Raw genomic sequence first — 288358 nt, 5'->3', positions numbered from 1 at the left:
CTGGTTGGCCAGGCTGCCCTCCAACAGCTCTGACCTCACAGGACCCAGCCTCCTTTCCGTAACTGGAGGGACCAAAATGGCCCTTCCTTAAGGACAAAAATATTTCCCATCATAGGACTGATTTTGGACCCTGAAAACAAGTTTGTTCCTTTAATGGGAGTGTTTCTGCCAAATTGAATCCAATATTCCTGTTAAGACGCAAATACATATTTGGAGCAGTGACAAGGAGTGGGTCAGTAATAAGCCTTAGCAGCTATCAGTACTTCAGCATACATTAGTTTAGGAACAAAGAAAAATACCCTGAGGACAAGTTACCGATCGGGATGGTTGGGGGTTTTGCTGTGTTAGTGGTGGTATTAGTTGGTTGTTTTGTTTTATTGATGGGGAGGAGGCGACTTGAAGGAAGGCTCAGAGCCAAAACAGTGCTGATTAATGTAAGAGGCACTCTGATATATCATAGTCCTTGATCTCAAAGGAGACATCATTCAGGCACTAGGGAGATAAACCACTGATATTCTATTGTCTCAAAGTAGTCATTGGAAAAGGAAGGATGAGCCAGGATATATTGGAAAGTAGAGTCCTACAGATCCCTGTCCTGTTGCTTCATGGCAGATAGAAGGGGGAAAAGTGGAAGCGGTGACAGATTTTCTTTTCTCGGGCTCCAAAATCACTGCAGACAGTGACTGCAGACATGAAATTAAAAGATACCTGCTTCTTGGAAGGAAAACTATGACAAACACACTAGATAGCATATTAAAAAGCAGAGACAACACTTTGCCAACAAAGGTCCATATAGTCAAAGCTATGGTCTTTCCGATAGTCCTGTGCGGATGTGAGAGTTGGACCATAAAGAAGGCTGAGCACTGAAGAATTGATGCTTTTGAATTGTGGTGCTGGAATAGACTGTTGAGAGTCCCTTGGATAGCAAGAAGATCAAACCAGTCAATCCTAAAGGAAATCAACCCTGAATATTCATTGGAAGGACTGAGTCTGAAGCTCCAATACTTTGGCCACTTGGATGCAAAGAGCCAACTCTTTGGAAAAGATCCTCATGCTGAGAAAGATTGAGGGCAAGAGGAGAACGGGGCAACAGAGAATTAGATTGTTGGATGACATCACTGACTCAATGGACATGAGTTTGACCAAACTCTAGGAGATAGTGAAGGAACAGGGAAGCCTGGTGTGCTGCTGCTGCTGCTAAGTCACTTCAGTTGTGTCTGACTCTGTGCGACCCCATAGACGGCAGCCCACCAGGCTCCCGCGTCCCTGGGATTCTCCAGGCAAGAACACTGGAGTGGGTTGCCATTTCCTTCTCCAATGCATGAAAGTGAAAAGTGAAAGTGAAGTCGCTCAGTCGTGTCTGACTCTTATCGACCCCGTGGACTGCAGCCCACCAGGCTCCTCTGTCCATGGGATTTTCCAGGCAAGAGTGCTGGAGTGGGGTGCCATTAGCAAAGAGTCGGATATGTCTTAGCGACTGAACAACAGTCTTACAGAAGGGGTCTGTGGAGGTGAGGGATCCATTTACCTCCCCACTGGGCAGAGTGTTTGCTGGAGGAAAGGAGGAAAGGGTTGTAGAGAGAATGTTGACTCCACAAGAAAAATTCTTGGGTTGGTCTGTGTTTGCTAAGTAGGGCCCACTACTCTGGCCTGCCAAGCCCTACACAGGCCATGCCTTCAGAAAAATGACAGGGTTCTACTTCCCTCTGTTCTAAGAACTATACTGACATTTGTGGCTCCACAGGCCACAGAGTTTTCTGATCAATCAGGAGGCCGGCACTTTGTGATAGGTGCTTATCCTTCATTTAAGCAAATAACCACCACCAACCAACCACTACCCTCAGAGGCTGTCCTGAGGGAGGCTCTTGAGTCTCTGAAGAATCAGCCCTACTAGCTCTATGCCATACTGTGCCACGAATCCTGGCACCCTGGATAGGGGCTCCCCTCTCTGCACACCCCAGAATAGCAACTGGCCTTATTAAAATGTGCCAACTTGCTTATAAATCAGTCCCTTTAGGCTCTTCTATTCCCCAAGCCGTATACACTCAGAGCCTTCAGGAAGTATCAAGGCCAACCTCCCCAGGAAATCTCAATGACACCATTTTACAAGCAAGAAATGGAAGCCCAGAGAGATTAAGGGGCTTAAGTCACACACCTACTTAGCGCAGATATAGGGCTAGAACCCAGGTTTCAACTCCCACTCAGTGCTCTTTCCTCTAGAATCTAGCCTCTGCCCTCTTCTTATGTTTGACATAAGAGAAAAGGATTATCTGTGGATCTCAGGAAAGCTTCACTCTTGGATTGAATTCTGATTTTTCTCCTCTCAAGGCTCATTGAAAGCCACATACAAAATTTCTCTGCTGGATATGAGTTTTGTTTTTTTTTTTTTAATGGCTCTGAAAGAAAAAAATAGCAAATCTGGTTTCCTAATGAGATAATGAATGCACAAGTACTTTGAAAAAGGTACAGCACTTCAATGCCTTTCCAATGTAAGGTATTATTATGCTCTTGAAAGAAATGCATAGCCCTCACTAGTGTGGGGGTGGGGTGGTGGGGGCCTGGTAGAAACAGTGAATCATAGACTGTTTTCTCCAGAAAGCTGACTCATTTCTCGGTTGTCCCAAACTCAGAGAGTCAAACATCTTGGGGTTATTTCCCACCTCAGTAAGGAATTGGTGGTGGGTTTTTTCCTGGGGTCCAGCAACTGCAGGAAAAGCTGCCCACAGTACAGGGGTGAGTCATCTGCCTCTCCACTGCCCAGGCCCGCTTTGGTTACTGCAGTTAAATCATTAGCTGTTAGCATAATCAGCCTTCGGGACCCACCTTTTAAACAGCCCTGCTGTGTGCTTCTCTCTGCTGGAGCTGCTGAAAGGAGGTCATCAGGCAATTGTGCAAAGTCAATGTCTAAGCTATAAAGACAAACATCCTAGACCTGGCTACATCATGGGGATCTTGCATACGGGATGGATTCCTAAGAAAAGGCGAATATTGATAATATCTGCGAAACACAACAGAGTGGAATATCGGGCCACTCGGTCCTTGTCTTAGTCGGTTCGGCTGCTATAACAAACTACCGCAGACTAGACAGCTTATAAACAACAGACATTTCTTTCTTACAGGGGAAACCAAGGTAGGGAGCCTAACAGATTTGGCGTCCGAAGAGAATCTGCTTCCAGGTTCGGAGAAGGCTGTCTTCTCTCTGTTTTCTCCGATGGCTGAAGCAAAGGGCTTAGCTCTCTGGCTAATGGTACCAGCCTCATTACCTAATCACCTCACCAAGACCCCATCTCCTATTACCATTGCACTAGGCACTGGGTTTCAACATATGAACTGGGATTGGGGGAAGGGGCACAAATATTCATTCTAAAGCAATTCTTTCTCAATTGCAAGCTATTGGAAATCCCTTTGAACCTGACTTAAGCAAAACCAACTAATTTATTGACTCACCTAACTGAAAAGACTAAGGAGAGGCCTAATTTCAGGCACGATTGGATATAGGAACTCAAACAGGGTTACCAGGGCTTAGTTTCACCCCATCTCTCAGTCCTGTCTCCCCTCGATGTTAACTTCAATCTGTGCATGGCCCTCAGTGGCAGCTGTTCACCTGTAGTGCTAGGGGTCCTAGCAAAAAAGAGAGGCAATCTCTTTCAGTCATATTCCTCTCCTTTACCACATTCATTCTGAACTTGAATCACTCCCATCCATGTGTTCTGATTGGCCAGAACAGAGTCATATGCTCAACTCCAGGTCCCAAGAGTAGATGTTCCCCTTAGATACTTAGCCTGAGACAGAAGGTAGGGTAATTTCCCAGAGGGAATCTAGAATACTGGTTCCAGCAGGGGGAATGGGTGCTGGGCTTGGAAAAATAATGGACAAGGATTTAGTTCTACTCACACAAGCGTCTGAAACATTTTCTCCCTTCAAATCAGCTATGATCAAATTTCAAATTCCAGGGATTCTGTCTGAGCTTGATCATACTTTGATTTCTGGATGGTTGAATAGAAAGAAGGTATACAGAATAAATGTTTTCCAAAATGTATGACGTCTATGGTATGAAGTGTAGATATTGGGCTGGGTGTCCCTCCCGGGAATATTTGTTTTTAATAAATGAATAAACACCTTAATTTAAAGCAGGATTAGATTATGATCAGATTAGAAAGCAGTTGGAATTTCAGGCAAGCTGGTAAGAGTGAGAAACAGAGAAAGGGAATCTATCAACTGACACAAAAATGAACAGTGCTCTATCCTTATACCACAGTGAGGCTGCTTCTGATAGGAAATGTCTCTTTCCCCCAGTTTGCAGTCCACAGCTCAGTCCCAACTCCAGAATCACTACGTCCCCCTCAAGGTCACCCCTAGGTCAACCAGTTACCTCCATAGCCAGACCCTCTTCTACAGACAAAGGCCAGCTCCCTCTGATGTGCTAGTTAGGTTCTCCTGACCTCCCCCTGACCCAAATCCAGAGCTGCTGTTCTGACCTCTCACACCTACTCTAGCTCTAGGTTCAGATACCCTGCAGACAGTATCTCCAAGGTCTCCAGGGCTCCAGATTCCAAACCTTATTTGTTTCTTGCTCACACAACCTGCAATCTTCAGCCCATCTTTTGAAAACCTCATAATCAGCCCTGGGGCTTCCCCAGTGGCTCAGTGGTAAAGAATCCGCCTGCAGTGCAGGAGATGCAGGAAACACCAGTTCGATCCCTGGGTCAGGAAGATCCCCTGGAGGAGGGAATGGCAACCCACTCCAGTATTCTTGCCTGGAGAATCCCATGGACAGAGGAGCCTGGCGGGCTACAGTCCATGGAATCTCACAGAGTCCAACACGACTGCAGTGACTTAGCACGCACACACATATACTCAGCCCCAAACTTCTTTCTTGCTATTCCTCAATACAATCTGTTCTGGTTTTTTAAGGTCTCCCTAGGTCTCTGGGTCTTCCTTACTCCTAAGGCACACACAGTCTCACCTCTTCACCTTGGACTGGAGGCTCGACCTGCTGCCTCACTGAGTTCTGCGTTGTCGGTCCTCCATCCTCTGTGATCTGGAAGGATGACTGTCAGTGGAAGTTGAGTACACCTGGAATTTTTCACTGGATTCTAACAGACCTCGGTGCTTTTGACTTCTTGAGAGAGCACAGGTGAGACTTCTCCTTTCATTGGCTGGTTTACAGTCCTGCTTCAGAAAGAACTCCAAAGTCTCCCAGGATCTTTTGACAATTCACATGTTCATTGGGATCATCTTTTTGTCATTGCTACAACATGTTGCTTCCCTCGTAGCTCAAATGGTAAAGAATCTGCTTGCAACACAGGAGACCCCGGTTTGATCCCTGGGTTGGGAAGATCCCCTGGAGGCAGGCATGGCAACCTACCCCAGTATTCTTTTTTTTCCACTTCAGTATTCCTGTCTAGAGAATTCCAAGGACAGACATGGGGTCACAAAGAGTTGGACACGAATGAGGGGCTAACACAACATGTTAGATTTTTAGATTCCCCTACAACATGTTCCTGACCTGTGAACCTTGCCTCTATCCCGTTATTGACATGCCTTTAACTCTTTGAATCATTCTTTGTTGACTACTCGTTGGCTGTATTACTCCAGCAGTACAAATTCTCTCCTTCACTTTGTCTCTGTCTCTCTCTCCAAGGGCTAGAGAGGAAGTACAGTTTTTGAAGCTGGCTGAATATATACTTAGGAATGGTGGAGACTGTGGCTAACTGGAGAGGGTAAGCCCAAGCTAAAGGCATTCAAATTAAAAAAAAAAAAATTAAGACACTGTGGGACAAGGAAAACTCACCTATTTTCCAAAGAAGCTAATGTGCAAACCACTGTTTAGACTTGCCTGGAAGTTTTTCTGTTTTGCAGGACTATTCCTGAGCAGGGCATTTCCTTCTCATCTGGTGGAGTTAGAACATACTGTTTAAAACTCTCATGGGAAATGGCAGTTGTTGGAAATGGAGATTGAGGAGGGGGTTGATACAAATCTTAGAATATAATCTCTTTACCACTTTTCATTAGCATTACATTAGTAATCATGAGTGAGCTATATGAAGACTTCAGTACATCCTGGAAACAATACTACTTATTTAATATCGGCCTCCTTTCCCTTCCTTAGAATCAGACTCTGGATCTTACATGGACCCAGACAGTTCCAAGTCACTGCTTCTTCAGATACTTTTTCTGTAAGAGGCAGTAAGGTTCAATGGTTATGAGCATAGTTCCAGAGCGAGTCTAGGTGGGTTTAAACCCAGACTCTACAGTTTCCTGGCTGTGTCTGTGTCTAGAACCTTGGACAAGTTAGGCAACTTCTTTTGGCTTCAGTTTCTTTATTTGTTAAATAAGGACAATAGCACCTATTTCATGTCATCATTGAAAGGACTAACTGAATTAATATTTGTAAAACATAAAGTATATGGAAAATCGAGAAACAGAAAAAATTTGTTTTTAAACATTGTATTAAATTTTCAAATAACATCATCAATATCTTTTTTAAACTCTGGGACAACCCCAATATAAAGCAATAGGTTCAATTTTAGTCTATAAAAATACAATACACTAAAGCATGTCCAAAAATTCTAGAAATATAGGGAAAATTATATACAAAGTACCCTGGAGTGGGTTATCATGCCCTCCTCCAGGGGATCTTCCCAACCTAGGGATTGAACCCAGGTCTCCCGCATTGTAGGCAGATTCTTTATTATCTGAGCCACCAGAGAAGCCCATGTGTGTGTGTGTGTGCACGCATGTGTGTTTAACAGGCACGACTGTTATTGAGCGACCATTAGTGGTCCCTCTCAGCCATTGGTTGGCATCACAGTGGGCCCTTCCCCCCAAGAAAGCAACACTTAGTTAGTGATTGTTAGTGAGCAACTGATGGTGAGCAATTGTTAGCAGTACTGTTCAGCCATTGGTTGGCATCCTACTGGGCCCTTCCCCTTCCCCTTCTTCTATATAAAAGGACACTGAATTTGGACTGAGGGAATAATTTTTTTTTTTGAAACATTAGTTTGCCATCTTCTTGGTCTGTTAACTTTCTGATGAAAGTCATCATTCCTTGCTCCAACAACTTGTCTCCCAATTTATTGGCTTGTCATGAGACAAACAGAGCAAGCTTGGGCTTGGTAACATATACATATATGAAAGAAACATTTTTTTTACATTAATAAATGTATCCATTGCTTCAGACTTAGAGATATTTCCCTGAAAAGATGACTTGAAAATTTTAAAAACTAAACATATTATTTGAAAAGCTAAATAACATACAATTTAAAAATCAATGTATCCTGTGTTTCCTAACTTTTCAGACATGCTGCACTTAGAACAGTGATTGGCACATTCTAAGTTAAAAATGTCATTTTCTCTTGGTTAAGTCTCATTACTTTTGCCGGAAGGGTTCCCTCCTCATGCTGAACCATTCTGGTCCTACATCCCCACTTTGGAAACTCTTGACGTAGCATGCCTCCAGAGAGCTTGGCCTGCCTACACTATTCCTTGCTGTTCTTGGAGGGTGGAGTGATACGTATAGAAAGAATATTATAGACACAGCCAAAAAGAGTAAGTGAGCAAGTGATACTAGAAACCACTAATTTTATAAATAACCGGGAAGCTTAAGTATAGCAGATGCTGACCACTTTTTTTCCCAATAACTTACTATATTTATTTTATACATAGGAAATACAGTCACACGATTCATAGTCAAAAGAATGTGCAGTGAAAACTCTCCCTTCCACCCCCGCCCTCCAGCTGTTTTCTTTCTTGTGTGTGGATGGGGGAGGGGAGATGGGGGCAGGTTGAGGGGAGGAAGGGGAGGAGTAGTTTTGACTCACTCTTGTGTCTATTTCTGGAGATAGTTTATACACTCTCAGATCCACAGGCCTTCATCCCAAATCCTTAGGGACAAATAGGTCCAGAATTCAAAACTTTTCAGATTTCAGACTGTAATAAGGTGTTTACAGCATTGATTCTGTTCCATTCCAGGGCTTCCCAGGTGACTCAGTGGTAAAGAATCCACCTGCCAATGCAGGAGATGCAAGAGACTTGGGTTCAGTTCCTGTGTCGGGAAGATCCCCTGGAGAAGGAAATGGCAACCCACTTCAGTATTCTTGCCTGAAAAATGCCATGAACAGAGGAGCCTGGTGGGCCACAGTCCATGGGTCACAAAAGGGTCAGACATGACTGAGCACAGCGCAGCACAGTCCTGATTTTAGCACTAAATCTCATACCTTGGGAATCCCCTTGGCCTCAGGCAAAACTGACCACTTTTTAATTTTTAACCAAGTGTTTCTTTGCCTTTGCTGCTTCTTAGGATAAACTCAAGATTGCTTTAAGGTCACTTTTTCCCTTTTCTGTTGATTTTTAGATTTCACCTCTCTTTCAAATCACTAGGCAAAATGTTCTGACAAACATCAAGATCTACATCAAGGTGAACACTCGTAAACAATTTTAGCACTTACTAAGAATTAACCTCAAAATAGCTACCTAAGTAAAATTAGCAGGATTACCAGGGGCTGGTTCAAAAAGTAATTACAGAACTCTTTCTCTTGTTCTTTAGAAATTCTAGATACTCTCCATGATGTTGCCTAGGTCTGTGGAAAACATTAAATATTAGACTTATTCCTGTGAAAAAATATCTATTTGTGTTTGTGCATTCATATGCCCAGAGAAAATCCTGGAAGACAGTGGGCTTACAGATGATTTTTATTTTCTTCCTTTTTATTGTTTGGATTTTTTGTAATGAATGTTTCTTAATTGCGTAGCAGTTTGAAGTGTTTTTTATTTGGAAGGAAGTGCTGGGATGTTATTTCCAGAATTATCTTGATTCTTTTCAAATTTCCTTTCTGTATTTATTAGTAAAACAGAGACAAATTCTGTTTCAAATCTGAACAATTTAGCTGAGCTTGCAGCTAGATTGTGCTTCTAAATGTTTGCCTAAGGCCGTATCTTTTCATATTTATACCCCAGCATTCAGCACAATACTCAATGTATGAGTGCTCACAGCATGCTTGCTATACTGTGTTTGAACACTCCTATAAGCATAACTTCATTCTGGATGTAAGGATGCAAATTCTTTTCACAGGTTCAATAATTTAAACCTAATATCACAGATTTTTATCCATGGTGAGTACCTTTGTGATGCCATGGTCTGTAGCCTGCCAGGCTCCTCTGTCCATGGAATTTCCCAGGCAAGAATACTGGAGTAGGTTGCCATTTCCTACTCCAGCAGATTTTCCCAACTCAGGGATCGAACTCACGTCTCTTGGGTCTCTTGCATTGGCATGTGGATTCTGAGCCACATGGGAAGTCCTGTACCCTATTATACATACATATTACACACACATCACCTTGAAAAGGTGAGTCACAACTCTACTTTCAAGGTGACAGAAAATCTAAGATTAAGAGTAGTCAGAACTGCCAGTAGTGATCTCTACCCTAGCACCTGCTGTCACAGATACGTGGATTTCAAAATAGAATGAATATAGTCTATGAAATCCAATTTATATCCAAGCTCTCTTTTAAAAAATAAATAAGTTCCATCTGTTTTAATGTAATGAAATCTTATCTGAAAGAAAGGATAATACTTGAAATGCAAAGTTCAATTATACTTCAATATTTTAATTTATTTTTTCTTTTTTTTTTTAATTTATTTTTTTCTATACCATTACATTAAGAACTTGCTACAGACTCCCCTTGCTTGAAGAACTCATAATGGCCTTTACCTTGCAAGTGAGTGCAGGTCCTCCTAAGAACCCACTCCCATTACTTCTCGTTGCTTGTAGACCTATAAGATTTAGGTTACAGCATGTCCCAGAGGATGAGGTACAGAGACTAACCTGTGAAGAAGTGAGATATGTACTAAAGGATTATATTAACTTACCAATTTACATCAACTAATTCCCAAACTGGAAAAAGTTCACAGACTCTAAGCCTCTTGAGTAAATTTACCACTTTGTATCAACACAAGAAATATATATAGGAATAAATCCCAAGAGTATGAGATCAGGATGAAAGAAATATAAAGTTGAAGCAGGCCAAACTTCTTGATATGAGCTCCCAAAGTAGAGATTCTGATTTAATATGTTAGCTCAAGTTGCTAGAAATGGCTCTTAGAGTTTGTTTGGTTACTTAACTGAAATACAGAACTTAAGATGGCCCAGGACTGAAGTTCCTGAATGGACTGACTGAATTTTCCCTTGTGAACTATAGAGCAGGGCTTCTCCACCTTGGCGGTATTAACATTTTGGGCTGAGTGATTCTGTTTTGTGGAGGGCTGCCCGGTACAGAGTAGGATTTCTAACAGCAAAGCCAAGACCGGGGTGAAGTGAGACAGCAACTAGTTTTGGGCCCTGGGACCATTATTCACCCCCTCCTAGTACTGGCCCTGTTTAGGAGTATTTCTGGTCCCTATCCACTAGATACCAGTACATTTTGTGACAACCAAAACTGTCTCCAGATATTGCCAGATGTCTCACGGGGGCAAAACTGCCCTCAGTTGAGAACCACGGCTGTAGAGGAAAGGTCCCTAAAGGCTTAGGGAAAATTGGAAGGCTAAAGTAGATTTATTATGCAAGGTGTGCTCACCTACCCGTGACTATGTCCCCTAGGACAATGAGAAATGTATTTGTTTGGAGAGGTCCAGCTTCCTTAAATAACTCTATGGGTGGCTCTTCTCTGGAGGCCAGGTTATCACTAAACTGGGTTCCCTGAATTTGGTGGGCATAATGGGATCCTCAGGGTGGCAAGAAACAATTGGTAGCACCTAGTTATCAAAGATAATGTGGTTACTGTAATGGTCAGCAGAACCAAAGTAATATTCAGAATGGTCTGACCCACAGAGACAGTTGGCGCTGGCCAGTTGATCACAGTGTTCCTAGAACTGAAACTGATGGGCAGCTTACCAGTCTACTTTATTTGTGTAAGGGGGAAGCTTAGGATCTGGTGAACAGGATTCTGGCATGAAATTACCACAGTGGAAAATCTTAGCCCTTCAACCAATTCCCAGACAAACAAATTTATAGACCCAGAACCCTTGGCATGAAGGGGCGTCCAGGCCCCTTTGAAGAAGGAACCCATCACACAATCACAACTTTTATACTGTAAATATTCCTAGCCTTCTCTAATTGGAACTGCCACCATTTTCCTGGATGACTGTGCATTGTTGCATGTGTGCTCAGTCGCTTCAGTCTGGTCCAACTCTGCAACTCTATGGACTATAGCCTGCCAGGCTCCTCTGTCCATGGGATTCTCCAGGCAAGAAAACAAGAGTGGGTTGCCATGCCCTCCTGCAGAGGTTCTTCCTGACCCAGGGATCAAACCTCCATCTCCTGTAGCTCCTGCATTCCTGACAGATTCTTTTACTGCTGAGACACTGGGGCATTGGTAAAGGGGAAATATATGGCTTAAGGAAAACTGGACACTGGCTCTGAAGTAATTCCTAAAGACCCAAAGTGTCCAAGCAGTCTAAAGGTCAGAATAGAGGTTTATGGTTTTCAAGTGATTAATAGAGTTCTGCCTCTGGTTTATCTCTCAGTGGGCCTGGTGGGTTCCCACAACTACCTTCTGGTTATTTTCCCAGTTCTCTAATGGAAAGTTGGCACAAGCATCCTCAGCAACTTGGCGGAATCACCACATTGGTTTCTTAATTCATGGACTAAGGGCTAATTATGGTAGGAAAGGCCAAGTGGAAGCCTTTCGAATGGCTTCTACCTACCAATACAGTAAAAAAAAAAGCAACACCACATCTCTGAAATTGAAAGTGTAAAAGTGTTAGTTGCTCAGTTGTGATGACTCTTTTTGATGCCATGAACTGTAGTCTGCCAGGCTCCTCTGTCCATGGAATTCTCCAGGCAAAGAAACTGGAATGGGTACCCATTCCCTTCTCCAGGGGATCTTCCCAACCCAGGGATTCAACCCACATCTCTTATGTCTCCCGCATTGGCAGACAGGTTCTTTACCACTAGCGCCACCTGGGAAGCCTCATTAAGTATGTATTAGTGTCCTAATACATCCCCATTCAATTTGCTTATTTGGCCTATGAAGACACGTGAAAAAGCATGGAAGCAGTTTCATGTAAACTTAATCGTATGGTGACTTTAACTGTGGCAGCTGTTCCAGCTGTGGTTTTTTTTTTTTTTTTGCTGGAGCTAATCAATCTGTCCCCTGGCACCTGGTAGGTAGCAACTGGGCTGCTGAATCCCTTTTTCTCTATTAAAGGCCATCAGAAATCATGTGCTATCAAGCACTGACTAGTATACACCTTCACTGTTCTGCATCTGGGCTGTATCAGCTGTCCAGCACAATGTCATGATCTATATTCAGGGACCTTGATCACCTTTTCATGCCACAGAACATTGTGCAAGTCCATTACATTAATGATATCATGTTAATTGGAACCAATGGGCAGGAAGTAATAACTATGTAGACATATTGTTAATATACATGTGTGCCAAAGGGTCGAAAATAAGTTCCACTGAAATTCAGGAGCTCTCCAAAGTAAAATGTCTGGGGGTGCAGTGGTTTGGAACATTTGAATTAACCCTTTCACGATAATGAACAGTTTGTCCACCTGGTCTCTCCTGTCTCTGAGAGTGACACAGTGCCTAGCGGACCGCCTTAGATTTTGGAGGCAACATATACCTCATCTAAGATTGCTACTTTGGCCCATTTATTGAGTGACCTAAAAAACTGCTAGTTTTGAGTGGGACTCAGAATTAGAGAAGGTTCTGCAGTCGGTCCAGGCTGCCATGCAAGCTGCTCTGCTCCATGTCATAAGACCTAGCAACTATGATGGTGTTGGAAGTGTCTGTGGGCAGATAGAAATACTGCATGGAGCCTTTGGCAGATTTCTATAGGCAAAACATAGCATAGACCTTTAGGATTTTGGAGCAAAGCTGTGCAATCCTCTGTAGATAACTACTCTCCTCTGATTTGCTACCGGGCCTTAGTAAAGATTGAATTCTTGGTCATGATCCACCTGATCTGTCCTGAGCTGTCCATTCATTGCATCCTATAGTTTTCTGGTGTATTAATAAGGATTATTTGGTTGAAACAAAGGGTAGCTTAAACTAGCTTAATAAAGGGAATTCTCTGGTGGCTCAGCGGTTAGGACTCAGTGCTTTCATTTCTGGGGCCCAGGTTCAATACTTGTTTGTGGAACTAAGATCCCCACAAGCCTCACTGCACAGCCAAAAAATTTTAAAGATCACAGATTTTAAAAACTAGTTTAATAGCAGATCCTTTACCAACTGAGCTATTGGAAAGCCCTAATAGAATGTAGATTTGAAAGATAACAAAGTAACCCCTGGGACCCAAGGGCAAGCAGGCAACTGGGCCTGAGAAAGGGACACATCCAGGAAGTGGAAAGACTCTTCTCTCCAATTATCTCTCTGCTCTTGTCTGAAGATGATTCATTCACCTGCTGAAGATCAATTCTCTTTTGCTCCCTGGTCCTTATGGTAAAAACATGGCTGTCCCTCAGCTACTGAATGTATCTGTTAGAGGCTTAACCACACAAAGAGAGAGTGATCATCTCTCTGTTTTGAGGGGGAAGGAACTAGTTGACCCAGCTTTGATGTCAGGAGCGTCTGGGTGGAGTGGATGGTGGGTAGGCAAGATCACATGGTACAAAATGGCTGCCACCATGTGATGAGATGGAGCGCTTAAGGGTAAGTGGGGACAGGGTAGATGGTCCAAAGGTTCCATTTAGAGTTACATACGTGCCTGATTCTCCAGCTAGATCATGAGCTCCTCAAGGACAGTAATAGTGGCTCATTCATCTTCACATGCTTTTTATGCCAAGAAGCGAATATTTATTGGATGAATTTATAACCAGTTCTGTTGACCTTAACTCACACATTAGGCTCACACAAGCATCCAAATTAATACACATAGACATATTCCAATAGACACTCTAACGTACAATAAACACTGGTGACAGATATTTTTCTAGCTTTCTTCCCATATCCTTTCTCCCCTTCTTTCTTTTTCTTTTTTTAGCCATGCCACATCACTTGCAGGATCTTAGTTCCCCAACCAGGGTTTGAAACCGAGTCATAGCAGTGAAAGCGCCAAGTCCTAACCACTGGCCCACCAGAGAACTCCCTCCCCTTCTTTCTTAAAAATAGAGCTTCATTTCCCCCCAACCCCTTGGGGGAAGTAGTACATTAGTTAATAGTACTATTTTCCCAGACCCTTTGCAGCTAAGGCGGCAATGTGACCCATTTCTGGCCAATAGATACTAGTAGATGTTACTGGGAGACCGTCTGAATGAAAGGGACAGGTATATCTGGGTTCTACATTAACTTGAATGTGTAATCAAAGAGGGTCCAACCTCCTGAAGGGGAGGTAAATTGTCAGGCTTCAATAAGAGTATACAATTTTCTATGTGGTCTTCAGCAAACGTTCTGCTTTCTTTTTTTTTTTTTTTCCTGCTTTATCCATTAAGTTTGTTTTAACTAAAATTGCTAACATTGCCAATCATATTCCCATTTCATATATGCAGCTATACTCAGTCATATTTCAATTGTCTAATAAATTTAAAAGGAACATAATCCAATATAAGTCTGATTTAATATTCCCTTCATTTAGGCATTCTTGAGTTATTAATTCTTCTTAGGCTCAGAATAATCTTATCCAATTTTGTCCTTCTTATTGTACTAAAAGTTCTTCTTATATTAAAAAAACATAGATAGACACAATTTTTAAAACCCCAAATCTTGAGTTCAAGTATGACCTGAGGTCATTTACTATGTATCAACAGATATCTGATCAATTTTAGACCCCCTAAAACATTCCTGACCCTATCTTTTGGAATTAGCTTCTTAAAGCACCCCAAACTACAACCTCCTTAGTAGTCATCATGGTATCAACTCATTCCTGACTCCTCATCTTTGCTTATGCTGTTTCTCCCTCTATCTTAGCCAAGCCCTAAGCACCTTTATAAAGCTTTCTTCAATTCCTCCAACTCACTCATCTAGCCCTCTTTAAATTCTTATTCTTCTCACCATTATTATCAACCTAGTTTCTAAGTCTTCCCAAAGGAGATTTTAGCATGTTAGTATCCAATCAAAAGTCCTTCAATAAAACCATGTTTCGAACAATGAATACGTTCTAAGCATCCCACAAGGAACGTTCTGGTATGTGTCGGGGAAACACAGCCACTGTCCTATAGGCATTATGGGCTGATGGGTTATTCACATCTGGGACTCACTAGAATTCTCAAGTGCTCTACAAAGTAGACTGTAAACAACTTCAAGGCACTCCATGATCTGTCTAAAAATTTATTTTATTAATTCTATCCCCCATTATTCATTTTCTTTTGGCTAAAATAAATTAGGTTACTTGCCCAGTCTGTACTAAAACTGATCTCTGGGTGATCATCTAATAAAAACATTCAGCAGCTTGGTCTTTTTCTCAGCCCTCACCCATCTAACATCTGAAAATGGGTATCCACCCTTCACTCACCCATTTAATCTTTAACATCTTATAAAATGGCTTCCAACCATACCACCCCCTTCATACTGAAACTGATTTCCAAGTGGTCACCTTAACCTGTTAATGGCCAGTCTCCCAGTAACCGGGCCTTGGCTCACTTCTTTGACTCCTAGCCCTGATTCTCCTATCATCCCCATACTCCAACCAAAGAGATCCTCTTTTCCCTGTGTCTTCACTTCTATCCTTTCCTATCAGTTCCGTACATTACCCCTAAATCAGATCCTAATTTCTCACTGTGCGTGTGTGTTAGTTGCTCAGTCATCTCTGACTTTTTGTGACCCCATAAACTGTAGCCTGCCAGGCTCCTCTGCCCATAGAATTCTCCAGGCAAGAATACTGGAGTGGGTAGCGATTCCCTTCTCCAGGGGATCTTCCCGACCCAGGGATCAAACTTGAGTCTCCTGCATTGCAGGCGGATTCTTTACTGTCTGAGCCACCAGGAAAGCCCCAAGTTTCTGATTATCTAGACTATTGCAACTGATCTTCTAACAAACATTCCTCTCTTCAGTCTCTTTCCCATTCTAACTGAAAGGAAAAAAAAAAAAGCAGGTCTTAAGTTATTTCCTTCTTCCAAACTCTTATTCCTAAATCAATTAAACACTAACTCCCCACTCTGATGTTCAAGTATTTCTAAGATTTTAACTCAGTTCAGCATGAATTAGCATCAGTCAGTGTAACCTTACACTGCTATACTCAGCATACTCTATGCTCCAGCCAAACCAGTTGGCTTATTTTTCACTAAACACACAGTGCTTGTGCTCTCCAGGCTCTGGTTCACCTTTTATTCACCTGGATTATCCTTTTCCCCTCATCTCTGCCTTCTAAATCTTGTGTTGTGTGTGCTTAGTCACTCAGTTTTGTCCTACTCTTTGCTCCCCGTGGCCTGCAGCCTGCCAGGCTCCTCTGTCCATGGAATTCTCCAGTCAAGAATACTGGAGTGGGGTGCCATGCCCTCCTCCAGGGAATCTTCCCAACCCAGGAACTGAACCCAGGTCTCCTGCATTGTGTGTGTGGATTCTTTATCATCTGAGCCACCAGGAAAACCCCAAATCTTATCCTCCCCTAATTTCACTTGCCATGATATCTTTACTCTCTACAAAATTTGTGTAGTTATCATACTTCCTGACTGGATTCTAAACTCTGCTCAAACAAAATACTGCATTCAGTGAACCCATCTATGTGCCAACTTGTGCTAAGTGACTTGCATGCGTTATCTCATCTAATCCTCACATCAATGTTGTTAGGCCAGCACTCTCCCCATTTAACACCAAAGAAAATGAGGCTCAAGGAGATTAAGCACAGTTTGCCCAACTCATACAGATAACAAGGTTGAAGTCATTGTTTTAGTCTATTTGGGCTGCTATAACATAAATGCCATAAACCGAGTAGCTAACAACAGAAATGTATTTCTCACAGTTCTGAAAGCTGAGAAGTCAAAAACCAAGGCACCCTCAGTTCACTGTTTGGTGAGTTCTCACTTTCTAGTTCATAGGCAGCTATCTTTTCACTGTTCTCACAGGGCAGGCAGGGTGAGGGAGCTCTCTGGGGTCTTTTTTACAAGGATACTTATGCCATGCATGCGAAACAGCAAAATGGTTATCTGCGGAGGCCTTACAAATAGCTGTGAAAAGAAGAGAAGCGAAAAGCAAAGGAGAAAAGGAAAGATAAGCATCTGAATGCAGAGCTTCCCTGGTGGCTCAGAGGTTAAAGCGTCTGCCTCCAATGCGGGAGACCCTGGTTCAATCCCTGGGTCAGGAAGATCCCCTGGAGAAGGAAATGGTAACCCACTCCAGTATTCTTGCCTGGAGAATCCCATGGAGAAACCTGGTAGGCTACAGTACACGGGGTCGCACTGACACAACTGAGTGACTTCACTTACTTACACTTAAAGAATAGCAAGGAGAGATAAGACAGCCTTCCTCAGCAATCAATGCAAAGAAATAGAGGAAAACAACAGAATGGGAAAGACTAGAGATCTAGGCTGTATATTGTCATTCTGCTTATTTAACTTATATGCAGAGTACATCATGAGAAACGCTGGGCTGGAAGAAGCACAAGCTGGAATCAAGATTGCCGAGAGAAATATCAATAACCTCAGATATGCAGATGACACCACCCTTATGGCAGAAAGTGAAGAGGAACTAAAAAGCCTCTTGATGAAGGTGAAAGAGGAGGGTGAAAAAGTTGGCCTAAAGCTCAACATTCAGAAAACAAAGATCATGGCATCTGGTCCCATTACTTCATGGGAAATAGATGAGGAAACAGTGTAAACAGTGTCAAACTTATTTTTGGGGGCTCCAAAATCACTGCAGATGGTGATTGCAGCCATGAACTTAAAAGACACTCTTTGGAAGGAAAGTTATGACCAACCTAGATAGCATATTCAAAAGCAGAGACATTACTTTGCCAACAAAGGTCCGTCTAGTTAAGGCTATGGTTTTTCCAGTGGTCATGTATGGATATAAGAGTTGGACTGTGAAGAAAGCTGAGCGCCGAAGAATTGATGCTTTTGAACTGTGGTGTTGGAGAAGACTCCTGAGAGTCCCTTGGACTGCAAGGAGATCCAACCAGTCCATTCTGAAGATCAGCCCTGGGATTTCTTTGGTAGGAATGATGCTAAAGCTGAAACTCCAGTACTTTGGCCACCTCATGCAAAGAGTTGACTCATTGGAAAAGACCCTGATGCTGGGAGGGATTGGGGCAGGAGGAGAAGGGGATGACAGAGGATGAGATGGCTGGATGGCATCACCGACTCGATGGACGTGAGTCTGAGTGAACTCCGGGAGTTGGTGGTGGACAGGGAGGCCTGGCGTGCTGCAGTTCATGGGGTCGCAAAGAGTCGGACACGACTGAGTGACTGAACTGAACTGAACTGAACTGAAAGGCTCCATTCTTATGACCTAAGCACCTCCCAAAGTCTCCATTTCCTAACGCTATAATCATAGGGGTTAGGATTTCAGCATATGAATTTGGGGATAAAATCGATTCAAATGTTCAGTCGACAGCATTCACGTGTGCGTTAGGTAGCCAGCCCAGTGTCTGTCACCTGTGCTGCACTGGTATGTGTCAGATCAGTGTGTTAAAAAACGATGTCTGCTCGAGGATCTAGACTTAAATAGTGAGATGGGAATTGAAAGAGTAATGAATTAGGATGGCAGGATTGTTGGTGATGTTTCCAAATTTCCACTATTGGATTATAGTGTTTTTTGAAATAAGCATTTAAAATATATAGTTATTAAACAGGATAGCAGCTCCTCTTAAACAATCTTAATTGTCATGTGTAGGTTAGTTTTGTCTCTCTGATTTTATTGTCATCAGCCCCCTACCCCGGGGTAGGGGGTGGATTTCTTCTACTCTCTTGTATTCCCACGGCTTTCAACGCATTGCTTAACATATGGTGTATGTACTTGTTGATTTTAATGTATGTGTGTTTGCATATATGCACAGCAACTGGGTAGAGGACGTGGGTGTGTGATGGCAGTGTGCATTCCTTCTTATCTTTTTTTCCCTTGAGTAGCTGAAGCCTGGATGCTTTCCAACTCGAGGGAGGAGGCGGAACGGCTGACCCTTTAACAAGTTGTCCCTCACTGAACAGGTGTCTCCCCCGCCTCTTGGAAAAGAGGGATGGTTGGATACTTAGTGACATCAGAGATCGACCAATGAGAAGTCAGGCTTCGGCAGACGAGCCAATGGGCGGTCGAGGGCGGGCCCGGTTTCCTGGGAGCCCGGCGCGCCAGGCTGGTCCTCCGGCCGCAGCGGAGTCTCCGCCGCTCACGCTGCCAGCGGCAGCTCCCGCGACTCCCGGCGGCTCCAGTGGCGGCGCCGTTCCCTTGCCCGCGCTTCTCCCGGACGCACGGCGCGGGCACCTCCCGCCGCGGCGCAGTTCCCCCGCCGCTTAGGCTCCGGCGGCGGTGCAGCTCATGCCTCCCGGCGCGGAGCGCGCAGGTGGGCCGGCCGCCGTGTGGAGATAGGCCCCCGGGGGCAGCGGCAACTGGACCATGGCCCGGAGACCCGGGGCGCCGGCCGCCTATGGGGAGGACTTCTCCTTCGTCAGCCCGCTGGTGAAATACCTGCTCTTCTTCTTCAACATGCTCTTCTGGGTGAGTCTTGGGGTTATAGGGGCACCTGGGCTGCAGGGCACTCCCTGGAGGGTTGAGTGGGCTGCCAGCGCTGAGGAGGGGTCGTTCCCGGATGCCCGGTTCAAGGCGAACGTGGTGAGCGGCACTGTCTAGTTTTCTGGAAAAATCGCACTTTGGGGTAATTTATCCTGGGCAGGGACACCCCAGTGGCGCCTTGACTGCAGAGGGTGTTGGGGTGGAGGGAATGCAAGAGATTCGGTAAAGCTTTATGGGTATTCTCTCGGCTTCGGATGAGGGTCTGTGTCAGGCTAAAAAGGTGGGTTTGAGCGGGAGGAGCGGGTTTTCCTGTTGGCCCAAGCAGACCCTTAATACATTCACGATTGGGGGATTTTTCAGGCCTGAGGGCTGGGAGGCCCTGCTGGCAAAGAAAAAAAGAGGAAGCGGGAACCCAGACCTTTCCTCTCCCTTCCCTCAGAGAGAATGGGTTCAGGGGCTTTCGTCTCTTCCTTTTGCAGGCCTCTGCCGCCCTCCCTCTTCCCCTTCCCTCCAAAGGCTGAGAAAGGACAGGAATGGCCTCCAGGTGTGGGTGTTTTTCCCAGAACTCTCCCAAACTTTGCCCACCTTTCTCAGGACCAGGCTCCATCCTCTGGAGTTGGATATTATTTCGCTTCTTTAAATAGACCCCATGTTGGACTGGGGGAAGTCCAGGGGTCCTTTCAGAATCTTCTGATTGGAGCTGAAAAAGTAGAAAATGTCGGTCTGGGGCTGCCTCGATTCCCACCCCCAGTCTGCCTTCAATTGTTGACTTGAGTAACCTGGGCAATATGTTCACCTCTGTGGGCCTCAGTCTCCTCCTCCATAAAAATCAAACCCAGCATGATCAAGGATGCTGGAAATTCTCTGCTGGAGCTGAGAATGCAGCTGGGCCAGATCATGAAATGCTAGCTCAGTCCTGTTTCATGTCTCGAGAGTCCCTGAGCCTCTCTGGGTTTGAGAATATGGGGAGATCCATCTCCACCCCCGTCACATTCCCCAGTTTCTCTTCCAGCACCAACGACACCAGAGCTGCTGCTGCTCTAGGAGTCCATTACACTTGCCCACCTCTGCTTGAGACCTAAAGTTCAGACTTGCAGGAGGGAGGAGTCTACATTTCCTAGGAGAAGGAGCAGACTAGGCAGCTAAGCTAGTTGCTGGAAAGGTTTCACGGGGGCCATGGTGTGAACAGACACAAAGTACATAAGTGCCAGCCTGTTGGGAAAAATGAGAGAAATCCCAGAGGGTGGTGATGACAGCTCACTCTCAGCCATTGTACTGGGAAAAATGAAGTTTGAACTCCTAACAAATTCTCAGTTCGGCAACTGGAAAAAAAAAAACTAGAAGACGTCTTGTCTAGAACTCTGCATTTTATATATAAGAAAGCCAAACCATAGAGATGGTCTTTTATCCTATGTCAAAAAGGGGGTTAGTGGGCTTGACCTGGTGATTTCTCTACTGAACCACAGGGGAAGTCCTTGGTTGCCGCTGTCACTGGGGTGTTAGCAGTATTGGTAGTTAACTAGTCAACGCCAGTTTCAGCTGGTGGCCAGGGAAGAAAATCTCACCACCACTCTGTCAGGCTGGGGGATGTCCTAAGGGGAAGCCCCACACCGAAGGGCAAATTCCAGAGAACCCTCTTACATGCCCACTGAGTATGCCAGGCCAATGACACGCCATCTTTAGAGCCAGCACTAGCATCCCAGGGAACTCAGGTCCTTGTTCTAACTTCCTCTGTCAATCATGACTTTGCGTGAAACTCCGTTGAAGCCTTCGGCGCTTCACCCTTATCTGTGCACCCTAGCAACAACAGCTGGGTGCATCTGTTACACTTGCCTTCATGGTCATTTTCCTGGACTTCCCCCACTCTATCCTTTTTACCAGATAAGTGACTTTGGGAGGTCACAGCAAGGGAGAGAGTTTGGCTCCATAGACCCGTTTTTCTTGGTTCCAATGCTTCATTCAAGGTCAGAGGACCTGGCTAACCAAGCTGGAACCATCCCAAATTAGAGAAGCGCCCCTTCTTGGCCCTACTTGAGACTTATAAAAAGTCAGAGGCACTAGAAATAGCACACCGAAGGACAAGAGGCCCAATTTCTTTCTGGCACCAACTTACTGTGTGACCCCAAGCCAATATATGTGTGTCTCTGTCCTTAAGCTTTCTCCTCTAAAGGAGAAATTTTTTTCTGCCTCTGTGAACTATTTAAAGAGGAATGTCACTCTGGGGACTGTTTTCTTTCTTCAAGACCTGGGGCTAGCTCTAAGGATGCATCTTTCTTGTGTCCTGGGACCCTTGGGACATCGACCTTCGCAGGGGACAGTTTTTTTTTGGCATTACTGAATGCCACTTCTCCCCCAGGTCTGGACTCATAGAGTTAATCCCACATATGGTCAACTGGAGATGAAGAGCTGTTTCCCCAGATCAGGGGTCATTTTTCTTCCCATCCCCCTTTAGGGACTGATTATGGTGATTTCTTTTTTTAGGTTTCTCCACCATCTTAATCGGAGAAGGCAATGGCACCCCACTCCAGTACTCTTGCCTGACAAATCCCATGGACCGAGGAGCCTGGTGGGCTGCAGTTCATGGGGTTGCTAAGAGTCGGACATGACTGAGTGACTTCCCTTTCGCTTTTCACTTTCATGCATTGGAGAAGGAAATGGCAACCCACTCCAGTGTTCTTGCCTGGAGAATCCCAGGGACGGGGGAGCTTGATGGGTCCCACAGAGTCGGACACGACTGAAGTGACTTAGCAGCAACCATCTTAATCAAATTCCCCTTTTGTACTCAGGAGGCACCCATGGTTGGGATTGTCAGCCAACTCCTATTCCAGGCAGAGAGTGTTCTGGCCAGGCGCCGGGGAGGTGTGGATGGATGGTGTTTGCATCTGTGCCTGGGTCACATTGGGAAGGCATCGCCTGGACTCATATGCAGTGGTGATAGTGGTGACCGTGGTGGCAGTGGTTATCCGTGCTACTTCTCTAGGAGCCCTGACCCTTGGGGCATTTGGAGTCTGACTCAGAAGGCTCCTGGCTCCTATGGGACCAGGACCTGTTCCTTCTGTTCATGCTTCAAATCTCAATTCCTCTTTTGCCTAGGAGTTCTGGTTTTCTTCCCAGAATTGTGCAACTGGGTTACTGATTGTTAGGATTCCATGGCTTGGAGAATTGCCCCAGGATCACAGAAGTTATACTTTAGTCTTTCCATTAAGAAGTAGCTGACTTTCCTTACCTCCTTGTATTAGACAGCTCTGTGCAGAGGGAATGAGGGCTTTTCTAGTGGCTCATTTGGTAAAGAATCCGCCTGCGGTGCAGGAGACTGCTTGCAATATAGGAGACCCGGGTTTGATCTCTGGGTCAGGAAGATCCCCTGGAGAAGGAAATGGCAACCCACTCCAGTATTCTTACCTGGAGAATCCCATGGACAGAGGAGCCTGGTGGGCTACAGTCCATAGGGTCACAAAGAGTTGGACATGACTGAACACAACCTTCTGTCTGTCTGTGCAAAGGGAAGACAGTGGGCTGATACACCACGCTTTGTCAGCTTGGGCATACGTTGGCAGGAGCATTTTCAGTGCTGCCCACAGCAACCATCTCCCTCCTTGCTGATCCTTTTCCCACCCAGGGCAGCAGTTGGCGTAACTTCTGAGTCAGGCAAAGCCTAGAAGCTCAGCTCTCCTGCCCCTGTGTCTCAGCTGAGCCTTCCTTAGAGGTGATGCCTCAGGACTCCCCCCCCCCCCCCCCGGTACCTTGGGCACGTTTTGACCGTCAGATCTTTTTTTTTTTAACCTGTGCCCCAATTATGCATTTCTTTATGTCTTCCCCTCTAGGCTCCTGAGGGTAGAGACTGGCTTATTTACTTCTGGATTCCCAGCGCCCAAGCTGTGTTTGGCAGAGAGTGGGTACTTACTTATTGAATGTTTATTGAGTGGTGAATGAGGGATCAGAGCCTATGGGGTGGAATCAGGATGCCCTTCCTCCCTTCTTATGGACACTAGTCTGTCAGGATGCAGCACAACCTTAAGTCCTCAAGCATCCTTAATTCTTAATTGGGGTTGCATCCTGTATTCTCTTCTGCAGTGGGCCTGGCACCCTTCCCTCAAGCTGGGTCAGAAAAAATGGCAGCCATGCCCTCCATCATCTCCCTCGGGGCCATGCCTGATGACTGCCCACAGCACACATGGGCCCATCCAGGTCTTCCCTGGGCTGATTCAGGGTTCTGATGAGGTAGCTCCTTCAAGAAATTCACTTTCCCGCCTACTTCCACTGTATTGGAGTCCCCAGGGGATTCAGAATGCTCCCCTAAACCACCTTCAGCACTATCTGTTGTAGTCTGGCTCAGAAGCCACAAGGAAATGATCAGGCATTGAGCCTGGCAAAAGCCCCTCCTGAGTGCCCAGGTCCCTTCCTGCCCACGCCACCCACACCTTTACCACCATGCAAGCGTGGGCACACACACACACACACACACACACACACAACTACCTACACATGTTAGGAGATAGAGCCCATTTCCTCCCCCATTTTTTCCCTCCTTTCCCTATAGACTAGGCAGGCTGCAATAAATGAATTATCACATTATTTTTTATAAAACAACACCACCACCACCAAGAATGAAGACAGAACCACACTCTTTGTTGTCAGGTCACACACATGCCTTCTTAACTCCCTAAATAGCTCTGTTTGCCTTGTACCAAGTAGAAAATCATAGACTTCAAGCAGCTTTTAAAAAGGATAAAAGAGAAGCATCTCTTAGAGTTTCGATAGCAAGCTATGTGTCAGGCTGGCGACTCCAGGCTGTGAGTCTGAGTGTTTATACCACTATGAGCCCTTGTGAACTTCCCTTCCTCATTTATAACCTTGGAGAACCAAAACCAGCCATGGCCTAAAAGGAGCTAAAGGGTTGGCCCAGACGTTGGAGAGGAAAGAGCTCTGTGGACTCCACTCCAGCCGAGGAAAGAGCCCTAGGGACTCCACTCCAGCTGGACAATTCCATCCTACCCAGCGGGAGAGAGCCAACAGTCAGTCCCACATGGAGAGTTGCCACCTTAGAAATCCCAGAACAGTGGTGCCAGGATGCCTGCTAAAGGACTGGTGTGTGCAGATCCCAGGTAGTGAGAGAGGGGGCCCTGCTTTAGGGCTTGCAAGCTATGATTTTTTTGACTTCATCCAGAAATAAGGACAGAAAGGACTGAGAAGTGGGAGGTGCAGACCCCTCCCTCCCAACATCCTTCTGGCAGTGGGTGGAGGGGACAGTGGTTTGAGCCCCACGCAGGGAATCACTCTACTCCCAGCTGTCTCCCACTGCCACCATCAAGAAAAGAGGGGGAAAGATTCATTCCAAAGAAAAGGTGAGACAGATCCACCCAGTTCATGCAGACTAGGCTTTTTATTTTAATTTTTTAAATTTTTTTCAAGATTTTATGTGGGCCATTTTTTACTAATAAAAGTCTTTATTGAATTTGTAACATTATAATATCTGTTACGTTTTGGTTTTTTGGCCATGAGACATGTGGGATCTTAGCTCCCTGACCAGGGATTGGACCCACGCTCCTTGCATTGGAAGGCAAAGTCTTAACCATTGGACCACCAGGGAAGTCCCTAGATTGGACTTTAGAACGTGGAAGGTGGACAGGCCAGGCTTCCTCTCAGGGGCTGGTGGGCCCTAGTGGTGATGCCCCATTGGCCCCTTTCAGGCATGGCTCCAGGACTTCCCTCTGGGTCCTGCAGGGCCCTCCTGATGCTATTTTACTTCCCCGGCCTGAGCCCCGCCATTTGGAGATGACCAGCTGCTCACCCAAGACAACTGCAGGCAGCTCCTTCCCACCTCACACAAGGCCCTGAAGTGAACGCACACACCCTGGAGCTGCTGTGAGGCAAAGCGGGAGGCAGCCATGTGACCAAGGTCATGAGGCTCTGGAGCCATATGGACATACCTTCCAGTCCCACTTTAGCCATTCACTATCTGAGTAAATTCTCCCAACATCAATTCTATAAACTGGAGATCCTACCACCCTCTTGGGCTTGTGGTCATAGTGTGTATACAACGCTTAGTCCAGTGCCTGGCCCTTTAGCCCTCGAAGAAAGGTAGCTATTACCATCGTTGCTAGAATTGGCTCGTCAAGGTCACCTATTGGGGGAGGACTTGGAGAGCTAGGATGAGTGCTCCTCCTGACAAGTGACAGGTGTGTGGGGACTCAGCCTAGGCCAGGGCCAACCTTGAACCTGACTTCCTTCAGCCTCAGATGCCCCTGCCCACATTCCTGCTGTTAGCCAGAAGGTGATGATGATTAATGGTGTCGCTATATTTTAAAGTTTACAGAGATGTTTCCTATATATCATAGGAACAGAGATTCCACTGTTGTCCGAGGACCTTCCCCAGGTCCACTTCTCAGAGCTTTTCACATTGCATTGGTTTTAATCCAGTGGAAACAGACTCAAGAGCTAATCTGCCTGTAATTATGGACATGCGAGCCAGTAGATCTCTTGTCCAGTACCTTACCTGGGGGCCCTTCCCACTTGGTGCTGATGGCTGTGAATTAGTGTGCCAGGGGCTGGAATAAGGCTTTTCCTTACAAACATCAGTTCATGACTGTCTTTTCCTGATTTACAGGGGGAAAAAAAGGTCAAATAATGGAGTGACTTTTCTCTGTTTTCTGTTATCTCCCATCTTCTCTCCAAGACCACAGCTGCTTATCTGCTGTCAAGGGCACAGGGAAGAGGACACGTTAGCAGCAAGCCTTCTGGAAAACTAGGAAACTATTTAGAGTATTGCCATACTATTTTATGAGACGCTGAGACATGTGGCTAACAATCAAATCATCTGTTAGTAAAATTGTTCCTTATTTCTAGGGTAGAAATTAGTATGTCGTTTCCTCTCGTGACATACTGAAAAGGACACATTATCTATGTTAATACTCCTGTCAAAAATACATCATCTGGATCAGATTGGGAAGAAGCAATCCAACATCCAAACTGAGGGATGTTAAGCCAAACCACTGGCCTGGACTTATGGGGAAAAAAAAAAAAAAGTCAGTATCAAAAGGAAAAATATCAGAACATGCATTGGCAATGATGTGGAAAAATTGGAATCCCGTACATTGCTGGTGGGAATGTGAAATGGTGCAGCTACTGTGGAAAAAGCTTGGTAGCACCTCAAAAAATTAAATATAGAATTACCCTACGACCTGGCAATTCCACTCCAGGGTCTATACCCAAGAGAACAGCAAACAGGATGTACTCAAACAAAAACCTGTACATGGATATTCATGGCAACACTATTCACAGTAGCCCAAAGGTGGAAACAACCCACATGTCCATCAGCAGATGAATGGAGAAACCAATTGGGTTCTATCCATACAGTGGGATATTACTAGGCCTTAAAAGGTAATGAAGTCCTGATACATGCTACAACACTGATGAACCTTGGAAAGGTTAGAAGATTGACACCAAGAGCCACATATTATATGATTCCATTTATAGAAAATGTGCAGAATAGGCAAAACCATAGAGACAGCAGGTCTGTGGTTGCCAAGGGTTGGAGGAGTGGAGGGAGTTGGGAGTGACCATTTAATGGGTACAAGAATTGTATTTGGGGTGAAGAAACTGTCCTGGAGCCTGATAATGGTGGTGGTTGCCCAGCAATATGAATGTACTTATGGCCACTGAACTGCACCCTTTAAAATGGTTAATTTCGTGGTGTATGTACTTTACCACAATTTTTTTAAAGTCAGTGTTTTAAGAAACCAAATACAAAGAAAAGAAAAAAAGCTGTGAAACTGTTCCAAGCTAAAGGAGACTTGATGCGTGGATCACTAACTACATGATCGTTGACTGGAAGCTGAATCAGGAAAAAAGGGGGGGAAAGCAGTTATAAAGGACATTATTGGGATAATTGGGCAAAGTTAAATATGAATATAAAGTAGATTGCATTCGGTATACCAAGAGAGCACTGCAGCTTCTCAGTGTCCTGTCCCCTGAACATTTTTAAGTTCTACTGCCATTTTTTGGTGTAAGGAGAAAACACCCTGATAAAGGTTGTAAAACCATAGGCAAGTGAATCCCAGTTTAAGAAAATATGATATTACAAACTGTGGATTTACACGACTAACAAATTGAGGGTGACTGTTTTTAAAAAATAGATTTCATTTTCTAGAACAGTGTTAGTTTTACAGGAACTTTGAGAAGATGGTACAGAGAGTTCCCATATACCCCACATCCAGTGTCTCTTGTTTATTAACATCTTACATGAGTATGATGCTGCTTCCCAGGTGGCACAGTGGTAAAGAATCTGCCTGCCAACACAGGAGACTCAAGAGACACAGGTTCGATCCCTGGGTCAGGAAGATCTCCCGGAGTAGGAAATGACAACCCATTCCAATGTTCTTGCCTAGAAAATTCCATGGACAGAGGAACCTGGTCAGCTACAGTCCATGGGGTTGGTCTCAAAGAGTCAGACACAATTGAGCACGCTCAGGAAAAATCTGGAATGAACTTTTCAGCCAACCCAAAACATTTATTACATTAACTTCCATGCTTTATTCAGCTTCCCTTAGTTTTTACTTAATGCCCTTTTTGTGTTCTAGGATCCCATCCAGGATACCAAATTTCATTTAGTTGTTATGTCTCCTTAGGTTTTTGTTGGCTGTGGCAGTGTCTCAGAATTTCCTTGTTTTTGAAGCCTTTGACAGTTTGGAAGAGTACTGATCATCTTGTCCCTCCACTGGAACTTGCCTGATGTTTTCTTATAATTATACTGGGGTTATGGGTTTGGGGAAGGAAGACCACGGAAGGGAAGTGCCATTTCACATAATCTCATATATCAATGACCTGTGCTGATGTTGACGTCGATCACCTGGCTGAGGGAGCCAGGCCTCTCCACTGTAAAGTTAGTCTTTCCCCCACCCTTTTGCAGTCTGTTCTCTTCGGAAAGAAGTTACTGTGTGCAGCCCACACTTGGAAGTGGGGAACTGTGTCCCACCTCCCTGACACTGCAGTGAGTGATAGTCGCTCAGTCATATCCGACTCTGTGTGGCCCCGTGGACTGCAGCCCGCCAGGCTCCTCTGTCCATGGGATTTCCCAGGCAAGGATACTGGAGTGGGTTGCCATGACCTTCTCCAGACGCTGCAGTACCTCCGTAAAATATTTGGAATTCTGTGTGAGAGATTTGTCTTTTCTCTCCCATTTATTAAGTCATTTATATCAGTATAGACTCATGGATATTTATTTTATATTTGGGGTAACAATTCCATACTCTTTTGATATCTCTTTGGCATGGCCACACCAATGTGGGGTTTTGTTTTTTTTATTTTTGAGCCTTTCCTTACCTTCTGGCACCACAAGATGCTCCAGACTTACCTATTTCCTGCCCCAGTCCTAGGATCAGCCATTTCTCCAAGGAGCCCAGAGGATGGCTATTTTCATTATAAGGTAGTTACTCACCTTACATAAGGATAAAGGTACTGGTGCGGGCAAATTATTTTATATAATTTGATGGACAACTCTTCAGGAACATGCCTTTGGCTGGACTCAGCTATTTTAAAAACTGTGTCTAGCGTTTGAAAGTTTCCAGTGAGGCTTCATTCTAGCCAGAATATGAAAAGCTATTCTAGGAAGAGAAGTGTCTTTATCTCCATTCTCATCATGAAAGGAGGTCACTGGTGATATTGTGGGATGTCACAAGGATTCTGCAGCAAAGACTGATGTGGTGTAGACGGTTCCCAACTGAGATCAGAAATGAGGTTTAGTCCAGATGATGCCACTGCACCCGTGTACACTTCGTCAAATATCACTTTGCTCTTTTGGCCTCATCTATTAAAAAGTGAGTGGTCGGGCTCATTCCTAAGTTTCTATTCAGCTCTCAAATGCTAAGCTAATAACAGCAGTACTCACTTTGGAATGGCAGCAGCTCTGAGGAATTCAGGGTGGGAGATGTGGTCAGGAATAGAAGTGTGAAAGAGCAAGCTGTGACTCCAGGATAAAGGGGCAGATCAATGACAGAAATGCAGAATTTCAGAGGTAGCTAGTGAGCTTCCAAGTAAGCAGGATCATTAATGATATTAAATATTCATGATCATATTAATGTCTTAACTTTCTTTTTCACATAACCAGCACCTGCTGCTCTAGATCCCTGGTGAGTGTGCTTGAGGCTGGTGGGTCTTGAACTTGGCTGCATGTTGGAATCACTTGGAATGCATTCAGGAACACTGTGACCTGGGTTCCAATGCCAGAGATTCTGACATACTTGGTTTGGGGTGTAGCATAGGCATCAGGAATTTTGAAGTTCTCCTCTACGCCGCCCCCCGCCCCCAGTCTAATGGCAGCCAACATCAAAAAGCACCGCCTTAGGCTATAGACGCTCTTGCCCCCTCCCACATAACAGATACGTCTCCTTAAGGGCAGGGACCACATCTTGCTCATCTTTGCAGTCTTCAGAGTATCTCCTACATAACAGCTGATGAATTGGATTTGGAGAGTGTATTTGTTTCCTGTTACTGTTGTTAACCAATTGCCACAAACTGAATGGTTTAATATAACACAAATTAGTTTTCTTATAGTTCTGGAGATCAGAAGTCCAAAACAGGTCTCATTGAGCTGAAATCAAGACGTCAGCAAGCATGATTCCCTCTGGAGGCTTTAAGGAAGAATCTAGTTCCTTGCCTTCTCCAGCTTTTAGAGGCTGTTCATGGTCCTCGGTTTACAGCACACACTTCAGGCCCTGCTTCCGTTCTCATACACATCTCTTCCTCTACTCTGACCCTCTTGCCTCCTTCTTATAAGGTCCCTTGTGATTATATTGGGCCAACTGGGATAATCTCCCCATCATAAGGTCCTTACGCAAATCACATTTGCACAGCCCCACCAGCCATGTAAGGTAACGTTTTCACGGGTTCTGGGAATTAAGACAGGATATCTCTGGGGGGGACACTGTTCTGCCTACCGCAGATAGAGACAGAACAGCTGCTGTAATTACAGCCCACCCATGGAAGGAACTTACCCTGGGACACATGGCATCTCTTTACTTTCCCTTTCTTGTTTTAGCTGTGTGGGGATTTAATCAGAGACTGTCTCTGTGAAAAGTTATAAACCCCAGTGAAAATTTAACGTGAAAAAACAGCGAGGAGCCTGTTTAAATAAAGAGCAGATACGTATTTTTAAATGACTCAGTAAAGTGATGTTCAGAACCAGAATTGGCTGTGGCGAGTTTTAAAGGGCAGACAGGGATGCCTGATCGCTCTGGCAAAGGGCTTATGTCTCTGGGCCAGCGGGATGACTGGGATCTCTGTTGTGGGTTTTCCTCACCTCCCACCCACTGCCCCTTGCTCCCTGAGCCTGGCTGTGCTGTGGGACAAGAAGCCAGCTGGCACCTCCAGCCCCTCTCACAACTCTCTGCAAGCAGCTCCCTCGCTCCTGGACACAGAGTGTGAGGGCCAGCACATAACGCATGGGGCCCCGAGGCAGAGGTGATGTCAAATGACTGGGGACCAAGGAGAAGGGTCCTAAAAGACATGGTTTTAGACAAGGTTTTCCCATTTCCTGCTGAATGCACTAGCTGGTAGAGTTCGCTAAAGAAAATCTCTCTCTCCTGAGGACTAGTCTGACCTGTTGTCCTGCTATAGGGGCTCAATTCCCTTCTCCCACCAAAGCCCCAAGATGTTTCTTCCCAACTGCTCTCTGTCTTGCAGGACAGCGGAGTCCAGCCAGCCCTGTCCTTCCCCACTGAACTGGTCAAGTTCCTGCTGAGAACTCCCTCCAGCCAGAGCGTGGCCCCAGCTATTGCCATGGTGACAGCCAGCTGCTGCTTAGCACCAGCCTGGGAACTGGGCACAAAGGAAGGGTGTGCACATGGGGTCACCCTGCACTCCTGGAGGCCTGCGGCAAGGGCACAGAGAAGGCCCCTGTAGGGAGCCCTGCTGGTCTTTGATGAGTTTGTTTTCTCAGAGAGAAGCCAGGAAGTTTGAAAGGTCTAAACTTCTCTGTTTCCGCACCCTGAAATCAGACTTTTATAAAGTTTCCTTTGTAAGGTAGTTCTGCTATTTTACACCAACGCGTTCATGTGCAAGCATTTTTTCATTCTGGTTGCACTTTCATTCTTACATTTGACACCACATCGACCTCCAAGAGGGTTAGAGATCTGGGAGCATCTACTCAGGCCTGCGTCAGCTTGAAGACCTTCCCTTTGAAGTAGCTGGATTCAAATTCAGAACTTCACAGTTTCTATGTGACCCTGAGCAAGTTAACCATTAGTAATGTTTTGTTGTTAGTTGCTGTCGTGTCTGACTCTTTTGTGACCCCATGGACTGCAGCCCACCAGGCTCCTCTGTCCATGGAATTTCTTAGGCAAGAATACTGGAGTGGGTTGCCATTTCCTTCTCCAAGGGATCTTTCCCAGCACAAGGATCAAACCCTCACATCTCCTGCTTGGCAGGCAGATTCTTCACCACTGAGCCACCTGGGAAGCCCCAATTAGTAATGATAGATAATATTTATTACTAGGCATTTTGTTAAATGCTTTTCATGCATTCTTTTATTTCATCTTCACAGTAATCTTATTAGGTATAGTTGTTTTAAATCCCCATCTTCAGGGACTTCCCTGATGGTCCAGTGGTTAAGAATCCACCTGCCAGTGTAGAGGACATGGGTTTGATCCCTGGTCCAGGAATATTCCACATGCTTCGGGGCAACTAAGCCTATGTGCCACAACTACTTAGCCCTCACTCTAGAGCCTGAGAGCCGCAACTACTGAGCCTGTGCGCCTAGAGCCTGTGCTGTGCAACAGAAAAGCCACTGCAGTGAGAAGCCCGAGCACCACAACAAAGAGTAGCCTCCGCTCACTGCAGCTAGAGAAAAGCCCACACAGCAACAAAGACCCAACACAGCCAAAAAGAACAATGACAACAAAAAACAAATTCCCAGATACAGAAACTGAAGTTCAGAGAGTTGTCCAGCGTGGGCTCAGATTCACCACTCTGAAGCCCATGTTCCTAACTGCTGTTCTGTATTAACCTTGCATTGCCTTAACTTCCTCATCTGTAAGATGGGAAGAATAGCTGCCTCACCAGATAACTGTGTTGTGAGAATTAAATGTGATCATCCTGATACAGGCTTTTCATGGAGGTAATGCTGTGCTGGATTCTATCAACAGTATCACTGGGGAGGAAAAAGATGCTCATTTCTGGTCCAGGAAGAGTCATCATCCTCCTGTTCTCCAAGGTTACTCATGGCTCTCAGGGCTCCCCGGTTTCCAAAACCTCAGAGTGTGGCTCCTTCCCTGTCTCCACAGGTGATTTCCATGGTGATGGTGGCTGTGGGCGTCTACGCTCGGCTGATGAAGCACGAAGGTGAGCTACAGTTCCTGTCCATCCCCCCATGACTCTTGCCTGCCCCTTTCTCCTCTGCCTCTTTCAGTCCTGGCCCTTCAGCCCTCCTCCTCACAGAAGCTATGGAGCTATAGGGGGCAGCCACCCTCTAGCCAAATCCTGGCGGCTTACTCCGCTGGCCACCCAGGCCAGTCCTCCTGGATTTCGCCGAGCTCCCGTGAATCTTCTGAGATCTGCCTGCATTTTAGGCTTAGGGCATATCTAGGGAAGAAGGTAGGCTTCTGAGTGCAAAGACTAACGAGAGGCTTCAGCCCTCCCTTCACTATGTTCCAGAGAAACTCAACCTCCATTCCTATTCCTCTACACGAAGTCTCCAGGAAACAGAATATGCAAAAGCCAGCAAGCCTAATGCCATTCTAATTCTTTTCTGGGGCGAAAGTGGTTCCTCCTCTCTCAAGCCTGGGAATAAAGGCTCTTACTTTGTTAGTTCCTCAAATTAAAGGCCACAGACTGTTCTGGGCCCTTGGTGTTCTCCCCGTGGGAGGGCAGTACTGCTGCCTGTAACCTTTACCTAGCCACACTGGAGAGTCCCCCACCAGGGGAGGAGGATAGTTCTGGGGGCACCCCACCCCACCCCTGGCACCCTGCTCAGTGGGCACCAGCTCAGACTGAGAGCCCCCTCCCCCCCAGAGGCGGCACTGGCCTGCCTGGCTGTGGACCCGGCCATCCTGCTGATCGTGGTGGGCATCCTCATGTTCCTGCTCACCTTCTGCGGCTGCATCGGATCTCTCCGCGAGAACATCTGCCTCCTGCAGACGGTGAGTGGTCAGGGGCGACCCCCTGGGAAGGCCCAGGCCCCTCTTCCCTGTGCTTCTTCCTGAAACCTTTCAGTTTGTTTTGTCCCTTGCTGCCCCCTGGTCTGTGCTGGCCACTCCTCCCTGTGGAGCTCAGCCCAGGTAACCCAGCAAGGGCGAGCACCCCCAGGACAGCGTCCCAGAGGCAGCTGGCCCACACTGTGGGGTGGGGGGTGTCTGGGAGAAGTGGCCTGTGGCCCCCAGGCGTCCCTGTGGCCCTGGGAAACCCCTGCCCAGCGCGGTAACAGACTGCCTCCTCTTGCCATGCTCCCCCACAGTTCTCTCTCTGTCTCACCGTCGTGTTCCTGCTACAGCTGGCAGCTGGCGTCCTGGGCTTCGTCTTCTCAGACAAGGTAACTCGGAGTCACAGGCCTACTCAGATGTGAACCAGAGGAAGGAAGGGAAGGTTCCTGCCTGTGCTCAGCCTGACTAATTAACTACAGTGGTCCTTCCCCTGAGGAGCATTAGCCTTTGAAAGATTGTCCTTAGGGATGAATGAATGCCCTTTAAAGTCACCATATTTAAAGAGGATTTCAAGATTGTAAGGTGTTTTCCTCTGACAGTCTGAGAGGCCAACAGGGAAATAAATTCTATGAACCCAAAGTTAAAATAGTCTGCAAACTTTAATGGCAAATGATTGAGTAAAATTCAGTTATCAAGTGGGTCACGGACAACATGAAGAGCCTTTTATTTCTTTAAAAAATTATTGGGATAAACAAAAGTAAGAAATGGGGGAAGTAAACAGGACTTTGAACAGCTCTCACCATATCTGGAAGTGGTCTGCCATTCAGTGGCAGCCCTTTTAATTAAAAACTAGAATTTCTTTCCAAAAGGGCAGATGATTGCCAGGGGCAAGTATAGGACTATGGATAAGAAATTTTGAGAAAAGTAATGAAGCAGGAAGGAAGAGAGCATGCTTAAACTATGAAATTGAGAGCCACTGAGTCGATTCAGAGTGTCCTAGTAAAATCCTAAAAATGATACAGAGAAAAGATCTGTACTCAAAAACGTTGGAGAAGACTTTTGAGGGTCCCTTGGACTTCAAGGCGATCCAACCAGTCCATCCTAAAGGAGATCAGTCCTGGGTGTTCATTGGAAGGAATGATGTTGAAGCTGAAACTCCAATACTTTGGCCACCTGATGTGAAGAGCTGACTCATTTGAAAAGACCCTGATGCTGGGAAAGATTGAGGGCAGGAGGAGAAGGGGACAACAAAGGATAAGATGGTTGGATGGCATCACCGACTTAATGGACATGAGTTTGGGTAAACTCCAGGAGCTGGTGATGGACAGGGAGGACTGGTGTGCTGTGGTCCATGAGATCGCAAAGAGTTGGACACGACTGAGCGACTGAACTGAACTGAAAGAGATGCAATTCTCTTATGTCCACTAGAGGTCAGTGTCTTAGCTCAGTAAGTCCTTTCTACTAAAAAACAATCCACCCCCTCAACACACAAACAGTTTCACTGCTTTACATCAGTCAAGTATTTTGTGTAATAGTACTCAGAAATAGATAAATATTGGCTTATCTTGGAATGCGGCTCTGAGACATGGCCACAGCAGATCAGCATTTTTCTTGCCTACAGGTACCAGGGAGCCCAGGGATGCATGGGCTTCGGAACTGGCCCTCTTCCCTGCTAGGACTTGGTTCTGACTTCAAGGTTGACTTAAAGAAAGAAAGATGAGCACCGTCTATTGCTGTTTCTGCAGGGGAGCAGGTTAGGGGCTAGTCCTGTGTTCTGATTCCCTCCTCATGTTCCTGGCAGGTGCGGGGCAAAGTGAGTGAGATTATCAATAATGCCATCGTGCACTACCGAGATGACTTGGACCTTCAGAACCTCATAGATTTTGGCCAGAAGGAGGTACGGGTTGAGGAGGAGGGTCGTCATCTAGTGGTCTGGGAAGCTATGGGTAAATGTTAATGCTATCCCAAGAGACAACTCACCCTCAAGGTCTGTGGGCTTTTTCATTACCTGATAGGTAATGGATTCTGGGAAAGGGTTTGGCAAAAAAGCCACATATAGCTTTAAAAGTTATTTTACTGGCACAGAACAGTATATATAGTAATTTACCAATTGTGTAAAAGAGGAAAGAATGTGTATTCATATTTACAAAAGGAATATGGAAGGATATAAAAGAAACCATTATAAGTGGTTACTCATGGGGGAACTGGCAGATTTTTTTAATATCACCAATTAGAAAGTTACCTTTTTAAAATTGTGGAAAAATATACATAATATCAAATTTACCATTTTAAGTGTACAGATGTGTAGCACTAAGTACATTCACACTGTTGTATAGCCATCATCACTATCCATCTCCAAAATTTTCTTCCCAAACTGAAACTCCATACACATTAAACACTAACTCTCCATTTCCCCACTCCTCCTAAAAACCACCATTCTATTTTCTGTCTCTGTGAAATTCTGTCTCAATGAATACTGTTTGTCTTTTTGTGACTGGCTTGTTTCGCTTAGCATGTCTTCAGCATTCATCTATGTTGTGGGTTGTGCCAAAATTTCCTTTATAAGGCTGAGTAATATTCCATCATATGTATATATCACATTTTGTTAATCCATTTGTCTTTTGGTGCACACTTTGGGTCACTTCTGTATTTTGGCTCTTGTGAATAATGCTGCTGTGAGTCAGAAATTATATTTGAAACAGAGGTGCTTTTGAGACCAGTGCTGAGTTCCCCTTCACTTGGTGTAACACCCTTAACTTGGATCCTGTTTGCTTTCATGGTGTAATTATGGGCCAACAACATTGAAAAGTCCCCTCCTGTGCTTTCTCTACATTAAGACAAATGTTTGTAGCACTGATCCTTTAATTATTTCAGCCAGTATTTTGGGAACATATCCTTTTGCCAGGCTCTATGCTTCCCTGGTGACTCAGTAGTAAAGAATCCGCCTGCCAATGCAGGAGACATGGGTTCAATTCCTGGGTCGGGAAGATCCCCTGAAGAAGGAAATGGCAACCCACTCTGGTATTCTTGCCTGGAAAATCCCATGGATGGATGAGCCTGGCGGGCTGCAGTCCATGGGGTCACAAAGAGTCGGACACAACTTAGCAACTAAACAGCAAATGCTATGCAAGAGTGCAAAACCAGAAACTGCCCTCAAGGAGCTTATAGTTGAGTGTGTAAAACAAAATATATACACAAGAAGTTATTAAAAAAAACATATAAAGTAATAGAAATTAAGAAGAGATAACTTCTTCAGGTGAAGGTCACTGAAAAGCTTGAGTTCAAAGTTTCAAGGCTGTGTTTACACACAACTTGAACTTACAAGTAGAAGCTTGCCATAGACTTCTGGTTGCTTTGAGAGTTCCCTGTGTCACCTCAGTGTAAGGGGTGGGGGATTTTTAACCCCTGTGATGGGCTCTGTTGCAGTTCAGCTGCTGTGGAGGGATTTCCTACAAGGACTGGTCCCTGAACATGTATTTCAACTGTTCAGAAGACAACCCCAGCCGTGAGCGCTGTTCAGTGCCTTACTCCTGTTGCTTGCCTACCCCCAACCAGGTGAGCACACCTCCCGCCTCATTTCCTCCCACAGTGATCTGAGTTACTTTCTGATTAGAGCAGCTGCCATCGGGAATCTCCATCCCCTAGGTCAGCCAGTCAGTTCTGCAGAAGAGCGGTCAGATGTTTTTCTTCACTCCAGTCTGATGGCTTTGTCAGTCTTTCACTTCTATAGCCCACTTGGCGGCCCAGAAGACCCAGGTCTCTAAAGCAAGGAAAACTGAACTCAGACCGCCAGAGGAAGGGAAGTCTGCATTTAGCAACTTCCAACATAGCATCCTCCACATATATTCTCTAACAATTTAGGAGTTTAGGAAGGGTGGGAGGCCCATCAGCTAGGGCCCCAGAGAAAAAGTTTTAGGAATGGGAGTCCCACTTGGCTTTTGAACTCTCTCCCCAGGCAGTGATCAACACCATGTGTGGCCAAGGTATGCAGGCCCTTGACTACCTGGAAGCTAGTAAAGTCATCTACACCAACGGCTGTATTGACAGATTGGTCAATTGGATACATAGCAACCTCTTCGTACTTGGTGGTGTGGCACTGGGCCTGGCCATCCCCCAGGTAACTTACCCTGTAAAACTGCGGTTCCACAATTCTGTAAAGACTCCTTTAGTTTGGGGGAGGGCACCTGGGACTCAGGCAGTAACACTGCTGAAGGGCAGGTGCTGACTGCACTGGGAAGACTGAGTCAGAGAAAACAAGGCCATCACTCATGGCTGAGGTCCCAATTCCTTCTTACCTTTTCCAGCTGGTGGGAATCCTGCTGTCCATGATCCTCGTGAGTCAGATCAAAGATCAGATCAAACTACAGCTCTACAATCAGCAGCACCGGGCGGACCCATGGTATTGAAGATCCATCCTGCACCTCCTCTGTAGGGCAGCAGGCGAGCCTCATCAACCGATGGCAGTGGTTACAGCTGCCGGCACCCAGCGGAGATTGGATTCCAGCCCTGCAAGCCACAGCCCAGCAGGAGGAAGCAAACTCCAGGCAGCAGAAGGCAGGGTGCATAGGTGGCTCTAGTCTGAGAAGGATGTGCCTCCTCTCCTCATCCCAGCTCTCAGCATTGTTATTTTGTATTCTCTCTAACCTCAATCATTTGGGTTTTTGTTTTGTCTGAGACAGATGCTTGAGCAACAGCAGTTACACAGAGTTGTGGGGGCACTGGGCTTTTCACCAAGCCATGACAACTGACGGCCCTACTAGGGCTGCTACTGAGCTTGACCAACATACTCAGATTCTTACTGTTGCCAGCAAGCCCTGCCTGGAGTCCAGTTGGCATGATACCAGCTCCAGAAGGGACTGGGGCGGAGCAGGCAGTGAGCCTGGGGGTCGACTGGGGACAGCAGTCTGTATTGGGTAGGAGTGGAAGGCGATGTGTTTACTAACTGCCTGTCCTGCCACCCTCCCAGGTAGTCAGAGTGAGCTACATCCTGCCCCTCCCTCATTTCCATGGAAACGTGGCAGCAAGGGCAAGGGGTACAACAGCAACCAAATTCATCTCTTCTCCTTTCCCTTAAAAAATGTTTGGAACCATAGTCTATATTCTGCAGCCAGCAGAGGTGGGACTGAGCCATAGGCGCCCTTGAATCCCACCCTGTATGGCCCTCCCTGCCCAGTAAGTGGATTTTCTTTTTAAACATTGGCAGTGTGCAGAGAAAGAGAAGTTAACACCCGCCCACCACCGCCATTCCTCTGCAGCAGAGCCCAGTGTAAGCAGGGATCTTGATGGGGCTGGGGGAGCCAGAAATGGCAATAAAAGTTTGTTGACCTGGACTAGGCTGGACTCTGTGAATTTTCCATTCTGGCAACTAGAAGTTGGGGGGGGTGCGGTAGAAGGACCCAGCCGTAGCGGGGGTGGGGTGCGGGGGGAGAAGAGGGAGGCCTCCCTCCAGGAGGGGACGCGACAGTCTCCTAAACGCTACTGTACTTCGCCCGTCCCATCACCCACCCCGCCTCCCTCCAGCAGATGCGTTACTTCCCTTCCACAACTTCGTCCTCTCCAGTTTAAATTAGATGGAGAGATTCCCAATTCGGATATGGGAACAGCGTAATTTTATCCCCAAACACGACGTTAATTTTTTTTTTCCGAACGAAAATAAATTAATTTGCTACCCAAAACTTTCCAGATGGGTTAGGTCGATAAATCCCAGTCCAGCCCTCTCGCTGGGAAGGGAGGGGCGGGAGAATGAGGAGCAAGAAGGCCATCTCTTCACTACCAGTCTAGACCCTCTAGCCCTCTCTTCCATCTTTATCTGAAGGAGCTGGGTACCGCGGCCCATCCAGCTTTAGGGAAAACCCAGGAAAAAAAAAAAATCTTCCATCCGGGCGTGGGGTTTCCTCGCGCGGAGAGGAGCTTGTGAGCCAGGCGGGCAGGGAGGCCGGGCTGGAGCGTCGCGGGGCGGGGTCGGGGCGGGGCCGCGCGGCGCCGTGGGTGGTCCCCGCCCCCGCGGCGGCTAGGCGGGCGCCTCCGCCCCCCCGGCCTGGAGGAAAGTGTAGGGCTGCGCGGGAGGGCTTGGGGGTGGGGCTGCGTGACCCCACTACCCGGTGAGTGTCCCCCAAGTCTCCTCGCCACGCTCTGCGGTCGGGGGGCTTACGCTAGGGCCTTGGCCTGGCTGGGAAAGATGGGAGAAGCCGTCCCGCGCTGGGCAGCATCGCGAGCTGTCTCCCCGCCCCCAGTTTCCCCTAAGCCAGCCTTCTGCTCCTGGGAGGGCGCCTTTCCAGCCGCCGCCTGGGGCCCCAGCCAGTGTTTAGCTCCAGCTAGTAACAGAACGGAAAGAAAAAATAAAATCTTTCTTTTTTTTTTTTTTTTTAAGTAAGAGCCTTTTATTCTGGGAGAGAAGAGTAAAAGCACGCTGTGATAGAGCCAGAGCGAGGCATTTTTTTGCTCTTTAACTTGATGATGCGGACCCAGAAGTCCGCGTTAGGAGCTGGGGTGACGCACCTTCCTGGTTCACAGACTTTGAGGAGCTACCTGGTTGGAGGCCGTTTGTAGCCTCTTGGAGGAAAACACCAGGAACGCTGGTCTGCAGAACCAGGATTCAAATCCAGATTTCTTGAACCCGAACTACTTAAGTCTTTACTGTCTCTCATTATCTAGCCTTCAGGCTTGTACAAAAGGAGTAGGGAATTTCCGACCAAGTACCAGGGCTTATAACACCCTGAGCATTAAATGTGCAGGAGCTTATAGTGCAATTCAGTATTTCTACCTAGATACCTGTCTCAGTGTCTTTTTAGCTTTCTCTCTCTTTGGTCTGATGCTGGGAGAGAAAATGCCTCAGTTTTTTAAAGGTTTCTCATCATTATTTCACATTTCAATTTAATTTGCTCCGTGAATTTCTATCAGTTTAATAACCCTAGTCTCAAGCATGTGGGGTTAACACGACTGTCTAATTGTTGTTCAGTGGCTAAATCTTGTCCAACTCTTTGCCACCCCCAGGGACTGCAGCACACCAGGCTCCTCCGTCCTCCACTGTCTCCAAGAGTTTGCTCACATTCATGTCCATTGAGTCAGTGATGCTGTTTAACTCATCCTCTGCCTCTCCCTCCTCCTTTGGCCTTCAATCTTTCCCAGCATCAGAGCCTTTCCAATGAGTCACATCAGGTGGCAGAAGTATTGGAGCTTCAGCATCAGTCCTTTCAATATTCAAGGTTGATTTCCTTTAGAATTGACTGGTTTGATCTTCTTGCAGTCCAAGGGACTCTCAAGATTCTTTCTAGCACCACAATTCAAAAGCATCAATTCTTCGGCTCTCAGCCTTTCTTATGGTCCAGCTCTCACATCTCACATTACTGCTGGAAAAACCATAGGTTTCACTATATGGACCTTTGTTGGCAAAGTGATATCTGTGCTTTTGTAACATGCTGTCTGGTTTGTTATAGTTTGAATAGCTAGCAAAGCTAGGCTTCAAAGGTGAGTGAATGGAAGAAGATTGTTGGAGCGATGGAAATCCGGCTGGATGGGCAGAAGTGGAGAGAAAGACCCATCCAAATTATCCAGATCATCTCTCATCTTAAGATTCTTAATTTAACCATATCTATGCTGCTGCTGCTAAGTCGCATCAGTCATGTCCGACTCTGTGCGACCCCATAGATGGCAGCCCACCAGGCTCCCCCTTCCCTGGGATTCTCCAGGCAAGAACACTGGAGTGGGTTGCCATTTCCTTCTCCAATGCGTGAAAGTGAAAAGTGAAAGTGAAGTCGCTCAGTCATGTCCGACTCTCAGCCACCCCATGGACTGCAGCCTACCAGGCTCCTCCGCCCATGGGATTTTCTAGGCAAGAGTACTGGAGTGGGATGCCATTGCCTTCTCCGAACCATATCTATAAAGTCCCTTTTACCATTACATATACAGATGTTCCAGAGAAGGCAATGGCACCCCACTCCAGTACTCTTGCCTGGAAAATCCCATGGACGGAGGAGCCTGGTGGGCTGCTGTCTATGGGGTCACACAGAGTCGGACATGACTGAAGTGACTTAGCAGCAGCAGCAAACAGACGTTCTTGGGATTAGGCATGGACATTTTGGGGTGGCCATTATTCAATTTGTCACATCCCCTTCCCACTACATGCATGATTTAAAGATGGAGGAAATGTAGGAATGAACTGTTGTTGAATATTGGCAAGAGTTTGACATAGGTGTTGTCTGGCCTTCACCTAATTGTTACCTAACATTCATTGTGTACTTGCTATGTGTCAGGTACATATTTATTACAAAATTTGATGGGTGAATCCTTAACTGTTTTCTAACTTGTTCCCATTCCAAAGACCAGATTTTTTAACAGGGCCAAGGGCCAGTTTCAAAAAAGGGCAACAGCACATCTGTTCAGAGAGAGTTCTTCTGGTTCGTTATTCTAAAAAGGTCAAGAACATTTTGTAAACCTATGCTCCCCCCCCCACCCATACCCCCCAAAACATTAAGAGGAATTAGATATTTCCAAATTGCCATAGATAAAACACTCAGACAGGGGTAACCACACTGTAGAACTGAGGTTGGAAGTCAAGCTCTCTAGTGTCTCCTTACTACCATACCAGGAACTTGGTCAATCACATGAATGGAATAGCATAGAGATTCCAGAAATGGTTTTAATCTTCCGTACTCACTGACTAATCAACAAGAAGCCACACAATGATGAGAGGAAGGGGTCATCACTAATAAAAGTTGTCAGGACACATGGATTACATTATGGAAGAGAAGTCACTTCGATTCATATCTCACATCATACACTGCAATTCATTCCAGAGGGTAAAAGAATATTTTAAAGCAAAACAAACAATGAGAATGAAAATCAGAATGTCCTTATGTGTTCTAGCAGTCAAGAACTAGAGTAGACAGCTTTTTGTGCCTCTGCCCAGCTCACAAGGATTCTTCCCTCTTTGGAAACTGGCCCCCCTAACCCCCAAGCCATAGGGGTGAGTCTTGAGAAGCTGTGTTTGTACTGTAAGATTTGGTCTCCTGGACAGAATTGACTGGATCAAGCTTGGGCACTGTGTTAGTATCCTAGGACTGCTGTAACAAAGTATAGTTGACCCTTGAACAATGTAGGGGTTGGGGCACCAACATCCTTTATAGTTGAAAATCCCCAGAGAACTTTATGGTCAGCCTTCTGGATCCACAGTTCCACATCTATGAATTCAATCAACCCTGATCATATGGTACTGTAGGAAGTATCTATTGAACAAAATCCATGTATAAGTGGACCAGTGCAGTTCAAACCCATGTTCTTCAAGAGTCAACTCTACCACAAACTAGGTAGCTTACAGCAGAACTTATTGTCTCATAGTTCTGAGAGCCAGAGTTCTGAGTCCCCGTTGGCAGGGTCGTGCTCCCTCTGGCCTCTAGGAGAGGATTCGTCCTCACTTGCTTCTTCCAACTGCTGATAGCCCTAGGCATTCCTTGGCTTGTGGCAGCATAACTGCAACCCCTGCCTCATCTTTACATGGTGCTCTTCCTTCTGAGTCTGTGTTCCAATTTCTTCTTCTTATAAAGACACCAGTTATATTGGGATAAGGGCCCACCCGACTCCAGTATGACCTCATCTTAATTACCTCTGCAGCCACCCTATATCCAAATAAGGCCACATTCTGCACTACTGAAGGGGTAAGGATCCAGCATATCTTTTGAGGGGAACACAATTTGACTCATAACAGGCCTCTAGCCTAAACTGTGCCAGAGTTCCCTCTGTGGGACTTTGGAACTGAAAATGAGATTCTGGTCACAGCCTGGGCTGACTGGTCTAGTGGAGAAAGAGGAGACAAAAAGAATCTGAGACTCAGCTTCTCAACACCGTATGGACTGAATAACAGAGAAAGTCTGTTTGCAGAAAGCAGAATGAGACAGATTGGGGGTGGGGCAGAGGAAGGATGCTCCTGGAAGCAGTTTTCACTGTGGTCCTGCCATGTTTCTGCAGCTCCACGGCTGTCCTGTCTTGGATTCCCGGAGACACTCTGTGTACTCACAGAAAAGCCCGCTTTATTTGCTTAAGGAAGTTCAACTGGATTTCTGTTGCTTACAAGCAAAGCTAATAGAAAAGCTATAATCACAGTAAGATGCTGTATCAGTTTTTGATTGGTGCTATATAACAACTCTCCCCAAATGTAGTGCATAAAACAACACATGCTTATTACCATACAGTTCTGTAGGTCAGAATCTGGTATGGGTCTCCCCAGGCTAAAATCAAGGTGCTGGCAAGGGCTGCATTTCTTCTGGAGGTTCCAAGCGAGAATCTCTTTCCTTGCCTTTTCCAGCTTCTCTAAGTCCACTTCTTCCATTGTCAAAGCCAGTAACAGCAAATCAAGTCATTCTCACCACTCTCTCTTGTTTTCTGTAGCTGGGAAAGGTTCTCTGCTTTTAAGAACCTATGAGAATAGATTGGATCCACCTGCATGATCCAGGCTTCTCTCCCCATCTCAAAACCCTTAATCACATCCTTCTGCCAAATCCCTTTTTACCACGTGAGGCATCATATTCACAGGTTCTGAGAATTGGGTTGTGGACGTCTTTAGGACTTTCCAGGTGGCCCTAGTGGTAAAGAACCCACCTGCCAATGCAGGTAGACATAAGAGACAGGGGTTTGATCCCTGGGTAGGGAAGATCTCCAGGAGGAGGAAATTACACCTTACTCCAATATTCTTGCCTGAGAAATTCCATGGGTAGAGAAGACTGGTGGGCTACAGTCCATAGGGCCACAAAAAGTTGGACATGACTGAGCACACATCTTTAGGACACATTATTTTGTCTACCACAGATGCACAATAAAATATATTATGACCATTTGTAACAAGATAGATGGCTGAGACCTTAATGATCGTTCTTTGCACATTTTTTTTCTTATAAAATTTCTTCATTTTACATATTTGAACAACTTGGTCTGAAGCCTTGACCTCCTAAAACTTTTTATGAGGAACACAGGGTCAATGCCGTTCAGATTCAAAGACCTTTATTTAGCTGAAGTTCTTCCCATAGCTGAAGATTTAACTATCCCAGAAAGACACTAAATGAAGACATATTCCCAGAGGGCCCAATGGGCGAAGGGAAGGAATGAACAGAATGGGATCAAATGCTTATTTCCCACTAGAGAATTGCATATATTAAAATGTTGGGAAAAAGGCAATTGAAATTCCTCTAAGTGTAGAGTCTGAGGTGAATACCTGGATAAACATGTTTTATGGCAGGAGACTGTAAGGGCCAGTTTATGTATAGACACAGGAAATGAAATATACACCTCTAGGAAAGTCGGTAAACACACGCATTCATTCAACAAAGATAACGTGCCAGGTGTCATTTCAGCAATGGGTGTGCAATGGAGAATAAATAAATTCCTGTCTTCCTAAGTCTACTGGAAAGGACAGATTTATACAAAGTATGTTATATCTTAGTGGTAAAGAACCCACCTGCCAATGCATAAGACATGACATTCGGGTCCGATCTCTGGCTCAGGAAGATCCCCTGGAGGAGGGCATGGCAACCCATTCCAGTACTCTTTCCTAGAGAATCCCATGGATAGAGGAACCTGGCAGGCTGCAGTCCATGGGGTCTCACAGAGTTGGACATGACTGAAGGGACTTAGCATGCATATATATAACATATGCTGTGATGTCAGATAGCAATATAGGCTGGGGAAAAAAAGCAAGCTCTGAGAGTAGAGCCTGATGGAAGAAGTGTTATTTTGGATGAGGCAGTTTAAAATGCCTTCATTTTTCGGCAGCCTAGCCACGTGGCTTGCGGGATCTTAGTTCCCTGACCAGGGATTGAACCCTGGGCCTCCAGCAGTGAAAGCATAGTGCCCTACCACTGGATCACCAGGGAACTCCCCAAAATGGCCTCGATTTTTAAAAATGATTTGATTCTAAACTATAATAGACTTATAGAACTTTGCAAGGAAATGTACAGGGAAGCCCCAAGCACTTTTCCCTAACCTCACCAAATTTGACATCTCATGCAATTATAGTATGATATCAGAACCAAGGAACTGACATTAGTGCAGCCCATAGAGCTAATTCAGATTTCACCAGTCACACATGCACCATAGTGAAGTGAAAGTGAAGTCACTCAGTCATGTCCGACTCTTTGCGACCCCACGGACTGTAGCCTATCAGGCTCCTCCATCCACGGGATTTTCCAGGCAAGAGTGCTAGAGTGGACTGCCATTTCCTTCTCCAGAACATGCACCATAGATCTATGTAATTTTATCTTAAGCGTAGCCTTGATTAATCAACACAATCAAGGTACCAAAATGCACATATAAATTATGTCTCAATAAAACTGTTACAAAAAAAATACTCAATTGTGCCATCATCACAAGACACATCATTGGTATTACATCTGCATAACCACCTGTGTGCTTGGTCACCTCAGTGGTGTCTCTTTGCCATGCTACGAACTGTAGCCTGCCAGGCTCCTCTGTCCATGACATTCTCCGGGCAAGAATACTGGAGTGGCTTGCTATTTCCTCCTCCAGGGGATCTTCCTGACCCAGGGATTGAATCCATGTCTCTTATGTCTCCTGCATTGGCAGGCGGGTTCTTTACCACTAGCACTAGCCATAGCCACACCCACTCCCTAACCCCTTCAGTTCAGTTCAGTTCAGTTGCTCAGTCGTGTCCGACTCTTTGCAACCCCATGAATCACAGCATGCCAGGCCTCCCTGTCCATCACCAACTCCCGGAATCTACTCACACTCATGTCCATCGAGTCCATGATGCCATCCAGCCATTTCATCTTCTGTCATCCCCTTCTCCTCCTGCCCCCAATCCCTCCCAGCATCAGGGTCTTTTCCAATAAGTCAACTCTTCACATGAGGTGGTCAAAGTATTGGAGTTTCAGCTTTAGCATCAGTCCTTCCAATGAACACCCAGGACTGATCTCCTTCAGGATGGACTGGTTGGATCTCCTTGCAGTCCAAGGGACTCTCAAGAGTCTTCTCCAACACCACAGTTCAAAAGCATCAATTCTTCTGTGCTCAACTTTCTTCACACTCCAACTCTCACATCCATACATGACTACTGGAAAAACCATAGCCTTGACTAGATGGACCTTTGTTGACAAAATAATGTCTCTGCTTTTTAATATGCTATCTAGGTTGGTCATAACTTTCCTTCCAAGGAGTAAGCGTCTTTTAATTTCATGGCTGAAATCACCATCTGCAGTGATTTTGGAGTCCCCAAAATAAAGTCAACCACTGTTTCCCCATCTATTTCCCATGAAGTGATGGGACCAGATGCCATGATCTTAGTTTTCTGAATATTGAGCTTTAGGCTCTTTAGTTCTTCTTCACTTTCTGCCATAAGGGTGGTGTCATCTGCATATCTGAGGTTATTGATATTTCTCCAGGCAGTCTTGATTCCAGTTTGTGCTTCTCCCTAACCCCTGGCAACCACTAATTCATTCTCCATCTCTATAATTATATTATTTCATGAATGTTACATATGAAATCATGCAGTACATATCCTTTGAGATTGTTTTTTTCTTTCAGTAAAAAGGTCAGTTTTCATTCCAATCCCAAAGAAGGGCAATGCCAAAGAATGCTCAAACTACCATACAATTGTGCTCACGACTGAATCGATTTAGCAGCAGCAGCAGCACATACTAGCAAGGTAATGCTCAAAATCTTTCCAGCTAGACTTTAACAGTAGGTGAACCGAGAAAGTACAGATTATTTTACAGATTATGAGCTGGATTTAGAAAAGGTAGACGAACCAGAGATCAAATTACCAACATCTTTTGTCATAGAAAAAGCAAGGGAATTCCAGAAAAACATCTACCTGTTCTTTTGACCAAGAGAAAGCTTTTTACTGTATCAGTTCAGTTCAGTTCAGTCGCTCAGTCGTGTCCGGCTCTTTGCAACCCCATGAATCACAGCACGCCAGGCCTCCCTGTCCATCACCAACTCCCAGAGTTCACTCAGACTCACGTCCATTGAGTCAGTGATGCCATCCAGCCATCTCATCCTCTGTTGTCCCCTTCTCCTCCTGCCCCCAATCCCTCCCAGCATCAGAGTCTTTTCCAATGAGTCAACTCTTCGCATGAGGTGGCCAAAGTACTGGAGTTTCAGCTTTAGCATCATTCCTTCCAAAGAAATCCCAGGGCTGATCTCCTTCAGAATGGACTGGTTGGATCTCCTTGCAGTCCAAGGGACTCTCAAGAGTCTTCTCCAACACCACAGTTCAAAAGCATCAGTTCTTCGGCGCTCAGCCTTCTTCACAGTCCAACTCTCACATCCATACATGACCACAGGAAAAACCATAGCCTTGACTAGGCGAACCTTTGTTGGCAAAGTAATGTCTCTGCTTTTGAATATACTATCTAGGTTGGTCATAACTTTTCTTACAAGGAATAAGCATCTTTTAATTTCATGGCTGCAGTCACCATCTGCAGTGATTTTGGAGCCCCCAAAATAAAGTCTGACACTGTTTCCACTGTTTCCCCATCTATTTCCCATGAAGTGATGGGACCAGATGCCATGATCTTAGTTTTCTGAATGTTGAGCCTTAAGCCAATTTTTTCACTCTCCACTTTCACTTTCATCAAGAGACTTTTGAGTTCCTCTTCACTTTCTGCCATAAGGGTGGTGTCATCTGCATATCTGAGGTTATTGAGATTTCTCCCGGCAATCTTGATTCCAGCTTGTGCTTCTTCCAGTCCAGCGTTTCTCATGATGTACTCTGCATATAAGTTAAATAAGCAGGGTGACAATATACAGCCTTGACGTACTCCTTTTCCTATTTGGAACCAGTCTGTTGTTCCATGTCCAGTTCTAACTGTTGCTTCTTGACCTGCATACAGATTTCTCAAGAGGCAGATCAGGTGGTCTGGTATTCCCATCTCTTTCAGAATTTTCCAGAGTTTATTGTGATCCACACAGTCAAAGGCTTTGGCATAGTCAATAAAGCAGAAATAGATGTTTTTCTGGAATTCTCTTGCTTTGTCGATGATCCAGCAGATGTTGGCAATTTGATCTCTGGTTCCTCTGCCTTTTCTAAAACCAGCTTGAACATCTAGAAGTTCATGGTTCACGTATTGCTGAAGCCTGGCTTGGAGAATTTTGAGCATTACTTTATTAGCATGTGAGATGAGTGCAATTGTGCGGTAGTTTGAACATTCTTTGGCATTGCCTTTCTTTGGGATTGGAGTGAAAACTGACCTTTTCCAGTCCTGCGCCCACTGCTGAGTTTTCCAAATTTGCTGGCATATTGAGTGCAGCACTTTCACAGCATCATCTTCCAGGATTTGAAATAGCTCTACTGGAATTCCATCACCTCCACTAACTTTGTTCGTAGTGATGCTTTCTAAGGCCCACTTGACTTCACATTCCAGGATGTCTGGCTCTTTGTCAGTGATCACACCATTGTGATTATCTGGGTCGTGAAGATCTTTTTTGTACAGTTCTTCTGTGTATTTTTGCCACCTCTTCTTAATATCTTCTGCTAGGTCCATACCATTTCTGTCCTTTGTCGAGCCCATCTTTGCATGAAATGTTCCCTTGGTGTCTCTAATTTTTGGTGTCTAATTTTTTACTGTATGGAAACTGTGGAAAATTCTTAAAGAGATGGGAATATCAGCTCATTTTACCTGCCTCCTGAGAAACCTGTATGCAGATAGAGAAGCAAAAGTTAAACCAGACATGGACCAATGGACTGGTTCAAAATTGGGAAAGGAGTACGTCAAGGCTGTATATTTTCACCCTGCTTATTTAACTTCTATGCAGAGTGCAAAATGCTAGGCTGGATGAAGCACAAACTGGAATCAAGACTGCCGAGAGTGAAGAGGAACTAAAGAGCCTCTTGATGAAGTTCTCAAGAGGAGAGTGATAAAGCTGGCTTAAAACTCAACATTCAAAAGATGGAGATCATAACATCTGGTTCACTTCATGAAACAATGGAAACAGTGGCAGACTGTATTTTCTTGAGTTCCAAAATCACTGTGGATGGTGACTGTGGCATGAAATTAAAAGACACTTGCTGCTTGAAAGAAAAACTATGACAAACCTAGACAGCATATTAAAAAGCAGAGACATCTCTTTGCCAACGAAGGTCCGTATAGTGAAACTTATGGGTTTTCCAGTAGTCATGTACAAATGTGAGAGTTGAACTATAAAAAAGGCTGAGTGCCAAAGAATTGATGCTTTCAAACTGTGGTGTTGGAGAAGACTCTTGAGAGTTCCTTGGACTGCAAGGAGATCAAACCAGTCAATCCTTAGGAAATCAACCCTGAGTGTTCTTTGGAAGGACTGATGCTGAAGCTCCAATACTTTAGTCACCTGATATGAAGAAATGACTCATTGGAAAATATCCTGATCCTGGGAAAGATTAAAGGGAGTAGAAGAAGGGGGCGACAGAGGACAAGATGGTTGGATGGCACTACTGACTCAATGGACATGAGTTTGAGCAAGCCCTAGGAGATGGTGAAGGACAGCAAAGTCTGGCGTGCTGCATGCAGTCCAAGGGGTCACGAAGAGTCAGACACTACTCAGTGACTGAACAATGACAACATAAATCCCTTGAGATCTGTCCAAGTCATTACATATATCATTCCTTTTTATTGCTGACTACTGTTCTATGGTGGGCTTCCCAGATGGTGCAGTGGTAAAGAATCCGCCTGCAATGCAGGACACGTGAGTTTGATCCCTGGGTCAGGAAGTTCCCCTACCAAAGGAAATGGCAGCCCACCCCAGGATTCTTGCCTGAGAAATCCCACGGACAGAAAAGCCTGGCGGGCTACAGTCCATAGGGTGGCACAATTGTCAGGCACGACTTAGTGACTAAGCAGCAGCAGCGGCAGTGTCCATGGTATGGATGTACCACAGTTTGTTTAACCATTCACCCATTAAAAGACATTTGGTTAGTTTTTCAGTTTTGAGATATTACAGATAAAACTGCTATGAACACTGATGTACAAGTTCCTGCGTGGAAATAAGCCTTTGTTTCTTTTGGCTAAATGCCCAGAAGTGTGATTGTTTGGGTTGTATGGTAAGTGTATGTATGCTTTTTTCAGAGGGGCTGGTTTCCAGAGGGACTGTATCGATTTTCATTGCCCAGCCATATGTGAGTGATCCAGTTTGTCCCCAGCCTTGCCAACATTTGGTGTTAATCATGTTTTTCACTTTAGCCATTTTGATAAGTATTCCTGATTATCTCCTTGTAGTTTAATTTGCATTTCTCTAATGACTAATGATGTTGAATATCTTTTGATGGACTATTTGCCACCTATATATTCTCTTCTGTGAGACTATGTTTTGCCCATTTTCTGATGAAATTGTTTGTTTTTTTAATGTTGAGTCTTGAGAGTTCTTTATATATTCCAGATTCTACATCTTTGTCAGATATGTGATTTGCAAATATTTTCTCCCAGTCTATAATGTCTTTTCATTCTCTTAACAGTATGTTTTGCAGAGCTAACATTTTAAGAATTCTGATAAGGTCCAATTTATTTTTTTTCATATGGGTCATTCTTTTGATATCAAGTCTAAGAACTCTTTGCTGAATCATAAGTCTTTAAAATTTTCACCTATGTTTTTTTCCTAGAAATTTTATTGCTTTATATTTGCATGATTAATGAATTAATTAATGGCTGCACTGGGTCTTGGTTACTGTGTGTGGACTTTGTGTAGTTGCAGCAAGCAAGGGATACTCTCTTGTTGCAGAGCACAAGCTCGAGGGTGCACAGGCTCCGTTGCCCTGTGGCCTTTGGGATCTTCCTGGACCAGGGATTGAACCAGTGTCCCCTGCATTGCAAAGAGGACAACTTAACCACTGCGCCACAAGGGAAGCCCTACAAGATAATTTTGAGTTAATTTTTGTATAAGCTGTAAAGTTTAGGTTGTTTCATAGTTTTGCTTATGATGTCTAATTTCTCCTGCACCATTTATTGAAAAGATTACCCCTCTTTCATTGAATTTCTTTTGCTACTTTGTCAAAAATTAATTGTGCGTATTTGGGGGCATACTTACGACTTCTCTATTCTATTCCATTGATCGATATATCTTTCTGTCAGTGCCACATTGTCTTGGTCACTGTAGCTTTATAGTAAGCTTTAGAATCAAATTATTCCTCCCACTTTATTCTTCTTTTCCAAAAACTGTTTTGGCTACACTAGAGTCTTTCACTTTCTATATAAATTTTAGAATAAGCTTGTCTATGTCTGCAGAGAAACTTGCTGAGATTTCAGTAGGAATTGTGTTAGAGATTTAGGGAAAATTGACATCTTTACTACATTGAATCTTCCAATCTATAAACAAGTGTGTCTCTCCAAGGATTTAAGTTGTCTCTCATTCCTTTCATGAGCATTGAATAATTTTCTTTATACAGGTCTTACACATATTTTTGGTAGATACATATAAAAGTATTTCATTTTCTTTGGAGCAATTATAAAGAATGCCTTCTTGAGGAGAAATAGTTGAAAGAGGCCTGAGAGAAGGGAGAAGATGAAAGTGAATGGGAGTCAAAGGTTCTGAGGCAGGTGTTTGCTTGGTGTGTGAAAGGACCAGCAAAAAGAACATGTTTAGATGGAGTGAGTTAGAAAAAGAGTGGGGCTTCCCTATTGGCTCAGACAGTAAAGAATCTGCCTGCAGTGTGGGAGACTAGGGTTTGATCCCTGGGTGGGAAAGATTTCTTGGAGAAGGGCATGGCAATCCACTCCAGTATTCTTGCCTGGAGAATTCCATGGAAGAGGAGCCTAGAGGGCTACAGTCCATGGGGTCACTAAGAGTCAGACATGACTGAGTGACTAACACATACACACAGAGAAAAAGAGTAGCGGCAAATGAGATCCAGGAGGTTGCCAAGAGTCAACAGCATGATAAGATCTCGGAATTTACCTTGAATGTGGTGAGATGCCATTAGAGAGTTCTGAGCACAGGGATGATATGATCCGACTTACATTTTAAAAGGATCACCCTGGCACCTGGCTGGAGTGTATAAGGGTATACATTGGACTGTAGGCTGGACTGTAGGAGGGTATAAGGAAACAGAGTGCTCTGTTAGGAAGCTCCTGGAGTGGCCCAGGAGACAGATGATGGGAGCTGCAGCCAGGCTGACAGTTGTGGAGGTAAGAAGGAGTAATTTGAGTCTAGACATATTTCGAATGTGTAGCTGACAGGATACACTGATGGATTGACTGTGGGATGTAACTCAAAGAGAAGAGTCAAGGATGAGTCAAAGGTTCTTGCCTTGGGTGCAACTGGGTAAATGGTGGTGCCATTTATTGAGAAGAGGAAAACTACATTCTCTTTTTTTTTTAGCTTTGTTTTTCTTCCTTTTTTTTTTTTTAAAGAAAGTATAGTTTAGTTATTAATAATTTAAATGTTGAATTAATTTCTGCTGTACAGCAAAGTGATTCAGTATATACATATATATGTGTATATATATATATATATATATATATATATATACACATTCTTCTTTATGCACATTCTTTTTATATCTTCTTTTCCATTATGGTTTATCATAGAATATTGAATATTGAATCTGTGCTATACAGTAGGACCTTGTTGTTTATCCATTCTATATATAAAAGCTTACATCTGTTAATCCTAACCTCCCACTCGATGTCTCCCCCAACCTCCTCCCCCTTGGCAACAAGTCTGTTCTCTATGTCCATGATTCTGAAAAACTATACTCTTTAGTATAAAAACAGAACTGTCACTGCACAGAAAAGCCTAAAACCTGAAATACCATGTGCAGTCAGACTGAAATGAGTAAGATTACTCTTTCCCAAACCAGGCCCATTTCTACACTGTTAACTACCAGTTGGACTTCCAGCAATTACTGAAATGGCACAAAAGTCCTTAATTTTGATGAAGTGCCATTTGTCTATATTTTCTTTTATTGCCTATAATTCGGGTGAAATTCCTTGAAATCATTGCCAAATTCAACGTCATGTAGATTTTCCCCATTTTCTTCTAAGATTTTTGTAGTTTTAGCTTTTAAATGTAAGTTTTTGGTCCATTTCAACTTTATGTTTATTGTGAAAGGTATGCATATAAATATCCAATTTCCCCCAATACTTCTTGTTGAAAAGACTATCATTATCCTATTGGATAGTCTTGGTACCTTCTAGAAAATTAATTGGTCATATAAGTAAGAGTTAATTTTCAGGCTGTCTATTCCATTCTATTGGCCTATATGTCTATCCTTATGCCAATATCAGGGACTTCCCTGGTGGCACTAGTGGTAAAGAACCTGCCTGTCAATGCAGGAGATGTAAGAGATGCTGGTTTGATTCCTGGTTGGGAAGATCCCCTGGAGGAGGACATGGCAACCCACTCCAGTATTCTTGCGTGGAGAATCCCATGGACAGCGGAGCCTGGTGGGCTACAGTCCAAGGGTCACAAAGAGTCAAACACGACTAGAGAGACTTAGCAAAGCACATGCCAGTATCATCATGTTTTAATTGTTGGAGATTTGTAGTAAGTTTTAAAACTGGGAAATGTAAGTCCTCTCATTTTAATAATCATTTCTCAAGATTGTTTTGTCTTTTCAGGGCCCCTTGTAATTCTATAAGTATTTGAGGATCAAACTATTTGTCCATTTCTGTGAAAAAGGCTGTTGGAATTTTGATAGGGATTGTGTTGAATCTACAGATTGCTTTTGTAGTATTAACATCTTAACATTGTTAAGTCTTCCTATCCATGAACACAGAATGTCTTTCCATTTATTTAGATATTCTTTAATTTCTTTCAGCAACATTTTGTAGTTTTCAGTGTACAAGTTTTGCACCTTCTAGGTTAAATTTATTCCTAAGTATTTAATTCTTTTAGATGCTTTGTAGGAGAAGGCAATGGCACCCCACTCTAGTACTCTTGCCTGGAAAACCCCGTGGACGGAGGAGCCTGGTAGGCTGCAGTCCATGGGGTCGTGAAGAGTCGGACGCGACTGAGCAACTTCACTTTCACTTTTCACTTTCATGCACTGGAGAAGGAAATGGCAATCCACTCCAGTGTTCTTGCCTGGAGAATCCCAGGGATGGGGGAGCCTGGTGGGCTGCTGTCTATGGGGTTGCACAGATTAGGACACAACTGAAGCAACTTAGCAGCAGCAGCAGCAGCAGCAGAGGCTTTGTAAATGGAATTGCTATCTTAATTTTCTTTTCAGAACATTCATTTCTGATGTACTGAAACACAACTGATAATATCTCATCTTTATAAGAAATGCAAATGGAACTTAGACTAAGTTGTTCAAAGGTCCTTGGCTAATTAGGTCACTTAACTCCAAATTGATTGTGCTCCTTCTCTGAGAAGGTAGTTTATCTAGCCCCTTTCCCATTTTATCCTTTCCATCTAAAATGATGCTCTTACTTGTTAAATAAGAAACACAATAAAGAAAGGGCTTCCCTGGTGGCTCAGTCAGTAAAGAGTCTGCCTGTAATAAAGGAGACCCGGGTTCAATTCCTGGGTCAGGAAGATCCCCTGGAGAAGGGAATGGCAAACCCACTCCAGTATTCTTGCCTGGAGAATCCATGGACAGAGGAGTCTGGTAGGCTACAGCACATGGAGTCACATAGAGTTGGACACGACTGAGTGACTAACACTTTCACAGAATAAAGAAAGAAGTGGAGCACTGCAACAGTTATGCTTCAGATTCTATCCAGTGTGACAACGGAACTGTAAGGAAGCAACCAAAGCCTCAAGGATACCCATGGATAGCCCATACATACTTTCATGTTCATTCTGTTCAAGTGGAGGGCCCAGAGGCAAATAGAGAGTCAACATTGAATGCGTGACCTCAAAATGCCAAAATATTTGGTGAGAATGACTCAGAAATCAAGAAGCTACTTGTAGCAAATTGAGTACTGTAATACACTGTCACACAGGAGAGCTTCTCTTGGACCTGATAGAAGGACTGTGTTATGACATGTAAACGGGGTTAAGACTCTGGAGGAACTGGGTGGAGGGTGGCTCAGGTTCAGGAGAGGAGGAGCAGTTCTCACTCCACCACCATGAAGTTGGAGACCAGGAGTGTGTCAAATCACTCAGAAGTCTCTAGAAGACACTGTTGATCCTGCCCTGCCTGAAGGAGGGGATGGATGAGCTTTCTCCAAGACCTTGAATACCACTCAAGAACCACCAGGAACAGGACTTTACTGTGGGTCCAGTGGCTAAAAATCCTTGCAGTGCAGGGACTGGGGAACTAACATCCCACATGCCATGGCGCAGTTAAGCCCGTGGGCCATAACTACTGAGCCCATGTGCTGTGGAGCCTGCTTTGGAGCCCCAACATGACGCAACTGAGACCTATAGCCAAATAAACAAATATATATATATATGTATGTTTTTTTTTTTTTTAAAGAACCAGCAGGAAATCTCTTCCCCAGTCCTCACCGAACATTCTCCATCCCGTCCTGAAACTGCTGTCTGACAGGACCTAGAATTTTGACTTCCTGGGGTGTGAGCCTCGAGGAGTTGAGAAATGAGCACATCCTCTCCCTCCTTCTAAAGGGAAGAACATTTTGGATGGAAGACAGCACTCTAGAATTGTCTCAATTCATCCTCTTCAATCTCTTGCATAAAGGTTTTATCTTACATTGATGTGATTCTTCCTCAAAAGATGATGGGATTCTTCTTCCTTCCCAGAAATTCAAGACTAGGGATGGTGTAGCTTTCATTCTTGAAGAATTGCTAACAGTTTTAGGCAGAGAGGTCAGGGGCTGCATGAGCACTTGCATAGGTTTCTCCCTAATGGTGGAATACTGAGAAAATCCCTCAGGGATTCAGTGCTGTCACAGTAACAACAAGACAGAAAATAAGAGGAGAAAGTTCCCAAAGCAAAGCAACGGTATGGTGTTATGCAACCTGCTCTCTGCCTCAAACTTCAGACATAACAGCCACTTCATTTATATCACAGAAAAAAATAACTGCGGTAGGTCATAAGGTTTTAAATTATTTTTCCAGTAGGAATATTACGCCCCGATGACATAGACTATTTCCACTTCTTCCATAAATCACCAGCACTTCCCTCAAAATGGTCCGTTGTCTCTGGACTCTCACCCTTCATACCATCCTCACATTGACAGATTAATGTTCTTACATGTATCACTCCTCTGATCAAAATTTTCCACTGCTTCCTATCACAGACAGAATGAAACCTGAATTCCTCTGTATGCCATTTGTAGTTTCTTACCAATCAGCTTCCCTGCTTACCCACTACTATGTCCTGATGGCCAGGCTGGTCATGCTCTGAGTTATCGTCATAGTTTCCTCCCCTTGTAATGCCAGCTGGGCTCCTCTCTACTTTTCTAACTCCTCCTACTCACACTTCAGGGCTAGATTCAAATCCCCACTTCTCCACTTCTACCCATGCTGACCTTTCCCTGCTATAAATTCTTAGGGAGCACTTACTGTATCCTTCATTTTGGCACCTTATTTATCCAGTGATTAGCATGCATATCTAACTGCACTGGATACTCTGTGGGTAGAGAGAAAGGTCCTTGGCTTAGAGGAGGAGACTTTGCTGCTTTGTCATAATATATTACTGTTCCTTGAGGGCAAGCCTTGTCTCCATGGTAAAAATCCAAGATCTCAAGTTCTTCAAGTATGTCATGCCTATCATGGTGCCACACACACCCTAAGATTTCAGAAAAAGACTTGTTAAATTGAATTAAATCCTCTCGGGCTTATGCACTACTTGAGGATGGTAGCTGAAGTACAATAGCTAATCTGCTCTAAAATGGCCAAGCCTAACAAGACTAGTCCACCTGGGCTAGGCTGAAGGGGTAGGGGTCCTGGTGAGAAAGGAAAAGCCACCTTAGTGTGCTGCCCCATGAGCAACAGGAAGAATTGCTCACTGCAAGTCCACTCCCCTGGCTGGACCACTGGTTATTTAGAGGTGGAAACCACTGCAGGGTGAAATCAAAGTCCATGACTGACAAGAAAAAGAGTGAGAAAATGTGAAGAATGGCAGAGTAGGGAAGGAGAGCAGCTTAAACTTCCTGGGCCAGCCTATGAGTAGCCTATGAGCAGCAAAGGGCCATCAGAGAGGGACTGGCCTCCTTCAGCCATAACCAAAGACACACCAGGGCCAGCCATTGGCAACCACAGTTCAGAGTTTCACACATTTGTAGCAATAAAACTTGATGCCCACACTTTTGGTTTCCAGACACATGCTCTCTGAATGCTCTCTGAAGGCAGCGGAGGCTGCCTGGAGTGACTCTGAGGTCATCTCTCGCACAGGTCCCTAGCTGGAAGGACTTGGACAAATGGTGGTCTTCTCCATGGAGCTCTGGAACAAGCTGAAAGATCTAACCAAAAGCAGAAAAGACTGGCAGACTGGGGAGCAGGGCGGGATCTTCTAGATGCAGTAGAAGGTTCAGCTGACTTCAGGCATCCCTTGTCTCTCCCACATAAACCAGAAGAGTCCACTCTCTGCAGACGGCCAAGTTGAACGATCCTCAGGCCAGTCAAGATGCCCGCTGAGTCTGTGGCAATTACTGGCCACGATTTCCGATTTCCACCCATCTTGTGCCCCGAGGCAGCGGCGAGGTCACCGGAGCCCCCTGGCCTGGGCCTCTCCAGGCTCCCGGGACACTGAAGCTCCAGCTCCTCCTTTCTCGCATCCCTCCCCTCCTCTTCCCTCCCTCGGCCAGTCCCTCCCCCAGCCGTGTGGTGGGGGGGCGGGCGGGCTTGGCTCGGCGAGGCCCGTGCATTCCAGAGAGCCAAGCGAGCTAGAGCAACAAAGGAGCCGGGTAGTTGGCGGGGAGAAGTCGGGGGGCTGAGGCGCGGTAACGCGAAGGGGGCGTCTGGGAGGCGGGCTGGCGCGGGGGCGGAGCCGGGGACCCAGTCCCGCACCCCCGGCCCGCGCCTGGCCTCCATCGCGGGGCCAGGAGGTGGTTTTAATGGTGGGAGAAGGAATGGGGCTGGAGATTGGGGGCCCAGGGGGCTCCCGGGGGTGAAGATAACTTGGATTGCTAGGAAGGGGTAGAGAGTTGTGCATCCCGGCCCGGGCCTCCGCCGCCCAACATGGGCCCCGGGTTCCAAAGTTTGCGAAGTTGGGTGCCGAGGGCCCGAGGCGCGCGGGGCGTCCGGGGGGACCCGGCACCGGACTCTCGGGGCGCACAGGACGCCTGAGCTGCGTCTGCGGTCCCCAGGGTGGCGCGTGTAGCCGGGGGGGTGGGCTCCGGAGAGCGGGCGGGGGCGCCGGGGCTTCTGCTGAGTTGGCGGGTTTGGCCATGGCCGCTGCCCGCCTCGCACGGGGGCCGGAGCTCCTGCTCCTGGGGCTGCTGCTGCTGCTAGGGGGCCCGGGCCGGGGGGCGGCCTTGAGCGGGAACGCGACCCGGCCGGGGCCCTGGAGCGCGGGCGGGAGCGCGAGAAGGAGCGCAGCCGTAACCGGCCCTCCGCCGCTGCTGAGCCACTGCGGCCGGGCCGCCCCCTGCGAGCCGCTGCGCTACAACGTGTGCCTCGGCTCGGCGCTGCCCTACGGGGCCACCTCCACGCTGCTGGCCGGGGACTCAGACTCCCAGGAGGAGGCGCACGGCAAGCTCGTGCTCTGGTCGGGTAAGCGCGCGGGAGCCGGAGCCCGGGTCGGGGGCCGTGGCGGTGGGTTGCGGGGACTCTCCGAAAGAATAGGCTTGGGCCTGAGCTTGTGAGAGGTGGGAGCAGCACCCGGGAGAGTTGGAGGAACAGAGTCTGAAACTTGGGAGGCAGGCTTGAGACCCTGGGCTGATGAAGAGGGAGGACGAGGAACTTGAGGGAGTGGGTCACAAAGGGCCTGAGCAGGGTAGGAAGCAAAGGATGGGGGGGAATGAAGGCCTCCGGAGCGAGAGGGTGGGGGCTCTGAGCCACAAGAAAGGACTTCTCCTTTTTTTTTTTATTTAAGAAGAGATGCTCCACGTAGGTACCACTCTGGAAGCAGGGTCCTCGGGAATGCAAGGTGTTTAGACCTTGGAGCAGAGACCAGGAAATCGAATTGGAGAGGGAAAAGGGAAAGATGGGGGTAGAAGATTTAGGCATTGAGGGAAGATGGGCAGAAAAAATTGAGTGAAATTTGTGAAAGGTAAGAAACCCCTGGTAATGACTAATTAAAAGGTAATCAGAAAGCTCCAGAAACCTTGTTTTGGGAGCCAGAAGTCCAGAGGATTGTGATCTTGTCCTGCTTTTGACAGGAGATTTCGGTTTCCTCATCTGAAAAATGGGGACTCCGTTCCCTGTCCGAAATTGTGAAGGAATGAGACTCTTCTAACCATCATTTGTGTGTTCTTGGGAAGTTTGGGTTCTCAGACTGGTCTGCGTTGAGGAAGGACACTTAAGTCTGGAGTGTCCAGGCCCTTGGATACTTACATGGTGGCCTGAAGTCCCAGAAGCCTCACCTCAAGCTGGGATTATAACCTGATCTGAAAAACTGCAGACTAAACCCAAGAAGGTCCTTCTTTAGCAGTGTGGAGTGGATTAGCTCCCCGCTTGTCACTCTTCCGGGCTGGGGACTTAAAGATAAGGGAAGGGAACTTGCCTCGCCACCCCTTGCTTGTAGCTAGTGTGGTTCCAAAATTGTCCTTGAAGAAACAGAAACTAAAATCAAAAGCCAGGAGCAGACATGGGAACCTCCTTCTTTTGATAGGTCTTGGATGTCCCACATGTCCATTCTGCCCCAGCATCTTGATAGAGAAGTGTTTGTAGGCTGCCTGTCATTGTCACATTGACCGCTGGAGTTCTGAGTCTTTGCTGGATGTTGAACAAAGCCATGTCATTCCTCGCTTGGTACAGATGTCAGAGGAAGAACTTGGAGGATGGTACCCATAGTGGAGCCACATCCTTTGTGGGTATTGGATTCGAAAGTCAACATGTAGGCAGAAACCATGTGTAATCAACAGTAACTTTGAAAACAATCACAAATGGCCACAATGTCAGGTCTCTGTGACTTTGTGTTCATATCCTCTTTGATGGTAATATGTTTGTATGTGTGTGCAACATATAGTAATGCACAGTATGTAAGAAGGGGCATACATAGAAAATATAATTTTAGTTTTTAAAATTACATAAATGCAGAAGTGATAAAATTTAAAAAAAACACACACACAAAAGAAAGGTATCAACAATATTTCTTTGAGTTTGCTAAGTTGCTTCAGTCGTGTCCGACTCTTTGCAACCCCATGGACTATAGCCTGCCAGTCTCCTCTGTCCATGGGATTCTCCAGGCAAGAGTACTGGAGTGGGTTGCCATTTCCTTCTCCACCTTTGAGTTTAGGAGCCAATTGTATGGAAAATCTAAATGTCTCCAAACTAGAATCTCACCCAGTTCTGAGCTGCTCACACTATGAAAGGATATGTTCCTCCCATCTCTTCTTATTTATTTAACAGGGGCTTATGGTTGAATTCCCCCAACTTAAATGCATGTGTGATGCTGCCCTTCTGTAGTTATCATCAAATCAAGGTGGAAGGATATGAACCTCTCTCCAGCCCAAGCTCCTGAAAGCAGTTGCTGGGCAGAAGTGGTTTTGGCAGAAAAGTTTAGGAGTTAGAACCATCTGCTGGCTGCATAGGTTTGAACCTCACTAGCTGTGACTCTGGTGGGACACAGTCCTACAGGGGTTCCGGCACTGAGCCCTGGTCCTTATTTAACTGAGTTCTGTGCCCTCATCCTTCATCCCTCAGCTCAGTCCCATTCCCATATGCTTTCTGGATGTTCCTTTTCTATGTCTAGTCTTTCTGCTAGATGTTTCATGTGAAGTAGAGCCAGAAGCAGGTATAGGTATGGGCTGGGTCAGTAAGTGGGTAGAGTGAACCAGAGCCAAAAATGAGAATCACAGACAAGCCTTCAGCTAATAGTTCTGGCTAGTGATTTGTCCTGTCCTGAGCTAGTAGACTTGATTTGGCTTAAGATGTAGTCAGTGTCATCTGGCTCTTGGAGGTGTTTTTGTAGGTAGAAATAATTTAGGGTGTCTGTAAACTTGAAAGTAGAGACTTGTTCTTTCCTTTTTTTTTTTTAATCTGAGTTCTGAGTACATAGCTTTCTACTCATTCATTCAGTTAGATGTTTGGATGCTGGCTACAAGTCATCCTGGATCAGTTTCTGGGGCAGATAAAGATGGAGAATACAGACAGGATCCCTGCCGTCAAGGGAAGACAGACAATTAAACCAGGCTTTAGCAACACCTCTACGAGGTATTGTGACCTGGTAGGATGATGAAGGAACACAGAGGACTTTGGGGAACAATGAGAGACCCCTGGAGGAACTGACATTTAACCCACAACCTGAGAAATAAGTAGGAGTTTCTGGGGCCAAGGATGATTTGGGTGGGAAGGGATAGGAAGAGGATATGGATGTACAAAGGTGTAGAGGCGAGAGGGCTTGATACTTTTAAGGAAGTATAAGAATTTCAGTAGAACTGAATCAAAGCATGTGAGGGATAGGATTCTGAGAGATAAGACCTAGAGAATTAGAAAATAAAGGGATTCATATCCCATATTGGAAAGTTTGGATGTTTGCCAGAAAATAAGAAGGGGGCACTGAAGTCTTTTAATGAAGAGAGATGGAATCATATTTGCATTTCAGACCGATCTCCTTGAGTACTGTGTGAAGAAGCCATGGGAGGAAGGGAAGCCTGAAGCTGGTTTGCTTGTTGAAGGGATGGTTGAAGTAGAGATGATGGTGGTCAGTACTGGGGTGACAGCCTGGAAGAAATGGACAGATCCTGGGATTTCAGAAGTAGAACCAATGGGACTTGCTGATGAGTGAGCAGGAGAACCCAGGTTTCAGGCTTGGATGGAAGGTGGTATCATTCCCTCTCACTAAACTGGAGAATGCTAGAGGAGGAGGAGGTTTAGGAAGAAAGTACGAGTTCGTTTTGGTCATGTGAATTAGAGGGGCTTATTGGACATCTGTGTGGAAAGTGAAAGTCGCTCAATCGTGTCTGACTCTTTACCACCCCATGTACTATAAAGTCCATGGAATTCTCCAGGCCAGAATACTGGAGTGGGTAGCCGCGGCTTCTTTACCAGTTGAGTCACCAGGGAAGACATCTGTGTGGAGAGTCCCAGCAAACCTAGAATTGTTTTGCCGCTCAGTTGTGTCTGATTCTTTGCGACACCATGAATTGCAGCATGCAATTGTCCTTCACCATCTCCCAGAGTTTGTTCAGAATCATGTCCATTAAGTTGGTGATGCTATCCAATCATCTCATCCTCTGTCACCCACTTCTCCTTCTGCCCTCAATCTTTCCCACCATCAGGATCTTTTCAAATGTGTCGGCTCTTCGCATCAGGTGGCCAAAGTATTGGAGCTTCAGCTTCAGCTTCATTATCAGTCCTTCCAATGAATATTCAGGACTGATTTCCTTTTGGATTGACTGGTTTGAGCTCCTTGAAGTCCCAGGGATTCTGAAGAGTCTTCTCTAACACCACAGTTCAAAAGCATCAATTCTTTGATGCTCAGCCAAACCTAGAATAGGAGTTGCTGAAGAGAGGTAGCCACTATGAGCTTCCTCAGCCTAGACTGCTGAGCCTTTGGAAGTGAGGAATATCTCAGGTTGGGCCAATTTGTAAGTTTATATAGAACTCAGGTATGTCTCTCCTATATCTTTCAACTCTCTAGACTTGGGCTTCTTCAGGCACTCAGCATCTTACCCCAGGATAGTTTGAAATGTCTCCTCGCAGGCTTTCCAAGCTGACCAGACAAACATACTTATCCAGGCTATGGCTCACATTTGGCCAGACCTGGTTGGTTTGGTAAGTGGGGTAAGAAAGAAGAGAGACCTGTGGCTGGCAGGGGAAATAGGTCTCTGAGAACCAGCACGTAGCCTCTTTGACCACTGCTGTGCTCTGTGTGTGCACAGGGGTGTGCAGCCCTGGGTCCCAGCTGGGGGCAGCTGGTAGGGAAGAGCTGGAGAAGCTGGGAGGAATTTCTCATTTGCTACTCAGACATCTAGCTGAGAGATTGAGAGGAGGTCTGTTATTTGCAAAGGCAGACCAGAAAGAATTTCCTTAGAGCTGTTCCCAAACCTGGCTGATGATCAGAATCATTTTTAAAATATATATTTTTGGAAAGTATAAAAATACAGAGAAACACCCATGGGCTCAAGTTTTCATTTTTGCTTCAGATTTTTACCTTTTGAATTGTGAAATGTAGCCTGTATACAGAAGGTGCATATGACACAGAGGTACTAAATAATAAATAAATATAAAATGACACCTGAGTCAAGTGATGGTGGGCCACCCGGGAGCTCCCTCTGTCTTTTCCAATCACATCTCCTTCCCTCCTCTTCTAGAAGTAACCACTACCCGGATGTTTTTGATGATCATTCCCTCTTTCCTCCATAGTTTTACCATCTAGTTTTGGAATCCCTGAACGGTGTATAAGTTTTGCATGTTTTTTACCTCTAAACAGATGGAACTGAGCTGTGTGTATTCTTTTATGTCTTATTTCTTTTGCTCTATGTTATTTTGTAAAATTCATCCATGTTGTTGCAGCTTATTTTTCATTGCTGAATAGTACTCCATTGTACAATATACCACAATTTATCTATTTTATTGTTCTTTTTTGTTTGTTTGTTTTTGGTTTTGGCTGTGCTGGGTCTTTGTTACTGCTCGAAGGCTTTCTCTAGTTGCAGTGAGCAGGAGCTACTCTTCGTTGAGATGCACAGGCTTCTCTTGTTGCATTACATGTGCTCTAGGGCGTGCGAGCTTCAGTACTTGTATCACGTGGGCTCAGTAATTGTGGTGCACAGGCTTAGTTGCTCCTTGGCATGTGGGGTCCTCTCAGACCAGGGGTCAAGTCCATGTCCCCTCATTGGCAGGTAGATTCTTAACCACTGGATCACCAGGAAAGTCCCCTTTTGGTTGTTCTTAAACATTTAAGTTATCTCTGTTTTTGGCTACTATGAATAACATTGCTATGAATATTCTTTTCTATATATCCTGGTGCCCCTAGGTCAAATTTCTCTAGGTACATACTGAGAGAAATGGAATTGCTAGGTAAGAGGGCATGCATATCAGCTTTGCTAGATAATGCCAGTTTTTCAAAATGATTGTACCAACTTCTACATTCACTATTCCTGTAGAAGAGTCACCGTGGCTCCATGTTATTTCTGACACTTGGTACTGTCGGTGTTTTAAATTTTTGCCAATCTAGAAGATCTGAGTAGACATTTCTCTGAAGAGGGCATATAGATGTCTCATGAAAAGATGTTTAACATTGTTAGTTATTAGAAAAATGCAAATCAAAACTACAATGAGATATTACTTCATACTGGTCAGAATGGCTATCATCAAAAAATCCGCAAACAAATGCTGGATGAGGAGAAGGTAACCCTTCTACACCGTTGGTGTAAATGTAAATTGGTATAGCCACTCTGGAGAACAGTATGGTGGTCCCTTAAAAAACTAAAAATAGAGCTACCATGTGACCCTGCAATCCCACTCCTGGGCATATATCTGGAGAAAAACATGATCCGAAAGGATACATGCACTCCAGTGTTCATTGCTGCACTGTTTACAATAGCCAAGATGTGGAAGCAACCTAAATGTCGATCAACAGAGGAATGGATGAAGAAGATATGGTACTTATATACAATGAAATATTATTTAGCCGTTAAAAGAAAATTGATATTGAGGAACCTATTTTCAGGGAAGGAAGGGAGATGCAGGTGTAAAGAATGGACTTGTGGACACAATGAGAGAGGGAGAGAGCGGGATGAATGGAGAAATAGCATCACTGTATATACCCTATCAGCTGTAAGCTGGCGGTAAACTGCTGTGGAGCATAGGGAGCCCAGTCAGGTGCTCTGTGATGGCCTGGAGGGTTGGGGTCAGAGAGGAGAGGGAGGCTCGAGAGGAAGGGGATGTAGTATAATTATGGCTGATTTGCATTGTTGTATGGCAGAAACCAACACAACGCTGCAAATTTTTTTTTTAATTTAAATAAGCAATTATCACACACAAAAAAGAATGAAATAATGTCATTTTCAGTAACATGGATGGACCTAGAGAGTGTCACACTGAGTGAACTAAGTCAGACAGAGGAGAAACATTGTATGGCATCCCTTATACGTGGAATCTAAAAAGAAATTTTACAAATGAACTTACAAAACAGAAAGAGACACAGATTTAGAAAACACACTTATGGTTGCTGAGGAGAAGGGATAGTTAGGGAGTTTGGGAAGGTCATGTACACACTGCTGTTCTCAAAGTGGATGACCCACGAGGACCTACTGTATAGCACATGGAACTCTGCTCAGTGTTATGTGCCAAGCTGGATGGGAGGGAGGCTTGGAGGAGAATGGATACATGTGTATGTGTGGCTGAGTCCCTTTCTGCTCACCTGAAACTACTACATTGTTACTTGGCTACACCCCAGGACAAAATAAAAAATTTAAAGTTTGAAAGAAAATTTTTTTTTGCCAGTCTAGTCTAGTGGCTGCATGGTTGTATGTATTTGTGCTTTTAATTTGTATTTCCCTGATTGCTAGTGAGGTTAAGCGCCATTTCAGATGTTCCTTCACTGGCCATTTAGATTTCTTCTTTTGTGAAACCTCTGCTCAGATCTTTGGCCCATTTTTCTGTCAGACTATCTGTCACATTTGTAAGATTTGTAGTTCTTTATATACGCTATATATGAGTCCTTTATTGGTTGTAAGTATTGAAAATACTTTCTATTCTGCAGCTTGCCTTTTCATTCTCTCAGTGTCTTAAGTTCTGAACTTTAAGGTAGTCATTTATCAAACTTTTTATGATTAGTGCTTATTGTGTCTTACTTTTAAGTCCTTTCATACCACAGAGTCAAGAATTCATTCTGTTACCTTCTTTCCTTTCATTTTAGGTACATAATTCACCTGGAATTGATTATTTTAGAACTCCAGTTTCATATATATTGTCTCAACATCATTTATTTAAAAAAAAATTCTTTTCTATACTGGTCTGCCATAAATCAAGTGTTCAAATATGTTTTTGTTTCTGGGATCTTTATTCCATTCCATACGTCTATTTGTCTATCTCTTATCATACCATCTTAATTATAATACCTTTTTTTTTAAAACCATGCCTCTGGGCATGCAGGATCTCAGTTCCCCAACCATAGATCAAACCCATGTCCCCTGATTTGGGAACTTGGAGTCTTAACCACTGGACCACCAAGGAATTCCCTTTAATTATCATATCTTTATAGCATGGTCCTTTTTTTAAATTTTATTTTTAATTGGAGGATAATTGCTTTACAATGTTGCGTTGGTTTCTGCTATACAACAACATGAATCAGCCATAAGTATACATATATTCCTTCCTTCTTGAACCTCCCTTCCACCCCAGCCCCCATCCCACCCCATACGTTGTCACAGAGCACCGGGCTGAACTCCCTGTGTTGTATAGCAACTTCCCACTAGCTATCTGTTTTACGTATGGTAGTGTATATGTTTGGAGAAGGAAATGGCAACCCACTCCAGTGTTCTTGCCTGGAGAATCCCAGGGGCGGGGAAGTCTGGTGGGCTGCCATCTCTGGAGTCGCACAGAGTCGGACACGACTGAAGCGACTTAGCAGTAGCAGCAGCAATGTATATGTTTCAAAACCTATGGGCCCCTTCTCAGTATAATATTTTTATTTCATAAAGTAGAACCCATAGGATTGAAAAGCATATAGGATTACAAAAGAAATGAATTATATTGAAATATAGTTATCAAGTGTTAAACAAGTTTGCAATCTAATGTATGTGTGCTTCTTTATTAGTACACTAGATAAGATTTAGTGTGGGTTTAATAAGCACTGTAATGTCAAGGTAGTGATGAGCAGTAAAAATATTTTGAGGTGTTTCCAACAAAAGTATCTAATTTCCATTTGTGACAGAGCCACAGGTACTGCTATCATTTCTGTGGTTTGATGCTCATATTCATAATTGGGAAAGACTAAATTCCAGTTAGATATAATTTTTTCCCATCTAGGTTCATGGACCCCTAAATTATCTTTGTGACCTGCAGGCTAAGAACCTCTGCTTTAGAGGATGGCACTATTTAATAGACGGTGTGGTCTATTCTTAACCCTTTGTATTTTCATGTAAAAGTATTTGTTGGTGGTTTTGACTGGAATTACATTGAGTATATAGATTAATTTGATGACATCTTTATAATATTGTGTCTTCTAATCATTTCATTAAGTATTCTATGTAGATCTTTAATTTTCTCAGTATTTCTTGCAGTTTTCTGCACAAAGTTCTAAATACCATTTTAGATTTATTCCTAGGTACTTGACATTTTAATGCTGTTATAAATTGTGCTTTTACATTTCATTTTGTTTGTTGCATAGAGATACAATTAATTTTAAATACAGTAAACTAACTAAATTTATATACATACAAAGTTATCTCATTTGTGAATAATGAGTTTTGTTTCTCCTTTTTCAAACTATATGTCCTATATTCTTTATTGCCTTACTGCACTACTTAAGACCTCCAGTACATGGTTAAATAGAAGTGATAATAGTAGCAGCAGTCTTCATTCTTGACTTTTTCTTCATTCTAAAGAGAAAGCTTTTATACCTTTCACCATTAAATGTGATATTTGGTATAGGAATCTTGTAGTTATATTTAATCAGATTAAGGAAATTTTCTTATATTCCTAATTTGCCGATTATTATTTTTATCATGGATGGATGTTGAACTTTATCAACCACTTCCTCTGTTGAGATGATCATATGATTTTTTTCTGTCAGTGTGGTAAATTGCATTGATGAAATTTTCTAATGCTGAACCATCCTTAGCACAATGGTTTTCAACTCGATTGATCATCAGAATCACCCAAATTCTTTTTTAAAGTTTCAGTTCGGTTCAGTTCAGTTCAGTCGCTCAGTTGTGTCCGACTCTGTGACGCAGCACGCCAGGCCTCCCTGTCCATCACCAACTCCCGAGTTCACTCAGACTCACATCCATTGAGTCAGTGATGCCATCCAGCCATCTCATCCTCTGTCGTCCCCTTCTCCTCCTGCCCCCAGTCCCTCCCAGCATCAGAGTCTTTTCCAATGAGTCAACTCTTCACATGAGGTGGCCAAAGTACTGGAGTTTCAGCTTTAGCATCATTCCTTCCAAAGAAATCCCAGGGCTGATCTCCTTCAGAATGGACTGGTTGGATCTCCTTGCAGTCCAAGGGACTCTCAAGAGTCTTCTCCAACACCATAGTTCAAAAGCATCGTTCTTCACTGCTCAGCTTTCTTTATAGTCCAACTCTCACATCCATACATGACCACAGGAAAAACCATAGCCTTGACTAGATGGATCTTTGTTGGCAGAGTAATGTCTCTGCTTTTCAATATGCTATCTATGTTGGTCGTAACTTTCCTTCCAAGGAGTAAGCGTCTTTTAATTTCATGGCTGCAGTCACCATCTGCAGTGATTTTGGAGCCCCACAAGATAAAGTCTGACACTGTTTCCACTGTTTCCCCATCTATTTCCCATGAAGTGATGGGACCAGATGCCATGATCTTAGTTTTCTGAATTTTGAGCTTTAAGCCAACTTTTTCCCTCTTCTCTTTTCACTTTCATCAAGAGGCTTTTTAGTTCCTCTTCACTTTCTGCCATAAGGGTGGTGTCATCTGCATATCTGAGGTAAAATTGTGTCAAATATTATTTTTAAAGTACATAAATATAGAAAAAGTGAAGAAACTATTATAACACCTATGTTCATATTTTTTCTTTTTATTTCGTATTTTATTAAGGAAATAAAACAAGGGAATTCCCTGGCAGTCCAGTGGTTAAGTCTCACAGCCAGAAAAAAAGAAAAAAAAATAGATAAAATCGATGTCCCCTTTCTTCTTGTTTCCAGTTGCATTTCCTTCTGTTCTCTGGGAAGCTTCCCCCATCCCAGTAATTTGCATATTTATTTTTTAAGCTAAATTACTTTAATAAAATAGGTAGTACAAAATTGAAAAGTAACCAAAGTTAAACCCTTCCATTTCTGCTGCCTGCTCCCCATTTCCCCTCCCAGAGGCAACCGCCAACACTAATTTGTGTGTCTTTTTGTAGAATCTAACGTGTACAGATGTATGTGTGTTCTTATTTTCCCTCCCATAACCAGTAGTGGTTCTGCAGGCTCAGTTGAGTGTCCTCTACTCAACTGCACCCGTTTAACAGGACACGGTGGAGGTTGTTTCAGATCATCACAAATGGTTCAAGCCTCGATAGTGTTCTATTATATTGATGTGTGACATTTTATTTAGTAGGTCTCCTATTGATGGATATATATTAAGGATGTTTCTACTCTTTTGCTATTACAAACAATATTACAATAAATAATCTTATATACGATTTTTGTGAACATATAAAGTGGAATTGTGAGTATATTTGACAGCTGGTATCAGATAGTCTCCATAAGTATTTAATAATTTTTATTCCTACTAAAAATGTACAAAACTGCCCGTTTCCCGTACGCTCTTGCCAATGTGGCATTTTCAAATGTTTTGACCTTTATCCTTCTAAAGATTAAAAAATATGTCATTATAGTTCTATTTCACATTTATTGAGTGAGACTGAACATCTCTTTATGTTTTTAAAGGCCATTTGTATTTTCTGTGTGTGATCTCTTGTTTATCTTATGCCTATTTTTTTATAGGATTATGAATTTCTTATTGATTTAGAAGAGCTTTATGCACATAAGGAAAGTAATTCTTTCTTTACCTGTGATGTTTATTGGAAATATATTTTCTCAGTGTGTTGCTTTTCTCATGATCTTGTTTTTTACCCTGCTGAATTTATCTATTTTTCTGCACTGGCAGGCAGCTTCATTCTTTACCACCAGCACCACCTGGGCAGCCACTGTCTATTTTTCTGAAGTCTTTTCTTCAAATCTTTTATTTCACAATTTCTAGTTTTGTGTCATACTTCAAAAGGCCTTTTCCACTCTAGGATTTTCAAAAAACATTTTCCACTTTTTCTTCTAGTAGTCTAATTTTTTAAAAATAATGTAGTTATTTTGATTTATCTGGAATTTATTTTTTATGGAAGAAATGGGGTAAGGATCCAACTTAGTTTTTCCCTGAGCTGCCTCATCAGTTGTCTTTCTTTTTTTTAAGCAGTTTGATTTTTTAGCTTTTCTTCAGTGAGTTTTTACTTTTAAAATTAATTTTTATTTTATATTTAAAATTAGTTTTATTACATTTTATTGTTTTATTACTTAAAATTAATTTACAATGCTGTGTTAGTTTCTGCTGTATAGCAAGGTGAATCATTATACATATACATATGTCCACTCTTTTTCAGATTCTATTCCCTGTAGATCATTACAGTGTATTGAATAGAGTGCCCTGTGCTATGCAGTAGGTTTGTTTTTTCTTTTTCTCTTTTTTTTCTGGCTGCACTGCATGGCATGGGGGATCTTAGTTCCCTGACCAGGGGATCAAATGCGAGTCCGCTGCATTGAAGTTTGGGGTCTTAACCAGTGGACTGCCAGGGAAGTTCCCTCAATTGTCTTTCAAATTTATTTAATAATCTATCTTTTCCTTGAGGATTTTATTTTTAAAGTACAAAACAATATTTAAAATGAAAAAAAAAAAAAGAAAAGTTGCACACTTTAAAAAGCTGATAATTGAGACCTCCCTGGTGATCCAGTGGCTAAGACTTTGAGCTCCCAATGCAGGGGGCCTCAGTCCAATCCCTGGTCAGGAAACTAGATCCCACATGCTGCAACTAAGATCCCGGTGCAGCCAAATATGTAAACAAATTATATATATATATATATATATACACACACACACATATATATATACATACACACATACATATATTCAAAGCTGATAATTACCACAAATATCACAAAATCCAGAAAAATAAAGGATATGTATGTGTGTGTGCATGTGTTCTATTAATAGTTATTCATTGTTATATTACAAAGCATTCCAAAACCTGGTGGCTTAAAACAAGAACCATTCCTTTTGCTCATGAGTCTACAATCTGGGCAGCACTCAGCAGGGATGGGTTGTTTCTGTTCCCAGATGTCTGTGGCCTTCACTGGGATATCTGGAAAAGTTAGGAACTTGAAAAACGCAGCATCTCTTTCTCTTTCAAGGAGAAGGGGACAACAGAGGATGAGATGGTTGGATGGCATCACTGATGCGATGGACATGAGTTTGAGTAGGCTCCAGGAGTTGGTGATGGACAGGGAAGCCTGGTGTGCTGCAGTCCGTGGGGTCACAAAGAGTCGGACACGATTGAGCCACTGAACTGAACTGAACTTTCCCTTTCTTCTTTTGGCCCCAGGGTCTGTCTATACAGTCTCTCCACCAGGCCTCTTCAGCAGGACAGCCTTGGGATAGTTAATCTGATTACATGGCAACTGGGCTTCAAGAACAAGGGTTCCAAGAGACCCAGGCAAAAACCGAATGGCTTCTTATTATGATCTAGGCTTGAGAGTCTGAGAACATCACTGCCACCACATTTTATTGGTGGAGCAAGTCACTAAGACCAGCCCATATTCCACAGTATCTTTATTCAACATCTATCTGTTTCTCCTCTATAATACATTTTACTCTAGGGAGCTCCTCCCTATTTAAAATGTATTGTTTAATAAACATCCAGTAAAATTCACTTTCTTTGTTGTCACAGTTCTGTGAGTTTAGACAAAGGCATAGCCTGGATGCAGCCACTGCATTCGAGATGGAGAACAGCCCCATCACCCCCAAATGTTCCCTTGTGCTGTCCCTTGGTAGGCAAAGTCATCTCCTACTCCATCCCCTAGCAACCACTGCTGTATCCTCCACCCATACCCAGGCAGTCAGAATTTTGGAGACTGGGTTCTCCATCTAGAGGGATAAAGGTCCCCCAGGTGATTCTGATTTGAGTCAGGTCTGAGAACTGTTGTTGGGGACATGTCTTCTTTTAAAATATCAGTTCAGTTCAGTTGCTTAATTGTATCCGACTCTATGGCACCCCACTCCAGTGCTCTTGCCTGGAGAATCCCATGGATGGAGGAGCCTGGTGGATTGTAGTCCATGGGGTCGCTAAGAGTCGGACACGACTGAGCGACTTCCCTTTCACTTTTCCCTTTCATGCTTTGGAGAGGGAAATGGCAACCCACTCCAGTGTTCTTGCCTGGAGAGTCCCAGGGACGGGGGAGCCTGGTGGGCTGCCGTCTATGGGGTCGCACAGAGTCGGACACGACTGAAGTGACTTAGCAGCAGCAGCAGCGGTAGCCCCATGGATTGCAGCACGCCAGGCTTCCAAGGAGCAAGCATCTTAATTTCATGGCTGCAGTCACTTTCATCACTGCAGTCATCTGCAGTGATTTTGGAGCCCAAGAAAATAAAGTCTGTCACTTAAAAAAAACTTTGTATATATATATATATATATATATATATACTTTTGCTGCATTGGGTCTTAGTTGCTGCATGTGGATCTTTAGTTGCAGCATGCTGCCCCTTTTAGTTGCAGCATGTGGGATCTAGTCCCCGATCAGGGATCAAACCTGGGCAGAGTCTTAGCCGCTGAACCACCAGGGAAGTCCCCCAAGAACACTGCCTATTAAGCAATAGGAATTTGCTTTGCATCCTTAGAATAGGCTTTGCTAGTGAGAGCTATGAGTGGTCAGAGGCCTCAGATAAGTAACAGTAACAGCTAATATCTCTTGAGTGCTTAGTATATGACAGGTACTGGGCTATGTACATTTGGTACATTATCTCACTCTGCACCACAGTTCCACTAAATCTTTTATCCCCATTTCACAGATGAGGAAATTAAGGCTCAAGATTAAGTAATTTGTCCAAGATCACACAGCCAGGAAATGGTAGAGCCACAATTTGGACTCAGGCAGGCCAAATTTCGAGGTCCATGCTCCTTATCCCTCCCTTCCCCAAAAGAGAAGTTACCTGCCCCCACCAGCTCCAGCCTGGGCAGTTCCGCATGTTGGCTCTCACTTCCTCAGAAGCTTCTCCTAATACAACGTCTTGTTTGGGAAATAGGTGTTCCTGCAGGAGGGATGATTCAGGAGGAATAGAGGGATGGAATGCTGAAGTGAGCTTAGCCACGGGGGAGTAGGGTGGAGGCCTGGGCTGGGGCGGGGGTGCTGGGAGACCTCCACCTGCGTGCGTCTTGCTGACAAGACCTTTCCTCCCCCTGCACTGGATACAGCCTCCTCTGTTTCTCTCCATCTGATTTCCTGTTTCCTCTTCCGGCTTTGGAGTACCTGGCTCCCCTGACTACCTCTTCCTAAACTCCTACCTGTTCTCTGTCCCACCTCAGCTTGGTAAGAGGAACAAGGGTCCGGGGGTCTGGGCAAGGGGAAACACCTCCTGGATCTGGTGCACGGGCCCTGTGGGGGTGGGTGCCACAGCCCTCCTTCCGCATGGACTGTAGAAGGTTTAAGAATGCCCCTGAAAAAGAAAGATAAATTGATTTTGGGTTCTCAGCCAGAGGTGCCAACATTCCTTTAGTGGGTCATTTTGAAATGGGGGCTTTTTAAAAACTTTAATTGAACTGCAATATATTAATACATGGAGAAAAGGGCACAGATTGATTTTCACAAGGTAAATATACCCATGTAACTGGTACCAGATCAAGAAATAGAATACTACCAATGTCCCAGAAGTCCTCTTCAAGCCTCTTCCAGTCCCAACCCTGGAGTGGGAGGGGTGGGGAGCATTTTTTTGGTTGTCACTAGGACTTAGGGTTTCTGTTGGCATTTAGTGGGCACGGTCTAGGGATGCCAAATGTCCTGCAGTACATGGGACTGTTCTGCACAAAGAACAGTCCCGCCCAAATGCTCGGCTGAGAAATGCTGTGCCTGACGGTGCTGAGCAATCATGGCCTGCAGCATGGCCAAGAGAGATGCCTTAGGCCCAGGGAACAGGGATGCAGCTGGGTCTGTGGGTCAGAGTGAGGAGGGGTCTTCACTGCAATGTATCCACGCTGTGGCTACACCCGCAGGCCTCCGGAATGCCCCCCGCTGCTGGGCAGTGATCCAGCCCCTACTGTGTGCTGTGTACATGCCTAAGTGTGAGAACGACCGGGTGGAGCTGCCCAGCCGCACCCTCTGCCAGGCCACCCGCGGCCCCTGTGCCATCGTGGAGAGGGAGCGGGGCTGGCCTGACTTCCTGCGCTGCACCCCCGACCACTTCCCCGAGGGCTGCCCGGTGAGTCCTCTGCAGGGCCAGGGCTGAGCTGGGCATGGGGACAGGGCCCAGCAGGGGCAGGGAAGCTCAGAGCCTACTGTGCTGAAAGATCCCAAGTCATGGGCTCAGCGAGCCACAGACCCAAACCAAAACTGGGCCAGTCCGTCAGGGATTATCTTATCTAGCTATGAAACATTTTTGAGCACCCACTCTGTTACTCACTGGGGAGTTACAGGAGTCATGAGTGACAAACCTATTCTCAGAAAGTTTATTGTCTGTTTAGGGAGTCAGGGCTTGGGCTTGCACGTGTAAAACGCGAGAGACACCAAGACAGGGATGGGATCTAGTTCTGGGGTGAGGGAGAGCACATTAATAATAATAGTAATCATTATTTATTACTGTCCAAATACATTTTAAACATCTTACATTTATTCATTTAACCCTTAGATCACACCATGAAGTAAGTACTGCTGTCCTATAGATCAGGAAACGGAGCTAACAGGGAGGTCACGTAACTTGCCCTAGGCTATGTGGTCCCTGAGCGGCAAGGCTGGGATTCAGATGCTGGAAGGTTGTCTACAGCACCTGCGCTTTCAGCCTCTCTGCCGTGCTAACCCTGCACCTCTTATTAAACCAAAGGTCACCTCGAGCCTGCTGCTTTCCGTTGTATTGTCTTCTCCCCTTCTCTCCTTGCCAGAATGAGGTGCAGAACATCAAGTTCAACAGTTCCGGCCAATGCGAGGCTCCCTTGGTTCGGACCGACAACCCCAAGAGCTGGTATGAGGATGTGGAGGGCTGTGGGATCCAGTGTCAGAACCCGCTCTTCACCGAGGCCGAGCACCAGGACATGCACAGCTACATCGCGGCCTTCGGGGCTGTCACGGGCCTCTGCACACTCTTCACCCTGGTCAGCGGAGGGCAGGCCCCGGGTGGAGGGCAGAGGGAGAGGCGGGGGCCCGGGACCCTCAGGCTGCCTGTAAAGTAGGAAGGGAGCCAGTTGTCCGTGGGAGGCTGGGCTCTGGGAATCGGGGGGAGGAGAACTTGACAGGGGTCTTCAGGGAAGGGTGGTGATTAGAGGGGTGGGGAGTTCCAATAAGAGTGGCAGAACAGCCCTAACCCCGTGGAACGGGCCCCTCTTCTCTCTTCTAGGCCACATTTGTGGCTGACTGGCGGAACTCCAATCGCTACCCTGCCGTCATTCTCTTCTATGTCAATGCATGTTTCTTTGTGGGCAGCATTGGCTGGCTGGCCCAGTTCATGGATGGGGCCCGCCGGGAGATCGTCTGCCGTGCTGATGGCACCATGAGGCTCGGGGAGCCCACGTAGGTGTCCTGGGTTCCCAGAGGCGAGGGCGAGGGGAAGAGGCTGATGCCCATTTTCCACAAAAGGGGCAGGTTGGACTGGAAATGGAGACTTCAGCGTGGGATTCAGCTCTGCCTTGTTGCACCCAAGGTCTTCAGCACTAGAGCCTGGACCGTTCACATCTTCTGTATCCTCTTCACTTCTGACCCAAGCCCGGTCTCCAAGCCCTGACTCCTAGAAGAACCTTCAGACCTTAGAAGCCAGGAGTCTGGGGACCACAGGGCCAGAGGGGGGGAGACTTGGTAGATGGAATACAGAATGAGCACCCCAAGTGACACCCCACTTGTCTGCACAGCTCCAATGAGACCCTGTCCTGCGTCATCATCTTTGTCATCGTGTACTACGCCCTGATGGCCGGCGTTGTCTGGTTTGTGGTCCTCACCTACGCCTGGCACACCTCCTTCAAAGCCCTGGGGACCACCTACCAGCCTCTCTCCGGCAAGACTTCTTACTTCCACCTGCTCACGTGGTCACTCCCCTTTGTCCTCACTGTGGCAATCCTCGCCGTGGCCCAGGTCTAGTGACTGGTACAGGGTGGGGACCTGTGTGGGGCGAACGTGGGTGCGGGAGAAAGTGACCCCCTCTGTCCCCCTACCCCTTCCTCCTGCAGGTGGACGGGGACTCTGTGAGCGGCATCTGTTTTGTGGGCTATAAGAACTACCGATACCGCGCTGGCTTCGTGCTGGCCCCCATTGGCCTGGTGCTCATTGTGGGAGGTTACTTCCTCATCCGAGGTGAGTGAGGACTGGGCTGAGCACCTACTCTGTGTAAGCAGGAGCCAGGAGCTGCCAGCTCTGCTGCTTTTGAGGCAGGACCTCAGCTGGCTCACTGGGGCCTTGGGGTAAAGGGGAAGGACAGACACAGCACCACAGACAGACACAGCACCACAGACAGACACAGCACCACGACACTTAGGGTGGGGCAGCACCTTTGTTCGGCTAGAAAAATGCTGCCCTCAATCCAGCCTTGTTTGAAGGCTAACGGCTTGCTGAGTGGAGCTTGGGCTGGGTCCCTACCCCTGCTCAGCTCTGACCAGATGCCCTTGTGTGATAAACACCTTGAGTGACCTATCTCATCCATGTGGGCCAGCTGGGGGCCTTCCATCGTGTGTGTGCCCTGAATTCATATACACGCCCAGTCTCTGGAACTTGGTTTCTCAGCTCCTTTCTGCCCACGGTGCACACACACGCAGAGTTTTCACAACACACACAGATTCTCTGTTTCCTCATTTCCCTGTCTCAATCTGCCGCCTCCACAATGAGCCTCCGTGTCTGAGCTCATTTTTGTTGAGCGTTCTCTGTAAACTTCAGTTTCCTCCCCCAGCTCCTGTTCAGCCCACCTTGTTTCCGTCTCCTTGGCAGTGGCTGAGCCTCTGATGTGTTTTGTATCTGTGTGTTCCTGTGCGGTAGCCACCAGCCACGTGTGTTGAAACTAGTCCAGGTTGAGACATCTCATAGCATAAAATACAAACTGCACTTCAAAGACTCAAGCACACACAGAAGTAAACAGTCTCATTAACAGCTTGTTATATGGATTACACGTTGAAATAATAATGTCGTAGACAATGATTTATTGTTTTTAAGGTGTATTGAAGTTAATTTCATTTGTGTCCTTTTACTTTTTGAAGGTGGCTTCTAAAAAATTTGAGATTATGAGTTGTTATTCAGCTGCGCAGTCATGTCTGACTCTTTGTGGCCCCATGGACTGCAGCATGCCAGGCTTCCTTGTCCTTCACTGTCTCCCAGAGTTTGCCCAGACTCGTGTCCATTGAGTTGATGATGCCATCCAGCCATCTCTGGAAAATTTGACATTATGAGTGTGGCTCACATTATATTTCTCTTGGACAGCAGTGTCCTGGGGTCTCTTCTTTGGCCTTTTTCATCATAATAACTTTGACCCACTGCCTTTCTTAGGGAGGCTGGACCAGGAGTGAGGCGTCTTTGGTCTCCACTGTCTGCCTGCCCTGCTCCAGTCTTTCCTGTCTGTAGCATGTCTGCCACCAGCTGCACTCCAGTGTCTCCAGTTCCTCCAGCTTTAAATCAGCACAAGAGTCATCAGACCTGGGATTCCAGGACCATAGGACCCTCCTGGGATGCCACACACCCATGCCTCCCAGAAGAGTGGTCTGGCCCCCACTAATGTCTGCCATTTCCCTTATGTTCAGGAGTCATGACCCTGTTCTCCATCAAGAGCAACCACCCTGGGCTGCTGAGCGAAAAGGCAGCCAGCAAGATCAACGAGACCATGCTGCGTCTGGGTGAGTGGGTCTGTCCATCATCACGCCCACTGGGGAAGGGTATTGGAGGCTGAAGTTAGCAGTTAGCAGCCAGGGGGCAAGACTAGGCTCTGTGTGTGTGTGTGTGTGTGTGTGTGTTGGCGGTGATGCTGGTAGTAGCAGCTCAAAAGGGAAGGTACCTTCCTTCTCAGTTGGAAGAATTCAAGTTCATGTCAACATTTGAGGCCTATTTAGAACCCTTAAGTGCCTCTAATTTCTTATCTTATTTTGGAGAAAACAATTCTTTGGTATGTTTTATTGACGTGTACTTAAATCACAATGTTAATTTCTAGTGTATAGAACAGTGACTCAGATATATATATATCTACAGATAGATAATTTTTCATATTCTTTTCATTATGGTTTATGACAGGATATTGAATATAGTTCCCTATGGTATATAATAGGACCTTGTTTATCTATTTTATATAGAGTAGTTTCTCTCTGCTAATCCCAAACTCCTGATTTATCCGTGCCCCACTTCCCCCACCTCGGTAACCATAAGTTTGTAGAGAAAACAGTTCTTAAACCGAGCCCAGCACAAAGTCACCCCAGAGTTTTTCAGGCCCGTGTGGGGCGAACACCTCCTCCCTACCGCCGCTCCCACACCTGGGATGGGTGACGCCCTGCCCCACCCCTGACCCTCCACAGGCATTTTTGGCTTCCTGGCCTTTGGCTTTGTGCTCATCACCTTCAGCTGCCACTTCTATGACTTCTTCAACCAGGCTGAGTGGGAGCGCAGCTTCCGGGACTATGTGTTGTGAGTAGGGGACTGGGGGCCTGCAGTGGTGGGCACTGGAGACCCCTCTCTGCGATCCAGCAGGGGTCTGTTAGGTTCCAACCTCAGAGGGCGAGAGAAACTGCCTGTCTTGCTTTGGGTGCTCACACTGTTAGTTGCTCCGTAATTTGCAGACATGGCCAACAGCCCTGGGGTCCCTGCCCAGCTCCGCCCTTCCCTCTCATCCCCAAGGCTGCCTGGCTGGTGCGTTTGTAACTGTTAAGCCATTGTATGTTTTGGCTTCTCCCCACCTCTTGTGTTGGCCACAGATCTTGATTTCTATTTCTCATGGACTCTTTACAGAGCATATTGCAAATCCCTGCACAGCAATAGTTATCGCTCTACAACAGGTTAACAACCCATTAATGCTTTCTGGGTTTGCCTGTGCTTTTTTTGTGTCACATGATGATAAATCTGCGAGGGTAAGGCACCTCAGCTACTTCAAAAAGTGCAGTCCATACTGATACGAGGAATAGGAGTTAAAATGCTCATTGGGACTTCCATGGTGGTCCAGTGGCTAAGACCCTATGCTCCCAATGAAGGGGCCTGGGTTTGATCCTTAGTCAGGGAACTGACTGCAACATGCTGACTCCCACATGCTGCAACTAAGACCCTTCGAAGTCAAATAAATAAATAAATACATTTTAAAAATCCTAAGTGCTTCAGACTCTTCCTTAAAGGCTCCAGCTTCCAGTGTGTGCCTGGGTCCCTCCCCCAGAAATTTGATTTCATTGAATGGGGTGTGGCCCAAACATCAAGAGTCATTAAAAGCTCCCAGGTGACTCTAATGATCACCTAGGATTGCAAATCATTGATGTGGGCTTCACTCTTTCTAGTGTTGGGATTGATTGTCTGGGCAACCACCAGGGAGACTCAGAAAGCTTCACCCGTCTACTACCCCTTGCCACAGATGCCAGGCCAATGTGACCATCGGGCTGCCCACCAAGAAGCCCATCCCTGACTGTGAGATCAAGAATCGGCCCAGCCTCCTGGTGGAGAAGATCAACCTATTTGCCATGTTTGGAACTGGCATTTCCATGAGCACCTGGGTCTGGACCAAGGCCACACTGCTCATCTGGAGGCGCACCTGGTGCAGGTGGGGTCAGCAGCAGCCCGTCCTGACCTGGCTGCCTCGTTCTCTCAGTCTCAGCATCCTGTAGGCTCGGTCAGGTCTCACAAGTCCCAGCACAGCCTTGAGCAGGTGTGATTTCTGAGGGGCCGAGCGGCCGAAAGCGGCCTTTCCTGTGGCTCACCACTGCCCCCTGGTGACACCTTGTGTCCTTGCGAGGATGGGCCAAAGACTGCCTTTGCGTCTTCTAAGAGAGGAGTGATTCGAGAGCTGGGCACAGGAGCCCTGCATTCTAGCCTCCCTTTTTGGCAGAGAAGGCCTCTACTCTTCAGAGCTCTGGAGGCTCCTTTCCTGGAGGGAATGGATTTACTGGTCTTTTGCAAGATTTGAGGGGAAGCGGTTGCTCCTCCATGCCCCCTGCCCCATCTTTTTGCCCTCAGGTTGACGGGGCAGAGTGATGATGAACCCAAACGGATCAAGAAGAGCAAGATGATCGCCAAGGCCTTCTCCAAGCGGCGGGAGCTACTGCAGAACCCAGGCCAGGAGCTCTCCTTCAGCATGCACACCGTCTCCCACGACGGGCCTGTGGGTGAGCTGCTACTCTGTTTTCCTCTGGAGCCCATTCTCAGTTCCCTTCCAGGCTGGTGTGGCTTCATGGTCTGTTTGCAAGGCTGTGAGGAATGGCGCTCCTTCTTCTGTCTACATACTCCTTCTTCTCCAACCCCCCACCCCCATCCCCCCACCACTCCATCCCAGGCTACTCTCCCCTCTGTTTCTGCCCCTGGGTCTGCTTGCTGGTGATTTGGTTCTAAAGGACTCATCTCCCTCACCTTCAACCGTCTTCTTCCCCTGTTCTCCCTGGGCTACAGGAAGTCAGGTTTCGGGCACTGGGTTTCTGGCGTCTCCTCAGGCCCCCATGCCCTTCAAACTGGGGATGGGTAGAGATCTGGCTGTGCCCACCAGGGTGGGCTTTGTGTGCTAAGTTGAGTGGGAGCCAAGGGCTGGGGGAAGGTGAATGGTACCGAATATGGAAGGAGCAGTCACGGTGAGGGCCTGGGCAGTCATGGCACCTTGCCCTTTCCTTCCATCTCCACAGCGGGCTTGGCCTTTGACCTCAATGAGCCCTCAGCCGACGTGTCCTCTGCTTGGGCCCAGCACGTCACCAAGATGGTGGCCCGGAGAGGTGCCATACTGCCCCAGGATGTGTCTGTCACCCCGGTGGCAACGCCAGGTATGGATTTCCACTCCTGTAGGAAGGTGGGGGATGTTGAGGCTGGAATAAAGTCCTGGAGTGGAGTGACAGGAGCTGCCGGCAGGGGAGAGGGAGGGGAAGGCCTTGGAGAACTATAGCATGGGTTCCCGGCTCCAAGAGAAGGGGCCCGGGGAGAGAAGGTGCCACGCGCACAGAGCTTAGAGTCCCAGGCTCCCGTTCTCTCTCCCACCGTCAGTGCCCCCAGAGGAAAAAGCCAACCTGTGGCTGGTTGAGGCAGAGATCTCCCCGGAGCTGGAGAAGCGCCTGGGCCGGAAGAAGAAGCGGAGGAAGAGGAAGAAGGAGGTGTGCCCACTGGTGCCACCCCCGGAGCTTCACCTCCCCGCCCTGGGCCCTGCCTCCGCCTCTAGTGCGGTCCCTCGGCTGCCACAGCTGCCCCGACAGAAGTGCCTGGTGGCCGCGGGCGCCTGGGGACCTGGGGAGTCCTGCCGACCTGGAGCCTGGACTCTGGTCTCCAACCCCTTCTGCCCAGAGCCCAGCGCCCCAGCCCCTGTGGCCTGGGCGCAGGGCCGCCGGCAGGGACTGGGGCCCATTCACTCCCGCACCAACCTGATGGAGGCGGAACTCATGGATGCAGACTCCGACTTCTGAGCCTGGAGAGTAGGACCTGCAACAAGAAGGAGGAACAAATACCGTTCCGAGGCTTTTCTTCCTCCCTGAGAGTGCTTCTGTCCAGGATCTCATCTTCGCGAGCACCTGAGGGCCCAGTTCCTTCCCGGGAGAGTTCAGTGTGGACGGCTCATGGCACCAGGACTGCAGGAAGGAGCCCTGACATCTCCACAGCTAGGCCTCACCGGGGCAGGGCCCTGGAGGTTAGGGTCCTTGATTCTGCCCCACCTGGCTGGCAGCGTCAGTCTCTAGCGGTGTCATGGGTAGCAGAGCTCCTAGTGTGGCGGTAAAGGTGCGAGCAAGGCTGCGTGGGCTTGCATGCATACTTGCATGGGCTGTGGTGGCCAGCCCCTGTCTGGCAGATGAGGGCTGGCTGCCCTTGTTTGTGCCAATGGGTGCCCTTCCCTGGCACTCTCAGACCAAAAGTGTTTATTGGGTCATTATCCCTTTGTCCACCTGAGGACAGAGCTCCTTTCTCCCCTTTCTGGTTGGTTGTGGGGCTGGGAGTACTTACTCCCATAGGGGCTATAACCTCTCTTAAAAGTGTCCAGCTGGCTCCACCGTAGGCCAGTAACCCACCCTGGGTGTTGTGGCACCCTCCTTTCCCCTTTCCCCTTTCGGTTCAACCAGGCCAGCCTCTTCCTGTTTCCTGTTTGTTGATTAGGACCCAGAGTTGCAGCATTTTCCACCCTGCCCCCACGCCCTACCCCTTTGCTGCTGGGCTCCATCTCCAGGTGAGAGGTTGGTTCAGCCATAGAGCCTGGCATGGTGGAGAAGCTGCGAGTGATGGGAAGCCTCTGGGCCTCAGAGAGATGCATGCTATCTCTCAGGGGATGGATCCTCTGACTGAGGAACTACCCTTAGGAAGCTGCTGACACTTCAGCCAGGCAGGAATGCTTCCTTCAACTTCCATAGTCGGTGGGTGAAGAGGTTCCCACCTCTCATTACCCCCATCCAAGGCCCCAGCGTCAAGAACCAGACAGCAGGGAGCTTTAGCAGCTGGCTGGGTTCCAGATCAGAGGGTAGGGATAAGGAAACAAAATATAAACAGTAAATAAAAGGTTTTTGTATAATCTATTGATGTGCTTCTTTCCAGAGGCCCCGTCTTGACCCACTTACCTGGTCGTAATCTCGTTTTGTCCTTCACTTCCTCTGCAAACTATTCTGCAAGGCCAAGAGCTCAGTTCTAATGAGGTCACCACTGACAGATGTCGGGCCGATGTCAGCTTAATGTGCTGGCTGTCCTTCCTGGCCAGTTGGTTCTATATATGGACAAAGGCTCTGGCCACAGCTGCCTCACTGCGCATTGATCATGAGATGAATGAGCAAGGACGTGCAGCTTGTCCCTGCAGTGATAACACTTGCAGAAAGCAAGTGTCCCCTGCTGGGGAGTATATGTGGGCATGGATCCTCATGGCAATCCCAGGCCCCCTCTGGGAACCTCTTGCCTCTACAAGGGATATCTGTGGGACCAGGTGCATTTGAATCCACAGCTTCCTCCCCTTGGGCTGTCAGAGAAATTCAGGCTTCTCTGAGGGAAGCCTGCTAGTCCCACTTCCTCCAGAAAGATGTCAGTAGAAAACTGGGAACTGGACTCAAGATCCTGTGGAAAGGAAGAGTGGGTGGAGGAAAGGGGGTGTTACCCACAGATGACTCAGAGGGTATTGTGCAGTATTAAGTGTGCCTGTTTATGGGTGTTGCTCAAGTGATGGGGACACAAGCAATTTGCCTAGAGCCAAATTCCAAAGGAAGAGGAAAGGGAACTAACACTGATTATCTACTATGTACTTTACATGTGTATAAGGATAATGATGATAACAGTAAGAGCTAATTCTTATCAAATGCTTGCTAGCTCTAAGCACTTCGTATCTATTAACCTGTTGAATCTCACAACAGACCTCAGAGGCACTGTTAACACCCCCAAGACACTCAGGTACAAGAAAAGTTCAAAAGTTTGCCTGAGAGAAAGTGATAATGCTGGCGTTCCATCAGAGCCGTCTGGCTCCAGAGTCACCAGGTTCTTGGCCTCTGCACTCTGAGTGTTGTGCTTGTGCTTAGTCATGCAATCGTGTCTGACTCTTTGCAACCCCATGGACTACCAAGCCAGACTCCTCTGTCCATGGGATTCTCCAGGCAAGAAGACTGGAGTCGGTTGCCATGCCTTCCTCCAGGGGATCTTCCCAACCCAGGGACTGAACCCAGATCTCTCATATTGCAAGCAGATTCTTTACCGTCTGAGCCATCAGGGAAGTCCCTGCACTCTGCTGCCTCTCCTTTAATTCGGAGGAGGCAGAGGAACTATTTTTCTGTAGCAACAAACTTCAGAGAAGTAAAATGACTTGCCCACAGACCTCATAGCTAGTAAGTAACACACTGGGCCCAGGGCCTTCCTGACTCTGCAGTCCAGACTCTTTCTGCTCTTAGGTCTGACTTTTGGTTTTTCCTCCTATCCAGATTGCCCATGCTGTGTTCCCTCTGGCCTCCCCACATCCCCTTGTGCTTGCCCACCATGCTCATTCTTGCCATCACTGCTCTTCTCAACAGTAGTAGAGCTAATTTCTATTTTTTTTTAATTGAAGAATAGTTGATTTACAATGTTGTGTTAGTTTCAGGTGTACAGCAAAATGATTCAGTTACATATATATTTTTCAGATTATTTTCCATTATAGATTATTATAAGATATTGAATATAGTTCTCTGTGCTACACAGTAGGTCCTTGTTGTTTATATTTAATAGTGGATTTTATATATAATCCCAAACTCCTAATTTATCCTTCCCTGCGTTTCCCCTTTGGTAATCATAAATTTGTTTGTCTGTGAGTCTATTTCTGTTTTGTAAGTAAGTTCATTTGTATCATTTTTTTTAAATTCCACGAGTGATATCATATGATATTTGTCTTTCTCTGACTTACTTAGTATGATAATCTCTAGGTCTATCCAGGTAGCTGCAAATGGCATTGTTTCATTCTTTTTTATGGCTGAGTTTTATATATATATATACACACCCCATCCTTTTTATCCGTTCATCTGTTGATGGACATTTAGGTTGCTTCCATGTCTGGCTATTATAAATAGACCTGCTATGAACAGTGGGGTGCACGTATCTTTTCAAATTAGGGTTTTCATCGTTTACAGATATATGCCCAGGAATGGGATTGCTGGATCATACGTTATTTTTAGTTTTTTAAGGAACCTCCATACTGTTTTCCACAGTGACTACACCACCTCACATTCCCACCAACTGTATAGGAGGGTTCCCTTTTCTTCACATTCTCCAGCATCTATTATTTGTAGACTTTTTTTTTTTTTTTTTGGCCACAGCCACGGCTTGCAGGCTCTTAGATCCCCTATCAGGGATCCAACCTGGGCTCCAGCAGTGAAAACGCCAAGTCCTAACCACTGATCTGCCAGGGAATTCCCTATTTGTAAGGTTTGTGTGTGTGTGTGATGACTGGTGTGAGGTGATACTTCATTGTAGTTTTTATGTTCATTTCTCTAATAATTAGCAGTGTTGAGCATCTTATGTTTTCATCTTGGCCATCTGTATGTCTTCAGTAGTAGAGCTATTCGTAAACCTTATCCATGCATGCATGCACGCAAAGTTGCATCAGTTGTGTCCGACTCTGTGCGACCCTATGGACAGCAGCCCACCAGGCTCTCCTGTCCACGGGATTCTCCAGGCAAGAATACAGGAGTGGGTTGCCATTTCCTTCTCCCAAAGCAGTATTCAAAACAATAAAAGTGATCAGTGTTGTCTAATGATCCTTTTTGAAACAAGGGGAAGTATTAAATGACTTTCTTTCTATCTCCATGTACATCCCCTCCATCTCTTCTTTCTTTAGTTGTATTATAATGGTGTGTTGGAGGAGCTTATTCTGGGGTTTTAAAAAGCTGAGACATGTTACCTGTTGAGGCTGATAGACTCTGTGACCACTAGAGGACATCGTGAGCCTACCTTTTGTGAACGCTGGCCAGGCAGCTGTTGGAAATCTGAAATTTTGTGGACACTCCCACAGACCAATTGTATATTTTAGTCTTTTTATAGGAGTGAAAAATCTTGTGACTGAGAGCCACAGTGGCCACTTTCTTACCAAAACTCTTGAGTTAGACTCCTGAAAGAAACTCCTCAGGGTCCAAGAGGAACTTGGTTTGGGGGCTCCCTGTGGCTGTCCTGTTGTCCTGAGGTCAACTTCACCCCTCAAGTTGGCTCTGCCCTCAACAGCTCAACTGGGCCCCGCTTACCCCTCTCACACTCAGTCATCCAACCGCCCAGTTTGTAAGACCTGCCTCTGTTGGTCCCAGATTCGTGTAAGCAGTATGTCCACTGCTCCAACCCTTCCTCTGCCTGTGTATGACTCTTTTTGTTTTTAATCTGAAAAACTAAAAAGATACAGAAAAGCACAAGGAACAACCTAATAAACACCCATATTCCCACTACTCAAATAAACTTTAAAATGTTAAAAAAAAAAACTTAAAAAAATGTTAACATATTTTCTTCCAACCTACATTCATGAAGAAATAAAGTAAAACAGATTTAGCTAAGTCCTCTTTGACCAACACCCTTATTCCATTTTTCCTCCCACTTCCCCTTTCCTCAACCAAAAAACAACTGTCTGCATTTAGTGCGTTTTCTTTCAGTCCATTTTTATATTTTCATATGTGCAAATGAAGCTATGCATTCATAAACTATGTACTGCTTTTGACAGCTTTTTAATTTTTTAAATTATATTTTTTATTGAAGTATAGTTGATTTACAGTATTATATTGATTTCCGGTGTCCAGCACTACTGGAGTGGGTTGACATTTCCTTCTCCAGGGAAACTTCCTGACCCAGGATAAAACCCAGGTGTCCTGTATTGCAGGTGGATTCCTTACCAACTGAACCACCAGGGAAACCCCACAATGATTCGTATTTTTATAGATTACACTCCATTTAAAGTTATTACAAAATAACGTCTATAATTACCTGTTCTGTACAATAGAGTTTTGCCTGCTTTTAAAGTTTGACTGTTCATCTCAGTTATATGCATGATATAGTTTGAAAAGTCAAATAGTTCTACATCTTTCCAATATGGAGGATAAGGACTTAGCTCTTTTTCACTCTACCTACTAGGAGGAAAGAAGAGGTGGAGTGGGGAGGAGTCAGTAGTGACAGTTTTGAAAGCTGGAAAGCAAATGAGTGATATTTAATTTGACAGACTTGAAAAACTAAAAGTTTTAACCACCAATAGGGAAAACTTACATTGCAGCACCCCTAAAAGCTTCTGAATTGGAGGCAGCAGCTACCTCAGAAGGTAGAAATGAAAGCAGGAGGATTGGTCTCTGACCCCCTGTCTAACTGAACATTCTGATGACTGCCCTTCCCAAATCTGGATGTTGTCAGTTCATTCTCTAGAGAAGGCAAATAGAGGGTCTGTAGCACTTGAAGGCAGTATCTTCTGGCTTCCTGAAGTTCATTTTAAGAAGTTCACTATCTTTCTTACTATTGAGTTTTTGTAAAAATGCTCCTTGACCCACTCCAGACATTTGAAGGATTGTCTCTTTGTCCCCAGAATTTTGAAATTTAACAGTGATGTATATGGGGACTTCCTTGACAGTCCAGTGGTTAACACTCCCACTGTAGAGGGTGTGGGTTCGATCCCTGGTCAGGGATCCTTCACACCACATGGCCCAGCCCCGCCCCCCCCCCCCCAAAAAAATCAAAAACAAAACCAACCAACCAAAAAAATAATGATGTATATTAACGTAGGTCTATTTTCATCCATTGGGTTGGGCACCTAGTGGCCCCTTTCATTATGGAAATTCTCATTTTTCAGCTTTGGGAAAATTTTTGAGTTATTTCTTTGATGAATCTTCCCTCCCCACCTCTAGTTTTCTGTTACCTTTCTGGCACTCGTATTATTTGGTCTTCTTGGACTGATCCTCTAATTCATTTTCTTTTCTATTTTTTTGAATTAGATAAAAAAATGTATTGAAGATCTGAAAAACAATTCATAAGAAATTGACTTTTCCAGAAAACTGCGCCTACGAAATCCATTGAACCTATCGTGTTAAAATGTGCATTAGACACAACTAACACAAAATTGTAAATCAACTATACTTCAAAAACAAAAAAGAAAGAAGCCACCATTATTCAACAATCTGAGAAAGATAAACTGCATCTTTCCTATTTTTAATTTTTTCTTTTTTTGGGGGGGGGGGTCAGTGCAGCTTGTGGGATCTTAGTTCCTCAATCAGGGATTGAATTAGGGTCCTCAGCAGTGAAAGTACAGAGTCCTAACCAGTAGACCACCAAGGAATTCCTAATTTCTCCCTCTTTTTATTTATTTTTAAATATTTTCTGTTAGTATGCTTTCATTTTAAAGGTCTCATGTTTGTTTTCTGAATGTTCACTTCTTGAAACAGCATGTTCTTTCACAAATACAATATCTTAAGTCTCTGAGGATATTAATGAGTTTTGAGGGGGTCATGATTTCTTCTTGAGGCATAGCCTCTGTTTTCTCCCAGTTGTTTTTTTCTGTTTGCTTATGTTGGTCTCTGTCTTCCATATTAAAGGTTTTCTTTTTGTTTCTGGTGACTTTATCTGCTCATACTGAGAGTGTGGCACTAAGTAGTTCTCTGGAAACTCTGTGAACGTAGGTGTGGTCTTCACTAAGGGTGATCTGGCCAGCCTATTTCCTTGGGGAACTCTTGATGTTTATCTTCAAGTTTTCTCTATGGGACTGGTCAGATACCTTAGAGAAGTTCTTCCAGTCTCCTGCATGGAAGATACATTTCTGCCTGTCAGGGTCTGGAAGCTGAATGAGCCAGGTTCACCTGGAAGAAGTTCTGTAGGCTAATTAGCTCAAGTCAGTTCAGTTGCTTAGTCATGTCCAACTCGTTGCGACCCCATGGACTGCAGCTTGCCAGGCTTTCCTGTCCATCACCAACTCCTGAAGCTTGCTAAAACTCATGTCCATTGAGTCGGTGATGCCATCCAACCATCTCATCTTCTGTCATCCCCTTCTCATACCTTTAATCTTTCCTAGCATCAGGGTCTTTTCCAATGAGTCGGTTCTTCCCATCAGGTGGCCAAAGTATTGGAGTTTCAGCTTCAACATCAGTCCTTACAGTGAATATTCAGGACTGATTTCTTTTAGGATGGACTGGTTTGATCTCCTTATAGTCCAAGGGGTTCTCAAGAGTCTTCTCCAACACCACAGTTCAAAAGCATCAATTCTTCGGCGCTCAGCTTTCTTTATAGTCCAACTTTCACATCTGTACATGACTACTGGAAAAACCATAGCTTTGACTAGACGGACCACTGTTGGCAAAGTAATGTCTCTGCTTTGTAATATGCTGACTAGGTTGTGTCATAGCTTTTCTTCCAAGGAGCAAGTGCCTTTTAATTTCATGGGTGCAGTTACCATCTGCAGTGATTTTCAAGCCCCCAAAAATAAAGTCTGTCACTGTTTCCATTGTTTCCCCATGTATTTGCCATGAAGTGATGGGACCAGATGCCATGATCTTAGTTTTCTGAAAGTTGAGTTTTAAGCCAACTTTTTTACTCTCCTCTTTCAGTTTCAAGAGGATCTTTAGTTCTTCTTTGCTTTCTGCCATAAGGGACGTGTCATTTGCATATCTGAGGTTTTTTATATTTCTCCCAGCAATCTTGATTCCAGCTTGTGCTTCATCCAACCTGGCATTTCGCATGATGTATTCTGCATATAAGTTAAATAAGCAGGGTGACAATATACAGCTTTGATGTACTCCTTATCATAAACTAAATAGTTCATAAACCTGTGCTTAGTCATCCTGTTTTCATTATGGTATTTCCACCTTCAGCTGTGCCTAGTGTCCCTCAGTAATAAGATGGAGGAAGCAGGTGTGTAGGATGAAATTGAGAATGGGTGAGGAATGTACCCTTATGTGTGGCCTCAAGCAGAGGATGGTGCCTGGATAAAGAAAGGATGAATATCAGTTTCTTTCCAGTGCTCCAACTTCTTATGTTTTGTAACCACATCCCATTGAAAAATTAGTTCATTCCCTCAGTAATCAAGTCTAGTGGCCCTCCAGGTAGGCAGCTGCTGCCTAAGTACTTCAACACACGCCAGGTGGTTGTACCACAGCTCCCTTGTGCATTAGGGGCAAGAAAGAAAGCAGTTACAGAGCTGCTAATCTCTTCTCCGACAGCTGGGGGATGAAGCTCTGAGCTGGTTCTTTATAACAGGAAGGAAATTATGAAAGCCAGAGTGTGAAGAGAAAGCTTAAGAAGCCCCTGTATCTGGTGGCTTGTGGGCTTTGTGGAAATGGCAGTGCTCAAATGCCTTCTAACTCAGTGTTACATACAAAGTTTGAAGGTCAGGATACAAAAGATTCAATTCAGGGTAGAACAACTCCACAAATGAACAGATTTCCAAGATAGTAGTAGCACTGGGAAGGAGATCAGGGCAGGTGATTTCTCCCTCTCCTTTTTGTCAGGGAAAAAAGAATCACTCCAAATCTAGATGTCCAATGGCCTTCTGGGGTTGTCAGGGCTATCAGTTACTCTCTGAACAACCATAAACCATAAGATCCCCTGTGCTTCAATTTCTCTGAGAATAGAGAAGAAATGACCTACCCTATAATCTGTCAGAGTTAACTGTATTTTAATTTTTTTCAAGTATTCTTTACATAGTTAAAATCTAATAGAACATGCAATTTGTCTCCTGCTTTTTAACTTATTTTATCACAAGCATTTATTTCCCTTTATCATTAAAAAAAAAAAGTTCTTGGCCAACTTAATTTTTTAAAGATTATAACCATTCTCCTGGGCTCCCTCCCAGGTAGCTCAGTGGTAAAGAATCTGCCTGTCAAGATAGGAGATACAGGTGCAAACCCTGGGTTAGGAATATCCCCTGGAGTAGGAAATGGCAACCCACTCCACTATTCTTGCCTAGGAAATCCCATGGACAGAGGAACCTGATGGCCTACAATCCATAGGGTTGCAAAAGAGTTGGGACATGACTTAGAGACTAAATAACAACCATTCCCCTATTGTTGGACATTAGTTTCAGATACCTTGTCATTATTAAAAGTGAAACTGCCATAAATGCCTTTACATTTACACCTTTTAAAATAAATTTTAAATTTAAAAATACAGAAAAATACAAAGTAAAGAAACCAAAAAAACTCACCCCAAATCCCATCACTTAAGGAAATCACTATTCGTATTTTAGTTAGTATTACTCTTTGCTGATATATTTATCTGAATTTTACATTATATCCCTGAAACCGAGCAAGACTCTGTGGGACCCTCTTTGGGACAAAAGCTCTTCCGTGTCCTCTGTTTCTTGTTTGTAATTAAAAAAAAAAAAAGACTTTAATCTTTTAGGTATTCCCCAAATTCCAAACAGCAGGCTCAAGCATTTAATAGGACAATAGAGTCACAGGACTCACAGTTCCTCCTGAAGAGATACAGATAATAATCTGATACTTATCTCTGAGCTCCTCTACAGAACCTATGATGGTGACCACATGCATGTGACCACAAGTATGTGTACCCTAGACACGTTGGAACCAGAAGGTTGAGATTCCCCAGACATCCAGACATCATCCAACCAATCAGAATAGTCACACATTGTCAGCCCTCACCCCAAATTTTGTTTGACATCTGGGTTTGGGTTTTCTTGAGCACTAGCTCCCTCTTGTGCCTGGTACTCTGTAATAAACCTTTCTGTGCTCCAAACCCTGACATTTTGGTTTACCTCTTTGTGCCACTGGCATGCAAACTTAGGTTGGACATCTATGTGAATTCACAGAATGGAAATTCCCTGGTGGTTGGGTGGTTAGGACTCACTACTTTCACTGCTGAAGGCCCCGGGTTCAATTCCTGAACTAAGATCCCACAAGCTGAATGGAGGGGCAAAGAGAAAAAGGAGAAGAAAGAAAAAGAGAAGTAACAGGGCAAAAGAATTAAGCTTAAGGCAACGTGTAATTCTTTCGTCGTTGTTGTTGAGTCGCTAAGTGGTGTCTGACTTTAGCCTTAAACTTTCCTATCTAGTAATATCGAACTTCTATTTTTTTGGACTGATAGTAAACTCTAAGCCCAGAATGTTCTAGAAATCACAGCATGTAAGGTCTTATCTTATTCTTTCTAAAAACAAAGCCATTAAAGTTCAGAAAGGTGTTACGGTTCCCTTTCACTGAGGCAGAAAAATCAAGTCACTTTAAGCCTGAGGCCTGCGCTCTCCCCACGTGATGCCTCTTTTCCTTTACATGCCTGCTTACGTGATCTTAGACTAGCACACGGGGAGGAAATGTACACTGTCAGGGTAGAGAGCCCTTTCTTCCACCACCTTCCCAGGCGGAGGGTTTCTAGCGTTGTCTCCCCGGAAGCCCCAGTCCCTCTGGAGACTCTTTCTCATGTCCTTTGTCGTGTCACCCGTTCTCACTCCGTTCCGTTAGTCGCCTGGACTAGAGCTCCACTGCTACTACAGAATCCCGCTAGCCGGAAGGCGACAGGGACTACAATTCCCAGGGGGCATCACGGCCCCGTCCTCGGCAGCGCGCAGTGGTGGTCGGGGGCTGAGGTCCCACGGTGTTTTCGCCGCGTGCGGCCCTGAGCAAGCGCACTACAGGTTCCGTGGCACCACGCGCGCGAGCTTGCCGGGTCGGGAGGGGCGGGGCGGGGTGGGGAGGGAGAGGCCGGGGCTGGCTGGAGAGTTGGCGGGCGGGCGGGCGGGCAGAGGAAGGGGGTGGGAGCGGAGGCGATGGAGAGGAGGAGTGGGGGAATGGGGGAGGGAAGGGGAAGGGAGGCGGGAGGCGGGGCCGAGCCGGAGCTAGAGTCTGAGCCGGCGGTTGCAGTGGGGGCGGTGATGTCGGTGCAGGTCGTGTCAGCAGCTGCTGCCGCGAAGGTGCCTGAGGTGGAGCTGAAGGACCTGAGCCCCTCCGAGGCGGAGCCGCAGCTGGGACTGAGCACAGCGGCCGTGAGCGCCATGGCCCCCCCAGCGGGTGGTGGGGACCCTGAAGCTCCAGCTCCGGCCGCGGAGCGGCCCCCAGCCCCCGGTCCGGGATCGGGCCCCGCAGCGGCTCTCAGCCCGGCCGCTGGGAAAGTGCCTCAGGCGTCGGCCATGAAGCGGAGCGACCCTCACCACCAGCATCAGAGGCACCGGGACGGCGGCGAAGCCCTGGTCAGCCCCGACGGCACCGTCACCGAGGCGCCGCGCACAGTCAAGAAGGTATTGGGGCCGGGCTGCCTCTTTCGGAGAGGGAGGGTGGTGGGGAACCGCAGATCCTCTCGGCGCGGCGGCACCACTCTCCACGCCCTCCCTTCTGATGCTGGAAGTAGAGACATCTCTTTTCCCCTTAAACCGGCTCTCTTAGAGATGCCCCCACCCGGGCCCCAGTGCTGGGGGGCGAAGACTCCAGGTGGTACGGCCGTACTTCGCTGGGAATAACATGGAGGTAGCGCCCTCCCTTACTACTTGGAATAGGCTGGGAGAGGAGAGGCACCTCGTATTACACCTTTCTGTACTCCTAACCTACTCCCGTGTGTATTTTCCAGACTGTCGGGGAGAAGACCCCGATGGTGTAGAAAAGCCTTACTGCTTCTGAGAGTTCACCCAGTAATAAGGGTTGAAAGAGCTTTGCCGTTTGGACATCTTTTCTGTAAGGAGTAGTTACCTCGCGTTGAGATCCTCAGTTGTCTGGTTTCTGTACAGCAGATGACTCTCTGCCTTTCTGTGGCCAGGCGCTTCCATCTAGCAGTACTGATGCCGTGCCCTTCATTCCACATACTGCAAGATCCTTAGGTTTTCTCTGAAAGTAGAAGGGTAATAGGGTAATGGAGAGATTCACTTCACTCTTCTCTTCAGAGGTTTGTCCTCTCAGCTCAGTAGTTGGTCACCAGGATTGTTAGACTGTGTATGAAGAGAATGATTGTTTTTATTGGTTCTTTTATTATAGTCCGTAAGTATTAGGAAGAAATGCTTCTACTTTTGGGAAAGGCGATCACTGTCAGATTTTGTCTCAGCTGCCAGCTTCTTTCAGATAGTTATGAAGAGGCAGTAGTCTCAGAACACCAAGGAGTAGATGTGCCTGAATGTTTGATATTCTCAGTATTACCCTTGCAATGACTATCTGTAGTGTCTGTCCTCTCAGAAGGCAAATCAGTACAGAGAAAAATGGCAGATATTGCAAAAACAGGTTGTGGATTATCGCTGTAATTTCTGAGGTATTATGCGAACATAGTGATATACTGGGTTTTTCGTTTTGTGAATGATTTATCAGAACAGCAAGAAAGTGATGTGAAATCTGCATTGGTTTCACTGTGCAGGACTCAGCTGAGTTGAAACCTTGTAACGAGCCTAACTTTGATTGTAATAGCCTCATTGTTAAGGTGTAAATCAGAGAACTCTTGCATTCTAATTACTAAAATATAGTGATAATGTCAGAAGCAAGACTAAAGGAATTTGTTTAATGATGCTTTAGGACAGTGTCTTTCTCATTTGCATTATGAAACTCCTCTGGGCAGAATTATTGGGGGAAAGAGAGGCAGCATGGGCACCATGGCGTCCCTTGTGGCTCAGCTGGTAAAGAACCTGCCTGTAATGCGGGAGACCCGGGTACGATTCCTGGGTTGGGAAGATACCCTGGAGAAGGGATAGGCTTCCCACTCCAGTATTCTTGGGTTTCCCTGGTGGCTTAGCTGGTAAAGGATACACCTGCGATGCGGGAGACTTGGGTTCGATCCCTGGGTTGGGAAGATCCCCCACAGAGGGAAACAGCTACCCACCCCAATATTCTGGCCTGGAGAATTCCATGGACTGTATAGTCCATGGGGTCTCAAAGAGTTGGACATGACTGAGTGACTTTCACACATTCAAACACCACATGAGCATCAAAGCTGGTAGTACCTAGATATGAGTCTGGAAATCTGAAACATTTGTAATTAGTTGAGTTGTTTTATAACTTTGGCCAAATTCTGTGATTAAGGGTCTTTTTGTGTAAAATGTACAGATTAAATCTCAAGCGTAATAGTGTTCAACAAATTGCCTTTATTTATTTGACCTTGCCATGCAGCTTGTGGGATCTTTAGTTTACCAGGAATTGAATGCTGGGTCCTACCAGTGAAAGCTCAGAGTTCTAACCACTGGACTGCCAAGGAGTTCCCCAACAAATGGCCTCTAGAACATGGGATTTACAATACAGCAGACCTGGGTTTGAATCCTAGTACCCCTACGAGCTAGCTTTTGGGTAATTTCTAAATTCTCTGAGTCTTAGTTGTCTCTTTTACAAAATGAGGTTACTGATATGATTGAAGGTTAGAAATATTTGTAGAGGACTTAGTGTTGAACTTGGCACATATAATAAGGGCTTAAGAAATTATAGCCATTGTTAAGAGTTGATTTTATTTTTTTCTTCCTCCAATCATGGCTTAAGTGCACGACCATGGCTTCCTTTAAAAGGTGTATACAATTCAATGGCTTCTATATAAAGCAGTCAACAATACGACAGGCCAGCATATCAGCCTGTTTTTCCTAATTCTAGATGTATTTCTTGACCATTTTCCTTGTTGCTGAACCACCTTCTTCCTGTTTTTCCAGCATTAAAATGTGGGTCCCATGATTCTAGATTTACTCAGCAGCCTCAAGGCTATGAAAGACAGGGCTGAGCTTGCCTTACAATGTTAATTGCAACCGAAAAACAGCTTCTCCACTGGAAGTTAAACAGGCGAAGCTCTGGGCGAGGATGCAGCCCTGTGACACAACTGCAGGCATTTCTGAGCGGCTTTTAGGGGGTAGAACCTTCAACTTTCTTGACATTGAAGTAGCTCAACTAAAACAAGTGCGCGAGACTGACCTTTCTTAAAGTTGAAAGTCACCTCTCCAAGGGACTGCAGTGTGATTTTGATTTGTTGAACCTTTCTGGATTGTTTTTTTAGTTTATTTAAATAATCATTCTGACCTTCACTCCCTTCTGCTTTTATTTAATGTAGGAAGGGACTGGAGGTATTAAGGATTGAAATAGCTGCCTTTGACCATGTAATTGATGACTGTTGCTCTCCTTTTTAAACTGTCACATACAAGCTTATTTATCTTAAGCTTATTTCCCTCCACTGATGGTTTCCCTTACTCTACTTGTGTATCTGTCATTAGTTTTCTTAGTACCATTACTCTGTTCAGTCACATGAGGGAAATAAACTTTTTTATAAGAGTCAGAATTCCCAAGTGCAGCATTTAATAAGAGTGAACATATGGTGTGCAGCTTATTCAGTCCTGTCTTATCTTTGGCATCTACCTCCATCCTGTAACTTGTGGTGCTCTGGGGACAGATCTTGTCACCATGGCTATCATATATTTGTATATAATGTCTTTCTTTGTAAGTGAACTCAACAAACCAAAAATCTCTGTAAGAAGTGATCTGTGAAATAGGATGATACGGTCCACTGTGAATGCAATAGAAATATTTGAGAGGATTTCTTTCCCGTGTTCTTGAAAATGGTCTAATAGGAATGTCATACCACAGTAGAGAAAGCAATGTAAGAGAGAATTTATTTCAGAAAAGGTAAAACTTTCTGATGATAAATCTGTGAGCTTAAGAACCACAACTAGTTTGTGCTTACATCAATATCAGTAATGACCATGTTCAAGCAGATTCTTTTTTTTTTGGCAAGGGAATCTACCTTGTGCTGGCTTTGTTGCTGTCAGCAGAGAATGAGTTCAGCCATGCTAGCGCCTTCTTGTCCTGAATTCTTTAAGCTCTTTATTTGGTTAATTATGGATTACTAAAATGGAACCTTTTGGATATAGTCATGGGAATGCAAGAGCAGTTTTGTTCCTTTTGCCAGTTAGGAAAATACAGCCTTGCAGAATGTTCAGTAAGGCAGTTGGCAGATTGACCCTAATAACAGTTACCATTAATTGGCCCTTTCTTTTTTTTTTTTTTCAATTGGCCCTTTCTATGCCAGGAATTGTTATCAGCATTTTTCTAATCCTGACAGCTACACAATGAGATATAAGTGGCATTATCTCCATTTCACAGATAAGGAAATGAGGTCCAGAGAAGGCAAAGTGCCTTGACCAAGGTTATACATCTAGAGGCGGGCAGAGGTAGGACTTGAAATCCCTGTTTTAAGCCTTTGTTTCCAAAGCCCATTTCTTTTTATTATGCCACACTGACTCTAACTTCTTAGTTGCTGGGTTCTGGCTTTCTCTCAGAAGTCTTTCAAAATACTCAGTGAACTCTAAGGTATGTCTCTCTGATTTAAGACTTTCAGTTCAGTTCAGTTCAGTTAAGTTGCTCAATCGTGTCCGACTCTTTGCGACCCCATGAATGGCAGCACGCCAGGCCTCCCTGTCCATCACCAGCTCCCAGAGTTTACCCAAACTCATGTCCATCGAGTTGGTGATGCCATCCAGCCACCTCATCCTCTGTCATCCCCTTCTCCTCCTGCCCCCAATCCCTCCCAGCATCAGAGTCTTTTCCAATGAGTCAACTCTTCGCATGAGGTGGCCAAAGTATTGGAATTTCAGCTTTAGCATCAGTCCTTCCAATGAACACCCAGGACTGATCTCCTTTAGAATGGACTGGTTGGATCTCCTTGCAGTCCAAGAGGCTCTCAACAGTCTTCTCCAACACCACAGTTCAAATGCATCAATTCTTCGGTGCTCAGCTTTCTTCACAGTCCAACTCTCACATCCATACATGACCACTGGAAAAACCATAGCCTTGACGAGACGGACCTTTGTTGGCAAATAATGTCTCTGCTCTTTAATATGCTATCTAGGTTGGTCATAACTTTCCTTCCAAGACATAAGCATATTTTAATTTCATGGCTGCAATCACCATCTGCAGTGATTTTGGAGCCCCCAAAAATAAAATCTGACACTGTTTCCACTGTTTCCCCATCTATTTGCCATGAAGTGATGGGACCGGATGCCATGATCTTTGTTTTCTGAATGTTGAGCTTTGAGCCAACTTTTTCACTCTCCTCTTTCACTTTCATCAAGAGGCTTTTTAGTTCCTCTTCACTTTCTGCCATAAGGGTGGTGTCATCTGCATATCTGAGGTTATTGATATTTTTCTTGATTCCAGCTTGTGCTTCTTCCAGCCCAGCATTTTTCATGATGTACTCTGCATATAAGTTAAATAAGCAGGGTGACAATATGCAGCCTTGACGTACTCCTTTTCCTATTTGTAACCAGTCTGTTGTTCCACGTCCAGTTCTAACTGTTGCTTCCTCACCTGCATATAGCTTTCTCAAGAGGCTGGTCAGGTGGTCTGGTATTCCCATCTCTTTCAGAATTTTCCAGAGTTTATTGTGATCCACACAGTCAAAGATTTTGGCATAGTCAATAAAGCAGAAATAGATGTTTTTCTGGAACTCTCTTGCTTTTTCCTTAATCCAGCGGATGTTGGCAATTTGATCTCTGGTTCCTCTGCCTTTTCTAAAACCAGCTTGAACATCTGGAAGTTCACAGTTCATGTATTGCTGAAACCTGGCTTAGATCATCCTAAGTAAAGAGTAAAACCAAAGTAAAGAGGATCGGAGTCAGGATTTTACGAAGAGTATGGGAAAAAATTGTACAAATGTAGAATCTCAAACAATTATAAAATTATGAGAGTGGGAGAAGAGGATCTTATATGTGTTTATAGAAAAGTGTTTCAAGATCAATGATGCATTTTCACGTTAGTAATTGACTGATAATTAGAGATGTATTCTTATTTTTAAAGTTATGAATAAATCAGAAGTGCTAGAGGACTATGCTCCTCTTCCCTGTCCAGCTAACATTTTCCTTGTTCTTTAAGACTCATCTTTATGAATTGATCTGTAATGAAACATTTTGAAAATTAAAAGGGGAAGCATACTGTTATGTATTCCTGCTGTGTCCCAGGCATTGTATTAGAGCTTTACACATAATATTTTATTTAAGCCTTTTAAGAACTGTCAGAAATAGGTTGTATTATCCTTGTTTTATTGAAGAAACTGAGGGTTGAAGAGATTTTGTGTCAAGGTTATACATTTAGTAACTGATATGAGCCAACAGAACTCTAATCTGTTTAACTCTCATGCCCAAACTCCATTGCTTTTCAGTTGAAGTATTTCTCTGTTTAAAGCTTAGACCGCACTTTTAAATCTTAGTTAATCTGTATATTTTTGTGAATTTTCTGTTATTTCACTAATGGACCTTTCTTTTTATTTACTGAGTTTGTTTAATGATCTATCATATATCTATGTCAACATTTATGAATTTTCTGACAAGGTAGCCTATATTTTGTATTAGTATAATTTCTGAAGTCTACTTTTCCTGGGAAAGGTTGAACATTAAGAGCTGTTACAGGAGGTTGTTCAGAACTGAAGTTGCAGTTGTGTATTTAATGTCTTGAGGGAGACGACTTAGGTCCTAGCGTCCAGTTAATAGAAGAAATGGAGAGTTCCTTGAAAAGGGAGAGTTAGTCTTTGTCATTTCCTTGAAAGTGTTCCCCTTCCCCACAGTAAAAGAAAAAAAGAAAGGGAGAGATTTGTTGGGATTTTCATTCAGATTTTGTTCTTTCTTGGTAGTCCTGGGTAGTCCTTGTTTAAATAATTCAGAGAGGGACAGCTGACGTGGATGGGAGAATAGTATATCTTGGCATCTGCCCCGGTCCACCCCGCCGCCACTCTGTTCAGGAGCTGAGATTCCACTCCCCCAATAAGAGGTTTAGTTAGCTTCATCAGGTTTCTATAGGAGCTTTTTACAGTCTGAATGACCTATGGCCCCAGATTTGATGAGAGCTGAGCAGAGGAGAAGGCAGTGGACTTCTATAATAATTGTAAGTAAAACTACTTTGATTAAATTAAATCACTGAAGCCAAATGATGTGTATGATTTTCAGTCATACACTTCCGGAACTGTATTCTGCCGCAGTTGAGGTAGCCATTTTCCCTCTTGGATACTGCGTTAATAGCTGGTGATTTCCTATTCTTTCTTTTTTTCCCCCCAGGAGTCTTATCAATAGAAATGGGTTGGTTTAAAGCACCTGATTCTTCTTAGCTTAGAACTTAAATTAAGGAAGGGTATAAACTTAAAATAAGGAAGTGTATAGACGTCCTTGATTGGCTAGTTGAGTTTCTCTGAGTACAAATCAGGCTTTTCCTTAAAGCCATTCTGGATACTATAAAGCTTTCATTGAAAGTTAAGTACTCTGACACTTAAACTGGCTTCATCTTCCCTATAGATTTATCTCCTACTGTGCTCCAATGTGTATCCTTCTATTCATTCTAAAAGATTTGATTTGATATTGTTGACTACCTTTTCTTGGAAACTTTTATCAGCTTCAGTTATAACTCATTTACAGCTACCATTTACTGAATATTTACTCTCTTCCAGGTATCTCTATCTCATCTCATTTAATCCTCATAATGACCATCAGATGAATATTATTAGAAAATAATATTATTATTTTACAGATTAGAAAATGCAGGCTCAAAGAGAGTGATTAACTTGCCCAGGGCTTTGCCAGTCCTTGATGCCTTTGGGATTAGTGAGATGAAGCACTGCCCACAGCAGTAGTGGGAGGCTTTGCCACTCTGCCAGCCCCTTACTTTTCTGATTAAACTCCCAGTGAAACCTGCTTAAGTTACTCCACCTGGGCTGCTGAGATTACTCTGCAACCATCTGGACTCCAGGATCTAGCCTTCTCCAAGGGGAAGCCTCATTTCCTGTTTATTTTAGGCACTACCCGATGCCCACCTCAGTCACTATCTGGTGCCCACCTCAGTCACTACCTGATGCCCAGTCAGCCATTGTCTTCCTAATACTCATTCCCTTATCACTCCCTTAATCCTCTCAGTCAGCCCAGTCTTCCTAACCTTTCCACTATGTTCTGAACAACTTGCCCATCTATTATCAGCATATCTTCTTGTAGCATCAGCCTTTAGCAACAGGATCAAGTTACAGGGGCAAACGTGGCAACTGGCACCCTGAACTATAATTGTGCAGCCCAAGCTGCAGCAGCTCCTGCTTGGCCTAAAACAAACATGACGTGTTTCCTAAGCCCATTCTGTGGTGGTGTTTTTAGCTGTGTTGCCCTGGAGCAGGTTCTCTGCTCTTAAAGCTACCTCATGTCCTTCCTATACATTCTTTTTCTGTCCAGTTCAGCCAGAGTTGACTTCTGCTCTTTATGGAACTCTGAGAGGTACACTGGTTGAACCTAACCATCTGCCTTTTTAGCTGTCTGTATCTATGGAGCTGAGTGTTTGCTAGAGAAAATCAGAGAACCAGGCAGATCGATGTCACTATAAATTCATAATCATTAGCTTCATATGCTTGATCAGCGTTGCCTAGTAACATCATACATTCTCTAGTAAGTTCACTTTAAGCCTCACTGCAAATAATTATTTAATATGGTATCTATTTACTTCTAATTTCAACTGTTTTAAAAACAGTGATATACCCTCTACTTGTTATAAAAACAGAAGCCATCAAAAGAGAATTCCTTCATCTTTGTACCTCCCAAATCTGCAAACCTGCCTGCATTTGGGGTTCATCTTTTTCTCCTCTCATGTTATGATAGCGGAAGACATGTCTTTCATTTTGTCAAAGAGCAGTCCCTCCACAAGAGCTCTAATCACATTCTTAGGTCTTCTTAAAGAACTTCTTTTGGTTATTTCCTCTTTCTACCAGAGCCTTTCCTACAGATTTCCTTGCTGTAATCTCACCCATTTTGAAAACCCTGTCCTTTGACCCCTGTATCTACTTTCTGTTACTGACCTATCTTTCTGTTCTGTTACCCAGCTGAGTTTCTTAAAGAAGTTTTCAGTGTATCCTGTATACACTTTTTTCCTTTCCAAAGACTTTTTTAAAATTAATATTTTGGAGGGTGGGCTGTGCGTGTCTTCATTTCTGCTCACAGACTTTCTCTCGTTGCGACAAGCGGGCGCTGCTTCTTGTTGCAAGGCATGTTCTCTTTGTTCTCAGTGCAGTGGCTTCTCTGGTTGTGGAGCACAGGTTCTAGAGCACCTGCTCGGTTGTTGCGGCTCACAGGCTTAGTTTCCCCGAGGCACGTGGAATCTTCCTGGACCAGGGATTGAATCCATGTCCCCGGATTCTTAACCACTGGACCCCCAGAGAAGCCCCCTAAAGGCTTTTAAAAAAATATATCTATGTATTTGGCTGAGCCAGATCTTATTTGCAGTACATGGACTGTCAATCATCATTGAACTTGAGAGATCTTTAGTTGTGGCATATGGGACCTAGTTCCCTGATCAGGGGTGGAACTTGCACCCTCTGCATTGGAAGTGCAGAGTCTTAGCCACTGGACCACCAGGAAGTCCATTCGCAGACTCTAACTCACTCCTACTTGAATACCCTGACTCACACAATGCCCTCTTGCTAAAGTTGCTAATGTCCATCAGATTGAGAAGCATGGCCATCTGTTTTTTTCATCCCTCATCATAACAGACTTCTTGCAGCATTTGACACCAACTTCTTATTAAAACACTCTCTTCTGTTGTCTTCCATGACCCTCCTCTTTACAAGTTTTCCTTTTATTTCTCCAGCTGCTCCTTCTCAGTCTTGATGGGCACTTTCTCCTTGGTCCCAGGCCCTCTGCTCTTTCCATTGTGTTTTTTCCCTGTCATCCATGGTATTCCTGTGCCTTTAAGTATCATCTATATACCAACAACTCCCCAGATTATTTCTTTAAGTCAGGATCCCTCTTCAGAATGCCAATCTTGTGTGTGTGTGTGTGTGTGTGTGTGTACAACTGCCTACTTGCAGTTGAGCCACAGAACTAATGTCAAAGATGGAACTTTATCTCCTGTCTGATCCTTATAATGTGTTCTTCCTGTTTTCTTCATATCAGTAAAATGATATTTACATTATTTTTCACCTTTTTAAAAAAAGTTTTTAATTACACAAGTAATGCTTGAATATATTCTTGTAAAATAATTCAGTCTAATGAAGCAGACTGCTTCCTTGGCTGTCAAACAGTCTTTTCCCCTCCCCAGAGACTTTTGCTGTCAATTTATCAGATTTTCATTCATATTGTACATAGAGAAATTGGTAGTTTTATAATAAGTTGTACATAGATAAAAGCACATTATGTATATATGTTGTGTTACAGGTTGCTTTTCCACTTAACAGGATGTCTTGGAGCTTTTTATATATCAGTACATGTATATGAATCTCATACTTTTTGACTGCTGAATTGATTTCCAAGGTCTATAGCTTTGTTGTTTAGTAAACTTTTTTGTTGATGCACATTTACTATAATTTTTATATGCTGTAGTAACTATCTGTATGCATTCTCTCTGTGTAAATCTGTTAGTGTTTCTCTAGGATAGACGCCTTAAAGTAGAATTTTGGAGTTAAAAGATATCCACATTTTAAAGTTAATCCATAATATTATGTTGCCTTCCAAATCATAGTACCATTTTACACATCAATTATATAGAAACCCTTTTACTATACCTTTACGAATACTGGATATTTTTACATCTTCTATGAGAAAAGTTAAAGTACTTAGTTGTGTCCAACTCTTTGTGACTCATGGACTACAGAGTCCTTGGAATTCTCCAGGCCAGAATATGAGAGTGGGTAGCCTTTCCTTTCTCCAGGGGATCTTCCAAACCCAGGGATTGAATCCAGGTCTCCCTCATTGCAGGCGGATTCTTTACCAGCTGAGCCACTAGGGAAGCCCAAGAATACTGGAATGGGTAGTCTATCCCTTCTCCAGGGGATCTTCCAACTGGGGTCTCCTGCATTACAGGTGAATTCTTACCAACTGAGCTATCAGGGAAGCCCAACAGGAAGTTTCTATGACAAAAGTCTTTTACTATTGTTTTTATTAGTATTTTTCTGCTTACAGTGAGGCTGAAAATATTTTCATGAATATATTAGTAATTTATATTTTTTTCTTATAATTGTCTATTCATATTCATTTGTTAACAGATATTTATTGAGGACTACTGTGTGCCAAGTACTGGGGATTCAGCAAAATAGATAAAGATTTCCGTGCTGTGAACTTGTCTTTTTCATGTTGTCATATAGGAATCTTTACATTTTCTGAATATATTTTTTCTGGCCTCACAGTGTGTAGGATCTTAGTTCCCCCCACTAGGGATCTAACCCGCACCTGCTGCAGTGGAAGCATGGACTCTTAACCAAGTCCTAAGGGCTGGGTGGCCAGGGAAGTCCCTGGATATTAATTCTTTATATATATGTTGCAAATGTTTTTTCCTACTCTGTTTCTTGTTGACTTGTAACTTTGTTTATATTAAATATTTTCATGTAGTCAGATTGGTGAGTTTTTTTTTTCAGACTTTAAACTTTTAATTTTGTATTGGAGTATAGCTGATTAACTGGAGAAGGCAATGGCACCCCACTCCAATACTCTTGCCTGGAGAATCCCAGGGACCGGGGAGCCTGGTGGGCTGCCGTCCATGGGGTCGCACAGAGTCGGACACGACTGGAGGGACTTAGCAGCAGCAGCAGCAGAGCTGATTAACAATGTCATGGCGATTTCAGGTGACAGTGAAGGGGTCTGGCCATGTGTATATACATGCATCCACTCTCTGCCAGTCCCCCAAGCCCCATTTTTTCGTCTATGGTTTACATATTTGTGTCTTAGAATGGCCTTTCCTACCCCAGATTTATTAACAAATTATTTTATGTTTTCTAAAGCTGTTTTCATGGTTGTGTTTATTATTATCTTTTGGTCTTCAGTCCATCTAGAATTTATTTTTGTTTGTAATGTAAGGTAGGGCCTATTTGGAGTGTAAAAGGTGAAAGTGAAAGTTATATCGCTCAGTCCTGTCTGACTCTTTGCGACCCCATGGACTGTAGCCTACCAGGATCCTCTGTCCATGGGATTTTCCAGGCAAGAGTACTGGAGTGGGTTGCCATTTCCTTCTGCAGGGGATCCTCGCGACCCAGGAATTGAACCTGGGTTTCCCTCATTGTAGGCAGATGCTTTACCGTCTGAGTGTAAGATCGCTGTATTTGTCCCCAAATAAAATTCAATATTTTACTTACTCGGGTTTGTTCTCTCTCCTCCCCACCCCGCCATTTAACTTGTCCTTCCTAACAGTTTTTTTTTCTTAACATTTAGTAGGAAGTGTAGAAGTAACTTTGTAAGTGAAAACTCTTTTTAACTCAAGAATGACAGACACTAAAATTGCCATCCTGGTAGGACCAGCTTTTCCAAAATGACACCTGATTTTTTTTAAGGCATTGCCAGGAATTGAGTATGTCACTCCAGTACTCTTGCCTGGAAAATCCCATGGACGGAGGAGCCTCGTAGGCTGCAGTGCATGGGGTCGCTAAGAGTCGGACACGACTGAACAACTTCACTTTCACTCTTCACTTTCATGCATTGGAGAAGGAAATGGCAACCCACTTCAGTGTTCCTGCCTGGAGAATCCCAGGGACGGGGGAGCCTGGTGGGCTGCCGTCTATGGGGTCGCACAGAGTCGGACACGACTGAAGCGACTTAGCAGCAGCAGCAGCAATGTAACTGTAGGAAGAGCATTTTTTTTTTTTTTGCCTCAGGTATATACTTGTGTGCATCTGCCTTTCAAAGTTGACATTACCTGCTTCAGGTTAAAGAAAGACTTCTTTTCCTGACAGTTATAAAATGTCTTCTTCAACAAAGCTTTTGTTGGGTAAACCTTGACTGATTCTACTCTTGGATCACTCTGCTTTGGGAGGCAAGTAGAACAGAGATTTTTACTACATTCATGTCTATTGTTTCTGTGAAAGAGAAAAAGTGACTGGTCTAATGCCAGTTCCTTTTTAGGGCCTTCTACTGTATTGTAGAATTAGAGAAGCAATGTTACTGCTTTCGGATATTTGTCTAATAATCTCCCCCAGTACATTTTGAGCATCTTTTGTGTAAAAACCACCTATATGTTATGTTCTAACCACTGCTAAGTAGTAGGGTTATTAAGTCAAAATACTATTCTTGGCCTCAAGGAGAGGGTAGGGACTGTAGATAGGAAAATACATACAGTCTAGTTTAGTATGAGCACTACTAGAAGCGGGAATGTTTGCAGTTTGCAGAGGTCAGCATTGAAACTGAGGTCTATCACATTAGAAAAGGAGTTTGATGTCCACCCAGGAAGCTTCACAATGTAGCAGAACCTTTGTGAGGTTTCCATGTTCCAGCTTTACAAATTTAGAAATTCATATTTTTAGTACACTTCACCTCTTAGGACTGGTTCATTCAAACCACACTCATCAGAGACTCATTTAAAACAAAATAACTTCTAATTTTTGGTCAGAAGATAGCATTCAAGCTAATCTGAAATACATGTCAATTATAGGAGACTCTGGAACATCTACATGGGAAGTCTAATCATAGTTAAAGGCAGTTTATTAAGTTTGGAATCTTTTAGGTCCTTGCTACTCAAACCCATCTATGACCAGAATCATTGACATCACTTAGGAGTTGTTAGAAATGAACAGTCTCAGGCAGTTTGGTTCATGCTAGTGTGTACCCACCAGAACCTTAGTTTTTTTTACTCATTGTTGAATAAGTTTGGCTTAGCAGTTGGCTTATTTCTTTTTCTCTTTTATGCAGTCTCAGAGTAGAGAGGCAAGAAAATCATTTTTGAGTTTTGTGGTAGGGTGGAAATTTATAATGAAACATTGTAAGACTTGCAATATTTAATAAACAGAGACAGAAGCTTAGATGGGCACTGATACACAAAGACAGACACACACAGAGATTCCCCTACATACATAGAACCCCTCAAGACCCCTCCACTCAGACACCCCTGCCCAGACACACACACACACACACACACACACACACACAAGGGTCTCCATAAAGTCCCAAACTTAGACCCACAGAGATACCCTGAAGCCTGCCCCAGCACAGAGAGAGATGCACACACTCCCAATAGGTAATGTGTGAAACTCAGATTTTTGAAGGACTTAAGTAGTGTTCTCCGTAGTTATTTTGAAGAGATGGGATGAGTATACGGTCTAAGGTACTTTTAACTGAGCCAGAAAAATAAAGCAAAAATAGATTGGCTGCCACTGGGTCTATAGAACAGTGGGTGCTAAAGCCAGTTTTATTTGGATTCTTGTTTTTGGAACTGCTTGTTCCTGGGCATCATTTGCAGCCTGATGTACTTACCATGCTTGGATGGAAAGTCATTCTGTTTCCCTCAGGAGCTTGCATGCTAGATTGCTGGTTGAGCAGGGTTACATGCTCAGTGCCCTGGATGCTATCTGAGTCACCTAAGTTTGCCCAGGATGGGAAGATCCAGAAACACTGCGCCTATGTAGAAGGCTGTGAGTCTCTGTGGGTGTGTGGGACTGCAGAATATAGGGTGGAGAGGGAAGATTATGTTAAAAGTAGAAAGAGGTGTCATTTGGGAGTTTATAACCTGTTGGATCATTCATGGTATAGGTTTGCATAAAGATCTGTGATTAAGCCTAATGACAAGAATGACTCAGGGGAATAATTTAGTTGTAAGTTGTTCAGTCACTAAATCGTGTCCAACTCTTTGTGACCCCATGGACTGCAGCATGCCAGGTTTCCCTATCCTTCACCGTTTCCCCTGGAGTTTGCTCAAAGTCACGTCCAATGAGTTAGTGATGCCATCCAACCATCTCATCCTTTGTTGCCCCCTTCTCCGCCTGCCCTCAATCTTTCCCAGCATCAGTGTCTTTTCCAGTGAGTCAGCTCTTCACATCAGGTGGCCAAAGTATTGGAGCTTCAGCTTCAGCATCAGTTGTAAGTTAAAAGGTTTTAAAACTGTACAGATGTGGGCTGGAGTTTGCACACTGTGTTGGTTGATAGATCATTGGTATCCACGTCACCAGGGATTTGGCTTGGGTAGCATCTTGTTAGGTAAAAAGAGATTCAGTAGTACAATGTGTTTATGCCTAAACACTTAAAAGTTTCTATCACAGTGAGACAGTAAAGCACCAGAGAGACATTAGTAGAACAGTTTTACAAATGTGGGTTCCAAAAGGAGATATTTTTCCCCTGCTGCCTGATACATGTGTATATATTCATTTGACCAAAAAACTCATTTTTTTTTCCCCAAGCATATGGAAGAGTACTGAGAAAATTGTAGTCACTGCCCAATTTAACAGATGTTAGCATTTTGCAAAATTTTCTGTAGATGTTCTTTTAAAGATGTAAAACATTGTAGATAAAATGAAAGACCCCCTTGTACTCTTCTCTGTTCCCTTCCTTTCTTCCTTCTTTTCTCCCAACTCAGAGGTAACTGCTGTTCAAACTTTGCTGTTTATAATTCTCCTTCACATTTTAATACTTTTGCTTCATTTTGTTTATTAGTATAAATTGTATATCAATAAAGGACACGACTGAACTGACTTAGCAGCAGCAGCAAAGGATATATAGCATTGTTTTGTGTGTCTATAAATTTAATGTGGTGATATTATAGATCAGATATTTTTATGTAACCTACTTTTTTTCTCTCAACTTTGAGTTTTAACCAGTCTGGAACATGTAGATTTTCCAGGTGATTAATTTTAACTACTGTATAGTACTTTACTGTATGAAAATACCACTTTTTACCCATTCCTCTTTAGTGTTCCCTTTTTCTTCTTGCTGAGGTTTGAGCATTTGTAACTGTGTTAGGCACACCTCTTTATGAGCATTTCTCTAGGGTGTATACATATATGCAAAATGCTTAAGGTATATCTTAAATTGCTTTCTAAATTAGTTTTATTAATTCCTGTTTTCTGAATCCTTACTAATAAGTACAATTATCAAACACTGAACTTCTCTTCAGCTGATCTACCAATGTCTGGTAGTTGTGAAATGGAATCTTTGTTTGTTTTAATTTGCATTTCTTGGATATAAATGAGATTGGCATCTTTTAATATGTTTATAGGCCATTTGGATATCCTTTTTTGTAAGTTATGGTCTGTATTTGTATATTTTCTGATTTTTTTTTTTTTTTTTTGAGATCTCTTTGGCTTTTTTTATTGATTTGTAAAAGTTTTTTATATGTATTCATTCTAATCCTTTATTTTATCAGATATATGTGTTGCAGATATCTTCCAGTCTGTGTCTTACTTTTTTTTTCTTTAACTTAGGACTTTTATACAGAAGTTAAATTTTTTAATGTAAAGTTGACCAGCTTTTTTTTTTCCCCTCTGTGAAGTTTGTCCTTTTTGAGTTTTGTTTTAGAAACTTCTCCATATTTCACATACTCTTCTCTATAAGTGTTCTAACATGTTTAGTTTTAATTTTTCACGATTTAGTCTATCTGGAATTTATTTTTTGTTTATAGTGTGAGATAGTGATTTTTTTCATTTATTTTTCCATATAGATAGCCAGTTGTCCCAGCCCTGTTTGCTGATTAAGTCACTATATTGAATATAGTTCCCTGTGCTGTACAGGGATATGTATAGCACAGGGAATATGACCTGAATACGACCTTGTTCTACATCCTAACACATGGCATTATCAGTCTTTTTTCGTTGTAGTCATTTTAGTGGTTGTGTAGTGCTATTTTGTTGTGGTTTAAGTTTGCATTTCCCCATGACTAGTGACATTGAGCATCTTTTCATGTCCGTATTAATCATTTATATATCTGCATTGATGAAATGTCTATTCAGATTGTTTGGCTTTTTTTTTTTTTTTTAAACTTTCTGGCTACACCACATGCATGTGGGATCTTAGTTTCCCCACTAGAGATCAAACCCGTGCCCCGTGAAGTGGAAACATGGAGTCTTAACTGCTGGACCACCAGGGAAGTCCTGTCCATTTTTGAATTGGTTTGTTTTCTTATTAAGTTGTAATAAGCTGTAAGAATTCTTTCAGTATTCTGAATGTAAATCCTTTATCAGGTACATGGTTTGCAAATATTTTCTCCAAGGTTGTGAGTTGTCTTTTCATTTTCCTAATGCTGTATTTTGAAGAGCTAATATTTTAAATTTTGATGAAGTCCAGTGTAATACTTTTTAAAGAGATTATGCTTTTGGTGTTACAGCTAAGAAATTAGTAACTCAGGATCACAAAAATATTGTTTCCTTCTAGTAGTTTTGTAGTTTTAGATTTGTTATTTAGTTCTGTGACCAATTCTGATGCGAAGAACTGACTCATTTGAAAAAACCCTGATGCTGGGAAAGATTGAAGGTGGGAGGAGAAGGGGATGACAGAGGATGAGATGTTTGGATGGCATCACCGACTCAATTGACATGAGTTTGAGTAAGCTCTGGGAATTGGTGATGTACAGGGAAGCCTGTGGCGTGCTGCAGTCCATGGGGTCACAAAGAGTCAGACATGACTGAGCAACTGAACTGAACTGAACTGTGACCCATTCTGAGTTGACTTTATTGTATGGGGTGAGTTATGGGCCTGATCTTTTTTCCTTCATATGGATATACAGTTATCTCAGTGCCATTTGTTGAAAAGACTATTCTTTCCCTGTTGAATTGTCTTGACACCATTGTTGAAAATTAGTCGTTTATAGATGTGTGGGTTTATTTCTGGATTTTGGATTCTGTTCCAATGATTTACTTATTTATGCTGATGCCAATACTATACTTTGTTGATTACTGTAGCTTTATAGTAAGTACTGGAATTGGGTACTATTTTATTCATCTTTTTCAACATTATTTTGGTTTTTGTAGGTCCTTTAAATTTTCATATAAATTTAGGATAAGCTTGTCACTTTCTGTGAAAAAGCTTGCTAGAATTTCTATAGGGATTGTGTTGAATCTATAGGTCATTTTTGGAGAATTCCCACTGTAATGATATTGTGACTTCCAACCCATGAAGTGAAACAACTCTCCATTTTTTTAGCTGCTGTTTACTAATTGCTGTTGGCAGTGTTTTGTACTTTACAGTGTACAAGCTTGGTACTACTTTTATTAAATTTTTTTCTACGTTTAATTTTTTTTTGGATGTTATTATGAGTGGAATCGTTTTCTTAATTTTATTTTCAGATTTTTTATTACTAGTATATAAAAATATAATTGATTTTTTTTACTGTGGTAAAATATATCATTTTAACCAGTTTATTTTTAATTTTTATTTGTTTGTTTGTTTATTTTTGGGTACGCAGAGGGGCTTGTGGGATTATAGTTCCCTGACCAAGAGTTGAACCCAGACGTGGCAATGAAACCACCAGGACTTAATCACTGGAGTGCCAGAACAATTTTAAAGTATGTAGTTCATTGACATTAAGTACAGCCACAATGTTCTAGAACTATTATCACTATCTATACCCCAAACTTTAGCATTCCCAACAAAAATTCTGTACCTCATTAAACAATAACTCCCCTTTCACTCCTCTTCCTAGCCCCTGTCTCTATGAATTTGCCTTTGGGTACCTCATATAAGTAGAATCATACAATATTTATCCTTGTGTATGTAACTTATTTTACTTAGTATAATGATTTTCAGATCCATCCATGTTGTAGCATATAGCTAGATTTCATTCCTTTTTTTTTTTTTTTTAACATTGTTGTTCTTTTTTTCGAAAAATAAAAATTTTTGGCTGCACCACGTGGCTTGTAGTATCTTAGTTCCCAGAACAGGAATTGAACCCCTGCCCTTGGCAGTGAAAGCATGGAGTCCTAACCACTGGACCACCAGAGAATTCCCTTCATTCTTTTTTAATGCTAAATAGTATTCCGTTGTATCTGTATACTTTTTTTTTTTAGCCTTTCCTCTGTTGATGGGCATTTGTGTTGTTTCTCCCTTTTGACTGTTATAATACTGCTATGAACATGGGTATATAAATATCTATTTGAATCCCTGTTTTCAATTTGATATATATTTAATTGAATTTTGTACTCTACAGCCTTGCTAAACTTACTACTCTATTCGTTTTACTATTACTCATATTACTCTACTAGATTTTTAAAATTTTTCTACATACAGACTTCTGTCATCTACAAATGACTTCTTTACTTCTTGTTTTCCAATGTTAATACCTTTTATTTCTTGTTCTTGCCAAATTGCACTTCCTAGAGCCTCCTGTACATATTGAAATAGAAATGGTGACAGCTGACATATTTGCCTTGTTCCCAATCTTAAAGGAAAAGTATTCATTCTTTTGGGCTTCCCAAGTGGTCCTCAGCTGGAATTCCATCACCTCCACTAGCTTTGTAGTGACGCTTCCTAAAGCCTATTTGACTTCACACTCCAGGATGTCTGGCTGTAGGTGAGTCATCACACCATCGTGGTTATCCAGGTCATTGAGATTTTTTTTGTATAGGTCAGTTTTGATTCTAATCCCAAAGAAGGGCAATGCCAAAGAATGTTCAAACTACTGCGCAATTGCACTCATTTCACATGCTAGCAAAGTAATGCTCAAAATCCTTCAAGCTAGGTTTCAACAGTATGTGAACCGAGAACTTCCAGATGTACAAGCTGGATTTAAAAAAGGCAGAGGAACCAGAGATCAATGCCAACATCTGTTAGACCACAGAAAAAGCAAGAGAATTCCAGAAAAACATTTACTTCTGCTTCATTGACTACGCTAAAGCCTTTGACTGTGTAGATCACAATAAACTGTGGAAAATTCTTAAAGAGGTGGGAATACCAGATCACCTTACCTGCCTTCTGAGAAACCTGTATGCAGGTCAAGAAGCGGTAGTTAGAACAGGACATGGAACAATGGACTGTTTCAGAATTAGGAAAGGAGTACGTCAAGGCTGAATATTGTCACCCTGCTTATTTAACTTATATGCAAAGTACATCATGTGAAATGCCAGGCTGGATGATGGTATCAAGCTTGCCAGGAGAAATATCAGTAACCTCAGATGCAGATGACATTACCTGTATGGCAGAGAGTAAAGAGGAACTAAAGAGCCTCTTGATGAAGCTGAAAGAGGAGAGTGAAAAAGCTGGCTTGAAACTCAGTATTCAGAAAACTAATATCATGTCATCTGGTCCCATCACTTCATGGCAAATGGATAGAGAAACAATGGAAACAGTGACAGACTTTATTTTCTTGGGCTCCAAAATCATTGTGGACAGTGGCTGCAGCCATGAAATTAAAAGACACTGCTCCTTAGAAGAAAAGCAATGACAAACCTAGACAGTCTATTAAAAAGCAGAAACATTACTTAACCAACACAGGTCCATCTAGTCAAAGCTATGGTTTTTCCAGTAGTCATGTATGGATGCGAGAGTTGGACTATAAAGAAAGCTGAGCACCGAAGATTTGATGCTTTTGAACTGTGATGTTGGAGAAGACTCTTGGGAGGCCATTGGACAGCAAGGAGATCAAACCAGTCAATCCTAAAGAAAATCAACCCTGAATGCAAAGAAGTGACTCATTGGAAAAGACCCTGATGCTGGGAAAGATTGAAGGCAGGAGGAGAAGGGGAAAACAGAGTATGAGATGGTTGGAAGGCATCACTTACTCAATGGACATTAGTTTGAACAAGCTCCAGGAGATGGTGAAGGACAGGGAAGCCTGGCGTGATGCAGTCCATGGGGTTGCAAAGAGTCAGACACGACTGAGGGACTGAACAACAAGTGGCCCTAGTGGTAAAGAACCCACCTGCCAATACAGGAGACATAGGAGACACTGGTTTGCTCCCTTGCTTGGGAAGATCCCCTCAAGTAGGAAATGGCAACCCACTCCAGTATTCTTACCAGGAAAATCCCATGGATAGAGGAGCATGGCGGGCTATAATCCATGGAATTGCAAAGAGCTGGGCACAACTGAGTGACTGAGCACAGCATGATGACAACATTTAGCTTTTTACTATTAAGTGTGATGTTAGCTGGTAGTTGGTAGGTTCTTGGGTTGACTAAGAAAAATTGCACAACCTAATAGTTGAAGATTTTATGAGGATGATTTGCCCAGAAGACAGTCTCTCAGATAGCTCTGAGGGATTGCTCTGAAGAAGAGGTAAGGGAGAAGCCAGGATACACAGTAAATCCCCTACATAGGAACAAATTCTGCTCTCAGAATGCATTTTTAAATCCAGTTTGTTAATCCAAGAAGTTAGCCTATGTACCTAAGTTACACAGTTGGTTATATATTGTACTGTAATAGGTTTATAATACTTTTTACACAAATAATACATAAAAAACAAACACAAAAAATGAAGGAGACATTTTTAATCTTACAGTATAGTACCTTGAAAAGTGCAGTAGGAGAGTATAGCAGCTGGCATACAGGGGCTGGCATCGAGCAAACAGGCAAGAGGAGTTACCAACTGAAGGAGGTAGAGCTGACGGATCCTCAGCTATAGCAGTCTGAGGACAAGCTGCAATTTCACTCGGGCCTCACATTGATGGAATGCATGTTCGCACCTTTGAAAGTTGTAGGGGGCTTGCTGTATTAGGAATTTTTGCAACAAAGACCAGGTAGTGAAACATCAAAAAATTGCCATCAATTAAAGAAAGCCAGTTATCTCAAGTTAATGAATTTAGCAGTTTTCTACTTATAGATAGATAAATACAAGAGTCTGGGCTCATTGAAATCATTCCTTTGATATGCCCTTTAGCGATCTAGGGCCAGCATCTTGTTCTTTCTCATCCTGAGCCCCTTCAGAATGCACCATTAGGGGTGGCTTTGGTGGTTACAGGCTTGGAAAGAAAGAAAGTGTGGGTCCCTCAGTCATGTCTGACACTTTGCCACCCCATGAACTCTAGTCCAGCAGGCTCCTCTGTCCTTGGAATTTTCCAGGCAAGAATACTGGAGTAGGTTGCCATTCGCTTCTGCAGGGGATCTTTCTAACCCAGGGATCGAACCTGGGTCTCCTGCATTGCAGGCAGACTCTTAACCAGCTGAGCCACCAGGGAAGCACTGGAGTTCTCTCAGGGCTCACTGTGGGGTGCTGCAACATCCTTTGTTTACTGATTTGACAGGCAACATTTTTCATTCACAAGGGCCTGGCTGGAAGTGATCTTCCTTATTTACCTGTGAGCCTGGAAACTCTGTTTGCCAGGTACAGGCTGGTTTCTCCAAGAAGGCTTTGTGAGTATTGGCACCAAAAAATCAACCTTAGTTCCATAAAACTGTCTAACTGTATCTGATACTATGCATCTTATGACCTGTTACAAGGAGAACAGGTTCTTATTTAACGTATTAAAACAACTATGTGCTAAGTCGCTTCAGTAGTATCCAACACTTTGAGAATCTATGGACCATAGCCCCCAGGCTCCTCTGTCCATGGGATTCTCCAGGCAAGAATACTGGAGTGGGTTGCCATGCCCTCCTCCAGGGGAGGAACCTGTGTCTGACCAAGGGATCGAACCTGTGTCTCTTATGTCTTCTGTATTGGTGGGTTCTTTATCACTGGCACTACCTGGGAAGCCCATAAATAGCTATATTGCCATGAAAATAAGAACACTTAAAAGTGTTCCAAATTCTAGAGGAATCACATAGGAGAAAATACAACTGTTACATTTTTGTTTACCAAGGTATAATTATTAAGCTGCTGTTACAGATAGCTTAAGAGAAAAGGGAAAGGAGTTTCTTATGTCTGAAGAGCGGAACATTAAAGAGCCAACAAAATTTCAAACAAGAAGGCCATAAAAAGTCATAATTCTTCATCAGTTCCTTCAGTCCCATGTGATTTATTCTTGTTCTGCTTGATCTTGAATTAGCAGTTTCAAACATTTTCAGAGAAGAATCTGAGTAAAACAAAAACTGTCTGCATAACAAAACATTTTGAGGTTAAGATTTGATGAGAGTTCATTTGATAAGGAAATTTGGATATTTCTATAGTATACAACATTTTGGCATAAGAATAAGACAATGAAGGTATTGACAGATTTCTATGAACTCCATGCAGTTTCTGGAATACCTACACTATTAACCTGTGTGCGTGCTCAGTCACTCAGTCACGGCTAACTCTTTGTGAGAGCATGGAGTATAGCCTGCCAGGCTCCTCTGTTCATGGTTACCCATAAAAATATAACTTAGGGAAGCTGAAGCATCCCTTTTTATTTGACAGCATTTTGACAGTATGCAACTTAATGTATCAAATAAAGGAAATTATTATTTTTTAACATTTGTTTTAAAAGAACAAATCTTTTTTTTTTTTTTTTTCCTAGTAGCCCTCCATGTGTCCACTTCAGGGGACACAGGTTCAGTCCCTGGTCAGAGAAGTTGCATATGCCGCATGTTGTGGCCAAAAAAAAGAAAAGACTTCGTTTAGAATTTGATTTTAGGAAGTTTGTCACAAATCTTGAAAAGTTTGAACATTTGATTATATAGGGTCAGGTCACTATAAAAGAATACTTAGTTGTCCTTTTAACCAAAGTGATAATAAAAGATTTTAAAGGCAAATATGAGAAGTAATATATCTGTAAAAGAAAAGAAAAAAAACTTTAACTTGTTCAGTATTGTGAAGACTTTTTTTTTAAGTGATCAAAAACATGATAAAGATGACATGAAATACAGGATACTATTTTGATAAGATGTAAAGCTTGTTTCTAGCAGATTGCTTAAAAAGTAAAGAAAAACCATACAGTTCCTTAATAAGAACAGTCAGTAATCCATTAAAACGTTGTCATTCTAGTTTTGCATTAATACACTTTTGATTGCAAGGCTCATCTTTTTTTTTTTTAACTGATGAATAAATCCTTTCAATCTTAGCAGTTTGAGCACGGAAATTTCTTTTCCACAAATGTTCTGCATGTGATAAAGCACATGTTTACATTTTAAAATGTCTGTTTAGTTTTCTGGTTCATCTTTCTTATTCTGGAACAACCAGTTGTTCTAGTTTGAGACAAAACTCTCTTTTTCCCCAATAAAAACACATCTTTCATACCTTTCCTTATCAAAAACACATCTTACTTTCCTTACATGTTTTACGTACAGAGTTTTTTAAAACTCTTCATCCTAGTAGTCTCATTTCTGCATATTCATTAGTAACCTTTTACTAATGGTTAAGTAATCATTAGTTATTTGGTTACATAATCATTAGTTATTTGGCAGAAAGAGAAGAGGAACTAAAGAGGCTTTTAATGAAGGTGAAAAAGGAGAGTGAAAAAGCTGGCTTAAAACTCAACATTCAGAAAACTAATATCGTGGCATCCGGTCCCATCATTTCATGGCAAATAGATGAAGTGAAGGGGAAACAATGGAAACAGTGACAGACTTTATTTTCTTGGGCTCCAAAATCACTGCAGATGGTGACTGCAGCCATGAATTAAAACACACTTGTTCCTTGCAAGAAAAGCTATGACAAACCTAGACAGCATATTAAAAAGCAGAAACATTACTTAGCCGACAAAGGTCCGTCTAGTCAAAGTTATGGTTTTTCCAGTAGTCATGTTTGGATGTGAGAGCTGGACTATAAAGAAAGCTGAGTGCTGAAGAATTCATGCTTTTGAACTGTGGTGTTGAAGAAGACTCTTGAGAGTCCCTTGGACTGCCAGCAGATCCAACCAGTCCATCCTAAAGGAAATCAGTCCTGGGTGTTCATTGGAAGGACTGATGCTGAAGCTGAAACTCCAATACTTTGGCCCCCTGATGCGAAGAACTGACTCATTTGAAAAGACCCTGATGCTGGGAAAGATTGAAGGCGGGAGGAGAAGGGGACGACAGAGGATGAGATGGTTGGATGGCATCATCAACTCAATGGACATGAGCAAGCTCTGTGAGTTGGTGATGGACAGGGAAGCCTGGCGTGCTGTAGTCCATGGGGTTGCAAAGAGTCGGACATGACTGAGCAACTGAACTGAACTGACATATATCAAGAAATTCACTTTTATTGTACATTTTGTTCTTAGTTTGGGTTTATAGTTTTATAACCCTAAATATCTGATAGGGATAATATAAGCTTCTTGACTAGTAGAACTGGGTAGGAAAAACTGTCATCTATCTATATTTTAATACTGACAACTCTGGAGATATATTTTTATTAAACCCCAATTTTTAAATTAGCCTTATTTACTAGAGATTATCCCAGATCATATGAATTTGAAAAGAGCATTTGTTTGTTTGTTTGTTTTTTTGTAGAATCTCAAAAATTGTACATAATTTTTGAGTGTTTTGAAATAATTTATAGAAGCACTCATTTATTTCTAGGCCAATTTGAATAGAACTCCTTTGGATTTTATAAATGAGTAATGCCATCAGGAGGTAGAAAAATATGTATGCATAACACACATACACACATATAAACATATAAAAACATGTAGACAGATGTAAACAGAGGTCTTGTAACTTTCATTCTATAGCTTAGCCAAGAGTTTTATATATAGATATATAAATACACAATTCACTAATTTATTTGAGTTGATTCTCATCTTTATTAGTTTTTTCTAATCCAAGTATGTTTCTAGAAGATGTAACAAGTTAGGTTACCTGCTTAATGACTGATAGAGCTTATTTTTTAAATCAATACTTATGAAGAAGACTTTTAGAATCTTCCTTGATAAATAATCTTATGGAGGCTGTTGACTAAATTTTGGGCACAGGAGAATGTGAAAACAAATAAGTAGTAGTTTGTTTCCATAAAGCCTTCTTAAGTTTTACCTCTCAATCCAAAGGCAGAAAAAAAAAAATTATTCCTTTGGAAGTTGCATTTCAAGGAGATGGCTCTCAAAGGGGGGGGAAAAAACCAGCACCAAATTGTACCTTTTGGGACTTCCCTGATGGCCTGGGGATTAAGACTGCATGCTTCCTTGCAGAAGGTGAAGGTTTGATCCCTGGTTCAGGAACTAAGATCCCCCACTCTATGCTGTACTACAAAAAGAGAAAAAGTCATCAAGGAGATGGCTCTTAGGTCCCAGAGAAGATAAGGTAGAAAATTTACATCTTAAAGGCATAGAGAAAGGATATAAATTTTCTCTAAAAGGATTTCAGGGGCATATTTGCTTATTGTCGGAATTCTGGGATAATTATTATTATTTTTTTTTTCTTAAAAAAAAAAAATGTTCAATGAATTCTTTGCAGTAGGACTCCAAAATATATTTGCAATGGGCTTAGCATGACAAGGCTTATACATTCTCTGGGCCTTTGCCCAAACTATTTCCTGGCTGTCAGTGTTAACTTAAATCTCAGGCTTGGTCTAAGTCTGACCTTGTCAAGGGAATTTTTTTCCCCCTTCAGACCAGCCAAGGCATTCTCTGGTCTATTTTCTTTTTTCTTTTCTTTCTTTTTTGAAATCTGATCTTTCCATAGGTACCATTAAGGCTTTTGTTTAGGATGAATGCTCTCTAAAAATCCTTTTAGATAGAAAAATCCAAATTGTTAATGGTATACCTATTTCAATGTGATTCAAAGCCTATAAGCCTTTTTATAGCTTAACTATGGATTTAAAAGGCATCCCCAAAGAGGGTGCCAACATCAAATTGCCAGTATCTGTCGGATTATCGAAAAAGCAAGAGAATTCCAGAAAAACATCTATTTCTGCTTTATTGACTATGCCAAAACCTTTGACTGTGTGGATCACTACAAACTGGAAAATTCTTAAAGAGATGGGAATACCAGACCACCTGACCTGCCTCTTGAGAAATTTGTATGCAGTTCGGGAAGCAACAGTTAGAACTGGACATGGAACAACAGACTGGTTCCAAATAGGGAAAGGAGTACGTGAAGACTGTATATTGTCACCCTGCTTATTTAACTTATATGCAGAGTACATCATGAGAAATGCTGGGCTGGAAGAAGCACAAGCTGGAATCAAGATTGCTGGGAGAAATATCAATAACCTCAGATATGCAGATGACACCACCCTTATGGCAGAAAGCAAAGAACTAAAGAGCCTCTTGATGAAAGTGAAAGAGGAGAGTTAAAAATTTGGCTTAAAACTCAGCATTCAGAAAACTAAGATCATGGCATTTGGTCCCATCACTTCATGGGAAATAGATGGGGAAACAGTGGAAACAGTGACAGAATTTTATTTTCTTGGGCTCCAAAATCACTGCAGATGGTGACTGCAGCCATGAAATTAAAAGACGCTTACTCCTTGGAAGGAAAGTTATGACCAACCTAGACAGCATATTAAAAAGCAGAGACATTACTTTGCCAACAAAGGTCCATCTAGTCAAGGTTATGGTTTTTCCAGTAGTCATGTATGGATGTGAGAGTTGGACTATAAAGAAAGCTGAGCACCGAAAAATTGATGCTTTTGAACTGTGGTGTTGGAGAAGACTCTTGAGAGTCCCTTGGACTGCAAGGAGATCCAACCAGTCCATCCTAAAGAAAATCAGTCCTGAATATTCATTGGAAGGCTGATGCTGAAGCTGAAGCTCCAATACTTTGGCCCCCTTATGTGAAGAACTGACTCATTTGAAAAGACGCTGATGCTGGGAAAGATTGAAGGCGGGAGGAGAAGGGGACAACAGAGGATGAGATGGTTGGATGGCATCACCGACTCAATGGAGATGAGTTTGAGTAAACTCCAGGCGTTGGTGATAGACAAGGAGGCCTGGTGTGCTGCAGTCCATGGGGTCGCAAAGAGTTGGCCATGACTGAGCAACTGAACTAAGCTGAAAGAGGGTGCAAAAGATGCATACCCCTTCTCCCCCACACCCCAAGATCCAGAGTTACTCCCAAAGATAGTCTAGGAGAGTAGACTTGTTATAGTTGCAGGTGGGATGAAGAACCTCCTATGACAAAGGACACAAAAGACAGAGACATGGGAAAACAATGACTGTTTCTGGGATCTATAACCAATGAGTATGCAAATCCAAATTCACAAGAGTTACAATCCAAAAAATTAATTCTTAGAAATGCTTTTTTCCTGCTTGTCTGACAAGGAGAAGTTTACCTTCTTTTGACCAACACTGTGGATAGAAATCTGGGAGGCTAATTTTGGTTAAGAATTCTTAACCTTTTGTCAGCCGTCCCAGGTTTTTAGCTGTATCCTCTGTGGTGAGTGGGGTGTCCTGGCCCTCCCTTTATGGTCTTAGACAGGCTAACAAGAGAAAAGCATATGAAGCTATTTAGTATGTTTTACATGAGACGAGAGCCTTCATTAGAAAATGAAAAGCCCAAGAAGTGGTTAAACTTGAATGTTTTAATACTAGTTTTGATGAAAAAAGCAGAACATGATAGGAGCTAACGGTAGTAAACCAGGGGAAAGTTAGCAAGACCCTCAGTATTCAAGGTGCCATATTTTGAGGTAACATGTTCTGAACCCCATCAATAATGATAACTCAAATAGCTTGACAATGGTGATATCCAAAAATAATTATTTCCATTATTTGAACATACCCATTAATTAAGCTAGCTAATCCTAAATTATTTTTCTGCCACTGTCTTTTGAGTTATCATCAGTTCAGTTCAGTTGCTCAGTCGTGTCCGACTCTTTGCAACCCCATGTACTTCAGCACGCCAGGCTTCCCTGTCCATCACCAACTCCTGGAGCTTGCTCAAAGTGAAGTCCATCAAGTCAGTGATGCCTTCCAGCTACCTCATCCTCTGTCGTCCCCTTCTCTTCCTGCCTTCAATCTTTCCTAGCATCAGGATCTTTTCCAATGAGTCAGTTCTTCACATCAGGTGGCCAGAGTATTGGAGTTTCAGCTTTAGCATCAGTCCTTCAAAAGAACACCCAGGACTGATCTCCTTTAGGATGGACTGGTTGGATCTCCTTGCAGTCCAAGGGACTCTCAAGAGTCTTCTCCAACACCACAGTTCAAAAGCATCAATTCTTTGGCACTCTGCTTTCTTTATGGTCCAAAGACCATATGGTCTCTCTTTATGTGAGACCATGTATGGTCTCACATTCATACATTATTACTGGAAAACCACAGCGTTGACCAGATGGACCTTTGTCAGCAAAGTAATGTCTCTGCTTTTTAATATGCTGTCTAGATTGGTCATAGCTTTTCTTCCAAGGAGTAAGCATGTTTTAATTTCATGGCTGCAGTCACCATCTGCAGTGATTTTGGAGCCCAAGAAAACAAAGTCTGTCACTGTTTCCATTGTTTCCCCCATCTATTTGTCGTGAAGTGATGGGACTGGATGCCACGATCTTAGTTTTCTGAATGTTGAGTTTTAAGCCAGCTTTTTCACTCTCCTTTTTCATTTTCATCAAGAGACTCTTCAGTTCCTCTACACTATCTGCCGTAAGGGTGGTGTCATCTGCGTATCTGAGGTTATTGATGTTTTTCCTGGCAACCTTGAGTTGTCATGCTGCTGCTGCTGGTAAGTCACTTCAGTCATGTCCGACTCTGTGCGACCCCATAGACAGCAGCCCACCAGGCTCCCCCATCCCTGGGATTCTCCAGGCAAGAACACTGGAGTGGGTTGCCATTTCCTTCCCCAATGCATGAAAGTGAAAAGTCAAAGTGAAGTCGCTCAGTCGTGTCCGACTCTTAGCGACCCCATGGACTGCAGCCTACCAGGCTCCTCTGCCCGTGAGATTTTCCAGGCAAGAGTACTGGAGTGGGGTGCCATTGCCTAGTAGCTTATACATTTTATGGTCTTTAGGATCTTTAGAATATCTCAGAAATCACTGAGTCTTTTTCCCTTACCTTGGGGTAGTATGTTTGTGGACTTCCCAGGTGGCACTAGTGGTAAAGAACCTACCCACCCACCAGTGAAGGATGCAAGAGATGCAGGTTCAATCTGGGTTGGGAAGATCCCCTGGTCTCTTCTATTTAGCTTTTTTTAAAAAAAAAAAAAAAAAACACATTTTTATTGGAGTATAGTTGCTTTACAATATTGTGTTAGTTTTAATTGATCTGCTTTTTGTTCGTTAGTATTTGTCTTGCTATTGGTCAGTTTTTCACAATTTAATGCTAACATATGTGCCATGCTGTTGCTTCAGTCATGTCTGATTCTGTGCAACCCTATGGACTGTAGCCTTCCAGGCTCTTCTGTCCATTGCCTTCTCCAGGCCAGAATACTGCAGAGGGTTGCGATGCCCTCCTTCAGGGGATCTTCCCGACCCAGGGATCGAACCCACATCTCCTAAGTCTCCTGCGTTGGCAGGTGGGTTCTTTACCACTGCTTCTGCTGCTGCTAAGTCGCTTCAGTCGTGTCCAACTCTGTGCGACCCCATAGACGGCAGCGCACCAGGCTTCCCCGTCCCTGGGATTCTCCAGGCAAGAACACTGGAGTGGATTGCCATTTCTTTACCACTAGCCCCACTTGGATAGTGCTAGTTTCACCTTCTAACGTATAATAGGTACTTAATAAATGTTTGTGATTGTAGAGCTGAGCCCCAGTCATGAACTATTGATTTATAACATTTCTCCCCTTACAGTTTGTTGCTTGTGTGTCCCTTAAGTGAATTTAACCCCCCACACTGTCATACACGTGAAAGGTTCAGTATTGACTTTTCAGCTCATCTGTGTAATATTCTTGGTTAGATTCTCTGTCAGATGGCACTGATAATTAACCCTTTAGAAAGAGCCCAAGGTTTTTCAGACTCTCTGGCTAGATGATAACAAAAACAGTGTGTAGTATACATGGACGTGATGATACTTAATGATTCTAAAGCAACACTGGTTTTATTCAGGAGCATCATATTAAACCAGTTAAAGACTCCTTTGGCTTAAAACCTACTTTTCAGATCTCACATTTTATCTACTCTTTTTCTGCAAAACTGTTTTTTAAATATGTAGCAGAGATCATGGCGCATATGTATTTCCATTTGAAGAGTGAGGGACTCAGCAGGAGGTCTGTCACTTTAAAGAAAGCAAAGGTGATGGATATTTGGGGATTCACAGTTAGACTCCTGAAGGCCCCTGTAACCCAGTCTTGGGAAGAAAAGGAAGAGCACCCCAGAAGGTTTGGGTCCTTGCCAAGATGTAGCAGAGTATCAAAGAATACTCTCTTTAGAGCACTTATAAATATGGATTAGTTCTTATAATAGCTCTTTGGCAAGCAATTATAGTTTACTAATTGGAAGGCCAAATAAAATAAAATAAATGTTTAATGCCATTAAGCACTCTACTTAGTGCTTGTCCAAGGCTCCAGAGCAGACAGCTATAAATGCAAAAAACAAATGCTGCATTTTGCCAAGATACAATCTCAGTTTCTATTAATATATCTGTAAATATAAATAATTCCAGAGTTATAAGATAATAAATATTCTTGAGAAGAAATTAGAATGTTTCAGAACACAGTTGTTTAGGTTTTTATGTTTCATCAATTTCAGACGGTTAAAAAGTCAGAAAAACAAGAAACAAACTTATAGTTGTATCTTTTCTGCTTAAATATTATGATTTAGTCAAGTCAAATACAATATAAAAAAATGTATTCTATAATACTTCAACCAAATGCTTATTTGACTAAATTATGAATACTTAGTTAAAGCACTGCAGAATAAAAACTCAAGTTCAGCTTTTTACTTTGTGCTTGAAATATTAGTATAAGCTCCAAATGAAAATGTATTATAGATGGCTAGAACGGATTCAGAGTGGAAATAGAAGGAAGAGAGTCAAAAAGATAGTTTTGGAAGTTACCATAAAGGTCCTTATCATATTGTTAGCTATATGTAGAAGGATTGTAGGGAGGATAAAGATGGCTAATGAGAGAACCTTGGGTACAAAGCACTATTAAATGAACAAGAAATAGTAGTATTGGCAAAATTTATATAGTTTCTTATACCTTTTAATCCAGTTAAATCCATAATTTTACTTGATACTAAAAGTTTGAAATAAACAATGTAACATGCTAATTTCAGGGAAGTTATTTTTTTTTCTAAAAGCTATGATTAAAAACTAGATATTTTACATTGAATTGTTTTGTACTTGATGATATATTGTTACTATTTTTCAAAGGAGTATCATTTTATTGAAACTAGAGCCCAGGAGTCTCAATTTTCCACCTCAGCCTCTTTGTTGTACTGTACAGCTATAAAACTATCAGTGTTCATTAAGCCCCTGAGTCACTTTTTATTTAACCTGATCAAAACAATGCTATCTGGAAACTTTATTTCAAAGAAGATTAAATTTTATAAATAAATCTAAAGGGGCAAGACTGTAGCTGTCCTTTTATTTTATTCTGAGGCTCATTGATAGGCTGAGGAATGGAGAAGGAAAAGGACTAAGTTTGACTAAAATGGTGAAATTTTGAAATACTTTTCTTGTGGAATATGAGCAAGTGAATTCATCTGAAATGTAGCAGGATTAATTTACTACATTAATCTGAAATTCAAAGTATAGTCGCATTAAATTTTCTGGTAGCCACATTAATAAAAGTAAAAAAAAAAAAGTGATTTTTAATAATATATTGTATTTAATCTTATAAATCCATATATTACAATTTCAGCATGTAATCCATATTAAAATTGAGATATTTTACTTTTTCATATTAAGTCTGATATCTGGTATGTATTATGTTTTGACAGCACATTTAAATTTGGACTGGCCACATTTAATGTGTTCATTAGCATCATATGGCTAGTCACTGTCTATTGAACAACACAATTCTTAAGTCATTGAAAGTAAATACATTTTGGGGGGATTCCCTGGCAGTCCAATGGTTAGGAGTCAGTGCTTTTACTGCATGAGGGCTTAGGTTCAGTCCCTGGCTGGGGAACTAAGATCCTGAAGGCAGTGTGACTTGGTCAAACGACAAAAAAAGGAAATACATTTTGAGCTTCATAGACACCACTATCTGTTATCTATATGGACATATTATTTCTTTCTAGCAGTTCTTAGGGACAGGGCAATTCATTTGATAGACTTGTCTTTATGAACTCAAGGAAAGTTGATATGAATAAAAAATAAGGTGAGATCCAGTTAGAAGGAACTTCTAAAGGAGATGGCAGTGCCAAGACTAAATATAATACTCTCATACTGTATAGACACATGCACCTTGTCTAATGAAAGCTGCCTTCTTGATACCCTTCAGTTACTTTATTTCTCTGATTATTTGCAAGAAATAACTGTTGGATTGTAAGTCAGATGTTAAAATCAGAATGTGAGGGCTTGAAGAATCTTTAGAAGATAATGTAGGTTGTTAGAGTGATAAATTAAAATTTGTAATAGATTAGACATGTAATGGGCTTCCCTGGTGGCTCAGCTGGTAAAGAATCTGCCTGCAATGTGGGAGACCTGGGTTCGATCCCTGGGTTGAGAAGAGGCCCTGGAGAAGGGAAAAGCTACCCACTCCAGTACTCTGGCCTGGAGAATTCCATGGACTGTATAGTCCCTGGGGTTGCAAAGAGTTGGACATGACTGAGTGACTTTCACTTTCACTTTTCATACATGTAATGGTGTAAAATTCAAAAGATATAAAATAAAGCACTTGTCCTCTAGCCACTTAACTGGCCTTTTTAGAGGCAGCCAGAATGTTGAGTTTTTTAAGTGTCTTTCAGGAGCTGTTTTCAATATATTTTGCCTTGACAAATGAAGCTATAATGAATATACTTGTATGTATGTGGACAGATATGTGAATGTCTATAGAAAGATTCTTACAAGTGAAATTTCTAATTCAAAGGAATGTATATTTTTTATTTTGTGAATATTGCCAAATACAGTAGAGGTTATACCAGTTAATACTCCCAACTAGTTATGTGTGAATAAATCTTTTTCTTATTGAACCAATTTTCCAGACTGAATCTAAAGAGGAAACAAAATTTATAGGTTAAAAAATTTTTTATTGTGCTCTTCTAATTGAAGAGGCATAGGTAACCCTGTTTTGTCTTGACATGATCATCTTGAGTCCTCAGTTCCAGAGTTTAGATTGAAAACACTGATTGTAATCCAGCTCTCCCCTTATTTTATGTATGAAGAGTTCCAAATAAATGGTGCTGTTTCTCCAAGTACTCCCTAAAAAGGGAAAGAAAATGCACTATAGAATGGTCTAAAATGTAGATAAAGAAATTTCTTGGTGTTCAGTATAATGGGCAGACTTCAATTAATGACTTTTTTAAACTTGTTAAAATAACATTGGCTATTTGATTGTGTTTCGTAAGTTTCATGGTTAGTGGAAGCCTTGGCAGCCTAGGGCATCATTGGAGTAGAATAGGGAACTTGATGGTCAGGGAGAAGCAAGGGAGGAAACCCTTACGTTCATAGTTCTGACGTGGTGACTGCTGATGTGAAAAGCCGAGGGGCAAAGACTAGCTCAAGAGGATGAGGTTTATAGTAGAAAAAGGACCTGGAGTGTCTCGCCCAGTGCTTGGTAAACAGTGGCTGCACAGGTACCCTAGTTCCTCGTTGGTAGAAGTGTCCGTTCAGTCGCTTATTCCTATCTGACTCTTTGTGACCCCATGGACCACAGCACTCTAGGCCTTCCTGTCCGTCACCAACTCCCGGAGTTTACTCAAACTCATGTCTATTGAATCGGTGATGCCATCCAGCCATCTCATCCTCGTTCGTCCCCTTCTTCTCCCGCCTTCAGTCTTTCCCAGCATTAAGGTATTTTCCAATGAGTCAGTTCTTCGCATCAGATGGCTCAGGTATTGCAGTTCCAGCTTCAGCATCAGTCCTTCCAATGAATATTCAGGACTGATTTCCTTTAGGATAGACTGGTTGGATCTCCTTGCAGTTCAAAAGCATCAATTCTTCAGCGCTCAGCTTTCTTTATAGTCCAACTCTCACATCCATACATGACTACTGGAAAAACCATAGCTTTGACTAGATAGACCTCTGTTGGCAAAGTAATGTCTCTGCTTTGTAATATGTTGTCTACGTTGGTCATAACTTTCCTTCCAAGGAGTCAGCGTCTTTTAATTTCATGGCTGCAATCACCGTCTGCAGTGACTTGGGAGCCCCCAAAAAAATAAATTCTGTCACTGTTTCCCCATCTATTTGCCATGAAGTGATGGGACCAGATGCCATGATCTTAGTTTTCTGAATGTTGAGTTTTAAGCCAACTTTTTCACTCTTCCCTTTCACTTTGATCAAGAGACTCTTCATAGTAGTATAGACTTGTCTAACTATTTTGAAAGGCTGTACTTACCCAGATACAGTGTGATCCAACAGTTCTTTTCGTAGCTGTATACCTGAAAGAAATTCTCACAGAGGTCCATAAGTGGTTGGTCATTCATCGCTTGTTATTTGTGCTTATGGAAAACAATCTTATTGTCCATACTCTTTGCCCAATGTTGAGTAAATTATGATAGATTTATTCCACAGGGTACTATCTAGCAGTTTGAAGCGGTGAACTAGATGTATGCACGGAAACATGATGGACCTTAAATGTATGTGTGCATGCCAAGTCACTTCAGTCATGTCTGACTCTGTGCAGCCCTAAGGACTGCAGCCCACCAAGCTCCTCTGTCCATAGGATTCTCCAGGCAAGAATACTGGAGTGGGTTGCCGTGCCCTCTGCCAGGGGATCTTCCCGACCCAGGGATCGAATCTGCTTCTCTTATGTCTCCTGCATTGGCAGGCCAGTTCTTTACCACTAGCGCCACCTGGGAAGCCCTCTTAAAAGCATCAGTTCAGTTCAGTTCAGTTCAGTCGCTCAATCGTGTCCGACTCTTTGCGACCCCATGAATCGCAGCACGCCAGGCCTCCCTGTCTATCACCAACTCCCAGAGTTTACTCAAACTCATGTCCATCGAGTCGGTGATGCCATCCAGCTATCTCATCCTCTGTCGTTCCCTTCTCCTCCTGCCCCCAATCCCTCCCAGCATCAGAGTCTTTTCCAATGAGTCAACTCTTCGCATGAGGTGGCCAAAGTACTGGAGTTTCAGCTTTAGCATCAGTCCTTCAAAAGAACACCCAGGACTGATCTCCTTTAGAATGGACTGGTTGGATCTCCTTGCAGTCCAAGGGACTCTCAAGAGTCTTCTCCAACACCACAGTTCAAAAGCATTAATTCTTCGGCGCTCAGCTTTCTTCACAGTCCAACTCTCACATCGATACTTGACCACTGGAAAAACCATAGCCTTGACTAGACAGACCTTTGTTGGCAAAATAATGTCTCTGCTTTTGAATATGCTATCTAGGTTGGTCATAACTTTCCTTCCAAGGAGTAAGCGTCTTTTAATTTCATGGCTGCAAGCACCATCTGCAGTGATTTTGGAGCCCCCCAAAATAAAGTCTGACACTGTTTCCCCATCTATTTCCCATGAAGTGATGGGACCAGATGCCATGATCTTAGTTTTCTGAATGTTGAGCTTTAAGCCAACTTTCACTCTCTTTCACTTTCATCAAGAGTTCCTCTTCACTTTCTGCCATAAGGGTGGTGTCATCTGCATATCTGAGGTTATTGATATTTCTCCCAGCAGTCTTGATTCTAGCTTGTGCTTCCTCCAGCCCAGCGTTTCTCATGATGTACTCTGCATATAAGTTAAATAAGCAGGGTGACAATATACAGCCTTGATGTACTCCTTTTCCTATTTGGAACCAGTCTGTTGTTCCATGTCCAGTTCTAACTGTTGCTTCCTGACCTGCATATAGGTTTCTCAAGAGGCAGGTCAGGTGGTCTGGTATTCCCATCTCTTTCAGAATTTTCCACAGTTTATTGTGATCCGCACCATCAAAGGCTTTGGCATAGTCAGTAAAGCAGAAATAGATGTTTTTCTGGAACTCTCTTGCTTTTTTGATGATCCAGCGGATGTTGTCAATTTGATCTCTAGTTCCTCTGCCTTTTCTAAAACCAGCTTGAACATCTGGAAGTTCATGGTTCACGTATTGCTGAAGCCTGGCCTGGTGGTAATTAAAAACAGATTGAGACATTTAACAAAAGCATCTATATAAATTTTTAAAAGGTATGTAAGTAAAACACATTACACAGTTTACTAGAAAACATCTAAACACATTAAGTACATTACAGTGTTTGCTTAAGTTGAGAGGATGATGAGAATGGGGATACAAGAATAAACAATAAAAATATAGAAATGTGAAACTTCACTTTTCCCGTGGGTGGTCTTTGAAGCCTCTGATGGCTGACTAGGTGGGTATCTACAGACCACTACCTATGTGTCTGTCATTATTGCTATCTTTGAGAGTAATGTTTCTCATTATCATTGGAACATTTTGTTGTTGTTGTTGTTGTTAAATTAACTGTACTTAAAGTGATTATTTGGAGTTCATGGTTCTGAAATCTTGCTCTTTTTTTGTTCTTCACTTCCCCTTTCTTTCCTTTTTCTGTTACTGTATGTTCTGTTTGGTTATTGCTTTAATGCAGAATATACTGACCTCATTGTTTATATCTGGTTTAGGTACTGCTTGTAGAGCCAGTACTATATGTTGTTGTTCTTAGAAGATAGTAGTTAGTAGGACTTCCCTGCTGATTGGTTCAGTGACTAAGACGCCACACTCCCAGTGGCGGGGGCATGGGTTCAGTCCCTGATCTGGGAACTAGGTTTCACATGCTGCAACTAAAAATAAAATCCCACACACTGCAACTAAAGATCCCACATGCCACAGTGAAGATCGAAGGTCTTACATGCCGCAACTAACACCTGGTGCAGCCAGGTAAATAAATATTTTTTTTAGAAAGATAATAATGATGAGTCATGTGAGAGACTTTTCAATGTCTTTTTAATAATGGTCTTTTTTTGATTAAAGCAAGGGGGAAAGATACTGGTAATATAGGAATCACAGCTTTGATCCATTACTCTTTATGAAATTCATGTTATTTGTTTTGCTTTTCCTTTAAGAATATCTGGTTAGGGCCAATAAAAATATTGACTCCTAGAGAGTTCCCCTAAGGTAGCAGTAAGATCTTGAATAGAAAAAATACAGGAAACAAAGAGCCCTGCCTTTTGGCAATTTTTGTTAGTAGAACTCTCCCTCTGTAGGTCATGAACTTTTGAGTATCCTGAATTTTGAGTTTGCTTCAGTTGAGGTTTCTGATTGTGAACGGCTACCACCCAGGCTGGAGCTCCAGTTTAGCAACTGGAGAAAGGAGCTGTGATGGAATTAAAGTAACCGTAGCAACCATTATAATGTAAATAAGTCTCCTTGGGAAGTAAATTGAGAGCGTCCTCACTTGTTAGGGCATTCCTTTAGAGATTTTACTACTAGAGCTGACCACCAGTTTGCTATTAAAAACCCGGTGTAACTCCTCCTTGAACACTATCAAGTCCTGTGCCTCTCCAGCTTTCTTTAATAGCTTTTTGACAAGCTAGCCCCATGCATAGAAAACACAATGAATCTTTCATGTGCTTATCTTCTTCGTACACATGAACACTTCTTTTTCCTCTACTGAAGTTAAAATTTTTCTCACTGTCTTCTGTTACTAACTTTGCTGCAGCTCTGTAATGCCCAAAGGAAGCCACTTAGGTTCCCAGAAAAACAACGTGGTGTGTGCTTAGCAGACCCTGTTGGCCAAGATTTGCTTATGGTAGAACCGGTGGTGCCATGGCTACTCCTTAAGCAACATGAAAGAGATAAATCTTTGGTTTCAAATCTCATTACTTTTTTGTTTTAGCATTAAGCTCTAAGAAATAAAAATTTCTAAATGTTGTATAGTTTTAATGCAGGCTTACTTTGTGGGTTTAGAGACTGGATGGCTGGCTGCTGCTAAGTCGCTTCAGTCGTGTCCGACTCTGTGCGACCCCATAGACGGCAGCCCACCAGGCTCAGGCATCCCTGGGGTTCTTCAGGCAAGAGTACTGGAGTGGGATGCCATTGCCTTCTCCGTTGGATGGCTGGAGGAAGTAATAAAAGTGAAGCCAGAGTATTACCAAATTGGAGTTGGGTTAATAAGTGTAATACTATACTTGTTTACTGTGTCCCTAATGAGTCTAGTGGGCTTCCCTTGTGGCTAAGCTGGTAAAGAATTCGCTGCAATGTGGGAGACCTGGGTTGGGAATATCCCGTGGCAAAGGGAAAGGCTACCCACTCCAGTATTCTGGCCTGGAGAATTCTATGGACTGTACAGTCCATGGGGTCGCAAGGACTAGACCGAGCGACTTTCACTTTCTAACGAGTCTAGCAGTTTTAACAAAGAGGTTGTGAGTAAAAAACTTAGAGTTCTAATTCAAGTTTAACCACTGTCATGTGGTTTGGTGCCAAGTAAATAGGTTCTCTCAACCTCAGCTTTATGTTTGTAAAAGAACAATGAAAAAATGACTTTGTATTGTAGAAATATTTATTAATACAAGAGGAACTGAAATATAAGTAGTGGCAAGACCCGCCTCTTGAGAAACCTGTATACAGCTCAGGAAGCAACAGTCAGAACTAGACATGGAACAACAGACTGGTTCGAAATAGGAAAAGGAGTACGTCAAGGCTGCATGTTGTCACCCTGCTTATTTAACTTATATGCAGAGTACATCATGAGAAACGCTGGGCTGGAAGAAGCACAAGCTGGAATCAAGATTGCCAGGAGAAATATCAATAACCTTAGATATGCAGATGACACTAATCTAATGGCAGAAAGTGAAGAGGAACTAAAAAGCCTCTTGATGAAAGTGAAAGAGAGTGAAAGTTGGCTTAAAGCTCAACATTCAGAAAACTAAGATCATGGCATCTGGTCCCATCACTTCATGACAAATAGATGGGGAAACAGTGGAAACAGTGTCAGATTTTATTTTGAGGGGCTCCAAAATCATTGGAGATGGTGATTGCAGCCATGAAATTAAAAGACGCTTACTCCTTGGAAGGAAAGTTATGATCAACCTAGATAGCATATTCAAAAGCAGAGACGTTATTTTGCCAACAAAGGTCAATCTAGTCAAGGCTATGGTTTTTCCAGTGGTCATGTATGGATGTGAGAGTTGGACTGTGAAGACAGCTGAGCGCCGAAGAATTGATGCTTTTGAGCTGTGGTGTTGGAGAAGACTCTTGAGAGTCCCTTGGACTGCAAGGAGATCCAATCAGTCCATCCTAAAGGAGATCAGTCCTGGGTGTTCTTTTGAAGGACTGATGCTAAAGCTCAAACTCCAATAGTTTGGCCACCTCGTGCGAAGAGTTGACTCATTGGAAAAGACTCTGATGCTGGGAGGGATTGGGGGCAGGAGGAGAAGGGGACAACAGAGGATGAGATAGCTGGATGGCATCACCGACTTGATGGACATGAGTTTGAGTAAGCTCTGGGAGTTGGTGATGGACAGGGAGGCCTGGCGTGCTGCGATTCATGGGGCCGCAAAGAGTCGGACATGACTGAGCGACTGAACGAACTGATGATCAAGAACATCATCTGATAGAAGACAGAAATTCTAACTTTCAGGGTAATATTCCTTACATAGCCTATGTGCTTGCTTCAGTTAAGGCTTTCTACTTTGGTTTTTTAAGTTTTTTCCTCCAGCTTTATCCTTTTGTTGAGTTGTCATTGAGATCACATTAGTTACTCCTGTGTAACAAATCTTTGTTGGCTTAGCCATCAACAGCTGAGTTGATTTTTGAACTTCAAATTCTTGAGCATTTATTACATGTCAGGTTAGGGCTTCCCAGGTGGTGCAGTGGTAAAGAATCTGCCTGCCAATGCAGGAGACATGGGTTCGATCCCTGGGTCAGGAAGATCCCATGGAGAAGGAAATGGCAACCCGCTCCAGTGTTCTTGTCTGGAGAATCCCATGGACAGAGAAGCATGGACAGGCCGCAGTCCATGGGGTTGCAAAGAGTTGGGCATGGCTGAGCATGCACTCACACACACATACACGTTTGGAACTGTGTACATGGGAAATAAGTACAAAATGTATAAAACATAATTTGTGCCATGCAATATAACAGTCATTCAAAGAACTGGGAAACAGCTCTGATGTTACTTTTACTATCTCAGATCTCATCTCTGTGGATATCATTCCTGATTCTCTCAGGTCTTTCTTTCATTTGGTTTAGTTTCCAGCCCCAGTACTACCATCCTGGTTATCCTCTTCTGTATCTGTTATAAGTGGTAAGTTATCACTTTATTTTTTAATTAATTTCTTTTTATTCAAGGATAATGCTTTACCAAATTCTGTTTTCTGTCAAACCTCAACGTGAATCAGCCACAGGTATACATGTATCCCCTCCCTTTGAACTTCCCTCCCGTCTCCTTCCCCATCCCACCCCTCTAGGTTGATACAGAGCCCCTGTTTGAGTTTCCTGAGCCATACAGCAAATTCCCATTGGCTATCTATTTTACGTACAGTAAGTTTCTATGTTACTCTTTCCATACATCTCACCCTCTCCTCCCTTCTCCCCATGGCCACAAGTCTATTTTCTATGTCTGTTTCTCCATTGCTGCCCTGAAAATAAATTCTTCAGTGCCATTTTTCTAGATTTCGTATATGTGTGTTAGAATATGATATTTATCTTTCTCTGACTTACTTCACTGTATACAGTAGGTTCTATGTTCGTCCACCTCATTAGAACTGATTCAAAGGTGTTCCTTTTTAAGTATTCCATTGTGTCTATGTACCACAGCTTCTTTATCCTTTCATTTGTTGATGGACATCTAGCTTGCTTCCATGCTCTAGCTGTTGTAAATAGTGCTGCGATGAACAGTGGGATACATGTGTCTTTTTCAATTTTGGTTTCCTCAGGGTATATGCCTAGGATGGGATTGCTGGGTCATATGCTGGTTTTATTCCTAGTTTTTTAAGGAATCTCCATACTGTCTTCCATAGTGGCTATATCAGTTTACGTTCCCACCAACAGTGCAGGAGCATTCCCTTTTCTCTACACCCTCTCCAGCATTTATTATTTGTAGGCTTTTTGATGATGACCATTCTGACCGGTGTGAGGTGATATCTCATTGTGGTTTTGATTTGCATTTCTGTAATTATGAGTGATGTTGAGCATATTTTCATGTGTTTGTTAGCCATCTGTATGTCTTCTTTGGAGAAATGTCTGTTTAGGTCTTTTTTCCACTTTTTGATCAGATTGTTTGTTTTTCTGGTATTGAATTGTATGAGCTGCTTGTGTATTTTGGAAATTAATCCTTTGTCAGTTGTTTCATTTGCTATTATTTTCTCCCATTCTGAGGGTTGTCTTTTCACCTTGCTTAGTGTTTCCTTTGCTGTGCAAAAGCTTTTAAGTTTAATCAGGTCCTACTTGTTTACTTTTGTTTTTGTTTCCATTGTTCTAGAAGATGAGTCATAGAAGATCTCGCTTTGATTTATGTCATCGAGTGGTCTGCCTATGTTTTCCTCTAAGAGTTTTATAGTTTCTGGGCTTACATTTAGGTTTTTAATCCATTTTGAGTTTATCTTTGTGTATGGTGTTAGGAAATGTCCTAATTTCATTCTTTTACATATAGCTGTCCACTTTTCCCAGCACCATTTATTGAAGAGGCTGTCTTTGACACATTGTATATTCTTGCTTCCTTTGTCAAAAATAAGGTACCCATATGTGCATGAGTTTATTTCTGGGCTTTTTATCTTGTTCCATTGGTTTATAATTCTGTTTTTGTGCCAGTACCATACTGTCTTGATGACTGTAGCTTTGTAGTATAATCTGAAGTCAGGAAGCTTTATTCCTCCAGCTCCATCCTTCTTTCTCAAGATTGCTTTGGCTATTCCGGGTTCTTTTGTGTTTCCATATGAATTGTGAAATTTTTTGTTCTAGTTCTGTGAAAAATGTCATTGGTAATTTGATAGGGATCACACTGAATCTGTAGATTGTGTTTGGTAGTATAGTCATTTTCACAATAGTGATTCTTCCTACCCAGGAACATGGAATATCTCTCCATCTGTTTATGTCATCTTTGATTTCTTTCATTAGTCTCATAATTTTCTGTGTACAGTTCTTTTGTCTCCTTAGGTAAGTTTATTCTTAGATATTTAATTATTTTTGTTGCAATGGTGAATGGGATTGATTCCTTAACTTCTCTTTCTGATTTTTCATTGTTAGTAAGTTACCACTTTTAAGAGGTTATATTCTAATTACAATTCTCAGAAAGTTGCCTGACCTGTAGTGATTTCCTTCTCTGTTCAGTCACTAGTGGTGGTGGTTTAGTCATTAAGTTATGTCTGACTCTTGTGATCTCATGGACTGTGTGTAGCCTGCCAGGCTTCTCTGTCCATGGGATTCTCCAGGCAAGAATACTAGAGTAGGTTGCCATTTCCTTCTCCCATCAGTCACTAGACTGTTATTTTATTAACTGAATTTGTGTAAAGTTTTTAAGCTGACACTACACATCAAAGCTTCATCTTTAGCTTACGGTCAAATAAACTCTCAACTAATTATCAACTGATATTAAAATTGATTCCTTCGGAATTCTCTTGTGATACAGTGGTTAGGGCTCTGCAGGCTCACTGCTAAGGGCCTGAGTTTGATTCCCTGGTCATGGAGCTGAGACTCCACAAGCCACTTGGTGCAGCCAAAAAAATGAAAATACTAGAATATTTTAAATTACTTACGTAACTTGCAATAAATTTTTAAAAATTGATTTCTTACTAGTCGCATACTTTTGTTTAGATAAATGAATTTACATGTATCCTTGATAAATTCCATTTTGCATTTTCAGCCCATTGTTTCGACCTATCTGTTCAGATATTTTTGATTTTCAATTATGACTTTCATGGTATTACCTAACCTTCCCATGTTTTATATCACTAGGAAAATTTATAAGCTACCACTTGAATCTTCAAGGTCGTTGATAAACACTGAAAAAAGTAAGGTCAAATACAGAGCCCTGAGATAACCTGAGAGCCTTTCATCCAGACTGATACTGTTGAAAAAAATTTGTACAATATGAGAATTGGGAATTAAGTTTTATTTGGGTCAAATGAGGCCTGCAGACAGCTTTCAGATAGCTCTGAGAAAGTGCTCCAAGGGATGAGGGGAGGAGCTAGGATATGTAGGAGTTGTGCTACAAAGGGCAGGTAATCTGGAAAGTCACAAGATTACTGGTAAACCAGAAATGTCAAGGTAAGGAATTTAGCGCTTTTCTGTGTATGGGAAAATGCAGAAGTCTGGCCTCACTGGAAACATTTCTTTGATATGCATCTTCCTATCTGGGGACAGTGTCCTATGTTTTCACAACCTAAGTTTGCTCAGGGGTCATGGGGAGTGGCTGCAGTCTGATGGCTGCTAGATGACATGTATTCTTTCCTTCCTGAGTTCCCGCAGGGCTCACTAGCTTGACCATCCTTGGTGGCTGCAATTGCTTGTGACTGTGACATCCTTGTTTTCTGATATGGCAGGAAATTATTCCATTTCTCAGTATCAAGCCACTGATGAATAATCTGAGATGGTTCAGCTTATTCTCAATCCATCACCTAACGAACATAAGAAACTTTACTTTGATCTCAACGAGATGTATTTGACCTACTCTGTGTTATTTCTCTGATCTCTCAATCTAGTAGTTTTTAAATTAGGTTAATATGTTTTTTTTCTTATTGAACCCATTCTGGCTTCTAGAGCTTTCTTTGCTGCTGCTGCTGCTAAGTTGCTTCAGTCGTGTCTGACTCTGTGCGACCCCATAGACGGCAGCCTACCAGGCTCCTCCATCCCTGGGATTCTCCAGGCAAGAACACTGGAGTGGGTTGCCATTTCCTTCTCCAGTGCATGAAAGTGAAAAGTGAAAAGTGAAAGGGAAGTCGCTCAGTCGGGTCCAACCCTCACTGACCCCATGGACTGCAGCCTCCCAGGCTCCTCCGTCCATGGGATTTTCCAGGCAAGAGTACTGGAGTGGGGTGCCATTGCCTTCTCCGGAGCTTTCTTTACCTCTTCCCTATTCTGTCATAGGCTGACAGAATATTGCTGGAAATCCTTGTGAAACTTTTTTTTCCCTTTCTAGTTTTATATGGATATAATTGATATATACCATATGTTTAAGGTGTACAGCATAGTGATTTGACTTACATACCTCATGAAATGATTATCACAGTAAGTTAATGAATATCCAGCACCTCATATGGATACAAAATTAAAGAAATAGAAAAAAATTCTCTTTTGTGAAGAGAACTCTTAGAATTTTTTCTCTTGACAACTTTTATATATAATATTTAGTAATGTTAATTATTTTTATCATGTTGTACATTACATCCCTAGTATTTAGTTATCTTAGTTTGTGCTTTTTGCCTGTCTTCATCAAATTCCCCCTCTTCAGTCCTTGCCTGTGGTAAGTACAAATCTGATCTCTTCTTCTATGAGTTAGTTAATTTGTTAGTTTTGTGTATATGTTTGAAGTATAATTGACCCACAACACTATGTTATTTCTTGGTACACAGCATAATGATTTGCTGTTTTTATACATTTCAAAGTGATCATCATGTCAAGTCTAGTTACTGTCTGTCCTCATCATACAAAGACAAAACATGATTATTGACTATATTCCCCACACAAATACATTTGACTTATTTCTTTTGTTACTGAAAATCTGTCTCTCTCAATCTCCCTCACCTAATTTCTCTCTTTCCCCCATCGCCTGTGCTCTGGCAGCCATCTGTTTGTTCTCTGTATCTGTGACTATTTTCATTTAGTTATTAGTGTTTACTTGTTTTGTTTTTTATATTTCACATAAAAGTGAAATGCAGTATTTGTGTTTCTCTGACTTGTTTCACTTAGTGTAGTTCTTTCTAGATCCATCTTTGTTGTCACAGATGGCAAGATTTCATTCTTTTTTAAGGATAAAAAATATTTCATTGTATGTGTGTATATATATATACACATATACACACACACACACACATGTGTATCTCTCTCTCTCTCTCTCTCTCTCTCTCTCTCTCTCTCTCTCTCCTTTTCCATTCATCTGTTGAGACACTTAGGTTGCTCCCATATCTTGGCTATTGTAAATAATGTTGCAGTGAACATGGGGGTACATGTATGTTTTTGAAATAGTGTTTTGTTTTCTTTGGATAAATACATAGGCATGCAATCGATAGATCATATGGTAGTTCTGTTTTTAATTTTTGAGCTATCTCCATACTGTTTTTCATAATGGTTGCACCAGTTTACTTTTCCACAGTACAGAGGGTTCTCTTTTCTCTGCATCCTCACCAGCACGTATTATTTGTCTTCTATGTTGTCCTTCTGACAGGTATGAGATGGTATCTCATTGTGATTTAGATTTGCATTTCCCTCATGATTGGTGATGTTGAAGCATCTTTTCATGTACCTGTTAGCTATCTGTATGTTATCTTTGTAAAAATGTCTTTTACGTCCTCTGCCTGAATTTTAATTTGGTGTTTTTTTTTTTTTGCTAATGACTTGTATGAGTTCTTTATGTATTTTGGATATTAATCCCTTATCGGATATATTTTTTTGCACATATCTTCTGTCATTCAATAAGCGGTCTTTTTGTTCTATCGCTAGTTTCCTCTCTGTACAAAAACTTGAGCTACTGGATGCTCTCTTATTATCTTTTTTTCTGTCTCAGGCTTCAATTTTCACTTAACCATATGTATACCATTCTGTTTTACAATCTGGAAGATTATTCTTAAGAAAGAAAGTGGAGATCAAGAGGATTTGGTTTTGTGACTTTTTCTTCCATGGCTGAAGTTGATGCTGCCATGGCTGCAAGACCTCATTCAATTGATGGGAGAGTGGTTGAGCCAAAACGTGCTGTTGCAAGAGAGGAATCTGGAAAGCCGGGGGCTCATGTAACTGTGAAGAAGCTGTTTGTTGGTGGAATTAAGGAAGATACTGAGGAACATCATCTTAGAGATTACTTTGAGGAATATGGAAAAATTGATACCATTGAGATTATTACTGACAGGCAGTCTGGAAAGAAAAGAGGCTTTGGATTTGTTACTTTTGATGACCATGATCCTGTGGATAAGATTGTGTTGCAAAAATACCATACTGTCAATGTTCATAATGCAGAAGTAAGAAAGGCTTTGTCTAGACAAGAAATGCAGGAAGTCCAAAGTTCTAGAAGTGGAAGAGGAGGCAACTTTGGTTTTGGAGATTCTCGTGGTGGCGGTGGGAATTTTGGACCAGGACCAGGAAGTAACTTTAGAGGAGGATCTGATGGATATGGAAGTGGCCGTGGATTTGGGGATGGCTATAATGGGTATGGAGGAGGACCTGGAGGTGGCAATTTTGGAGGTAGCCCTGGTTATGGAGGAGGAAGAGGAGGATATGGTGGTGGAGGACCTGGATATGGCAACCAGGGTGGGGGCTACGGAGGTGGTTATGACAACTGTGGAGGAGGAAATTACGGGAGTGGAAATTACAATGATTTTGGAAATTATAACCAACAACCTTCTAACTATGGTCCAATGAAGAGTGGAAATTTTGGTGGTAGCAGGAACATGGGGGGACCATATGGTAGAGGAAACTATGGTCCAGGAGGCAGTGGAGGAAGTGGGGGTTATGGAGGGAGAAGCAGATAGTGAGCTGCTTCCTATTTGCCATGAGCTTCACTGTATAAATAGGAGAGGATGAGAGCCCAGAGGTAACAGAGCAGCTTCAGGTTATCGAAATAACAATGTTAAGGAAAATCTTATCTCAGTCATGCATAAATATGCAGTGATATGGCAGAAGACACCAGAGCAGATGCAGAGAGCCATTTTGTGAATGGATTGGATTATTTAATAACATTACCTTACTATGGAGGAAGGATTGTTAAAAAAAAACTGCCTTTGAGACAGTGTCTTAGCTTTTTAATTGTTGTTTCTTTCTAGTGGTCTTTGTAAGAGTGTAGAAGCATTCCTTCTTTGATAATGTTAAATTTGTAAGTTTCAGGTGACATGTGAAACCTTTTTTAAGATTTTTCTCAAAGTTTTGAAAAGCTATTAGCCAGGATCATGGTGTAATAAGACATAACGTTTTTCCTTTAAAAAAATTTAAGTGCGTGTGTAGAGTTAAGAAGCTGTTGTACATTTATGATTTAATAAAATAATTCTAAAGGAAAAAAAAAAAAGTGGAAACAAAATAAGAGTAGAATAGGTCAGGTGTTTATCTTTTAGCATGGTGAAAGGGCCTGTCTCCTCTTTTTGTCTCCAACTTTGCTGGAAAAAGACTATGTGTTAGCACTTTTCGTAAACTTATATTGATCCTGTATTATGTGCCGAACACTGCATTAGATCTGGACTCCAAAGATGAATAAAATGAAGTCTTTTCTTTCAAGGAAGTCACAGTGTAGTTGGAAAGATAAATATAAATTTTTATAGCATAGGAAAGTAAGGACTGCTGGAGGATGTTCAGAATCCTGTGATGGTACTCAGGAAAGAGCAACCAGTTGTGTTTAATGGAGCTGTTGATGTGAGCCTTCACAGAGGAAATTCTGTTTAAGTGGATTCTTAAAGGAAGTATAGTTTTGGGTTGATTGGGGTGGGATAAGTTAAAGGCCAACATCATGTGTCAAGAAATCTTAAAATAGGCCATTATGATTAGAATATAGAATATAAAGGGGAGTCTCAGGAAATGAGACTAGAGAGACAAGCAGGACCATATCGGAAAGGGCCTTGATAACTAGGCTGGAATTTTGACTCTGGTAGGCACATGAGTGTCCTTAAAGGGTTTTAAGCACAGTATATCTTCAAAACCAGGTCAGAGTCCTTTCTTGTGATATAGTATATAGTATGCTGCTGCTAAGTCATGTCAGTTATGTCCGACTCTGTGCGACCCCATAAACGGCAGCCCACCGGGCTCCCCTGTCCCTGGGATTCTCCAGGCAAGAACACTGGAGTGGGTTGCCATTTCCTTCTCCAGTGAATGAAAGTGAAAAGTGAAAGTGAAGTTGCTCAGTCGTGTCTGACTCCTCGCGACCCCATGGACTGTAGCCTACCAGGCTCCTCCGTCCATGGGATTTCCCAGGCGAGAGTACTGGAGTGGGTTGCCATTGCCTTCTCCGAGTATATTTAGTATAGTATACTATATAAATCAGTTTAGGCTAGGTTAGGTTGTGGCAACAAATAATTCCCCACTCAGTGGCTTATAATAGCAAGAGATTATTATTTGCTCACATTGCATATCTGTCATGTGGCTCTGTTCCAGAACCAAGGCTAGAGATACAGCTCTTATCTGAGATGTTGCCCTTGTGGTGGAGGAAAATGAGACTTGATAGAACCATGCATTTCTCTGAAAGCTTCTGTTCAGAAGTAGAATGTATCATTTACTCAGTGATAATGAGTGATATATCTAGATAGAGTTACCCTAATAAAAAATATGTCCATTATGTTATCTGGGTGGCTTCACAGGTGTCTCAGTGGGTAAAGAATCCACCCACTATTCAGGAGACGCAGGAAACACCAGTTCAATTCCTGGGTCAGGCAGATCCCTTGGAGAAGGGCATGACAACCCACTCCAGTATTCTTGCCTGGAGAATCCCATGGACAGAGGAGCCTGGTGGTCCATGGGTTGCATAGAGTTGGACATGACTGAAGTGACTGAGCATGCAAACATGCACAGCATGAATATATTATTTATGTTGTGAAGATATGGTAAAATATGGTATGTGCTTAGTTGCTCAGTCATGTCTTGCTCTTTGAGACCCCATGGAATGTAGCCTGCTACACTCCTCTGTCCATGGGGTTCTCCAGACAAGAATACTGGAGTGGGTAGCCATTCCCTTTTCCAGAGGATCTTCCCAACCCAGGTATCGAACCCAAGTTTCCTGCATTGGAGGCGAATTCTTTACTATCTGAGCCTGTGTAATAATATTCAGCCAACAGAAACTGTGAACAAGCTTACTTAATAAGAAAGGGAAATGATCATTAAGTTTTAAGTGGAAAAAAAAATGGGTTATATAGTAACATGAACAGAAAATATCAATTTAATTTAAAATATCAATTTAGTTTAGAGGGAAGGAAGGAGGGATGGAGAGAGAGAGTGTGTGTGTATGTGTGTGCGCCCTCCAGTTTGGTTCACTTTAGCCTTATTAGATTTGAATGGTAGTAGATAATACATTGGAGAAGGCAATGGCACCCCACTCCAGTACTCTTGCCTGGAAAATCCCATGGACGGAGGAGCCTGGTGGGCTGCAGTTCATGGGGTTGCTGAGGGTCGGACACAACTGAGCGACTTCCCTTTCACTTTTCCCTTTCATGCATTGGAGAAGGAAATGGCAACCCACTCCAGTGTTCTTGCCTTGAGAATCCCAGGGACGGGGGAGCCTGGTGGGATGCTGTCTATGGGGTCGCACAGTCGGACATGACTGAAGCAACTTAGCAGCAGCAGCAGCATGCTATCTTGAGGATCTTGTTTTACATCAGCTTGACCCTAAAGAAATTCAGCTTGACCAGAGTATTTATGATATAACCACGTAGAAAGATCTATATATTAAAAAACTGTAACTTTAGGGACTTCCCAGGCAGTCCAGTGGGTAAGATTCTGTGCTTACACTGCATGGGGTTCAGGTTGGGAAGTTCTTCATGCTAAAGGAGGGAAAATGGTATAATTTTGAAGGAGGCATTAGGGAGTTTTTGTAGAATTTATGCTTCTTTAGAGACAACGTTAATGCTGGGCTTCAGTCTTTCATTTGTTTAAATAGAACAAACATAAAAAAGAGCTTGAATATTGCTTCATGTTCTGAGTTTCTCTTTTAGTAGGATGTTCTAGCTTTTGGAATATAAATAGACCCCTCCTTTTTAATAACTTTATTGAAGTAAAATTTTATACTATGAAGTTCATTCACTTAAAGTATACAGTTGAGTGGTTTTGTATATTTACAGAGTTGTGTGACCAATCACCATAGTCTACTTTTAGAACATTTTCTGTATCCCCAAAAGAAACCTCATAGTAGTTATTCCCTACTCCTCCCAGTACACCACCATGCCATCTCCAGGCAACCATTAATCTATTTTCTACGTCTATAGATTTTTCAGTTCTGGACATTTCATATAAGTGAAATACTTACAATGTGTAGTATACTTACAGTATTTGTGTCCCATATTCAGTTCAGTTCAGTCGCTCAGTCGTGTCCGACTCTTTGCGACCCCATGAATCACAGCACACCAGGCCTACCTGTCCATCACCAACTCCCAGAGTTCACTTAAACTCACGTCCATCGAGTCAGTGATGCCATCCAGCCATCTCATCCTCTGTCGTCCCCTCCTCCTGCCCCCAATCCCTCCCAGCATCAGAGTCTTTTCCAATGAGTCAACTCTTCGCATGAGGTGGCCAAAGTACTGGAGTTTCAGCTTTAGCATCATTCCTTCCAAAGAACACCCAGGGCTGATCTCCGTTAGAATGGACTGGTTGGATCTCCTTGCAGTCCAAGGGACTCTCAAGAATCTTCTCCAACACCACAGTTCAAAAGCATCAGTTCTTCAGTGCTCAGCTTTCTTCACAATCCAACTCTCACATCCATACATGACCACTGGAAAAACCATAGCCTTGACTAGACAGACCTTTGTTGGCAAAGTAATGTCTCTGCTTTTTAATATGCTATCTAGGTTGGTCATTAGAGGTCACTTTAAAGTTTATGATATTTATAGCTCTATCTTGTGTGATAAATTGACTTGATTCTTAATTTATATTTGTATTCTGTCATTTAATACAATGCTTTGTACATTGTATATAGCAAATAAATAATTTGTAGATTACATGGATTTTTTAATGGATATTAAAAGATATATTTTGTGGATAATTGTCCTGGTGTCTGAATTTCATTTACTGTTGCTTACTTCCATTTTCTCCCCTGACTACTCACTTTCTAGCTGAATAGTGTTTTTACTCATACTACTGATGAAAAGTGTTTTACTCAGGTCCTCTTTATTCCTGCAGAATAAATTATACAGTACTTGGTAGAAGTCAGTAGTTTACTGAAAAAAGATGAAGCTCATTAGGAGACTGCTAGGTATATCTTAACAGTTCATTTTTCATTTCCCTTAGACCTTTCCTCAGTGTATAATCTGGATTACCCTGATTAAAGGATTTTGCCTTCCAAATGTAATGTCAGTTGTGTCTAGAACTGCCTTGGTATGCCTGCTTGAATGGTATCCTCTTGCATTAACCACTAGAGCACAAAGAGATTCGGATAGGGTAGTATGTACATACATTCCTTTATTTTTTTATATATTCCTTTAGTTAGAATCTTCTTAGTGCAAATAATCTTGGATCTGTGAATGCTCTGTCCTGTTTGTGATAAAAGGCAGATTTTTTTTTCTTTTTTATCTTTTTGAATTTTGCTTCCTGTTGCCTTTGTTTTTGTTTTCCCTGTCATATGTTTTACATTTGACAGAAGACAAAAAGAATAGTAAAGATTCCTAGTCAAGTGTCAGATTGAATTTAATAAATGTTATTTTAAATCCAGTAGCTGAGCTTGTAAAAAAAAAGAAAGAAAGAAAGAAAATCCTCAGTGGGAAAAGTGAAGAGGGCATTTAAAACCAAAGTTGTAGGTACATATGCTAAAGTTATGGCTGCCGTAGGTAAATAAAAGGTTTCAGTTTTAACGGCCATACAGGAAAAAGGGACTTTGCTACTTCCCTCCGTAAAGCTAGTTCCTCAAAAGTTTGCTATATTGTTGAAAAGTTGATATAGAAAAAAAACATCTTCTCCAGTGATATAGATGTCAAGGAAGTTCATCCACACTGTGTGAGCTCTGAGAATTAGTTACCATGAACTTCTGTTGTAACCTTGGTTTAGAGTGTCCCTTTTTTTCTACAGTTTGGGGAACCCAAAGCTGAGAAATTAATGTATAAAGTAGTCCTAAATTAGTGATGGTCCCATATATCAGGATGAAGCAAATATAAAACTTCTCTATAGGAATATCTTCAGTGTAGGCCACACAGGATTCCCACAGCTAAAGGTGTCCTACAGATTTTTTTTTTTTTGAAAAGTGGAACTTTAAAAAATGCAGTTGTTGAAATTTAAAACTCAATGGACAATGTCAGTGGTAGAATGGATAGATTGTATATTCATGCAATGGAATACTGTAAAGCAATGGAAATGAATAAATTGCTGGCATGTATAAGATCATGTTTGAATAATGATAATGCTGAATGAGGGAAGGCAGACAAAGAGTACATACTGTATGATTTTAATCATATACAGCTAAAAACCCTAACGTATATTAGAAGTCATGAATCAGTCTTTGAGGAAGAGGGAGGGGTTAGTGACTAGGGAGGGGGCAAGAGGGAGGTTTCTGGAGTGCCAATAACATTACATTTCTTGACCTTGTGGTTACGTGATTGTCTCACTTGTGATAATTTATTGAGCTATGATTTATTTATACACTTGTTCAATCTAAAAGAAAGCAGGAATCAAAAATGTAATAAATATCATAGAAAAGATAGGATAAATTAAAAGCACAGTAAAAGGTGGTAGAAATAAGTTCAAATGCATCAGTAATCATACTAAAGTATATGAATTACACTTACCCGTTAAAAGACAGATTGTCTGTTCTATCATGTTTCCAAGATGGTTGACATGTGTCCCATCCTCCCACCTACAGGTCGAGTTTTTTCCTCCATTCATCTTGAATCTGGGCTGGCTTTTGTAATTTGCTTAAGCAATAGAATATGCCAGAAGTGACATCCTGGGACTTTCAGGGCTAGGGCCTGAGAAATTTTGCTGCTTCTATCTAGCCTTTTTGGACATTCTTTTTTTGAGTGTTCTCCCATGGAATATTCATTCTGGGGACCTAGCTGTCGTGCTGTGAGAAGCCCAAGCCAGATGGAGAGGCCCAACTGAGTTCCCAGCCAACTGCCAGCATCAACTACTAGCCATGTGAGTGAGTTAAGGAATCATCTTGGATATTCTAGACCCAGCAGACATCCTATGGAGAAAAACCCGGATGCCAGGCATATGGACCTAGTCTATTCATCATCGTCAGCCATTAGAGTCACCGTACCTGAGGTCCCAGAGGTCACAGAGCAGACATAAGCCCTTCCTACTGTACCTTGTCTGAATTCCTGACCCTCAGAATTATGAACATAATAAAATGGTTGTAGTTCTATGCCAGTAGACTTTGGGGTAGTTTGTTTATAACAATAGATAATTGAAATAGAATTCAGTACCTAGAAGTGCTGTTATAATCTAAAATATGGATTGGCTTTGGGACTTGGCAGTGGGCAGAGGCTGGAGGGACCTTGAGGAGACTATTGGTGAAGTTTTGAAAAACAAAAAAGTATTACTAGAGGCTGGATAAAAAGGAAACTTTGTTATGTGGTGATGGTGGTACAAGGTTTATTAACACTGACACGTGTGGGCACATGAAAGATAGAAAATGTATTTAATATATTCATTTTATCTAAGAAGTTTTCTAGACAGAAGGTTGAAAAGTGTTACCTAACTTCTCATGATAAGGTGAAAATACAGAGATGAATGAGCTAAAAAATGAACTATTCAGTTTTCAAGCAGAATTTAGAGGGAAAATATTTCTAACCCAAGCTCTGTTATATTAGGAAATAAAACTTTTTCTTATCCCTAGTTGCTCCAGATAGCCAATGATTTCTAAGGAAATGGCTTCAGAGCAAAGATTAAATTAAACAATGTGCCAATAAAACATCACCTCAAAGTAAAGATCTCAAGGATGCAACTGTAAATCCCTTTGTTAATAAGACTTCTGAAAGATTTAAAGCAGTGCCTCATAGAACTTTTCAGTTACCAAAAAAAAAAAAAGTCTAAAGATCTAAAGGGAATACATCCTAGATTCTCTTTATTAAACAATAGGGCTTCTAAGAATTTTAAGGGTATTTTCTTACAGTAGTCTCACATAAAAATTAAAATAGAGAAAATGAGTATAGCTCTGTCTGTTGAAGTGAAATCCCTATAAGAGTCATAGGAAATCTGCAAGGGTTTTTAATAGACTGTGTGTACTGATTATAGCAACTTCAGCATGAAGTAAAAGGAGCAGAGACAATAAAAAATGAAAATAGGTCTTTGAACTTCCCAGCCATCTGCAGGCAGGAAGCAGGCTAAGAAGGCTACTCCACTGCAGATATTAACCATCTCTTATGTAAAAGGAAGGATGACTCAGGGTGGAGCCAAATTTTGAAGAATCGCTCTCAGGGAATAAGACTGGGCTGTAACCAAGAAACTGGTGATATTTGATTAAATTTCACAATTGCTGTGGGAAAAAAATAACTGCTATATATCTCCTGTTCCTTCTTCATATTTTGAATGAGAGTGTCTGTTGTGGTTTTCCTAAGTCAGTCTCACTATTGTGCGATTATATGTTGGGTGTGTGGGAGCAGATAATTTGTCTCTTTATTCAGATCAAGAGGAATAATACTCCAGTAGCTGTACCTGAGGAACTGCATCTGAGGAACCTCAATCACACCTGGACCTGAATTAGATATCAAGATTCTGGACATCAAGCTGATGCCATAATCAGATGAGACTTTTGGAGGTCTTAGGAGAGGGTGAGTGTATTTTGCATGTGGGAGGGATTTGTTGGGGCCAGAGGGTGGTTTGTGGTAACTTTGTCTCCAAAGTGGCTGTCATCAATCTCTTCCCTTCTTGCCATTCAGAGGTGAAGTCTATTTCTCTCCTCCTCTTGAATCTGGGATGGCCTTAGTGGTTTGTGTGACCAATTGAATGGGACTTCCAAGACTAGGTCATAAGAAGGTGAGCAGCTTCTGCCTTTGTATGCCTCTTGGAATACTTGCTCTCAGAACCAGCCACCATGCTATGAGAAGCCCAGGTCATGTGGAGAGGACATGTGTAGGCACTGGTTCATAGCCCCAATGAGCTACCAGCAAACAACCAGCATCAACTAACTGTCAGTCGTGGGAGTGTGTGAAGGAATCATATTGGACAGTCCAGTCCTAGCAAACATCACCTGGAGAGAAGAACTGAGGTCCCAGTCAAATAGCTCCTCTTGAGATATCCCAGCCATCTTCATCCATTCAAATCATCCATCCCATCTGAGGTTCCAGGCATTGTGGATCAGAGACACTTTGTCTCTGCTGTGCCCTACTAGAATTTCTGGTCTACAGAATCATAATAAATAATCATCATTTACCATTGTTTGGGAGAAGTTTTCTTTTTCTTTTTTTAATGCAGTAATAGCTGATTTAAACATTGTCAGATTAAATAGAAAATAATCCATCTCTATGCAGTTTATAGGAGGCATGCTTAATAAAATATAAGGAATCAGAAAGATTGGAAGTAAAGGTATAGAAAAACATTTTCTAAAAGAAAGCTAATACAGCAGGGTAATAGTAGGCAAAATTAACTTGAAGGTAAAAATTATTATTATAGTTAAAAATCATCATAAAATATTACAAGGAGGCTATTCTAACTCCAAATTAGTATGCATTCAATAGTATGGCCTCAAAATTTATATAGGTAGAATAGAGATAGAATATTAAATATATAGAAAGAATGAATATAGGAAGAAAATTACAGAAATTATAAGAAAAATATGGATCTATAAAGAACATCTTTTTCAATAATTGGTCAAACTGACAAATTTGAGAAGAGTTGAAAAACAATAAGTTAGATTTGGTGGGCCTCTACAGAGCCCTGCATCTAATACATGAAAATATACTTTCTTTTTAAGTAACTTTAAAAAAAACTGAACACATACTGAATTTGTAAAGTAAGTCTCAACAAAACCAGTGAATGATATTATGCAGACTATGGTCTCTTACTCCAGTTGCTATTGAAATTAAACCAAAAGATAATCAAAGTAATTTTATTTGGAAATTTAAATGCATGCCTTGAATAACTCATATCAAAGAAGAAATAATAATAGAAATTAGAAATAAAACTAACTTACCAAAACTGACTCTGGAAGAAATAAAAACCTGAATAAATCTATATTCATTAGACATATTGAATTATAAATAAATATCTACCTACTAGAAAAGAGACACATATGAAATTTTTTTATAGTTTTATAGAAGTATAATTGACAAACAATACTGAACATACTTAAAAAGTATACAGCTTGGAAAGTTTTGACATTGGTATTCAACCATGAAACTGTTATCACAATTAAGTTAAAGAATATATTAAGTTAAAGAATATATCACTTCTTAAGTCACTCCTTCCTACTACCTCACCTCATCTCTAGGCAATCAGTGATCTGCTTTATGTTATAATAGATAAGTTTGCATTTTCTAGAATTTTATTAAATGTAACCATACAATCTTTTGTGAGGGTGGGGGATATTATACTTCATTCTCTTAGCATTATTGTTTTGGAATTTATTCATACTGTTAGTGGTCAGAAGCTCGTTCCTTTTTATTGCTTAGTAGTATTCCATTGTATCGCTAGAAAAGCTTTAGCTTTGTTTTTCATTTGTTGACAGACACTTGGGATAGTTCCAGCTTGGGGTGATTATAAATATGCTTCTGTGAACATCTGTGTAGAAGTATTTGTAGACATATGCTTTCATTCCTCTTTGTTAAATATCTAGGAGTGTAATAGTTGGATCATATTAATGTATGATTAAGAAACTGCGAAGTGGCTTTGCCATTTTATAGTTTCACTGGCAGTGTTTTGAGTTCCTCCACATTCTTGTCAACATTTGGTATCAGAAGTCTTTATTTTTAGCCATTCTAAGTGTATGTGGGGCTTCCCTGGTAGCTCAGCTGGTAAAGAATACACCTGCAATGCAGGAGACCCCAGCTCGATTCCTGGGTCAGAAAATCCCCTGGAGAAGGGATAGGCTTTCCACTCCAGTATTCTTGCCTGGAGAATCCCCGTGGACAAAGTAGCCTGGCAGACTACAGTCTATGGGGTCGCAAAGAGTCGGACACATCTAAGTGACTAAGCACAGTAAGTGTATATAGCATACAGTTGGATTTGCTTTAATTAATTTGACAGTCTGTTTTTTTGGCTTTTTTTTTAAGCTTTTTATTTTGTACTGGGGTACAGCTGATTAACAATGCTGTGATAGTTTCAGATGAACAACAAAGGGGCTCAGCCGTCCATATACATTTATCCAGGCAGTCTGTTTTTCAGTTGACTGTTTTGAACCACTTATGTTTAAACTCATTTTTGATATGGTTAGATTTAAATCTACTATCTTGCTGTTTGTTTTCTATATGTCTCATCTGTTCTAGTTCCATTTTTTTCTTTCTGTCATATTTTGCATTAATTAATTATTTTCAGGAAGCAACAGTTAGAACTGGACATGGAACAACAGACTGGTTCCAAATAGGAAAAGGCTGTATACTGTCACCCTGCTTATTTAACTTATATGCAGAGTACATCATGAGAAATGTTGAACTGGAAGAAACACAAGCTGGAATCAAGATTGCTGGGAGAAATATCAATAACCTCAGATATGCAGATGACACCACCCTTATGGCAGAAAGTGAAGAGGAACTAAAAAGCCTCTTAATGAAGGTGAAAGAGGAGAGTGAAAAAGTTGGCTTAAAGCTCAACATTCAGAAAACGAAGATCATGGCATCCAGTTCCATCACTTCATGGGAAATAGATGGGGAAACAGTGGAAACAGTGTCAGACTTTATTTTGGGGGGCTCCAAAATCACTGCAGATGGTGACTGCAGCCATGAAATTAAAAGATGCTTACTCCTTGGAAGGAAAGTTATGACCAACCTAGATAGCATATTCAAAAGCAGAGACATTACTTTGCCAACAAAGGTCCGTCTAGTCAAGGCTATGGTTTTTCCTGTGGTCATGTATGGATGTGAGAGTTGGACTGTGAAGAAGGCTGAGCGCCGAAGAATTGATGCTTTTGAACTGTGGTGTTGGAGAAGACTCTTGAGAGTCCCTTGGACTGCAAGGAGATCCAACCAGTCCATTCTGAAGGAGATCAGCCCTGGGATTTCTTTGGAAGGAATGATGCTAAAGCTGGAGTTTCTGGAGTTTCTCCAGTACTTTGGCCACCTCATGCGAAGAGTTGACTCATTGGAAAAGACTCTGATGCTGGGAGGGATTGGGGCAGGAGGAGAAGGGGATGACAGAGGATGAGATGGCTGGATGGCATCACTGACTCGATGGACGTGAGTTTGAGTGAACTCCAGGAGTTGGAGTTGGAGTTGGGAGATGGACAGGGAGGCCTGGCGTGCTGCGATTCATGGGGTCGCAAAGAGTCGGACACAACTGAGTAACTGAACTGAACTGAATTATTTTTTATCATTCTTTTTTTGTTCTAATAGTTGTTTAAAATTTGACTTACGGTATACGTCTTCATCTTATCACAGTTTGCCTTTAAATGATGTTTTCCTTGTGTTCTCCCCTACAGTATAAAAAGTTTACAACAAACTAAAAAAGTTAAAGTTTACAATGGTTCTTATACAATAGAAGATAAACTCCCTTTCTTCCCTCTCAGCCTTTATGCAATTTTGTCATAGATTTTCTCCTTATGAACTCCATGCCGTCTTAAGATTATTTTTCTATCAATAACAAACTATCTTAGAAAGAGATCTAAATAATAATAAAAAAATTTCATAAAATATCCATGTGTTATTCTTTCTGATACCCTTCATTTCTTTGTGCAGATTGAAATTTTCACCTGGTATAGTCTTTCTACTTAAAGGGTATGTTTTACCATTTCTTCTAGTGTGCCCTACTGTTAAGTAATTCTTTTGTGTATCAGAAAATGTTTTTATTTCACCATTTTTGAAAGATATTTTTTGCTGACTGTGGAATTGAAGGTTGACAGTTTTCTTTTTTTCTTTAAAGCTGTTTCTTCACTATTGACTTGCACTGTTTCTGATGAGAAATCTTTTGCCATCCTTGTCTTTGTTTCTCTTTTTTTCTGACTGCTTTTTAAGATTGGTTTTTTACCAGTGGTTTGGACAATTTGATTAATATGTTACTGATTTAGTTGTCCTTGTGTTCTCATTCTTGGGGTCCATTGAGCATCTTGGACCTATAGATATATTGTTTTTATCAAATTTGAAAACTTTGGGCATTATTATTTTAAAAAGATTTTTCTGTCCTTTTTCCATCTCCTTCAGGGAATTCAAATTACATGTATAGTAAGCTGCTTAAAGGGTTATACTCACTGATGGTCTTTTTCACCCTTTTTTCCTCTCCGGTTCATTTGGATAGTTTCTTTTGTTGTGCCTTCAAGTTCACACATCTCTTAATTTGGTTTTGTCACATCTTTGGTTAATTCTATCCTGTGAGTTTTTCATCGCATAGTTTCTATCACTGGAAGTTTGATGTAGACCTTTAAAAAATCTCTCTCATATTTCTACATAGTTTTTTTGAGTATAGAATACAGGTATAATAACTGTTTTAATCCCCTTGTCTGCTATTAATAATTCTAACATTTGTGTCACTTCTGTGCTGGTTTCAGCTGATTGATTTTTCTCCTTTTTTTTTTTTTTTTTTTGCATTCAGGGATCTTAGTTCCTAGACCAGGGATTGAACTCACACCCCCTTCAGTGGAAATGCAGAGTCTTAACCATTGAACTGCCAAGGAAATTCCAATTTTTCTCATTTTATAGGGCATATCTTCCTGATTCTTTACATGTCTGGTAAGCTTCCTTAGCCCTGGAGAAGGAAATGGCAACCTACTCCAGTATTGCCTGGAAATCCCATAGACAGAGGAGTCTGGCGGGTTATAGCATGGGGTCGCAAGAGTTGGATATGACTTAGCAACTAAACCACCACCACCAAACTTGCTCAGGTTCTACTATGCTGTGCTCAGTTGTGTCTGACTTTTTGTGACCCCATGGACTGTAGCCCATCAAGGTCCTCTGCCCATGGGATTTTCCCAGCAAGAATATTGGAGTGGGTTGCCATTTTCTCTTCCAGGGATCTTCCCAGCAAGAATATTGAGTGGGTTGCCATTTTCTCTTCCAGGGATCTTCCCAGCCCAGGTTTCAAACCCTAGTCTCTTGTGTCTCTTCCATTGGCAACCAGATTCTTTTCTTTACCACTAGCGCCACCTGGGAAGCCCCCTCTTATGTTTCAAACATGTGAATTTTACCTTGTTGAGTACTGAGTCTTTATCTTTGTTTTGTATCACAGTCATTGATAGTTTGATCCTTTCTGGTCTTGCTTTTAAGATTTGTTAGGTAGAGCCAGAGCAGTTTTCCCTCTAGGGTAATTATTCTCTACCCAGTACTCTATAAATTATGGGGTTTTCCACTCATCTGAATACGTAAGGAGATTCTGAACACTTGTCTCCAGAGTATTCTCTGTCTACAGCCCTCTCTTTTCCAGCACTCTGTCCTGCTAAGTCTCAACTTCATCTCCTCAACTAAGTTATTCTGCTGGGCTCCCTGACTAGGACCTGAAAATAGTCTCAAGGAAGTAAGTTGAGGCATTCCTAGAACTCACCTTGCTTGTCTCTCAGGCATCACTGTCCTTTGTTCATTGTGTGATGAGCAGTGTCTTTAAAACATTTCATGGTATATTTTTGTTCTTTTGTTTGTTCTTTGAGGCAGATAGGTCAGTCCTTTACATGTTACCCCATATTGGCAGGAAACAGAAGTCCCCTATTTTTTATAGCTCAATATACTTAAAATGTATTGTGATAAATATATAAGCCAAACAAGTATATTTGTCAGAGGTAAGGTAGTGATTAGAGACTGCCAGACTTGGGTTAAACTTTAATTTATCAAACATTTCGGGAGACTAAAGCTTTATATTTTGGGTGTTCTTCAGGTAATTCCTTTTGCTTTGATTCTACTAGCATTCACTGGTTATTTTTATTTTTTATTTTTTTTAAATATAAATTTATTTATTTTAATTGGAGGCTAATTACTTTACAATACTGTATTGGTTTTGCCATACATCAACATGAATCTGCCACGGGTGTGCACGTGTTCCCTATCCTGAACCCCCCTCCCACCTCCCTCCCTGTACTATCCCTCTGGGTTATCCCAGTGCACCAGCCCCGAGCATCCTGTATCATGCATTGAACGTGGACTGGCGATTCGTCATTTATTTCTATGGTTTTATGAATAGAGCAGTACTTGCGTACTACAGGCCCTGAGGCCTGAACTCATATCACTATCTTGTTTCATATTAGCTTCCAAATAGCACCAGGTGGTCATTTTTTACTTTGAAACCAGTTTACTAATCTGGTCTGATTTGATCTTGTGACCTTAGAAAAGAAACCTCCCAGGAAAAGAATAAAAAGACATCCTGAGGCTTTAAAAAACAAAATGGAGATCCAAATATTAAAGCTGTTTAAATATGTTTAAACTTTTCTACAATGGAGTAATTCAGCCTGGTTAATGAATTATTTAATTTGGATTATTGTTTTACTGTGAATAATTTATTTTCAAGATTTCCTGTTTTCTAGTGGACCTAATAAAAGAAAGAAAAACAAGGGCTGGAGTTGATTTTGAGTAGAGAGTGATTCTGAAGTTGAGATGAGAGAGCTGGCCAGTCTTCTCAGAGAGGAAGTAGGGTCATCTGACAAAAGTGAGGAATAGGAAAATTCAGCTTCTAGTTGGGATAGAAAAAGCTTAGAATGTCTCTTTGGGTGGTTGTTGTGGAGCAGCGTGAGTCTCACCTTTCTAGGGGTGAGGAATTCTCTTCTAGGTTACCACTTTAACTCTTGCTTCCCCCCACACCCCATATTGAATATGCAACTGTTGATTAATTGACAAGGAGTAGGAATGGAAATTTTTTTTTTAAATAAATTTTTGCCATAGCAGTAAAGTATATCAAGAAATAGACATTTCGGGGAATTGCCTAGCAGTCCAGTGTTTAGGACTCAGCACTTTTACTGCTGAGGGCTTGGGTTCAGTCCTTTGTCGGGGGACTGAGATCCCACAAGAAGCTGCGTGGCATGGACAAAAAAAAAAAAAAAGAAAATTCACATCGTTAATTTCTGAAGGTTTGTTTTTTTTTTTTTTTTTTTTGCAAACAGGAGTAGTGCAGTTTTTATTGTATCAATTTATATAATTATAGCTCTAGGAAGGTGGACAAATTTCTTTTTCTTTCACAATTTTCTTTTTTTTTAGCTGTGCTGGGTCTTTGCTGCTTCACAGGCTTTTCTCTAGTTGTGGCAAGTGGGGGCTGCTCTCTAGTTGTGGTGTGTGGGCTTCTCATTGTGGGGCACGGGCTCTAGGGTGCACAGGCTTCCATTGCTGTGGCACACGGCCTCAGTAGTGTGGCTCCTGGGCTCTAGTGCACACGCTCAGTAGTTGTGCTGCAGGAGCTTAGTTGCTCCATGGCATGTGGGATCTTCCCAGATCAGGGATCGAAACCATGTCTCCTGCTTTGACAGGCATACTCTTTACCACTAAGGATACCAGGGAAGCCCTGCAATATTTTTATAAAGAATGCCTAGGAGTATCAAAGATTAGAAGACATGTTATCGAGGAGTCCAGTGCTGCTTAAGGGTGAATGAGAGGGTGGGACAGCCAGCTCTAGGTGTTTGCATTTATATGTATTTATAGCCAGCATTAGCTGTTTCTGGCTATAGTCTTCCCTTTCTTTCCTGTCTGTGTCCTCCTTGATACATTTATGTACACAGCCTTTCTTATGATGTATTATAAGTATATATGTATGTATTATACAGCTACCATCAGCTGTGTTTAAGGTTGCGTTCTTTTCTTTCTCTCCCATCTGCGGTTTCTTTGAGTCATTCCTTCAGGAGCTCACCCAGGTTTGTTTAACTGAATTAAATTTTGTTAGGATTAGGCAGAGTTCACTGCTTAGAGATGCCTAATGGAGAATTCATTGGGTAAAGAAATGAACAGTTCTCTGTGTCCTGAGATGACCAGCTTTCCTATCCTGACCAGGAAGGATTATTTTGCCAAAGTCTTCCCATGGTGTCAGGGAACTGGGATTGAGGACTCTAACTTTGGCAAGTCTTAATGGAAAGGAAAAAAAATTACAAAGGAAAGAATTTAGATCCTTGGACTAAGTGCTAATCTCCCTCCAAAGGGAAATGTTCTTCTTGACCTTGTAGAGTCCATGTGATTAAAATTCTTCATTTCTTTTTATAATTGTGAGCAGTAATCCTCTCTCTTTAAACTAGGGTACCCTCTCCCATGAATTTTAAATTTTAGGTATATTAAACGAACTAATTTTAGAGCAGTGTTCTTTTAGGATACAAATGAAAGAATTGAGGTTATGCAACATAAAATGTTGAACTGTGAACTTCCAGATGTTCTAGCTGGATTTAGAAAAGGCAGAGGGACCAGAGATCAAATTGCCAACATCCGCTGGATCATAGAAAAAGCAAGAGAATTCCAGAAAAACATCTACTTCTGCTTTATTGATTACACCAAAGCCTTTGACTGTGTAGATCACAACAAACTGGAAAATACTTAAAGAGATGGGAATACCAGACCATCTTACCTGCCTCCTGAGAAAGCTGTATGCAGGTCAAGAAGCAACATTTAGAACTGCACATGAAACAACAGACTGGTTCCAAATTGGAAAAGGAGTATGTCAAGGCTGTATATTGTCACCCTGCTTATTTAATTTATATGCAGAGTACATCATGAGAAATGCCGGGCTGGATGAAGCACAAGCTGGAATCAAGATTGCCAGGAGAAATATCAGTAACCTCAGATACACGGATGATACCACCCTTATGGCAGAAAGTGAAGAGGAACTACAGAACCTCTTGATGTTGGTGAAAGAGGAGAGTGAAAAAGTCAGCTTAAAACTCAACATTCAGAAAACTAAGATCATTGCATTTGGTCCCATCACTTCATGGCAAATACAAGGGGAAACAGTGGAAGCAGTGACAGACTTAATTTTCATGGGCTCCAAAGTCACTGCAGATGGTGACTGTAGCCATGAAATTAAAAGGCACTTGCTCCTTGGAAGGAAAGTTATGACCAACCTAGACAGCATATTAAAAAGCAGAGACATTACTTTGCCTACAAAGGTCCATCTAATCAAAGCTATGGTTTTTCCAGTAGTCACGTATGGATGTGAGAGAGTTGGACTATAAAAAAAGCTGAGTGGTGAAGAATTGATGCTTTTGAACTGTGGTGTTGGAGAAGACTCTTGAGAGTCCCTTGGACTGCAAGGAGATCCAGCCAGTCCATCCTAAAGAAAATCAGTCCTGAATATTCATTGGAAGGACTGATGCTGAAGCTGAAACTCCAGTCCTTTGGCCACCTGATGTGAAGAGCTGACTCATTTGAAAAGACCCTGATGCTGGGAAAGATTGAAGGTGGGAGGAGAAGGGGACGACAGAGGATGAGGTGATTGGATGGCATCACCAACTCGATGGACATGAGTTTGAGCAAGCTCTGGGAGTTGGTGAAAGACAGGGAAGCCTGGTGTGCTGCAGTCCATGGGGTTGCAAAGAGTCAGACATGACTGAGTGACTGAACTGAACTGAACATAAAATGTAATGTAAGATGGCATAGTTATAGTCATGATCAGAGTTCTGTGTGTTCTAGTTCAGTAGTTCTCAAACTTCTTGGTCTCAGGACCCCTGTATGCTCTTAAAACATGGGGTTCCCAAAGAGATTTTATGTAACTTTTTATATCTATCAGTATGTACTGTGTTAGGAATTAAAACTGAGAATTTAAATTTGTTTTATTTATTTAATATAGTAATAATAAATATATCATGTTACTATGTATTTAAAACTGAGAAATTTAAACACTTTTACATATTTTATTTTAGAAATAATCAGTCCATTACATGTTAGCATAATTAACATTTTCATGCAAAATGATTATATTTTCCAAAACAGGCAAACGTTTAGTGGGAAGAAAGGCACTGTTTAATATTTTTGCAAATCTCTTTGATATCTGACTTCATTAAAAATAACTTGAATTTTATATCTGCTTTTGCATTTGATCTGGTATGTTTCCACATGTTGTGTATCATCTGGAAAATTCCACTAAAAAAGGGAAATATCATCTTAGTATTATCACCACAATACTTTTGATCTCAGGCACCTCCTGAAAGTGCCTTGCTATCTCCAGCAGGTTCCAAACCACTCTTACCAGACTGTTTGTAGGAAAATAGAAGCACAGAAGTTATCACCATTGGATAAAGCAAAATTTCCATGTTTTTAGTCAGAACTGGCTGTTTAACCTACTAATTAAGCAGTATAACATCCAGACTCTAGAACTTAAGTGGGTGGTATAGCCAAAACCCCCAAGCACTGAACTGGGAATCAGTCCCAGTTCATGTGCTTTTTAAAAGTTGTTATTGTTCAGTGTTTTTGTGTGCTCTTGTTAACCAATGGGAGAAGAAAATTGAGCCATATCCCTGGGGATGCACCGAAGAATTTGAGAGATAAGAATGAGCTTTGAAAATAATCTAGTCATAGAGTTTTAAACTTTCAGAATTGAAAAGTACCCAAGAGGTCATCTTATCCAATCCTTGAGCATTGTAATAATTACAAGTAGTACTTGTGATGTACAGACCAAGTGCTTTACATACAGTTTCTCTCTCTCGTTATTTTGATCTTTACTGTTTCTTTAAAAAATTTTTTATAGTGGACAATGTCAACTATGTACCGTATCACTCACTTAGTACTATCTCTATCCACTCTACTCTCCTACCTAGGTTATTGGACGCAATTCTAGACATTTTATAATATCATCTCTAAACATTTCCACATACATATACTTCTAAAAGATAAAGGCTTTGAATAAATAACCATAATTCCATTATCACACTTAAACATTTAACAATATTTCTTTAATAGCATCAGAACCCAGTGAGTGTTTTGCATTTCCATGATTGTATCATATATACATACTCTTTCCCTGGTGTGTTTGAATTGAGATGCAAATAAATTTGTACAGTACAGTAGTTGATTCATCTTTTTAAGACTGTCTGTTTCTTTCTCTTTTCTTTCATAATTTTTACTCTTTTCTTTCATAATTTTTACTTGTTGAAAAACAAGAGTTTTCTGAGTCATATGTCTTGTAGAGTTTCCTTGAGTCTGAATTTTGCTGATTGTATCTCTGTGGTACTTTTAGCATGTTCCTTTCCCCTCTGCATTTCCTGTAAATTGGTACTTAAATTTAGAACTTTGCTCAGACTTGTTCATGAGTGGTTAAGAACTTCCATCGGAGGTACTATCTCTCTTTTTGTGATGTCAGTAGCTATTAATGATCTTTGCTTAGATCCATTAAATCGTTAATAGCTTCAAAATGGTGATATTCTAATCTGTTATTCTGTATTTATTGGATGGAATACTTCTAGAACAAGAAACTTTCCCTTATCTACTATTTGATTACCCAGGGGTCTATATAGTTCATGTAAGAAAGTCAGGATGAATGCTTGATTCTTTCTTTTATTCATCTATTTTCAGAATAAGAAATTGGTTCACTAGCATATGCCAGATGTGACCAGTTAGTTTTGGTTTGGTTTGGTTTGGTTTTGGTATCATTATGAATGCCTGGATTTAAAGTTTTTAAAAATATATTTCAATCCATTGCTGTCATAATTACACATTATTCCTTTTCTAGTAATTTTACATATTTGCTCTAATAGACTAAACTTGAAGATGAGGACATTTCTTAGTTATCCTTGTGACCCTGGTACCTAGCACATGGCTTTCAATAAATGTTTAAATGAATGAATGAATGTTCTGAGCAGCATTTTAAAATAGGAGTTCATTTTAGAGACATGACTGAGGACAGTGTCAAATATGGTTTCTCTGCTTGATCTGAGAAAAGCTAATATAACAGTGAAAAATATTCTGGGTGAATGTAAAAGAAAAAGGCATTTTTTAAAAAGTAAATGCTATTTAATTGCTGATTGTTAGAAGACATTGAATTGTTTACTCCATTATTTCCATTGAGTCTTTTCATTGAGTTTTTGTCCAAAGGAATAAATCATAATTTTTCACTGCTCTTGCTATAAGATAAATAACATTTAAAAAGCACCCTCCCCACCCCTGCCCCATCCATTCTTTCTTCCCTTAATATAAATGGCAAAGATATACATCCTCATCAAGCACACGTTCCCCATGGGTTTATCCTTTTATTTTACAAAATCTATAAAAAAATATTTCTGGACAGTAATGCAAAACTAAGTACCGACCATTTGCTAGGCACTTGTTTGAGCGTTTTTGCGTAGAATATGTATAATTTATTCTTGTTGTTGTACAGTCGCTAAGTTGTGTCCAACTCTGCGACTCCAAGGACTGCAGCACACCAGGCTTCTCTGGCCTTTACTGTTCTTACCAAAACCATATTAAGTAGATAGGATTATTATCATCCTCTCCATTTTTAGATGAAGTAATAGAAGAATAGAAATTAAGTAACTTGCCCAGGGTTATACAACTAGTGAATATTAGAGCCAGGATTCAAATTGTGTATTCTTTCTCCAGAGCTTGGGCTGTTCAATTCCCTTTAGTGACTTAACTGCAGACTATTGCAGAATGGGAGGATGTTCATAAAAGAATTTTATGGTCATAAGGTAAAATTATTTAGTGTAACAAATCTCTCATTTTATAATGATAAGTAATTATGGCTAAACCAGTTTTTTTTTTTTTTTAAACATAACTTTATTCTTAGAAAGTGAAAGTGAAAGTCATTCAGTCGTGGCCTACTCTTTGTGACCCCATGGACTTTATATTCCATGGAATTCTTCAGGCCAGAATTGTGGAATGGGTAGTCTTTCCCTTCTCCAGAGGACCTTCCCAACCCAGGGATCGAACCCATGTCTCCTGCATTGCAGGTGGATTCTTTACCAGCTGAGCCACAAGGGAAGCCCAGGAATACTGAAGTGGGTAGCCTATCCCTTCTCCAACAGATGTTCCTGATCTAGGAATCAAACCGGAGTCTTGTGCATTGCAGGCAGATTCTTTACCAACTGAGCAAAGTCAGTCTTAATTTTTTCCGCAAGTCGTCGTTTCATTTACTTTATATTAAAGCAAATAAGCATGAACAAGTTCTTATTATTCTCTATTTATAAGAAGTTAGATTTATGGAATTTGGAAATCTCAAACATTTTTAGGGATAACAGTACTTATAACATTTGTTTGCCCTCACTTTCCATTTGCTCAGATAATTATAACTTGTTTTATTACTTACAAGTTCATAGCATTCAACCTATGGCACCCCACTCCAGTACTCTTGTCTGGAAAATCCCATGGATAGAGGAGCCTGGTAGGCTGTAGTCCATGGGGTTGCTAAGAGTTGGACACGACTGAGCGACTTCCCTTTCACTTTTCACGTTCTTGCATTGGAGAAGGAAATGGCAACCCACTCCAGTGTTCTTGCCTGGAGAATCCCAGGGACAGGGGAGCCTGGTGGGCTGCTGTCTATGGGGTCGCACAGAGTCGGACACAATGAAGTGACTTAGCAGCAGCAGCAGCATTCTACCTGAGCCCTGAAGAGGCAGTTGTCTTAGTTCCTTCATCTCTCTTTGCTTCTATCATACTATTAATATGAATTTATACATGAGAAAAAGAAGATAACTCAAAGGGACTGTAATAATCAGCAGTTTTATAGCTAAGGCTATAATATATATAATAGAGTCTGTTGGTTGTGCAAAATTCCTTACTGACTGGTGATATGTTACTCCTTTCTCTCCCTCTCAGTAAAATTGAATGTGGTATGAGAATGAAAGTGCCATTAATAGAGAAAACTTTGAATATAATTTATTTATAAAAAGATGTTAAGTATTATTAAGAATAGGTTGTCTGGGACACAGCTTTACAACTTGACTTCTAGTTTGAGAAACATTACCTTGTTTTTTCATTGTGTATGACCTTTTTAATGTGTTGTTGAATTTGGTTTGCTAATATTTTGTTGAGGATTTTTATATCTATGCTCATCAATGATATTGGCCTGAGATTTTATTTTTTGTGTGTGGTATCTTTGGTTTTGGTATCAAGGTATGCTGATCTTGTAGAAAGAGTTCAGAAGCATTCTTTGCTCTACAATTATTGGGAATAGTTTGAGAAGGACAGTGTTAACTATTTCTAAATGTTTAGTAGAATTTACCTATGAAGTTGTTTGGTCCTGGATTTTTGTTAGTTGTGAATTTGTTTTCTTTTTAATTACCAATTTAGTATCATTACTGGTAATTAGTTTGTTCATATTTTCTGTTTCTTCCTTGATTCAGTTTTGAGAGATTGTATATTTCTAGAAATTTGTCTATTTCTTCTAGGTTGTCCATTTTGTTGGTGTATAATTATTCATAGTAATCCCTCATGGTCTTTTGTATTTCTGTGTGTTGGTTGTAACTTCTTTTTCACTTCAGGCTTTATTTGGACTTTCTATTTTTCTTGATCAGTCTCACTAAAGGTTTATCAGTTTGTTTATCTTTTCAAGAACCAACTCTTAGTTTCACTGATCTTTTCTATTGGTTTTCTTAGTCTCATTTCATTTATTTCAGCTCTGACTTTTGTACTTCTTTCCTTCTACTAACTTTGGGTTTTGTTTCTTTTTCTCTTTTTCTATATGGCTTATAGGATCTGTTTCCCCAATTAGGGATTGAACCTAGCGCCATATCACCGAAAGTCTGGAATCCTAACCGCTAGACCACCACTGTTTTTCTTTCTCTAGTTCTTTTAGGTGGAAAGTTAAGGTTGTTTATTTGAGATTTTTCTTATTTCCTGAGTTAGGTTTTTATTGCTATAAACTTCCCTCTTAGAACTTATTTTTCTGAGACTTATAGATTTTGAATTTTTTTCATTTGCCTCATTTGTGTTTGTTTTTTAATTTTTCCTTTGATTTCTCCAATGACCAACTGGTTTGTTTAGAAGCATATTGTTTAGTCTCCACATTATCTGTGTTTTCTGAAGCTTTTTTTTTTTTTTTTGTATTTGATTTGTAGTCTCAGAGCATCAGAAGGATGCTTGACATTTCAGTCCTTTTAGATTTTCTGAGACTTGCTTTGGGGCTTAGCATGTGATCTGTCCTGGTGAGTGTTCCATGTGTACTTGAAAAGATTGTGTATTCTGCTGTTTTTGGATGGAATGTTCTATGTATATCTGTTAAGTCCATCTGATCTAATGTGTTGGAGAAACATTACCCATGAAGCATATTGCTTAACCACTTTTCTTCAAACTGATATAGCAGAGACCTCTAGTAGCATTCTTTTCTTTCTGTTTTTGAAACTTTTGTTTTGGGGAAGCTCAGTTTTAATGGTTGAAGAAAAGGAAGTTTTAGAAAAGGAAACCAAGAAGTAAAATGCTAAATTTATTTTAATAAGTAATATGTTACTTATTTCCAATGTCTGAGAGATGAAAAATATTCTGCAGCATATAAAAGTTATTTACAAATATATGTATGCCCTTCAACTAATATCAGTGTCTGAAAATAGCCTTGAAAATGTTCTAGTTGAAATCATGAATTGATTATGACCACAGAATAAAATTCATCTGAGGGAACCCAACACATATCCAACTTTCTTCAAACAAAAATAATGAAGATAGTAACAACAAATATTAGCTTTTATGTGTGAGGGACTTAACATGTTGAAGTCACTGAAATATTTACTGGAGTTTTTTTTTTAACCTTTATTTTTATTTTTCTTATTTTTATTGTTTTTAACTTTTTATTTTATTATTAGAATATAGCTGATTAACAATGTTGTGATAGTTTAACTGTTTTTCCAAATATAGTAATCCAGGGAGAGAAATGGCTTACTATGAAGTTATATATGTTATTGAGAATAAGACTCAGATGTGATTTATCCTAAACTAAGAAATTCATTTGAGAGACTGTTAATTCACTTTTAGGAACTTATTACATAGTCAATTCAATTATTGGTTGTGAAAAGTGCTTCATCCTCTTTGGCTTATTTGGTCATAGCGGAGAAGGAGTATTTAGATTAATGTTCATATTATATCTTTTTGTATGGATCTAACCAGTTAGTTGTAGTTGAAGTAACATTAATTTAGCTCTTCTGTATTGGATGGCTGAATGATGTATTCTAGCTGCCATTCAAGTATATTTTTAGTTGGTAGAACAATTACTTTGTGTACCCATGATAAATGTTATTTATTTGACACATTTGCCTTTTCCTATTATTTTCTTAATTGGTTTGACTACATCTCTAAAAGCTGTTCATTAGATTGACAGCCAAAAAACCCCACATGTCTGAGGGAAGTGCCAGGAAAGTGTTAACATTCCAGTTTCCCTAATCCCCATCCCTTAATTTTTAGAGGTTGCTGAAATCCGATGAGTTAGACTCTCTCAAGGGCCGGTGATCTGTTTAGAACTGTTACAAGGAAAGGAATTAACATTTAAGTGCTTTTTATGTATCAGGCACTTAACATGTGTTAACTCATTTAATTCTTAGAGTTTTGTGAAGTAGATAGTATGCTGATTTTACAGGTAAAGAAATTAAGGCTAGCTATCAATTTACCCTGAATCTTACACCTTAAGTGCTAAGACTTTGAACCTATCTTAGTTTCCAAAAACCACTTTTTCTACTGCATGACACGCATCTGTATGTACTAACACGACTGAACATGCTATCTTCTGTTGGTAAATGTTTCAATAAGTTGGAGCAGATAATAAAATTAATAAGACATACTAAAGAGATTGCAAAGATACATAATGTGTATGAAATCGTAGGACTCTAGGAGAATGACATACTTGATCCAACACCTAACACTGGACAAGTGATATATTGTCTTTGTTGCATTTTCCCAGTGTTTAAAATGAGGATAATATCTGTTCTACATTTCCAGGAGGGTGTGGAGAAAGAGAAAGTGTGTGTTTGTGTGTGTGGGTGTGTATAAGCTTGAAAATTGTAAAACTTTTACAAATGTAAAGTATTACGTATTATGATAATGGGGAATTGTGTAGCTTGGCGGATTGGTATCATTCTTTTAACTAAGGAACAATTAGTTGATCTTGGCAGTAGGCCATTGGAACTCAAAGAAATAGCATCTGTCAATCACAGTCATTTCTTGGAAGGAAGAATTGAAAATAGCACAGCAGTTATTCTCCTTGACCTCTTTCTCTGAAAGGTAATTTGATTAGGCAAGCTGGTTTCATAATAGAGTAGAGCCTGTCCCTTCTCTCTAGGGAATTGAATCTGGCAGCCAGACTTTCTGTGAAGCTAGAGCAATCTGGTTTTAAAGGATTTAACCAAATTTATTGTGATTAAGGTTTTATGAGGGATGTCCACCATAGAGCAGCAGCTTTAAAAATGTTACATATGAATTAGTCTGTGTCCCTAGGTTGAGAACAGTAAACTGAAGCTAGTTTAGGCTTAGGGAACGGTCCTCAATAGCATACTGAAAATAAGCCTAGATTTTGAAAGCAGAAGAATAGACAGTAGGGGGCCCAATTGTAGGGACTGTAGAATTGAGTACCCATCTAAGTGTTATTTGGTATTTCTCCAGACCTTTGTTAGTGAGCTGATTCATGGACTTTTCCGTTATATAAATAAGAAAATAAAGACACAACATTCAACACACAGTAGGCACATAATAAGTAAATGCTTGAATGTTTTCATAAAAACAATTATAGAATTATGCTTAATTATTATCCTAAGATGAGGTCAGTGAATGGCCGTGCATTCCAGAAACAACAGGCATCCCTGGAAGGTTGCTCAATCTTTTATTCTCTCAGCAGTTGCTGGCATTGCTGGGGGTATATATGAACATTGGTTTGGGTAATTTGGTCAAAGTCAGGATCAGTTCAGTTCAGTCACTCAGTCGGGCTCAACCTTTTGCGACCCCATGGACCACGGCACGCCAGGCCTCCCTGTCTATCACCAACTCCTGGAGTTTACTCAAACTCAAATCCATTGAGTCAGTGATACTATCCAACCATCTCATCCTCTGCCGTCCCCTTCTCCTCCTGCCCCCAATCCCTCCCAGCATCAGGGTCTTTTCAAATGAGTCAGCTCTTCACATCAGGTGGCCAAAGGATTGGAGTTTCAGCTTCAGTATCAGTCCTTCCAGTGAACACTCAGGACTGATCTCCTTTAGTAAGGACTGGTTGGATCTCCTTGCAGTCCAAGGGACTTTCAAGAGTCTTCTCCAACACCACAGTTCAAAAGCATCAATTCTTCGGCATTCAGCTTTCTTTATAGTCCAACTCTCACATCCATACATGACTACTGGAAAAACCATAGCTTTGACTAGACGAACCTTTGTAGACAAAGTAATGTCTCTGCTTTTTAATATGCTGTCTAGGTTGGTCATAACTTTCCTTCCAAGGAGTAAGCATCTTTTAATTTCATGGCTCCAGTCACCATCTGCAGTGATTTTGGAGCCCCCCAAAATAAAGTCAGCCACTGTTTCCCCATGTATTTCCCATGAAGTGATGGGACCCAATGCCATGATCTTCGTTTTCTGAATGTTGAGTTTTAAGCCAACTTTTTCAGTCTCCTCTTTCACCTTCATCAAGAGGCTCTTTAGTTCTTTTTTTCTTTGAGGCTCTTTAGTTCTTCTTCACTTTCTGCCATAAGCGTGGTGTCATCTGCATATCTGAGGTTATTGATATGTCTCCTGGCAATCTTGATTCCAGCTTGTGCTTCATCCAGCCCAGCATTTCTCATGATGTACTCTGCATATAAGTTAAATAAGCACGGTGACAGTATGCAACCTTGATGTACTCTTCTCCCTATTTGGAACCAGTTTGCTGTTCCATGTCCAGTTCTAACTGCTGCTTCTTGACCTGCATACAGATTTTTCAAGAGGCAGGTCAGTGGTCTGGTATTTCATCTCTTTCAGAATTTTCCACAGTTTATTGTGATCCACACAGTCAAAGGCTTTGGCACAGTCAATAAAGCAGAAATACATGTTTTTCTGGAACTCTCTTGCTTTTTCCATGATCCAGCGGATGTTGGCAATTTGATCTCTGGTTCCTCTGCCTTTTCTAAAACCAGCCTGAACATCTGGAAGTTCACAGTTCACCTATTGCTAAAGCCTGGCTTGCAGAATTTTGAGCATTACTTTACTAGCGTGTGAGATGAGTGCAATTGTGCGGTAGTTTGAACATTCTTTGGCATTGCCTTTCTTTGGGATTGGAGTGAAAACTGATCTTTTCCAGTCCTGTGCCCACTGCTGAGTTTTCCAAATTTACTGGCATATTGAGTGCAGCACTTTCACAGCATCATCTTTTAGGATTTGAAATAGCTCAACTGGAATTCCATCACCTCCACTAGCTTTGTTCTTAGTGACGCTTCCTAAGGCCCACTTAATTTCACATTCCAGGATGTCTGGCTCTACGTGAGTGATCACACCATCGTGATTATCTGGGTCGTGAAGATCTTTTTTGTACAGTTCTTCTGTGTATTCTTGCCACCTCTTCTTAATATCTTCTGCTTCTGTTAGGTCCATACCATTTCTGTCCTTTATTGAGCCCATCTTTGCATGAAATGTTCCCTTGGTATCTCTAATTTTCTTGAAGAGATCTCTAGTCTTTCCCATTCTATTGCTTTCCTTTATTTGTTTGCACTGATCACTGAGGAAGGCTTTCTTATCCCTCCTTGATATTCTTTGGAACTCTGCATAAAGACAGGATAGAAGTAGATTAGTCAGTTTTTCTAAAGGTTCTCTACACTCACACTGTTGCTTTTATTTACTAAACACATTTTGGATAAATATAACTAATTTTAGACCCAGGGTTCTTAGTAACTTATGACAGCTGCTTGGCTCTGTTTCTCCCATCTTTACTTCCAGACACATCAAGGAACTGATTGGAGACTTGGAAATGTGGTTACAAGATTCTCATTTTGGGGGAATCATGTAAGATACTCAAAATAGACATCTGCTTTAAACAAGGAACTAATAGGAGGAGCAGAGGAGAGTCTATATAAAGGACACAATTGAACCCCTTAATATACCATCAACCACAGTTTTCCTTCCAATTAGATACTTGATCAAAAGATCAGAAACATCTATGGAAGAAAGACAAAATTATTTTCAGGTGCCATGTTGTCTTTTACATATTGGACTTAAACATTTTGGGTTCCTAGGGTGATACATGAAACTGATGGAGAGCAAATGCCTGGAGTTTGTTAAAATGGAAAGGTTAAGGTGCTTATTTAAGAGTCACTTGCCTGGAAAATCCCACGGATGGAGGAGCCTGGGAGGCTGCAGTCCATGGGGTCGCTAAGAGTCAGACACGACTGAGCGACTTCACTTTCACTTTTCACTTTCATGCATTGGAGAAGGAAATGGCAACCCACTCCAGTGTTCTTGCCTGGAGAATCCCAGGGACAGGGGAGCCTGGTGGGCTGCCGTCTCTGGGGTCGCACAGGGTCAGACACGACTGAAGCGACTTAGCAGCTTAGTAGTGGACTACAGGGAGATCAGTCTAGTCATTCCTAAAGGAAATCAACCCTGAATATTCACTGGAAGGACTGATGCTGAAACAGAAGCTCCAATACTTTGGCCACCTGGTGGGATGAGCCACTGGAAAAGACCCTGTAGCTGGGAAACTGCTGCTGCTGCTGCTGCTAAGTCGCGTCAGTCGTGTCTGACTCTGTGTGACCCCACCAGGCTCCGCCGTCCCTGGGATTCTCCAGGCAAGAACACTGGAGTGGGTTGCCATTTCCTTCTCCAATGCGTGAAAGTGAAGTCGCTCAGTCGTGTCCAACTCGTAATGACCCCATGGACTGCAGCCCACCAGGCTCCTCCATCCATGGGATTTTCCAGGCAAGAGTACTGGAGTGGGGTGCCATTGCCTTCTCTATAGCTGGGAAAGATTAAAGGTAAAAGGAGAAGAGGGTGGCAGAGGAGGAGATGATTAGATAGCATCACCAACTCATTAGACATGAATTTGAGCAAATTCTGGGAGACAGTGAAGGACAGGGAAGCCTGGCATGCTGCAGTCCATGGGGCACAAAGAGTCGGACACTTCTTAGCAACTGAACAACAACAGCAACCTATATTTCACATAACCTGAAAGGTAAAATAAAAATGTCAGAACCTGCTGGTACTAGGTGGTTTAGAGCTGATACTAGGTACTGAGTGCCTGGGGTTAGAATGCTTTTGCCTGGGGCCTGATAGAAACAGCTTCCTTCTCCTGCCTGCTGCTAGAAATATTGCCTTATGGCTCTGGACTGTGCTGTGGTATTAGTCGCTCAGTCATGTCTGACTCTTTGCAACCCCATGGACTGCAGTCCGCCAGGCTCCTCTGTCCTTGGGGATTCTCCAGGCAAGAATAATAATGTGGGTTGCCATGCCCTCCTCCAGGGGATGTTCCCAACCCAAGGATCAAACCCAAGTCTACTGCATTGCAGGCATACCTTTACCAGCTGAGCTACCAGGGAAGCCACATGGCTCTGGACTAGTGGCCCAATAATTAGGATCACAATTCTGTTCCTTTCCTTTTAGTATACAGGTGAAACTTTTTTTTGCTTATAAATTGAGAGAAATCTTTGAGAAGACTTTTTTTTTAGTTAGTGAAGGTGAATAGTACTTGATAAGGTGATTTGGAGTGCTTATCAAAATTGTTATCTGTTGCATAGCCAATTATTCTCAGTTTATGTAAACAAGTAGCTTGAGAGTAGTACAAAAGGAGGCCTGAAGTTTGATTTGAGAGGAAAGATGCTAATCTGATTGAGAGTAATGATTGGAAAATGTTCCTTTTTTATTGGCGAGAGAAAAAAAATTGGATTCTAGCCGATTAGAGTAGATTCATATTCTACAGGGATCAGAGTGTTCAACATCCAGTCTTTCTACTTCTGATCCCTTAGTGAAATCTGACTTAAGAAATAGAAAGTCGCTTGATTTTCCTGCTGAACTAGGAAAAAAAATCACTTTGTCCTATCTAATTAACTAAATATTTCAAGGTAACAATCTACAGATAGTATTTTAAATTTCCACTGCAACTTGATATCAAATTTTGCTACTCTAGTTTGGTTAAAAACTGTCTCCATCTACTGGCCATAATTCACTTGACATTTAATGATGACACAGTTTTGTCTTGTTTTCCTGAAACGCATGGAAGTACGACAGCTACACAAGTTACCTAGGTAGGGTTGCAGTGACAAAATACTATATGTGGCTTTCCCTCAGACTCCTAGAGGAGATTTGGAGAGTTCCTATAAAAGGGCAATAATTGAAGAGAAACAGGATAACAGCTTATGAGAACTAAACTGAAGAGATTAATTCTTGTAAGTGGCACATTTGCAATAGTATGTTAGGTACCTGTCATTCTACCAACTTAATTAGGACTAATTAACTTATTCAACTATTTAATTTTTGTTAATTCTAATTGACTAAGATTATCATTTTCCAGATTGCTGTTGGTTTAAGCTCTTGTGCTCGTCTGGAAATAATTGTCATTGTCACCACCAAATTATATAATAAAATAAGACTTTTTTGGGGGGAGGCAGGTTATATGTCAGCAAACTTTTCTTGTAAGGTGTCAGATAGTAGGGATTTTAGGCTTCTCAGGCCACACATTGTTGCTGCAACTACTTAGCTCTTCTGTTGTAGCACAAAAGCAGCCGTGGACAACATGTAAACACATGAGCGTGACTATGTTCCAATAAAACTGTCTTTCTGAAAACTGAAGTTTGAATTTCATGTAATTTCCATGTGCCATGGTATATGATTTGTCTTAAGGTTTTAAAAGATTATTTCAGAATGTAGAAACCATTCTTAGTGAGCTATATAGGCAGTGTGCGAAATCTGTTCTGTGGGCCATAGTTTGCTGACCCCTGCTTTATATTCAAACGCATTTTTAAAAAATCCACTAGTAAGTTCTCATATCCTATGGAGGTTATCGTCTAGATGAGAATTTCCCAACTTTTAGGAGTATTTTCATGCTCTCACCAGGTGAATGTTTTACCTATTCACCATACAGCATAGAGGTTCACAATTTTGTATACATAGAAGATGATTGTTTATCCACAAGAATGGGATCTGATCTGTTCTGGTTTTATTGTATTTCTACAGTTAAGATAATTTAAATCCAAAACACCAGAAAGGTTTTCCTGAAGGATGTTTTAGCATGTAATTGTATATACAGAACATTCTTTATGTGAGTTTAAAAGTTGGAAACATTCACATAATGAAATTATTCTAAAGTGATTTAAAAAAAATCATTATTATAATGAGGAATAATTTGCTGTGGTAAGGGGCATGTGGTATTGGTGCCAGAGCACGTGGACCACATAATGTGGGCAGGCTAATAGTGTGGAACACCACTGACATTACGTTTTGGGACATAAGTATTTTAGAGCATTGAATTATACATTTCAATTAGTCACCTGTAAATACCTTCAACTCGCTTGACTTTTATCCTCTACTAGTCCACAAATTCCTATATGTAGTTTGCTTTCTCTGTTCCTTTCTGTGCTTATGCAACTGGTGCTATGAAGTTATAGATGGAATTGTTGCCTCTCTAAATTCATGTCTCTAAATTCCAGTCTCAGTCTTTGCTAACAGGCAAAAGCTAACAGATTGTGACAGTAAGAAAAGGTCAAGTTTCCAGAAGTGTAGTTGAGGTCAAAGAGATATAATGGAAAACATAAGAGTGAGAGACTGATGAAAGATTAGCAGGTGCCATCAGAGTTAAGATACCATAATTAATTGATTTTAGGATTTTTTTTTTCATCTTATTATCTCTGAAGTTGAGATGTTAGTTTAATTGGCAGTGCTTTTTCTTACTGGTATGTAAAATAATGAGTCTTCCAATTTATAGCATCTTAGATATGATGAGAAGGAAATGGCACCCCACTCCAGTACTGTTGCCCGGAAAATCCCATGGATGGAGGAGCCTGGTAGGCTGCAGTCCATGGGGTCGCTAAGAGTCAGACACGACTGAGTGACTTTACTTTCCACTTTCATGCATTGGAGAAGGAAAAGGCAACCCACTCCAGTGTTCTTGCCTGGAGAATCCCATGGACGGAGAAGCCTGGTGGGCTGCAGTCCATGGGGTCACACAGAGTCGGACACGACTGAAGCAACTTAGCAGCAGCAGCAGCAGATATGATAAAATGTGGTATTTAAATTTTAGATTCCAAACATGTAGAAGTTACAGGTACTGACAGGTTTATCAGAGTCTGGCTGTTGGAGAAGATAAAAAGGAATCAGAGGTCAAGCCTCTGATAAGATACATTGTGCCATGAATTTTGAAGACCTAGAGTCATGAGTTAGTTGTAAGAATTTCCAGCATTGAGATGCAGTGACTAGAAGTAATAGCACAGAGAGGTAGATGATAACAACTTCACCTTCAGGTCATCTTTTTTAGTCAGTCTTCCTTTAGGTCTTAAATGTCACTTGCTCAGGAGTTGTTGTCGACCTTCCTTTATATCTCCTTCTCTCAAGTCTAAATTAAGTTCCCATCTTAGACTGTCTCATGGGCTTCCATGCTTACTCAGCAGTAAAGAATCTGCCTGCCAGTGCAGGAGGCGCAGATTTGATCCCTCAGTGGAGAAGATGCCCTGGAGAAGGAAAATGGCAACCTACTGCAGTAGTCTTGCCTGGGAAATCCCATGGACAGAGGAGCCTGGTGGGCTACAGTCCATGGGGTCAAAAAAGAGTCAGACATGACTTAGTGTCTAAACAACAGCAACTTACACTGTCTCAAAATATCCTATACCTTTTTATGATTCTTTAGTAGTTTCTCGATGTTATTATGTGATTATATGTTTCTCTCCTATCTGGTTGTAAACTCATGTAGTATGATGTTGTGCTAACACATTCTAAGTACTAGTTTTTATCTGCTTAGTAAATGAATTAAAATTGAGAAAATAAGGCTGTCTGTGACTAGATTAAAGTTATGCTCTGAAATAGTGTTCTAGAAGCCATGTTGATCATACAGAGGACATTTTATTAAATTTGACTCTCTTTGATGGTTGGTTTATTTGTTGCATTTTTGAACTTTGTTTTCTCTGAGTCAGGTCCCTTATATGTTGGATAAAGATGCTAGTATCTACCTGACAGAGTTATGGTAACCATTAAATGGGATAAAATACCGGAATCTTATAATACAGCACTTTCCACATAATTGATGCTCAGTAAGTGACAAGAAGATCCAACCAGTCCATCCTAAAGGAGATCAGTCCTGAATATTCACTGGAAGGACTGGTGTTGAAGCTGAAACTCCAATCCTTTGGCCACCTGATGCGAAGAGCTGACTCATTTGAAAAGACCCTGATGCTGGGAAAGATTGAAGGCAGGAGGAGAAGGGGACGACAGAGGATGAGATGGTTGGATGGCATCACCGACTCAATGGACATGGGTTTGGGTAAACTCCGGGAGTTGGTGATGGACAGGGAGGTCTGGCATGCTGCGTTTCATGGGGTTGCAAAGAGTCAGACACAACTGAGCAACTAAACTGAACTGAAGTGTTAAGCTGATAATAAGCATCTTGATTTTTTTCTTTCTGAAAATTTTCAGATTTAAAGCCCTTTCATCTCACCTGGACTATTGCAGTTAACAGTTGACAGATTTTCTTGCCTCTGTACCCACTCCTTCCATTCTCTTCTCTGCACTTGAGATTCTTCTAAAATATTGGTCATGTATCCTCCTTTTTTTAATATTTCTTTAACCTCTGCTCATTGCTTGCATTGTTAAGTCCAAACTCCTTAGCTTGAGCTTCAAGGTGCTTCAGGGCACCTCTTCTAATTCCCCTCTTATGTCTCCTGTCATTTTCCCCTTGCCCACCCTTCATGCTCCAGTGTAACACCATTATTACTTGTTTCCCAAGCATTCCACACTATTCAACATTCTTTGCCTTTGCTTTGGAATTTCTAACTGGAGTGTCCTCTCCTTTCGGGTCTGATGGATTCCTGTTCGTTTTAAAGTTAGCACTTTTCCTGACCTTTGTACTTTGTATCAGTCAGTTCAATTCAGTCACTCAGTCATGTCTGATTCTTTGTGACCCCATGGACTGCAGCGCACCAGGCCTTCCTGTCCAGAAGGCCATCGCCAACTCCCGGAGTTTATTCAAACTCAAGTCCATTGAGTCGATGATGCCATCCAACCATCCCATCCTCTGTCACCCCCCTTCTCCTCCTGCTTTCAGTCTTTCCCAGCATCAAGGTCTTTTCCAATGAGTCAGTTCTTTGCATCAGGTGGCCAAAGGATTGGAGTTTCAGCTTCAGCATCAGTCCTTCCAATGAATATTCAGGACTGATCTCCTTTAGGATGGACTGGTTAGATCTCCTTGCAGTCCAAGGGACTCTCAAGAGTCTTCTCCAACACCACAGTTCAAAAGCATCAATTCATTGGCACTCAGCTTTCTTTATAGTCCAGCTCTCACATCCATACATGACTACTGGAAAAACCACAGCTTTGACTAGACGGTCCTTTGTTGGCAAAGTAATTATCTGCTTTTTAATGTGCTGTCTAGGTTGATCATAACTTTTCTTCCAAGGAGCAAGTGGCTGCAGTCACCATCTGCAGTGATTTTGGAGCCCCCAAAAATAAAGTCTGCCACTGTTTCCCCGTCTGTTTGCCATGAAGTGATGGGACCGGATGCCATGATCTTAGTTTTCTGAGTGTTGAGCTTTAAGCCAACTTTTTCACTCTCTTCTTTCACTTTCAAGAGGCTCTTTAGTTTGTATAATCTTCCATTATTGTGTTATGCTGTTTTATAAATATAGATACATGTGTCTTTCAAATAAGACTGTGAACTGTTTGAGGGCAAAAGTGATATATTCATCCTTATTCACAACTCCTGCATCTACTAGATGCTTACTTAAAGTGTATTGAATTAAATGAACTGTGGAGAATATACAGTCTGTTTTGTTTTACCTAAAATAGTTACTAGAAGGAGGGTGTAGATTTAAGTGAAGATTTAACAAAGGAAGATCTTTAGTGGGAATCCAATAGGGAGGAAAACTAAGTTATGAACATTATCAGTAAGCAGTTTCTAGTACCAGTAGGCCAAAATATGGATAATAGTCATTTGGGAAATTAGCATTAGGGCACAATTCTACTCTTGTTACAGTGGCTGAAGAGGAGATACAAGTAATCTGACAGGGGGAAAAAAAGAGAGAAAGAAACCCCAGAGAGCAAGAGAGTCTTGACAGTAATGGCAGATAACAAACTTGGTTTCTGCTTGAAATGTGATCTGGCAGTCAAAGGAAAACTCATGCTATTCTAGGCAGTGGACAAAGAAGAATTGTGCCACAGCACAGGGAGTTGGCAAGAGCCCACTGGGAGTATTACATTTAGCACAATGTCAGCATGATAGAAGCAGAAAGTGGTGAATTCTGAGAGCAACTGTAGTGCATAGATGAATTTACAAAGATCATTTAAAAATTTAAGCATGCAGAGTTGACTAAAATCTGGCAACTGTGAGATCCAGGAGAGATACACTCCCAAATATCTGAAGGTTATTAACATTAGAGCAAGAGAGGAATTATTTAGCCTGGACTAGGAAACTTTGTAAGAAGGTGATACTAAGGGCAGGAGAATTTATATGTTTCTAAAAGTAATGTCCTGGTATAGTTTTGGGGTAATGGTGTCACCTTCATCCCTCAGAACTTTTTATAGTATGAAGCTATAAGGCCAAAATGTAAGATTTAAGAAGCTTTTTCCCTTGAGAAATTGCTATATTTTGATCTTATGGTTAAAGAGAATTTTGTCCTATGAGGCAGATTACAGAGGACTGGTTTAGCATTTATTAGTCATGCCTCGTATATCAAGCACTATACACAATAAGGCAACACGATTCTTGAAGTTCTAAAGTAAAACCACTGGTCATTATAGCCTTTATGCATTCTCAATTTGTTTCGATAATTTAGAAACTTTGGCAGATTTCGTTAAATAGAACTGAATGATGGTAGAAGTAAGCCAAATGTAAATGTCAAAAAAAAAGAAAAAGAAACATGAAATCTTATTTGAATGAGTGCTCTGTCATAATATGGCACAATATGTGTCCTTGGGGTGAGATTTTAGAGTTTCCTTAGGGATGGGGATGATAACATATTTGTTGTTCATAACTTCTTAAATGCCAGAGAGTGGTGTAGTTCCGTTTTGTGCTGGCCAGATCTCTGAGTTATTTCTAAGTTCAAGACAGGACAAGGAAAAATTTGGTGATTCACTTAGAGATACCTTGTTTCCAGAGGCAGATATATTTGAGTGTCCAGTTGAAATAGTTAAAAGAACCCACAGTATACTGAGATTCAAAAGAACTTGTTTCTCTTTCCTCATATTTGGGCTCCGTGGCTTTTAACTGCTTATCTAGAGAAGCCATCCATGTTGCAATTTTAAACATAACATTGGGTATGAAGAATGTGGAGTTAGGACCCATTAAATTATCTTATATTGCCTATATCATCAGTCTGGCTCTTCCACGAAGCAGATGTCAGGATAGTTTAGAGGTACAGGATTTCTTGGAGGAAATACCTGTGAACTAGAGAGGGAAGGGAGCCAGGAGAGTCCGGGAGAGCTTTCAGAATGTGATCCAAGTCTAACAGCTTGTGAAGGAAGACAGGGAAGGAAGGATTGGGTGGGAAGAACTTCAGACCACAGCACAATTGAGAAAAATCTCAGTCAGGCAGATGTGGAATCCCCCAGAAAAAGTTGCCTATTAGGGCAATTCTATATGAGGAGGAATTATACTCCAGATTATTCTACTTTGAGAAATTCACCCAAGAAAAATGGAAGCATATGTACATACAAAGACTTGTATGTAATGCTTTCCTGTACCTATTGATTTATGAAGGTTTTTTTAGTTTATTAATATGATAAATTACATCAATTGATTTTCATATGCCAAGCCAACCTTCTATCATGGGATAAACTCCACTTGGTTATGATGTATTATTATTTTTATATATTGTTGGAATTGATTTTTTATAAATTTGTTAAGAATATTTGAATCTGTTAATGTTTGACAGAAAACAACATTCTGTAAAGCAATTATCTTTCGATTAAAAAATAAATTAAGTAAAAAAAAAAATATTTGAATCTGTTAGAAAAATTAGTTTCTAGTTGTTTTCCCTTACTATGTCTTTGTAGAGTTTGTTTAGAATTTGTATTACTTTTTCTTTAAATATTTGGTGAAATTTACCAGTTAGGCCATCTGAGCCTGTTTTTTTGTATGTGAGGAGGAAGGTTTTTAACCACAAATTCATTTTTTTCTAATAGATATAGGTCTATTCAGATTTACTTGTTTCTTCTTGAGTGGGCTTAGTGTCTTTCAAGAAATTGATTTTGTTAGAAAAAAAATTTACTCATATTTTCTTTTTTTTCCATAATATTTTAATATTGTCTTTGTAATGATGTCACCTGTCTCATTCCTAATATTGTTAATTTGGACCTTCTGTCTCTTTTTCTCTCTCATCAAACTGATTAAAGGTTTATCTGTTTCATTCATCTAAAATACTCGCTTTTGGTTTCAATGATCTTCTCTGTTTTGTATTTCTAGTTTGTATTTTATTGATTTCTATTCTGATCTTTATTATTCCTTTCTTCTGTTTATTTTGGGTTTTATTAGCTTTTTTGTTTCCAGCTTTTTTAGGCAGAAACTGAGGTTTTTGACTTGAGACCTTTTCTGTTTTTTTTGTAATAAAAGTGTTTAGTGCCATATATTTCTAAGTGCTGTTTAGCTGTATCCTGCAAATTTTGATATGCTGTGTTTTCAGTTAGCTTAAAATATATTTTAATTTCCTTATTTTTTTCTTTTAATTTTCAAATGTTTAGAGGATTTAGCAGATATCTTTCTGTTTCTGTTTTCTAGTTTAATTTTATTGTTGTCAGCAAATGTACATTGTTGGCTTGAATACTTTTAAGTTTATTTAAACTTGTCTTAAAGTTGTCTTAAAACCCACAATGAGTTTTATCTTGTTAAATGTTCTACGTGCACTTGAAAAGAATGTATTTTCTGCTGTTCTTGTGTTGAGTGACAAATGTCAGTTAGGTTAAGTTGGTTGAGAAAGTGTTAAGTCTTTATAATCCTTCCTGGTCAGCTGTTCTATCAATTAAGGAAAGGGTATTGAAATCTCTGGCTAGAATTGTGGATTTGTCTGTTTCTCTTGGCATTCTATCAGTTTTTGTTTCATGTATCTTGAAGCTTAGTTATCAGATACAGAACCACTTGGAATTATGTCCTCTTGATGCACTGACCACTTTATGATTAAGAAATGATATCCTTTGTTCCTGGGAATAGTCTTTGCTCTGAAATATACTTTGCTTGATAGGAACATAGCCTTTTCAGCTTTTTTTTTTTTTTAATTTTAAAAACTATATTTTAATTAAAAAAATATGCACACACTTAAAAGTCACAAGATTGTATTTTGAAATAATCATTTGGTTCAATTTACTGAGGGAGTTCTAGTTTCTGTATTTCATGAAAGAAGGTTAAAATATCTAGGCTTATAAAAAGAATTTACAACTCTGAGATATTTACCCCCAAGAATAATTGCCTGAAGAAAGTGGGGGACACAGTGCATGGATGTCTTTTTTTTGCTTAAGTTTGCTGTTTTCAGGAATTATGCAACACTAGCATGTGAGGCTGAGAGGCATCCATTTATATGGTAGGTTTAAATGCTGGTAAATCATAAACAAGATATATAATTTATATATCTTGAGTAAAGTGTGCAGAAAATCTGCTTAAATGGGGCATATAATTTTTAATGACTCAGACCTTTAATCCTCAGAAATGCATTAGGCATGATTAATAAAATGGAAGCTGGTAAATACTGAGTGTCTCATCATCACACAATCAGGTTTGAAATCACTGAAGAATGTGTATAAAAGGTAGTCATTTCAGCTTTCTTTTGGTTAGTATTAGCACATATATTTTTTCTACTCTTTTTCTTTTAGTGTGCTTGTATCTTTATATTTATTTGTATTTCTTGTAGGCAGCACAGATTGACCTTGTTTTTATCCAGTCTGTCCATCTCTGCCTTTCAATTAGAGGCTTAGATTATTGACCTTTGATGTGATTGTTACTATGCATGCATGCTAAGTTCTGTCCAACTCTTTGAGACCCTATGGACTGTAGCCCGCCAGGCTCCTCTGTCCATGGGATTCTCCAGCCAAAACTACTAGAGTGGGTTGCCATGCCCTCTTCTAGGGTACCTTCCCAACCCAGGGATCAAACTCGTGTCTCTTACATCTCCTGCATTGGCAGGCAGGTTCTATACCACTAGCACCACCTGGATTGTTAATATATGTGTGTGGTAGTCACTCAGTTGTGTCCAACTCTTTATGACCTCATGAATTATAACCCACCAGACTACTCTGCCCATGGGGATTCTTCAGGCAAGAATACTAGAGTGGATTTTCATACCTCCTCCAGGGGATCTTCCCTACCCAGGGATTGAACCCAGGTCTCCCACATTGCAGGCAGTTTCTTTACCATCTGAGCCATCAGGGAATTGTTAATGTGGTTGAGTGTATATCTGCCATCATGCTATATGTTTTCTGTTTTTCCCATTTACCCTTTGTTCCCCTTCTCCTATTTCTTTTGTAGTAATTAATTTAGTTTTATCACCCAGCTGGTTTATTAGCTATAATTCTTTATATTCTCTTCTTTAGTTATTGTTTTGGGTACATTTTTAACTTATTAGAGATTGCATTCGTGTGATGTAATGAGACCTTCACATATAGCAGCAGTCCCCAACATTTTTGGCAACAGGGACCAGTTTCATGGAAGGCAGTTTTTCCACAGACCAGGGGAGGGAGAGAGGAAGGTTTCAGGATGATTCAAGTGCATTACATTTATTATGCACTTTATTTCTATTGTTACTACATCAACTTCATCTCAGATCATAAGGCATTAGATCCTGGAGGTTGGGAACCCCTGACATAGAGTTTTAATCTTATAATAGTGTAATATAGTGTAATATAATCTCCTTACCCATCCTTTGTATTTCTGCATATAACTCAACTGCTGCTGCTGCTGCTGCTGCTAAGTTGCTTCAGTCGTGTCCGACTCTGTGCGACCCCATAGACGGCAGCCCACCGACGGCAGCCCACCAGGCTCCCCCGTCCCTGGGATTCTCCAGGCAAGAACACTGGAGTGGGTTGCCATTTCCTTCTCCAATGCATGAAAGTGAAAAGTGAAAGGGAAGTCACTCATTCGTGTCTGACTCTTAGCGACCCTATGGACTGCAGCCTCCCAGGCTCCTCCATCCATGGGATTTTCCAGGCAAGAGTACTGGAGTGGGGTGCCATTGCCTTCTCCGTATAGCTCAACAATACCTTTTAATTAACTATTTGTTATAAACTTTTTTCTTAGAAACATCTTTATTAAATTTTTTTAAATTGCTGTGTTTGACATATGACATTATGTAAGTTTAAAGTATGTGACATGTCAGTTTGATACATATTGCAATGTGATTGCCATTCTAATATTAGATCCTCTATCATGATCATCAAAAAAGCAAGAGAGTTCCAGAAAAACATCTATTTCTGCTTTATTGACTGTGCCAAAGCCTTTGACTGTGTGGATCACAATAAACTGTGGAAAATTCTGAAACAGATGGGAATACCAGACCACCTGACCTACCTCTTGAGAAAGCTATATGCAGGTGAGGAAGCAAGAGTTAGAACTGGACATGGAACAACAGACTGGTTCCAAATAGGGAAAGGAGTACATCAAGACTGTGTGTTGTCACTGTGCTTATTTAACTTATATGCAGAGTACATCATGAGGAACGCTGGGCTGGATGAAGCACAAGCTGAAATCAAGAATGCCAGGAGAAATATCAATAACCTCAGATATGCAGATGACACCACCCTTATGGCAGAAAGTGAAGAACTAAAGAGCCTCTTGATGATAGTGAAAGAGGAGAGTAAAAAAGTTGGCTTAAAGCTCAACATTCAGAAAACTAAGATCACGGCATCTGGTCCCATCACTTCATGGCAAATAGATGGGGAAACAGTGGAAACAGTAGCTGACTTTATTTTGGGGGGCTCCAAAATCACTGCAGATGGTGACTGGAGCCATGAAATTAAAAGACACTTACTCCTTGGAAGGAAAGTTATGACCAACCTAGACAGCATATTAAAAAGCAGAGACATTACTTTGCCAACAAAGGACCGTCTAGTCAAAGCTATGGTTTTTCCAGTAGTCATGTATGGATGTGAGAGTTGGACTATAAAGAAAGCTGAGTGCTGAAGAATTGATGCTTTTGAACTGTGGTTGGAGAAAACTCTTGAGAGTCCGTTGGACTGCAAGATCCAATTGGTCCATCCTAGAGGAGATCAGTCCTGAGTGTTCATTGGAAGGACTGGTGTTGAAGCTGAAACTGCAATCCTTTGGCCACCTGATGCAAAGAGCTGACTCATTTGAAAAGACCCTGATGCTGGGAAAGATTGAAGGCAGGAGGAGAAGGGGATGACAGAGGATGAGATGGTTGGATGGCTTCACCGACTCAATAGAGATGAGTTTGAGTAAACTCTGGGAGTTGGTGATGGACAGGAAGGCCTGGCATGCTGCAGTCCATGGGGTCGCAAAGAGTCAGACATGACAAGCAACTGAACTGAACTGAACTGAATCATGTCACGTAATTGTCATTTTTTTGTGTGGTCGAAGAAATTAAGATGTAGCCTCTTAGCAAGTGTGATGTTTATAATATAATGTTATTGCTTATAATCACTGTGTTGTATATTAGGTCTCCAGGTCTTATTTTTCTACTAGTTATAATCTTTTCTTTTTTTTTTTTTTTTTTACTAGTTATAATCTTATACCATTAAACAACCTCTCTCATATTCCCCTACCTCCCAGCCCCTAGGAGCCACCATTTACTCTCTGATTCAATGAGTTTGGCTTGTTAAGATTCCGCATATAAGTTACATCATACAATATTTGTTTTTCTTTGTCTCACTTACCTCACTTAGCATAATGTCCTCAAGTTTCATTCATGTTGTCACAAATGGTAGGATTTCCTTCTTTCTCGTGGCTAGATAATATTCTATTGTATATACATATATATCACATCTTTATTATCCATTCATTTGTTGATGGGCACTTAAGTTTTTTCAATTATTTTGGCTATTGTGAATAATGCTGGATTATTTATGTAGGATTGCATATTGCATACTGATACCTTTTTTCAGTTCCTTTGGTATATACTCAAAAGTGGAATTACTGGATCATATATAGCTCTATTTTTCATTTTTTGAGGAACCTCCATCTTGTTTTCCATATTGGCTGAACCAATTTATATTCCCATCAATAGTGTACAAGAGTTCATTGAAACAAGACACAAACAGATGGAAAGATATCCCATATTCATGGGTCAGAAAGAATGAATGCTGTTGAAATGTCCATACTACTCTAAGTCATCTATAGATTCAACACAATCTCTATCAAAATTTCAATGGTATTTTCCACAGAATTAAAAAATTCTTGGGCTTCCCTGGTGGCTCAGTGGTAAAGAATCCACTTGCCAATTCAGAGGAGACAAGTTTGATCCCTGGCGCAGGAAGATCCCACATGCCATGGGGCAACTAAGTGTGGGCCACAACTACTGAGTGTGTGTTCTAGAGCTTGGTAGCTGCAACCGTAGAGCCCACGTGCTGCAATTACTGAAGCCCACCACCCTAGAGCCTGTGCTACACAAAAGAAGCCACCACAATGAGAAGCCCATGCACCGCAACTAGAGACTGGCTCCTGCTCACTGCAACTAGAGAAAGCCCGTGCACAACAATGAAGACCTAGCACAGCCAAGATAAAAAAAAAAATTCTAAAATCTGTATAGAACTACAAAAGACCCTAAATAGTCAAAGCAGTCATGAGAAAGAAGAACAGAGCCAGAGTCATCACACTTCCTGATTTCAAACCATAGAGCAAAGGTATAGTAATTAAAAACTGAATGATACTTCCGTAAAAATAGATGTATAGGCCAGTGAGACAGAATAGAGAGCCCAGAATAAGCCCTTTCATATACCATCAACGAATACTCAACAAGGAAGCCGAGAACACCAGTGGAGAAAAGATTGTACTTTTCAATAGTACTCTTCAGCAAATGGTACTGAGAAAACTGCATAAAGACATGGAGAGAAAAGAAATTATATTCTTATAGCATTCACAGAAGTTAACTCAAAATGGACTGAAGACTTAAACATAGACCTAATACCATAAAAATCCAAGAAGAAAATACAGGGATGGATCTCCTCAGCATAGATCTTGGTGATGATTTTTTAGCTATGACACCAAAAGCACACACAGTGAAAGCAAAGCTCGACAAGTGGGACTATATAAAACTTAAAAGCTGTTGACAGCAAAAGAAACAAGCAGGGACTTCCCTGGTGGTCTAGTGGTTAAGACTCTGTGTTCCCAGTGCAGGGGACCTGGGTTTGATCCCTGGTCAGGCAACTAGATCCCACATGCCATGAGTGAAAATCCCACGGGTCACAACTAAGACCCAGTGCAGCCAAATAAATAAATAGATAAATATTTTTTCAAAAGAAACAGTCAACAAAATAAAAAGGCATCTTACAGAATGGGAGAAAATATTTGCAAATTGTATATTGGATAAGTGGTTAATAGCCAGTATAAAGTCATATACTCAATAACAAAAAGGAAAACCAAATAATTTGATTTAAAAATGAGCAGAGGAACTAAATGAGCGTCCTGGTGGCTCAGCCATAAAGAACTCACTGCCAATGCAGGAAACTCGACTTCAGTCTGTGGGTCAGGAATATCCCCTGGCAAAGGAAATGGCAACCCACTACAGTATTCTTACCTGGGAAATCCCATGGACACAGGAGCCAGGCAGACTACAGTCCATGGGGTCAGAAAGAATTAGACACGACTTAGTGACTGAGCACACAGCACAGAGGAACTCAAGCAACGTTTTTCCAAAGAAGACATCCAAATGGCCAACATGTATGAAAAGATGCTCAACAACACTAATCATCAGGAAAATGGAAATCAAGAGCACAATGAAATATCACCTTACATCTGTTAGAATGGCTGTCATCAAGAAGACAAGAAAGGGACTTCCCTGGTGGTCCAGTGAAGACTCCACACTCCCTGTGCAGGGGTGCCAGAAGAATTTCTACACCCTCTTTGGAAGGTACTTTGGTAGTAGCTATTAGAAATGCTCATTCTCTGATTCAAGAGATTGGAATCAAGATTACCAGGAGAAATATCAATAAGCTCATATACTCAGATGACACCACTCTTATGGCAGAAGGCAAAGAGGAACTAAAGAGCCTCTTGATGAAAGTGAAAGAGGAGAGTGAAAAAGCTGGCTTAAAACTCAACATTCAAAAACTAAGATCATGGCATCTGGTCCCATCACTTCATGACAAATAGGTGGGGAAATGATGGAAACAATAATAGGCTTTATTTTCTTGGGCTCCAAAATCACTGCAGATGGTGACTGCAGCCATGAAATTAAAAGACACTTGCTACTTGAAAGAAAAGCTATGACAAACCTAGACAGCATATTAAAAAGCAGAGACATTACTGACAAGGTCCATCTAGTCCAAGCTATGGTTTTTCCAGTAGTCATGTATGAGTGTGAGAGTTGGACCATAAAGAAAGGTGAGTGCTGAAGAATTGATGCTTTTGAACTGTGGTGTTGGAGAAGACTCTTGAGAATCCCTTGGACTGCAAGGAGATCAAACCTTATCGTCAATCGTAAAAGAAATCAGTCCTGAATATTCTTTGGAAGGACTGATGCTGAAGCTTCAATACTTTGGCCCCCTGATGCGAAGAGCTGACTCATTTAAAAAGACCCTGATGTCGGGTAACTTTGAAGAGAGGAGGAGAAGGGGATGACAGAGGATGAGATGGTTGGATGGCATCACTGACTCAATGGACATGAGTTTGAGCAAGCTCTGGGAGTTGGTGAAGGACAGAGAAGCCTGGTATGCTGCAGTCCATGGGGTCACAAAGAGTCAGATACAACTGACTGAACTGAGCTGAACTGAACTGATTCTGTGACTCACCAATTGTGTTCTTTAGTATTTTTCCTAGAGAAATATTCACATAATCCACAAGGGCACTGGTATAAGAATTTTTTTATTGCAGCATTGTTTACAATAGGGAAAAACTGGAAACAGAGTAATAGAGGAATGATTAAGTGAGAATAGTACCCTGATTCAAGGGAATATTATCCAGTGTTTAAAAAGAATGATGTTGATCTATATATTCAGTCATAGAAAGCCCTCCAGGGTACTCGGGTAACTTAAAAAAAAAAGTCAGCAAGCCAGTTTTTGGGGTATGATGATATATGACCATATTTATATTAAACAAAAATAAACTGAATTATCTGCCTGTAAATTCACAGGTAAAGATCTGTGATTGTTAAAGGATGAACTTTAATCATCACAGTCACTGCTGGGAAAGAGTGAGGGTGAATTTCACTTTTCATTCTTCATATTTATGTATTATTTGAATTTTTAATGAACATATTCATGGGTTACTTATATATTTTAAGCACACATAAATAAAAATGAGATTATAAAGATACTGAAAGAAGCTATCAGTGGTTATTTTCTAAATATGACATAAAATCTAGAATTTGTAAGTGAAAGTCGCTTAGTCCTGTCCAACTCTTTGCTACCCTATGGACTTTACATTCCAAGGAATTCTCTAGGCCAGAATACTGGAGCGGGTAGCCTTTTCTTTCTCCAGGGGATCTTCTCAACCCAGGGATCGAACCCAGGTCTCCCACATTGCAGGCAGATTCTTTACCAGCTGAGCCACAAGGGAAGCCCAAGAATACTGGCATGAGTAGCCTATCCCTTCTCTAGCAGATCTTCCTGACCCAGGAATCGAACAGGGCTCTTCTGCACTGCAAGTGGATTCTTTACCAACTGAGCTATCAGGGAAGCCCTAGAATTCGTAAGAGCAGATTATAAAAAGATATGTGTGGTATTTTTAAAATATTTTAAAATCTCTGTGGATGGAGGAGTGAAAACTTTTATATATGCAGATGGAATTATAAAGTAGTACAACTTCTCTGGAGGCACTTTGGTAATAAAGAACATGTTATTCCCTTTGATTTGTAATTTTACTTCTAGAAATTTAAAGAAAAAAATCATAGACATGTAAAGATTTAGATTTAGTGTTTGTTGCATTGTTATTTATAATATTATATATTTAGAAACAACTTTATTTGGACAATGCTTCCTTGATAGCTCAGTTGGTAAAGAATCCACTTGCAGTGCAGGAGACCCCTGTTTGATTCCTAGGTCAGGAAGATCTGCTGGAGAAGGGATAGGCTACCCACTCCAGTATTCTTGGGCTTCCCTTGTGGCTCAGCTGGTAAAGAATCTGCCTGTGATGCAGGAAACCTGGGTTCAGTCCCTGGGTTGGGAGGATCCCCTGGAGAAGGAAAAGGCTACTCATGCCAGTATTCTGGCCTGGAGAATTCCATGGACTGTTTAGTCCCTGGGGTCACAAAGAGTCAGAGACGACTGAGTGACTTTCACTTATTTTGACAATAGGGGGTTTTTAATAAGCTAGGATACATTTAATAGAATGTTGTAAAAGTACAAAATGTATGCAGCATATGTTATGTTGCTGAGTGCTTACTATGTACTGGATTTATTCTTTCTCATTATTTAATAATAGATAAAAAATTTTACACAGGATAAACCTGTGAGGTATAAACAGTTTCTAATAACTTACATGAAATCACTCAGTAAGTAAGAGAGGTGGGACCCAGTTATTTGTCTGACTTCAAAATCCACACTCTCAGTTACAGTATTTAATGATTTTATAGACATAAATACATAATAATATATTACATGAAAAGAGGTTATAACATCTCATTTTTTGCTTACAAAAATTTACCAGAAGGATGCATTTTAACATGTCAGCAATGATAATAGTTGAGTGTTAGAACTATGATTGATTTTTGTCTCTTGTTATTGTTTTCCACTATGAACGTAAATAACTTTTATAATTGAAGCTTTTAAAGGGATATTCATTTCATGGCTTAGCGGTGGGGTGGGTTAAAAAAATAATCGTCCCTTCTTCCCTTCTGTTTCTGAAGAGTTATATTTCTGAGTTTGGGTGTATCCACATTTGATGTTGCCTGTAATTTTCTCTTGGCTCTAGTTTATAAAAACTGGAAGGTTGCAAGGGCAATGTTATTCTGAGATCCACAAGATGTGAACAGATGAAAGGTCTTTAAATAATAACATTGTAACCATTGCTCAGTTTGATCCCTAGATCTGGGACCATGGCCATTAGAAACAGGATTCAGAAACCATAAGTACAGTGCCTAGAAGTTTACAATTAGTAATTCTCCAGACCCCTGTCTTTAGCTTTTTACCAGAAAAATTCTTCATTTCTCCTTTCTCACAATTTTTGTTGTTGTTAGTTTATGGGTCTTTTTGCCTGGTTGAAAAGGATTTGAACCAATCAAAAATGAATAGCTCTCTTTTGGGCCTGATTTATTGTGTGTTTCTGTTGCCATGTATCAATAAATCAAATAAAGTTGTGCTCAGTCGCTCAACTGACTTAGTTGCTCAGTTGTGTACAACTCTTTGCTCCTTTGTCCATGGGGATTCTCCAGGCAGCAATACTGGAACGGGTTGCCATGCCCTCCTTCAAGGAATTTTCACAACCCAGGGATCGAACCCAGGTCTCCCCTATTGCAGGCAGATTTTTTACTGTCTGAGCCACCAGGGAGCTGCTGCTGCTGCTGCTGCTGCTGCTGCTGAGTCGCTTCAGTCGTGTCCGACTCTGTGCGACCCCATAGCCCACCAGGCTCCCCCTTTCCTGGGATTCTCCAGGCAAGAACACTGGAGTGGGTCACCATTTCCTTCTCCAGTGCATGAAAGTGAAAAGGGAAAGTGAAGTTGCTCAGTTGTGTCCAACTCTTCACGACCCCATGGACTGCAGCCCACCAGGCTCCTCCGTCCATGGGGTTTTCCAGGCAAGAGTACTAGAGTGGGTTGCCATTGAGCTAGCTGTGAATAAACCAGCTGCTGCCTGAGCCTCCCTCCCTAGAGGAATGGAAAGCGTGGGGAAGGTAATTGGGAAGGATTTGAAGGAAGGGTAGAAATTGAGGAAAGAGAGTTATTGTGTTTACATTCTTGTTCTTGATTCTCTCTTTGTCTCTAAGATTAGAATGTGCTCCCTATAGCTGTTTGTATGGCCTTTAATCACGTTTTCCAGAGGCTGAGAGATGTAGCTAGTAACTTTTTCTTCGTTTGTACCTTGGAAACTGTCATTATTGCTGTCTTTCAGGAATGCAAAACCTAGGAAAAAGTTTTTGGCGTGACATAATGTTTAGTATTTTGGGCTATATAAGAGTTATATTTGGGGAACTGGCATAAAAACATGGTTCCAGGGTGTCTAATAAAACATGCACTGGAGGCACTATGCAAAGATACATGGAGCTAGCTGGTCAGTAACTGATAAGCATTTACAGTTACAATTGGAAGGATAGTAACAGCAGAAGCGTAAGACACTTGGCCAGAAATTAGGTAAGAACTTAGATAGTAAGATATTATTAATAAACTGAATATTGATTAGGGGTTAGTGGAGGTAAACATGGGGTGATACATTATTGTGGAAAGGGAAAGAATGAATGTGGCAGTTATCCATTTAATCCAGACATGGGGGAAAAGTCGTATTTTATGTACTCTGAGGAGACTGGAAATCGATCTGCATCAGGCCCTATTGTGCCTAAAGTTAAACATTCTCATCCAGTTCATCCTTAAGTTAGAAAGAGCAAAAGTTAAATAAGAAGTGTCATTATTTTGATATTAAGTCTCTATCTAGGCAGCAAGGTTGCTAATGAACTTAGATGTAAATAGCCAAAACCTTTTTTTCATGGTCTAGTCATCATTTCTTATTGTTTCCTTATGCAAATATAAGTAATACATTTATTCATTCTTCTCCCCCTTTCTTACAGCAAGGGTCACATAATAAGAACCTTCCATATAAGTACAAAAAAGCTTCTTTTTAAACAGATACATAACATTCCATTGTTTGAGCGTACCTTAGTTTGTGTAATCAAAACTCGACTGATAGACATTTGAGTGGTTTCAAATAGTTTTAAGCTGAAATTTTTAGTAAATAAATTTAGTAAATTTTAATAAAAGTCCAACTTATTAGCAATCTTACTTTGAGACCAGGCTACAAAAATTAATACATAGAAACCAGTTGACTATAAATGAAAAACTGCAAATCTAGCTCTAGTTCTAATCTGGGCTAGGTGAAGATGTCTGCATAGCTTCATAGTTACATTTCCTTCATGCAACCTCACCCTACTTTGTTTTTCTTTTATTATCATCTGTTTTTCTGGTGCCGATTAGTTTATTTTCTGTTTTAAAATTTTCTTTTCTTGGTTCCTTCCTGATCTATCTAATATGCCAGCTTCTCTAACTGCTACTTAGACCTTTGTTAGGAAATTGTCAGATTTGCAGGTAAGTTGCACAATTTACAGTTGCCAAAAGAGAGCAGTTCTCAGTCCAGGTGAGGTTGAGATTCACTGTGTGTTACTTTGCTGGAAGTTTTGTAAGTCTTATTACCCAGATAATGCCCTTCTGTCATTGTTCCCTTATTACCCAGGCACACTAAGTAGCAAGTTTGCATTCTGTTGGTGATAATCCATACAGATTTATCACCTGGTCCAGGAAGCTGGCACCATACATTGCTAGAGGCTCAACAAGATTAGAGACAGGCAGAACTGGGAAATGCTCTTTTCTTTTCTTTTTAAATTTTTATTGGGATATAGTTGATTTAAAATGTTGTGTTAGTTGGGAAATGCTATTTAAATCTTCGAATTGGAAATAGGTCTGGGTTTTTTGGAGGGAAGCATAAAAAGCTGGTTGATTGACATTATTTTGGCTGCCCTTCTGCCACGAGGAAAAAGAGTGGAATAAAGAAAAGAAAGACAAGGTACAAAAACATTTTGGTTACGAACAAAAAACACTGCATTGAGGATTAAGAAGCATGGATTTGCTCTATGTTCTACTATGAATTTGATCTGTAATTTGTTCTGTGATTTCACTTCTTTGGGCCTAAGTTTCCTTACCTATGAGTGGTTTGGAATTTTAACAAAAATATCTCTGAAGTTCTAAGGCAAGAAAAAATAGAAAAGAAAAAAGAAGAAGTGAAGCAGAATGTCTTCAAGATTCTATATTGACTTCAAATAATATAGAGAGCTTGTCTACTATTGTACTGTGTAATATCATAGTTAGTACTGTTGCATAACAAATTGCTGCCAGAATTTGGAGGTTTGAGATAAACATTTTGCTTTGCTGATAGTTTTGTGGGTCAGGACTATGTAAATGGCTCAGCTGGACTGTTTGCACTTGGGAGTCTCTATCTTAGCACTGCCAGTTCATAACTTTTTGCCAACCAAGCAATTTATTTAAGTAGGTGTTTGTATTTTATATTTAGTTGTTTCCAGTGGGAGGATAATTCTGTATATTTAATACTTCATGTTGTGTTCAGTCGCTGAGTCATGTCCAACTCTTTGTGACCCTGTGGACTGCAGCGTTCCAGGCTTTCCTGTCCTTCACTATCTCCTGGAGTTTGCTGAAACTCGTGTCTATTGAGTTGATGACACCATGCAATCATCTTATCCTCTGTCACCCCTTTCTCCTTCTGCCCTTTTTCCCAGCATCAGGGTCTTTTCTAGTGAGTCAGCTCGTCCTATCAGGTGGCCAAAGTATTGGAGCTTCAGTTTCAGCATCAGTGCTTCCAATGAGTATTCAAGATTGATTTCCTTTAGGATTGACTTGTGTGATCTCCTTGCTGTCCAAGGGGCTCTCAAGAGTCTTCTCCAGCACCACAGTTCAAAAACATCAATTCTTCAGGGCAAAGCCTTCTTTATGGTCCAACTCTCACATCTGTGGGCTTCCCTGGTGGCTCAGCTGGTGAAGAATCCTCCTGCAGTTCGGGAGACGTGGGTTTGATCCTTGGGTTGGGAAGATCCCTTGGAGAAGGGCATGGCTATCCACTCCAGTGTTCTGGCCTGGAGAATTCCGTGGACTGTATATTCCATGGGGTTGCAAAGAGTCAGACACTACTGAGTGACTTTTACTTTTTACTCACGTCTATACGTGACTACTAGAAAAACTATAGCTTTGACTGTATGGATGTTTGTCAGCAAAGTGATATCTCTGCTTTTTTAACACCCTGTCTAGGTTTGTCATAGCTTTTCTTCGAAGGAGCAAGCGTCTTTTAATTTCATGGCTGCAGTCACCATTTGCAGTGATTTTGGAGTCCAAGAAAATAAAATCTGTCACTGTTTCCATTTTTTCCCCATATATTTGCCATGAAGTGATGGGACCCGATGCCATGATCTTAGTTTTCTGAATGTTGAGTTTCAAGCCAGCTTTTTCACTCTCCTCTTTCACCTTCATCAAGAGGCTCTTTAGTTCCTCTTCCCTTTCTGCCATTAGATTAGTGTCGTCTGCATATCTGAGGTTGTTGATATTTCTCCCAGCAATCTTGATTCCAGCTTGTGCTTCATCCAGCCCAGCATTTTTGCATGATGTACTCTGCATAGAAGTTAAAGAAGCAGGGTGACAATATACAGCCTTGTCTGACTCCTTTCCCAACTTTTAAACAGTTCATTTTTTCATTTTTCCATGTCTAGTTCTAACTGTTGCTTTTTGACCTGCGTACAGGTTTCTCAGAAGGCAGGTAAGGGGGTCTGGTATTCCCATCTCTTTAAGAATTTTCCATAGTTTGTTGTGAGCTACACAGTCAAAGGCTTTAGAGTAGTCAATGAAGCAGAAGTAGATGTTTTTCTGGAATTCTCTTGCTTTTTCTATGATCCAACAGATGTTGGCAATTTGATCTCTGGTTCCTCTGCCTTTTCCAAATCCAGCTTGTACATCTGGAAGTTCTCTGTTCATGTACTGCTGAAGCCCAGTTTGGTGGATTTTGAGCATTACCTTGCTAGCAAGAGATAGGAGTGCAATTGTGCAGTAGTTTGAACAATCTTTGGCATTGCCCTTCTTTGGGATTGAAATAAAAACAGACCTTTTCCAGTACTTCATACTGTTGGAAATACAAGTCACTTTTCCAAGTTAACCTTACAGAAAGAGGGGTTTCCCAGGTGGCTCAGACAGTAAAGAATCTGCCTGCAATGAAGGAGACCTGGATTCAATCCCTGGGTTGGGAAGATCTCCTGGAGAAGGGCATGGCAGCCCACCCCAGTATTCTTGCCTGGAGAATTCCATGGACATAGGAGCCTGGTAGGCTACAGTCCATGGGGTCACAAAGAGTCAGACATGACTGAGTGACTAACACGTTCACTTTCACTTTCAGAAAGAATTAACTGAAAGCATAGCTTATAATTCTTTAGTACCATTTACCAGAGAGAGAGAGAGAAGAGATACAGGAAGGAAGGGAGGGAGCAGTTGTGGGGGAGAGTGGTGGGGCCCCCCTGGGGAGGAAGTGGAGGACTGAGTGTGTAGAATTCTATGAAATTCTAGGGTGGGATGGCACACACATGAGTATCATTTAAATATATATTTGGGGCAAGATAGTGGAAATAAGAAATACGAAATCTGTTTATACGCTTGAGAATTTAACAGTTGGAATGCTTTGGCAAGTACTTAAAGGGAAGAATGTCAGTGTAAAGGAGCCATGTGTTACAAGCCAGTTAAGTAGTATGGGCTGTAATTAAAACAGAAATTTAGAAGAAAAAATCATCTCCAAGGATATAAAGGTAGAGCTTCAGATAAAAAGCACATTCACTTTGGCATTAAAAGAAAAGTAGGGAAGGAGGATAGGAAGTAAATAGAGTATATATGAAGGAAACAGAGAAGGCATCTTAGACTGAGGAAATTAAAAAGGTACAGGGAGGGCCTTATAGGTATTTCTGGTCCTTGTTTCCATCTTTCAGCTGGTAGCAGAGTGGCAGAAACCTGAGAATCTTCTCCCTGTTGAGTTCACTTAAAGGTAATATCAAGAAGAGGAGAGGAAGAGTAATGACTCAACTTTTGACCTACATGACTAATAATAGCGATTAAAAAAAAAATTTAACAGATTAAAAATGTAAAAGTGACAATAAGGAGGTATTTTGAAAGGAGAGATGAGGAGAAAGACCTTTTTCTTTAAAAACAGGATGGAAGGAGAAAAAAGTAGGTGAATATACCAAAAATTTTGATTAAGTATAAGGCTCATTGGCTAAGTGAGGCTGGGGTTCCTCAGAGGTGGAGGTTTATGTAGAATTAGCAAAGGACTTTGAAGCTCAGCTGGAAATTCTTCAAGACCTAATGGGAAACTAAGATATACTATTTGGAAAAATGACTTTAGAGCTAATAGGAGCACAAGAATCTGCCCAAGAATGAATTAGGCAGAGAACAGATATTTTGAATTTCCTCCTTCAGATCCTGGAGATGTTGTGAGGAAATGGAAATATTTAAAGGATTAAATTCTTGGGCAAAATTGATATTGAAAAGTACTTTTAATTTATTGTTTCTCTACTTTTGCATGTTTGAGAATATTGGAGGTTAATGTAGCTATGGTACTCTGTGGGACCTAACAAGAGTTGGTTACTTATAACCAACTGTTAGAACTATTCTCAACAAAGTATCTCTTGCCACCTATTTGGAGGGACTCCTGTGTAAGTATGTAGAATTCTGTTTCACTGTTTCAAAATGATTGACCTACATTTTTAAAAGTGTATTTAAAGTATGCTGCTGCTGCTGCTAAGTCGCTTCAGTCCTGTCCTACTCTGTGTGACCCCATAGACGGCAGCCCACCAGGCACCGCTGTCCCTGGGATTCTCCAGGCAAGAACACTGGAGTGGGTTGCCATTTATATAAATGTATAAATCCTTTTCTCCTTGCTCCCCCAATTCCTGCACTTCCTGTGCTCCATTCCAGAAAACAATACCATACATTATTATGTTACATTGTATACAAGTATACATTAGCATATATCATGACAGTGTATTTAAACTACATATCTTGAAACTGTTTAGTTTACGTCCTTGCTCAGTTATGTAAAATCCTTTCTCTTTTCCTCTAACTTCTGGTCCACATTTTCTTTGTATAGGAAAATATACTGTGAGAATACAGATTTCAAACATCCATTTTGTTTATTCAAACCAGTTTTTTATTTCACTGCATGCACATTGGATTAAAATAGCAAAACATTTCCCTTTTTACGTAAAAATTTTTTTTGTTTTGGAGGGAGTAAGGAAAATAAATGAAATAGTAATCACATTTGTCAGTATTCGGTATTCCATTTCTGTAACATTTCTTAGTTTGTTATAGCCTTCCAGTTTCTCCCCACTAGAGGGCACCAGAATATTGTTTGTTTTTAGTGGACTGTTTATAGTGAATATAGAATTTAAATTTATGTATTTTTCTTATTTTTCTACATTTAATATGCATAAAATCATCATCCTGAGGTCAAACTATGTTTGATGTATACCTTTTGGGGCTTCCCAGGTGGCTCAGTGGTAAAGAATCCAACTGCCAATGGAGATGTGGGTTCGATCCCTGGGTCGGGAAGATCCCCTGGATTAGGAAATGGCACTCCACTCCAGTATTCTTGCTTGGAGAATTCCATGGACAGAGGAGCCTGGTGGGCTAGTCCATGGGGTCACAGAGAGTTGGACATAACTGAGCACACACTCACACGTAGTACCGTTTGTGCTAGCAGTTTTGACTTGGAAGACTATTTTGTGCAAAATGTTTAAAGAAGAAAAAGAAAAGGAGGACTTGGAGAGACAGGAAAGAATTTGGAACTTTTTGGACTCCAATTATTACCTTTTCTTACTCTACAAAAGGTACTGACACTAAAGGGAAAAGGATGGGTACGTACATGTAGGTCAGCGCAACAGAAGAGGGAGTCCAGAAATAGACACATATAGACAGTGAATTAAGTCTTGACAAAGAAGCCAAAGTAAATCAGTGGGGAAAGGACATTTTTAAAAAAAATCAAATGATGCCGGAATATCACTTCTCTCCATTTTGGAGAGAAGTGAACTTACCTTTATTTCGTTTCATATATAAGATTTAACTCAAAATGGATCATTGACTGTAGAAGAACTCAAAGGAAAAAAAATCTTCATAACCTTGGGGCAAGCAAAAATTTCCTATTTCAAAACACATAGTTAAATAAATAAAAAGGCAAGCCACAGAATCAGAGAGAATATTCACAATACATATACTAGACAAAGGACTGGTATCTAGAATACATCAAGAACTCTTACAACTCAGTAATGATATACACAGTTCAGTTTTTAAATGGAGAAATGATTTGAACAAACATGCCTCAATAGATGCTATGCAAATGCCAGTAAGCACGTAAGTTGCTCAACATGATGAGTCATTAGGGAAATGTGAATTAAAACCACAATGAGATACTGGAAGCCCACCAAAATGGCTAAAAGACTGACAATACCTAATATTGATGTGGCTATGGATCAGTTGGGATGGTCATGCATTACTGGTAACAACATGTGTTGTTATGAATTTAATTTATACTTACCAAATGACTCAGCAGTTCTACCCCTGCTTTTGTCTTTACCCAGGAAAATGAAATCCTGTGTTCACAAAACCTAGTATGCTGATGTTGATAAAAGTTTAATTTATAATGGCTCCAAACTGGAAAAACACCAAAATCCATCAACAATTAAATGGATATAGTACACCTATATAAAAGAGTGCTACTTAGGAATAAAAAAGAATGATTCATATGGATAAAGGTCTCAAATATGCTAAGGGAAATAAACTAGACACAAAAGAGTATATTTTTTATGATTCCATTTATATGACATTCTGTAAAAGGCGAGTCTCTCTAGAGTAACAAGAAGCAGATCAGTGGTTGCCACAGGCCATCAGGGGTGGTGAGTCAACTGCACAGATGTAGACAAAATAAGCAACTGAGTTAACAAAAAAAAATGCAAATTATGAAGCAAAGAAGGCATAGTAAACATGTACAAAGGCCTTGAACTGGAAAAGGTTGGTTTTCTGTGGAGTGTTTTTAAGCAGAGGGTAAATGATGGGAGATGGAGTTGGAGAGATAAGGGTTAGATCATGTGGAAAGAGTTAAGTCCTCAATTGAGATGGAATGGATGGTAAGCACAAAGTGAGACCCTTATTTCAGTAAAAGGGGGAAAGAAGGTGAAGTGTGGCAAATGAGGTAGGCCTGGTGCTGGGAATGTAAGTTTATATCAGATATTTTCCCCTTCTATTTAATCTCTTTTATTTCTGTGAGGTAAGGCTGTCACTTGAAAGTAAGGGTGTAAGTTTGAGTGGACAAACATGAACTATTCTTCCTGGGAAGGGACAGAGGGAGTGTGTACCACTAAAGAAACTTTGTAAAATGACTGAGGCACTATTGATACACATTTGAGTTTTGGGAAGATGAATTCAAAGTGAAACCTGTCAGCTTGGTCATGTGGTTTATCTCTTGCAAAATTTAGCAGCTTGGGCCCAAAGATGAAGTAGATAGATTAGTAGGTTTTGAATGAAAGGAGAGAGGGAATGAAGTTATTCATGGGTTATTTTCAAGATGGATCAGGAAATCTAGACTAGACAAAGAGGGAAGTAACTAAAAAAGGGGTTGACAGATTGTGAGAAAATGATGTCATTGGAGAAAGGACAGAATTTTATGAATTGGGGCTACTTCTGCATGAAACGGCTGGTTAAAAGGAAGTGATCTGAGGGTGACTTTGAGGTTTCTGAAATAGAAGTCCATTTATTGAATGAATTTGGGAGGAAATACAGGTTTGGTTTGCTCAGTTTTGAACAGACTATGTTTGAGGAACTACGGAGTGTATGAGTGGAGATGTCCAAAGGCATTTGGATATACAAATCTGAGAGATCTAGGCTTTATTTATTTATTTTTTTTAGATCTAGGCTTTAAATAAAAATTTAGGGGACTTCTCTGGCAGTCCAGTGTTTAAGACTCTGTGCTCCCAAGGCAGGGGCACAGGTTCAATCCCTGATCAGGGAACTAAGATCCTGAATGCCATGTGGTGCATCCCAAAATGAAATAAATAAATAGAGATTTAGGAGTTGTTAGCATGTAGATGATAACTGAAACATGGTGATAGAAGAGATTATCAGAGGGAGTTTGATAAGAGAAGGGGAGGGAGTGTGCGGTTTCCTTTTTTCACAACCAGAATGGTTGTGGTGGTGGTGGTTGGTGTTTTGTTTTGTTTTTCTTCAGTATTCTGTCTCCTTTTCCAAGTAAGCCCTAGCAAACATAAAATGGTGATAAGACCAGGATTTAGGGCCTGGCTTTGCCATTGCCTTCTGTATGCCTTCAGCAGATAAATTTCTGAGCCTCAATTTTCTGATTTGTTGAAAATAACTGTATCAAGAGAATAAGAAGACAAACCACAGACTGGAAAAGAATGTTTGCAAAAGACCTATCTGATAAAGGACTGTTACTCAAAATATGCAAAGGACTCAACAATGAGAAAACAAACAATCCAATTAAAAAATGGACAAAAATAACCTTAACAAAATCTTACCAAAGAAAATAAAGTGAAAGTCACTCAGTCGTGTCTGACTCTTTGTGACCCCATACACTATACAGTCCATGGAATTCTCCAGGCCAGATTACTGGAGTGGGTAGCCTTTCCCTTCTCCAGGGGATCTTCCCAATCCAGGGATTGAACCCAGGTCTCCCACATTGCAGGCAGATTCTTTACCAGCTGAGCCACAAGTGAAGCCCAAAGAAGATAATATGGATGGCAAATAAGCATATAAAAAGATGTCCCACATCATATGTATCAGGGAAATGCAAATTAAAACAATGAAATGCCATTACACACCTATTAGTATGGCCAAAATCAAGAACGCTGACAATACCAGATGGTAAGAATATAGAATAAATATAGGAACTCTCATTCATTGCTGGCAGGAGTGCAAAATGGGACAGCCAGTTTGGGAGACAGTTTGGCAATTTGTTACAAAACTAAATATACCATATAATCCAGCAGTTGTGCTCCTTGGTATTTATCCAAATGAGTTGAAAACTTATGTCCACTCACTGATATTTATAGAAGTTTTATTCATAATTGCAAAAACTTGGAAGCAACCAGGATGTCCTTCAATAAGTGAATGGATAAGTTATAGTGGAATCTAAATCTAGACAGTGGAATATACATCTTGACAATGGAATATTATTCAGCACTAAGAGGAAATGAGTCATCCAGCCATGAAAAGACACAGAAGAACCTTAAGTGCATATTACCAAGTGAAAGAAGCCAATCTGAAAAGGCTATGTACTTTTTGATTCTAACTATATGATATTCCGTAAAAGGCAAAGCTATGGAGGCACTTAAAAGATCAGTGGTTGCCAGGAGTGGAGGGTGGAAGAGATGAATAGGCAGAGCATAGAAGAGTTTTAGGCCAGTGAAAATATTCTGTATGATAGTATTTGCTGTTGTTCAGTTGCGACCCCATGAACTATAGCATGCCAAGCTTCTCTGTCCTTTGCTATCTCCCTGAGTTTGCTCAAACTCATGTCCATTGAATCGATGATGCCATCCAACTATCTCATCCTCTGTCATCCCCTTCTCCTCTTGCCCTCAACCTTTCCCAGCATCATGGTCTTTTCCAATGAGTTGGCTCTTTGCATCAGGTGGCCAAAGTATTTGAAGTTTCAGCTTCAGCATCAGTCCTTCCAATGAATATTCAGGGTTGGTTTCCTTTAGGATTGACTAGTTTGATCTCCTTGCTGTCCAAGGGACTGTCAAGAGTCTTCTCTAACAGCATAGTTCAAAAGCATCAATTCTTTGGCGCTCAGCCTACTTTATGGTCCAGCTCTCACATCCACACATAATTACTGGAATTAATTAGCTTTGACACAACTTTGACTATACTAATCTTGTTGGTAAAGTGATATCCCTGCTTTTTAATAGCTGTCTAGGTTTGTCATAGCTTTTCTTTTAAGCACGAAGTGTCTTTTAATTTTATGACTGCCATCACTATCCACATTGATTTTGGAGCTCAAGAAAATGAAATATAATGGTGGTAAATACATGTCATTTTGCATTTGTCAAATCCATAGAATACATAACCCCAAGAATGAACCCTAATGTAAAGTTTGGACTTTGGGTGATAATGATTTGTCAGCATTGGTTCATCCATAGTGACAAACGTACCACTCTGGGGCTAGATGCTGATAGTAGAGGAGGCTGTGTGTGCTAGAGGGGAGGGGTTCCATGAGAGCTGTGCATTCAGCTCTGTACATTCAGAGTCTGTGCATTCAGTTTTTCTGTGAACCTGAAATTGCTCTAAAAAATAAAGTCTGTCTAACTCGGGACTACTGGTCTGAACTTCAAATCACTTGGTAAATACTGTAGGATCCCTTGATCTTTATTTTCAGTTGTTTGCTTAAGGGGAGGGTTTTGCTTCCCTTCCTCAACTTCACCACTTCCATCAAGTTTTTTTACAGTAGTAGTGAATAAAATTACACCCCTTGAAAAGATCTAGCTTAATGAACGTATAGATATTAGTGTCTGGATTTTTACATCTAAGTACTATTTCCTGCTTGAAATCTTTTCAGATAGATACTACACATTAATCTTATATGAGTACCAGGGCCTGCTTCCCTCTGTGAGTTCCAAAACAATTTCTGAAAAGATGGAAAAGGGGTATTACTGAGTTCATATACACAAGGAAGCCTGTAAAACTAAGGTGAAGTAATTGGCTGGTAGACACACTCCCCTCCTTTCTTATTGCATCCAGAGTTTGGGAATGGGTTGGAATGGCAAAAGTCTTTTTTTTTTTTTTTTTCCCCATAAAAGAGAATAATTACTACTTCCAGACATTTATCTGATAGGTGTTCTCACACATGTATGAAATATCCTATGTAGATGAATATTCATTATAGTTTTGAGCCAATTACTTCACCTATTTGCTTATATGCAAAAGATATCTCTAGAAGAATGTGCAAGAACTGGAATTTTCCTTTTAGAGAGGATAATCTGGTGTGGAAGGAAATAGGCAGAAAGAGAGACTTACCTTTTACGCTTTATGTCTCTTGAACTTTGTGCCATGAACCTTTGTTACCTAGTTTAAAACAAAAGAACAAATAAAAAAATAAAATCCAGATTTTAAAAACCTATTTTTAGGGTTGTCCTGAGGATTAAATGCATATAATCATTTATATAATGTATATAATCTCTTGCAGTACTGCCTGTCATATAGTAAATATAAATGATCACCTTTGTTCTTGTTTTTTCCCCTTCCAATTGCATAATTACTCTTTGTAGGATTTATTGCTTCACCTAGACTTAAGTGAATTCAGATTATCAGTCTAAATAGATCTATGAACTCCTTGAAATTGTGTTTCAAATTTTGTATAAGCAGACACCAAACTCTCTAGATTCTAGAGAGGGTCTGTGACTTTCATCATATTTTCCAAGGAGGGTCTCATGGCCCTAAAAAAATTAAGACACGTTAATCTAAGCCATTTTGCTATTTTATATTAACACCAAAAAATACTCCGCTGTCATTTCTCTTTATGTTAATAGCCTGTCTCCTTTTTTCATGCTGTTGCTATAAAAAACATGAAAATGTAAAGCGCTGTGACAATTTGGAGACTTACAGAGTTAGGTATTATTTCATCAAGTCCCGAATCTAATATTATTTCCCCAGTGAGGCCGTACTAGATCTCACTGGTGTTGAACTGTGTTCCTGCAGCTCTTTGATTGTTATTGTCTTCTCTCTTGCTACTGCACTTTAGACCTTCCAAGGTGGAGGCCATATATTAAATTCCAGAAAGAGAAAACAAAGATAGATAGTGATAATAAGGTGGTGGTTCAGAGGCAGGGCCTGGGAGCAGGGCCAGATAGGATGAGCAGGGAAGGCCTTGAAGAGACGACATTTGAGTTGAGACCTAAAAGATGAACTTGGATTATGTATAAAATATTTTCTACAACTCCATTCACTTAGAGTATTGATTGTGTTCTTGATCGTTTTCTTCAGGTTACCTTAGACTGGTAATTGCTGAATTTAGTTTACATTCGCATTCTATACTTACAGCTGCAACAATAGCTCTTCTGCTTTCCCTCTCTCCCCTTAAGAGTGAGATTTTGAACTGACTTTTTTGAACCTAAGGAGAATTTCATTCTTTGTCGATGTTTTAATTTGATACCCAGGATTTTATAAACAAAATATTACCATCCCTAGACATTCCTCTTGGGTGTATGTGCTGTGCATTTCTTCATTTCACCCTCTCAGAAGTGGTATGTTTGAAGCAAGCCTCACTGTAAGTACTAAGAATATGTTAGTCACGATAATAGATTATCTGAGAGTTCTAAACAGTAGTCAGTTCAGAGATTTCCCACGTATTTTGAAAAAAGTAGGAACTTTTACCAGAGAATTTAGTCCCCCCAAAGTTAGGTTGCAGCTGGAAAAATGTCATGCTCTCTATTTGCCCTCTGTTTGGTGGCACAGTGATGACCTCACACCACTCTTCTTTTGAGAGCTAACATGATCTTATTATCCCACAGTCAGAATATCCTTGATAATGTTAATGACTACCTCAAGAAATAGCCCTTGCTGTAGTGGTTAGTCAGAGAGGCAGGATTCAGTTTCTTGAATTAAAGGGTCTCATTAGATGGGTGGGTCAGAGTACATTTTTCTGTGAGCAAACTAAGTTCCCTGGATTCCACATTGAGCTGTAGAACAAGTAGATATGTGGGCCTCCCTAGTGGCTCAGGTGGTAAAGAATCCACCTGCAATACAGGAGACCTGGGTTGGAGACCTGGGTTCGAATCATGGGTTGAGAAGATCCCCTGGAGAAGGGAATGGCTACCCACTCCAGTATTCTGGCCTGGAGAATTCCATGGACAGAGGAACGTGGCAAGCTACAGATAAGTAGTCAAACAGAATCGTTAACTATCAGAATTAAGAACCAGTTCTCTCCTAATATGACTTTGTTGCGTAAATACTTTAGCAAGGATCTGTTTCTGAATGCCCAGGCCTCTATTGTTTTCTTGACCCCCCAAAAAAGAGGGAAAAAAAAAGGCAGAGCAGCTCAGAATCAGGATTCAGTCATTGGATCTCTGGGCTTTCAGACTGCAGTGGTTCTGGGATTTCCACCATGAAGGTCACGTAAATTTTTTTTTCTTTCTCTTCTTGTCAGGTACCTAGCTGAATCAGAATTAAAGAAAATTCTTATTTTTAGAAGAACAGCATACCCCAATACTGTCTACTAATTATTTCCACAAAACATGTAACTCCTAAGTAGATTCTACCTCTAATCCTATAGGTTTATCTTTCTGTTTTATTCAGGTTTTTCATCTGTGGTTTTTCTGGAAGAGTTCAAGATGACTGTCATTTAAGTGGTGATTTGGGGTCATTTTATCTTTGTATTGAGGCAGTCTTTATGCTGTGTGACACAAAGAGCTCATTTTATTTCCACTGAAAGTATTCAATTCCTTTTTTTTTCAAAAGAGGAATTGAAATATTGGTCTCAAAATGATACTATAACTTAATTGGCACCATTGTTATTATTGTTCAGTTGCTAAGTTGTGTCTGACTCTGCGACCCCGTGGACACCAGCACGCCAGGCTTCCCTGTCCTTCAGCATCTCCCAGAGCTTGCTCAAACTCATGTCCATTGAGTCAGTGATGCCATCTAACCATCTCATCCTCTGTCATCCCTATCTCCCCCTGCCTTCAATCTTTCCCATCATCAGGGTCTTTTCTAATGAGTCAGTTCTTTGCATCAGCTGGCCAAAGTACTGGTGCTTCAGCTTCAGCATCAGTCCTTCTAATGAATATTCAGGATTGATTTCCTTTAGGATTGACTGGTTTGATCTCCATGCAGTCCAGGGACCCTCCAGAGTTTTCTCCAAGACCACAATTCAAAAGCATCAATTCTTTGTCATTCAGCCTTTTTTATGGTCCAACTCTCACATCCATACATGACTACTGGAAAAACCATAATTTGGACTATACAGACCTTTGTTGACAAAGTAATACTTCTGCTTTTTAATACGCTGTCTAGGTTTGTCGTAGCTTTTCTTCCAAGGAGCAAGCGTCTTTTAATTTCATGGCTGCAGTCACCATCTGCAGTGATTTTGGAACCCAAGAAAATAAAGTCTGTCACTATTTCCATTGTTTTCCCATCTATTTGCCATGAAGTAATGGGACCGAATGCCATGATCTTAGTTTTTTGAATGTTGAGTTTTAAGCCAACTTTTTCACTCTCCTCTTTCACTTTCATCAAAAGGCTCTTTGCTTTCTGCCATAAGGATGGCGTCATCTGCATATCTGAGGTTATTGATATTTCTCCCAGCAGTCTTGACTTCAGCTTATGCTTCATCCAGCCTGGCATTTCACATAATCTACTCTGCAAAGAAGTTAAATAAGCAGGGTGACAATATACAGTCTAGACCTACTCCTTTCCCAATTTTGTACCAGTCCGTTGTTCCACGTCCAGTTCTAACTGTTGCTTCTTGACTTGCATACAGGTTTCTCAGGAGACAGGCAAGGTGGTCTGGTATTCTCGTCTCTTTAACTGGCACCATAATGCTATTCAAAAATATTCTGTTGGATAAAGCAAAATAAAGTAACTTATTATCAACAAATCTAAGGGAAATACAGATTTCATTGTATTTTTATTTCCAAAATTTCTCAGGTTCTTTGAGGATGGATTCTTCTCTTTCATGAGTCAGAGAACTCTGATATGTTAGTTTCATCTTTTTCAGTATTACATATATTAATTATTTTAGAATCTGCCTGCAATGCAGGAGACCCAGGTTCAATCCCTGGGTCAGAAAGATCTCCTGGAGAAGGGAATGGCTACTCACTCCAGTATTTTTGCCTGAAGAATTCCAGGAGAGGAGCCTGGGAGGCTACCCTCCATGAGGTCACAAAGAGTTGGATATGACTGGGCAGCTAACACTTTGACTTTCACATCTATAGGTTGAAAACAAGAAGTTTTCTAATCTCCTTTTTTAAAGCAAACAATTCATGTTGTTGTTATTGTTTAGTCACTAAGTTGTGTGAGGACTGTTTTTCGACCCCATAGACTGTAGCCCACTAGGCTCCTCTGTCCATGGGATTTCCCAGACAAGAATACTGGAGTGGGTTGCCATATCCTTCTCCAGGAGATCTTCCCAACCCAGGGACTGAAGCTACATCTCTTTCATTGGCAGGCAGATTCTTTACCACTGAGCCACCAGGGAAGCCCCAAACAATTCATACTTGAGTATAAAAAAATTTATAAATACTTTTCCTCTATTTCAGAATATTGTTAAAAATTTATTGGGTGATAATGAAATTGCAGAGATTATAGCCAGTGTAACAAGATAGACAGTACGAGCACAGTAGAAGCAATGAGTTGAAAACAATTTATGTATACCCTAAACCAAACTCCTTGGTAAATTTAAAAAAAAAACAAAAATACAGAAGCACACATTTTATTAGATAGCACAGTGATGACAAGACATCATACAGACAAAAGTAAAAAAGGCAAATACCATCTTAGTAGTATTATGAAAATAGTTTTGATCCTGAAGGCCCTTTGAATAAAATAGGCGGGAGGTAAAAAGAAGAAAATCCCCACTGTTACTGGTAGAGATTATGGAAGTTTGTAAGAAAAAGACTTTTCTGAGGCACCCTTAGCAGGTAAAAAAATTTCATGTTGCCATCTTACAATAAGCCTTTGTTCATCTCCCACTGGTCTCCCAGCACCTCTTATGCAGTGGTTCTCAAAATGTGGTCTGTGGATTTCTGGGAGTCCCTGCTACGCTTTCACAGGGTCTGTGAGGTCAAAACTATTTTCATAATAATATTAGCATTGTTATTTACCATTTTCATTGTGTTGGATATTTGTACTAATGGTACATTAGCAACGGTTGATAAAACTGCCAGTGCCTTTCCATGAGTCAAGACAGTGGCACCGGACTATTAGTTGTCATTGTATTCTGCATTGCCATACACTCGTAGTTTAAAGGTTTCTTTCTAGCTTCAATTAACCCTGTGTACGAGACAGCAAAAGTGACGCTGATGTATGGAACAGTATTATGGACTCTGTGGGAGAGGGAGAGGGTGGGAAGATTTGGGAGAATGGCATTGAAACATGTAAAATATCATGTATGAAATGAGATGCCAGTCCAGGTTCAATGCACGATACTGGATGCTTGGGGCTGGTGCACTGGGACGACCCAGAGGGATGGTGTGGGGAGGGAGGAGGGAGGAGGGTTCAGGATGGGGAGCACATGTATACCTGTGATGGATTCATTTTGATAATTGGCAAAACTAATACAATTATGTAAAGTTTAAAAATAAAATAAAATTGAAAAAAAAAAAAAGAATGTTCTTGAAGCAGTTGAAGTTTTTATTTTATTAAATATAAACCTTAGAGTACAGTTCTCTCTCTTATTTTTATTTCTCATTGTCTTTAATGAAATGGGAAGCACACCTAAAGCACTTCTGCTGCATGCTGGAGTGTGATGGTTCTCTTGAGGTAAAGCACTCATGTTTTTGAGTTGCAAGCTGAACTAGCTTTTTCTTCTTTGTGGCATACCACTTTTGCTTGAAAGAACCAACTGACGGACAAACCACAGTTATTCAGACACTGGATATTTTTTGGAAAATGAACAAAGTGGATCTGTCACTTCAAGGAAAATAGACTATTTGTTTCAGTGATAACACTGAAGCTTTCAAATGAAAATTAGAATTTCAGAAAATTCAAATCTGTTCCCATAAGCTTGACGACTTCCAGTCAAGCTGCCTCCAGTGTAGACCTCTTACTTGAGCTCCAGATTCTCATATCTACTTACTGCTTTATGTATCCATGTAAATGTTTCACAGATATTCCACTTAACCTGTCCACAGTGGACATTGATTTCTTCCATAAAACTTTATCTCTTTTACCCCACCCAGGTTTTTCTCATCTTGATAAATCACCTTCAACCCAGTTGTTCAAACTAGAATTGGGAGTTATTCTTTATTTCTTTTTTTCTCACCTCCTGCCTCTCCATTAGCAAGTCATATGAGTTCTGCCTTTGAAATTACTTCAAGCCTGTCTGCTTTTCTTCATGTTTATTGCTATCAGCCTACTCCAGCTTACCAGTGTCTTTCATTTGACCTACTTCAACTTTCTAATTACTCTCCCCTTCTTGCCTGTCCATAATCCATTTTCTATACAGCAGCAAATGTAAATATGAATTGGTTCTTGTCATTATATTGCTTAAAATCCTTTAGTGACATCCAGTATACTTAGAATAAAATCTAAAATCTTTACCTTGGTTTATAAAACCCTTCGTGATTGGGCCTTTGACTTTCTTTGCAACCTCATTCTTCTTATCATTCATGAAATTCCTGCTGTACAGATTGTCTTTCTTTCTATTCCTTAAACATACCAAGGTTTTACAATTTGCTTCTGTTTTACAGTTTTGCTCTCTTACAATTACTATTTGCTTCTGTTCGAAGAGCAAGCTTTCTCTCATCATTCTGGTCTTACCTTAAGTGTTACCACCTATACAAGGCCTTTCTTGACTATTCTGTTGAAGATAGTTTCTTCCTTTTATATTTTAGGCTCTTTCTCATTTCCTTTCACTTACCATAAATTTAACTGTTTCATCTATTTATTTTTTATATCCCTTGGAAGAAGTGAATGAATAATTTTAGATATGTTGAGTTGGATGTGCCTATGGGAGCATCAGACTAAATAGACCCAATAGTCATTGTCCACAGAGAACTAAAGCTCAGAGAGGTGTTAGAGTTTTAGAAGTTACCTGTACATTAAAAGTACATAAAGCCATGAATATGGATAAAGAATGTTTTGAGTGAAGATCACAACAGAGATTAGAATCTTTTAAGAACTCCTACATTTAAAGGGCCAGAAGTTCAAAAAAAAGCTACAAAGGAAACTGAGAAGGAAGTTATCTTGGAGATCAAAGAAAAGATAGATATAATATTAGAAAAGCCAAGGGGAGAGAGTCTTTCAAGGAAAAGGTGTTAACAGTGTCACAATCGTGTGAGTAAAGTAAGCTGAAAAGTCTCATTAGGTTTAGCAACAGAAAGCTGTTGGGCACAAATAGTTGCAGTGGACTGGCAGGAGCTCGACTGTAGTAAATTGAGGAGTGAATAAAAAGTGAAAAATTGGGGATACAGCAAGCATAGGAAGCAAGAGGTTTTGCTCTGAAATTAAGTACAGAGAGCAGTAGCTAAAAGAAGAAGATGAAAGATTTATTTATTTTGGGAATAGGAGAAACCTGAACATACTCTGTCCTGGTGGGAAGAAGTCAGTGGAGGGTAAACACTGAAGAACCATGTGTGAGAGGGGCTAATTGACAGAGAGCAGTCCCTAAAAGGGAACAGAGAACTTGATCCAGATGGTTAGAGGGATTAGATTGATTGATTGATTTTTGGCCGATCTTAGCTCCCTGACCAGCCCCACGGCGGCCTGACCACTGGACTGCCAGGGCAGTCCCTGGAGGGGTTATATTTAGGTGGTGTAATAGTCTACTCAGACTACCGTAACAAAATACCACCGACTGGGTGGCTTTCAGCAATACAGTTATATTCTCATGATTCTGGAGGCTGAAAGTCGGGGTTGGTTTCTGGTGAGGCCTCTCTTTCTGGTTTATAGATGGCTGCCTTCTCCCTGGTCCTCACATCCATTCCTCTGTGTGCTATATAGAGAGAGTGCTTTCTAGTGTCTCTTCTTTTTAGAAGGACAGTAATCCCATCCAAGCAAACCTGCCTTGGAATCAAGCAAACACACCAGCATAGTTGATGCCCATTATTTTTGGATTCTGTATTTGCAAGTTTGCCTACTTGGTAAAATTTATTTGTAACCCCACCAAATTTGAGTCACCTAACATGTATGTTCCCAGTTGAGGTCAAACAAGGCAGTGCTCTGCCTCCTTATTAAAGCTCTCATGTTCTCATCCAGGTGTCCTTTACATGGTCTACTTAGTGCCACATTTTTGTACTTTTTTTCTTGTTGAGTTCATTGTTTAAAATGTCTCCTAAATGTAGTGCTAAAGTGCCTGGTTGGGAAGATCCCTAGAGGAGGGCATGGCAGCCCACTCCAGTATCCTTGCCTGGAGAATCCCATGAACAGAGGAGCCTGTGGGCTACAGTCCATGCAGTTGCCTTTAAAAGAGTTGGACACAACTGAAGCAACTTAGCAAAGTGCTGTGTAGTGTCCCTAAGCTTAATGGCTGTGCTGTGCTTTATAGAGAAAAATGTATGTTAGATTAGCTTCATTTAGCCATGAGTTGTAGTGCTGTTTGTTGGCTGTGAGTTCAGTGTTCATGAATCAAAATACATGTTAAATAGTGTGTCTAAACAGAACATATAAAACAGGGTTATCTGTTGATCATTTGACAAAAATGTGATGAAGAGACTCATGGAAGTCTATCCCTGTATTTTCCATAGGACCAGAGCTTCAGTGTTGACTAAGTCAGTGTTCATTTTGACTTTATTACAATATTATTGTTCAGTTACTAAGTTGTGTCTGACTCCGCGACCCCATAGACTGCAGCATGCCAGGCTTTCCTGTCCTCCACTATCATCTGGAGTTTGCTCAAGCTTGTGTCCATTGAGTCAGTGATGCTCTCCAACCATCTCATCCTTTGCCGCCCCCTTCTTCTCCTGCCTTCAGTCTTTCCCAGCATCAGGGTCTTTTCCAGTGAGTCATCTCTTCACATCAGGTAGTCAAAGTATAGGAGCTTCAGCTTCACATGAGTCCTTACAATGAAGATTCAGCGTTGACCATGAATAGTGAGAATCTGCTGCATTTTATATATTCTTTCCTTCAAAAACTTTAGAGTATCTTAAAGACATTGGCCCAGTCATGAACACAACTTTTAAAAATCGCTGCTAGACAGTAATTTATTTGTTATATGGAGGATGTTGAGGGGGAGCAATCCACTTATCAGGTTTTCTTTAATGTTCAGATTCTAGGACAATTTTTGTTTCTTGTAAGGAATCTCTTAAATATATCTTGCTATTGGATGTAAAAAGAGCTGTTTCCTTAAAGTTATGCATCATTGATTTGCTTCAAAACTCATCAAAATATTTCCTATTTGACTTTCATGAGGAAAGGTGAAAAGAGAAAAAATTTTGGAAGGCAATTAGAACTTTCTGACAGAAAATCGGCAGGTGAGGAAAAATAGTCATAGTGGTTATTATCATAAACATAAAAGCAGTAATGGTGTAAGTTGCTGAGTGCATGGTTTTTGAATGTACTGTGTTGAAAATGGCTTTCTATAGATACATTTTTATGACATAATAGGAACATCTCTCCCCTTCAATTCTGCATCCAGATCTTTGTCAACATCTTGCTAGTTCTTGTTTTATGTAATTTCTCAAATTTGTCCTTTATTTTTCATTCACATAGTAGTAATCTGGAAATCCAGACTTTAACCATCTTCAAGGTTGACCTTAAAGTTGTTCTCATTTCCTTCAGCCACATTCTCCCTTGAATGCATCTTACTTTAGCGTATTTTTATCATGTCATTCTGCAGAGATATTACTGCCCTACTTAGAAACTTTCAGTGGCTGCTAGTTGTCTGTTTTTAAATTATTATAAACCAGTTGTCTTTGGGGTTTCCCAGGTGGTTCAGTGGTAAGAATCCACCTGCCATGCAGGAGATGCGGGTTTGATCTCTGGGTCAGAAAGATCACCTGGAGAAGGAAATGACTTTCTCAGACAAGTCTTAATTTTGATTTGCCCCCAAGGTTGTTAAACTTGGCAAAAAACAGCAACACAATACACAGTTAAATTTGAAATTTGGATAACTATAAATAGTTTTTAGTGTAAGCATGTCCCATGCAATATTTGGGACACATTTATGCTGAAAAATTATGTGTGGTGTATCTGAAATTCAAAAATAACTGGGTGTCCTAAATTTTATCCGGCAACCCTGTGTACCCGTCTCTTTATTTACACTTCTAAATGCACACACATTCACATACATACACACAGATGCACACATTTTTATCTTCCACCCTCTATTTCTTTCAGAGTTCAGTCAAGATTTAGTAACCGTCTTGTGAACAAAGACCTTCTCTCTCTCTCTCACAGACACACACACACACACACACAAGTCCCTTTGGCTTGTAATCTCTCTTTGGTTATTTCCATATCTCAGCCCAGTTTTTCAAAAGACTTGTCTGTTCAAACTGTTTCTGCTTCTTAACCTCTCAGTCATCCCTCAGTTTTCCCTAATCCTGTTTTACCCACATTACTCCCTCAAGTCATCAAAACTTCCATGTTGCCAAGTCCTACGAACTATTTTCAGCTGTCATTTTGTTAAACTTCTCAGCAGTATTTATCTTGTCAGTATTTAGTGAGTATTTAGTGAGTCAGTAATAGCTGAGTATTTAGTGGTCAGTAATAGCTGACCACTCTTTCCTTCTTGAAGGAATCTCCTTTCTTGACTTCTTTGAATTTTTCCTCTTATTTTTCTGGTGGCTGCTTCTTAAATTTCAGTTGCTGGTTTTTCTTCTTCTTCTACCCTGTGTGGTAGATCATGGATCAGAGCTCAGACTTGAATTCTGTTTGTTTGTCTGCTTTTTTTCTGCTCTCTAGGCAATTTTTATCCATTCCCAAGAATTTTTATATCTGTGTATACATGGGATTTAAATTACAGAGATGGATGAAATCTTAACTCTTTTATTTCAGCCTAGGCTTTCCTCTGAGCTCCAGACTGTATTCAGTTGCTATTTTGATTGCATTAGCATATCTTATAGACGTTTCAAACTTAACAGGGTCAAAATTGAAGTCTTGGTATTCTTCCCACATCTATTTTTCCCCTGTTCTTCCACATTTTAACCAGTGTCACCCCCTATTTAACCAGTTGCTAAAGCGAGGAAAAGGATGGTCATTACTTTAAAAAAAAATAACTTATTTGGCTGCACCGGCTCTTGGTTGTGGCATGCAGGAATCCTTCACTGTGGCATATGGGCTCTCTAATTGTGGCACATAGGCTGAGTTGCTCTGTGTCATGTGAAATCTTAGTTCCTTGGCCAGGGTTCAAAACTTCATCCCCTGTACTGCACGGTGGATTCTTAACCACGAGACCACCAGGGAAGTCCCCACTGATGCTCATTCTTGACACCTTCCTTACCCTTTACATTGTCTGTTAACTAGGTCCAGCTGAGTCAACCACCAACATATTTGTCCGAAATCCATTTACTGCTGTCATTGTTGAGGTTACCATCATCTAGCATGTGTTTTAATGACCTCCTAACTATTCTTCTCATTTCCATTCATGGTTGTTTAGTTTTTCTCTTTTTATGGAGCCATGGTGATCTTTTAAAAACATAAATCTCTAGTGGCTTCCTATTATTCTTTGAGTAAAATTAAAACTGTTCTGTGACCTGTAAACCCTACATGGTCAGTCAAGCCCTGTCTACCTCTCCAGTCACATTTAACCCTCTCTCTCATTGACAGTGTTCTTATACAAATAAGGATTTGGTAAAAATGGAATCCTATTCCCAAGCACTTTTAAAAATATTAGTCACTGTAATGTGCAGAATTTTAACATTTATGAAAATATTGCCAGCCAAACTGAGCATTCATGAGTAGTTAGTTGCAAATGAGATATTTAAGACCGAAGAGCTAATCTCTCCCTCTCCCCCTTAAAATTTCAGAGCCCTTATGTGTTAATTTTCTATAGCTTAAAATAATACAAGTGTATTTAATTATAATTCTTGGAGTCAGAAGTCCAACATTGGTCTCAGTGGACTAAAATCAAAATGCCAACAGGGCTGTATTCCATCTAGAGTAGAATCTACTTCCTTGCATTTTCCAGCTTCTAGAAGCAGCCAGGATTCCTTGGCCCCTTCCTCCATCCTCAAAGCCAGCATGATAGCATCTTTAAATCTCTCTCTGGCTCTCATTCTTCTGCCTCCTTCTTCCAAGTATAAGGAAGCTTTTGATTATATTGGGCTTTTGTTGTTTGGTCACTAAGTCCGACTCTTTGTGACCCTATGGACTATAGCCCACCAGGCTCCTCTGTCCATGGGATTCTCCAGGCAAGAATATTTGGGTGGGTTGCCATATCCTCCCTCCAGGGGATCTTCCCAACCCAGGAATTGAACCCACATCTCTCATGCCTCCTGCATTAGCAGGCAAGTTCTTTACCACTAGCGCCACTGGGAAGCCCCTATCTCAGTAAAACTGGGGAGGGGACTAAAAATTTAATAAAAAATGTTGAACCATTGTTTTGTTTTAAATCCAGTCAATGCATAGCTTTATTTCAGGATTTAGCCAACTGCTATTGTCAGGGTCATGAAAGACTGAGGAACTATCATAGATTGGAAGAGACTATGGAGACAGGACAACTGAATGTGATGTGGATCCTGGAACTGAAAAAGGACATTTGGAGAAACTTTTGAAATCTAAATAAAGCCTGTAATTTAGTTAATAGTATTGTACCAATGTTAATTCATTAGTTTTGATAATTACTGTGGTTTTATCTGTTAACATTAGAGGAAGTGTATATGGAATGTGGGTGAAGTGTATATGAAAAAAAAAGTCTTGCACTATTTTTACAAATTGTTTTTCTAAGTCCATAATTATTTCAAAACAAAACAAACAAATTTTTAAAAAGACAACGTAAGGAGTGTAAGCCACAGAGTGGAAGATGTTTGCAAAGGACTCAGAATCTGTAAATGACTTATACAGATTAACAAGGGAAAGATCCACAATCTGTTAAAAAAAACAGGTAGAATACTTGAAAGGCCTCTTCATATAAGAGGATATCCAAATGGCCAATAAGCATAAAGATATGCTTGGCAGTACATGAGAGTTCCAGCTTCTCCAAGTTGGAACCCTTGTGCATTTCTGATGGGAATGTAAAATGATGCAGGTTCTATAAAATGCAATATGGTAGGTTCTAAAAAAATTAAACGGAAATTTCCATATGCTTCATCAATTCCACTCCTGGGTTTATACCCAGAAGAACTGAAAGTAGAGTCTCTTAACAGATATTTGTCCACCTTTGTTTGTAGCAGCAGTATTCACAATAACCCAAAGGTGCAAACAACCCAAATGTCCATCAATGGATGAATAATAGATAAACAAAATGTCTTGTGTACATACAATGGAATATTATTGAGCCCTACAAAGAATGAAATTCTGATACATGCTGTAATACGGATGGACTTTAAAAACATACTAAGTGAAATAAACCAGACGAAAGGACAGATACTGTATGATTTCCCTTATATGATGTACCTACTCAGATTCCGAGAGAAAAAAGGTAGAATAGTGGTAACTGGGGGCTGGGGGAGAAGGGAAATGAGGAGTGCTTGTTTAATGGGTACAGAGTTCGGTTTGGGATAATGAAAAATTCCTCAGGACAGCTGGTGGTGATGGATGCTCAACAGTGTGATTGTACTTACTGCCACTGAACTGTCCACTTTAAAATCTTGTAACATTTGCCGTTTTACCACATGCACAGATACATGCACACAGTGTTTCAGGCCTGTATTCCTAATCAGTATAGATGCAGAAATCCTCAATAAAATACTAGCAAGTCAAGTTTAACAAGACATTAAAAGGATCTTACACCATGATCAGGTGAGATTTATCCCAGAGATGCAAGGATGGTTCAGTATCTGCAAATCAATCAATGTGATACCCCACACTAACAAAACAAAGGCGATCATCTCAACAGATGCAGAAAAAGCATTTGGCAAGATTCAACATCCATTCATGATAAAAACTCTCAGTGAAATGGGTTTAGCAGAAATGTAACTCAACAAAATAAAGGTCATAAAAAAATGTGCTCAGTTGTGGTTGTGGTAGTAGTGCTGGTGATAAGATACAGATGAAAAATCACAGGGTGACACCATTACTTAGAATGCCTAAAATGTAGAAGATCGACCATACTAAGCACTGGCAAGGATATGAAGCAACTGGAGCATGGATATCCTGCTGGTAGGACTACAAAATAGTACTGGTACTTTGGAAAGTTACTTGATATTATCTACCCAGCTGGACATATGCATACCCTTTAACCTAAGCGGTTCCTCTCCTACATACATACCTGTGTCCTACAGAAATATTTTCATGTGAGTACCACATGACATATACAAGAACAATCACAGCAACATTATTTTTAAGGTCCCCAAACTGAAACCAACTTTCAACAGGAGACTGGATTCAATAAATTACAAATATTCATGCAATGGGGGTATTTTAGGCTTCCCTGGTGGCTCATTGGTAAAGAAACTACCTGCAGTGCAGGAGACCAGGGTTCGATCTCTGGTTTGGGAAGATCCCCTGGAGAAGGAAATGCTTTCCACTCCAGTATTCTTGCCTAGAGAATGTCACAGACAGAGGAGCCTGGCAGGCTACAGTCCACAGGGTTGCAAAGAGTCAGACATGACTGAGCGACTAACACTCACTTTTTCACTTCACAAATAAATGAACTCCTGCTAAATCAACAGACTTAGATAACTCTTAGAAATATATTGAGCAGGAAAAAAAGTGCATCTTTTATGGTATTTATATCAGGTTCAAATATAGGCAAAATTGATACGTTGTGATAGGAATCAGAGATTATCTTTAGGGAGGAGTGATGACTGAGAGGGGACAGGCAGAAGACTCTAGGGTGCTGGTAATGTTCTGTTTCCTTATCTGAATAGTGGTTACAGAACTGTGTTGACTTTTGGAATTTTATCAAACTAACTTTTGACCTATGTACTTTTCTGTAGGTGTTATGCCTCAATTTAAAGTATCTTTAAAAAATAATGTAGTAAGAAAAAAAATTTGTAAAAAAATAATGTAGTGAGGGGTCTACATTCCACATTTATTTAATGGCATTGTGCTTCATTATGTTATCCTACACCCTTCCTACCCTCCTCCTACTTTCCACTCTGTGAGAGAATTCAGAGCCCTAAGTTCACATCCCTGTCTGCTCTGATTCTCCATGTTTTCATGTTTAAGAAGAAGCTTTCAAGTTTAAGCTTGACTTCTTTTTGAGGACAGTTTTAGCTCAAGGTGCTAACCATGCAGCAAACTGAACTCTGACCTAAGTGGAACCCTAGGAGCTGTGTCATAGAGGTTGAGGATTTAAGTCCACACTCCACTCCCAGATTCTAGGGGACTTAACAGTCTAGGGGAAAGACAGCATGCACCATTTAGTGTACTGTAGTCTCTGAATTGCTTAATTGTAACAGTGACTGGATTAGTCAGCAGTAAGGAGATTTGGAGTACTTAGGCATAATTTTTGGAGAAGGCAATGGCACCCCACTCCAGTACTCTTGCCTGGAAAATCCCATGGATGGAGGAGCCTGGTAGGCTGCAGTCCATGGGGTCACTAAGAGTCGGACATGACTGAATGACTTCACTTTGACTTTTCACTTTCATGCATTGGAGAAGGAAATGGCAACCCACTCCAGTGTTCTTGCCTGGAGAATCCCAGGGACGGGGGAGCCTGATGGGCTGCTGTCTATGGGATCGCACAGAGTCGGACACAACTGAAGCGACTTAGCAGCAGCAGGCATAATTTTGTTATGATGTTGTTTATGGCTTTGTCCATTCTTACACCTGTATCCCTTTTCCTTCCTTTTACCCTTCAGATGACTGTCACATGTTTTATTCATCTGGGGCTTTAGGCTACCCATTCTTTGAGTAAGTTCACTTTTTTTTAAAAAAATTCAGCACATATTCACTGGTATTTGCTATGTGCTTAGAATACAGAAATGAGACACATAATCTCTTCCTTCAAATTATAGTTCTAGTGTGGAAATAGATAAACGTTTAGTTATAGTATCAGCACTGATATGTGCAGTAATCGAGATCAGTTTGGGTGATTACTCAATAACTCATTGAATTGATTCTTTTTTTTTATGGTCATGTCACGCAGTTTGTGGAATCTTAATTCCCCAACCAGAAATTGAACCCAGATGCCCAGCAGTGAGAACACAGAGTCCTAACCACTGACCACCAGGGAATTCCCTAGAATTGATTCTTAACCTAGACCTGGAGCTGGTAATACATGCTGAAGGAAGTTAGAGTGTGTATGTTCAGAGTAGGAATCAAGGGAATTCAGAGAGCTGAGGGCTGAGGCTCAGGGATTTGCAGAGGCTAAATCATGGCTTACTCCTTGGAAGGAAAGTTATGACCAACCTAGATAGCATATTGAAAAGCAGAGACATTACTTTGCCAACAAAGGTCCGTCTAGTCAAGGCTATGGTTTTTCCAGTGGTCATGTATGGATGTGAGAGTTGGACTGTGAAGAAGGCTGAGCGCCAAAGAATTGATGGTTTTGAACTGTGGTGTTGGAGAAGACTCTTGAGAGTCCCTTGGACTGCAAGAAGATCCAACCAGTCCATTCTGAAGGAGATCAGCCCTGGGATTTCTTTGGAAGGAATGATGCTAAAGCTGAAACTCCAGTACTTTGGCCACCTCATGCGAAGAGTTGACTCATTGGAAAAGACTGTGATGCTGGGAGGGATTGGGGGCAGGAGGAGAAGGGGACGACAGAGGATGAGATGGCTGGATGGCATCACTGACTCGATGGACGTGAGTCTGAGTGAACTCCAGGAGTTGGTGATGGACAGGGAGGCCTGGCGTGCTGTGATTCATGGGGTCGCAAAGAGTCGAACACGACTGAGCGACTCAACTGAACTGAACTGAAATCATGAAGGGTCTTGTATGTCATGCTAAGGAGTTTGGATTGTATTTGGAAGATAGTGGGGATCTATTAAGGCATTATAAGTGAGGAAATTATGTGATCAGACTTTAAAATAATTGTGCTGATGATAATCATGGATGAGTAAGTTAATTTAATGAATTGAAGTAGAGTGTTACAGGAATGGAGTTACCTAGGCCCTGTTGTGTAGTCCCAGCAGTGTTGGCATCATCTGAGAACTGTTAAAAATGTAGAAGCTTGGACCTATTCCATATTGACTAAATCAGAATTGGCATTTTTAACAAGATCTCCAAACAATTTGTAGGCACGTTCAAGTTTAAGAAGCACTGATTTAGATGGATAGGATGATGGTCAGGCTTTAGACAGCTGGTGTGAAGACCACAGGACAGACTGCAGGGGAGTATGTGGAGAAGATGCTCTTCTATGTGGAATTGCACTCACCCTCCCACCAAAGGCACGCCAGGTACCCCTCCTCATCCATTACCTTTCAGCCTAAACAGAGCTTCTCTGATGTGACACTCCCAGTAGGCATAATTGGTACCCTTACCATATTCTCCCGTTGCCGGGGACCAGCCCCGGCTGATCCAGGGAATTCGAAGCGGGGACGGCGTTGGCGAGGATCAGGAAACAACTGCTTAATTAAATGTTTATTAAGGATATAAAGAGTGGTGAAATAAGGATAGCTCAGCGAAGAAATTCAGTGAAGAAAAGAGGCTGAATAAAATTCCAAAGCAGGGAATTTACGTCACCTACGAAGGCCGCAGGCGTCCTCCCGTTCTCCCGAAGGAGAGGAGACACTAAGGCCTCCCCGGTCAGATCTTAGAAGCCCAGGCAAAATTAGTAGGCTTGACGAGCTTCCCTGCCTCAGAGGAAAAGGTCAGCTAGAAGGTGAAAGAAAGAACGACATGGGGAGACCAAATTCCGGTGAACAAGGCCCGCACTTTTTTCCAAAGTAGTTTTTATACCTTAAGTTATGCATAGAGGATAATGGGGGAAGGGGTAGAGTCGTGCAGTAAGCCAGGCTTTCTTCCTGCAAACTTATCATATGCAAAAGTTTAGGTGATTTGCATCATCTTCTGGCCCGGAGGCCTTTTTCTCTAAAGGTGATTATTCTAAAGTCAGGCGCCAGCCTCCAAAAAGCATTAGATAAAGTTGCATTCCTACAGAGCAAAGGTGTGGTGGGCTATAACAAGAAAAAGAATTAACTCAAGGGTCCCAGGTTACAAACATTAAAGCTACTACTTACACCAATTATATTAATCAATACACTGCCAGGGACACAGCAGGTAAGGGATATGGAGACTTAGCAGCAAATATTGGCCCAACAAGTGAAAATCCCTTCACCAATACAATTTCTAATCAATCTTTTGACTGCTCAAAGGAATCTGTATTTAGATAGTTTAGAACATCTCATGCCTCTCACAGTTTGGAGGCTCTGAGCAATCACATGTGGCCGGAAAAACCTATTCAGGCAGGCTAGAGGACTTCCAAGGGAGTTTGTAGGTTGAAACACTGTCACACCCAGGAATTATTAACTGGAGCTGTAAGCTAACTCTTTTTTCAGAGAGGTAGTGGGGGACAGCCCCCCGTAAAGTCAGAGGTGTAGGTGAAAGCACAAAGCAGAAAGTAGGCAGACTCTGGTTTGGGGGGTAGATTGCTCGAGAATTTCCAGGGAGACTCCTGAGGCTTGATCCCGCCTTTGCGTATGCCAAGCCTCCTTCCTCATGACCTTTGCCAGGGGCGGAGCTCGCTCCCCGCATCCTGTAACAATTTTACTTTATCCCTTTTCACACTTTATTTTTGGTAATTATTTAATTGCCTGTCTCTCTCCTGCACCGTGAAGGCAGGGACTGTCTTTCTATGCTGCTTGGTGCATGACAGGCACCCAGTAAATACCTGTGGTTCCGTTGAAAGATTTTACTGTGTATAAGAAGAAAATATGTATTTGAGTGTGTTGGGGGAATGTAATTGTTATATGTATTAATAATAATAGTAAATGTTAAATAGCACTGATGAGTTCCAGGCACTGTTCTATGTGTTTTATATATGTTAATTTATTTGATATTATTAGCAATCCTATAAGAAGAGATTCTTAATGTCCCTATTTTAAAGATGAGAAAACAGAGGCACAAGGCATAAGTAATATGCCTAAGGTTACACAGTAGGTAACTGATGAATCAAGATTCAAATTCACCTGGTACTACTCTGCTATGCCTAGTTTTGGACAAAATAGTTCCCTGGCACTATGCTGAGTGCTGTGTATTATATGTATTGCATAGGTGTGTGCTAAATCGCTTCAGTCATGTCCTTAGCGACCATATGGACCACGGCCCACCAGGCTCCTCTGTCCATGGGGTTCTCTAGGAACAAACACTGGAGTGGGAAGCTGCCACATCCTCCTCCAGGGGAATCTTCCCGAGCCAGGGATTGAACCCACGTCTCATATTTCCAGCATTAGCAGGTGGGTTCTTTACCACTGATGCCACCTGGGAAGCCCATTACATGTATTATTTAATCTATATAACATCAATGTGCAGATGACACCACTCTTATGGCAGAAAGTGAAGAAGAACTGAAGAGTCTTTGATGAAAGTGAAAGAGGAGAGTGAAAAAGTTGGCTTAAAATTCAACATTCAGAAAACTAAGATCATAGCATCTGGTCCCATCACTTCATGGCAAATAGATGGGGAAACAGTGGCTGACTTTATTTTTGGGGGCTCCAGAATCATTGCAGATGGTGATTGCAGCCATGAAATTAAAAGATGCTTGCTCCTTGGAAGAAAAGTTATGACCAACCTAGACAGCATATTAAAAAGCAGAGACATTACTTTGCCAACAAAGGTCCATCTAGTCAAGGCTATGGTTTTTCCAGTAGTCATGTATGGATGTGAAAGTTGGACTATAAAGAAAGCTCAGCGCTGAAGAATTGATGCTTTTGAACTGTGGTGTTGGAAAAGACCCTTGAGAGTCCCTTGGACTGCAAGGAGATCCATCCAGTCCATCCTAAAGAAAATCAGTCCTGAATATTCATTGGAAGAACTGATGCTGAAGCTGAAACTCCAATACTTTGGCCACCTTATAGGAAGAGCTAACTCAATGGAAAAGACCCTGATGCTGGGAAAGATTGAAGGGAGGAGGAGAAGGGGACGACAGAGGATGAGATGGTCGGATGGCATCACAGACTCAATGGACAAGAGTTTGAGTAAACTCCAGGAGTTGGTGATGGACAAGGAGGCCTGGCTTGCTTCAGTCCATGGGCATCACAAAGAGTCAGACATGACTGAGTGACTGAACTGAACTGAACATCAGTGTGAGGAGAGTTTTATTACATGTTTTATGGATGAGGAAGCAAAGGCTCAAAAAGTTATACAGGTTACCAAAGATAGATACACTGCTTTTAAGTAGTGGAGCCAGTGTTTAAACCCAAGGGTTGACAGAGGATGAGATGGTTAGATAGCATCACTGACTCAATGGACATGGGTTTGAGTAAACTCTGGGAGATAGTGAAGGACCGAGAAGCCTGGCATACTGCAGTCTATGGAGTTGTAAAAGTCAGACATGACTTAGCGACTGAACAACAACAATCCAACTCTTAAAGCCTGTGGTCTTTAAGACCACGTCTGGAATATAAAAATACCTGTGGGATATGACTCTTAAGATCACTGAGGAACCGAGAGATGGAATGTCTGACATTTAAGTTGGGGGTGTGAGAACTTAACAACTCCAGTTGCTCAGGTTACGTGGGCATTTCAAGTTTGAAGGTGCAAAGGAGATTTAAAAGTCTAGCAATTTCAGCCAGCCTCATAATTGACCAGATGGAACTTTGGACTCTGATGGTTAGGAACTTTAATGTCTACAATAAGCTGTAACTTAGGTGACTAAGGAGTAGTTATTGCCTTTTCTTATGACCTTGAGACGGAGAAAGTGATGGCACCCCACGCCAGTACTCTTGCCTGGAAAATCCCATGGACGGAGGAGCCTGGTGGGCTGCAGTCCATGGGGTCGCTAAGAGTTGGACATGACTGAGCGACTTCACTTTCACTTTTCAGTTTCATTCATTGGAGAAGGAAATGGCAACCCACTCCAGTGTTCTTGCCTGGAGAATCCCAGGGATGGGGAAGCCTGGTGGGCTGCCGTCTATGGGGTTGCACAGAGTCGGACATGACTGAGCGACTGAACTGACTAACTGACTGACTGATGACCTTGAGAAACCAGATGGATTAGAAATACTGAATGTCAGAACTGGAAGGAACCAGTTCTCACCTTCCACAGTGCCCTCTTACCTACCTCCCTCTTATTTTGTAATAAGGAAACTGAAGAAGAGAGTACTTTAGGTGACTTGCCAAAACCTAATAAAACTGTTAGTGACAAGCCAAGAATAGAGGGCAGGGTCACATTGCTGTGTTCTTTGCCCTGTGCCTTACGACTCTCTGGGCTTCAGATTTATTGCCCGCTGTCTAAAACTCTTCTGCCATCGTAGTTGCTTCTTCACCACATTGTAGTTACTTCTGGTTCTTTTTGACTCTGGGCCCTGGACATATTAACTTTTTGTCCTTTCCTCTCCAGCCTCAAGCATATACTCTCTCCAGCAAGTTGTCTGATTAATTTCATGATGATACTAGTGTCAAGGTAGGAACACCCCTGGCACATAGAACTTCAGGTTGATCTTCTTCTTAGAATGAAAATGAGATTCCTTTGAGCTGTTGGCACAGTCAATTTCTGTAAAACTTGAAGGCCACAGGAGCAGGTGCAGTTTGTGTATCCTTTTGAAGTTGCAAACTCCTAAATGTTAAGGCTGGTTATTATAATCACATGCAGGGGTCTCACTCCTGCTCTAGCTATAGGTATATCTTTTAAGGCACTTTATAGTAAAATTAAATTAGAATGAAAACAACTTTACAACTATTCATAGTACTTAAACCTACACCCTGTGCCTAATACAGTCCTACTCAGTTAATATACTTTCAGTTCTCAATTGTAATAGGTACTGTTTTATTTTTGTTTCAAAGTCATTACAGAAAGAAGGTAATAAGTATAAGGTATAAGAAGGTTGTAGTTTTCAAATGAAGTCTATTTTAGTTAAAACCTTACACTAAAAGAATGGTCTTCCTTTTAATCCACTTTATCAAATCTGACACTCTGATCACAGATGGCCTTATCGAAACTGAAACCGTGACCTCAGATCATGCCTTCATTTCATTGACTTTCTTTATCTTGCTTTCATTCATTGCTTCACTCCATAGCTCCTCCGTGACCACAACTTCCTTTACTTCCACCCTTGCTATTTTCTCTTCTTATTGCACCTGCTCTCCACCTGCCTTGTGATCTCTAATCCTTTGACACCTCTGCATTCACCTGGTCCAGTGGCCCCCTTCTGTTTTCAATTGCCTTTTTCTCTAGTCTGGACCTCCAGGTCAGTCATTTGAATTCTGCCCTTTCTGGCATCTCTTCCCTAGAAGTTTGCTTCCTGTCCTTCATTCTGTATCTAAAGGACCATTCTCCTAACCAGGAAAGACCCTAAAGGGCAATGAGCCTATAATCCTAATCACAATATTATGACTGTCAACTCCAGAGAAATTATCTCTGCAGTGGGACTTAACACTGTAAAGAGTCCCGGGTTCTTAAAGGGGACCAAATGAAATCTGTGGTACTCTCATTGGATAATATACTTTAGGAGTTAATTAAGAAGGTAAAATAGAAGGGACTTACCAGGTGGCACAGTGGTAAAAAATCCACCTGCCAGTGCTAGAGACATAAGAGATGCAGATTTGGTCCCTGGGTTGGGAAGATCCCCTGGAGGAGGGCATGGCAACCCACTCCAGGATTCTTGCCTGGAGAATCCCATGGACAGAGAAACCTGGTGTGTTACAGTCCATGGGGTCGCAAAGAGTTGGATATGACTGACCACACACAGAAAAAAGATCAGGTCACGTTTTTTCTAGTTTTGTCTTATTTCTAAATTTCTGAAGTGTGTAGGGAGGAGGGAACTAGTATGGGGTCATGAGGAGGAAGCAGCTTCTGAGGTCCTAAAGACTACATGTTGGCATCCTGTTTCAGAAACCAGACCTGTGAATAAAAAACAGCATTGAATAAGGGCTTATAGGCGGCACTAATCTTTTTTAAAAATTGAAATATAGGGCATTCCCTGGTGGTTCAATGGCTAGAACTCCTGCTCTCACTGCCAAGGGCCTTGGTCAGGGAACTAAGTCACCACAAGTCATGTGGTGTGGCAAAAAAAAAAAAAAAAGTGTAGTTGATTTACAATATTATATTAGTTTCGGGTGTACAACATAGTGATTTAATATTTTTATAGATTATACTCCACTGAAAGTTATTTTACAGTATTGGCTATATTCCTGTATGTGCGATGTGTGTGTGCTCAGTCATGTCCAATTCTGTGAGACCCCATGAACTGTAGCCTGCCAGACTCCTCTGTCCATGGGATTTCCCAGGCAAGGATACTGGAGTGGGTTGCCATTTTTTTCTCCAGGGGATCTTCCTGACCCAGGGATCAAACCCACATCTCCTGCAGCTCCTGTACTGGCAGGTGGATTCTTTACCACTAGCGCCACCTGGGAAGTCCCTGTAGTGGTTCAGTTCAGTTCAGTCACTCAGTCGTGTTTGACTCTTTGAAACCCCATGAACTGCAGCACTCTAGGCCTCCCTGTCCAACACCAACTCCTGGAGCCCACCCAAACTCATGTCCATTGAGTTGGTGATGCCATCCAACTATCATCCTCTGTCGTCCCTTTCTCCTCCTGCCCTCAATCTTTCCCAGAATCAGGGTCCTTTCAAATGAGTCAGCTCTTCACATCAGGTGGCCAAAGTATTGGAGTTTCAGCTTCAGCATCAGACCTTCCAATGAACACCCAGGACTGATCTCCTTTAGGATGGACTGGCTGGATCTCTTTGCAGTCCAAGGGACTCTCAAGAGTCTTCTCCAGAACCACAGTTCAAAAGCATCAATTCTTCAGCGCTGAGCTTTCTTTATAGTCCAACTCTCACATCCATACATGACCACTGGAATAACCATAGCCTTGACTAGATGGACCTTTGTTGGCAAAGTAATGTCTCTGCTTTTTAATATGCTGTCTAGCTTGGTCATAACTTTTCTTCCAAGGAGGAAGTCTTTTAATTTCATGGCTGCAATCACCATCTGCAGTGATTTTGGAGCCCCCCAAAATAAAGTCAGCCACTGTTTCCACTGTTTCCCCATCTATTTGCCATGAAGTGATGGGACTGGTTACCAGTGAGGAAAGTGAAAGAGGGATAGGGGATTTGGAGGCATAAACTCCTGTGCATAAAATAAAGAGACAGCACTAGTCTGACTTGGAAGTGCTGGTTTCCCCTAAACCTACCTACTCTTGGTAGCTCCTGACTAGCCTCAGGGAAGCAGGTAATTTATAGTGGGCATCTTTATCTCTGTAGCTAAAGGCCCTTAGACTTCCATGTGCATAGCACAGCAAGCCAGCAGAGGGAGCCGTGGTCCTAGAACTTTCTTTAGAGCGTCTAAGTTTTGATTTTGCCAGAGATCCTCTCCAGCTCCATCCGAATCTCCTGTGCAGTAAGAATTTAACTTGAGATATGCCTGGGTTTGGTGCCAGACCCCTGGTGTGAGCAGATGGGGAGCTTCTGCATAACAGTTTAAACTTGAAAGCCATAAGGAACTCGATTTCAAGGAAACGCCTGTTTACCATGCAGATCCAAATCAAGCAACTCTCCAGAAATGGGTGTGCCTTCTTGACCTCGATCCTTATTGATCTTGGTATCAGCACCTCCAGTGACGCATCCTGAGGGGCGGGAGAAAGTTAACAAGTGCCTTATACACAGGGAAAAAGAGGAAGCCTGACTGCTGCTACAGAAAGTCCCCACCGGGGAGGAGGGGATACTGTTTGGGTAGCATTAAATAGTGAGTGCTCCATGGAAAGTTCAGTGCCTGGGTGTAGAACCTTATATCTGCTCTGATTTTGAATCAGAAGCAGAAGGTTTGCAGCTGGCCAGTCAAGGGGCTTGTCAGGCAGTTGACTAATGATCTTGATTTTAATAGGAAGCCTTTTAAAGGGGATGCAGCTTCTGCTAGTTACTGTGAACTCCTGAATCACTAGATTTGGCTCTGCTTTTTGGACACTCAGAAAACTCGGGCGTTTCCAAGCCAGCTTTCCCATTTGCTTCAGGACATAGATTACCCAAGCCTGCACTATGGAGAATGGGGACGGTAATGAGGGGGCCTCAGCTTTTCACATGCCTGAGTGGATGGTGAGTTCTTTGGTCACTTTGCTTTTCCCTCTGTTTCTTGATAATGACAAGAATAGGGATCGTTGTGAGAAGTCCCTCCCAAGAGCTGTGATTGGGAAAACAGTTATTACTGTAATTTCTGATTAATTCCTGGGTCACTCCTGCTGCTTTCTTTCCTTTTTCTTTTTTAAAAATTATTTTTAAATTATGAGTGAGCTGGAAGGGCCTGTTGCCTGATTGTCTGGGCTGGGCTGGAGCTTCCCCACTGCTCCTGGTATACTGCATGGATTGTGTTACACTGTGATTGCTTTGCATTCTGTTTACAAGTAGATGCTTAGTTTATTTCTCATGGGGGTAAAGAAAAAGAATAGAGAGAGGGGAAAAAAACAAAAACAACTTGTGGAAATGATGTGCTCTCTGTCTCTCAAGTCTGAAAAGATTTAAGTAGTTTATCCCCTGTCTGCCTAGTTTTCTCCTGCCGGTCAAAACATTTCCCCAAGTATTCTTGTACATGTCTTTCTAAAAGGCAGGAACTATAAAACTGTCTTTAAATTAATTTATTTTTTGGCTATGCTAGGCACGTGGGATCTTAGTTCCTCAACCAGGGATCAAACCCATGCCCCCTGCAGTGGATGCACCGAGTCTTAACAACTGGACTGCTGGGAAGTCCCTATATAGCTCTTTTGGTACTATTCTTTAAAATACTTTATTTGCTTGATGAATGTTTTTAATGAGTTATTTGTTGATAAGAACCAGCACATAAAACCTAGTATTTTTGATCCAACTTTAGTTTTTTATATAAAAATAGCAACCACCCTTATGTTCCTAACTGCTTTCTTCCAGGTTTAGCCTGATTTCTTACAGTCTATATACCAATTTGTAGTTTATATATATATATGTGTATGTGTGTATAAAATATGTATGTGTGCATGCCAAGTTGCTTCAGTCGTATCCAACTCTTTACGACCCCATGGACTTTAGCCCACCAGCCTCCTCTGTCCATGGAATTCTCCAGGCAAGAATACTGGAGTGGGTTACCATGCCCTCCTCCAGGGAATCTTCCCAACCCAGGGATCAAATCCATGTCACTTGCATCTCCTGCATTGGCAGGTGGATTCTTTACCACTAGCGCCACCTGGGAAGCCCCATAAAATATGTATAATGTATATATATTTCCCTATTGAAAACTGCATAGACTATATTCAACACATTCCAAGTTCTTTTCAATGTTTATGGAATCGTGGACTTACATAAGTGACCACCAATAATGAGTCTGAGTATATAGTAGACCTAACCGAGGCCCAACTGATAAGCCCACATTTCGATTCATATACCAACTGTTATTATTTCTGTTAGGGTTATTCCTGTTGTTGTTCTTAGTGTTGTTCCAGAACCCTGTACTCAGTTTTAAAACATTTGATCTAAAGAAATCCTACCCATCCACAAGCTTATTTCAAATAGTATAGTGTTTTCGAATAACGGGAAAAAATTCAAATAATAATTCTAGTTGGATTTCTTTATGAATATACATTTTTATTCATTTGGCTACTCTGGGTCTTTAGTTGTGCCGTGTGGGATCTAGTTCCCTGTGCAGGGATTGAACCCAGGCCCCCTGCATTGGGAACACCGAGTCCTAGCCACTGGGCCACCAGGGAAGTCCCTCTAGTTGGATTTTTAAGTTTGCTTTTGAATTTCCAGCCATTCACTGATACCAAGAAGGGGAAATAGGAATTCTGGTTTTCTTAAGTGAGAGCCCGCATGAAGATATTAACCTTTGTTACTTCTATAAGAGAATATTACAGAAGAATTTCACAGAACACTAGTATGTCAACTCAGTCAACACAAGTTTTACAGTAACTCTTATTCTCATAAATAATACACCTTGCTGTCTTACCTGCCAAGCACATCTTCTCAAGAGGAGCTCCTACTAGACTTTCACCTACTCACCTTCTCTTAATTTACCTGAACAGGATAACTATCCTAAAGGAGTTATTGTGACTACTGCTCAAGAGATACGACCTAAGAATTCTCAGCTTTTAGAAAATTTTCTTTAATAAAGCACAATTCTGCTTTGTTTTCAACATGGCACCTCTTTTATTTAGCAATTTCCTGGTCTCTGTCTCTCAAAAATCAGGAAAATATCTTTGATCAGTAGATTTTTTTTTTTTTTTAGCAATGATGAGACAAAGTTGGGAGGGGCTTGGCGTCAATAACTCAGTTTTATCCTCTGAATTATTCCCTTGCTAGAGATTAACCTCTTGAGGCTTGCTTTCAGATATCACAGTTGTTCATTTCTGACCTGGTCTGGAAGTGCTTCTTTTAGGCTGCCACCAGTATCTACTTAGCCACCAAAATGAGCCACTGAGCATTCTCTAGCGTACTGCCTATAGATTTCCAGACCTTACCTGTGACATGTTGGAGTACCTTTTAATCCCCAAGAGGAAACCCTGGTGCCAGTTCTCACATTGGGTCAAAATTTTGATCGAAGAAAGCTTTTCACAAATGACTCATGTTCCAGTTTACATATTAACGTAATGAACTTTCTGCTGAGGACTATCCTTGCCCCCGAAGGAAATATGACAAGGCTCTCAAACTTTCTTTCAGGGGGAAAATTTAGCAGAAAAGGTGGATTATAATACCTCCCTTCTTAAAAATGATCTGTAGCAAAAAGGGACTGGCATATCCCTCAGAAGAGAGGACTCAAGACCACAAACAGCAGCTGATAGTACTCACATCTCTGACTCCTAGCAGGGAATAAGCCAGGACGAAATCTGAAGAACATTCTTGAGACTTGACAAGTAGACCTTCGAGTTACTATTCCATCAGTCACTGGAAAACTTCTGCTAGAGCCTCTGCTCCCCAGCTATTTTCATATAGCTTGTTCAGGCAGTTTTACTGCTAAAAGATTGGGAAACTCATCCTTTTAAAGATTGTCCTTATTAATATATTTTCACTTCCCCTGAGAAATTTTTAGTCCCTAGTGGTAGGTGAAAATACCTCCTCTCTTATGAGCATGGAGATCAGCAGTAACCTTTTTTTAAGTTTCTACATCTTAATTTTTCCTCCTCCCACTTAAGCTCTTCGTAGTACCCAGTACTTTTCCGTAGGAAATCTGATTCTCTTTCTTGATTGAGTACCCAGCCAGCTGGTTACCTGATTTTCTTTTGGCTAGAAGTAATCCCTTTTATAGTTGAAGAATTTGTTCCAGCAGCTCATTTGGCTTGGAAGGGAGCAATGTCTCTAAGAATGCTTGAACCATATCTACTTGGAAGTGGGACGAAAACCTTTAAGGTATCTGCTAAATGATAGTAGAGGTAGTTTCACTGTAACTCTGGATCAAAATTGACACTTAAAGCAGAGACCCACTTGAGAAACTGATGAAAACTGTGGACCCACTCCCCAGGAAAATAGACACACAAACTTTTCATATTCTGTTTTAGAGCATCTGGACATCCATGGACTCTAGGTGAAGAGTCCATGGATTTTAGAACATTTCTAAAAAAAATAGAAATGTTAATATGTTATATTTGTGTACCAGTGTGTCACCTCCAAAACCTTTTCACATACGTTATTTTATTTTCACAGCACACACTTGAGACAGACAAAGTAGGTATTATTGTTCTTATTTTACAAATCAGGGTTACTGATGTTCAGTACTAGAAATGTTAAGAAATGGAGATACAGAGAGAGCGCCACTGATCACCATTCGTTGTAGTACTACTTTATGTATTTGAAAAGGAATTAATTTGTTTCTCTTGATGTGCTCCTCTGTAGGGTAAATAAATCTTCTATCCTCCCCATGAGTCCTGATTTTTTTTAATGCATTAATCATCTATTCTTAGACTTAATTTGTGGAAATCAGAATTAGATCCAGTTCTCTTTATGTCCTATGTTGTATATAAAGAAAGGATCACCTCATTCCTTTCTCTGATCTTTGAAATAACATTTTTTGCCTATGAATATGCTCCATGGTTACAGCCATAGGTAGGATAACATGGTTGGTTAAGGAGAGAGTTAAGAATTACGGTGACTTTAATCATGCTTGGAGTGTTCCAGCAGTGGTTCTTAAAGTGTGGTCCCCAGGCCAGTAGCATCAGCATCACCTGGAAATTTGTTAGAAATGTAAAATCTTGGGCCCTACCCAGATTCACTAAATCAGAAGCTCTGGAGCAGGGCCTAGCAATGTGTTTTAATAAACCCTCTAGGTGATTTTGATGTATCTAAAATTTGAGAATTACTTTGGTAAATAAACTTGTTAAGTGGTAAGGCTTTTCCTGTCAGTAATTGTAATCTAAAATGTCTTCTGGTTGTGTTTGGTGTAGATCTGCAGCTCCCTTTGCTCAGGCCCAGAAACGTAAGGCATTAGACCAGGAGTTCCTTTTCATCTGAGTGAGGAACCAGCTGAGTGTACTAGGGTGCATATCCTTGGTTAGGAGGAGCAGATTAGAAACTCATCAAGCAAGCAGAAAAATACTGGTGTATCTCATTTCCTGAAATTGTGAATAAGAGACCAAGATTGTTGTGGATGACAGTGAATAGCTGTATTTGAGTTCATTTAATTTCCATTTCAATTTTTGGTAGTGACATTGGACAAAGTTGCTAATTAAAAGGCTGCTAGATTTCAGATTCTTATATGATTTAGCCATTTCAGAACTGTGGTTTGATCAGAGCCTCAAGATAATCTGGGATGATATCCTTTCTGAAACCTAATCCAATAAGAAAGTAAATTTAAGGAGTAATTTTAAATAAATCTAAGATAAATTAGGGCTTCCTTGGTGGCTCAGCTGATCAAGAATCTGCCTGCAATGTGGGAGTTGTGGGTTCAATCCTTGGGTTGTAAAGATCTCCTGGAGGAGGGCATGGCAACCCATTCCATTATTGTTGCCTGGAGGGTCCCCACGGACAGAGGAGCCTGGCAGGCTACAGTACATGGATTTGCAGAGTCGGACACAGCTGAACAACTAAGCACAACACAGCAAGATAAATTAAGAGGAATGAGGTGGGGCTGAGTACACCCTGAATTAGGACCAGGGAAGTTTTTGATCTTCAGATCAGTATCACAGGGTTTGGTGTAGTAGAGCGAGCTTCGGCTCTGACATAAACACAGGCTCACTTTCTAGTCCTCCTTGCTTGCTGTGAGACTTCAAGCAAATCATTTGTTCTCTCAGTACATTTGTATTTTCCTAATTTGTCAATGGGGATAATGACAAAAAAAAGGCAAGCAGATCACCGGACACTTAATCAGCAACGCTCCTCAGATGGGACTAGAAACAAGATGTCAAAACCTGCATAAAAAGGTGCACAGTTAAGAGTAAAGCACTGGTCTGTGGAAGCTGATTTTCCTGGTAACAGACCTGAAACCAGTGTCCCCACTCTGACCAACAGAAGGCCACAGAGTGTAGGTTAGGGCCTGCCTGAGTACTTGGCTCCATTTTTTTTTCTTACCGTTTTTATAAATTCCTCACTGCTTTTAGTGCCTCTGTTAATTTTTTTCTAATGAGACTAGGTTAACTAAAGTCATCTGACTTGGAAAAGGAGGAGGTAAGGTTAAAAAGGAACCTAATTAGCAAGTTAATTATAGCAGGCAAAAGAAAAGTGCACCAGTTATATAAATAAGCTATTGTTATGCGCGTGCAAGTTGGGCCTTGTCAAGGGACTTGTTAAGGTTTAGAGGTCAGAGGATCCATGTAATTAGGTGTTTAGGGGAAAAAAAATAATAAAAGCAAAACAGCCACCAGAATTAGGAATGGCTGATGAACCACTAACAGAAATGCCTTATTAAATTGGGCCCTACTGCTGGAGGGGTTGTTGGAGCTGCTTCAGGGTTTCCAGGGAAGGCAAACCCCCCCTCACCACCACCACCACGCACGCACACACATACAGAACTAGCTGGAACCAGAGCCAACAGAATTGCTGATGAGGAAAGTTTAAAGGCCTAGCCACAAGGGTCCCTGGACTGGAGAGGTGGCTGTAGGGCTGATAATGTCATTATGCTGAGCAGCAAGAAGAAATACATTGTCAATGGCAACTCTGGGATTAAAGCCCAGGTGAGGCTAAGTTCTTATTTACAGTCTTGCTGCCGCTATAGCCACTATTGTAAAAGGCCAGTTGCTTTTCCCCTTCTTTCCTGCTTTCGTCCCTTCTTCTGGCATAAGGTGAGCTGCTCCTCTACAACCTCTTTCCCTTCCTTGCCTTGAAGCCTGTTGGAATGAGTCAGTCTTCTCTGAAACAGATAAGGAGGGGTCCTGTAAAGGACTTTTTGATTTCAGTTAAGGTAGAAGAGTTAGAGGTAGAATCTACCAGGGTACCCCAACTAGGGTAGGGAGATTACTGTATTACAAGTAAGGGTGAAAAATGTAATGGCACTCTAACTATTGATGGGAGGTGGGCACCAGGGATAATGGGTTGTCAGTAAAAGATAAACATTTATTTCTTGGGGAAATTATATAGCTTATTTTATATAAGTGGTTAGCCTCTTTCTAATGTTCTTCTGTCTTAAAGAAACTTGAGGTCAGTGTCTGACGAGTAACAAGATTTAGACCCCTATGTCTCTGAGTGGAGAAAGCCTACACAGCCTGATGTTTAGTGTCCAAAATAACCTGAACTCAAGAATTCTCTGGTGGGCTAGTGGGGGCCAGGGGTTAGAGCTCCGCACTTGCATTTCAGGGGGCACAGTTTCCATCACTGATCAGGGAATTAAGATCCCATGCAAGGTGTGGCCAAAAAAAAAAAAAAAAAGCCGAAATGTGACCTAGGTGGGAGGAAGTACTGTAAGTAGTGAGGAGCTTAATAGAGGAGAGAACTCAATTTAAGGAAACTGGTTTAAGATAATGGTGCAGCTAGATGGCTATGTTGTTGGGGTAAATGAGTATGTGGCTTCTCTGAAGGCTCTGCGGTAAAGACTCTGCCTGCCAGTGCTCGAGACACAAGAGACTGGGATTCGATCCCTGGGTCAGGAAGATCCCCTGGAATAGGAAATGGCAACCTTCTCCAGTATTCTTGCCTGGGAAATCCCATGGATGGAGGAGCCTGGCAGGCTACAGTCCACAGGGTCACAAAGAGTTGAACATTGCTTAGTGACTAAACAACAAATGGATGTGTGCCCACCCTCTGCAATCCTACAAATCTAGAGAAGTAGAGTGGCCCCCACTGGTGGTGTGCGAATGGGAGGGGGTGGTATATATCTAAGGCAGGGTCTGGTCTGTCTGTCCTACTTTTTTAAAAGTAGGCTCTGCTGAAATTAATGACTCATCGTAGCCTTTGGAAAGTCAATGACGACTCATTTTACTTGATGGGCTTCTAAAAAAGAAAAAGATATATCATTGTCTTGAACAAGGTTGGTGAAATGGAAGCCAAGGTTTTGAGTTTGACTGCTACTCCCCTCCTCATCTTCTTACTCACATTCCTCCCCTTCCTGACTTTTGTTTTCCCCTTAATTCTTTTAACTTTAGACTTGATTTATGGTTACTTAATATTCAGTCAAGTACAGACTGTGAAGATAGGGTAAGGTTCATTGTTTTGACACAAGGTTGACTGTTATGTCAGGGGTTTGTGTCTGAGGATATAAGGACGAGTAATATACATAGCTCCTGCCTTTATGGAGCCTAGTTTGTACAATGATAGAAGTAGATGGGAGTTCATGTACATTACATGGGAGTGCATAGAAAGAGCACTTTCTCTTTTTGGAATAAATTGCTATTTTAGTAAAATAATTAATTTCGCTATTTTTCATTTTGGGAAATGCTTCTAACCTAGTGAATTTTCCTGTTGCTGTAAACAATTTGCAAACTCTAAAGTACTATGCCGGCTTTATTGGTTGTTAAAGCTATGAACAGCTTCCAGAGATAGTGAAGGACAGGGAAGCCTGGTGTGCTGCAGTCCAAAGAGTCAAACACGACTGAGCAACTGAACAACAATAGCTATGACAGTGCTATGAATTCCCCTAGAAGGCATACTAGTTGATTTGGCCTTGGTCTGAATACTCAAATGACTCAATAGTTATCTCTAAATGCAGGAAATGTAGCCAATAGTTGTTGCTTTCATGTAAGCAACCATCTTTTTTACCAGGAAAGGCAGAATCAGTTGGCAGATCTTTGATTTTCCCCACCTCCATGCCAGTTGGATCCAGAATAATGTAAGCAATTATGCAAACATTCAATTAGGGAAATAGAAAAAGAAAAGATATTTGCTTAATGATACAAACTTTGACTTGTAAAGTGTTATAAAGTATCAGCTGGAACTTCCAACAGTAGGAGAAAAAGATAAAATTGCAAGAAAGTCATTATTAGATATTGTTCAAAATGCAACCTCTGGAGTATTGAGGTTTATACATATTCAGTCTAGTTATCTACTCCTACATCTGTTATAGTTAATAAGTTATCAACTTTGTAGCTTTTAGTTTATTGTGATACCAAACATTAAAAATAATAAATTAATGTTTACTTATTAGTACTGAAAAGCTAATTGATGCATTTTAGAAAGCCTTTGAAAAGTTAAAATGACTACCTGCAGTAGTTACAAGAACAGAAGATTTGTAGGGGTGGGAGTTGGGGAGCCAGGGATGAATTGAATCTCCTGCTGAGTTTCACAGTTTACATACATTGTTTTGTATAACCCTCTCTAGAACTTTCAAAATACTTTCATCTTTGTTGTATTTATGAGAAGAATGGGGGTCACAAAACATCCTGATGAACATCATACAGCTAATGAGTGGCATAACCAGGGTTTGAATGCAGTTCCAGAAAGGTCTGTATGAATAGAAAGCTTTTTTTTTTTTCTTTATACCATACTGTTTCCTGAGAATCTTAAGGCACGTCACTCTACCTTTCTTAATCTTATAGTTTCATATCTTAAAAGGTTGGAATGTGTATGTCTGTGCTCAGTAGCTTCAGTTGTGTCCAACTCTTTGCAGCCCATGAACTGTAGTCCACCAGCCTCCTGTGTCCATGGAATTCTCCAGGCAAGAATACTGGAGTGGACTGCCATTTCCTACTCCAGGGGATCTTCCCTACCCAGGGATTGAACCCAAGTCAATGGCATCTCCTGCTTGGCAGGTGGATTCTATCTGCTGAGCCACCTGGGAAGCCTGAAGATTGTAATAGGTAGTCTCAATGATTCTTTCCAGCTTTAATTTTCAGTGACACTATAGAAAGGATTGCTGAGTATGACTCAGCTTTCTAACCATTTATTTTAATCAGAATATCCCATTCTCCCTTTTATCGCAAAAGATACATAGTCAGAGAGTGGTTCAAGGATTTAAACTTGATAGAAACAGAGAAGAATGAAAAATCATTTTCTCCAACGAGTCTCTTAAGATTCCATATGTGGGTCAATACAAACAGATCAGCTGTGAGGGAAGGTAAGATCCTATAATGCAAGCATTGATTTGGTATCTCAAAATGGATGTTCTTTTCCTTTACGTAACTAGAGTTCTTTCTCTTAGCAGATCCAATTTGCTGATCAGAAGCAAGAATTCAATAAACGTCCCACCAAAATTGGACGTCGCTCTCTGTCTCGTTCGATTTCCCAGTCATCGACTGACAGCTACAGCTCAGGTGAGGACTGAACTGCTCTGGACCCACCTGTGGAGGCTAATTAAGTATGATCAATGGACCCTCCCGTCTATCTAAGGCTAATTAAGCACAATCAAAGCCTGTGCTCTGGCATAAACACTTTCATTCTCAGTTGAAATTTAGACCAAAATTCTAGGTGAAATCTTTAGGTTTCTCTTGGGGATGCAGAGTGGAGCTTAATAGAGGCATGCTCTTCCAGTTAAGACAGAAGAAGGTGATTAAGGAAACTGAGTCTGATGTATTCAGAGGGTGAGGATATGTTGCTCACCCTTGACCTTCACTGAGCAGCATGTGTGAACACTTGTGTTTTTTCTACTCTTTGAAAATGAAAGAGGGCTTCTTCATCCTTCCAACTGGGAAATCTTAAATGCCCTGAGAAACAGTGAAATCACTGCAGCTAGTGAAGAGCCCTTCACTTTCTCTTCTAAGCCGGAACATTGTATTGTTTGTTACTCCTTCCTTCCTTGGCAGTGAGTTAAGTCCAATACATGGATCCTAGGCCTGAGTTACCATTTAATGTCAGATGAGTATTAATTTGTGAATCACTTGTCAGCAGTAACCATTTATGCAGCAGTGCCAAGTATGTGTCTGATCTAATCTGGAGCCATTTTATTTTGCTCTTATGTAGGAATGTGGTAGGAAGCTGAATGTTTGCCCTAATTACCTCTTACATTATAAATAGTAATATTCGTTAGAAAATTTTCATCGTGACCTAAAATTTTGTTTTTCACACAAATAGGAAAGTAGTATTTGTAAAGTTGAAGAAAGCTTGTTTGAGACACTGTAACTTTTAGGTTGCGTAAATTGTTATTTACACTCTTAATATTAGCATTTCTTTTTTTATGTTTCTCCCCACATAACTGAATAATATAAAGCACAGAATGTAAATCCCTAGGGATTACTGAATTTTGTAACTATCTTATTCTGCTGAAAGAGCCAGCAGAATGATACATAATTAAATAAATTAAATAATTTTTAATAGCTGTTGAAAATTCATGAGCCAGGTAATAAACCTCTGGAAATTGTAATAATTGTGAAAATGTAAATTATAAAAAAGAGTATGTACAATTTAAACACTTGAGTTTGTTCATGTTATCTAAAAATTGAAATTAAACAGTAACAGTACTCAATTTAACTCCAGCTCAATCTCTTCCCTACGCACTGGATCTGTATTTCCAACTATGCTCCTGCAGAGAAAACCTTCTCACAGAAGCCCCATATGCAGGGAAGATAATTACAAAGTGTCTATGTACGTAGGGATAGGTAGGTAGTTTCAGTTGAAGCTGAAACTCCAGTACTTTGGCCCCCTGATGTGAAGAGCTGACTCATTTGAAAAGACCCTGATGCTGGGAAAGATTGAGGGCAGGAGGAGAAGGGGATGACAGAGGAGGAGATGGTTGGATGGCACCACTGACTCAATGGACATGAGTTTGGGTAAACTCCAGGATTTGGTGAAGGACAGGGAGGCCTGGCATGCTGCAGTCTATGGGGTCGCAAAGAGTCGGACACAACCGAGCTACTGAACTGAACTGATGTACGTAGGGAAGAGTGAGTTTGACGCCCTTAGTTTCTAAGTGAACATATATTTGCCTGGTATTGCTCATTGGTGAGTGATACTGGCTCATGTCAGCCTGGGAAAGTCAGACCTTTTAGATTGAACTATGTGACATTGCCATTTCTGTAGTAAAACCTTATGTATTCCTTTAAGGATACTAAGTTCAGGAGCATGGAGTAAAACCATCCTGGAACTTGGAAAATAAAGATCAGTTATTCACTTCCCACTGAATGCGGGAATTGCCTTGGTGGCGTCCCTGACAAATGGCTATCTGGCCTCCTTGGGAGCATTTTAGATTATAGGGTGATCCTTTCTTAATCTAATAGTTTTGCTCACAGTAAGTTCTTATACAGCCTCTGAGATTTAAAGGTTTTACTTAGAAATAAAAATCCTCATTTTTCGTTGTCTGAGTTGGGGGCCATCCCACTGTCCTGGTTAACCTCATCTGGTTATATTCCAGACTAAGTGTCCTTTTAAAAATATATGCCTATGAATATAATGTTCTAGGTATAGTCCAAAATAATCTATGCTGCTGCCGCTGCTAGGTCGCTTCAGTCGTGTCCGACTCTGTGCGACCCCATAGACGGCAGCCCACCAGGCTTCCCGTCCCTGGGATTCTCCAGGCAAGAACATTGGAGTGGGTTGCCGTTTCCTTCTCCAATGCATGAAAGTGAAAAGTGAAAGTGAAGTCACTCAGTAATGTCTGACTCTAGCGACCCCATGGACTGCAGCCTGCCAGGCTCCTCCGTCCATGGGGTTTTCTAGGCAAGAGTACTGGAGTGGGGTGCCATTGCCTTCTCTGTAAAATAGGTGTTATTTCCATAAACTCAGTGCTTTTAGAATGAAACCTAAGATTATGTTTCCCTTTTTTTTGCAGCTGTGTCACACACACACACTGTTACCTTGTCTTATTTCCACATGAGCAGTTGCCAAACCCTTTTAAACAAACTATGGATGGGGCTGCCTATTGCCTTGAGTCTTGGACTGGGAGTTAGGACAGACCTAGTTTCTAGGCTTTGATCAATGTGTGATTTGTTGTGTGATCCGGGAAAACTCTTGACGCCTGCAATGCTTGTAGCAGAGGCAGTGGGAAAGTTAAATGAGGTGATACAGAAAAAGCTTCATACTCATCAGATGAAAAGCAGGAATAACAGAATTACTCACAGCTTTCTAAATATGAGAAGATACGCAAGTGCATGTCAATAAGAACTTGGAACCCATTCTCAGCATATGTTATACTTTAGCAATGTTAGTTTCTATAGTCAATTAAAGCCCCAAAGATTGATTGATTAGACTTCTTCCCTTCTCTGTTTATCTCTTCTCAGGTGAACTCATTCAGACTCATAGTTTTAAATACCACATATTGGTGTTTGATTTTCAAATTTTATATCTAGCCCAAATCTCTTCTCTGCACACTAGCCCCAGATATTCAAATGCCTGTTCAGGCCTTTCACTTGGATGTTTTACAGATATCTCAACCCTCCCATGTCCTAAAAACTGAATTGCTGAGTTCCAGCCTTTGCCCCTCTTCAGTCTGTTCTCAATGCTGCAGCCAGATTCATTTTTTTTAAAAAATAAGTCAGGTCATGTCACTTCTTAGCTCAAAACTTTCCAATGGCTTTCCAGTCTCACTCTTAAGTAAAGGGCTAAAGTTCTTACAGTGGCCTACAAGGCCTTATACCATCCACCCTCACGTTGTATTTCTAATCACATCTCTAATTTTCCAAATTTCCCTCCTCCCTCAGCTGTTTTTTCACTCCAGTTGTGCTGTCCTTCTGTTATTTTGAAACTGTTATTTTGTTATGCTGGGCACTCTCCTGCCTTAAGTCCTTTGCACTTACTATTTTCTCTGCCTGGAATGCTCTAAAATACCCTCACTGTGTATCTTGCCTCCTTCATTTCTGTTCTTAATCAAAGATCATCTTCTCATTGAGGCCTATCCTGGATACTCTTAAAATTGTATAGTCACCCCACCCAATACTCCCTGTCATCAAATTTTCCTTCTCTGTTTTTCTCCATAGCACTTATTATCATATAACATATAATTTATTGTGTCTTTCTTCCCTTACTTGAATATGAGATCCATGAGGGCAGAGATTTTTATCTCTTTTGTGTTGTTCTCTTCCCAGCACTTAGAACTGTGTTTGACACATGAGAGGTGCTCAACAAATAAACACTGGGGAAGGGTGTCCAGAGACGTTCTTATTATACTACTTGACATCCCTGTGAAGGAAATAGACCTCTGGTAAACTCCATGTATGTGAAAAGTTAGAAGAAGTTTTATGACATTTCAAAAAAAGGTACCTTCCTATCCAAAGTGCTTGTTTTGCTGAAGATACTTAAAGTCTTACTAAGGTTGTGGCCAATTCTCCCTTCCTAATGATCCTAATATTAAGTTTTATTTAGGAACGCCTTCCAGCCTTTTCAACTGGGTTCCTCCTGTGAAGTGCAGAACATAGAAAAGGATGGTTCATAACTAGTTCCTATCTAGATATATAGGAGAGAAGTTTATTCATATATTCAATGGATGCTTCAAGACAGTAGGGCTTAATTCTAGTGGAACCTATGTTGAAAAGGGCTGTATTAGTCCTTGAAATTATTTTATAAAAAAATGACTTCTAAAAACTTTCTGTAAGTGAAAAACCCTTGTAAAAAAAATGAATAGAAGCGACTTTTCTGGAAAGTCAAATGATTCTCGGTGATATATTTCTGAAAAAGCTGTCTTTGCAGTGAGTTAATTGGTTAAGGATAAGGAAAGAGGACTAAAGTCCCTTAGTTCATAGTAACTGGTTTTTCTAAAGCTTGAAGTATTTTCAGATTTTTTCCAAATAACAAAGTTTTGTTGCTCTGTATTTTGGCTGCTAACCTGGCTTTTCAAATATTTCCAAAGTTATTCATCAGTGAAATCTGCAGCACGTTGACACACAGGTCATTACTATTATTCAGTTACCAAGTGACTAGACTGGGCCCAGGAGGAACTGCCTGATTTAAAATAGTGTAATAGGACCAATTTGACCAGGAGTCTCTTCTTCTCTTGGCAGTAACCCACAATATCACAGCTGCTGGGGGGAAAGGCTTCATCAGCCTGAGCCATAGAACATATATATGCATGTTCCATGGGGTCAGTTGTGGATGAGTGATTCACCAAATTATGTTTTGGTCCTAAGATATCATGAAACAGAACATCTCATGATAAAGTTATTTTGTACTTTGTATTACTTTTCCATCTAGAAACTGAACCCTTCTTTTGTGATTATCTCATTTATTCATAAGATTCTTCTGAAGGGAATTAGGGGAAAGGGAGAGCATGGGAGAGAGAGGATGTGTTATACCTCCTATTTTGTGGTTGGATAAATTGAAAATGGGTCACTTAACCAATTAGAAGTGAAATAAAAGCTTAGGTCTCAGACCTATACTTCACTAGGTTATTATCTTATCAGTTGTTCATTTTTTAATTAAATTATGACCCTGCGCTTCAGAGTGTGCTGACAATTACAAATGCTTTAGAAGCTGTTTAAGGATATGTGTACATGTGTGTTGAATTTCTCTAAATTTTCCTAGGAAGAATTTTGAATGCTATCTCAACTATTTTCATGAATATGCTATTAAATATACTGACAGAAATGAGTTATAAATTCAAAAAATAAATGTTGTGCTAGTTCAGGAATAATCTTTCCGCTGTGTTTGCAAAAATAACCCTCTCTAAGTCCAGGTTTGTCGGCCATTTTGCTTGCATTCACATATTAGCACAGTCTAGACAACAAAGATCTGTATGAAGGGCTCTTTGAAAACAAATCCATTTTGGTTCAAAGAAAAACAGTGGTTGAACTATAACCGGTTGACAACTGTTAAGAAAATACCATTTTTTTTTCTTTTAGAAAAGGAAATGGTATAATAATTTTTTTCTTTGAGTTGGAAAAATTTTGAGTACTTCTCTGAAAGAAGAATTTTGGAGGTTTTGTTGCTGTTTGGTTGACTTTTCCCACCTGGCTCATCCTTAAAAGCCAAAGAAGCATAGGAGAGGAGAGCTATTCTAGATAGAGTAGGACTGCACTCTCAACCTTTATTATCCCTGCCAGCCAACCACCTGCTGCTTGGGTAAAACTGATAGATGATGGAGGTAGAAAAAAAGAAACTGCTGAATAATATTGTATGTATGTCATTCCTTTCCCATTCAAAATCCTAAAGCTAAGTAAGGACCCTGAAAGATTTTATATTTGTAGGCAATGGCACCCCACTCCAGTACTTTTGCCTAGAAAATCCCATGGACGGAGGAGCCTGGTAGGCTGCAGTCCATGGGGTCGCTAGAGTCCGACGCAACTGAGCGAATTCACTTTCACTTTTCACTTTCACGCATTGGAGAAGGAAATGGCAACCCACTCCAGTGTTCTTGCCTGGAGAATCCCAGGGACGGGAAGCCTGGTGGGCTGCCGTCTATGGGGTCGCACAGAGTCGGACACAACTGAAGCGACTTGGCAGCAGCAGCAGCAGTGAATAAAAGCATAAAGAAGCCACCTGCCAGTGCAGGAGACACAAGATATGCAAGTTTGATCTCTGGGTCAGGAAGATCCCTGGAGTAGGAAATGGCAACCCACTCAGTATTCTTGCCTGGAAAATTCCATGGACAGAGGAGCCTGGCAGGCAACAGTCCATGGGATTTCAAAGAGTCAGACACAACTGATCATGCATGCACTAGAAAACTAGTGCTTTAAAAATATGTACAAAACCTAGTGATAATATCAAGTATCATTGACTGCATGCTGAATTACTTTATGCCAAGTATTGCAGTAGGCACTTTACTTACATTATTTTATTTAATCTTCTCAACAACTTGACTCTGACAAATCATGTCTGCCTTTTATATAGTCTTTTTCGTAGCACATATTGCAACCACATGGAAAGAAGAATTCTAAATAAATAATTCTGTAATTAGTTATTTCATGTCTGACTCACCTACTAGACTGAAAACCCTGTGAAAGCAAAGACAATCCATATCCATCTTGTATCTCCAGCACGTAGACTGTGGAGACACAGTAGATGCACAATAAAAATTGATTGAGTGCGTGACTGAAAACATGAATGAATTAGCCACCAGATCCTGTTTTCACCTCCGCTTTATATACCCAGAACCAGAGCAAAGTTTCTCTGACTCCAGAACAAATAAAGAGCATAAAAATCATCATGGCTCTGGAAAAGGATTTGACATTTCAGGGTATTATGAATGTGAACACTTTCTTTCAAAAGCAACTTTTCTATACACTTGGATCAGGATTAGGATGGCTATATTTATCTTTCTTCTCTCAGAGGGCAGAAGCTTGGTTCCCTTAAGCTTCTAACTCATAAGCCGTTTCTGAGTATTGATTGGTGAAACAGATGACTGCCCAGGGAACTGTCTCTGGGCTCTGTTGCCAAAGGTACTTTGAGCTCTTACTCCCTAGGAGGGAGAACCATAAACTTTTTGTACAGATTAGCTCCTTTCAAGAACAAAAATCCCTTTGGGGATTTACTAATTCTCTCACCTCCCCTGGTGCCCATGTTCATTCTTGTTGCTTTGTGTTAGGACTTTGCTCTAGGGCAGTTTTCCAGCTCCAAGAGAGATACTTGGGTCCCTGCTGCCCAAACATTCTGTAGCACCATGCTTGATTAACTGGGCAAGGTCAGACTTGCCTTTTCCAGCCCTCCCAGAGATAGACCCTTTGCTAAGAAATCCTAGAAATGCCATAATCTCTGGATATAAGCAGATCAGGCAACCCTAGGAGCTCTGAACTTTTGCAGCTTTCTTCCCATAAAAGTGAAAGTACTTCTTATCTCACTGAGAAATGTGTAATGCTTTATATTATATAGACAGTGCTTTATGTCCCCCCACCCCAAAACCTTGAGGACTACTTAGAAAGAAACAATCCTCAGGAACTTAAATGTAAATCAAAGAAAGAAATTACTTCAAATCATCCAGCCAATGATTAGTAACTACAGAATTCTATGAAGACTAAAAAGACCTCAAACGTGGGAAGAGCAACAGCTGCCTGTTAGCCACAGTCAGAAGTCTTAGACCTTCCACCCTCTAGTGTATATTGCTAAATCGCTTAGTCATTAGAGCATTTAATTACACTGAAGGAGGATTTATCTGCTTCTTTGGGAATCGCAGATGCCTAATGCTGGACCCACTAAGGCCAGCAAGAAGGGAGAGCATACTGAATATTTCATTGTCAATGTCTAATTGGGTCTACAGGCACAGTTCAGCCTCATCAGAGCCAGTCTTGAAAAAGAAGGCCCTGTTTTGTCAGCCAAGCACTTTTTGTGTGGTTCTTAATTATTTTCTCATGGGTTCCTTGTTTTCTAGGTCTTATCTGTTCAGCTACTGTACTAAAACACAAATTACATCAGTGTTTAGGCAGCAAACAGAGAAGGGTAGCTAGGATCCCATAAACCTATAGGTTAATCACCATCATCCTGAATTAAGACTTTGAAGCTATTGCTACCATGGAATAGCCTCTTTCTTCATTTTCAAGAACCTGTGCATGTTCTGAAGATAAAGTTAGCCGCAGTTTAAGTTAATGCTACCCAGGGGGAATATCTTTGGCAACCTCTCTCAGCTTCCTTTTCTGACCTGTGGATAGCACTTTCCACAGGTGATGACTGTGGATAGGTGATGACTGAGACAGTTCCTCAGTGCCACTTAAGTGCTTCCTAAACGTGTACATTTACAAGGTGCTGATTGCCAAAGAGCCTCAGTTCACTCCATGGTTTGGGGTTAGGGAGGAAGCCATTTTTTCCCCTGAAGGTATTTTATTCTGTCTTTCCAGCGGCTTCATATACAGATAGCTCTGATGATGAGACCTCTCCTAGAGACAAACAGCAAAAGAACTCTAAGGGGAACAGTGACTTCTGTGTCAAGAACATCAAACAGGCAGAGTTTGGACGAAGAGAAATTGAAATTGCTGAGCAAGGTAATGAAAGCAACCGCCTTTTTCTTCTTGAGTTGCCTATGTCTTTTTGTCTATGTTAATTCCCTTTTACATCCTGGGGTCTAGTAGTTTGTGAAATGTCAGTGTGATTTTGAAGGAAACTTATAACAAAAGAGATACGAGTTCAGAAAACACCGTAGAGAGGGAGTAAACTCTAGTGGGTCTAGAAGGAACCCCCGTACAAAGAAGAGGGGAGAGACACTAGATGAGGGGACTGAGATACATGAATCAAACACTGGAGTATTTACCTCTGAAAATCCCTTATAACAGAAAAATCAGCATCTTGATCCTTTGAGAGACCCAAAACTAGTATAACAGAGAACCTGATCGGGAAGGGTCTTATCTTAAGAGAATTATTCTTTGCCTCTCATCCCCCTTCTCTAATATTGCTGTGTATGTATTGGGTCTTTTCAGAAATGCCAGCACTGATGGCTTTGCGGAAGAGAGCTCAAGGAGAGAAACCTTTGGCCGGCGCCAAGATTGTGGGTTGCACACACATCACTGCCCAGACTGCTGTGAGTCCTTTTCCTTTCTCCAAGTAACAGTAGTTAATAATAGCCACCAGCTATTGAGGGCTTGCACCGTGCCAAGCATTAGGTTAAAAGCTTAACGAGTGTTAGTTCATTAACCCTCATAATGGCCTTCTAAAAACACATATTCCTGTTTCCATTTTATAAATGAGGAAGCTGAGGCTCAGGGAGTTGAAGTTTACTAGCTGTATAACATTTGTCCAATGTTATACAGCTAGTAAACCACAGAATCAAGATTTAAACTTCAACATATCTGATTCCCATACTTTTTCTTTCTCCATTGTTCTCTACTGCTTGCCCCTGCCTTCCCTTTCAGTGTCATTTCTAGACGGCATCTCTGTGTAGGCTCCTTTCAGCTGCAAATAAGAGAAAACCTGATTCAACCTGGATTATGCATAAAGGAACTCATTACATTACATAGCTAGAAGTCCAGAGGCAAGGTGGGCTTCAGGAGAAGGCTCTCAGGGCTCCAGTTTCACCTGTCTGTGATTCTTCTGGAGCTGCCTTCTCTCTGTGCTCACTTTATCCTCAGGCTGATAACAAGATGGTGACAGCTCTATAAGCCATCCCAGATGGACATGAAGAGGAAGAAGGACCGTTTCTTCCTCTCTCCCAAGAGCAAGGAAACCTCTCCCAGAGGTCCTCCAGAACACTCTGTCATGTCATTGAGCAGAACTGGATCACATGCTCATGCCCCACCAGTCCTGGAAGGGAACTGGGGTTACCATGATGGGTTTAGATCCATAATTTTTACCTTTATCAGATTAAATGAACCCCTTTTCATTAAAAAATAGCTTGCAGTGCCCCTGTATTTTTTGAAATGAAATTCAGACATAACATAGCTAAGTACATGTAATAGTAAAAAATAAATGTAAAACCTTACTGAAATATGAAAGAAGAATATTTCAGTAAGGTTTTACATTTATTTTTTACTATTAAAAGGAAAGTAACTTATAATAAAATAACATATTTCAGTATGTAAGTGCTTGGGTACAAGTATAGTCAGATAATTGTACTTATAGCATTGTTTGAATGAGTGATATAAATGTATAGAATGAGTGATATAAATGTATATAATAGAAAGGTGTTACTGGTTCCAGAGTATCAGAGCAATATTGCCAGATTATATAATTTTATGAAATTATAAACAACTTTTTGTATAATTTCTGAATAACAACAACAATATAAAGTATGTGTTTTCTCTTGATTTATACATTTGTTGCATTCTTGGGAAAACTCTTGCATTCTTTTTTTTTTTTTTTCCTTGCATTCTTATATTAAAACTACAGCCATATTTGTGTTGATATGTAAAGTGGAATAAAGTTCTAAATTCAGATCAGTATAAATAAGTTTCTCACTCATGCGAACTTTTCATTGGCATATTTGAAAGTCATACCAGATATGGCATGGGTTTTGTTGTTGTTGTTTTCTTTTTTTTTTTGCTCTAGGAGACTGTCCTATACTTTCTTTTCTTTTTTAAAAAATATTTATTTATTTATTTGATTGCAAGGCGTCTTAGTTATGGCATGTGGGATCTTTAGTTGTAGCCTGTGGAATCTAGTTCCTTGACCAGGGATCGAACCCTGGCCGCCTGCATCAGGAGCATGGAGTCTTAGACACTGGAACACCAGGGAACTCCCTGTTCTACACTTTCAAAATGTCAAGATCCTTGGCCATACCCACTAAATGCCAGTAACACGCCCCTACCAATTATTGTGGCAACCAAAAATGCCCCCATAGTCTACCAAAGTTGCTTTGTTGAGAACCACTGACTTAGAGTCATCATCAAAGCTGTAATAATACATATTAAGTTGCCTACCCTAATGAGACCTCTACAGGAAATTAGTGTATTGAGAAGTTGTCTGGAATCTTTTATAGGATTTATAAGATCCAGATCACTTGTATGGCTAGATTAACTTCTGAAAGATTGTCTCCTAAGTGCAACACTTACATATTCACATTGCTTATTAAGAACAGCAGAGATTCCTCAAGACACAGACAGCTGCTGTTAGCATCTTCCCTATGAGACTTTTCTGGGTTACATGTTCTCTGAGGAAGAGTACCTTGGCGACCCAAAATTAGTATAATAAATTGAAAAGCTACTCTTTTTGGAACTGTAGACTGATAAATGAAGGCAGAAACCATCTTGGAACCTTTTTTGAGCTTCCCCGGTCAGGGACATGAGACTTCAGTGTGGTGACTTAAAATAGTAAGTGCTTCTGTCCTGTCTCATGTTGCTAAATTACAACTAGTTTCTTTTTTACCCCCTGGCTCACTGAATATTACCACTCTTCAAGGTTATTTTTTTTTTCCTGAAAGGAGTAATGAAAATTAGTTTACCAATTTTATTATTTTCTTGTTCCCTCACCACATTTTTCTTTATCCTTTAAAAAACAATTACAAAGGAATTTTGCTTTGTTTTATTTCTAATCTCTTTATTTTTTCTGATTACTAAGGTAGTTCATGTTCATTTTACAATATTCAAGCATTGTATGTGTGTTAAGTCGCTTCTGTCATGTCCAACTCTTCATGACCCTATGGACTGTTGCCCACCAGGCTCCTCGTCCATGGGGATTCTCCAGGTGAGAATACTGGAGAGGGTTGCCATGCCTTTCTCCAGGGGATCTTCCCCACCCTGAATTGCAGGTGGATTCTTTACCGCTGAGCCACTGGGGAAGCCCATTCAAGCATTACCACAGTCTATAATGTAGAAAGACAGTCTCTTATAATCCTGTGCTCCAGAAATAACTATCATAGTTAACAGTTTCCTGTCCATGGTTCATTAAGACTTGGATCTACTTATATTTTTTAGGTGTGTTTCCATAGTTCTTTCCAATCATATTTCTTAGCTACTCTTTCTAAACAGTAATGATTTAAAATCAAGTTGAACCAGCTTTTACCCTCTGTCCCCCTCTCACTTCCACCTGCCTGTACTTCTGCTTGAGCCCTGATAGCCAGCAAGCAGTCTTGACTCATAGTTCTTTAAATAGTTCTTGTATTCTTGGCCCCAGTCACTTTTCTAGATTATTTTTATTGCTTTGTAGGTATGTTTCAGTATGATTCTTTTGTTTGACACACTCAGAAATCCTAGTTATAGGAATTCAGAAATTCTTTAAGGTGAAAAGCAAAACAGGAGAGAAAAAAATGGGATCAGATATTGAAAGGTAAGGAAATTAAGACAGTAGAGTAGTTCTGCTGTTAACTTACTATATGACCTTAGATAAATTATGTGAGGATGTTCGCCTACATTAGTGGAGCTGTTTGCAAGTGTTCTTTTTTAAGTAGAGCATATTTCTAATTAGAGTTTTAATTTAGTATATAAATATTAGAAAATACAAATTTTTTAAAATGAAAATTATCAATACCCAAAGTTAACTACCATCAGGAAATTTTAAAACTTTTTCACCAAACCTTTGTCCTTGTTGAAATAACTCTTAGTCAAAATAGTGGGGTGGTACACTACCTTCTTAAAAAGAAGCCTGTCTGCCTGTCTCCATCTTACAGATTGAAGTGAAGGTAAGTCAGGATTAAATCAGTGGATTAAATTTATTATAATAATTTTTTAAATTGGAAATAAACATACTTATAGAAAAGTTGCAAATATAGTACCAGATAACTTTTTATTTTCTGAACCATTTGAGAGTAAGTTGCCAACCTGATGGTGCTTCCACAAAGACTTTAGTGTGTATTTTCTATAAACAAGGATATTCTCCTATACAACGAATACAACCATTCAAAATTAGGAAATTAACACTGATTCATAATTGCTGTCTAATCCTTAGGTCCCATTTGAGCTTCACTAATTGTCCAAATACTTTTTATAACCAAAGGATCTCATCCCTAGTTATATGTCTCATTTAATTGTCATCTCTCTTTAGTCTTCTTCAGTGCTGGCAGTTGATCAGTCTTTGACTTTCATGACCTTGACACTTTGAAGATTATAGACAAGTTATTCTGCAGTATGTCCTTAATTCAGACTTTTATGATGCTTCTTCATTATTAGATTCAGGTTATGTACCTTTGGTAGGAAATGGTGCTGCCTTTTTTTTTTTTTTTTCCACTTAATCCTATCAGTTGGCACTTGATCTCAATTTGTCCCGTAACTGAACTTCATTTTGATCCCTTCAATGGAGGTGGTATCTGTCAGACTTTTCTATTGTAAAAGTTATTTTTCCCCCTTTGTAATAATAAGTATTTTGTGAGGTAGATATAAGAAACTGTGTGAATATCCCATTCTTCATCAAGCTTTCCATTTATTTATTCAGTTTTTTTTTTTTTTGGTATGGAGTCATTGTTTCCTATTTTATTTAATGGATTATAATCCATTACTATCATTATTTATTATGATAAAAATTATTGAAATTTTGGCCAGAAGGAACCCCTTAAATCTTGCTTCTGTGCCTTGCCTTTTGACATATCCCTTTCATTCTTTGAGCACTTCCTTGCTTCTGATACAAGAGGCTCTAGGCTCATCTTGTACGTTCCCTGTCCTATCCCTGGAATAAGCCTCTTCTCCATGGAGTGCTGGTTCCTTTTCCTTTAGTGGATCTGTACACTACTGTGCTCTTTGCTACTGGAGTGTTAATAGTATTGTTCCCGGATCCTCTTTCATTAATTTTCAAAAATAATTGCCCATTCAGTTTAATTCAGTTCAGTCGCTCAGTCGTGTCCGACTCTTTGTGACCCCATGAATCGCAGTGCTGCACGCCTCCATGTCCGTCACCAACTCCTGGAGTTCACCCAAACTCATGTGCATCGAGTTGGTGATGCCATCCAGCCATCTCATCCTCTGTCATCCCCTTTTCCTCCTGCCCCCAATCCCTCCCAGCATCGGGGTCTTTTCCAGTGAGTCAACTCTTCGCATCAGGTGGCCAAAGTACTGGAGTTTCAGCCTCAGCATCAGTCCTTCCAATGAACACCCAGGACTCATCTCCTTTAGGATGGACTGGTTGGATCTCCTTGCAGTCCAAGGGATTCACAAGAGTCCTCTCCAGAACCACAGTTCAAAAGCATCAATTCTTCGGCGCTCAGCTTTCTTCACAGTCCAACTCTCACATCCATACATGACCAATGGAAAAACCATAGCCTTGACTAGACGGACCTTTGTTGGCAAAATAATGTCTCTGCTTTTGAATATGTTATCTAGGTTGGTCATAACTTTTCTTCCAAGGAGTAAGCGTCTTTTAATTTCATGGCTGCAATCACCATCTGCAGTGATTTTGGAGCCCAAAAAAATAAAGTCTGACACTGTTCCCACTGTTTCCCCATCTATTTCCCATGAAGTAATGGGACCAGATGCCATGATCTTCGTTTTCTGAATGTTGAGCTTCAAGCCAGCTTTTTCACTCTCCTCTTTCACTTTCATTAAGAGGCTCTTTAGTTCTTCTTCACTTTCTGCCATAAGGGTGGTGTCATCTGCATATCTGAGATTATTGATATTTCTCCCGGCAATCTTGATTCCAGCTTGTGCTTCTTCCAGCCCAGGGTTTCTCATGATGTACTCTGCATATAAGTTAAATAAGCAGGGTGACAATATACAGCCTTGACGTACTCCTTTTCTTATTTGGAACCAGTCTGTTGTCTCATGTCCAGTTCTAACTGTTGCTTCCTGACCTGCATATAGGTTTCTCAAGAGGCAGGTCAGGTGGTCTGGTATTCCCATCTCTTTCAGAATTTTCCACCGTTTATTGTGATCCACACAGTCAAAGGCTTTGGCATAGTCAATAAAGCAGAAATAGATGTTTTTCTGGAACTCTCTTGCTTTTTCGATGATCCAGCGGATATTGGCAATTTGATCTCTAACTCTTCATATATATCTTTTGCCCTGTTCTCTCCTCCTCCCAGAACTCCAGTTATATGTAAATTAGACCATTGATGGTATCCCATAGATCTTAGATACTCTCTTCTGATTTTTCTCCGACTGTTTTTTTCTTTCTCTATTTCAGTTTGCGGATTTCTATCGATCTATCTTCAAGCTCACTGATTCTATCCTTAGATATGCCCAGTTTGGTATGATAAGTCTAATGAAAGAATTCTTAAATCTGATACCTTAAAAAAAATTCCAATGTTTCTATTTCACTTGTTTTTTATAGTTTCCATTTCTTTGCTGAAATTCTCTATCTGTTCATGGATGTCGATCTGTTTCTCTCGACTGCTTCAACATAAATATGATAATCATATTTAAAGTTCCTGTCTGATCAAACATTAGCTTATCTCAGAGTCTGGTTCTCTTGAATACTTTCTTTCCTGACTGTGGGTTGGGTTTTTCACTTTTTTGGTGTGTCTTGAACTTTTATATTGAATGGTAGTATGTTAGTTCCCATTATTGTCATGAACTGGTCTGGATTTCAATTCTGTTCCGTACCAAAGGCTACAGATTCCTCCAAGCCAGAGGGCTCTCAGTATTTCTGCTCCACCCTCAGGCTGTCAACTACTTCTGCACATGCTTGCCACAGGGGGGCTCTCTCTTCAAGTGCATGTCCCCCCACAGCAGAAGACTGCTTGTTTTCTGGACCTAGGCTCATAGTGAGAGCAATTGGGCTTCTTAAATTTTTCTGGTCCAATCTCAGTCTTAGGCCAGCCTCTGTGAAAATGGGACTTTCTCAGTGTTCCTGCCACTTCTGTCAAATTTTTTCTTGTATCTGTGGTAGTTCTATAACCAAATACCACTGTCCTTCAAAGTCAGATTCCCTGGAGATTACCAGTCCCTTTGCCGGATCCCCACATTGGGAAATCTGGTGTGGCACCTAAAACCTTTACAACAGTGTGAGAACTTATTGGTATTATTGTTCTCCAGTTTGTGGGTCGCCCACCTGATGGGTATGGGATTTTATTATTATTATTTTTAATATAAATTTATTTATTTTAATTGGAGGCTAATTACTTTACAGTATTGTATTGGTTTTGCCATACATCAACATGAATCTGCCATGGGTGTACACGTGTTCCCCATCCTGAACCCCACTCCCACCTCCTTCCCCAAACCATCCCTCTGGGTCATGGGATTTGATTTTAATGTGATTGTGCCCTTCCTACTGTCTCATTGTGGCTTCTCCTTTGTCCTTGGACTGGGGTATCTTTTTTTAGTGGGTTCCAGTGTTCTCCTGTGGTAGGTCTTGAGCAGAGATATTTTCCTGTCCCTCCTGGAGAGGCAGTGATTTTTACTTTGTATCAGCATACCTAGTCCTGGGCCCAAGATGGTTTTCAGCTACTCCCCAAGGAGCAGAGAGTTTTTACTTCTACCCTCCGCCAGAAGCAATGGGTCTTTGTCTTGTCCCTCATGGCAGGCATAATTCCCGCTCTTCTTGCTACAGTTTAGGACTTTTGTTTCCTCTGAGAGAAGACTGGGGAAGTGCCCAGATTTCATGCTTATTGTCGAGCACAGGCAATCAGCTCCCTGCCCCCAGTCTCCTTTGTGAGCTCTGGTTGGAAGCCCCTAGAAAAGCCCTTTCACATGAGTATGAAATCTCATTGTGGCTCAGGCCACCAGAAGTTCCAAACTGACATATTGATACTTTCCCACACTCAGTCTTTACTAATTCATTAACATTTTAGTTAATTTTTTCTTACTCTATTGTATGACAGCCACCTCTTCCTCCTGCACTCTGACAAGAATAAAACTGTGTTCCCTCTCTCCCTAAAGGGATTTGGCGCTCTCTGGAGTTCATTGGTTGCATTATGACCTCGGCTCTTTGATAGGCTCAAGAAACGTTACAGTATGGTAGATTATGCAGCTTTTTCTTGTTTTTAGAGCGGAAGCTTCTCTTTCGGCTTTCTACATCGTAAAGAGAAGCAGAATTATAAATTGGTGGTTTTTGAAAAGATGTATGGCTCTGAAATCCTTGGTTTAATTGAATCTTATAGGGAGGACCAGTAGGTTAAATGAGTAAAAGCATACAGCTCAGTGGGAGCCTTCCTCATGCCTACCCTCAACCCCTGCCCCATTCTCAAAGTGCTGAAGTTTCTGCAAAGCACATGTTGAAAATCATTGGTGTACTTTCTCATTGTCAAATATATAAACTTAATTCCTTGACCAGCTGTTTGGCCCGTGCTTGCTCATCTCCTGCTTTCTCTTTAATACAGGTGCTTATGGAAACTCTGGGAGCTTCCATAATGTACTTTCTCATTGTCAAATATATAAACTTAATTCCTTGACCAGCTGTTTGGCCCGTGCTTGCTCATCTCCTGCTTTCTCTTTAATACAGGTGCTTATGGAAACTCTGGGAGCTTCCATAATGTACTTTCTCATTGTCAAATATATAAACTTAATTCCTTGACCAGCTGTTTGGCCCGTGCTTGCTCATCTCCTGCTTTCTCTTTAATACAGGTGCTTATGGAAACTCTGGGAGCTCTGGGAGCACAGTGCCGATGGGCTGCCTGCAACATCTATTCCACCCTCAACGAAGTGGCTGCTGCTCTAGCAGAAAGTGGTAAGACCTTTTGCACATTCTTTGTCTCTGGCTAAAGGTTTCAAAAAGTTCCATTGTTTTGATGTAAATCTGTAAGGAAAGTTGACATTTAAAGTTGTCTTGGAAGAAATATTCATTTTTTTTAAATGAAGTATAGTTGATTTACAATATTGTATTAGTTTCAGGTATACAGTAAAGTGTGTGTACACACATATGCACGCATATATATTCTTTTTTCAGTTCTTTTTTACTATAGGTTATTATGAGACGCTGAATGTGTTTTCTTATGCCATATAGTAAATCCTTGTTGTTTATCTAATATATATATATGGTAGTGTATATCTGTTAATCCCATACTCCTAATTTGTCTGTCTTGCACCTTCCCCTTTGGTAGCCATAAGTTGTGTTCTATGTCTGTGAGTCTTTCCATTTGGTAAATAAGTTCATGTATACTGTTTTTTAGATTCCACATATAAGTGATATTATTTAATATTTTAATTTACTTAGTATGATAATCTCAAGGTCCATCCATGTTGCTGCAAATGGCATTATTTCATTCTTTTTCAAGGCTCAGTAATATTCTATTATATATATATACACACACACACACACCACATCTTCTTTATCCCTTCATCTGTTGATGAACACTTAGACTGTCTCCATGTTTTGGTGGGTCCCTATTCTTGATGAGGTTTCTCTCTTTCTGAACTTCTTTTTGTTAAACATGATCAAGGTAACTGTATTGCTTTACAGCCACAAATATCTTCTTATGTCTGATATTCCATTATTAGTTAATGCTTTGCCTTGCCTTGCTAATATTAGAGCACCAGTGAACACATTCACTGTCTAAGGTCATATGGGGTTTCCCTTGTGGCTCAGCTGGTAAAGTATCTGCCTGCAATGCAGGAGACCTGGGTTTGATCCCTGGGTTGGGAAGATCCCCTGGAGAAAGGAACAGCTACCCATTCCAATATTCTGGCCTAGAAAATTCCATGGACTGTATAGTCCATGGGGTTGCAAAGACTCGGACACGACTGAGCGACTTTCACTTTCCAGGTCATATGGATTAGAAAAGAAAATGCTTCAGATATAATTTTGTGGTCCTACTGGTTTTTCAGCAGTGTGCTCTGATTTAATGTTTGGTACTTCTGCTTTAGCACTAAACAGGACTTGACCTGGCAGACTAATATTTGAACACAACAGCCACTGACACTTGAAGGACAAAAGAAACAGAGAGGGCTCGCGGCCCCGACTCCACATCTGGGAGTGGAGAGGAGAGCGGAAGTGGCGTTGTCTGGCTGGAGCCGTTGGGTCAATTTGTTAGGCGAGGAGAGGGAGTGATGTCTTCCAGACTCCGTGCAGTGCCCGCTACCCCGGGACCCACACCCTTTAAGCAGCAGAGAAGCACGAGGATCATGGAAGCTAAGAATAGCAGAACCCAATCCTCCATAAAGGATAAGAGTTTCCAGTACACTATCCCTCATGATGACTCCTTAAGCGGTTCATCATCTGCTTCATGAACCAGGGAGTGATTTTCTAGCATCCTTCCGAAAATCTACCTACAGGGTGAAGATGAGAAGGATCAAGTCAGCTGCTGCTTCCCATGTAGAAGGGTCAGATGGAATATCAACCAAAGGAAAAAGGAAACCCAGGCAGGAAGAAGATGAAGACTATCAGAGAATTTCCACAGAAGAAGCATAAGCTTTATGGGAGGAAGCAGCAGCCTAAAGCTCAGCCTAATCCCAAAGCCCAGACTCACCGTATTTGGAAGGAACCACCGGCTTATGCAGCAGGCAGTTTAGAGGAACAGTGGTACTTAGAAATTGTGAATGAAGGCAGTGTCTCCTGTCCTACCTGCCAGGCAGTAGGGAGAAAGACCATAGAGGGCTTAAAGAAACACAGGGAAACTGTAAATAGGAAATGTTTACCTGTCGTCATTGTGGGAAACAGCTTCTTTCACTAGCAGAGATGAAGTATCATGTCATGGCAAATCATAATAGCTTCCCCATTTTAAGGCTGGAGATGAAATAGATGAGCCAAGTGAGAGGGAACGTCTCTGAACAGTTCTCAAGAAACTGGGAAAGCTGAGATGCATGCATGAGAGTTGCTCTAGTAGCTTCACCAGCATCGTGGGATATCTGTACCATGTGAGAAAATGAGCAAAGGGGCTGCTGAGCTGGAGAAGATGACCCTGAAATGTCACCACTGTGGAAAGCTGTATAGATTGAAGACTGGACTCGTATATCACTTGTATATAAGAGCATAGTACTGTATTCTTCTTTCCAGAGTCAGGACAGCCAGAGTGCTTGAAGGACATGAGCTTGGAGTCAAAGAGTGGAGACCGAGTTCAGAGGCAGATAGCTGTGTACCACCTGCAGGAACTGGCTTCTGATGAACTGGCCAAGGAATGGCCTGAGAGAAAGGTGCTTCAGGATCTGGTACCTGATGATTGGAAGTTAAAATATACTTGTCCTGGGCTACTGACCTTCAGCCAAGAAGTACTACACAAATAGAAGTCAGAAGTATCATCGCATTCAGTGTCCTAACCAGGGTTGTGAGGCTGTCTACAGTAGTGCATCTGGTCTTAAAGCTCACCTGGGCTCTTGTACTTTGGGAACGTTTGTGGCTGGAAAATACAAGTGTCTTCTCTGTCAGAAAATGGAAATGGCAACCCACTGCAGTACTCTTGCCTGGAAAATCCCATGGACAGAGAAGCCTGGTAGACCAGTCCATGGGATCGCAAAGAGTCGGACACGACTGAGCGACTTCACTTCACTTCACTTCACTTCTCTGTCAGAAAGAATTTGTGTCAGAGAGTGGTGTCACGTATCACGTCAACTCTGTCCACTCTGAGGATTGGTTTGTTGTCAACCCAACAACAACCGAAAGCTTTGAGAAGCTGGTGAAGATAAAACAGCAACAGCAAGAAGAAGAGAAGTGGATGTGGTAGCCCAGGAGCCGATGGTTTCTAAGGTGGCGGCAGCAGCCCGGCATTGAGCTTCCTGAGACAGAGCCGAGTCTTAGAGTAGGGAAGGATCAGAGGAGGAGTCATGAGGTACTGCTAGTGGCGACACCCTGTAGAGATGTACATACTGTAGACAACCAGAACAGAAGCCAGTGCCAACACAGTTCCAGAAAATCAAGTCCCCAAAGACGAGTCATAAATGAGGAAGGAAATAGGCAGTCAGTGTGAAAGCACTCCTGGGAGAGTAGATGGAAGGCTGTTGTCACAGGGACCTGTGTGGAGAGGCCTGAGTCACAGGAGCCGAGTAAAGAGAAGTTTACTATTTCAGCTGTTTGTGTAAGGCTGTGACAGTCTCAGGTCCTTGCTCCTGTGTAAATTTCACTGTTTCTTCTACTGATTCTTGTGAACCCTCCACTACCCCCACCCCCATCTTCTTCTTGGTAGATTTTCCTGATATTCTCACTGGAGCCCCCCTATTTTCTCTCCTCTTGCCCAAAGAGCTCCCCCTTAAGGTCCACTGTAGGCCCTCTTGCCCTGTACAAGACTAAGAAACTTGTTCGATTAGCCTTTCCATACTGGGCTATAGAATGTTCTTGGAAGTGCCATTGATTCCGTAGTTATTCCATCATCTATCTTATAAAATGATTCCAAACTAACTTTTTTTTTTTCACTTTTCCAGTTGAGCTTTATTCCAGAATGGTTTTACAAAGCTGATTTTAAATCCAGTACATCTCCACATATGAATAGCTCCATCCCTCAGCCACAGACCAAAGAACCTAAGCAACTGTTCAGCTTTGAGTGTGGTGTCAGCTAGGCTTTTAGTAGTGTTAGTCACTCAGTCCTGTCCGACTCTTTGCAACCCCATGGACTGTAGTCTGCCAGGCTCCTCTGTCCATGGGATTCTCCAGGCAAGAATACTGGAGTGGATTGCCATTCCCTTCTCCACAAACTAACTTTTCAAAACCATACCAACTGATGATTTTGTATTTGTGATATAACAAGCCTAGAACCTAGAATTGTTGTCACTCCTTTAATAAGGTTCCCCTGTCTGCCTGGGTGACAGAATTTATGGAGGCTGTTGTCTCATTATGGTTTTAGGATTGAAAGTGAGAAAATACTTAGAATAATAAAGCTAGACCCGCTGGACACAAGTTTTCCTGGGAAATACTTTGTCCCAGGTGGCAGTTGGTAACCAGACCCACAGGCATGATGTGCAGCCTTAGGAGAAATATGTCTCACATAAAATGACTGGAAAGAAGAAAGCAGCACAAATAAATACCACCTCAGATCAACTTTCCTGCAGTTTATCTTGTTCCTACAGTTTTGAGGATTGAGGAGTAATACCCTTTTGCCTCTGATATTTGACAGAGAACCCTAATATTGCTGGTAGTGCCATGAAGATTGGTAGCCAAGTGTACATTCCTTCTCCCCTGGACTTGACCTGATTGTTAGCCCTCTTAAGTTCTCGTATCTCCCTTTAGCCAAGGTCTGTCTGTCTGCATTTTCTGAGAATGTTGTCCTCTACCCTCTTTTTTAGACATTGTGTTTTGTCCTCTTTATAACCTGACACTTTGACACCAAGTGTAGATATTTATCTGGAGTTGGAAAGAAGAGTTCTTTTTCTGAACCTCTTGCCTAGCCTATAGTATCTGTTAGGCTGTTTCTCCTTCAGGATGGCTTTTCCTGGAGCATTGATTAGAGCAGTTCTGTTGTATTTCTGAATTCTCTTCCCCTTTTCCGTAAATATTGGTCTTCTATATTATTGCCAATTTTTGTGGCTTACACCACATTAAAAGCCAGAGACCCTTTAACCCTGATGTGGACTAATACTGCCTTTTCAAAATCTACAAGGCTATTACCACTATTAACTTTTCTCTGTGCTCCTCCATATAGCCTTAAAATGTGGGCTTTTGTGAAGACCACTTTGAAACACAGGAGCGTTGAAACCTGGTTGGGATACTGCCAGAATGGGTAGTTTTGAAACAAAGGAAGGACATGGTCTATCCACTAGACATTGTCACTGGCAGTTGCTCCCTTAAAGCCCTTTCCATTCATAAGGATTGTCAGGGAGGAAAATGGAGACGCTCTGTTAATTTCTGGTGAGTAAGATTTGGGGAGTGTTTGCCAATGGCAAGAAGAATAAATGACTGTGTCAGAAAAAAAGAAATAGAGAAGTGTGGACTTTGCCGGTTTCTTGCACTCCCTCTCTGACAGCACAACACAGATCAGGGTACAAAAATTTGCATCAGAGCTCATGAGAAATTCTGGGAAAGTTCTATAGTGCATGTATCTCTCCTTTTGCAAACGCTGTCAACATTTTATTTGTTCTTTCATTTACATTAATTTGTAAGATTTTTATTAATGTGTAAATTATGTATAGAAAGTGCACATATATAAATATGTAGTTCAATTAATTGTACATATACATTCATTTTTTTTCCAACAAATGCTTATTGACTGACTCTAAGGGCAAATAAGAGAGTCTTTGCACTCAGAACCTTATATTGTAGTTGAGGAGAAAAGACACATTTACAAACAATGATAATACAAGGACATATATGATAATGCCACAACAGATCATACGTCCACATTCAGTGTACCAGCAAGGGGCTAATAAAAGATCAGATTCCATGAGAGATCACTTACAGCTGAGTTAATAAGGCTTCATTAGGAACATGCCACTTAATTGGCCAGTGAAGTGTAGCAACATTTGAACAGAAGAAGAAGAGTGTAAGAGTTTTCCTGATGAAGAAGGTGGAATGACTAAGGTAGAGAAGCAAAGAAAGATCAAAATGTAGTTGGGAAATGGTGGGAATTCTAGTTGGACTAGATGAAAAAGTACATATTTCTAGTTTCCTCTTTTTTGCCTTTAGTCATATTTTTAGCATCCCTCATACTCTTGGCCCTTTTGTTTGTCCTCTTTGGTCTAACAAGAATAAAACGACCATCAAAGACGAAGGAATGGATAAAGGGGGCTGAAGACAATATTTAATCAGTGAAGAACATCAGCCTAAGAAGTATGGCAAAACAAGTTTGGAACTGGGAAAAACTAGCATCTCATCTTCCTGCCAAAACTGAGGGTCAGCCCTTTTTTCAGGCTTTAATGGTTTCTCTTTGTTCTTGTTTCTCAGGATTTCCTGTGTTTGCCTGGAAAGGAGAGTCAGAAGATGACTTCTGGTGGTGCATTGACAGATGTGTGAATGTGGAGGGCTGGCAGCCAAACATGGTGTGTTAGGTTTCTGTTAGCATAGTTCATTGGGACCTGGGGGTACAGGGAGGGAGGATGTAGCCTGGGAGAGGGTTTCCCAACAGGAAGGAAGATGTTTCCTTTTTCATCTGATGCACCTGGGCTTCCAGCAGAACTAGATGCTTATGCTTAGGACATCCCAAGAATATTAAACCTCTTTATAGCCTCAAAGTGCTTATAATTGTCAGTGCTGATCTTAGAAGTGCTCATATTCATCAGCAGCGTTAAAATACTACTCCAGGTTCACACATGACTGGTTAAAAAGTAAGATGAATGAGTTACTATCCCCTAACACTGCTCACCAGCACCTCCCCCAACACACACAGCTCCAGTGGTACATAGCTTTCTCTCTAGAATCACATGCTAAATTTATAGTAAACCTGAAGGGATCCAAGTTCAAATTTCTTCTTTATTCATTTCTCACCTTAGGAAGTTGGGGCTTTTAATTTTTGCTTAGTTTTTATTTTTGTTTCACTTTTTTTAAAAGTGCTTGAAGTCTGATAGCATATTAGATTCATAAGGGGAAGCACAAAGCTGCACAAGTACAATGTACTCCTACTTTGCAAACCTTTCTGGATAGGAGTGAGAGGAGAAATTAAGGAAATCAACTAAAAACAAGAATCCTTGAAGCTCTAGTCCAACTATTACTTGCTGCTAAAGACTGCAGAGCAGGCTTTACCTGGGAGACAGAAGGAGAAGCAGCCTGTCTTTCTAGATTCTGTGATGCAGGTCATAATGCACCAAGAGTTGATTTGAGGAAAGCTGGGTTAAAACCTTTGTATCCTCAAAGGGAGGGAGGAGTTGGCTGCACGATGAGTCAGCTCATTCCAGCACACAGAGTGTGACTGACAGAGGTTCTACTGGGAATAAAATATTAATGGTATAGTCACGAACATAGGGAGGACAGGGCATTGTACATAGCAAGCATTTACAGATTGTAGATCAGCACAAACTGCTGGAAAGGTTGACAAAGTGAGTAAGACAAGAATAAGAACTGTGACCCCAGAAAACAGTACCCATAATCTTTTTGGATCCTGTAAAGATCTAGTACTTTTACTTGCTTGCTAACCTCAGGAAGATTCCTGAGTGACAAGAATTTTCTGCAGTAGAATGACAGACTGATAATTATAGGCTTTATTCATTAAATAAATATTAGGGATAGCAACCACCTGCCTGTATTCAAAATCTTTGTTAAGAGGAAAAAGTGGATGAGAATAGTTATTCTAAGATACTGTCTTTCCTGTATAGCATGTTTTGTATGCTAGGGATCAGAGGCTGCAAGGAAAAATGCCATGAGGGATTTCATACATGTAAAAAGGGAGAGAGAAATGCAGAGGACCCTGTCTGTTCCTTAGGGACTCTGTTCTGAGGGTTTCTACCACAAGAAAAATGGAGCACTGACTTACAGTATGGAGCAAGTGTAAGAGTGAGTCCAGCCTTGGATCTCTACTCCCAAATAAGGTTTGGTGGAATCAGAGAAAATAGATTAACAGCAGGAGCAGAATTGGGAATTCCCTGGCGGTCCAGTGGTTAGGACTCCATGTTCTCACTGCCAAGGGCCTGGGTTCAGTCCCTGATCAGGAAACTAGGATTCCATAAGCTAAGTGGTGCTGCCCAAAACAAAACAAAAAAACAAGGGCAGAAGCAAAAAAGAGGTCAGGTATTAGACCCAAGGTCGGAGATTGTGTGTAGGCAGGGATCCAGGATGGCGCCTTTGACACTTGTAGTGGAGTTAACTGATGGAACTGCAAAATGGGCACGTGCCAGCAGAGGGCAGCTCAGTCGTGTGGGTCTTTCTGGGAGAGTGGATGTGACAATTTGGAAAGTCCTGCCAAGCATTTCTGACAGCTAGGTAAAGGGCTGAAATGCCACAGCCTACTGCCTAATCGTATTCTAAGCTGATCTTTCTTTAGCTTATTTATAATTCAGAAACTTTCCTCTGCTGATGAAAGCTCCAGTGGGCACAGCTTTGTGTTTGTCTTTAATCCCAACCTGAAATAGTGATGAGCTGTTCAGAGGCATGCTTGCACACCTACATGCTGCACAGTTCCCTAGTTATTTTTAATTTGGTTTATAGAGAGTGTGAGGTTGTGCTAGGCAAAACCCTACAGTGCTGCCTGAGCATTTTGGGTAGGAGAATGCCTGTACTTTGGGAGAAGTAAAGGATTAACAAATACAGTTTTATAAGCCATTGTTCTGGGAGAGAGACTAATTATCTGGTTTTACTAAGCTTTCACTGATTATATTCAAAGTCCTGAATTTAACTACTATAAATATGCTATTAGGTTTAAGCTTTCTGACTATAGTACAGTCAGGAGCTAGTGGTCTAGATGATCACTTAAGCTATTAGTCCATAAGAAAATCCTCATGGCATTGCTGTATAGTTTGATCCTCGTAGGTATGTCATTTGGGAAGTTCACTTGGCTGTGAGAATTACAGTTGACCTTTCATCTCACTGTCGTTTTCTTCTGTATAATGACCACTGTAAATTACTTTGTTTAACCATTTACAAAATTTTAAATATGACATTATTGATGCTTATTATTCCAGATCTTGGATGATGGAGGGGATCTTACTCACTGGATTTATAAGAAGTATCCCAACATGTTTAAGAAAATCAAGGGCATAGTGGAGGAGAGTGTTACCGGAGTTCATAGGTAAGATTTGACATAGGCATGCTGGCTTTATACAGCCTGGACATATGTTCATGTAATCACATACTTACAGAATTGTTGTTGCTGTTTATTTGCTAAGTCATGTTCAACTCTTTGCAAGTCCATGGATGGTAGCCCACCAGGCTTCTCTGTCCATGGGGTTTTCCCAGGAAGAATAGTGGAGTGGGTTGCCGTTTCCTTCTCTAGGGGATCTTCCCGACCCAGGGATCAAACCCAAGTCTCCTGCATTGGCAGGTGGATTCTTTACCACTGAGCCACCAGAGAAGCCCACTTATAGACTACATTATGTTAAAAATTAGAATGATGCTCTGAAATGATGAGATCTGAATCCACATACTTGTGTTTTAAATTAACAACACAAATAACAAACTTAAATAGTGAGGAGTGGATAGCGGAACAGTGTGGGCCTCATGTTTTCTAGCATTGTAATACAATGACTGCTTGTCTTTTTTGGACAAATTCACTTATTGAACTTCTGCATTGAACCAATAACTGCTCTAAAAACCATGCTAGGGATCTTGCAGTGGGGAAAAAAATTCTGGTCCCTCAGAGAGCTTACATTCATACACAGAGAGCAAGTATTTAGGGTTCTGTTTCTCAAATGAGTCTTAATTCCCTGAATACAATTTAACCATTTCTGTTTCCTATTATTTACCCAGAAAGAGCTAAAGTAAGAAAGTTTTAGGGAAATAAATTCTGAATAAGCCACTATCACTGCTTTCATTATATTGTGATCTTTTTGAATGTATAAAACTATGAATTGTCCCAAATTTTCAAACTTTTAGAAAGAGGTGAATTTTGAATAAAACATCTGGTTCTAACTTTTAGTTGACTGAATTTAAAAAAATAAATAACCCTACATATGGATATATGGACTTCCCAGGTGGTGCTAGTGGTAAAGAACCCACCCACCAATGCAGGAGGCGTGGATTTGATCCCTGGGTCAGGAAGATCCTCTGGAGAAGGGAATGGCAGTCCACTCCAGTATTCTTGCCTGGAGAATCCATGGACAGAAGAGCCTGGTGGGCTACAGTCCATAGGGTTGCCCAGAGTCAGACATGACTGAAGCGACTTAGTATGCGTGTAGATATACATATTTAGCAAATTTGGAAAACTCAGCAGTGGCCACAGGACTGGAAAAGGTCAGTTTTCATTCCAATCCCAAAGAAAGGCAATGCCAAAGAATGCTCAAACTACCGCACAATTGCACTCATCTCACACGCTAGTAAAGTAATGCTCAAAATTCTCCAAGCCAGGCTTCAGCAGTACATGAACCATGAACTTCCAGATGTTCAAGCTGGTTTTAGAAAAGGCAGAGGAACCAGAGATCAAACTGCCAACATCCGCTGGATCATGGAAAAAGCAAGAGAGTTCCAGAAAACCACCTATTTCTGCTTTATTGACTATGCCAAAGCCTTTGACTATGTGGATCACAATAAATGGTGGAAAATTCTGAAAGAGATGGGAATACCAGACCACCTGACCTGCCTCTTGAGAAACCTATATGCAGGTCAGGAAGCAACAGTTAGAACTGGACATGGAACAACAGACTGGTTCCAAATAGGAAAAGGAGTTTGTCAAGGCTGTATATTGTCACCCTGCTTATTTAACTTATATGCAGAGTACATCATGAGAAACGCTGGACTGGAAGAAACACAAGCTGGAATCAAGATTGCCGGGAGAAATCTCAATAACCTCAGATATGCAGATGACACCACCCTTATGGCAGAAAGTGAAGAGGAACTCAAAAGCCTCTTGATGAAAGTGAAAGAGGAGAGTGAAAAAGTTGACTTAAAGCTCAACATTCAGAAAACGAAGATCATGGCATCTGGTCCCATCACTTCATGGGAAATAGATGGGGAAACAGTGGAAACAGTGTCAGACTTTATTTTTCTGGGCTCCAAAATCACTGCAGATGGTGACTGCAGCCATGAAATTAAAAGACGCTTACTCCTTGGAAGGAAAGTTATGAACAACCTAGATAGCATATTCAAAAGCAGAGACATTACTTTGCCAACAAAGGTCCGTCTAGTCAAGGCTATGGTTTTTCCTGTGGTCATGTATGGATCTGAGAGTTGGACTGTGAAGAAGGCTGAGCACCAAAGAATTGATGGTTTTGAACTGTGGTGTTGGAGAAGACTCCTGAGAGAGTCCCTTGGACTGCAAGGAGATCCAACCAGTCCATTCTGAAGGAGATCAGCCCTGGGATTTCTATGGAAGGAATGATGCTAAAGCTGAAACTCCAGTACTTTGGCCACCTCATGCGAAGAGTTGACTCATTGGAAAAGACTCTGATGCTGGGAGGGATTGGGGGCAGGAGGAGAAGGGGACGACAGAGGATGAGATGGCTGGATGGCATCACTGACTTGATGGACGTGAGTCTCAGGGAACTCCGGGAGTTGGTGATAGACAGGCGTGCTGCGATTCATGGGGTCGCATAGAGTCAGACACAACTGAGCGACTGATCTGATCTGATCTGATACTGAAATTATGAAATTAAGACTATTTGAAAGTTAAAATTGTTGCTTTAGAGTAGTGGGATTAAAACAGTACTTAAAAGTTTCTCATAATTAAAAAGAGATAAAACTAATAAGCAATCTAAAGTTTTACATTTTAATCCTTAAAATTTAGAGGTGGGTTAAAGATTTTCCCCATGTGCCTTTTGATTAAGATCTTTATTTCTAAGCTGTATATAGACTCTGGAAAAAGTATTCTCTGTTTCTCTATATATACTTTATAGGATGAAACTAGTTGTGTCTCAGGCTCTCATGCCTACTCAATTAACTTATTTGTAAAATTTGATATGAAACTGATGGATTGTAATATCTCATTATTTTATGTTCTTTTTTATTTCCTTTTTCCTTAGGCTCTACCAGCTATCCAAAGCTGGGAAGCTGTGTGTTCCAGCCATGAATGTCAATGACTCAGTCACGAAACAGAAATTTGACAACCTCTACTGTTGCCGTGAATCAATTCTTGATGGGTAATGGATTATCTTTGGAGTGAACTTCAGTTGTTGAATTGAGGTTCTAAATTTTTTGGTTTTGGTTGTTTCTGGAAATGATTTGTGTAGCACCTCTAAGCTGTATACAGACTCTGAAAATGTATTCTTTGTTTCTATATATATACCTTATAGGATGAAACTAGTTGTATCTCAGACATAATATTTTATAACACATATCATACTCAATATTTTATAACCCAAAGATACCTTTGCTATCACTATTACATCATACTCAATACTCAGTATTTTATGACATAGAGTTACCATTGCTATCGCTATTGCAAGTGAATCTATTTTACTTAAAAAATCAGACCAACTCCTGTCTTTTGGTGACAGTTTTTACTTTGTCATCCTATCAAGACTGGAAGTCAGTAACTAAAGTCAGTATAAGTAAGTATCTTTGGTGATTTAGGAAAAGGTTCCTGGTATTTCTCTTCCAGGTCATGTTGTCATGACTTAAGTTACAACCATCATAACAGTTCTTTGGCCATCTGGAAAATCATGGTGAGCAAAGGGTCATTTCCCAGAGGCAAATCTGTGAGGACTACAAGTCTGAAAAAAAATCTACTTAGATATAATATACCAAAAACTGTGTTCTTCCAGAACCCAGTTGCTGTCTACACTTGTGTCCTGACATTTCTTCTTTCTTGCTAAGATGACTCAATAATTCTCTGTATGAAAGCATTAAGTTGGTTTAGAATACTGCCAAACCAAATGGTTTCCATCATATATAGGTTAATGGGAAAGTGAAGAAAGGGCCTGTGGGCCACATTACCAGACTGAACATCAGGCAGTTTGGAACACCACAGGCACTAGTGATTTCCTTGCTGGTGCTGAGCCAGTCCAGGACCATTCTAAGCCATGACTGTTGAATATGGTTGTCGCCAGCCAGACTTACCCTCATCACTCAACAGAAATTGCCTCTGCACTTAACTGATAGTTACTGAGTCTTATCGGGGTTCATGGAGTTACACTAGTTCCTAGTGAGTGGAGTTGTCAAGTCATTAAAAAGACAGATTTCTACTTTCCCTTGGGGCATTTTTAGACTCTTTTCAACAGGAGAGGTTAACCAGATAGATGAGTAGAAAGACCCACAGACATTTGTCAGAACTGTCTCAGAATGGCAGATTTTAGTTGAAAAGTTTCTTCTGCCTAGCCAGGGCTTCCTAGAGAAGGGAGATCAACCAGACCTAAAGAGAAACCAGAAACTGCTCCTACAACTTCTTCCAAGAGAGCCTGAAAACAGTAAGGACCTTTATTCTAGCCTCATAGAGACTCAGAGACAAAGAAGTAGAACATGTCTGCAAAGGACTCAGCCCAGAAAACTCACTGCTTATGCAGTCAATGTTGGCATGTTTCATGGCTCTTCTCCACCTTGTTGCCTATTACCCTACCTGAATTAATGTGGGACCTATTGGCCATTGTGATATTACTAAATATAAGACTCATTTATCAATATTATATTTTATGTATCTCATTCAATAAGCTAGAAAGTTTACATTAAGCCAGAGCTTTGTCACCTCCTAAATAAAATTACATTATTTTTATTTACTTTTTATCTTTATTTCCAAATATTATATATTCTAAATGTTATATAATAAATATATATTGCTTTTATGTTTAAAAGTTACTTTGTGGTCTATAACTTCTTCCCTTTTGCACTACTCCCAGGACAAGGGGGAAAAAAAGAAAAAACCCTCACATATAGATGGAATTGATTGGATAGCATGGAGTCAGAAAATGCATATTTTATTGAACTTTTCTTTCTAGTCATTAAATAGTTTCTTTAGAACAGAAACCAGGCTTACTTTCAACATTCAAAACAAAGACCCAAAACCAAAAAAAGAAAAAAAAAACCCACCATGAAAACAAAGGGACTCAATCTAATCTTAAGGGAGAAACTAGAGATTTTTTCTGATTGAATTTTCCTTCCCCTGTAGACTTAAAAGAACAACAGACATGATGTTTGGTGGGAAGCAGGTGGTAGTCTGTGGCTATGGAGAGGTAAGGTTTAATCTTTCAGTTATTAGGAATTTAAAATGTATTTTGCAGAAATATACTAGAACTTTTCACTTCTGTGGACATCAAACTACATTCATTTACCATTTTAAATGGGGAAAAAGTAACTTCAGAAGCCCTCTGGTTAAAGTACAATCTTTCTTTTTCCCTTTGCATTTTTGCTGTTTTTTCCTTAAGTTGATTTTCTGACTGTTCCAATGCGCTGTTTGCGATGTTCTTTTAGCTTGTGTTTTGATTATAAATCGTGAGTGTGGGTGTACTTGTGCACATGCATGTGCTAAGCAGGGCTGAGGAGTTTGTTTATGAAATGCATTCATTTATTTTTTTTCCTATTTCCCCAAGCATGAATCTATTCAGTGAAATTCCCTTTGGGGGCGGAAAGGAGGGTACACTTCTCCAGAAGCTTTGAGGAGCTGTTTTCTTCATGACTTTCCTTATCATGCGTTCTTTCTCCTCTCTCCAGGTCGGGAAGGGGTGCTGTGCTGCCTTGAAAGCTATGGGCTCCATTGTGTATGTGACTGAGATCGACCCCATCTGCGCTCTTCAAGCCTGGTAAGCATACACAAGGAGATCTGCTTTTTCCTTTGCAGCACTGTCTAATGTGATCTTGTAACTGCCTCCAAAGAATGGCCTTTTAACGTAACATTTTCTCTTGGAGGGGCCTGGATCCTGAGAGGCTGGTATTAACTGTAAGCACCCGTCTTTCAAAGACCTAGGAGCTCTGCTCTGGGAGAACAGAGATCATCAGAGAAGCTAGAATTTGCAACTCCTGTGCAAGCAGTAACAGGGAACACCTTGAGTCAGAAAACAGGTAGCCCCTTCCCAGCTCCACATGCCATCCCTCTCCCTTTGAAAACAATGATCAAAAAAGAAATAGGCTGGCGTCAGATCCTTTCCAAAGTGATGCACCTAAAAGAGCACTTCTGTCACATGCCTCCCCCAGATGCGTCACCTCAGTGTGATCAGGAAGAAATGTCAGACAAACCAAGTGAAGGGTAAAATCTACTAACTCTGATTGAAGGATACACAGGAGTTGTTTGTACTGTGCTTATAATTCTTAAGCTTGAAATGATTCCAAAGTTAAAATTTAAAAAATAGTTCCTCTCATCTGTAAATTGTGTGTAATCTTATCTACCTCAATTATGAAAGTTCAGAAAATAATTATATAATTATTATGATAATGCTCCCCTGGTGGCTCAGATGGTAAAGAATCTGCCTGCAGTGTAGGAGACCCAGGTTCAATCCCTGGGTCGAGAAGATCCCCTGGAGAAGGAAATGGCTACCCACTCCAGTATTCTTACCTGGAGAATCCCATGGACAGAGGAGCCTGGTGGGCTACAGTCCATGGTGTTGCAAAGAGTTGAACATGACTGAATGACTAACACATACATTATAATAAATATATAACTATGCACAGTGTAGAGGGGCTGTCACATAGTACATGCCCACTAAGTGGTAACTTATTAAAATTGTCTCTTGCCACCCTCAACAGGATAGAAATATTGGATAAAATCTTACAGAAAAATGAAATGAACTTTTTGGCCAACTTAGTACCACTGTCCCTGAAAACAACCACACAGTCCCCGTGTCTGTAGCCTGAATAACCCACTCAGTCTTTACCATTAACCCGCCCAAGGAAGGCACCCACGATAGATGAGGCATGACATTTCCCCTGGCCTACCACTCCTCACACATGCTAGCCATCAACCCACAGTTTTCTCCAACAGAGGTGTTGACTTTGTCTAAGTCAAGGCCCAGCACACAAGGGGAACTGTCACCATTCTAGCACTTTCAGGGTTTATTAGAAAAACCTAAACATGCTTTAATACTGATTGAGATACTGATTCAAACTACCTTATAAATGTGAATTGAGCACTTATTCTATGTTAGGTACTCTGCTCTGTGGTGAGAATGAATAGGATGAGTGGAAGAATGAAACAAATTCCTGCTTTTAGAAGCACACAGACAAATAACCGCCATGCAGTGTAATAAGGGCAATGATAGAGATAAATAGCACATGCTTCTGTGGGGGCACAAAGGAGGAATATCTAACTAAAGAGCAGGAGATTTAAAAACTTCCAATTAAAAAAAAAATGACCATTAAACATAAATAAAAGATAGAGCAAGGCGGGGTAGGGTAGAAAGAGGTGTCAATAGAGCTGAGTCTTGAAACTTGTTTAAGTGACTTCTTAGTTTGAAAGTAAGTTCCAGGTACAGGGAACATTTTCAAGGGTCTCCTAGGAAGGAGAGAGCATAACGTTTATATTTAAGAAGCTGGAAGTAATCTTAATGGAGCTGCCCACATATATCAACTTAAGTCTTCCTGTCTTATCTTGATACTAAGCAATCTCACTGAAGTATTAATATTTTAAGCAGGCAAGTGACCTGATCCAGACTGCATTTCAGGAAATCACTCTGAAAAATGAATTAGATATAAACTTAGAGGCAATGAGATTGGGTCAGAGTCTACCATAGCAAGGAATAATACAATCTGAATGTCAGGCCTACATGTATAAAGAAGAGGGACTAGATTGTTGTTTAGTCACTAAGTCATTTCTGACTCTTTGTGACCTCATGGACTGCAGTGCACTAGGCTTCCCTGTCCTTCACTATCTCCTGGAGTTTGTTCAAACTCTATTGAGTCGGTATAGATTAAAGAGGTTTTAAGGAATTAAGGAAAAAGAATCAACTGAATTTGGTGACAGTTTTAACTAGAGAGAGGCAGTAGGCTAGGACATTATAGTTTGACTTTTAGAGTTGGGCGAACAGCAATGTTGTTGGTTAAGACACAAAATATAGAAGAAGAGATAGATAGGGTTGGTAGAAAACATAGAAGAGACAGATAGGCATGGTGGAGTGGGGAAGATAATAAGTTTGAGGTCTTTGTGGGACATGAGGAGGGGCTATCCAGTGGATAATTTGATCCATGGCTCTGACGCTTTGGAGAGATCTAAGCTAAAGATATCAATGTGAAAATAAGCCGCCTGTGAGGCATCATTTATATCCAAGGGGCAAGAATGGATAAATGCTGAAAAAAGAGAGGAAAAGAACACCCCACAGGGTACCAACATGTAAGGATTGACTGAGATCCAGAAGGAGCAATCAGAAAATTAAGAAAACCAAGAGAAAACAGCATCATGGACTCCAGGACAATAGAGTTTTAAGAAGGCAAATAATGTTTATGTAACAGAGGAAATCAAGTAATATTAGAGTCTCAAGAACAATTTGCTTTTGGCATCCAGGAGATCATTGATGATCTTGGGGAGAGCAGTTTCAGTGGGGCACTAGGCTCAGGTAGAATGACACTTCCTGGAAGTTGATTGGGGTTTCACAGTTAACCCTGTCTCTCTATTATCAGGAAGAATTAGGTCCCGGTGGTAGAAAGAACCTTTTATTTCTGTCCTATGTGAACTAAGGAAGCAGCTTGAATTTTTCACTGCTAAGAATAGTCCAGCCATATCAAAAAGTGACGTAGGTACCAAAGCAACTTGGGTACTAGCTTTTGAGGTTATGTGGCAGAAGGCTTCCCAGCTGCCTATTTAGGTTAACTGATCGTACTTTATTTCTACAGTATGGATGGATTTCGACTGGTGAAATTAAATGAGGTCATCCGACAAGTGGATATTGTTATTACCTGTACAGGTATGATTGTGACACAGACAGTGGGATGGCATTTGGGAACACTTGCATGGAACAAGTGAAAAATGACTGGAAATGCTCTAAACAAAACCAAACTCTGAAAGCCAGAGATAGTAGTCCACAAAACCAATCTTTCCTGTTCTTCCCACCTCTTTAGAGATCTGACCAAAAGTGTACCATTAGGTCATCCCTAGAGGAAAAGTTTCTCTCTAGCCCTTTTAACTGCTTTATATCTCTGTCCATCCTCAGCTACCTAGCAGATGGCTACCAATGGGTTTTATTTGGGAAGCCAGATCTTAAATTTGTACATTTAAAAAAATTTTTTACTTCCAAAAGTGATGTGTATTTCTTTCTAGTCCCTATAACTAAAGCAAGGCTAGAGCAAAATTTCTCATGGTTGGAGAAAGTGGGCAAGGTAGCTGTGTTAATTCCCAAAGAGGTAGGTTTTGAGTTTTAGAGAGTAATATGAGATACGGCTACTTTCCTTATACTGAGATACATACTATTATCTTTCCATTGGAATATTGCATTTCTTTTATAACTCTATTTTAAAGGAGGAAAATCAGAATATTTAAGAATAAAACTATTATTTATAGCCTAAAGGGGGTGCTGGGGGCAAAGGGGGACCATAAGAAACTGTTCTTGTTTCACATCAACCCCTCAATCTCTTTTCTTTGTAAGTAACTTTATTGACGTGTAATTCATTTACCATACATTTCTGTTTTCTAGCAAATTCATGAGGTCATACAACCATCAGAATCTAATTTTTTTTATTGAGATGTAATTTACATACCGTAAAAATCACATTTTAAAGTATATAGTTCAGTGATTTTTACTAACGTTGTACAACATCCCATTATCTAATTCCACAACATTTTTTATCATCCCCCAAAGAAGTCTTACATCATTAGCAGTCACTCCTCTTTCTACCCTCCACTTTTCCCCAGCCCTAGGCTACCATTAAATTTTCTGTCTCTATAGATTTGCCTATTCTGGGTAATTTAATATAACCATACATTATGTTTTTCTTTTATGACTGGCATTTTATACCTAGCTTAATATTTTCATCTTTCATGCATGTTGTAGCATGTATTTCATTCCTTTTGATTGCTGAATAACATTCCATTTTAAGATTATATCACATTTCAGTGATGTCCATTCTTCAGTTGATGGACACTTGGGTTGTTTTTACTTTTTGGCTGTTATGAGCAATGCTGCTGTGAACACTGTATGCAAGTTTTATGTGAACGTGTCCTTAGTTCTTTTGGATGTATACCTACAAGTGGATCATATGATAACTCTACTTGTAACATTTCAAGGAAATGCCAAACCTTCCAAAGTAACTACGTTATTTTACATCCGGCCAACAATGCATGAGTTACAGTTTCTCTACATCCTTGTCAACACTTGTTACTTTCTGATTTTTCGATTATAGCCATCCTAGTATGTGTGAAGTACTGTGTCATTGTGGTATTGATTTGCATCTTTGCATGTGCATGTCAACACATTTTTGTACATCTTCTTTTGAAAATGTTAATTCAGATCCTTTACTCATTTTTAAAATGAGTTGTCTTTGGGACTTCCCCAATGGTCCAGTGTTGAAGATTCTGTGCTCCCAATACAGGAGAGCTCCCAGCACAGGCGGTGTTTGAGCCTTGGTTGGGGAACTAAGATCCTGCATGCCGCATGGTGCAGCCAAAAACTTTCTTTAAAAAATGAGTTGTCATTTTCTTTTTGAGTTGTAAGAGTTCTGTAGAAATTTTATTATTGATCTGTAAGAATTTTTATCATATATATGATTTGCAAGTATTTTGTCCCTTTGTATAGGTTGTCAGTTCGTTTTCTTATTGGTATCATTTGCAGCACATGATTTAATTTCAATGTAGTCAGTTTATTTTTTCCTTTGGTTGCTTGTGCTTTAGGTATTATTATCTAAGAAACCATTGTCTAACCCAGGTCACAAAGATTTATTCCCATGCTTTGCTTGGAGTTTTATAGTTTTAATTCTTACATTTCGGTCTCTGACCCATTTTAAGTTCAGTTTACATATAGTATGAGAAAGAGTCGAACTTCATTCCTTTTCATGTGGATATCTCTTCTGTTTTTAAGGTAATAAGAATGTGGTAACCAGAGAGCATTTAGATCGTATGAAGAATAGCTGCATTGTTTGTAACATGGGACATTCCAACACGGAGATTGATGTGGTAAGATCAAGAGACTCATCACTGGGGGCTTTTATTTTTTCCCTCTTTCCCAAGAAACATAAACTAGAAGAAGAAGCAGGGTCACCAGCCATCCTAAACATGGCTGTACTGGCAGAGCTGTTCACAGTCTGTTCACTCACTAGCCTTTTGGCCTTTGTGTATGGATTCTACAAAGCTTCTTCATCTCAACTTAATCATTTCAAATGATTGTTTTTCCACCTAAGCTTGATGCCTACTTGTACTGTAAGCCATTTCATCTTTGTGTTTAGGATTAAGAGCAAAAAAGGACATAATAAATGTGAATCAGTATGCTAGTCAGTATTTGGGGGATATTTGAATTTGCTATAAAAGTGAAACAAGTAGGTTGGTCTAAGGAAACAAGTCAAGGCAGAGAAATCTATAGGCTGGAATGAGAATATTGCTTAAGATTGACTGTGTCTATCAAATATTGTGGTTTCTTTTCTTTATCTCCCTCTTTCATGGTGCTAACTCTTCCCTTAATGTATTTTCCAAACTATAGTGTTGGATCTCCAGGTGTCACAATCAGTTCAGTAGCATGTGTTCCTCAAACCTGGAAAATCTATCACCTTGATTCTCTAGTTTTATTATAGTCATCAAAAATTTTCCAATCCAACAGAACACTTGATCCTACCAAGTTGCCCAAGTAATAGTTAACAGAAGTGCTGTTTATTAGACTTACCAAAGTATCTCTCAGTGTGATTTTGCCTCTGGTTTTACATTTTTCTGGCACTTTTCTGGAACAGCTATATTTCTGTCTGGGTAAATGGCTCAAGCAAAGCATGCTTTCATCTCCACTGAGGGCTGCTCTGATTGAGCTTCAGCGTTGCCAGGTAAGGATCAGTGGATATACTGGGAGCTTGTTGGACATCTATTTTAAATGGTTTCTCTTTTTAACTCTGTGTTCTATTCTTCTGTTATTAAAAATAGCTGGGAAAAAAACAACCTACCAGAGCCTCTTTCTACCCTTGAGGTTTTTGAGTGGCATGACTCCATTACTTTGTCTTACCATGATATTTTGCTTATAATGAGTAATTTGTTTAGTTTTTATTTTTGAGGTTTGTGGGGGATTTTTTGGTTTTGGTTTTTTTTTGTTTTTGGTTAAGTTTTACTTTTGTGTGATACTGCCCCTTTATTAAGTGGTCAAAGATATTAATATTTCTAAACTGTCCAGCCTATGATTGAATCACTTTGGAAAAGTTTACTCTATCTTCAATGGTAGTGTCACAGGGCACATAAATGAAATTTAAGGAAATAGCAAACTCAAGTAATCGTGGATTCCAGAATGTTCATTCACTCCTTAGCAAATTTGTGTTGAGTTCTTGCTCTGCTCTGTGCTTAGTACTAACTGGCTGAAGAAGTAGCAGTGGACAATATGCCTCCTTTCTTAGAGCTTGTATTCTAGTGTGGGAAACAGTGACTAAACAGACAGTTATGTCAGTCAGTGCCTAATACTGAAGTAAAACAGAAAGATGAGTGCATTGAGGATGCTGCTTAGGTAGGGCAGTCAAAGAAGGCTCTTTGAGGAGATAACATTTGCACAAAGCTTGAATGACTATTCGGAGAAGGCAATGGCACCCCACTCCAGTACTCTTGCCTGGAAAATCCCATGGATGGAGGAGCCTGGTAGGCTGTAGTCCATGGGGTCGCTAAGAGTCAGACACGACTGAGCGACTTCACTTTCACTTCTCACTTTCATGCATTGGAGAAGGAAATGGCAACCCACTCCAGTGTTCTTGCCTGGAGAATCCCAGGGATGGGGGAGCCTGGTGGGCTGCTGTCTATGGCGTCGCACAGAGTCGGACACGACTGAAGCAACTTAGCATGGCATAGCGTGAATGACTATTCAGAGAGGCTGATGAGTAAAGAACGTGAGGTAGAAACATGCTTGATGTGTTTGAGGAACAGAAAAGATGCCATTGTGGCAAGAACAGAATGGATAAGGGGATGAGGATAAGAGGCAGGCAGCAAGGAGGTAGGAGGTTATGTAGTGCTTTTAGGCCATGGCTCGGACTTTAGATTTTATTCTTTGTACTAGATAAGCCATTGGAAGGTTTTGAGCAGATGACTAATGAAATCTGACTTATGTTTTAAAAGAGTACCCTGGCTGTTACATGACAAAATACTTACGGAGCTTGAGTAGTGATAGGGATGATAGAAGACTCTTTTCAGTATTTCCAGCAACAGTAGGCAGTAGCTTGGGTTAGATGGATGGATAAACAATGGAGGTGGTTAGAAGTGATGTGAAGGTAGCAGTATATTGTGAAGAAGTGATATATTGTGTAGCAATGGGATTTGCTACATGGACTGGATGCAGAGTGTGATAAAAAGAGAGGAGAATCACTATAAGTTAACTCAGCAAAACTGCAAAGGAGAATGGTTTGGTAAATTTTTATCCAGATTTTTTAGTGACAAAAAATGTAAGGGTCTTTTTTTTGTGAAAGAATTTACAGTTAACCTAACCTTGGAACATTGACTGCTGCATTTTTAAGATGGAATCACCCATGGAAAGAGTTGGAAACCTATGTTATTTTCTGAAAAATAAGACCATGAATACTCAGGGAACCTGTGATGGAGATTGTACTCTCAGCTCCCTTTTGGCCAAGTCTTTCTTTCACATACTTCCTTTCTCTTGAAAAGAGACCTGCTTACCCATATGTGTCGCACAGACAACCTGTATGATTGTAAGCTTCACAGTTCAAGTAGCTAAACCATTATGTGCACATTCTTTGAAAATTTTTGCCAACCACAGAATTCCCACCTGAGACTTGCTACCGACTCCATGCTTCACAGGACTAGAACCACAGTTGTTCTTGGCTTTACAGTGGGATGTACCCTTTGGGAAGGGAGTGAGCATAGAGAATCTTTTTCCTTGTAGATTGCTTAGTGACTATAAATTCACAGAAAAGGCATTGGATGTCTCTAGGCGAAATTCTTGTAAAATTGCTAGCCATAGGAAATGCTTCTCTCAAGGAGTGTGAATGGCAAATACACTTCAGTAGATTATTGGAGTCGCCTGGGCAGTGCCAGGGGTCACTTAACCAAGTTTCCTTTCAAACCCCATTTGAAACCCTCAGGTCTTTTGCTTGCATCATAGCCATCCCAGTTCTGTCATAAGTCACCTCTACTAAACATGGATTATTTTATGATGTTCCTAAGAAGTTCCCTTTTCTTGATTCTACTATATCTTTTTTTTCAGGGAATACTTCCTAAAACAAGAGACTTTTATTGTGTTTTTGTTGTTTTTTTTTTTTTTTTTGAGACTTTTATTGTTATTGTGTCGGCTCTTTACTTCCAGTCACAAGGATTGCTTGTCCCGTGGAAGATTAGGAATATAAAACACCAAGAACTTGAAATACTTTAAGTCCCATTATCTCAATGAAAAAGTTGCTAGTGTTACCAAGGATTATCTCTTGTCTCTACATGATTATTGTCCTCCATGGTAATATTTCTGAAAGCTAAGGAATTACTTTGTATATCCTTAACTTCCCAAAATGGCCTATTTGTTGAAATTCTTTTAAAATTCTATTTACAGTGTTTATTTATAAAATTTCTCTTTAAAATTCTAATTTTAAAGTAATGCTTGCTTAATTTAAAATTCAAGCAATATATTGATAAATATATCTTAAAGGAGTAAAAACTTTACAAAATTGAGATTATAGTATATTATTTCTACAACTAGATTTTTTCACTTAACAATAATGTATAGTTTTCTTGTTAACAAATACAGATCTACTAATATTTTTTAAGAATTACATTATATTCCATTGTATGGAATTATCCTAATTTACTTAGCCATTCCCATGTTGATATACATTTTTTGCTATTACAAATAATGTTGGGCTAAACATTCTTGGGCACTTATATTTCTGAACTTGAACAAGTATTTCTATAAGATAGAGCCCTAAAAGTGAATTTGATTGGGCAAAGTGATTTGATTAGGTAAAATAAATAATTTTGTTAGCTACTGCCAAACTGCCCTCTAGAAAAGCTGAACTAATTTATGAAACTTGACATCTCAACAGATTTTATATTTCCCATTTACCTAATAAAGAACTGGTCCAGACCATTAATAAAGTCCTAAATATACTGAATATAATTATAATTATATGTCTTTCTTTCCCACTAGATTAGTAAAGAAAAGATACAGTCTCTGTCAATAAACAGCTCATAGTCCAGTAGGGGAGTCCACAGTCTTATCTATAATAGTGTTCTTTGCTAAAATGCCTAGAATATAGTATATACTCTAGTAAATGATTGTTGTATAACTAGTGTTTCTCTTTCTTTGTCTGAAAACTACTATTTGGCAGAACTTCTCAGTGTTACCAACTTGAGCCAATGAGTCTTAGAGTACAGACTCCCTTTCTATTTTAGGCATTGCCTCTTGGAAGAAGGAAGTTGTGGTCTTAAGTCTAAACCCTGTGACTGTTATTTGATTGCTGCCGTTAATAAACTTAACATTTCTTCTCTTGTTCTCGGAATATACACTATACAGAAATGGAAGGAGGGTGAGCCACTGGGAGCTTTACTCTACCATGAAGCATTGCTCTAAAGGCTACCTCACATTTGCACCTAGGTCACAAAGCTTCTGTAACCTTAGGGTGAACCACCCTCATTGAGAAGGTGGAACCTGGGACGTTGGAACATGAGGGCAGAACCCTGAGCCCCCGCATGCTCTTTGTAGGGCATTCAGCCTTCTCTAACTAATCTCACTCAGCTTTGACCCTCCTTTTCCTGTGTCTCTTCAGCACTTACGTGTTCAGTTTGCACTGTATTAATTTGCACTGTTTGCATGCTGCTTCATAAGTATTAAAGGCATTTATCCCCTCACAAATGTATTGTTTTGTGTCCCGAAACAAAGTACAAGCTTGTTGAAGGCAGAAACCATGTCTTTGGTTTCTTTTGTATTTCCCATAGCACCTTTTACTGTGCTCAGCAGAGAGTGGGCGCACAATATATGTTGTGGAATGACATCCTGAGTGATCCCTCCCCTGGCTGGGCCTAAGATTAAATCCCCTGAAATGGAACAGTCCTAATCAACCCAGGACAGGTATTCTCCATCTGGCATGTTGGTTGCTTCTTTCAACTTGCTATTTGAAATGGCTCCCTTCAACATCTTTCCATCCAAAAAGTGGGACTTGGCACAGCTGATGATGTGCTTGCTGTATGTGTTCCAGGCAAGTCTGCGGACACCAGAACTGACGTGGGAGCGAGTGAGATCCCAAGTTGATCATGTAATATGGCCTGACGGCAAGAGGATAGTATTGTTGGCAGAGGTAAGATCTGTAGCTGGTAGAGCGATTCTCCCCTGGCAGGAGAAACTGCAGTACCCAGGTCTCCTCTCCCTCACGTTCTCTCATGCTTTCAACTCCTCTTAAGAAGAGGCTTAACTACTTTACCAAATGGATTTTATATCTAATTGTGAAAGGTCTTTTCATTCAGCAATTAAGAAAACTATTTTGGTTCCCCACTTTTCACCAATTATCCTGTCTCCATGTCACTCTGCAGGTTGAGTCAGACAATGACATTACTGTAAAAGGAATTAATGGGTAGAACCATTGACACTTTGAGTGATGCTTACAAAGAGATAATGTCATTTGTGGGATGGTTTAATCAGTAGGCACAAAGTAGATATTCCTGACTGTAACTAAGACAGTCTTAGGCAAACTCTGGGAAGGTCCTGTCTTTGCTAATAGGTTCCTTGTTTCTGAGTGTCCATTCCCCTGAGTTGAGCCAGCCAGTTATGTATTGGTCGTGTGACTGATAATTCCCTATGACTTCTTCGGGGCTTCCCTTGTGGTTCAGCTGGTAAAGAATCCACCTGCAATGCGGGAAGACCTGGGTTCGATCCCTGGGTTGGGAAGATCCCCTGGAGAAGGGAAAGGCTACCCACTCCAGTATTCTGACATGACTGAATGACTTTCACTTTCACGTTCATGACTTCTAGTTCAGCTTTCCTTTTGACTTCAATTCCACTTTTTTTTCTGGCCACACCTCATGGCGTGTGGGATCTTAGTTCCCCAACCAGGGATCAAACCTGCAACCCTTGCATTGTAAGTGTAGTCTTAACCATTGGGCCACCAGGGAAGTCTGCCTTTTCATTCCACTTAGACTTCCATGTCAGTGTTTGGCCACATTCCCTTTCTTGACAGCTTCTCTTCCCTATCCTAGATTTCTGACAGCGGTAACAATGCCCCGTTTTTACCTTGACACTTTTCCCTTCTTCAGGGAAAGATACCAAGGTTACAAGGAGAATACTAATACTTTCCTTAGTTTTGATCTTCAGTCTTATTTCTTAATTAAAGAAACAATATAAAAATGTAAAACATATGCTGTATTCACCTAAGGACCTTTAAATTTTGCAGTATTCTGCCTATTCTCTTCACCTTTTCTCACCTTCTCAAATACTTTAGGGCATCTATAACATATGTACAAGAGTACGTACAGGGAGAGGATGGGCAGATTGTTAAATATTCACTGACTGCTTTAAAGTCAGCCTACTGTCTGGTGACTTATTTCTAGTTGCCCTGAGAGGTCCCATCTAGTAATTTTGGTGACAAAAGCTAGCACCACAGTTGTTTTTGGCTACTATGATTGAGCAAAAACTGTGGTCAAGCTTCCTAGGAAATAAAGTAGTAAAGGATGGCATTGGGGTAAGGTTCTAGTCCTTCTAACTCTCTGAATCACCCACTGGAAATACATGACTGCCCTTGAATTCAGGAGAAGCAGGCTGAAGAAGAAGCACAGAAACTATCGCAGCCTCCTAAAGCAAAAAATATCTCCCATCACAACCTGGAGAGATTGCCCTTGAATTTGACCAGATCGTTGTTTAGGACATTTTTTCAAAGCAATAGCAATGCCCCAGAAGGAAGATATTCTGTAATAGAAAGTAAAAATTCAAGGGAAATATAGCCTTCCTTGGCATAAGCCTCTGTGTCAAGTGACCACCTCTATTTTTTTTCCATTCTTTTTTACATAAACCTAGAGATCTTTTATCTTGTTACCTTCATCAGATTTTCCAGAACTTTTTAACATTTCACTCAAAGGTCAACCAGTTCATTTCCATTGATTGAACAACTGCTTTTTGTCCAGCATGTTAGTTGAGAAGTGTTTGGAAAATGGCAATCATGTTCTTCTCACATTGCACCAAGTCAGAGACTCTGTCTAACCAACCCCTATGTGTATTAACCCTTGCACTCTAGGGCCGTCTGCTGAACCTAAGCTGCTCCACAGTGCCTACATTTGTGCTCTCAATCACTGCTACAACTCAGGTAAGGCCTCCAGAGTGGGAAAGCAGTGGGCTGGAGAAGGGCACTAGCCTATGAAGGTTTCACTTGAAACAAGGTAGGTTGCTATGAGTGGCCTGTCAGCATCCATCTCTGCTTTTCTAGGCTCTAGCCTTGATAGAGCTCTACAATGCTCCCGAGGGTCGCTATAAGCAAGATGTCTACCTGTTGCCCAAGAAAATGGGTAAGCATGAGCTTTTTTATCCTCTTCCTTACCAAGTAGCTCAGAGTCAGAGACTAAGTGAAGTTGGGGGACATTATATTTCTTAGGAATAAAAAAAGGATATTTGCATCTTGTAAAGTAGGAGCTAGACTTCCTATACTCCATTCCCAGTTGATTTATCACATTTCCCAAATAGGTTGCCCTGATGAAGTCAGGACATTTTGCTGTGATTTAGTTTACCTGTCTATGAATTTTTAGGACTTTCTCAAAGTATCTATTATACAAAAAGAGAATCTCAAAGGAAAAAAAAAAAGTCTTCCCCCCAAAAGAGAGGAAAACCCTGTGGCATCTGACTTGCTCCAGTCCTGGGCTGCTGAATGGCCCCTACCAAACTTGTCTGTTCCCGCCTCCTAACTCTGACCCTGTTATTTCAGGCCAAAGGAAAGACTCTGAACAGCTTCTGTTAAGAGTTTAATTATGTGGCTGTTTCATATAAGAGAAACATTAAACTGCCTTAAATTTTTAAAGAATACTGTCACAAGCGCCTGAACTGAGAGTCTGTTTATAAACTCCCAAACCAAAAATCGGGGGAGTAAATGAGCTTCTGGTTTTGTTTTGCTTCAGCATTAGATGCACAGCAACTGTGAGCAGTCAATATATTCTCCCTTTAGTAGACACTTTGGATGAATATAAAGAAGTCTAACAGTCCATAACTGAATGTATGATGAAGTTAGGGAGACCAAACCAATACATAGGAAGTGACACAAAATTCTGAATATAACTAAAAACCCCTAAGAACTAGGGGGACTGAAAACAAAGCCAATAGTGTAGGGTGGTCCTCGCTCACTCTTTTCAGAGCTCCACAGGTGTTAGTTTTCCTGAGTGACCCAGAGTATCAAGTTTAGGGCAGAACTAACACAGGAGCTTCCTGTTTTTTAGTTCCTCCACTCTCCCATCCTTTCTTTTGCATTCTCAGGCCGATTTGCTGCTTTCATTTCTCGCTCACTTTTCTGTGGAGAAGGAAAGGTTCCAGGCTGAAATAGCTTGTAAGGAAGAAATGTTATGCTTTTGAAAAGCACTGGGCTTAAGCCCAAGCAACCATTCCTTAGAATTGGGGTCCAGTGAGCAAAAGTTGAGCTCCAAGAATTAGAAGGTGTCTTGGGACATTCTCTGGCTCAGATGGTAAAGAATCTTCCTGCAATGCAGGAGGCCCAGATTCAATCCCTGGGTTGGGAAGATCTCCTGGAGAAGGGAATGACAATCCACTCCAGAGAATCCCCTGGACAGAGGGGCCTGACGGGCTATAGTCCAAGGGGTTTCAAAGAGCCAGACACGACTGAGTGACTGACACTTTCCACTTTTTAAGGCTGGAGAGAACAGCCAGACAAGAGGCATGAATGCTTATACCGGGTCTTGTGTGATCTGTTTCAGATGAGTATGTGGCCAGCCTACACCTGCCCACCTTTGATGCCCACCTGACTGAGCTGACAGATGAACAAGCCAAGTACCTAGGGCTCAACAAGAATGGGCCCTTCAAGCCCAATTACTACAGGTACCTTGAACTCCCTAAAAATGGGGAAGCCTGGGTAATCATGAGCTTCCTGCACTGGAGTTGGTCTTGGCATCCATCACCATATTTCCATGAACTCAGAAAAATAAACCCACTTTCCCCATTGCCACCCCCAAAGGATTCTTTGAAGCCATGTCCAAACATTAAATAGTGTTCCCTTTCTTGATTTGTCATTTCATCTTCTTGATATGATGTTTATCCCTGTCTAGAGAAAATCTGACCTTTTTCATTGATATGAAAAAGCACCGCATTTATCTACCCTCACCACGCACTCCAGAAAAGGGCCTGCCTCCTCGTTACACCTTTAGGCAGTCTCTTCATGTCCCAGCATCCCCACAAGCTGATAACATCACAGTCTCATCTTTCTTTTTCCCTATAGGTATTAAGTTCCTGTAACTCAAGCCAGAAGTTTTAAGGAATACAACTCCAAGTCTTTTCTCCACTCCTATACAGGAAAGAACCCAGCAAACTGCTTCTCCAATAAGCTGCCCGCCGTGCTCACCCTCTATGTTAGGTTATTTATTTATTAAAATCTAGAATCCTGTGCCTGTCTCCTCGGCCCAGAGTGTGGTTGCTGTCCCAAGGGCTGTGAGAGCCACAGGGGACAGGCTGAGGAAGGAAAGAAATGGGGTTCCCGGTGCATCTTTTGCATCATTCCCCACTGACTCAGAATCCTCAGCACTGGTCATCGTTCTGTAGTCCAGGCTCAGGAGTTCATCTGTGGATTTCAGACTCCTTGTTTTCTGGGGTTTTCTGGAATAAATTTTTAGCAGCTGCCTTTCTTAGCTTTGGCCCTTCCCCAGGTGAGGCCTTTTGGAAGCCATTGAGTTAACACGGCCTGGGTTCCCAGCCTTGACCCTCACTATCACTGCCTTCTTTATAAAATGGCTGGGAAGGAAGGAGTGTTGTGTCTTTGGCAAACTGCACCGAGATCTCAGCTGTGCCTGTGCTTCCTGGGAGTCTCCTTCCTTACCCAGGACTCCTTTTTTTCCCCTTGAATATTTATGTCCATTTTAACACTTTCAGGTTCCAAGAGGAGTGTGCCTCTACTATTTCCTCAGCAGCTCTGATGTTTGTCAGACATTTGTTTTGCCATCTTTCTAACCCACCTAGCCTCTGCTCAGGAAATGAGGGCCAGCCCCACTGGGGCCCATAATTTTACTTCCTTGTCATTTAACTGGATAGTTTCCCAGGAGGCCCCCTCCAGATTGGCACTATCTCAGAAAAAAGGAGGTTTGTTGTGAAACACTGCTTCCAGAAACTTCCTTCAATTGCCTAAAACTCCTTCTAAAGCTGAGCAGGAAGTGGCTTACTTTCCAAGGGACCCGGGAGATCAGGGCTTCAGAAATGCAGCCCACAGCTCAGCACCCTAAAGAAGCAGAATATATTTATTTGTCTCCTGGGAAGGGCTTTGAAGCTTAACTGGCTAAGCTATACAGGGAAGACACTGTAAACTGAATCTATGTGATCACAGCTAGGTTGACTAATTTGAACCTCATCAAATATTCATCCCTTTGGCCATTGCCATTGATGAAACTGAGATCTAATGTCTCTGCAATTTGGTCTGTGGTCTTTCTTCTCTGCTGGGATATCACTTTATGTTCTGCCCTTTTCTATCTTGGGATTCTGTGTTTTGGAGGTAGTTTCTTAAGTAAACTCTGAAATTACAAAAAAAAAAAAAATGTAATATGAGCAGCCTGAAATGTTGTGTCCCACCTAAGAGCTGAATTCCTTTTGGAGACTGACCTGTTAGTCTCAAGGGTTCCATTGGGACCGGATTGGTTCCAAGAGGTAAAGTCTGGAGTGGCCCTAGGTATCTGGAATGAAATCAGTCCTTTTCCCCTCTGCCAATCCTGTTTAACACTGTTTGTTTTTCTGTTTTTTCTCTTATCCTGGTCTGCCTCAAAGTCTCAAGACTAGGGTGACTCAAGGAAACAACAGAGCACCCAGAATCACCATAACCTTCCCAACCTAATTCTGCCCTCCGATTTCTACCTTCTCTAACTTCTCCTGCTCTTCACATATACCCACAGAGCTAGTCTGGAAATGACCTTCCTTTTGGAGGTAGGAAGGTAGACCTTAGGTAAATGGCTATTTGCCTCATTAAATAGTACAGTCTCAACTCATAGAATCTGGTTCCTCAGAGGCCATATATCTTAGCAAGTACTGGAAAAATGCCATATACGTGGCTATATTTTTTCATGGAGAAGATCATAAATGTTGAAAATTCCACTAAGCCATTCAGTTCTTCCTTTTGCCTACCCAGTTCTGGCTTTTGTATTCATTAACTGGATTAATTGCAGAAGATTCAAAAGATGAGATTTGTATCTCATCTTATATCCAGAGATGATTCTATTAGGCAGATATCTGGGCCCTAACCTATTATGTTCCTAAGCCAAAAGTCATAACCTGTTGTTTCTCAGCAAAGCCTGGCAGCTGCCTGTGGAACCCACAAGCATGTGCTGATCCTGTCAGTGCATACTCCGCCTTGCCATAGTGAAGAGACCATTCCACATGAAGAAGGAGCCACACTGGGCTGCTAGGTTAGGTTGCCCATGTTGCTGCCCATGGTGAGGTGTTTGCCTGAGTTTCAGGTGACCACTCGTCCTTTCTTTCTGGGGACTCTGTGTCATGACCATTAATGAGAAGGGGGTCCAGGCCTCCTAAGTATATGGGTTCTACTTTGGTGTTGGAATTTGGTCATTATTCTTTCTGCCCAGGTAATCAGAACAAAAGTGTCTTCTTCCCTCACTTAGATGCATCCTGGGTATCTGGATGCATCTTAAGCTCTCACCTTAAATGCATTTCTAGGTATCTGGAAGCCTGGGAAAGAAGACCAATGATCTCTTTTTATGTGGCCCTGGCCTGTAAGGTCTTACCATTTTCTCTGCAATGAATTGTGCTCATTTTCAAGGATTTTTTTTTGCCTTCTTAATAGAAATATTTTCTCTTTCTCATTAAAAAAAAAAAAAAAATGGTATATGGTCTACTTTCCCTCTGCCCTCCTGGCTTCTAATCCTTCCCTCCTATATGAGCACGGCTCCCCATGGCCACGGCTCCCCATGGCCACATGCTCCTACGAAGCTTTTCTGCTGCTTGGCTTTTCTCTGAACAGATCTGAAACTGCTGCTCCTGTGGTTTTCGCCAAATTAACTTTGTCATGGTTTTAAAAAAAAAGAAATCAAAATGCATTGTTGCATTAAGCTTTTTTAATAAAGGAAAATTACAGAAAAAAATAGGCAACACCAGCAAATTATATGTGGACAAGTTCTAAACAATATATACATACATATATATATATATAAATAATCATCTAGTTCTCATTGTCATCTTACTGAAAGGAAATAAAACCTCTAATGATTGCCATTTCTGAGAGGCTCTTGGAAATCTTTATGTCTAAGTGATTGTATTAGATCAGCAATAATGAATATGTAATCTCAAAAGATAAATAAAATATTCTTAAAATGGATTCTGGTACTGAGAGTATTCCTTGCTTCAGTAAACTAGGAATTCAGAGATGAGAGAGGTTTCTGGGCAACGGGCTAGAGAGCCCACTGTAGCGCAAGGATATGAAAAGCTGAAGCACTTACCAATAGGTGGCCTTAGCCTTGAGTCCCTTATCCCGTGGTGGATCAATCCAGTCATAAATGTCACCCTCCCCCCACTTCCCACCCTGTTATGTGTATAAAGAACCTGCTTTCTTGGAGCCACCCCTCTGGGGAGTTGAGACATATAGGCTTAAGGCAGAGAAATTAAATAAAGCCTGGTTCTTGGTTCCCCAAGCCTCCCCAAGAGCACAGAAAGGCAGCATCCTATGGTTTGGGCCCAAAAGACCCTGACTAGAGGGTCTGACTACTACCTCTAACCAGAGAAGAAAGGAATCTAGCAGAAGATTGTCTCTAAGTCAGGTTTTGCCTGACTAAATCATAACCAAAGGATCAGTCCAGCTATTTGTTCTTTCTCATTTTGAGAAATCGCCACTAAAGATAGCCACTTTCTTTACTTGACAACCTAAACTAGTTCTACATCCTGTATACAAGATGGTTTCTTCCCTGTTGGAATCTCACACCTCTGTGACCTCTGTATCTAAACTAAGGGCCATGGGGCTGGATAAACCATCTTGGTACTCTACTGGGAGTTGAGAAAGAACAAGCAGTTGGATTCATCCCCTTATTATGATTTAGTCAGGTAAAACCTGCCTTAGAGACAATTCTCTGCCACATTCCTTTCTTCTCCTTGGCTAGATATAGTAGTAAGGTAATTGGTAATGGCTCAAAGCTGGCCCTTTCTCAAAGCAGATGCAGCAGCCAGCAATGGAGCCTGTGAGCCAGCTATAGGGTTTGCTCCACTGCAGCAAGGTTTGACTCTTTTGTGAAAGATGGAAACTTGAGTGCCTCGGTCTGTTTTAGGTTCACAGGGTCCTTCCAGGCCACCCACTGCAGTGCAGTTTCTCTATCTTGTGGTATTGTGGAAAGAGCTTGGGGTCAGGCTGACTTGACCAACTCTACCATTTACAAGTTGTGTGGCTCAGCCAAATTATTTGACCACTCAGAGCCTCAGTTTTCTTGTTTGTCAAATGGATAATGTTTATCTCCTAAAGATTTAATGACCTGATTTCATTTTTAAAATACTGCTTAAAGACCCAGCAGACACTCAGACACCTAATTGGTATAAATACCAATTCCTTATCTCAGTCTAGGGCCCTACAGCCTCAATCGCCTTATTACAGCCACATGTGTTCTTGATGGAGCGAGGAGGGTATTCTATCCTTTTCCTACTATTTTATCCTGACTTCCCAATATCTTCAAAGCTACGTATTTTAAGATTTCCTGCAGTCTTATTTTTAAGCTTTTTCAGTACTGGGTGTTATCTATTTAATCATAAATCTGACCCTTTGGATTAAAGTGGAGTGCTTATGGGGGAAATGGGCATGTTTGGTCCTTGTAACTGTACCTATTTATACCTTTCTCTAGCCCTCTGCCAGCAGCTCACAATACCTAAGTTTTGGGACAGGGAAAGTGGTAATGTAGTTTTAAAAACAACTAGCACAGGAGCCATCTCTGCAAGATGTACACCAGCCCCTAATTAGCTCCAAGGTATATTTATGGGCACCTCTGTGATCAATGATGTTGATGGCTACCACTCCTTTGTTGACAAATAAGCTAAAAGAAATACAGTGTGTACCAATTCCGTGGCCTACAGTTTCCGTTTTAAGTTAATCTGTGGTTCCTTGTTACTTCTTCCAGTAGTTGTTTCCAGATATCTTCCTCTTTATGATAAGCTCTCAGAGTCTGGGCCTCTAATGATCAGATAGATGTCTGATCTTCACTGTCTCCCATTCGACTAGTGTGGAAAAGATACTGGAGTGAGGTCTCTCCCCATGTTGATTCTTTGTAATCTCCATAGCACCACTTTTTAAAACCCCATCTCCCAAAGTGAAGCCAGATGGAGCTCTAGGCTCAGCAAATGGCTTTACAGACAGGCCAGAGGGGACCTGACTGCTGTCCTCAATTCTATTCCCAGTTGAAGATGACTCTGCTCCCTTCACTCTCAAGATAGGTTGGAAAAGGAACAAAGACTCCAAAGGGGCCACTCCTGTCTGCCATCACTGTTGGGGATCCTGCTGATTGACTAGACTCAAAAGAATATGAAGTTCTGGGCTTGTCAATCCTAGAGCTCTGACTGCTTAGGAGGAGAGGTACAGGGAAGAGGGAAGGTAGAAAAATTAATTCTTTCATTAAGAAGCCCCAGTAGGCTATGCTGTGGCAGGCCTACCACATTGAAGCAGTGATGAGCTAGGCGTGGGTTGTGAATTTTAAAGCAGAGTATGAATCTTTAAGAGCTTAACAAAATTTTACCCTGAAAAAAAAAAATTTCCAGAATCAAGTAGTTTAGGCCTTGAGCCAGAGACTTTCTTGGAAATTCATATCAATTCAATTCTGTTTAAACCAGTGGGTCTCAAGCACAGATTTTGCCCCTCAGGGGACATCTTGCAGTATCTGGAGACATTTTTGGTTGTCGCAAGTAGGGGGAGGGTCCTGCTGGCATCTTGTGAAGAGAGGCCAGGGATTGTGCTAAGCATTCTACAATGCACAGGACAGCCCCCCACAAGACATTGTTCAGTCTACAGTACAGAGGAAAGCCTGTGTTAAACACAGAAACAAGCAAACACAGATGAACAAAAGCTACTCTCAAAGAGCTTATATCCAGGTTGAGGTGGGTGGGAGGTGGGGAGAGGAAAGGAAAATTATGAGTGGGAAGAGTAAGGAGATATTGGAGACCAGGGAGAGAAAGGAACTCAGAAAGCTCCAAGGAGTGCTCTTTCTCAACTCTGCCTGGATCTGTCACTTACTAATTAGCAGAAGAAAGTGTGAAAGATAGAAATGATCCAAGAAGGGGGATAATTCCTTTCGGCCCCTTACTTTGGGGATATAGTAGAAAATATGAGGATTGTGGATCCAGCCAGACTTGACTGACACTAGCACAGCCTGAGTGGGTTGAGGGTCAAAAGATAGACTCTCTGGAAGAGGAGGTGATGACTGAATAGAATTTGTAAGCAAGAAGTTAGCCAAGAGAAGAGCAGGGTTTCCTCCAGTGAGAGACACTGAAACAAGATAGAATATGATAGCTTGGGAACTACATTGTGCTTAGTCTCTCAGTTGTGTCCAACTCTTTGTGACCCCATGAACTGTAGCCCACCAGGCTCCTCTGTCCATGGGATTCTCCAGGCAAGAATACTGGAGTGGGTTGCCATGCCCTCCTCCAGGGCATCTTCCCAACCCAAGGATCAAACCCAGGTCTCCTGCATTACAGGTGGATTCTTTACCATCTGAGCCACTAGGGAAGCCTGAGAATACTGGAGTGGGTAGCCTATCTGTTTTCCACGGGATCTTCCTGACCCAGGGATCAAACCAGGGTCTCCTGCATTTCAGGCGGATTCTTTACAATCTCAGGTCGCAGCTGAGCTTGCGAGCTGCAAGCAAGGAGTAATTAGTCTCTGAGAGTCCTTGTTTCTTTATCAGTAGTATTGGATTAATGAAAACCTGTCAGAGAGATATGATAGATCTGCGAAGAGTCAAGTTCGATGTCTGGAACACAGTGGCAGTTCAACAACCCCCCTCCCCCAATTCTACCCATTCCCCTCTGGCTGCTCATTTGGGGCTTCCGCTTACTCCTTGGAAGGAAAGTTATGAACAACCTAGATAGCATATTCAAAAGCAGAGACATTACTTTGCCAACAAAGGTTCGTCTAGTCAAGGCTATGGTTTTTCCTGTGGTCATGTATGGATCTGAGAGTTGGACTGTGAAGAAAGCTGAGCACCGAAGAATTGATGCTTTTGAACTGTGGTGTTGGAGAAGACTCTTGAGAGTCCCTTGGACTGCAAGGAGATCCAACCAGTCCATTCTAAAGGAGATCAGCCCTGGGATTTCTTTGGAAGGAATGATGCTAAAGCTGAAACTCCAGTACTTTGGCCACCTCATGCGAAGAGTTGACTCATTGGAAAA

General features: G+C 41.4%; 4 protein-coding genes and 1 pseudogene across 12 annotated transcripts; all 5 read left to right on the top strand.

The window, feature by feature from the left end:
* Positions 1-19186: 19186 nt before the first annotated feature.
* On the top strand, positions 19187-39063 carry TSPAN33 (tetraspanin 33). Its single transcript, XM_027539043.1, has 8 exons — positions 19187-19586; positions 32879-32936; positions 33606-33733; positions 34048-34122; positions 35535-35630; positions 37160-37288; positions 37689-37850; positions 38038-39063. Exons 1-8 carry the CDS (start codon positions 19485-19487, stop codon positions 38137-38139), a joined length of 852 nt encoding a protein of 283 aa, XP_027394844.1. The 5' UTR covers positions 19187-19484; the 3' UTR covers positions 38140-39063.
* Positions 39064-58370: 19307 nt separating this feature from the next.
* On the top strand, positions 58371-83223 carry SMO (smoothened, frizzled class receptor). 2 transcript variants are annotated; one of them, XM_027539031.1, is made up of 12 exons: positions 58371-59269; positions 74599-74804; positions 75481-75690; positions 75933-76105; positions 76441-76660; positions 76756-76879; positions 78310-78402; positions 79072-79180; positions 80109-80294; positions 80708-80856; positions 81364-81498; positions 81716-83223. In XM_027539031.1, the coding sequence occupies exons 1-12, from the start codon at positions 58945-58947 to the stop codon at positions 82126-82128; spliced, it is 2343 nt and encodes a 780-aa protein (XP_027394832.1). In that variant the 5' UTR covers positions 58371-58944; the 3' UTR covers positions 82129-83223. The 2 variants fall into 2 exon arrangements, with proteins under 2 accessions (XP_027394832.1, XP_027394833.1); XM_027539032.1 differs by lacking the exon at positions 58371-59269 and adding an exon at positions 73810-73918.
* Positions 83224-92922: 9699 nt separating this feature from the next.
* AHCYL2 (adenosylhomocysteinase like 2) lies at positions 92923-284321 on the top strand. Of its 7 annotated transcripts, none has more exons than XM_027539022.1 (17): positions 92923-93344; positions 234478-234586; positions 242963-243106; positions 243539-243639; positions 251981-252083; positions 258159-258253; positions 260825-260931; positions 263816-263932; positions 265894-265957; positions 266436-266524; positions 269544-269614; positions 271721-271815; positions 277011-277109; positions 279036-279104; positions 279225-279303; positions 280714-280834; positions 281232-284321. In XM_027539022.1, exons 1-17 carry the CDS (start codon positions 92982-92984, stop codon positions 281236-281238), a joined length of 1833 nt encoding a protein of 610 aa, XP_027394823.1. In that variant the 5' UTR covers positions 92923-92981; the 3' UTR covers positions 281239-284321. The 7 variants fall into 7 exon arrangements, with proteins under 7 accessions (XP_027394823.1, XP_027394822.1, XP_027394827.1 ...); XM_027539021.1 differs by having other exon boundaries at positions 92933-93344; positions 234475-234586; XM_027539026.1 differs by lacking the exon at positions 92923-93344 and adding an exon at positions 224652-225053.
* LOC113891231 (heterogeneous nuclear ribonucleoproteins A2/B1-like) lies at positions 139180-140523 on the top strand. 2 transcript variants are annotated; one of them, XM_027539030.1, is made up of 2 exons: positions 139180-139778; positions 139899-140523. In XM_027539030.1, the coding sequence occupies exons 1-2, from the start codon at positions 139235-139237 to the stop codon at positions 140078-140080; spliced, it is 726 nt and encodes a 241-aa protein (XP_027394831.1). In that variant the 5' UTR covers positions 139180-139234; the 3' UTR covers positions 140081-140523. The 2 variants fall into 2 exon arrangements, with proteins under 2 accessions (XP_027394831.1, XP_027394830.1); XM_027539029.1 differs by having other exon boundaries at positions 139181-140523.
* LOC113891230 lies at positions 253149-255242 on the top strand (annotated as a pseudogene).
* Positions 284322-288358: the final 4037 nt, after the last annotated feature.

This window comes from Bos indicus x Bos taurus, chromosome 4 (genome assembly GCF_003369695.1).
Source record: "Bos indicus x Bos taurus breed Angus x Brahman F1 hybrid chromosome 4, Bos_hybrid_MaternalHap_v2.0, whole genome shotgun sequence".
Taxonomy (NCBI): domain Eukaryota; kingdom Metazoa; phylum Chordata; class Mammalia; order Artiodactyla; family Bovidae; genus Bos; species Bos indicus x Bos taurus.
This window is presented reverse-complemented; position numbering and strand designations above follow the sequence as displayed.

What these genes read in the sequence shown, in the direction of transcription:
- TSPAN33 (XM_027539043.1), top strand. Translation starts at nt 19,485, where the DNA reads ATGGCCCGGAGACCCGGGGCGCCGGCCGCCTATGGGGAGGACTTCTCC. An exon ending in GCTTCGTCTTCTCAGACAAG is followed by an intron (nt 34,123 to 35,534) that starts GTAACTCGGAGT and finishes TGTTCCTGGCAG; the next exon opens with GTGCGGGGCAAAGTGAGTGA. An exon ending in GCTTGCCTACCCCCAACCAG is followed by an intron (nt 37,289 to 37,688) that starts GTGAGCACACCT and finishes CTCTCTCCCCAG; the next exon opens with GCAGTGATCAACACCATGTG.
- SMO (XM_027539031.1), top strand. Translation starts at nt 58,945, where the DNA reads ATGGCCGCTGCCCGCCTCGCACGGGGGCCGGAGCTCCTGCTCCTGGGG. An exon ending in CAAGCTCGTGCTCTGGTCGG is followed by an intron (nt 59,270 to 74,598) that starts GTAAGCGCGCGG and finishes CTACACCCGCAG; the next exon opens with GCCTCCGGAATGCCCCCCGC. An exon ending in ATGAGGCTCGGGGAGCCCAC is followed by an intron (nt 76,106 to 76,440) that starts GTAGGTGTCCTG and finishes TTGTCTGCACAG; the next exon opens with CTCCAATGAGACCCTGTCCT.
- AHCYL2 (XM_027539021.1), top strand. Translation starts at nt 92,982, where the DNA reads ATGTCGGTGCAGGTCGTGTCAGCAGCTGCTGCCGCGAAGGTGCCTGAG. An exon ending in ACATCACTGCCCAGACTGCT is followed by an intron (nt 243,640 to 251,980) that starts GTGAGTCCTTTT and finishes TCTTTAATACAG; the next exon opens with GTGCTTATGGAAACTCTGGG. An exon ending in AGTGTTACCGGAGTTCATAG is followed by an intron (nt 260,932 to 263,815) that starts GTAAGATTTGAC and finishes CTTTTTCCTTAG; the next exon opens with GCTCTACCAGCTATCCAAAG.
- LOC113891231 (XM_027539029.1), top strand. Translation starts at nt 139,235, where the DNA reads ATGGCTGAAGTTGATGCTGCCATGGCTGCAAGACCTCATTCAATTGAT.